Source organism: Brassica napus, chromosome C1, assembly GCF_020379485.1.
Source record: "Brassica napus cultivar Da-Ae chromosome C1, Da-Ae, whole genome shotgun sequence".
NCBI classification, from domain to species: domain Eukaryota; kingdom Viridiplantae; phylum Streptophyta; class Magnoliopsida; order Brassicales; family Brassicaceae; genus Brassica; species Brassica napus.
In genome coordinates this window covers 6,344,919-6,621,159 of record NC_063444.1, presented here as the reverse complement: position 1 = coordinate 6,621,159, position 276,241 = coordinate 6,344,919, and the positions used below count along the sequence as shown (strand labels likewise).

Genomic DNA, 276,241 nt, shown 5'->3' with positions numbered 1-276,241 from the left:
TTGTTGATCTCATGTAAGTTTCAATATGTTATTTAACATGGTGAACATTACTGACACAACTTCGGGGTTTGAGTCATTCTCTTGACCCTTATGAAAGTTTCTCAATTTGTTTTGTATTCAGATAAACAATGTTGGAACTAATTTAAGGAAGCCAACAGTGGAGTACTCGAGTGAGGATTATGCAAAAATCATGTCGACCAACTGGGAATCCGCTTTCCATTTTCCCCAAATTGCACATCCTCTTTTAAAAGCATCTGGGGTTGGAAGCATTGTGTGCATCTCCTCTGTGGCTGGCCTGGTGCATCTTAGTAGTGGATCTGTCTATGGTGCAACAAAAGGTGAGCCCATCTTATTCATAGCTAAAGAGAAACCATGAATCAAGGAGTGTGGAAGTGTGGTTTGTTTTTCTGAGGAGCACTTAATCAGCTTACAATGAATCTAGCTTGCGAGTGGACATGGGACAACATCAGAACCAATTGTGTGGCGCTATGGTACATCAAGACCTCACTTGTGGAACCGGTATCTCTTCTCCTATACTCTCTAAAACAATGCATATAGAACATTGTTTCATTTAGATTGATAACGTTGGTGGAGAGTAGAAGTTGGCATTGAAAGCACACCGAATGGGACTATTTGTATTGTTAAGTCAAAATCACTAACATAGTCTAGAAAATATGAGGCATCTGACAAACACAAAGGAAAATGCTCGAATAACACTAAGAGACGAGAAGAAACTGCTACCATGGTTACTTGACAACATCTAAGAATGATCAGATATGGAGATTCCGCATGCGGTTTTGATAGTTGTGCCGCCTCTCATCATCACCAGCCTAAGCAATAGAAAAACTTTGTTATTGAGATTTAATAATAATATGAAACAAACAAAAACTTTGTTACCTCAATGTCCCTATGCATTCGTATACGTTTCAGACATGTAAGCACTTCAAAGGGTGCAATTACTTTTATTGATTGATATTGCCCTTTCAACTTATCGGCAACAGTACGATTAAGGCATGGGTCATTGGAGATAATTATTAATGCCCCTCCAGCTAGCAGTGTGTTGGCGTGTGTAACAATCCTAAACACAATATGATGATCAAGAAGTAGCGATTTAAGGCCCATTCGGATGATTTTCTTCATACAGAAGGAATAGGAAGAATTAATAATGGGTCAGGGCCACATATCAATCATTTGAAAATAAGTTAACCTACTTGGTTGAAGCTTGCATGGGCCGCAAAACAAATATCTTCGATCATATTGCCTCGTCGTCTGACTTATTTGTGTCACTGCCCGTAAAATACTCGCAGCCTCCTTGTTTATGTCTCCATCTCTGACCACAAAAGAATGTATGCGTGCAAGATTGTAGCTTGTTTCCTCATTTCCAGTACCAACTATCTGTAGTACATTCCTGATCTCATCCGGTAGCAAGAAGACAGCTTCGGGGCTTTCAAATTTAGTTGTTCCTAAATCTAAGAACACTTCAACATTTATGAGCCTCACACCAGGAGGTGGTTTTGTAACGTTTCCACTGGCATAAAGTCCCTTGGTAGTAAATACTTCTTCATCCACCAAATATCCCTTCTTATTAACATAAGGCTTTGAGGAGCTGCCTATTTCCTGGTTGCATGATGAATTGCTGTAAAAAAAATAATTTTAAACACTTCTCCTTTGCAAAATGAAAAAAAAAAACCTTTTTACTCACCAACCACTTCCTGTATCACCTCCTGAACATGTTCTGTGTTTTTCTTTGGCCTTTTACTTTGGCACTTTCGGTAACAAGGCAACTTAAAAGCCTCTTTCCTGCAAACATAAAAAAAAAACGGTAAGCTCATCTTTTCTACCAATCTTGCTTCCGGTTTATAGCAGCCATTCTTGAAGATTAGGGTTATTGAAACATGAACAAATGATTTACTAACCATATCTGCCCAAAATAAGACTGCTGGAAATTGGGAACTTTTGGTATGAGTTCCTAATCACCAAAATCAGCTTCGCTGTTCTCAGACAACTTAACAGCCCCTTTCCTACAAACAAAGAAAAACCCACGCTGAGTATTTCTACTGTTGTTGTGATCTGTATTTTTACTTCAATGGTAGCATTACGTACCAGAGAAATGCAAAAACAAAGAAGAAAAGGAAAGGATACCTAGCATGGGTTCTTCCTATAGGTAGTAAACCTTTTGTGCTGATCAAGTCAGTCTCGAAATCCTTCTTGCCTTCTTCAAACAAGGAGTTGTACACAACAACTATTCCCTGAGCAGAGCTGGTCCTTGAAATTGTTCATGTGATGCACTCTAGTGTGTTCTTGTATGCCAAGTCTTCTTCACTCATTCCTTTCTCGGTGTACCTTCTGAGACTCAGTGATTTGGTGAACGGTACCAAGCATAATACCTATTTAACAAAAGAGAAAAAAAAAGATGAAGATAAGTTTTAGGATTGTTGTGCTATAGAAAGATAGTTGTGTAAGTGATCTCACCTCTTTCAACGAAGATGGCACTGGCGTTAATACCATCACCGTTGATTTCTTTTCCTTGGACATAAAGTTATTGTACGTATGTGTGATTGTGCGCCAAGCTCCATTAATTGCTACCTGAGAAGATGATAAACATGTGTGAGAGAACTCACAAAATCCAAGTAAACTTATATGCAACAAAGCAAACTAGTTTTATTACCACAAGGCAAGTTACATCACCTGAGAATCAAAGAAACACCCGGTTAGAGGAGAATACAAGTTGAATCTAGAATATTTGAATCCGAAACTTACCGAGAAGCCTCAAAACTGAGTGTGAATAGCTGAACATCTTTAACTCAGATGAGGAGATTCTGCACTCTGTTTTATGTTTCTATTTCATTTAGGCCCTCATGATATTCATTTTATTGCAAATGAACTCCTGAGGTTTTAAAACGTGACTTTTGCCACCAAATCAACATGTGACGAAATTTTGATGACAACTGATAGTAGGCTAGTAGTAAAATATGTTGTAGATGTTACATGATGGTGGTAAATCAAATGATGCCGTCATGTTTGAGAATGAGAATTTGTAAGCTTCTCTTATTGATTTTGTAATCGTTTACTGCATTGACTGTAGAATCCTTATAAGTTTTGCATCCCACAGAACAAACATCCAACCAATCTATGTGGTTGGCCCTAGCCTTGAACTGGTTGAGACTTGTGGTTGTTTTACCTTGATTCATTGGTACATTAGCTTTGTGTTGTTTCCATAAAAGTAACTTAAAGCTTATAGATTTCTTTTTGTTGGACCATATAGTGATGACTTGTTCATCAATGTACGCTTCCACCTGTTACTTAAGATTGGTTATGTAACATGTTGATCATTACTGGCACAAGCTAGGGGTTTGAATCCTTCTCTTGGCCCTTGGGGTAGGTTTGTGTAGTTTCAGTAAATGTAACTTAAGGTTTTTAGTTTCTATTTTTTGTTGGACCACATAGTGATGGCTTGTTAATATCATGTAAGCTTCTACCTGTTACTTAAGATCAGTTATATAACATGGTGAATATTACTGGCACAAGCTAGGTGTTGGAATCATTCTCTTGGCCCTTTGGGTCGACAGTTGTGGTGGTTTCACCTTCAATCATTGGTACATTAACTTTGTGTGGGTTCAATAAGTGTAACTTAAGGCTTATAGCTTTTTTTTCTGGACCATGTAGTGATGGCTTGTTGATCTCATGTAAGTTTCAATATGTTATTTAACATGGTGAACATTATTGACACAATTTCGGGGTTTGAGTCATTCTCTTGGCCCTTATGAAAGTTTCTCAATTTGTTTTGTATTCAGATAAACAATGTTGGAACTAATTTAACGAAGCCAACAGTGGAGTACTCGAATGGGTATTATCCAAAAATCATGTCGACCAACTGGGAATCCACTTTCCATTTTCCCCAAATTGCACATCCTCTTTTAAAAGCATCTGGGGTTGGAAGCATTGTGTGCATCTTCTCTGTGGCTGGCCTGGTGCATCTTAGTAGTGGATCTGTCTATGGTGCAACAAATGGTGAGCCCATCTTATTCATAGTTAAAGAGAAACCATGAATCAACGAGTGTGGAAGTGCGGTTTGTTTTTCTCAGGCGCACTTAATCAGCTTACAAGGAATCTAGCTTGCGAATGGGCATGGGACAACATCAGAACCAATTGTGTAGCGCCATGATACATCAAGACCTCACTTGTGGAACTGGTATCTCTTCTCCTATACTCTCTAAAACAATGCATATAGAACATTGTTTCATTTAGATTGATAACGTTGGTGGAGAGTAGAAGTTGGCATTGAAAGCACACCGAATGGGACTATTTGTATTGTTAAGTCAAAATCACTAACATAGTCTGGAAAATATGAGGCATCTGACAAACACAAAGGAAATGCTCGAATAACACTAAGAGACGAGAAGAAACTGCTACCATGGTTACTTGACAACATCTAAGAAGGATCAGATACAGAGATTCCGCATGCGGTTTTGATAGTTGTGCCGCCTCTCATCATCACCAGCCTAAGCAATAGAAAAACTTTGTTATTGAGATTTAATAATAATATGAAACAAACAAACACTTTGTTACCTCTCTGTCCCTATGCATTCGTATACGTTTCAGACATGTAAGCACTTCAAAGGGTGCAATTACTTTAATTGATTCATATTGCCTTCTCAGCTTATCGGCAACAGTACGATTAAGGTATGGGTCATTGGAGACAATTACTAATGCCCCTCCAGCTGGAAGTGTGTTGGTGTGTGTAACAATCCTGAACACTATATGATGATTAAGAAGTAGCGATTTAAGGCCCATCCGGATGATTTCCTTCAAATAGAAGGAATAGGAAGAATTAATAATGGGCTCGGGCCACATATCAATCATTTGAAAATAAGTTAACCTCCTTGGTTGAAGCTTGCATTGGCAGCATAACAAATATCTTCGATCATATTGCCTCGTCGTCTGACTCATTTGTGTCATTGCCCGTAAAATACTCGCAGCCTCCTTGTTTATGTCTCCATCTCTGAACGCAAAAGAATGTATGCGTGCAAGATTGTAGCTTGTTTCCTCATTTCCAGTACCAACTATCTGTAGAACATTCCTGATCTCATCCGCTAGCAAGAAGACAGCTTTGGGGCTTTCAAATTTAGTTGTTCCTAAATCTAAGAACACTTCAACATTTATGAGTCTCACACCAGGAGGTGATTTTGTTACGTTTCCACTGGCATAAAGTCCCTTGGTAGTAAATACTTCTTCATCCACCAAATACCCCTTCTTATTAACATAAGGCTTTGAGGAGCTGCCTATTTCCTGGTTTCATGATGAATTGTTGTAAAAATAATAATTTTAAACTCTTCTCCTTTGCAAAATCAAAAGAAAAAAAAACATTTTTACTTACCAACCACTTCATGTATCACCTCGAGAACATGTTCTGTGTTTTTCTTTGGCCTACCACTTTGGCACTTTCGGTAACAAGGCAACTTAAAAGCCTCTTTCTTGCAAACATAAAAAAACGGTAAGCTCATCTTTTCTACTCATCATGCTTCCGGTTTATAGCAGCCATTCTTGAAGATTAACGTTATTGAAACATGAACAAATGATTTACTAACCATATGTGCCCAAAATAAGACTGCTGGAAATTGGGAACTTTTGGTATGAGTTCATAATCACCAAAATCAGCTTCGCTGTTCTCAGGCAACTTAACAGCCCCTTTCCTGCAAACAAAGAAAAACCCACGCTGAGTATTTTTATTGTTGTTGTGATCTGTGTTTTTACTTCAATGGTAGCATTACGTACCAGAGAAATGCATAAAGAAAGAAGAAAAGGAAAGGATATCTAGCATGGGTTCTTCCTATAGGTAGTAAACCTTTTGTGCTGATCAAGTCAGTCTCGAAATTCTTCTTGCCTTCTTCAGACAAGGAGCTGTACACAACAACCATTCCCTGAGCAGAGATAGTCCTTGAAATTGTTCATGTGATGCACTCTAGTGTATTCTTGTAAGCCAAGTCTTCTTCACTCATTCCTTTCTCGGTGTACCTTCTAAACAGAGACTCAGTGATTTGGTGAATGGTACCAAGCAGAATACCTATTTAACAAAAGAGAAAAAAAAGATGAAGATAATTTTAGGATTGTTGTGCTATAGAAAGATAGTTGTGTAAGTGATCTCACCTCTTTCAACGAAGATGGCACTGGCGTTGATACCAGCACCGTTGATTTCTTTTCCTTGGACATAAAGTCTTTGTACATATGTGTGATTGTGCGCCAAGCTCCATTAATTGCTACCTGAGAAGATGATAAACATGTGTGAGAGAACTCACAAAATCCAAGTAAACTTATATGAAACAAGGCAAACAAGTTTTACTACCACAAGGCAAGTTACATATCACCTGAGAATCAAAGAAACACCCGGTTAGAGGAGAATACAAGTTGAATCTAGAATATTTGAATCCGAAACTTACCGAGAAGCATCAAAACTGAGTGTGAATAGCTGAACATATTTAACTCCGATGAGCTAAATAGTCTGAGAGCCATTGGAACCGACGGGTTCAGAATCTCTTCGCTGCGAAAGAGACAACAAGATCGTTCGTAGATAATTTTGAAAAAAAACAGAAATAAAAAAAATAGACGAACAGATTCTCTCACCAGATTTGTGTGAGAGATCATAGATCAGGATGTGAGAGTAAGGAGAAACTGAGTATAGGTGTGTGTAATGATGAAGAGGTAAAGAGATTTGTGTAAGAATCAAAGAGAGAGTAATGGAGGGTAAATGAAGAATAATGTGAAGAACAGCAGAGAGAGATGTTGTTGCAATGAGTAAAGAGAAATGAAGGATTGATTTCCTTAATTTCATTGTCTACACATACAATGATATTTATAGAAACATAATAGAGAAGTGAGTTGGTAAGGCTGGATAATAGGATGCTCTAAAGGCTCCACCAGATTTGTGTTCACACCTTAAAGTCAACACTCTCGAACAGTTCTTTTCGTCTCAATAACTCAGCCACCTCATGTCGTAACTTAGTCATCGTAACTCAGTCACCTCACGTCATAACTCAGCCGTCATAACTCAGCCACCTCATGTCATAACTCAGCCATCTCATACTTCATTTCATATCTCAGCCACCTCATGCAATATCTCAGTCACCTCGTTACAATGAACTCATATACTTTGGTACGTGCTCCCTTGGTGAAGATATCAGCTAGCTAGAAGACTGAGTTGGATGCTATGTGTATGGCAGCCTGGTTATCACAGTGCATTGTGATTGGTGTTGTTGTCTCAATGCCCAAGTCTCTTAGCAAGTTCCTTCTGCTTCTTGCTCTTCATGCTTGGTCTCTTCATCAACTCCAGCTTATTTACCTTCATTCCAACAATTTGGATGATACCGAGATTGTCGACTTTCTTCCCATTGTTCTTCGCGTGCAATGTAGCAGCCATCCTTGAAGATTCAGAAACACTGGTGAATTGAGAAATCTAACAGGGAAAATAAAAGTAAGAAGAAACAACAGACAGACTCACCATATCTGCGCTAAGGGAGCTTTTCCAACTAGCTGATGTTGAGTGTAAGACATGCCTCCGCTACTCTAACCAAGACACAGAGAATCGACTCGTCACGTCTATGGAGAATGACGAAAAATCGTTTATTATGTTAGAGATCTCTGTTTATATTTATGAACCCGCCATGAGAGCAAGCGCAGAGTGATCGGAGAGGGAGAAGGATTGTGCAAGGATAGATGTGCTAATGCTACACAGCAGTGACGAAAGTAACACACTATAACCTTTTCAAAATTCAACGCGTACAAAGCTTCTAAATAACCTCACGTGACGCTAGAGAAAATTCAAATTTTGTTAACCGTAGCTGGACCCCACACTGTCACTAACAAGCTCTGTAGCCTCAAGGCCCCTACACTGCCTACCGTTTTGACGATGCGAAAACTTCACGTTGTTTCTTTTTTTGGACAAAACTTCACGTAGTTTCTTTTTGGAAAACGTTCTGGTGTTTTTTTCCAGGGCTTGCCTCTCTCTGCGTAGTTTTGCATCGGATAAGATTTTTGTCAGATATAAAACCGAAACGACGCCGTTCTTCATCGCACTTGCATTTCTCAATGAGGATTCATCTCTGTTGCCCTTGGAAGAAGTATTTAAATCACTTATATCCTTCACTAATCTTTATATTCGTCATATTCATTAAAGCACCTACAATTACCAAATTAGCCTCAGAATAAAAATAATAATATAACAAATTTATTTATACATTTTATTTATCATAAGATGGTTAATCAATTCAATTGAAATCTACCCATACCAATTCAGATCGAATTAGTCATTAATCCCAGACCAACACACAATATATTTCAAAAATAAAATCACATCTACGTAATATACAATTCACTTACATACTAGTATATTATATAAATATATTTAACTGTAAGAAAAATATTTAACTTAATCAACTAAAAAATATAATATTTAAAGGAAATTGAAAAGGATGTTATTGTCCTACATCCTCATAGGTAGATTTTGTGACTTTGATCTTAACTATTTGAAAATATATGTTTAGTTTACATAATCTTAGTTATACATATATATATATATATATATATAAGTTTTTGAATCTAAATATATACATACTATTTTGAGATCCAGTATTTTAATTGAAATAGAAAATGTTGTTATAAAAATATAAGAATAGTAGAAGATATGATTTTTAGAAAAATAAAACATGCAAACTATATAGTGATAAAGGTAGGTCCTACACACATAAGCCAGCTAGTCGCGACCCATCAGAGCTTTGGCTTTTTTCATCACCAAGAGGGTAGCATGCTCGTCCATCCATTAGCCAATGTTCGCAGAGACGACTGTAATCCATGGCACTCATAACTGGAAGCGCCTCAGTTTTTTCTTCTTGGGCCTCCAGCAAATCTTCTGGCCAAGGTTCGCAGAGACGAATGCTCCTTCTTCTTCTTCTTCTTCTTCTTCTTCTTCTTCAACATCAGAGGTGTAGGTGTAGGGGTACAGGTCTTGTTCAACATGAGAGGGATCTTCTTCAACATATTCTTCTTCTTCTTCGACCATGCTATCACTAGCTGGTACAATAAGATGTGCATAAGCAAGCAGAGATTCTACACTGAAGCTACATTCTTTATCAGGCGGATCTATTAGGAGAAGAGTGTGACCCCTCGAAACCAAACACTTGAGAACCCTAGCTAATTCGCCTTTTGGTTTTGCGATTACCGCAAAATTCATATCCATAGCAGTCAATGCGGAACTTAACCAATTCACTAGTCATATCCAGAGTAGTCACTTTGTCAACAGCAGCCATGTAAGTCAGTGTACCTATACAAAAAGAGAGAGAAACAACTCCAATTAATAAAGAGAGAGAGAGATAATAATAAACGACGATGGAAAAGAGAAAGTGTTTACATGAGGGATAGTAAGAGATTCTGGCACCGCCCAACTTCTTTTTTAGGTCGCACTCGAGTAGCTTATGATATCCTTATATCCATGAAAGCCAAATTGATCAAGAGCTTCTACGATATTACTACGAATAGAGCTAAGATCATCACCGATGCCAACAGGGGTTGGATAGTCATCCATGTTCCAGAACACCGTTGTATCCTTCCCTAATAAGAGTAAGAGAGAGAGAGAGAGGACAAGGCATAACTATGACGGATCCAAAATCTAACCAAACTATTTCATCTAAGAGATCGATCGAGAGAGAGATCTTACGGGAATAAAATTTGATGGTCTCGCCTTCTTCTTCGCCCATGGTTACACGATGAGGATCGGAGACTTTCTCGAGCTAGGGTTACAGATGATCGAGAGAGCCTTTGAATCTGTGGATCAGCAGAGAGGTTTTTTCTTCTTCCCTCGCTGAGAGATCTATATATAAGCTGTGCCTCGCATGTTTTTTAACCTTTAGATCTTAAATAAGTGTGTTGACATATTCTCAACCGCCGGATCAGTGAATTCTTTTTTCTTTTTGGGATACACCCTAGAAAGTGTTTCAAAAGCCTTGCCAGAATGGGCCCTAAAATGGGCATGTATGATTTATTTGGTGTACATTTATAATTATATGAACAAAGAAACAGTTTTTGGGAGAATACTTAACCGTCTGTTCGAACTCCACTGCCTGAACTATTTTTTTTTCCTTCTCTTCTTCTTCTTTTCTATATTTGTATTTGCTCTATATATCCTAGAGTTAATTGGCTTAAAACCCAAAAAATGATAAAATTAACAAACTACCTATGGTGGGATAATTTTAGTGTCTATCAACAAAGTTAGTATGGCGTGAGATTTAGAGTATTGATTTAATTTTGTAAAAATTTATGCATACATGATGCAATTTCACTATATTCTATTGTAATTAAGTTTCTTCTCTATACCCGTTGACATTCAAACATGACATGGTTAATCATCTCCTCTTTTGCTCCACAGCGTGTGCACCGTGAATCACACTTTATACCCTGTCGTAGATTCACTCGAACCGGCAGTCACCCTAAGATGATTATACTTTGGTGTTTTGTTCGACCATTCAGACATAATCATCTTACGAATTGCTTTATAAATTCAAAAATTAGGATGATAATTTATTATTTATGCTTTCAAAGAAAATATAAACATCAATAGTTTATATTTGGCAAACCAATATTTGTTTATTTATTATTGCATTTAAAAAATTGGAACACTCACATACTATAATTATACTTTATATTTTCTAGAGATTCGGGATTTTCAATAAACTAAGTTTTTACTTATTATTTATACATATTTTATTTATTTATTTTTCTAAAAATTATAATTGAATTTTTTATGTCTCAGTTAACACATAATACAATATAAAATTGTCTTTTCATTTTTAAAAATATTTTTATTTTACATTTATGATCAATTGTCTAATTAATATTCATTAAATGTATCAATGAATTTAGCTTTAAAATTAACATTTTTAAATTTAACGAATGGTTTATTTTAATAAATAAAATAAAAGTTAACCATGTAACAAAAATTATCTAAAACAGGATAATTTCATAATATATTTGAATATTCCAATTCTACTCCATTTTTGTGAAAATAGAGTAATGAAAAAATATTACTCTATTTATTGAATAAATTCATATTTAATCTATTTAGAAAATGAAAAATAAACCGATGTTAAATCATTTTTAATCTAAAATTTATTTTTCAATAAATTATATATTGGAGTTGGAGATGCTCAACCAAAGGTGATATAGACAAGTTCACTGCCCCAAAAGAAATAGTTAAATATTACAAATGGCCCAATCTTACAATTCTGCGAGTGTTTTCAAGCCCATAATGAAATATTCCACTCGACAAGAAGTGTGGAAGGTGCGGTTGTGCATGCGCTATCAACTATCATTCATGATGATAAAACAAGAAGGTAGATGATGGAGCTAATTTCTAATTTAAACTAATTTATAAGAATATGATTCATCAACGACAAAATAAGTATCTTACGCTGCCGTTCTGGCTCCTACTGATACATAATTAATAGTAGTACTTAAACAACAAAGAACTAATGTTAGGTGTGGGATTAACCAAACCAATAAAATATAGTAATGTAATGAGCATTAGTGGGTTTCACTTTATAATAATCAATCCATTGTTTTCGCAGGGAGATAATCTAATACGATAACTGATGTGTTTCGACTTAGGAGACATTGTTGTCGCGTGGCAGTTTCTAGATCTCTTGTTGTGAGCAATGAACCTAATGATCCGATAATTCCAACAAACTTGTAGAGCCTGTTTTTGAGTTATTTATTGAATAATGTATATTGATCAATGATCAAGTTGCTAATTATATGGACTATTATATTTATATCGATAATTAGTGGCCTGGTGCGCCACAAATGTTGTTCCCTTTCTGAACTCATGCCATGTGACAAACTGGATGATTCCTACAAGTTGTAATTATGACAATCGTTAAATATATATGTCTGCAAACTATCGTACGGAGACATGTGATTATATATACTTCATTGGATTCAAACAGTAACAAACATATCATTTAGTTAGAAGTTAACTCTCATTAAGTTCTATATTAATCATATCAGACGTTTTTCAGAATCTGTAACGTTTCATAATTGATTAATGCTTTGTTTAGATATTACTCCCCCAAAAGCGTGGGTTTGGTATAAATATATACTCATGCGATGTATTATTACCCGTGATTTGATCTATTATTGATAAGAGTTTCTTCATAAAATGATTTTATCAGAGCTGGAATGTTATAAATTTATATAGTTAGACCGCACCGCCGGCCTAAGGTTTTGTCAAAATACATATATTTTGTTGAATGTTGATACACACATGACACATACACAGAGAAATCCTCCCTCCATGTTGACAAGATATGAAGAAAAGAACAGTAGAATTAGGGCGAGACTTGACTGCGCAGATTCGTTAAAGTGGGCCCAAAAGAATCATTTTGAATCGGACGATGGAGAAACAATGTTACCAATACAATATTGTGAAACTGGACAGTGTTAACCGCTGCTCTCATAAGGCGTACGTGTCGTGAAACGCCAAGAGTATTGGGACACGCGTGTGCTTCTTGTGAATCTCGAGGGAATCAATATGCATCTAGTAAAATAAAACCAAAGTAGATTTTATTCCAAAAAAACGTAACTAAATTTCTTGAACAAACTCCTCGTTTTTGTTTGTTTGTTTTTTCTCTTTGTTGTAAAATTGTTTGTTTTGAAAGTCTTGTAAGAAAAAGGGGTTTCTTCTTTCTGATATAACCATTTCTTAAATCAATAAACTTTCTAACCAAATTTATTATCGAAAACTCGAAATTAATCCATAGAAAAGACTCAAACAAGGCTTTGCCATTGAGAACCAAAACCGGAAATGTAGTAAAACCACCAACAAATTGGTTTACTTGAAACTTTGTATACATAAACTACGAATGTCATTGAATAAAATTTATTGTTTATTGTTTTCCAATACATTTTAGCCGTTCAACTTCAACAACTACAATATTTTATACGAATGTATAACTCAATCAAATAAATAATAAATGTAGTCCACTTCCCTTCAAGCACCATTGGGAACATTAATCTTATAGATTCAATATATAATCGTCGTTGATAACCCTGTGCAATCCACGATTAATCGTACTCGTAGAGTCGTAGTGTTCTATAAATCAAGTAAATAAATAGAAACCAAACAACGGTCCAATGGCGGGGCAAGTAAATAAGCAGCATCCATCCTATGGGCAAGGAAGAATGGGTCCACAGTATTTATGCTGTTAAGAAATAATGACATTAATTTCCTTTTAAAAATGAGAGAAAATTCAAGAGCGAGAGAGAATCAAATATTTTTTCTAGTATTAAAATGAAAGAGAAGTGATTAAAAAAGAAGAAGAAAGAGAGCGACGTGGTTCCATACAGACTTTTTCTGGCAGATTATTATTGTTAATGAAAACTTCTACTCACAAGAAATAAAAATTCAGCACCGGAATTGTATATATGGATACGCCCAATTATAATATATACTCCTTCCGTTTCTAAAAAAGCTATATTTTAGAATTTTCACACTTTTTAATAAAACATATTAAAACATAGTTATAAATACATAGTTTTTGTAATTTTATATTTTCTATATTTTTAAACCAATAAAATTTTAAAAAATGCAATGAATGTTTTTGAATTTCACAATTTTTCAATATTAGTTGACAAAAATTACATTGGAAATATACAATATGTATATTTTTGAAACAAGAATTTTTTCTAAAATATAAATCTTTTAGGAACGGGAAAAAGTTTCTACAGGCGCTTCATAATTCATAACCATACTTACTACTTAGCACTGAAAACTAAATTGTTAATGTCGAACGATAAATAACACTTACAAAACTATGTATCCCCAATTAATAATACATTTGAAGGCCTGGACATCCGGGTCTTCGGGTCGGATTCGGGTCGGGTATTTTTGGGTTCGGGTCCTTCGGATCCTAGCAATTTAGACCCATATAGGTACCTATAAATTTTCGGGTCGGTTCCGGGTCGGGTCTTGTCGGATCTGGATCAGGTCTATAATTTTAATACCAGTAAAATATCCAAAATTTTCGGGTATATTTCGGATCCGGGTCGGTTCGGGTATTTAGGACCCGAAATAGACCCGAAGTACCCAAACTGGATCCGAAAACTCTAAAAATACCCGAAAAATCGCAAAAATATCCAAAAATTTATCCAAAATCAGACCCGAAAATCTAAAACATACCCGAATTTTACCCGAATACCCAAATTATATTTTCTAAAAATCTAAAATTTCACCAAAAACCTACAATTATACCCGAAAATCCAAACCCGAAACTTTAAAAAAAAATCTGAAATACCAAAAATATAGCCAATCACCCAAATATATCTAGTATATACAATTATTTGCGGGTACTTCGGGTATCCGAACGGATCTCGGATAGGACCCAGACCCGAACCGAGACCCGCGGGTCCAAAAAAAAAAGACCCAATAGGTACTTAGCATGGACCCGGATCCGAACCTGAACCTGTATTTTCGGGTCGGTTCCGGTTCGGGTCTTCGGATCCGGGTAAAATGCCCAGGCCTAGAAGTGAAACTGAAATTCGATATAAGAAACAAAAAGCTTGACTTTTAAGGGACAGGTGTGGGGTAGAACTTTGCGAACTTCCGAGTCTTGCGCAAGTGTTACGACGTTTACATGTTTGAATAATTGCTTACACGCATCATTTGGCGCGTATTTAACACTTCAGGAGGGTCCTTCATTAGTTACTCACTTACTCCAATAACAAAAATGTACAATTCATTTTTTGTTTGATCAAATTATTTAAACCAATCGTGACTTCACATTAATCTCAGTTTTATACTATTAAGTTTCTTTTTTTTTGTGGAAAGAAAAGGTAAATGTAAGTACATGTTAGCAATTAAATTAAGTTTTTTATTAATAAGCGAAAGCAATGATTATTTTTAAAATCTTCAAGTGCGGTGGTATCGTCACAAAGCTTCTCCAAAGTCTTCGTAAACGTCACTCGTCACGGTGGGAAAAATCAAAAATCTATAAAAAGAGAGAAAAAGACGTCGTATTAATTCTATTAATAAATTACGTATCCTCCCAATAAATAAAAGACGCAAGTGGTGAGATAGTTTACTTAACGCGCAAGATCACGCGCTTGTGGTCCCCCCAACGATCCTCGAAGATTTTTTTGCAGGTATTGAACTACATTTATGTCCCTCATTCCTAGCTTCAATAACACTGTTGCCACCTGTTTACACGGAATCCAATTAGGTTAATAATGATATTTTGTACTATTAACACTATGATTATTAAACAGACAACAAATATCAGCAGTCATTAAATATTTGTCCTAGATCATAGGAAATTGCACCGTCTAGCCTGGAGTAAACATATGGTGAATGGGTCAACGATAAAGTTATTTTAATTGTAACCCTCTTACATCATGGTGACTTTTTAAAAAAAAGTTTATGGAAAATGAAGGTATTGACTGGTAAACATGCCGAATAGTATGAAATGATGTTTCTAATGCGATCTTGGAATATTTTATCAATCAAAACATTTATAAAATGCTAAAAAAATACACAAATGCAGATTTGTATATTATTTAAGAAGTTACATAGTATAAACACTAAGCAGATAAATAAGTAATTAATGGCTTAGTTGAATGTAAGTAGCTGAATAACATTTTTACTTGCAAAAATTAGTTATCAAAAAAAAAAAAATCTATAAATAGTCGAATTTATCCTGTCTCACATGTAATTTTACCCCATGATTATCGGTAGATTTTATTTTAATTCATTAAATTCATATCCTGTTATAAATCATATTGTGATGTCCATAACCGGGCCGGTTTATAACCGGGCCGGTTTATAACCGGCGCAATACTAAAGAGAGAGAGAGTCGACCGTGAGGAAATAGAGAGAGAAAGAGAGAATCGGCATCTTGTCTTTTTCTTATTAGATTATGATTTGTACTCTTTCCATATTTGTATTTCATCTCTTTAGTTTTTCCATATGTTTACGAATAATACAGAAACATAGATTATATTCTCTAGTTTCACAACACGTTATCAGCACGATAGAATCTAAATCCCTAAGCTAAAACAAACCGTCTAAAACCCTAACCCTAATCGGCGAACATCCTTACCAGCGAACCATCCTAATCCCGATCGCGAAACTTTACACCCCGATCCTTGTTTGCAATCTGTTCCCGATCAGCTTCACCTCAAGGCGTTTATGATCCTAGTTCAGACGATCTCGACTTGTTCAACCTCAGCTCGCAAACAAGACGATCTCAGACAGCTCGCGACCCAATCAGCACGTTGGACAGCTCGCGTTCCCGATCTCAGCAATCAGACAGCTCTCAACAACATCAGCTCGCGTTCCGATCAGTTCCAGCTCGCGGTTCATCTCTTTGGTGGTCCATTCAACCCTACTTGAGGTTAAGGTAATTCGAAACATTAAAGAGAACCCATAATCGAATTTGATTGTTTGATAAGAATCGAAACCATAAAAACTACAAACCCTAATAGTATGATCTAATGTTGAAATCAAAACCATAGGGTAATAGATCAAAAGCCCAATGAGTAAATCGAATCTCATAATCATAAGTTCGATACCCCAAACCCTAATCGAGATTGATTGTTTGATCAATTAAAATAGAAACCTTAATGGTTTTGAATCTATAAACCCCAATGATCTAAGATCAAAATCGAAACCCTAATATCCATGATCATAGCCGCATACATGCTTATTGCATGAATGCATGAAATCGATTTTATTTAAAACCCTAATACTAAAACACATTCGATTTTATAAACCCTAATTCGAAATCAAATTGATTAATTGAATGAATTAAAATCGAAACCTTAATTTAATGCTTTGAATCGAAATTGATTGTTTGAATGATTGTATATTTGGATATAGTATGCTAGTCTTGATTAATTAAAACCGTATTGAATTTGATCACATAGAAATCGATTGCTAGGATTGATAATCTCATTCTTGAATTTGGTTGTTTGAATTGATAAACTGATTGAATGATTTTCAAATTGAAGTCGTATTGATTGTTTGATCGAAACCCTAATGTCTTGAAATTAAAATCGAATACTATCTTGTTTGATTGATTAAAACCGAATGCTTGAATTGAAATATAAATTGCTTGCTAGGTTAAATGATTTATGCATTCTCGTCTTGATAATGATCCGGCTAGTATTGATAGTTTTCATACATTCTCGAATGAACCCTAATTGTTGTATTGCTCGACTGTTTGATTACAATTACACATTGAACTCTTAGAAAACTGTTTGCTAAGATTGAAAACGAATAACCATTGTATTGATTGCATTGAAACCGTTTACTAAGATTGTAGCCGTGTGGCTTGTTTGCATCATGCATGCATAATAGTACGAACTGATTGCATATAGAATCTGAATGCTAAGATTGAACATGTATGCATCATATACGAATGACTTATTTGCATCATACCTAGAATCCAGATTGCTTGAACATATTGATTGCATTCGATTGAAAATTATAATCTTAAAGATGAAATATATGATTTCACATGTCGAAAATCAACAACTTGGATTTTGCTGCTCTAAATCTCTCTGGAGATAATTACTTGCAATGGGCACTTGATACTAAGATCATCTTAAAATCCAAGGGACTCGGTGAATATATCACCGAGGGCAATAATGCAAGTGAGAAAGATATATACAGTGTGATATTAATTATACGCCATCATCTTATTGAGAGTCTCAAAGATCAGTATTTGACTATCGAGAATCTTCTAGACCTTTGGACAGAGTTGAAAGCAAGATATGATCACCAAAGAACGGTGATCTTACCAAAGGTTATGTATGATTGGAGGCTAAGAAAGAGTTGAACCATGTCCAGCGTGATAGCCACCACGGTCGTGGTCGTGGAAAATGGCATGAACGTGGTGGTCGAGACCGAAACTCGTTTAGTCGAGGCCGAGGCAACTCATTTGGCCGTGGCTCCTATGGAGGCCGTGGACATGGCCGAGGCCATGGTACATCTTTCAAGCCACAAAACTCGACCAAATCCGTGTGCCATAGATGTGGTATGGATAATCATTGGGTTAAGACATGTAGGACTCCCAAAGATCTCGTTGACCTCTACCAAGAGAGTTTAAAAGGGAAGAATCCTGAAGCTCATATAACTTATCAAGATGGTGAAGATGATTTCAATCATGAATGAGACGATCTTATGGATTATGAAACTTCGGATTGTTTAAAAGAATGAAGTTGAATTCGACATCTATGTTTTCGTGTTCTTTGCTTTATGTTTTCTATGTTTTGATTGCTTTGAACTTATTTTATTAATGAAAGAAAGTTTTTATATGCAATCTCTAAGGTATCATTCCGGGTATAGCCAGTCTCATAGAGGGCTACGGCCAGGCTAACATGTTGTTGCCTAAGGGTACGCATCTAGAGATATCTGATGCATTGTATTCACCCAGCTCTAAGAGAAGCCTATTGAGATTTAAAGACATTCGAATGAATGGCTTTCATATTGAGACTAAGGGAGAAGGAAAAAAAGAGTTTCTTCAGATCATAGAGATCGACCAAGGCTATAAGAAAGTCCTAGAGTCTATACATGTGCTCTCTACTGGCCTTTTACTATGCTAAGGTCGGAATGATAGAGACCAATGTTGGTGAGTTAACGTCCCAAGCATTTAATGATTACTGTATGTCCATGGGGGTAAGTGTGGAACACTCCGTGGCACATGTGCATACACAGAACGACTTGGCCGAATAATTGATAAAACGAATTCAGCTAATAGCTAGACCATTGCTTATGAGGTCTAAGCTTCCGGCCACAGCTTGGGGACACATGGTCTTGCACGCGGCCGAACTGATTCGTATAAGACCGTCTAGTGAACATAGATATTCCCCATTACAATTGCTTACGGGTCATGAGCCAGACATATCTCATCTTAAGACATTTGGATGTGTCGTCTATGTGCCAATTGCACCACCACAGAGAACAAAGATGGGACCTCAAAGGAGGATGGAGATATATGTTGGATATGATTTCCCCACGATTATAAAATACCTTGAGCCAACTACGGGTGATTTATTTAAGGCCAGGTATGCGGATTGTCACTTTGATGAATCCGAACATCCAACATTAGGGGGAGAAAGCAGTAAGTTGGTAAAAGAAATTACATGGAATCAAACATCCTTATCTTGGCAAGATCATCGGACTCAAGAGTGTGATTTAGAAATCCAAAAGATTATACATTTACAAAAGCTAGCTAATCAATTGCCAGATTCCTTTGCTGACCCGAAAAGAGTGACTAAGTCATATATACCAGCTGCTAATGCACCAATCAGAATTGATGTCCAAGAGGGACACAATCAAGTTGCTACAGAGTCTAGACAACGTTTGAAACGTGGTAGACCAATAAGTTCCAAAGATAAGAACCCTCGGAAAACAAAGATAGGTGCACAGAATGAAACCGAGGTTGTTAAAACCCTAGACATGACCGCGGCCGTTCCTAAATCCCGGGACTTAACCGCGGCCAATCCCAAAACCCTAATAGCGATCGCGGCCAATCATGAATGCTTAGATGCGGCCGGCCCTGATGTATCTAATGCTGATTCTTGGGACACCAAGAATCAAGGTACTGAAGGTCCTGATAATAATGAGATATCAATAAACTATGTCTTGTCTGGGATACAATGAAACAGAAAGAATGTCGACATTGATGATATATTTGCATACAAGGTAGCACTTGAACTTATGGATTTGAATGAGGATCATGAACCCACGTCTATTTATGAGTGCACTCAACGATCAGATTGGATTAAATGGAAAGAAGCTATAAATGTGGAGTTAAACTCTTTAAAGAAGAGAGATGTCTTTTGACCAATAGTCCGGACACCATATGATGTTAAACCAGTCGGCTATAAGTGGGTCTTTGTGAGGAAAAGAAATGAACACGGCAAGGTCGTGAGATATAAAGCACGACTTGTTGCACAAGGATTCTCACAGAGACCAGAAATCGATTATGAGGAGACATACTCCCCTGTGGTGGATGCTACTACTTTTAGATTCCTGATATGTCTGGCTATAAGAGAGAAATTAGACTTGCGGTTAATGGATGTTGTAACTGCATACTTATATGGGCCACTGGATAATGAGATTTATATGAAAGTACCAGAGGGTATAGAGTTGAAAAACAAATCAAGTACTCGAGAACAACACTGTATAAAGTTGAATAAGTCACTTTATGGATTGAAACAATCAGGCCGAATGTGGTACAATAGGTTAAGTGAGTATCTAGAGAGAGAAGGATACAAGAATGATCCGATCAGCTTTTGTATCTTTATAAAGAAATTCGGCCAGGGCTTTGTGATTATAGCAGTGTGTGTTGATGATTTAAATATCCTAGGAACCTCTGGAGAGATTTCCCAAACAGTTGAATATCTTAAGAAAGAATTCGAGATGAAAGATCTTAAAAAAAAACAAAGTTTTGTTTGGGATTACAGCTTGAGTACATAAGAGATGGAATCCTTGTGCATCAAATGGCATATACAGAAAAGTACTCAAGAGATTCAACATGGCTGAGTCTCATCCATTATCTAGCCCCATGGTCGTGAGGTCCCTCGGCCTGGACACTGATCCGTTCCGTCCTAAGATGGACGATAAAGATGTCTTTGGTCCCGAAGTGCCATATCTCAGTGCCATAGGAGCTTTGATGTATCTGGCTAGTCACACGACCAAATATATGTTTTGCCGTGAATCTATTGTCTAGATTAAGCTCTTGTCCAACCCAAAGGCACTGGAACGAGACTAAACATGTTCTTCGTTACCTGCAAGGAACGAAAGACTTGGGTTTATTTTATACTAACCAAAACAAAGAAGGTTTAGTTGATTTTGCTGATGCAGGTTATCTTTCGGATCCACACAATGCTCGATCACAGACATGCTATGTTTTCACACATGGGGGAACGGCCATATCATGGCGTTCCATGAAGCAGTCGATCGCGGCCACATCTTCAAACCATTCGGAGATCTTGGTTGTTCATGAGGTCAGCCGCGAGTTGTTCAGAACAAGGGGAATAATACGTGTTGTACTCTTTTTTCTTCACCATGGTTTTGTCCCACTGGGTTTTCCTGGTAAGGTTTTAATGAGGCAACATCTAAAGCGTATTACAATCCCTGTATGGTTATGGCGTCCAAGGGGGAGTGTTATAAATCATATTGTGGATGTCCATAACCGGCCCAATGCTAGAGAGAGAGAGAGTCAACCGTGAGGAGAGAGAGAGAATCAGCATCTTGCATCTTCTTTATTAGATTATGATTTGTACTCTTTCCATATTTATATTTCCTTTCTTTAATCTTTCAATTATTCTATGACGGTGTAATTTCCTATATATAAATGGTTCTTTATGTTTATGAATAATACAGAAAAATATATTGTATTTTTTTTCAGAACATATCCCACCATTTTATAGCTAAGTAGCTATTCATAACATAAATACTTTTGGTTATTGTATTTTTTTGTTCAGAATTTAAATATTTTAATTTATGTTTCCGTTTAACTTAGATTGTTTTAGACACACAAGATTAGACTTTGATCCAATTTTCTATGTTGGTTGTTTTTTACTAAATCAGTTTGTGTCATGTAAATTAAATATTTTTAATATAATAGTCAAACTGTTTTTAAAAGAGCCTTGCACTGCTCCACAATTTTACTATTTTGATTTGATTAAGAAAAATGCTTATAAACGGAGGAAAACTATCATAATGTGACTGCCTTCAGTTATTCCTCATAATGGTTTTGGTAGTTTGAACTATTATGAAAATTCAACAAAGTTAAAGTAAATAAAGAAAAGAGAAGCGGTTTTGTAAAACAAAAGAAGCCAATAGATTCTCTATTCTTCTCATCACTTTCTTTCCTCACACTTTGCTGCATTTCCTTACTCTCTCTCTCTCTCTTAAACCAGAGACAAACCTGTCCTTCTATTGCTATAAAAGTAAACTCCATTTCCTCTCAAGTCTCCTCCACACCAAAACCTCTCTCTCTCTCTTTTCATTTCAAAGAACAACAAGAAAGAAAGCAAGAAAGACAAAAATAAACAAGAGAATGGATGTTTCCACGAGAAAGCCTTATTTCATAGTAGAAGAAGCTGAGATGGATGCTGGAGTTTGGACTCCTTCTTCTTGTTACAAAAACATGAATAAGTACCATCCTCAGAGTTATTACAATTACCATCAGTACTCGCCCAGATCCGTTGTTCCTGGGAAGTTTCATGATCTTAGATTCGACCATAGCTCTTTCGGACAACAATCACTTCCTCACTTCTTGGACTCCTGTTCTCTCTGTAAGAAGCGTCTTGGTGATAACAGAGACATCTTCATGTACAGGTACATATCTTTGTTCCTCTTATGTCTTATTTCAATCCTCTGTATCAAATACTTAACGTTAGAATTTGATATTTTTTGATTCTTGATTTGACTGTATTTTATTAATTCAAGAAGATATATATTGAGTCTGATTTTGAATTGTTTGATTGTGGGAATAACAGAGGAGACACACCGTTCTGTAGCGAAGAGTGTAGAGAAGAGCAGATAAACAAAGACGAAGTGAAAGAGAAGAAACGTAATCTGTCTTCATCTGTGAAAGCTATGAGAAGAAATGAAAAGAGAAGTTCTTCTTCTTCTCCAACTAGGTCTCGTGACTATGCTTTACATACTGGAACGGTTGCTGCTGCCTAGTTCGATTCCTCTTTATTTAAAACTGGAAGATGGAAAAAAAAGGAAAGAGAGAAGAATCAATTAACGTCAACTGCTGTAAAAGCTGGTTAATGATGGTTTGAATTTGAAAACTCAGGGAAACAAAAAAATGATAAAAAGAAAATAAAAAGTGAAGAAACCTCTCTTTTTCAAGGGTTTGTCTCTTTTTTTTTCTTTTTATTATTAGTTTTATTTTACATATTTCTTAAAAAACAAGCAATTTTGGGAGTACAAGAAAACGTAAATGTGAATTTGGCAAATCTTTTAATTTCTTTTTTACTATGTGAAGACAACAAAAATATATGTAATATTAACATCTTACGTAAAGCTGTTTGTAATGGAAAGTTAATAATATAAAGTGATAATAATGCAACTATTGTTAAATTTTGTTGGGTTTTTAGTAATTAAACCCCTTAACTAAACATGAATGGTAAAACAAAACTTCAACTAAAAATTCTATGAAATAAACCATCAACTTTAATTCTGTTAATATACGTTACCTTACTTCTAAAAAACCGTGACGGAGGGTGATATATGTTAACGGTTTATAAGTTGAGGGTTTATAATGTTGAAATCTTTGTTGAGGGTTTGTTTTACGATTCAAAAATAGTTGAGGAGTTTATCACTAAAAATCATTAAATAATATTAAATTATTTATTATCATTTATACATTATTTTAGATTGATTTATAAGCCTTTAAAACTAATTTATAAATTTTGAATACATTAATCTATTATAAAATTAATTTATACATCTTAAATTAATAATTTTCAACACTACTTACAACTTATTATAACTTCAAAATATTAAATTATTTGATATTTGGCAATAGTGATATAAATAAATTTGTGTGTTTATATCGTCATTGTCAAATATCAAATAATTTAAAGTTTCTAAGTTATATTAAGTTTTAAGTAGTGTCGAAGATAATTCATCCATGAAGTCAATCTTTCTATTTAGAGTAGGACGCACTTTTTCACATTTTCATGATTTTCGTCATTCGGCTAATACTTTCTTATTTTCCTATATTGTTCTTGATTTATTGTATTAGTTTATGTTTCAAATATATTATTGATCAAGAAAATAAAAATATAACGTATTTATTCAGAAATAAATGACAATAAAAATAATCATGAATTATTTTGGAGGGGAGAGGGGGAATACGAGCCGGATGATAGAAATCATGAAAATAGGAAAAATTGCGTCCTACTCTAAATAGAAAAATTGACTTCATGGATGAATTATCCTCGACACTACTTAAGACTTAATATAACTTAGAAACTTTAAATTATTTGATATTAAACAATGACGATATAAACACACAAATTTTTTTATATCACTATTGCCAAATATCAAATAATTTAATATTTTGAAGTTATAATAAGTTGTAAGTAGTGTTGAAAATTATTAATTTAAGATGTATAAATTAATTTTATAATAGATTAATGTATTAAAATTTATAAATTAGTTTTAAAAGCTTATAAATCAATCTAAAACAATGTATAAATGATAATAAATAATTTAATAATGTTTAATGACTTTTAGTGATAAAACTCTTCAACTAGTTTTGAATCGTAAAAAAAACCATCAACAAAGTTTTCTATATTATAAACCCTCAACTTATAAACCGTTAACATATGTCATCTTCCGTCACGGTTTTTTAGACGGAGGGTGACATATGTTAACGTAATTAAAATTGAAGGTTTATTTCACAAGATTTTTAGTTGAAAGTTTTTTTACGATTTATTTTTAGTTTAGGGGTTTAATTACTGAAAACCCAATTCTGACCGGAGTGGAGTAGGTTTGATGTCACGATGACTCAGAAAGAATTCCGTAATGGTGTATTATTAGACATTTGTTTCTGAGCATGTTCTGTGAGATCTCATTTGTGCAGTACAAGTTTTTTTTTCAGTTAATTGAAACAGCAGTAAATGACAACATCAGTACAATGAAGAACAGCAGTACAGTTTTCTCTTTCAGAAAAAGATTTAAAGGTTTATTGAACTTTTCATCTCCTGCCTTATAAGTCGCAAACGTAGGTCTTTGTTAACCACAAGTTCTTCACAGATAACAGATGGTTACATTCACATTGGTTAGTATAATGACAAAAAATAATGAGACTCATTGGTTAATGGTCATGATTTGAGTTTTTCAGTTGTTGTGATAAAGATATCCTTAGGATATGAAGAATTGCTAAAGAGTGAGATGTGCGATGTGAACCTTGTGTCTTCTCCAAATATGACTCATCACCAGATTTTAATGGACATTATCAGTCATCCAAAACCTCATCACTGACAAGATCTTGTGACTTGTTAGTAACAGATAGGTAAAAATAACAGACTTTTGTAGATTTGGACCAATTGTTTGTCTTTTAAGAAGAGAGAATGAGCAACTGTATGGATAATCGACTCATCATTCACAAAGAACAACACTAGTGTAAATTAAATGAGCTGATAATGTTTTAGCATCTATGAGATAAACACATGGTTCTGATATGTGGCAACTTGCTTACTCCAAATCTCTCCAAGCGCATTGAATCCAATAGTATTAAACTTATTCAGATAACAGATCAAAAGAAGCATGGTAGTTAAGCAAGATATCTTTCATCCATTTTCCTTTCGCGAGGTTTCTTGATTTGCAACAGACTTGAAAGTTAAGAATGGGACACAAGTGGGGCACAAAACTTATGCCATTTGAAGTATCCATATCTTCCAAAGATGTAAGCTCTAATTTTACTGTTTAACAGGCTTTAATAAACCACTACATTCATACGATCAAGTGGAACATTGGTTTTAAGGAAGACACATCTATTAAAGACTAACACACAAGACTAAAGAAGACCATTTCTTCATTTAAGTTCAATGGTTATGACTGGACTTTAACATCTTTGATTTCGTTTTATAATGTTCAATTTCCATCTAATTGAATTCCTCTCTACTTCATTTTTTAGCTTTTGAAAGCTTATTCCTACAAGTTATGCCACCACATACGTCAGCCTGTGTGTTGTAATCAATCACTATCTACACTAAAAAAAGACATGTTGTGAATAAAAGAAACGACTCCCAAAAAAAGAAAAGAGAAACGGATATAATAAATTTCAGCTTTTACATTAAACAGAATTGGATCTTCTTATGCAAAAGCAATTCATGTATGTAAAAAAATGCAACAAAAGCTGTGGGGTAATCTCGCTCTCTAGCAAACAACATGAAAACTAACCTGATATTGTTAGTTCCATTATATATATATATATATATATATATAGATATGTATCAAGCTTTTTGTTCATATGAGTTTTCATCGACTGGAACTCCAGGACCATACACAAGTCGGCATCGGTCACTAAATGCCCCGATGAGTCTTGTTGCTACCTCCTTTAAGAACATCGAAGCCACCTTCAGAAGAAAAAAAAAAGGAGATACACTTTCAATCTACTTTCAAGGTTTCGTCAATAATGCTGCAAAAATATTAGTACCTGGCGATAGAGAGGAGAGTTGAATTTGAAATCGACAAGGATAGAGAGCTCGCAGGTTCCTGGAATGGGACCAGGCTTAAATTGCCAGAGGTTGATTAAATGGTCAAACAGGCCGGTGTCCCTCGCTGTTGTCTGAAAAGTACATGTCATAAAAGATTCCATCCCTCAAACAAACAAAGCAACAAAAGAAAGCAAGTCCTTACTTACCTTAATCCATTTCGGTCTCTCGAAGTCAACATGGGAGATGTAACTCTCAACGAGAAACTTGAAACCAATCTCCAGTTCAGCGTCGAAAGAGCCATCAGGATATTGTTTAAGAACCTCGGAGCGTTGGCACCAAGGAACAAAGCCGTGGTACAAGTCTACAGCTAGAACTACATTAAACAATTGCTCCTGAGAATACCTGCAATCAACAAGGAAGAGTGAATTCAATCTTTGTTATTAGATTTAGATTATGTATTGCTGGATTCTCAATGTAACAATGTTTCTCTCAAAGTTTTGCAATTTCAGATGATTGAAGGCAAGACACAGAGAAACTACTTAAAAAAAAAAAACGAAACATCTAAACTGAAGATAGATAGATTGATAAGGAAAAAAGAAAAAAAGAAACACGAAATGGGATGGAAGTTTAGTGTAATGGGCTTACCCCAAGACACGACGCTCTTCGTAGATCTTGGATAACTCACCACCGCCTTCCTCCCCATCTCCGCAACCCAGAAAATGCCGTCTCTGAATTAAGCTCCCTGTCCCGGGAGAGACTCTTCTAGCATCATCGTCTTCATTGGACATGGACCCGCATCTCTCTACCCCCGAAACAGACCCAATTCGATTCGATATAAAACTCCTCTGACCGATCCCGCCACGACTCCTGATCGGGCTCCTGATTGCGTTTCGACATGATATTAAGCTGAACAAAGCTCTCGAGCCAGACATAAACGGTCGCATTATTACAAAAAAACAAGCTCCCGATTTTCCGAATAGATCCAAAACAAAACGTGTCGGGAGAGTTTAGGGGTTGCAAACAGAACCAACGCGACGGCAAAAGATCAAAACTTTGCTTTCGATTCGATTAGCTACCGTAGGAAAAACCAAATCAAATTACAAGACCCCTCTTCTTCACCACCAAGCAAAAGAATGAGAGAGGTAGACGTAATCTACAGCGCTATATGCTCGCAGGAACACACACGCACGCACCTCTACAAAATTAAAAAAAAAAATTTGAGAAAAAGTTTTCTTCGTCACTGGTGTGTTATTGGGTTTCACTTTGGGCTCAATGGGCTTTGCGCTTAGTAGCTTATAAATGTGCCTTTGCTGGACGCAATTTTATTATCTGAGTGCTGGAGAAACTAAAACAAAAGAGAACATATAAAGGTAAGACAGTGGCAATATGCGATTTTACTTCACCAATTCATATGCTAATAATGTTGTCCAAACTCCAAACCAACCAAGGACACCAACGGAAAAAAAAAAAGAGAAACTAGTTCCATCTTCGTGATACAAATATGCATTCTTTTCTTCTTCTTATTTTTGTCTCCACAAGTCTCCTGCTTTCTCAAAACGCATGATACTCTTTGTACTCTTCTTTCTTTACTTCACGGCTTGTGTAACTTAAACCCAAACACTCTTGGAACGTAGCTTTGCGCTGCCTTTTGTGGCTTCAGATGCCCGTACGTCATCAGGAACAGATGTGGAAACGTTGTCCCAAAGTATGCTCCATCTATGTCTGTTTTTCACTCATGTTAAAGAACAACAACCACAAATACAGCATAGTATAGAAATATTTACCGAGAGACAATGCAAAACCAGACTATATACTCTTGTTTAAGCATTGCAGCATAAAGCGAGGAGAGGGTGAAATAAGAAAAAGGATACTTCCTTGGTATTTTGATCGTGGGTAATAGACGTCTTCACATTTGGGGCAATATATCTTTACGGTGCTTGATCGAGGTATATCAGACTGACCAACCGGTAAACAAGGCTGGCCACAACAATAAACTCTTGGGCATCTTCCAAAGTCATAGTTTTTGTATTTGTCTAACTGCAAAAAAAAACATTGGTAAAGACACTAAAAATTAGTCTATGTTCTACTAGGATTTATTTACAAAAAAAAAAAAGAGTTAATTTACCATGGAAGCCAGGCCTTTGCTGGTCAAAATGTAACGAGCATGAATCATTCCATATAGCATCTCTGCAGCTGACTCCACCAATTCATTCTGTTCGTCTGTAAACCTCTCACCTGGAAAAAGAAAAGAAAAGAAAAGAAAATGCGAACACTTTAATGCCATGAAAACACATAGTAATAATAAGCATATGGGTAAAAACCTACCCTGAGAAAAATCAACATCCAAAATCAAATCAAGGGCATAGTCGTAGTAGGGAACTTGATGGTTGAGGCCACACAAGTTAAAGTCATCCTGAATGTAATCATCATCAACTTCACAGAAGAACTCGTTCCCACGTAAGTTGCAGAACCAAGATACCCATGAGGTGTCCTCCCCTTCAGAACCACTGACCTCAGATTCTTCGCTGTCTGTGTCTGATACATCTACAACAAACCACAAGAAACGCCCCCACAAATAAGAAAGGTTCGGTAGAATCAAGAACAATGGCTGCGTCTAAGGATATCAAAGTTTCTAGCTTTCATTACAAGAAAAACGAACAACGAGGTTCAAAACAGGACCTTTCTAACAAACAAACAAAAGTTGAATCCCCAAATCAAGAGAGCTACGGAGTTGAATTGAATTGAATTGATTTACCGTCGGAAATGGTGGGTTTGGAGAGGGAAGCAGGGCGTGAATCGCGACCGTTGTGGTCATGCAATTGCTTCCCAATCGTGACGGAGTTGGACGCTGCCGCCTTGCCCTTTCCGTTGACGGTGTGAGACATGGAATGCGACGCTCGATTATCGTGAACCTTGTTTACGCGTTTCTGATCCACCAACACCACCTCCGACTTCGATCCACGCGTTCCCCTCTCCTTATACATGATCTAATTATCTCTCTTCCACAGCGACCGGAGATCCACGCCGGTGAATCGGAGAAAAAAAACGAAAAAAAGGCGTAGGAGACGAGGAGAGGGGTCAAGATTCGGAATCGCTAGGGTTTCGATTTGGAGATTCTCGTAGTGGTATTATACATACATACATACATACATACACAGATCTTTCCTTTCCTTTCTTCTTTTTTTGTTCTTGCTCGGTGATTTTTTTTTGTAGATAAGAAAAGAATAAAGAAGAGGGAAGGGCAAAACGGGAAAGTTAAGAAATAAAATTAGGTTCTCTCCGGTAAAGAGGAGAGACACACGTGACGCTCACGTGGTAAGGCTATACAGGCCCGGCATTTCTCATTGGTGGAAGAATAACAGATTTAATCCAAAAATAAAAATCTTTGAAAGTGCATTTTTTTTCTCATTGTTTGTGTTGGTAATATATAAAGGTTACAAGAGGAATCCAAAATCAAAAAATTTGTATAAAAATAAAATTTGATTTTGGAAAAACTAAGTACTAAAAGATTATAAATGATTACATTAAAGAGTTACTGAGGTGTGGAGGTGGTGGTGATGAAGGATGTTGAAGAAGGTGAACATGATTAGTGATGGCGTCAGGACATGACTGAGCTTGAAGAAGCTCTAGCCTCATGAATGGATGCACGAACTGTAGTGTGTAATCTTCGTCTGCACAAAACATTTGTCCGAAAATATATTTACTTGTAAAAGATCTTTTTCTTCAATTGTTCTTATGCAGAAGCACAAATGAAAGAAGCTTACTCTCTTTAACAGTGCCGTAAAGCCAGCAAAGAACCTCATCAGCAAATGCCAAGCACACATTTCCCTAGTCTCCCAAAAAAACTCAATTATGTTTAGTTTTAACAAGACTTGGATTATATAGATTCTTATTTTACTTATGTAAATAATGAGAGTTTAGTGATACAACACTGACCTGCCAATAGTTTTTTAGTCTGGCTCTATGTGCGATATCTTTTGTTCTTAGTCTCTCTGTGCGTACTAGTCTCCCTCCATCATCTCTACCAAGTACGAAAAGATGAAAGCGGAACTTAGATTTGATTTTATGAGCTAATCAGCCAAAATCAATCATTTGACTGTGTTTTACCTATATCCAACAAGAATATATGGCACTCCTGCAACAAATGATTGTATCTGCACATAAGTAACAACAAGTTATCTCAAAGAATCCACAGAAAGGAGAAACAAAGAAGATATATGCAGACACCATACGTACCCAGAACTTAAGCAGTTTCTCTCTCTCAAATCTCTCTACAGTACGATCATCCAACTGAAGGTAAAATAGTAGTGAAGATTCAGGCAATGAAAACAGAAGCTGATATAACAATGGAGCTTTTTTAAGGAAAACTGTTGGGCATATACCTCGCGAGAGGTTTTCAACTCTATATAAATCCTCCTTCCTTCATCAGTTTCGTCGCAGCAATCCATTTCAGCACCCATCAGAACACGGTGAGCTCCGAGTTTAGTCTTGACAACAGATACAAACTCAACATTTGAATCCACATGATGTATATCTTCCCCATAAGCTCTTCCTGGATCTTCCGTCGCAAGGCTTTCGAAACAATAACCCCAGTAACATCTGATCAATAATACAGCAACGTTTACATTAGTAAACAGCCACTAATAAAATGAAGAATTACCTGCGGCGATCTAAGTCACTCTGTGGCCTTTCAGGCAGCTTATGCACGTCAAGATAAATGGTCCCGTTCCTCTTATGCACACCCATCTCCCACGGTTCATGCCGGTTGTAAACAGCACCCAGTATCTGAAAGAGATATAACAAAGCACAGTCGAGTGATTTAGCAAACATAACTATGGAGTTAATTGCTTCAAAAACAAAGTAAAAAATAAATGCTGGGGATCTTCCTTACCTTGTTGAGATTATTACGGAATGTCTGTCGAAAACAAAGCAAAATAAAATAAAATAAAGAGAGCATTATGGATCATGTCTACAAATAGTAATGAAACTGACAGTGAAATGGACTGATAGACAAGCACTTCGTACCACAAAATGAATGTTCTCCAACGAAATGTTTTTTGCTCTAATGCTGCCAAGAAAGTCACCAAATCCCTCAGAGCCCAGATCTGCCTCACCATAGAGAACAATCAGCAGCTTAATACCTCAAACTTCGACATCTTGCACATGATCTAATACTTCCCGCAAAAAAATGATGTACTAATACTAAACCATTACCTATTTTCTCAATAAAAGTATCATAACCTTGATTTAAATCCGCTCCAATGTCTTCGGAAACATGACGCTTGAAAAGCCTCTGGAAAACAATAACAAAGTGGATAGACATAAGCTATTGTTAAAAGGGACGAGGAAGAAACAATACCAAAAGCTCTCACCAATCCTCGCTCATCAAAGAACACTTGTCCACCTTCTACACGACTGTAGCTAGTAAGCTCACATGGCTGTCAATATCAAACCCATTGAGACATTTAACCGATTCAATAAATATAAAGAGGAAACAGCAAAACAACCTGCCTCTTAAATAATCTAAAACAAGTGTAAACGTTACCTCCTGAAAGACGGTGTGTTTTCTAGACAACGTTTCTTTGCTTTTCGAAAGTTTAAGCTCAGAGACAAAACGCTCATCACGCTGATAATTCTGGTACCTCCCACCAAACCCACCGCGGCCTCCAGGGCGAGGAAGAAGCCCAGCTCCTCCTCTCCCATTTGCCCAACGCCCACGTCCCATCCCTCCTCTCCCACCGTGGTTGTCACTGCTCCATCCCGCAGGCAAAACTGTCATACCTCATACACAATTCAGTCGCAACCACTTTTACATTTACATAGAGACTGAGCCACAAATAGAAAGTACAAACTTAGTAATCCAGACAAAACCCAGAAGCCAAAAAAGACAATTCAGTCGCAACCAGTAAGTACACAAACAAAAAGGTTCCACTTTTACACAGAGACTGAGAGCCAAAACGTACCAGGGATTGAGTAAGTGCTTAAAGCAGGAGTCTTAGTGTACTCTTCATTATCAGACCCAAAAAGATCTCTCTCATCATCTTCTTCTTCTTGATCGTAAGGGTAGACTCCACTATCTCCATTATAGCTATCGACTCTGTCATCTCCACGGTCTTCTCTCCCGCCGCTGCTTCCGCTATCGCTTGAGCTGCTGGAATCAGCACCACCACCATCTCCATCTCCGCCTTTAGAGGAAGAAGCTCCCGAAGAGGAAGCTGAGCCAGACGAGGAGGAGGAGGAGGAGGAAGAAGCATTGCCGGAAGAGGAGGATCGTGAGTCGTTGTCGGAGTCTTCGCCGAACAAGTCGTCCATTGGGTTTTTCATCGGCGGTAAGTCCATAACTCACACAAAGGTTTTGGCTTTTGGTTTTGGGTTTAGGTTTGTTCTCTAGTCACTCACTTCTGTTACAGAGCTTCCTATCGAGGAGAGGGCTCGGAATCGAGAATTAGAAAGTGCGACAGAGCGAGTTTCACGAGCTAACTCGGTTTTGCTGACTCTGCTGCGCTTTGGGCTTTCAGTGTAAATGTTGAAACGAATCAGTAGTCTGGTCCACTAATCAAAGGCCCATTATTTGGTTTCATAACTTCACCGAAATAACCAAGTAACTCCCTGAACTTGAAATCATATTCGTAACGAACCTTCAACTTTGGCTAGCTTCAGATATTTAATCTGAATTTGGCAGATATTAAATGCACGAAGTTGATAGTGAATTATATGAAAGACTTTTATTGATTGATCAAAGGCAAGGAAAAGACTATACGGAGTTGCAAAATGATGATGAACTTGGCAAAAATAACAAAGTTATTAAGACCCTAGTTCTTTTGTCGACTTCTGTGCGTGTTCGTGGATGTTTTTGCTTTGATCTCAGTCGTCGCCTTATATAGATGGCTTCTTTACTTTTTTGGATCCCTTCAAGTTAGTCCAGTTATATTTACTTGGTAGGACTTGTTCAAGAGATATAATTTATTTTTATCGATTAGCCCCTTTCCAATTTATTGTAAGAGACAAAGTCGAGGTAATAAATTTACAAGATTTATTCTTTAGAGTAAAAAACTCTTACAAGATTTTAGAGTAAAAAACTCGACACTTGTCTTTCAATTGTTGCTAAGATTCCATCTCGGCGCATGTTAACGTTTTGATCTGGTCTGCGATTAAACCGTTAACATGCTAGTTATTTCAAATAGTTTAACTATACTTCGGTTTACCCCAAGAAGTGGGATTGTTGCTCCTGAAAATTCAGATAATACACAGCCATTTTAAGAGCACCCTTAATCTAACCCATAATGGAGTGCTTAAATTTTTTTTTTTTTTTACTCAATAAAAAAATTATTTAAAAAATAGACCAATCGTAAATCGCCACGTGTCAGTGAAACCCGTGAACAGTGCAAGCACATGTGCTTAAATAGGCTGCAGAAGAGCTGGTGCTTAAAATTTTATAGGTTTTATCATTGGACGGGAGACCTATCTATTATTATATTATTTTTTGTCGAGCACCTCTCTTAAGCAGTCGGGTTAAAGATGCCCCGAGGCCTGTAGACCGACGACTTTTCGTTACTATCATCATCTCTCTATAAATAGAAAATTTTGTTTTGTACCAAGTCAATTTTTAACACTTGCACACCACTACTTGTTTTTTTAACAAATCTGAACAAACGTATATGATGTGGTATGTACAATACTGCAAACTCATTAACACTTCCTAAGTATACATATGACGTACAGGATTGGATTGGTGATACGCTCTTTGTTTTTTTCAGCTAAGGATTTCAAAACTGTTCTGAGAAGCAAATAGGAACCCAGAAAACGAAACAATTAAAAGAAAAAAATATATGCTCTAGTTCTACTGTGTTTGCAAACACTCGCTGGTCTTGTTCTTTCTTTCTTCACGTGGCAATCTCATCGACCTCAGAATTAAAAACAAAGCTCGGAAACGTTGTCGTGATATCCCTACATAGATTCACGTCTAAGTTAAGAAAACTTATCTCTCATTTTTTTCTCATTTATCAATTTTTTTTCGTTTTGCTTCCACAATGTGTAAAAAAGTACCTGAGATATGGGAGTGTCATGATCTTAAGTAATGATGGGTTCTTGTTCACGAAATCGCTCCACTCTAGTTTATCAATCTTTCCATCCTGATTGACGTCTGCATCCTCAAATGTCTGTTTCATTTATGAAAATAAAGAAACATACCATGTTATAACTTCAACTCAGATATATGTGTATTCAGTACAAGAAAGACAAAAAACTTTGTAACTAAACGGACTACAAACCTTATCTAGTATTATCTCTATGGTTTCATCGGCCAACTTCATTTCAGATTCACAGAGAAGGGCAATCAACATTTGCTTAACCTGCACAAAAATATCACACATAATAATGATTTTCTGCAAGGACATTTTAAGTAAGGGATGCATATTCAAAAACATGTTGCCAACATAGTAATATATCTTTCATGATTAGCAATCATAGCTTGCAAGCATTAAACCTAAACTACAAGGAGGACTCTGAGATTAGTCTGAACTTTCTTTTACAAGTCGTTTAGACGGTTTGAATACTGGTCTAGATATATTAAACATAGGCAGGTATCAAATGTTGTCGGTATTGGAATATTGAATTACATAAAATATTGCAAGTGATCCAAAATGAGAAAAATACAAAAATAGCACTAAATCAAGTTTTTGTTCTCAAACTAGCATTCAAGGTCAAAAATCACAAAAATAGCACTTAATGTTTTATCAAAAGTCACAAACTTAGGGTTTAGAGTTAAAGGATGGGGTTTAGGATTTAGGGTTTAGGGTTTAGAGTTTAGGGTTTAGATTTTAGGGTTTAGGGTTTAGGATTTAGAGTTTAGTGTTTAGGGTTTAGAGTTTAGGGTTTAGAGTTTAGGGTTTATGGTTTAGGGTTTAGAGTTTAGGGTTTAGAGTTGAGAAATGAGGTTTTGGGATAAGATTTCAAATTTTGAAAAATAAAAAAATTAAAATTTTCAAAAGATAAACTTAGAAAGGTGCTATTTTGGTCATTTTAGTTTTTGAGTGCTATTTTTGTGATATAAACTTAGAAATGTGCTATTTTGGAGATTTGCCCATCCAAAATATCCAGAATGAATATTATTATTACCTCCTGACGTTCAATGTAACCCGTGCAGTCCATGTCATAAAGCCTAAACGTAACTGGGAAATAAAAACGTTGACAAAGAATCAATAAAGCTCTTCATACAAAGATATGAACAAACTCTTTTATGTCACAACTTACAATCAATTTTGTCTTCTAGAGAAGCATTTGGGTGGAACACATTGAGCGATCTTACAAAGTCTCCAAAATCAATTACCCCTTTTCGTTTAACATCAAACATATCAAATATCTGCAAGGAAGGAAGCATAATTGTTTAGTTTAATGGAGGACATAAGTATCTTTTCGATTAATACAAGAGTTTCTAGGCTCAGATCAATCTTCCAGAAGACCAAATTTGTATAATTCTGAGTAACTTAGAAATTTACCCTGTTAGCAAATATATTCTCCCTCTTCCTGCTCTTGAATAAAGCAAGTTGAAACTCCTCCTGCATACACGTGAAGGGACATAATTAAAAAACAACACGTAAGAAACGTGGGCCTTGAAAGCCTCATAATTCAAAACCAAAAACGACCAATAAAATAAAGGAAACTCGAGTCAAACATTAAGGGCTATGATACATTGAATTAGTGGTGCAATATAGACTAGATAATAGACATATAGCAGGGAAGAATCATTATTGGTGAAAAATCAACTAAGTGGAATAATACTATAGATGAAAAGCGTAAAGAGTAAAAAGATTATTAGAGTGGGGTCAAAGAAACATAATTGATTGAATCTTTATGTACCTTGTTAATCAAACCATCATCAACAACCGAACTGCTTATGCTCTTGAAGAGCTCAAACAATGCTTCGACCTCACTCACACTAACTGGAAAAAAGAAACAAAAACAAGCCACACTGCAAGATTAAACAAAAAGTTCCAAGAACCAAACAAAAACATCAATAAACATTTTACTTAAACCGGTTGTGAACCATTATTGACGGTTTTTGCATTAAAAATATACTAAGGCAGTAAAACTGAAGCCGGTTGTGAACAGGAATAAAGACTAGGTAATGGTATTGGTAACGAGAATCATGTTGAAACTGTGGAACAATTTAAACTAGATCAATGAGCAGAGAAGAAGGACAAGATATAAGGAAGCAGATGAATTTCATATCAGGAAACAAATGAACATGCAAAGGAATCACAAGTAGTAACTTACAGGCAGTTTCGGAGGCAAGCTTAACAGGGTCTTCGTGTCCTCGGAATTCTCTAGCTACCTTTGAGTGGAAGCAGCCCATTTACAGATGGAAACCGCGATAATCCAACGGCTGCTACTGTTACTGCCCATAATCACAAACATTATTTTTAAAATCTACACATATTAAAGTTCAAAAAAAAAAAATATTCTACGTGGAAACAGAACACAAGACTTTGAATAAAACAAGATCATTTAAATAGGAGCAGACAAACAAATAAAATTTGCAGAACCGTCTTAGAAACAAAACAACGAAAGAGAACAGTCTAGAATCTCTATCATCTTCTTCAAGTCAATATCGTAAAACACACAAAGTATGTTGTTCGGATCCATAACATAGAAAATACATAAATGACATTCAAAAAGTATACCAGAAAACACAATTCCAACCCAGAAAGTAGAATCAAAGAAGGTAAATGTAAGCACACCAGGAAATTCAACTGAAAGATAATTATAAATGATCGAAAGCAAAAACACTCACCACCACGTTAGAGAACTGCTAGCCGGAGAGATACAGAGAGGGAGAGGAGCGAGAAACAGCAAAAAAATAGAGAGAAGGCAGATGATCTGTGTAGAGATTGGTTAACGTTGATGGCAAAATGAATAATCTGACGGTTGATAATCAATTTACGTTTTTTTTTTCTTTGGAAGAATTGAGAATGAAGTAGCGGCTGGCTTTATAAAACGGGATGCCGCACGTGGGAAGGTCGTAAGCGCGTGGAAGACTACTCAGTTTTGGAAGTTAATAGATCCTTCGTGTGTGTTTCAGTTAGACCCCTACCTGAACACACCTATTTCATTTCTGTTCCTTTTCATTCTGTACAATTTCTCTTCTGTCTTTTTCAAAAATACAGTTTATATTTTTTCTAAATTACGTAAGAATACACGAAATATTAACCGTCTAAAAAAAATAAAAACACATAAGCAATTCTTGTGTTGCAAAAAAAAAAAACACATACGCAATTCAAAAGTTCAGCTAATTCATATATTCTTTCACATCATGGAAATTCTAAGATACGTCCATTTTAATAGTCAAAAAGTAGAAATGGCACCTCACCGGGAATATTCGGGATATTCGAAACTATGTATATTGTAATATTCCTTATCTATTAAAAGAAAATCATCGTAATAAATGCATTCACACTAAACTAGACACTTGTCATGTGTATGTGTAGAAACATTTTAATAAATATGTTTACATGAAAATGGACACATGTCACATGTAGAGAGCTTATCAGCCAAACTCTACATAAATATGTTTACACTATGTACTTTACGTTTTTTTAATATAAAATTTTGGTTATTCTTTACGTTATTTTTACTGTTTACGAATAGAGCTGATCAAATTATTCATAAATTTTGATTAGATTCGTTATCCATTTTGATTCGAACCGAAAAATCCGGATATCCGTTACTATACGATGCAAATCAAATACTAAAATGCAATATCCGTAAAAAAAAGTAAATCACAAATATCAATATTTATAGGAACGGATATTCAATTTGATCCGTATATATTTAAAGAATTATATATAAATTATATATTATAGTTTATAGATATTTTACAATATTTTTGTTTTTAGATAATTTCATTTTAAGATTTTTTTTCATGTATTATTTTGAAAAAATGTCATTTAATATTAATTAACAGTATCTTTATATATTTATCAACTATCTTTATATACTTTTACATACACATACATGTGTACATTGACGTGAACACTTTATAACTAAGTATTTACCAAAACTGAAATATCAAATTTTTTTGGAAGTTAAAATATTTTTTTCTTAATGCTTCTTTCACTATCGACTAAATTGTAGTAAAATGATTTGTCTTAATAATTTTTTTTTTTTAACTATTATCCGTTTAGAAACTATAATATGAAACCATTGGTTCGACATCACGACTATCTAAGATTCATAACATGAAACAAATAATAGTAAATTTTGATTATCACAGGAAAAAACAAAAGCATCAAACATTTTAACCGAACAAACCTAATAAATACTAATTTAAAATGATAGTTATATTTTAGGAGATTAAAAACAAAAAAAAACAACCTAAAACCGAACCTATATCTTAGATTAAACAGATTAATGTCTTTTTATTAAAAAATAACAAAATTAATAATCATATTTGTACGCAAAGCGAAGATTATTACCTAGTTTTAAGATATTTTATATTACTTCTCCTTCGGGACTGCTATTAGATTCGGGAAACATCATATTTTCTTCGATTGGTCGTACGCAGAGTGATGTTTTTGAGACTTGAGTGTTGGTGGTCGACACTCTTCTTTCATTTTGCGTATGCTTTTTCTTTTATCTTAGGGAGATGTATTCAATTATTTAATATGTTATTTGATTTTTAAAGAGGTTTTAGATGATTTCAATAAGTTGCAGAGATTTAAATGATTTTTGTTAAACTACTCTAGAATATCACTTAAAACTATGGGATTTAAGTTTTAATTTTTTTAACTAAGAAATCATAACCAGACACCCTAAAATCACCTGAAAACTTTAAAACTCCACAACTTAAAATATTTTCAATAACAGTGGATTTCAGAGTATTTTAAGAAATGTCAGATTCAATAACAGTGGATTTAAAATGAGTTTTTAAATGAGTTTTTAAAATTCATGTTTCAATAACAGTGAATTTGTCATTTTAATACAAATCACCTGAAACTCTGAGTTGAATACATTCTCCTTGTTGTTTTTCTCTTTTTTTCCTTATCGGTAGACTATTGAAGGGACTTTGTATTTAATTTTTTTAAAAATCTAGTATCAGTAGATTATTGATTTTAGCAGTTTTTTATTATTATAAATGATATGAATTAGACACGAGACAAGTTCTGATCTTTTTACTCGGTGCAACATCATTTGATTCTTGTAAATAAACAAACCAAATTGGTGTAGTGGCTAGAACTCATAAATGATCTAATAGGTGTATAAATAAGTTTTGGATTTTTGGGGATTTAGGTCAGGTTCAAATAGGATAGGTTCGGTCCAGATATATCGAACAAATGAATTCAATATCCAATAGATACTTTATAAAATTTGGTTTGGTTTCAGATTAGATATCAATGGCTCTGAGTCGATTTGAGCAGTGAAAATTATATCCGACTATAAATGAATCAATTTTGTTTCAAATATTCGAGTGCACCCAAAATTCAGTTAAACTGAAATAAATTTAATTAATCTATCAACTTAAACATAAAATGAAGAGTATAACACAATCAAACACAATTTAAAGTTCAAATTAAAAACATTCAAGCCAATGACACCAAAAAAGTAGATGAGTTAAAAACATTTTGAAATTCAACACACAAAGAAACAAAAAAAAACTTTGAATCGTAACAAGTTGCTTAAGTAATCGAGATTGTTGACACAAAGACTTCAACCCTTAAATTCCTTGGATATCAGAATCAGGTTTATCCCACATCACAGCATACAACATAATCTCACAAGTTAAACATAAAACAACATATTGAAGATATGACAAGAATTGTAGAATTGAGTTGTTAACCTCTCATGAGATCGTTGTGAAACTCCACATCTAAAAGGATTTATTCAATTGTGAACATACGTTTTCATTTATATGATATGGATTTCACACTCCAACCAACATTTCAATGCATATCAACACATCATTTTAAAACGTTCATTATAATAATTCAATGATTTAATTTTTTATTTAACTCGTTTATTTAATATAAAGAGTTTAAAGCTATTAAATTCATAACTTTGTAGAATTTCAAATGAAAATATAAAAACATCAAACATTGACAAAAACTAATATTGCTTCTTAAAAACTTAAAATCTTCTCAAAAATTTATTGAGACAATTGTAAATTAATAGTAAAATAATGAAAATTTAATACATATATCACTATAAAATGAGAACACTTTAATTATAAATGACAACACTTTAATTATAAAATGACAACACTTTAATTATTTGAGTCTTTTACCAATAATAATAATAATAATCTAACAGGTTTAACTGTAATTATTTGTTTAGACAGTTGGATCATTTTAGTATATGTTTGTCAACCATTTAAATATTGAAGCCACATGATTATAATATTTTTAATCATTTAATTATGAAATATTATTCCATCTATAACTAAAAGATGAATGTTTCACAGTAAAAAAAATATTTCAAAAAATGTATGTCTGAAGTTTTCTATGCAGTTTCTATTGTTTAATAACATTATATTGCAAATTTTCAAAAAAATAATTCTACTTTTTGAAATACTATTGTTTAGAATGATGGAAATTTGGAAAATAGAGAAAATAATATATTTACTATTATTTTTTTATGTTTTCTTAATATAAGTAGAAAATATAAATATACATTTTAGAAACAAAAGGAGTATTTATTATGATTAAATAATGTAGCAGACCGGTCGATGTGAGTTCGTTTGCAGGTCTGCAACATGGCAGGCAAAGTTTGACATATTTAAGACCTTAATCACGACCTGACCATGATTATCGTTCAAGACAACAAGACAATTGTATTATATATTAATTTGATTGATTATGAGTAATAACTTTTATTTCCCGCCGTTGCCGAGCTGAACATCACTTTTCCAAATGTATATAAAATTGGCTATCTTGTGAATAATTAATAATTTCATTATTCTGTATGTTAAAACAACTTAATTTTTTAATTCGAATATATTCACGTCATACCTCCGGTTTCTGTTTTTTGAAACTGTTTTAAAAAGTATTATTATTTCCCAGTGCTGAGTTTACATGGATTATTGATGTTTTCAATGATATACAAGTATGTTACTGGATTATATTCAAATGAATTTACAAAAATTGATAAATGAATAATCAGAAATAGACTTATTATAAAAAATAGACTTATTATAAAAATACAGGCCGGCCAAAAAGAAAACCATACAAAACTGAAATCGGTACGTAAATGTTTAAATCATCGGCCAGACTTTTACATGCGCGCCGTATTTTTTTTAAATACAGTGTTATTTGTATTTTTATGTCACTATTTAGGATTGGACAAAAAACTCGAATTCGAAGAATAGAACCGATCCCAATCCGAATAAGTAGTACCAAATCCGAATCGAAATTGATTAAATATCTGAATTATTCAAAATTTTGGTATTTGAAGAACTAAAACCTAATCCGATCCGAACCGAAATATTTTAGGTATCCAAAATAGATTTATATACTTATATATATTAATTATTTTTTGATTTAATATATATATATATATAAATATCCAGAATATATGATACTTTTAAGTTCGTTTAAATATTTGAAAATATATACAAATAATCAAACGTAAATATCTAAAATAATTAAAACTAGTATTGATCCCATGCTATGCATGAAAATTTTCTTTTTGTTAAAAAATAACATTGCATATAACTAAAATTACCTTTATAACACTACAGTGATTTATCAGAGAGAAAGATGAATATACATAAACAATGGATTAACACATGTTTATTAGTGTTTAAAAAAAATCACACACACATTTATGATTCATTAACCACAAACATATAAAATTGTACATGATTAATTTGGAAATGTGATTAACATCCCAAAATGTCATTTCATAATTCTTTTCTAATTTTTGGAGATGTCGTGAAATATCTAAAATAATAAGGATATACTCAAAACTCCAAAAATACTTAAATAATTATTAATTCTCTATCCAAATATTTAAACCAAACCAATTTAAATTGGTTATCTAAATCCGAACCGAATCCTCAAAGATCTGAACCGAACATCAAATCCAAAATAGACCCGAAAATGAACCCGGACGCCCCCACCCCTAATCACTATTATATATCCTATATGTGTTATCATAGGTTACAAAAATATGTGTTATCATATAATTAGTCGTATTTTATACGTATCATCAAATAAGTTTTCTTATAATTAATAATATTTTATACGTACAATCATATATATAATCACATATATTATATTTTTAATTTCAATGTGAAATAAAAAAACCATAATTTAAGTTGGTGTTTGAAATTGGGCTTTGTATTGTATTTTTCTTATATATATTGAAAACATTTTTGTAATGGTTATTGGAAAATATGTTAGTAAAAATTAAATTTTGAATATATGTATATTTTTGAATGAATTTTTGATATAAATAAATTTTAAATTATTATTTTGATTTGAATATGTATATTAAGTAACATAAACATGTTACTTTTTAATATAATGCAATGAATTTCCAATTTTTTTAATAGTATAAATCTATTTTTTTTTCCTAACTTAGTGTTATTCATGTTTCCTAACCACACTATTTTTTTTAACTGCTATCTATGTTGCCAAACAAAATCTTAAAATACTTCTAGTTTAATAACGTAGATATAAAAACGATTTACTTAAAATATTAGTCTTTTAGTGTTGAAATCCATTAAGCTACTTTAAAGGTTGGCTTGAATTGACTCTTTGACATAACACCGGGCACGCGTCTGTTGTGACTTCTATTTTAATATATAAGATTTACGGATGACAAAAAAAACATTATTAAATATATATAATTTAATGTTGAAATATTATACATCCATATGTAAATCAAGGTTGTGACTTCTGTTTTAATATATAAGATTTACGGATGGCAAAAAAACATTATTAAATATATATAATTTAATGTTGAAATATTATACATCCATATGTTAATTATTTAAATATTTGTCGATGTTAACTTTTGAAATTATAAAGATTTGTTTTTAAATAACAAAAATCATATTATCTAACAATGATTAATTTTTACTACCTTAAACCAATGAAAACAAATTTTAAACTATATAGTTTATTTTAAAAATTAAACAAAAACTAAATGTTTAATTATTTATTCGATAATATAAATCTATGAAGCGAAAAGTTTGATTTTTTAAAAACTTTCTAAATTTGTGAAATGTTACAATATCTTTGAATATGACAATAAAACAATATTTTACTAATATTTATATATATGGTTACGATTTTAATAATGAAATAATAATCCAAAAATATATATATAGAAGAAGATGGAAATACATGTGAAAGTTTGAAACAATCTATTCAATGAAAAAAATATACCGTAAACTTATTATGCTTTAAAAATTGATAGACACATATATATTATTATATATACCAATTTAGAATTGAAAATAAAATGTTTATATTAAAATAAATGAAAACAAAAATCTGCGCGGTTGCGCGGATCGAGATCTAGTTTCTAGTTTCTGTTAAACACCCAGAGATCAAGAGTTCATTACAACACATCAACCATCTTATACTAAGATGAGTTGATCACACAAAACATAAGACTACCATAAGCCTTTAAAACACTAAGTTAGTCATGAACTGGAGCCATAAGCCGGACATTTCCGGAGACATTAAAACAGACCTAAAGAAAGGTATATAGTTTATTTTGAATTATTTTTAAAATATAGGTATATAGTTTTTTTTTGTTTTGATCAAAGGTATATAGTTTTTTGTTCAATAAAAAAGAAAAAGGTATATAGTTTTTGGCGGGCATAAATCGATTGTCATGAGATAAAACGGTGAGGCTCTTACCGTCAAGGGTAAAGCGCGGTACATGCTTACGGAGCACATATAGCTGGGGCGGAGAATATTTCAGACATGGAAGACACTCTTCAGTCTTCTGTTGAGAGTGGAGCTTAACATTCTACTTTTGTCTTATATAATACTGTATGTTTAGAAATCTGTAAGAATTAATTTTACTATCTATTTGTTAAAGTGCATTTATTTTTCAGCAACTTGCACATAAATTTTCAGAATTAAATGTGACTTAATTTAATTTGGAATAATACAATCATGTGTGATCTATTGGAAAATAATTCAGAATACCACACAAGTGAGATCAAAACATTAGAATAATTACGTGGTGATTGCAAAACCAATAAATAAGTTTTTAACCTCTAAAAAATTATCGCACCGTCACACATGTGATGGAGTCCATGGGTGAGTAGACGTAGGATTAAATGATATCAAAACCGGAACCAGAATAGTGATTTTTTGTATGGATTCACACTAACATAAGCGACAATCTTGGAGCATAACGAAGACATTGCGCTGTGTGGTGGGGGTGATTGTAACATCCTTTTTTGTGATATATGATATTGTATGTTAAAAAGTTTTTAAAGTTGATTTAGTTATCTATATCATCGAAATGCACTTATTTTTTTGGATTAAATATCAAGAGAAAAGCCTTTATATTTAAACGGGATTGAATTTGAGTAGTAAAATGATGTATGATCTATGAAAAAGTGATTCGTTATACCATACTGATATCTCTTGATTTTGATGAGTTTTAGATTCATATTTTAGTTTATTATGATCATTTTAGATTGCATCTAGGTGTCTATATTGCATATGTTTGTTCATTCATGTGCATTAAGGTTTGGAATGTCAAATTGGAAGTTTTGGGCTACACTGGAAAGTTATTGTTGCAAATCAGATACTTATGGGGCAAAAACGAAAGGCCACGAGAATGCAAGGACCAAGATTGCAAATCATGGATATTCGTTGGGTCTTGATTGCACAATTTGAAGTCTATGGTTCAATTCGTGAGTTCATTTCTGCACATTCCAAAGTATTGGGCCGATTTGTAAGCAACCAGAAGATGAAGGACCAGACTTGCAAAAAGAGCAAAAATAGCCATTGGAGCTCACATCTTCTTGTGTCTGTAGATCCCGACGATCCCGACGATGACGGAGCTGAGTGGAGACGGTTTGATCCTGTGGTTCAGAAGAGAAAGAGATGTGGCCGTGAGGAAAGTTGGTCGCTCTGGAGCCGGCATCGCGAGTTGCAGACCATGGCGGAGGAGAAGACGATGGCTTAGTGATGGGTTCGTGGTGGTCCGAGCACGATATCTCTTTGGAGAAGGAGCCTCACCAGAACAGAGCACGACAAGACCATGAGCCACCTCGGAGAGCCTTCACGGTCATTGGAGTCGCGATGTGAAGACGTTAAGCTCGGGTTCAGAACTGTTTGATATCGTGGGAGAGAGACACCGTTGAGCATTGAGCGTGGCTCACAGCGACCACTGGTAGCGGGGACGTGACGCCGCTCGGGAAGATGCAGACTCACCAGCGGCAAACCGTAGCGGGACGCGATGACCGCTGCGAAGAGATTTTGAGATGTTGACCGGTTTATTCCGGTTTGACCCGGTTTAATATAATCAAACCAGCTCGAATTTGGCCTCTCTATAAATAGATTTAGACCTAAAAATCTTAGTTTTAATCTCATTTTCTCTCAAGACTTTGTCTAAACTTGTAAGAGCTTGAATATTTTGATAATCTAAGGAAGTACTTCATCTTATATTTGTGTTTCTCTTGCTCATTAACATGATTTGCCTTGATCCTTACATTGGTTTAAGGTTTCTCATGGAGATTAATGAGTAGTGAACTTGTGATTCATGGGTTAGATAGATTAGGGTGATTAAGTGGATATTTATAATGTTTATTGCTTGATTAACATTTTTCTATGTTTGCTAAGTGTTCTTAATGCTAGATTAGACTTGATAATTCTCATCTAGACCTTAAGCTATTTTACGCCCGGAAGGTGTTTGTTAAAAGGCTTGAATGAACTTTGCATTGTCTTTTACATATTTGCTCAACGGCAGTTGATGTCCGAGATGTTTAAGTGGTTAGTAGACTTGTGATTTATGCATGCTTGAATGTGTTAGCCAACGGGAGTTGATGTTTAATGCATGACTAGCATAGGAATTATTATCACGGGAGTGGATTAATCTATTTTGAATGAGATCTAGACTTATAGAGTTGTTTATTGTTTTGTTTGAACATCCTAGATTGAACCTTGATCACCTTATATCAATTATCTTTGTCCATGGATCCATCCTTAGCATTTGATTGAAAGTTCTTGCACTTATTTCTTGATTGGATTTGAGATCACCTTGTTTATATTTCTAGGACATTACCTTGTTACAAAATCATCCATTTTCTTGTTTGCTTGGATTAGGAAAGTTTGTGTATTCTTGGTGTTGTAGATCTCTAGTTCCTTGTGGATTATATCCTAAAATTCTACAATGAGATACCATCCGATTGTGGTATTGTTGGCACATTAGGTTAATTGGTGTGTGCTTAAACGCAGTAATTAATTTGGCGTCGTTGCCGGGGAACTAGTAGATTTGTCATTAGGATTTTAAGCTTTCTTGAGATTAAGCCTTATTTTCTTATCTTTGTTTGCTTTTGTATAATTACTAACCTTTACTTCTAGCTTTTGTTCTTTGCAGTGATGGCTTCAAGCTACTTTGAGAGGCAAGAGAAAGACACATTTGAAGATCACATAGACGGTCAAGTCTTACTTACCATGGCTGATGTGAAGCATTAGCACTCTAGACACTTGTCTTCTCCCCTTCAGTCCATGTCCACCGGTGAAACAAACCTGAGGCCAAGGGTCCTCTACCACCCAATTCAGACAATAACTTCAAGTAAGTGTCACTCCAACCTTGTACATATTTAGTTTTCATGTTTAATTATTTTCCTTCGATCTCTTCTTTGAGCTTACTCTCACACAAGGGACTGTGTGAAGTAAGTTTGGGGGAGAGTCTACTATCTCACATCATTTTCTGTTTTGTTTACTTGTCATGAGTCTCATGCATTGCATTGTGAATACTTATTTGCATAGAAAAACCACAAAAATTAAATTTTTTTTCCGAAATAACACCAAAACAAGCATTTAGATTCATATCTTGCTCCATTTGCATCTTTAGGATTGAGTCTAGAAGCATTTAGATTCCATTCATGCATTGGTAAAAACCTTGTAAAGAACACATGTCTAGAACTCAATTTGACATCCTAGCTAAACATAGCAAGTAGCTTAAGCATCTCTTGAAAAAGCTTGTAAGCTTCGAGCCTTGAAAACTCTTCTTGAAACATGTTGTTTGCTTGATGATTGGCATTGTTATTGAAACCAACTCCAAATGAACTAAGGCTTAATGAACTTAATCTCTCTTGCATATGAGCATTTGCATACTTGATCATGGATATTATACACATTTGGGTTATCTTTCTTTATTTGTACCAATCTTTGTTAACCCAAATGGCACTCCCATACCTATGAACCCTCACCATTCCTTGAAGCCAACATTGATTTGCTTGAGTGAGACCTTTTTGTGAAAGTTAGCCATGTGCAAAATCTTGAGAGTATTAGGAGCGACAATGGTTTGTTCTTATCTTTGGCTAGCACTAGGTCCTCATTTGAGCTAGCACTTAGGATGGTTTGTTGGGTTTGTATGCTTGATTTTGATTTTGGGATTGGGATGTGAGTGAAAGTGAAAAGAAATGAACCAAAAAGAGTGAGAAAAGGAAAGAAAGCCACTAGGGATTAAAAAAAAAAGGCTCTTGTGTTTATAAATAGAATCCTCTTTAAAATTAAAAAAAAACATGAAAAGAGTGGGGAAAAGAAAAAAAAAAAGAGCTGAGTGAATTAAAAAAAAAAAGAATCCCTAGTTGGCTAAAATAAGAAATGGGAATGTGTTCATTGGGTGAGAGATGAAAGTGATTGTATCTTTGGGTTTTGGGATGATGAAAAGAAGAAGGGTGGAGCTTGAAATAATTTAGGAAAGGGATAGAATGATGAGAACAAATCATTGTATGCATGAATTGCTTCTTTTCTTAGATAAATTTTGCATAATGATCTAGATCCTCTCTTTGAGTGTAAGTCACCATAAAAGATTATGTTTGAACCCTCTTCTTTCTTCACATTAGACCATCTTCTCTCACCAAGCCAAATGATCGAGATCAAATATCAATTTGCAAGAATTCACCTTGTGTGTGTGTGTGAATAAATCTGAAGGTTGGCTAAGGAACTTGTTGATTGAATGACAATGTAACTTGTGTAGAGATAAAAAAGTCTTGATAGGCCTTGAGAAGCTAGAGTGCACTAGGAGAGTTGTTCATGCTATTTGCTATGTTTTCCTTGGGATGTTAGGTTGAAGGCTAGAAAGTGTTCTTTTGGTTATGAATTTCCATTTTCAAACCTCTATTCCTTTAACTCTTGAAAGTTTACTTGTGGACAAGTAAAGAGCAAGTTTGGGGGAGTAGATATCTCTTAATTTTGATGAGCTTTAGATTCATATTTTAGCTTATTATGATCATTTTAGATTGCATCTAGGTGTCTATACTGCATATGTTTGTTCATTCACGTGCATTAAGGTTTGGAATGTCAAATTGGAAGTTTTGGGCAACACTGGAAGGTTATTGTTGCAAATCAGATACTTATGGGGCAAAAACGAAAGGCCACGAGAATGCAGGGACCAAGATTGCAAATCATGGATATTCGTTGGGTCTTGATTGCATAATCTGAAGTCTATGGGTCAATTCGTGAGGTCATTTCTGCACATTCCAAAGTATTGGGCCGATTTATAAGCAACCAGAAGATGAAGGACCAGACTTGAAAAAAGAGCAAAAATAGCCATTGGAGCTCACAGCTTCTCGTGGCTGTAGATCCCGACGATGACGGAGCTGAGCGGAGACGGTTTGATCCTGTGATTTAGAAGAGAAAGAGATGTGGCCATGAGGAAAGCTGGTCGCTCTGGAGCCGGCATCGCGAGTTGCAGACCATGGCGGAGGAGAAGACGATGGCTTAGTGATGGGTTCATGGTGGTCCGAGCACGATCTCTTCTTTGGAGAAGGAGCCTCACCAGAACAGAGCACGGCAAGACCATGAGCCACCTCAGAGAGCTTTCACGGTCATTGGAGTCGCGATGTGAAGAAGTTAAGCTCGGGTTCAGAACGGTTTGATATCGTGGGAGAGAGACACCGTTGAGCATTGAGCGTGGTTCATAGCGACCACTGGTAGCGGGGACGTGATGCCGCTCGGGAAGACGCGGACTCGCCAACGGCAAACCGTAGCTGGACGTGATGGCCGCTGCGAAGAGATTTTGAGATGTTGACCGGTTTATTCCGGTTTGACACGGTTTAATATATTCAAACCAGCTCGAATTTTGCCTCTCTATAAATTGATTTAGGCCTAAAAATCTTAGTTTTTATCTCATTTTCTCTCAAGACTTTGTCTAAACTTGTAAAAGCTTGAATCTTTTGATAATCTAAGGAAGTACTTCATCTTATATTTGTGTTTCTCTTGCTCATTAACATGATTAGCCTTGATCCTTACATGGGTTTAAGGTTTCTCATGGATAGAGATGTCAAATGGGCGGGCTATAAATGGGTGGCCCGTGTCCAAATCGATATGGTCCAAAATGGACAGACCCAGATTAAACCATAATTAAAATTTGTCCAGATGGGTGAACCCAATTATATTCATGGACAATATTGGGCTTAACCACTTGGACAATGGTCGGCCCAATAAACTTAAATGTCTAGGGTTTGAAAAATTGGGAGAAAACACAAATCACCTTTTTTTTTCTTCCCGTCTCACTCTTGTGTTTTTTCTTCGTGTTTGATTCTTCCTCTTCGAATCATCGTCTTCGATTTTTCCTCTTCGAGTCCTCGTCTTCGATTCTTCCTCTTCGTGTTCGATTCTTCTTCCTCGTCTTCGTTCTTCTTCAATTTTTTTTTGATTCTTCACCAACTTCTGATTTCATCATCTCTTAAGATTTGATTTTTCGTGATTTGTGTTATGGGTTTTTACTATTAGCTACTGATTCGTATCATCTACTAATATTGTGTTATGGTTTATGTGTTAAATAGATCGGTGATTTGTGTTCATAACGAAGTTGGTGGCGAGTCTGGCGACTGTTTCTGTTTCCGCAAGTCAGACGAAATTACGAATTTTTTAAACTTATCTTGAATTTTTTATAACTTTGAAACATGAAGTTTAAAACTTAAAGTTTAAGTATGTGACATCTTTAAAATTGAAAACTTAATAATCTTTAAATTTTTAAAACTGAAATTATGTTGTTTACATTAAATGGGCGTATGGGCCGTCCATGGATAGCCCAACAAATCATGGTCTTATTTGGTTATGGTCTCATTTGGACATGGTTCTATTTGGGCTTCGACCAAAAATGTCCAGCAAAAAAATGAAACCCATTCGGACACACCCAAACCCGCCCAACCCGCCCATTTGACATCTCTACTCATGGAGATTAATGAGTTGTGAACTTGTGATTTATGGGTTAGATAGATTATGGTGATTAAGTGGATATTTAGAATGTTTATTGCTTGATTAACAATGTTATATGCTTGCTAAGTGTTCTTAATGCTAGATTAGACTTGATCACTCTCATCTAGCTAGACCTTAAGCTATTTTACGCCCGGAAGATGTTTGTTAAAATGCTTGAATGAATTTAACATTGTCTTTTACATATTTGGCCAACTGCAGTTGATGTCCTAGATGTTTAAGTGGTTAGTAGATTTGTGATTTATGCATGCTTGAATGTGTTAGCCAACGGGAGTTGATATTTAATGCATGACTAGCATAGAGATTATTATCACGGGACTGGATTAATCTATTTTGAATGAGATCTAGACCTATAGACTTGTTGATTGTTTTGTTTGAACATCCTAGATTGAAAATTGATCACCTTATATCAATTATCTTTGCCCATGGATCCATCCTTAATATTTGATTGAAAGTTCTTGCACTTATTTTTTTATTGGATTTGAGATCACATTGTTTATATTTCTAGGACATTAGCTTATTACAAAATCATCCATCTTCTTGTTTGCTTGGATTAGGAAAGTTTTTGTATTCTTGGTGTTGTAGATCTCTTGTTCCTTGTGGATTCGATCCTAAAATGCTACAATGATATATCATTCGATTGTGGTATTGTTGGCACATTAGGTTAATTGGTGTGTGCTTAAACGTGTAATCACATACAAGTAAGATCAAAACATAGAAAAATCTTGAGGTGATTATATGATTAGAAAATAACTCACTAACCGTTGCATGAATGAAGCCGAATGAGCGAGAGTGTAGGAACCCACAGATATGGGCAGTCGGGAGAGTTTCATTATTCTCCATGGAAACAAACCGAGTTGCCGATCGTGTATTAAAGTTGACAAGTCATCAGTCACAAATTTTCAAATATTATTTCGATTATCTTTAATGAAAAGCTAGACCTTACTAAAAAGACCTTATCAAATTCATACGCAGTTGGCTAAGTATAAGTTAGCTCAACTGAAAACACCATAGACAAAACCTTTGTGTCACATGCACTACAAGAAAAACACCCAACTCCCGATGGCAACAATTGTCGTAGTCTCGTCGGAATCGACGATGTCCGGTGAATTTCCGAGAAACTACAAATAGTCGGAGTTTGGGTCTCGGAAAATTAAGGTTGTCACTAAATTCTCGGAAAGTTACTAACATATAAATGTTCTCGGTATGTTGTCGGTAAGGTTTGTCGAAAACTTATTGCTAATTTCCGAGATCGAAGTTCCGATGAAACTAAGGATCGCAAAGTCATCGGCTATTTCCTTCAAATTTCTGAGCATTTCTCGGTAAATAGACGGAATGGATATCTGAAAATAACTGGAGATCTCTGAATAATTTCCGACAAAGCTATCAAAACTTTTTAAAAAAATTCTTCATATCATTTGCCATTCTAGATTCGGGTTCTGCTGAGTTCTTATGTCTTTACCCTGATTTGGGTTCTGTTGTTTTCTCTGTGACAATTCTTAAATCTTTCATGCTCTGTTTTTAAGACAGATCTTAATCGTTCATGCTCTGTTTTTGAGACAGATCTTGAATCGTTCATGCTCTGTTTTGAGACAGTTCTTGAATAGTTTGTGCTATGCTTTTGTAGCAATCATCAATGTACAAAGAAATTAAAAGAAACAGAGTCAAGAGTATTGTGGTATCGTAAGATACCGAGTAAGGAGAGCTTGATAATACCTGAAAGCTGATAGAGTAATAGCGACAGAGGAACCCATGTCACCAAAGCTTAAGCAAACAAAAAAAAAAAGACAGAGGAAGGAACCCAGGAGATGCAATTTTTGATGAGAGAAATATCACGTGACATATATATATATAGAAGGAGGTTCGGACGGTGGAGCTATTACAGTTTGTGCTCAGAAACTAAAATATTGAATTTTAAGCGGGAAATTCAATGGATTTCAAATTACAAGGCGGCAAAGTAAATTAGAATCAGAGAAATCTGCGATGACACAGTCCTCAGAAACTTTCGACAGCGGTTCTTCTCGGTAGTTTTCAACGGTGGTTCTCCTCGGAAACTCCTCGACACAATAACTAATGGCGACACGTGCTATCTATTTATTACCGATAATATTCCGTGAAAATTTCCGATCAAATACTGAGACGTCTCATCTGTTGGTATGTACCAAGAACCTCCCGACAGCATTTTCTAGAGGTTTCCGAGAAAGTCTGTTTCTCGGAATATTCCGACGCTACTTTCTTAGAAGTTTACGAGAACATTTGTTTGTCGGTAACTTCCTACAAGATTCTGACAAAACAAGAGTGTTATCGCTATGGCCTCGCTGACTCGTCGGAAATTTTGCGAGAACCATGATTGTCAAAAAAATTAGTCGGGATACATGATGTTTTCTTGTAGTGATGATCCAATGACGTTTAAAACAAAACTGATATCAGTCACACATCAAATTTGGTTCAAAACCTTCTCGTAATAAAAAAAAAACATGGGCTTTGACGAATCAAACCGCGATTCTTGGAACTAGAAGTCTTTTACTCTAGTTGAGATTCATGAAGTGGTCAACTGGAAATATAGTCAAATGGCAAGCTTCTAATATGATCTATGGACATCTTTGGATCCTTACAAAAATATCATGAAGTCTTTGCATGATTGGGATCTCATGCTTTTGATGGTGTGGACTGTCCGTTTGGATAGTTTTTTAGATAACAAGTAGATTAGTTGGTTGGGGAATGCATGCGTCTCTAGTGAAAATGAGAGTTCATCTACTGTTTGATTTGCGAATTCAGAGCTAGCAAATATGCAAGTCTAATTGCGCCTTCAACTATCTCCATTCACTTTTCAATCATCATCGACATCCCTACTAGACGGACTAATAAAACTTCACATATACATCTCCCAAATCCCAATATTCGTAGGAAGATGTTGCTCGATTAGTTTCCCACATATGGCAACAAAAGACATATCAGGAAGACAGGAGAACAATCTTGGCAAACAAGGTAGAGATTATTGGTTGTTGTATTTTAATGGATTTGAAAATCCGAACTAAATCTAGTGTTATTGATTTTATGATTTTCAAATCTGTATTAAAATCATGTGTTATTAGTTTAATGATTCATAAATTATATATCAAATCAAGTGTTATTCAATCGCACAGATTTACTAATATATTTGATTTTATAATGGATTTGAATGGATTTGTTTGGATTTTTTAGTTAAAAATACAAAGACTCAAATCCGAGGAAAAACCTCCGGATTTGCATATTTTACTTGGATTTATAAATACTATATAGATTTTTAAATCAATCAAAATATATAAACCAATAACACTTCCAATCCAATATGTTCTCTCCTAACAACAGCCGAATTAATCCCAAATTAAAAAAACCACCAATCAAATAGGCAATATATGTAAGGAAAAAGAAGTATAGGGACCTGTTTGAAATTTCTTTTCCCCTCTGATACCTACTAGGGTTTAAGAGAAGGATTCGTCGGAAAAAAAAATCTAATTTCAAATTCGTTTTACGTTTTCCGATATCTATCTCCGGCTGCTAGCTGCAGCCCATTGTTTTCGGAAGTTCGAGCAATGGGCTCCTCTGTGATTACTTCACTGTCGCTGAGCTTCAAACAAGTTCCTCCAACAGCTGTTCCTGCTTTTCTCGACTGCGTCCTAAGCTCCACAGGCGTATCTCCCTCCTCCCTCTTCGAATCACTCATCAAAGAGTTGCCTTTTCGTGCGGAGGTAAACGATCTTTCTTCAATGCAGTTCCGTGTCCATTATTGGGTTTTATTGAAAAGGCTTCAATGTTTTTTTTTTGTAATAGGAGAAGAAGTTCGATTCTGATGATTGCAACCACATTGCTTCATTGGTGGCTGGTCTTTGTCATCTACTAAAGAGTTTTGGTGAGTTCTTCGGAAAAAAAAAATTGAATCTTGTTAGAGGTTTCAAGAATTAAACTAATTTGAGGGGTTTTTTTTTTGTGGTGGTTGAGTCAGGCTTTGGTACTGAGGATAATCATAATGCGTTGCAGTTGTTTGTGTGGAGAGTGTTTATTCCACTGATGAAGATGGTTCGTGCTTATGACTTGGATATGCTTAATAAGGTTGAATCTTCCTCCTCCTCCTCCTTCTCCTCCTGCTGGTCTATTGATTTAAGCCCAACGTCACATCTCCTTGAGCTTATTTTTTTTCTTTCTCTTTTGTTTTGTATTAGATTATACAATTGTTCTTTGATGTTGTGGTCGAGACTAGCGCATTGGATATACTGAGAGTGAGTTTGGTGCCTTTTCTACTGAGATCAGTTGGGGTTTCGATGGGAATGCTTCAACACGAAGAATCAGATTTCATCAGATGGGGAGAGCTGTTGCTTGGTGGCTCTTTGGATATAAATGATAATGATGGAAACTACGTTGGATATTTGTCTGCGTCATTTCCGATTCCACTGTCGTGCCATCTTTTGAACCTGATTCTGAACGCTGCTTTTCAAAGTCACCAAGCGGATTCAAAGGTGGAAGATTTTGCAGCTGGTATGCTTTGGGATTTGTGTAATATTACTGAGAGGCTTTTGTCACAAAGTGTAGAGCATCGTTCGTGCGCTGTTAGGTTCCTCCTCCCTGCTGTTTTCAAGGGGTTCTCTTCTCAGTCTTCTCTGAAGATCTCACTTCAAGGAAATGTGTACATACTTTCAAGGTAAGGTCAAGGAACCAAACAAAATTATTCGCCTTTGGGTTGGTTAGTTTCATCCATAAGGATTTTGTTCTGATGTTTAAAACTCCAGGAATGGCTTCAAGAAAAGGATTTGGGAATGCTGCAAGAAGCTGTTCTCGGTTGGATCAATAGAGAGAAGGGATGCTTACAGTGTTCTCTCTTTGTGTCTTTCTTCTGACGGAGCCCTAAGTTATGTCTCAGAAAAAGACCCTGTCGATTTTGACTTTAGGTCTGATCAAGAGTTTTGGGAAGAAATCAAGAAAGGCTTGGTATGGCAAGAGTATCCGCTATTCTTACAGATATTCTCAGTTTCTACTATATGGATCATCCATGAGCGTTGAAAAACTTCTCCTTTCAGGTTTTTGATGAGAGCTTAGTAAGGAAGCAGTCATTGCATATACTGAAATCAGTTTTATCCATAAGCGAAGTGAGTAAGACGAGTTCTGAGAAGAAGCCAGAAGGGAACTCAGTTCATCGTGCTTTGACGAAAAAGGAGATGTGGGCAGAGAAGGAAGCCAAGTCACTTGGTGTGGGAGAATTGTATGGCTCTGTTGAATCTGCTTTGACTAGTCAGCAGCAGCAGTGGCAAGCTTTTGTGCTCCTGTATGAGATGCTTGACGAGTACGGCACTCATCTCGTAGAAGCAGTGTGGAGTAACCAGGTCAGCTTTTTCTTGGTTGGTAATTGTTTTTTTTTTTTGCGCTTGAGGCTTTGTCTCCTCTGCTCATTGTCTTTTAATTTACCTCGCAGATTGATTTATTAATCAAATCATCTTCCAGATATGATGAGGAAACTGAAATATTTAATTGGTTAGAGGTTCTTTGGAATCGAGGCTTTCGTCATGATAATCCTCTAGGTACTGTTGTGTACGTCCTTGTTGGCAACACATTTTGACTGATCAAGATCTACATTTAATTTCAATACTGTGGCTAATTCATCTATTCTGAAATTGTAGTCAGGTGCACGGTCATGGAATCTTTTATGGGGATTGAGTGGAGAAGATACAAAACATGTACACAATCGATGTCCCAAACTTTCGTTCTTGGGCCTTTCATAGAGGCTTTGAATGATTCTGTACACCACAAAGACTTCGGTAGGTGCTTCTTGGAGAACTGTATTGAAACTCTTCTGGTGCAATGTTTTACTGTCATTTTGGTGAAGTACTAACTACTAACTAGAATTATTTCTTGCTTATTCTACTATCCCAGGGCTGAAAGGAATCTATACCTCAAGAACAATTGAAGGTGGAGCTCAATATGTGTGCGCGTACACAAGTTGCCTCAACCCAAGGTAAGGTGTCACAGTTTGTTATATCATCTTATTTTGGTGAAGTACTAACTAGATATGTTCTCGAGGGTCTGAAAAATTGTCAAATCATAAAGTTTTATTGTTATTGTTTCCTAACTGTTTAATTGTCAAATCATAAAGTTTTATTGTTATAGTTTCCTAACTGTTTATTGGCTTCCTAGGAATCGGATTGGATTTTTGATCAACTTGGCATCTCTTGCAAAGAAACAGTCTTTTGGTAGGGCTGGATTTATGGCTCTCGTACAGTGTATTGTGTCTACAGCATATGTGGTTGGAGGATACGGGAACAAGGAGATGGAGCATCTTGAAAATGGATTCTCTGGGACTCCTCTAGAACCTTCTAGTGAACATTTAAGCCAAGATGAGATGTCACATATACTGGATGTCTTGAAGTTTGTTGCAGAGAGCAGCAGGCAACATTTTAATCACAAATACCGTACTCGAGGTCCGTGCCGTAATCAGTTAGCTTGACCGATTTGTTCATATGTATTAGTAATTATAATTTTTGGGGCTCCCTCAATATATTTAACCACATTAAAACTCATTCTTTGAATTGTTTTTCTTTTTTCATTTTCTAGTTTGCCAAAAAGTGTTGGAAACTGCTGTTTCAGTGGTGAACCCTTGTGAAGTTCCTCTTGGAACACTATTGCAGTTTGTTTCAGCAATTCCTCGGGAGTTTACTGACCATAATGGTGAGCGTGAGACGTTTTACATACGGAGATTAATGCAACTTCATTATCTAACATCCTTTGCTTTCTTCCATGTCAGGTTCATTGCGGAAATTGATGCTAGAATGGCTCCAGGGGTGCAACAGAAACACTTCCGACAGTTTATGTACTGATGGCACTCGTCTTGTAGCGAGCCTTCACGAGTATCTGAAAGAATTTGTCAGTGATCATGTTGAGGGTTTTGATGATGAAGACTTGGAAGCATGGGAATCCCAAACAAAACGATGGGCAAGAGTATTTTTCCTCACAGTTAACGATGAAGAACATCTCGCCGATATCATAACGGTTTGACTTATCAGCTGAAGTTTATATACCACAGTGGATTCTTTTAGGTGTAGTGCGTTGCTAATTTGACAATCCCTTGAAACTCTGCAGTTTGTGCAAAATAGCGGCGTTAGTTTTTTCCAAGAGAAGAACCATTTAGAACGAGCACCTGCGAAGTTCTTAATCTTTATTCTGAGTATGCTCTTAGAGCTCCAGAACATGCAAGATGGAGTCTCTGAGCTGAGTTCTTCGGTGAAAAGCAAGTCATGCATTGGCATTGTTGAGGAAAATGGCAAGCAGATTGTTGGCAGCGCTTCAGTTATTAATGAAAAGTTTGCTGCTGTTCTCTTATCGATACTGGTAAACATTTTCTTGACAGACGATGATATAATTATCTTCTCATTAACTTGGCTTACTATGATTTTTTCTTCTTCCTGGCTTGACAATACAGAAGCAGCTGGTTTCATTTGCTGATTCATCTTGCTCAATATTCTGGTCTCACACTACTGTGGAGAATGGTGTTCTGTCTGGTTCTATCATAGGAAAACTAGGGGGTCCAAGTCAACGCCGGCTATCTGTTCCTACTACAACAGCTGTACTAGAAGCTGTATGATTTCTTTTTTTTAAGGAAAATTGCGTACAAATTTCTTTAACGCCAGTTCCCTGTAGTAATAGGTCTACAACTACAACATTGAAAAGGGATTCATGTCAGTGCTTTATGCTGAGCAGGTAACATCGGTGAAAATTATTGGGTTGATCTCGTCATACTGTGGTCAAGTCACTAGTGGTGTTACTGAACTCAAATTAGCATTGGCTTTCTTTTGGAAGTTCGTCCAGCATACGCTATCATCTCAAAGTTGTAATTCTGAGGTAATGCCATTCTCCTGAGTTTTCAAGTTTGATGTGATGCATGAACTGTATGGGATCGCAATGTACTAATTCATGGCGAATGTTTCTTACCAGGCTGAAGCTGAGATCTATCTTGCAGCATTTGAAGCGCTAGCTGCTGTACTGAATGCATTTGTGTCCTTGTGCTCAGCTAGAGCTTTCAACCTTTTAGAAAATGATAATACATTATTAGATATGGTGAATGGTGAATATTGGTTACAAGCTTCAGTTCCGGCTTTCCTCCACAACATTAACCATCTTCTCACAGCAGGACTTCTGGCAAGAAGTAGAAGGGCTGTTCTGCTTAGCTGGAAGGTAATGCACATTTTTATTCTATTGATATAGCTGTTTACCAGTGGAATTATACATGTTACAAGATCTTATTAATCAGTGGCCATTTGCTTTTGGAGGGGTAAAGAAATATTCTGACCCTAATTTTCTTGATTCAGTGGCTTTGTGTGGAGTCTCTATTATCAGTCATGAATGTTCTTGATGTCAGACGTACTCCAGGGGATAGAACGTCTTTCTTCTCAGATGATACAGTCAAAAGCATCTTTTATGATATTGTAGAGAGGTGAGATGTGATATATTCAAATTTATTCTCTTAGAAATTGCTAGCAGATATAAAAAATATCATAGACGCATGAGTACCAGATAAACTTTTATTTATCTAGTGACTCTAGTCGACGTGAACTGTACCATACTTCTCATTCTTGTGGCTTCTAACGTCCCTTTACGACTTGGCAGCCTTGAAAATGCTGGGGAGGGTTCTGCTTTGCCTATGCTGAAATCTGTCAGACTTGCTTTGGGGATACTTGCGTCTGGGAAATCATCTCTTGATGGTTTCTCGGGTGTAGATACTCAGGTTTTGTAATGAGTTTGAAACAGATTTGATTGAGTGTTTTTTTCTATATCCTTTTCGAATAATTAATCTATATCTCATTTCTTGTGTTGCCTTGCAAGCAGACGATGTGGCAGCTGGTCAAATCATGTTGGATATTGCATATCAGCTGCAAGAAGAGAAGGGTCGCACCCATTGCTGCGCTTTTGTCTTCGGTGTTGCATTCTTCTTTGTTTAGTAATAAAGACATGCACGTAGCTGAAGATGGAGATGGACCGCTGAAGTGGGTATGCATCTATCCTTATTAATTAAATGTTTTGAAAGAACAGAAGGGAAAATGTGTCTTTTATTGGTAATGTCTTGTTTCACAGTTTGTTGAAAAAGTACTTGAGGAAGGTCAGAAAAGTCCACGCACAATTCGACTTGCGGCCTTGCACCTTACAGGACTGTGGCTCATGTACCCTAGGACGATCAAGTACTACATTAAAGAATTGAAGCTTCTGACTCTCTATGGCTCTGGTCTGTAATATATTTTATTTCTATTAAGCCATCATTGATATTGAATTGCTTATCCTTTAACTTAATGATTTTTAGTTGCATTTGATGAGGATTTTGAAGCTGAGTTATGTGACAATAATGATGCAAGAACTGAAGTATCATTACTGGCAAAAAACCCAGACCCTGAACTGACAGAAGTAAGTGTCAGTTTTAGCAGATGATGGTATCAATTAATTTGACTCAGCAAAGTGATATGTTTCTGCTTTTCTCCTCAGGTCTTTATCAACACGGAGTTGTATGCACGTGTGTCAGTCGCTGGTCTGTTTCAGAAGCTGGCTGATTTGGCCAATATGGCCGAACCAGCTTGTCAAAATCAAGATTACCAGGATGCTATTGTGGCTGGAAAGTTGTTTCTATTGGAGCTTCTTGATGCGGCGGTACTTATTGTTTGCCAAGTCTTATTGTCTGACACTTCGATTAATAAATGAGATGTACTGAGATTATTATCTAAATGGGTCCATTTCTTGAGGGTACAGGTGCATGATAAAGACTTGGCAAAGGAGCTTTACAAGAAGTATAGTGCTGTAAGAGTTGCATTCTTGTCCTTTGTTTTTCTTCGTTAAATTCTTAGATGGACACTTGGTTTAAGTGACAAACTACTATTTGACTGTAATTGCTGGTTTCTCTTTAACAGATCCACAGACGGAAAATACGCGCTTGGCAGATGATATGCATTATGTCGCGATTTGTCAGCAATGACATTGTTGGCCAAGTCATGGACAGTGTGCACATTTGCTTATATGTAAGCTTAGGAAAATATAGCCTGCCTTGTTGACTATCCAAGCGTCAATGATAAAATTTTGTCATTTTCAACTTAAATTGAAGCTGATTTGATTGTTTATGTCTTTGATTTGCTTGCAGAGAAATAACCTGCCTGCTGTTCGACAATACCTGGAAACATTTGCCATAAACATTTACCTGAAATTTCCACCATTGGTAATTAACTTTACAATGCGTTCGCAAAATTTGTAATCAAACTATAAATGGGTTCCTGTATAAACGGGCGATGTCATTTATGGATTGCTGCTCACTTGGTTGTTGTATCACAGGTTAAAGAGCAGTTAGTTCCTGTACTGCAAAATTACGACACTAAAGCTCAGGTAAATCATGTGCAAGATACACATTAGACGCTCTACTACTAAAATAAAAATACAGTGCAGAAGTTTCTCTGTTTAATATATTGATCGATGTTGTCTTGTAAATAAGCAGCAAGCTCTCTCGTCCTATGTCTTCATTGCAGCCAATGTCATCCTTCATGCCGAAAAGATGGCTCAACAGACAAATTTGAGAGAACTTCTTCCACCAATAATTCCGTTATTAACTTCTCATCATCACAGCTTACGAGGTTTCACTCAGGTTGGTCTTATATAGATGTCATCTCTGTCTTCTTTTGGTAAACGTTGGCGTTCAATTGTATATCAATCTTGTTCCATTTTCTTTTCGGGTTGCGCAGTTATTAGTGCATCGGGTACTCTTTAGACTGTTTCCCCCCTTGGAGTCCACATCCTCTCAGACAATACCGTTGGAGAAGCTCTCTTTTGAGAATTTGAAGTCTTACCTGGACAAGAATCCTGATTGTTCGAGGTTTGTTTTCTACTCAGTCTGATTATAATTTTTCATATTGGCCAACAAAACGAACTTAGTTTTGTGGACAAAGCCATCTAGAAGGGCTTTTGTTTATTATTACACAAATTCAGCTGTGATTTTTTTTTGGTTTTTCCTGGTGTAGATTGCGATCATCAATGGAAGGATATCTTGATGCCTATGATCCCACCACATCTGCCACTCCGGCTGGTGTTTTTGTCAATCGTGTTGAGGTGACCAATTTATACATTTAGACATTTAAAATTATATCATACAGCCAAGTAATAACATTATCAAGATATTTTGTGGTGATGCAGGAAAGTGAGTTTGAATGTGTTCCAACATGCCTCATGGATAACGTGATTTCTTTTCTGAATGTAAGCAAATAAACATAATTGAGACCTACTTTTCATTTTGTATATTTGTGTTTCTGTCTTATCTTGAAGTCTTGCAGGATGTTAGGGAAGATCTTCGTGCTTCCATGGCAAAAGACATTGTTACCATTAAGAATGAAGGCTTCAAAATCGAAGAAGAGCCCAACCGTCGGTTGATGACTTCCACATCAGATGAAGAAAGTCTTTCTGAGCCATCTTCGTTGGACTTCCAGAAGAAGATCACTCTGTCTAAACATGAGAAGCAAGATGCTACTTCAACAACTTCTGTGCTCCAAAACGGGGAAACTTACAAGCGGCTCTTTGGTATGCAAATTTTTTACGTAGCTGTCTATTTCTCAAGATTATGTACAGTACAGCCTATCTGCACGATACTAACACGGGTAGTAACATTTTCAGAAATGGAGAAAGAAGACGAGCTTGTGAGTCAGCTGTTACGATCTAGAAGCATGGAGGTGGAGAGGTTGAAATCTGGCCGACAGAGTTTGATCCTTGTGGCTTCATTGGTTGATCGTATTCCTAATCTTGCTGGATTAGCCCGGACATGCGAGGTATAACGACCTCTTTCTTTCCATTTAGACTATTAAAGGAAGAGAATAAAAGTTAGGTGTTTTGTACTTCTTGTATTTAGTTCAGTATTAACAAAGCCTCTCCTCTGCATAATTTCCAGATATTTAAAGCATCGGGTCTTGTCGTTGGAGATGCAAGCATAATACACGACAAACAGTTCCAACTAATCAGGTGAGGTCATATATATTGAAGTCCTCATTGTATAAGGACAGCACAAGTTCATGCTGTTGTTGGGTCTGCTTTAGAATACAAGATAAATGGATCAGTAAATATGAAGTAGCCAAGAAAAATCTGCACCCTGAAAACATGGACCTAACGTTCCTGCTGAATTAACAGAATGTTTGAACCATAGACAGGGTACTTACAAGTGTTTTTTCGCTTTCTCTTTTCTGTAGCGTGACTGCTGAGAAATGGGTTCCAATCGTTGAAGTCCCAGTGAACAGTTTAAAATTGTTCTTGGAGAAAAAGAAAAGAGAAGGCTTCTCAATCTTGGGACTGGAGCAGACAGCTAACAGTGTTTCTCTGGACAAATATCAGTTCCCAAAGAAGACTGTAAGTTCGAAAGTTTTCTTTTACTTCTCTCTCAATTTCCCCATGGAAGTAAAAAAGGATCTTGTTGATGATCACTGTTGTCTCTGTTGTTGTTTCGAAAGGTTTTGGTGCTGGGTCGGGAAAAGGAAGGCATACCTGTGGATATAATCCATGTACTGGACGCTTGTGTGGAGATACCACAACTAGGAGTTGTTAGGTCCCTCAACGTCCACGTCAGCGGCGCCATTGCTCTCTGGGAATACACTCGCCAACAACGCATTCAATAGTTTTGATCTTCCCTCCCCATCATTTTGCCTAAACACTTACAGCATTAAACGTTATGACCAACGTTTTTTTCACATGAAATAGAGATTTTTATGGCATTTTAATCAGTATTTTAAAATTTTGGTAACACTACTACTCATCTACAGTTTTGTCTGTGATAGACTGACAGTGACACATGTTATCCGTAATTAATTATGATCTTTGAGTTCTGTAAATCCATCACTGTTAAATATATGTTGAATATCTGTAGACCGCAGCATATGGAAGTCATCGTTGTAACAGTGACATTGAACAATATTAAGGATATAAATGCGATGGTGATAGTAAATTGGCAACATTACCCGGCCCGCAAAGGCCCAGTTCGAAAGTTATTACAGTCAACCCTTTTCGCGTTTCAAACATTTAAATTTCCAAATCAAGTGGACCCCACAAAACAAAATTCGAAAAACCCAGCAAGCGCGAGATTCAAAAAACTTAATTTAAATTTAAATACACGCTGATCAATGGCAACTGAATCACACGCGCCTCACTCCCTCTCTGCCAAATATACTCTGGGCTCCGTGAAGGACATATCAACTCTCTCCCACTACCTGAGAGATTTCTCTCCGTCATTTTCTCGGAAACCTAACAGAAAAACTGAATCACATTTCCATCTCCATGGCTTCTCCCTCCTTTCCCTCGCCACCACCACCACCACCATCTTCGTGATAGCTTTCAGTGTATGCTTCCGCTATTACTCTCTTCCTCTCTCGATTCTGCTTTCGTACTTCCCTGAGAATGTAGCGAATCCTAGATTGATTGAATCTTCTTCGTTTAGGAATGTTTAAGCTCGACTAGCTGTTAACTGTAGCACTTTCCAAATTTAACACTAGGCTGAATCAATTTTAAGGAAAATCGTGATCTGCTCCGCGTTATTGTCTCACGAAATTGATACGATTCGCCCTAATCTTTCATATATTGATGATGCGAGATCTTCGTTGCTTTATATTCGCAGGTGTTGAGATTCAACTAGCAAATCTTGGAGAGATCTCAAAACCTAATGTGAAAAACTAGAGAAGGCGATATGAAGACGACTAACATGCAGGCGAAAGGGAGAGGAGGAGGAAACATGAAGGCGGCGAATCCACAGCAGGTTATCTTCGAGCTGAAGAAGAAAGTCGTCACCGCCTTGAACAAGCTCGCGGATAGAGATACGCACCAGAGAGGAGTCGACGAGCTCGAGAACACAGTCGAGCATCTCGCGCCTGACAAGATCTCTTGCTTCCTCTCGTGTATACTGGACACTGATTCCGAGCAGAAGAGCGCGGTTCGCAAGGAGTGTATCAGGTTAATGGCTACTTTGGCTAGGTTTCATCACGGCCTCGTTGCGCCGTATCTCGCTAAGATGGTCTCTAGTGTTGTTAAGAGGCTCAAGGATCAGGATTCCGTTGTGAGAGACGCGTGTATTGAAACGATGGGTGTTTTGGCTTCGAAGATGAGCTGTTATGAGGACGAGAGCTATGGTGTTTTTGTTTCCTTGGTGAAACCGCTTTTTGAAGCTATTGGTGATCAGAATAAGTATGTGCAGTCAGGTGCAGCCTTGTGCTTGGCGAGAGTTGTTGATAGTAGTCCTGAGGCTCCAGTTGCGATTATACAACGTATGCTTACCAAAACTGTGAAGCTGCTTAATAGCTCGCATTTCATTGCAAAACCAGCGGTTATTGAGCTTAACCGAAGCATCATCCTGGTGAGTTTTGTTTCTGCTAATCTCATGTTTGCTTTGGATGTGATTGTGTAACGATAGTTTGGGGAACTGATTCTAATCCAGGCTGGTGGGGCAACGACAAAGAGTGTGCTTATCTCAGCAATGAGTAGCTTTCAAGATGCGCTTAAAAACAAAGATTGGACTACTCGTAAGGCAGCCTCTGTAGCGCTTATGGAAATAGCGGCTACTGGTGAAAAGTTTCTTGGACCCCTCAAGGCTTCTTGCATAAGCTCTCTAGAGTCATGTCGCTTTGACAAAGTATGAAATCTTGTCTAAATTTCACTTTCTTACAGATGATAATGTTTGAAGTAAAATATTATAACTTTGAGCTTTTCTGTTTAGGTGAAACCGGTGAGGGACTCAATTGTTCTTGCCTTGCAATATTGGAAAGGTGTCCCTGGTTCTGATAGTCAAGAGCCGTCTGAAACTGTATCCTCCGTAAGAGGTGAGTTAAGAAAATGGTTTCTTTCTTCAAATCATTTTGCATCTTTTTAATATTTGTTTGCTTCTCATAGATTCATAGATACTCTTTTTGATTAATCTGTTTCGTAATCACAGAAAGTTATAGTGGAGCTCAAGGGGATAGTGAACTATTCAGCACCAGTGACTCTAAATCGAAGGATGTTACATCGAACAAATATGTAATAGATTTAGCAAGGAAGAAGGTTCCGTTTTCTGCCAGGAACGCACCTACACGTTACAATGAAAGGACTAAACAAGATAATTGGCGCATCGAAATCGCAGTACCGGAATCTCCAATTGTCTCCAAGGTTAATCTTCACAATGAAGAATCAGAGGGCAGTTGCATCACCAAAACATTTGCAGAAGCGGCAAACACGCCAGAAGTGACATATGAGTACATTCCAATTGAAGATAAGGCAGGTTGTTATGTAACTGACGCTGTGAATGAAAACGACGATATCAAGTCTGTTACAGTTTCGTCAAACAGTTTCTTAGCGAGTGGTATGGTGAATCCAGCCATAAGGAGTAAGGAGTTCGCAGCTGAAGAGACTTACTCTGAGGAGCAACAATTCTCAACCAAAGTGAAGAATCGTACAAGCACTGACTCTACTGTAACAGTGTCGAGCTCTGAAATTAGTCATGACTGCTGTGCTCAGATTTCAAATGAAATGGCTTCTGTACGTAAACAGCTCTCAGATATCGAGAATAAACAGTCACGACTGATAGATCAGCTACAGGTCAGTGGATTTTCTTTCACAATCTATTGTCTTATCTTTGTATTTTGAAGATGCAAGTTCTCAAAACAGCTTTGTATTTAGATTTTTGACACAATGGAGTGCAAACTAATTTGTTGATCTCCTTGTGCCTTTATAGGTCTTTTCAACAGGAATAATGAACAACTTTTCGGCTCTTCAATCCAAGGTGTTAAGCTTAGAATATGCAGTGGAAGGGATCGCTCAAAACTTTGCCTTGCATTCAGATATATCAAACTCCAATTTTGTGAAGCTAAACCAAGGTAGTACTGTGTCACCGAGGCTCTCTAGTTGCACTTCGAGAAACTCAACGGAAATCCGCAATCGACAATCAACATTATCATCTTCCAAGTACTCAATGACAAGAGAGAACAAAACACATGGAAGAAGCAAACTAAATGTATCTCAGGGAAAAGAAAAGACGCCAAGAAGTGCTTTTGGTGAGGCTGGTCAACAACATACAAGGGAAGACATTTGGAATAACGTTGGACAAGGAAGACAAACATTGAGCCAGACCCGGAAAAGTTCTGAAAGCGTAACAAAGCATTATGCAGAGGTGATGAGTGGACCAGGTGGTTCATGTGAAGATGTGGTTGAAGCAGAGTATTTAGAAGTGCTCTCTGGTGGTGATGAGCTAGCACTTGTTGAGCTTCTTGACAGAACCGGCCCCGTGCTGGACAATTTGTCGTCAAATACCGTGAATGAGCTTCTGAGTATACTTCTCTCCTATCTACTTGAAAGAAGATTCATGAATTCAATACTTCCTTGGCTGCATCAGGCAAGTTTATTGGATTTGAAACCATGCTTGAATTGCTACTACTACTTGTACTGGAAAGTGTTACTAAAAATTCACTGTTTTGTTCTTCTAATAGGTCGCTGACTTGAGCACTACAAATGGAGCTAATTATCTGATTCCATCAGCAAGAAAGAGAGCTCAAGTGTTGTCTGCAATTCAGGAGACTTCGTGCATGGGCTTTTCGAATCTTGCTGAGAGAAGAGCTGTTACTCAATTAGCAATGAAGTTGCGCAAACTTTGGGGTAAGCTAAAATCTTTCCTTGCACTAACACTTGGTCTAAGAATATGCAACATTGATCTCTGAACTGTTACATTGTAAAAACTGTTACATTGTAAAATCTTCGTATGATCAAAAAGTGTCCCATCATGTGTGCAGTAACTTCAAATTAAAGTATAAATCTGTAACTTCAAATTAAAGTCTTATTTTATTTTATTTTTTTTGCAGGAAAGTGCTCATGATCATTAGGTGTGCTGAAGTAGACAAGACACTGACAAGAAAGTTGAGAGAAACACAGTGAGAGAGAAGAGAGAATTTTAAGAAACTTCCACGCTGGAACGTGTATTTCATTTCTTTAGTATCTGCTAAAAACTGGTGTTCGTTCATGAGCCGATTGAGCTCACTGTTCTTGATTTGATTGATGTTGTTCTGCTCGTTGGTTTCTAAGCGATGATTTGATTCGTGTAGTGTAAAGAGTATTTCATTTCTTGGGTTTATGCCAAACTGGTGTTAGTGAGGCGATATTTTGTTCTGTTCATTGTTTTTGATTCTATGTTCGTTGCGGAAATTTTGTAGCACTATCTCACCTGATGCTTTCCTTTTGTTGTGTCTACCTTTTGGAGCTTACCTCCATATGCTCTAGAATATTGGTGGACTATAAGTTTTAGATTCCTCCGAAGCATGGTCTGGCATGTGGGAGAATTGAGAAGTAGGTGCGATAACATAATAACTCATGTGTACTATCGTAAATACTTCAGATTGTGTATTGACTTTTTGCATAGTTTCCTCTTTGCAGTCGTCTAGTAGTTCTGTTTAACATGTTTTAAACTAGTTAATTTTGAAAATTTTGAATCAACATTTTCTAATTTAACCTTTTTAGCTGAAAATTAGGTTTCGGATGGGAAAAACAGATCAAATAAAACAAGAGTAGATAAAATGGATTTACCGGTACAAATGTAGATCAAACGGATCTAGTGGTATAAAACATATGTTTGAATAGTGAAATCAGATAAAAAAAAAGGCTCCAAAGTAATATAAAATTTTACAATGATTTATTGAAAATTATATAAAATATATGGTTGTATTTAAAAAAATATACATAAAATAAATTAAAATGCAAATAGTAAAATATTGTATATATAAAATATGTAAGCTTTTTTCAGTGTTTTAGCTGTGCCAAACTGGTTAAAACTTCTCTTTTGACCCCTTGTTTTGAGTTCAAAACTCAGATATGTCTATTTTATCTATAAAATTTTAATTATGACCCCTATAAATTGGAAGTCTAGCTCGGCCACTGTTCTGTGTTGCACCCTCAAGCTATTACACTTAACTATAAACATGTTTTTTTTTTTTTTTTTGGTAAACTGGCTTTCATTCTGATTAAACTAAAACAAAAAAACATACAGGCCTAGAAGGTAGTGTTCTGTGGGCAAGACCCAAGTTACACATAAGATAATAAAACTCTAGAGAAAGAATCTCATTAGAACTGGCCCGACAGTAAGGAAAGATCAAAGTTTAAGCCCAAGTGTAATATGCCCAAAGGATAATCGGTAGGTGGTAGTTGGTTGGTGGAGAAGTCCTAAGGCGAGAGTAAATGGAGGAAGAGAGACTGTGGGAGATTTACATCTCATCCCGTGGAGAACCATCGCTGCATCATCGTGGTCGAGAGAGAGGGGTTGATTTCTCTGAAGCTCTGAACTTTATTCCTGATTTGGCGATCAATAGCATAGTACATCACAGTTGTCGTTATAAACATGTTTAGATGGAATGGTTGTTCTTTGTTCTTTCATGCTAGGTTGTCAACATATATTATCATTCAACGAGTTTCATTGTCATGGCCTTATGGGTAAACTTATATCACCATTAGTTTCATTGTCATGGCCTTATGGGTAAACTTATATCACCATTAGTTTAAAGCCTTGTTCGTTTGGTTGCCGCAGGTTTCGGCGTCAGCGGCGGCGGCAGCGTCAATGAGGACAGTTGTTGTTCGTTTCGCAGACGCTGACGCTGCCGCTGACGCTGCCGCATATTATATCGCGACCGCAGGTTTTATCGGCGTCAGCCGCAGGACGCGGCGTTCGGACGCGGCGTCAGACGCAGCTTCCTGCGTCAACGAAACGAACAAGAGTTGACGCAGAATGTTGACGCTGCCGCTGCCGCCGGTACCTGCGGCAACCAAACGAACAGCCCTTAAAGCATTATCTCGTTGATGGCTTCATTTAGCAATTATTTTTATATACGTGCCGTATGGATGGACTAATTATAATAGTTTTAAATAACATCATTCAACAAGTTCCATTGTCATGGAGCAGACTCATATCACCATTATTCTAAAGTATTATTAAGTCGAAGCATAATCTCACACGAGGACAAATTGATGGCTTCACTTTGCAGTTGTTATATATCCATGCCGTATGGATGGACTAATTGAAAATTGGAAAATTAATCTCTTGTAGAAGATCAACAGAAACCTTTTCATTTCTCTCCTAATGAAAATTCTATAAATACCCCCTAAACACCCAGAACTTATCTCCAGCCATCTCAAAGAATATAAACACACTACGACTTCCTGAGCTTTTGTTGTAGAATTTTTCTGATACATAATTAAACAAATGGCTCCAAGAACCTCTCTTGCAATCTTCCTTTTCCTTAACCTCATCTTCTTCTCTTACACTTCTGCTCAAGGCACTTGTCCTAGAGATGCCTCGCAGCTAAAACCTTGCGTTGATGGGATCATTAAACTGTATGAGCTAAACTGGGGAAACCAAGTCGTAAGGCCATGCTGCTCGCTTATTCATGATGGCTTGTCTGATTCTAATGCTGTAGCCTGTCTCTGTACGGCTGTCAAGGAAAGCGTTCGTGGCTTCGTCCCTAATCCTCCCAACGTCCCTAATTTTCCCACAACTCTCACGTTTCTCTTAAATTTTTGTGGCAAAAAAGTTCCACAAGATTTAAAATGCGTGTAAGTTGAACACTTACGACATATCTAAAGGCATGCATAAGAAAATCAACAAATCATATAGTTTACAAATGCTTAAAACTTATTACATTACCTTTTGTTTCCTTTAATTGGTGATTGCTTTTCTGTTTGTAATTTTCTTGGATTGTTTAAAATAACAAACGTAACGTTCTCATGCAATAATGGATTATGGGCTTGAGTGTTTAATCGGCAAGTTCGTAATCTTTTGCTTCATTGTTCTTCCTTCTCTAATTCGTTGTAATGATTTCTTTTGAATTTGATCAATAAAAGTATCAGTCGGTGTGTGTTGTCTAAAAAAAAGGGGAAATGATAAAACGATACTTACTGAAGACACATATTTTAGTTATTTCGTTGTAAGCATTAATGGCATGCCAATTGACCGTTATCCAAAAGTTCTTCAGCTTATTTAGTTCTAAATTCGATCGAACTATCTTCAAATCAACCAACCTTTTTGGGTAAAAAAAAAAAACAAGATCGACGAAGTTTTTTGGTTTTTGATTGTTTACGTACGGTTTTTAAATGTAACAAGGGAAGCATTACAATTGTGAAAATTATTATATATTTATGTTCTAATGAAAATTATTTCGATTATGGATATGTAATCAGGTTTTAGAATTATACGTAAATATAGGTAATATGGTTTTAAAGTATTAGAAGGGAAGACGAACACTGAGCCAGATCCGTAAAAGTTCTGAAAGCGTAACAAAGCATTATGCAGAGGTGATGAGTAGAACAGGTGAAGATGTGGTTAAAAGAAACGAAGCAAGCAGCTTAAGACATTAGGTAAGAATGAAGATGGTGGGACTTCTGCTTCGGTTGAAGGTGTGCAACAGGGCAGTGGGACCAGTAGTCAACAACAGCTTTTGCAATCTCTCTTTTCTGGTAGTTCACGTGGGCGAGGTTCAGATGATGGGGTAGATGTCTCAAGTGCAATGTCTCAGGCGATGGAGAGCCCTGTTTTGGATGGATTGCTAGGAGGGGTATCTCGACAAGCTGGTGTTGATTCACCAAATATGCTGAGGAATATGTTGCAGCAGTTTACCCAGAACCCACAGATCATGAACACAGTCCAGCAAATTGCTCAACAGGTGGATGGTCAAGAGATAGAGAATATGGTGTCAGGCGGAGCTAATAGCGAAGGAGGTGGTGGCTTTGATCTGTATATGAGCCGATTGAGCTCGCTGTTCTTGATTTGATTTCCGTTCTGGAAATTCTCTAGTGTTCTTGGTTTCTCGGTGGTTTCTAACTGGTGTTCATGAGTCGATTATGCTCTGCTCATTGTTCTTGATTCTATGTTAACGTTGCTGAAATTTGTAGGTCTACCTCATCTCTTGTTGTTCACCTACATATGCTCTGGTATATTGGTGCACATTAGTTTCGGATTCGTCAGAGGCATGAACTGGTGTGATAACATAACTCTTTGACTAGTTTCTATACTACCGTAAATACGACGTCAGAGCTTCAAATTGTAAATGACTTTTTGCATTGCTCCGGTAGTTATGTTTATGTCTAACATGTGTAGACGATTTATTTTGGAAAATTTTAATCTACGTTTTATAATTTGACTAAAAATTAGTAATTAAATACGTATTTATAGTGTTGAGATGTGAATCTGTACGCATTTGACTCTCTAGAGAATAGAGATGTTACCAGAGATTACCAGAAAGAGTGCTAGAATAATAATGCAAGTTCACAAGATGCTGCTACCTAGTACTTACTCTTTTTCTTATCAATCCTATCCCATAGTTATTTAAGAGATTTATGTTTTGGTGTCTTTACAAATATTAAGAAAAAGTATTAAATTTTGATAATAAATCTATTAAATTGGCATTTGTTTTATGAGCGTGTGTGAAAACAAATAACTTAATGAAATTGGAAGCACGACTGGCTTTTAGGCACGAAGCTTCTGTCCATCTTTTGTGTCTGCACATTATTTCATTACCATCGTTATAAAAATGGAATATAGAGACGTGATTGGCTTTGTAACTAATTTTTAACTTGTTCTGTAAATTCACCATTCTCATTATTAATTTTGCATTTGCAGTAAACACCACGATTCTATTTTTTCTTCTAATCATAAAATTTGTAAAATCTCATTATTTTTTAGTTATCCCTGTTTTTGGTCTTTGCTAAACTAAAACTAATTTATTTATGTATAAACTTAACTTTTGTTTTTTTCGTATCTTATGTGGTTTTGCTAAAATTTACAGCGTTCAATCAAAATAGGCATCAACATCACATTATGTAATTCGAAATAAAAACTCATACATGATACTATCTTCTTTTCAAATATTATGCTTTCGTATCACACTTATTGTTTTTCAAATTAACGGAAAAGAAAACAAAGAATCTGAGATTTCACAATACAAAGTCATACCATGTACCATAGTTGAATCCAAAAGAAAACACTGTAATAATGTATGGTTGTTCGTCCAGAATTAGTTCCCTAATGACATTCACAATCATCAAAAGAAATACAAAAAGTGGGACCAATCTTTTAAAATTTATTTATCCTAAATCAGACGGTGGAGAGAGGAGTTGCGTCCATGATCGTCATGGTGGACGGTGACTTTACATTTCCATTTCTTTCTTCTTCTTCTTCTATTATGAAAAATATATATTTATGTTTACCAGTATTGTGTCATCATACATGAATAAGGTCATAAGAATGAGCAAAAGAAAACTAATCTCTTCATCTGGTCGTCGTTGACAAAAAAATTGTTACGAACTTAACTCTTAAGTTAAAGAAAACTACAATCTGTTATTACCTTTAAAAAAAAAAACTGATATTAAATAACAATACTTCATCACAATGTTGTTAAAACTACATGCTTTTGAAAAAAATAATAAAAAAATAATTAATTTAGTAAACAAAAATATTATAAATCTTATATAGAGATATAAGTTATATATATTATATATTTTTCTATACATGTATATAAACATGAATATAATGGATCGGATTGGATCTTCATTTTTTAAAATATAGTATTTGTTATTTGATCGTCTTAACGGATATTAAATTTTAATATTTATTTCGTAAAATTATAGATATCTGGATTCTTTTGGATCGAATCAAAATTTATAGATATTTTTTTCACCTCTAGATGTGCATATGTAAAATATATGAAAAGCCAACAATGAAATTCTTACTATATAAATTTTTGTATGCAGCGAGAATAGAAATGATATTTACTAAATCTTTTTTACAACACATTACATTTACTAATTTGGCTATATATGGTATATTCCCGTATAATTTCACATACTGTCGACAACATAAAAGATTTGCATACACTCATGTTGACCATTTAGCAGCCATTTTTGAGGAGAGAGCTAAATACCTGTTTACATATTCCTGGCTTAAGTATTCGAATATCTAGCTTACGAACATTTTACTGGAACCATTTTATATTTATTCCTCATTTTATCTTTTATCAGAGCCATTAATATATAATTGTCATTATAATATTTATTATATACATTGGCAATACCAAAAGAAAAACAAACAAGAACTAAAAGTCTAAAGTCAACAAGGCATAAGCAATACAAATAAAATATTGAAATTGCAAAAAATTATTCCTCCAAAATCATTTTACTTTAAAGCCATCACATTCGCTTATTTTTACTCAACTAATTATATACTTTTTATATAAAAATGAAATTGCAAAAATTATTTCATAACAATACAGATAAAAGATTGAAAAAGCCAGTTTTTCGCACCCATTTATTAGATTCTTCTCCTCTCAAGAGTCTTCTTCTCCTTTTTATTGGATTGTAATTACACTGATAGCTCAAGGAACCAAAAACAAAACGGAGAAAAGAAAGAAAAAACAAAATTATCTCTTTAAATTAAAAAAATTCTCAGCCTTGATTTTATTTTTAATTATCAGCAACTGTTTTGGAGTTTTCAGATTCTTTTCTGGAATTTTCTCATAGGAAAAATTCTGGGTTTTCATTTTTCCTTCTTGGGTTTAATTTGTTCCTATGCAGTTTGGTATATTCCATTAATAGCTCAATATTAAACAAAATCTATAAAGTTTAAATTTATTTCCATAAATCTCATTGCTTAGTCTATAAAAGTTGCAACTTTTCTCTGAAACTATACTTTTCATTTCTGAAATAAAAAAAACAATAGAGAGAGAGATTATGGGGAAGCAAGGACCTTGCTACCACTGTGGCGTTACAAGTGAGTTCTTGTTTCTCCAATTTCGATTTGATTATGAATTTTTTTGTATGAAAGATATTCACCTTTTTTGTTTTGTTTCTGGATGAGATGCCATTTTTTTTCTTTCTGGGGGAAAATGATTTGATTACATGCTTCAGTTTTAACAATTATTGAAGAGATTCAGCAAAGACTTTCATGTACTCAAGAACATATAAAATGAGTATTCTTGAAACTATGCTGCTTTTTAACAATATGTATTTGGTTTGTTTGTTGATCAATGATCTTAAGAGCAACACTTGGGTCTTGGTCAATGGATTTAGACATACTTTCTCAGTTGATTTGGGGATCTGAGTTAGTTTGTTATGATTCTCAGCTTTGCTTTGCTTAAAGTTTAAGACTTTAAAATGTTTGGTAAATATCAGATCATTGTCTCTTCCTGCATATGAGTTTGGAGTTTGAATTTGCTGTCTAAGTCATAATTCAGAAAGCTTCAGTTTGAGAATTTTGCTGACATTGTGTTCTTGCAATTGAAACAGGCACACCTCTGTGGAGAAATGGCCCACCTGAGAAGCCAGTGTTGTGCAATGCGTGTGGATCTCGTTGGAGAACAAAGGGATCACTTGTGAACTACACTCCACTTCACTCTCGTGCTGATGGTGAAGAGAACAAGGATGATCAGAGGTACCAAAGAATGAAGAGCATCTCTGTGAATAACAAGTACAAAGAGACTAAGACGCTCAAGAGGAAAGCAATCCAAGAACCGGTCTTGGAACTCAACTATGGTTTCAAAAAGGCTGTGGTGGAGGAGGATGCTAGTAATAGATCGAGTTCTGGTTCTGCTATATCCAACTCTGAGAGCTGTGCAGATGGGAGCGAGTTAACAGGTTTGAGCAACAATTTTTGTGAAACAGCTCCTTAGTGTCTATGTGAACTTTGGTTTTTATTTTTTTTTGCAGGTCCATCTCAATCTAACGGATGGGACACAACGGTTCCTTGCAAGAGGAGGACATGTGTGGGCCTCCGTCCAAAGACATCTTCAGTTGAAAAGCTCACACAGGACCTTTACAATATTCTACAAGAGCAGCAATCGTCAGTTTCATCAGAGGAAGAAGATCTTCTGTTTGAGAATGAGATGTTGTCAATGGTCTCTGTTGAGATTGGACATGGGAGTGTTCTGATGAGGAATCCTCACTCGTTTGCTCGGGGAGAGGTTTCTGAAGAAGCCAGCTCCCTCTCTTCGGTTGAGAACAAGTCATCCATCAGTGATGCATACTCCTCACATTCCGTGAAGCGTGCTGAGATTGGAGCAGAGAGAGGTTCAGTGTCTGTTGGACAATCAGTAAAGGAAGATCAACTCAAGAGGTAAATGTATATTCAAGAGACTCTGCAAATTAGCTCAATAAAGATATTAAATCAAATTTTATTTTTAATTGTTGGTTAGGACCAAGTCTCAAAATGGAAGAGTGCATGTCCTGGGGAGCCATGGTTCACCACTTTGTAGCATAGATTTGAAAGTAAGTTTCAAGCACTATGTTCAATATGTTGAATACTTTGTGACAATGGCATAATAAAAAAATATACTTTATTTGCAGGATGTTTTCAACTTTGATGAGTTCATAGAACAGTTTACAGAGGAAGAACAGAAGAAACTGATGAGATTGCTTCCTCAGATTGACTCTGTTAACCTTCCTGATAGGTTCAAACTGCATTGCTTTTTTTTTTTTTTTTTAATAAAACAATGAAACTAAGACCAAAGGAAGTTTCTAATCTTTTCATTTTTTTTTTTTATTTTGCAGCCTCAGAATGATGTTTGAAAGTGCTCAGTTCAAAGAGAACTTCTCTTTGTTTCAGAAACTTATTGCTGATGGTGTCTTTGAGATGCCTTCTACTAGCTCTGAAGCAATACTTGAAGAGATGCGGTCTTTTAAGAAGCTTGCATTGTCTGATTTTAGCAAATCTCGTTTGGTGGAAAGCTATAACCTTCTCAAGGTGCGGCTGCTTTAATCTCATTGTAACACTGACATAACAATAATAATTTTTGGCCAAAGGTTCATGATTGCTTTTGTTGCAGGAAGGAGACAAAGGGTCTGCTACAACTTCAAGAAGCTCAAACCCAAATGTACATAAAAATATTGTAAGCATTAAGAGACGCTGTGAAAACCAAACTCAGTTAAAGTCAGGTCAGTCTTATGGACGTTTCCATCTGTTTGGTTGATTCTGCGATCAATATTTGTGTGTTTTGTTGATTCTCTCTTGTTTTTGGCTTACAGAGTCAAGAGGGCTTATGAGGAGCCCCAAAAGTGTAACAAAGATGAAAGCAAGCCATGAAGGAAACGGCTCATGCTTTAGCCAAAGAAGCTTGGCTTCTGTGTTTGCTCAAGGTAATTGCAGTTCTGATCAAGATCTCCTTCTTTTGGACTTGCCGTCAAATGGGTCGTTTCCTCAAGCAGAGCTGCTTCACCAACTATGAGGGGACAAAGATTTACACTTCATGGTGCTTCTCAGTGGTGAAAGAAGGATTCTTAAGCTGGATCTCTCTTTGTTTGATTGAGGGATTGGTGATAGACTCTTAGGCTCTCCGAGTCTCTGCTTTAGAAACATAAAATAACTTCTTCTTCTTTTGTCTTGGGCTTTTCTTTTGGTGGTTAAGTTTTATAAGGTGGGTCTTATATACATACTATAAGTTGGGTCTTATATACATACTATAAGGTGGGTCTTATCTATACATATGTATATACATATTGCCTCCTCTCTTTCAATGAACTTTTTAAACTTGAAACTTCCATATTTTTCCTTGGAATTTCAGTTTGTCCTTTTTTGTTGAACAGGATGATGAGATTATACTGTAATATCATGTAAACTTCCCCAACTGCACAAAATGGAGTAAATGAGTACTGTATTAGATTAGTGGGATTAATGCATAAATACTTTAGATTTATCCAAAATAAAATAATACTTAATCTTCATTCATGCTTCCTTTAAAATGTAGTAAATGGAATAAATGTAAGTGAGTACTGTATTAAGATTAGTGGGATTAATACTGCATAAATACCTTAGATTATCCAAAATAAAATAATACTTAATCTTCATTCATGCTTCCTTTAAAATGTATCCACTGCCCTATAAAAGAGGGACACATGAATCAAATGATAATGGATCTAAGCTCTAAGAGCCACTCTGTTGCTTAAAAGATTCATGTCAAGTCTAACGGTTCCAGTTGCACAACCCTTTTATAAAGTTTGATATCTATAGCCGTTTTACTAGACCATATTGGAAATCAAATGCAAGTCTTTTTCTATTCATCAACTTAATTATTAATAAATTGGTAAGATTCAAAATCCAGGTCTGGTCAAACCAATAGACAAAAAAACTTCCACAGTATACTCATTAATCATTACCCTTTATCAATTAATAGTCATTAATTTGATAAATATTTTAAAACATTATATAATTTGATCAGATAATAAATGCTATAAAAGTTTATAAAAGTATTTAGTCTTATTAATACTATAAATTTGTATAAGATGATATAAGTCTAGCCACACAAAAAAACACCCTTACCCATAAGGTCTATAAAGGTTTGATAAATATTTTGATTACAGCTCGTGCAATTGCTACAAAGCCTACAATGTTAAGTAAAATGTAGTTCACATTAGCAAAGTATAGATCCTGCCAGTATTGAATCAAATTGTAAAAGTTATACCAGGATTCTTAAACTATTTACCAGTGCTCCAAAATGCTATTTTTTTACTATTTTCATGTTATACAATGGTTTATGCGGATTTATATAGTTTAGACATATATTAGCATTTAAACGGATATTACGTTGTTTAGGCAGATACCTATGCTGATTTTAAATATTAACTAGATTTTTGATCCGCGTTAAAACACGGATTATATTTCTTTTTATATAAAACCGATAAAAATTGATAAAAATTATAAACAAAAAATTTCTTAAAACTTTTAGGGTTGGAAAAATATTTGACCCCAAAGAAGTGAATCGAAACCAAGCAAAAAAATCATAGCAAACTCGAACCAAAATTGGTAGAATATCCAAATGAATCCAAAATTTTGGTATATAAAGAACTGGATCTGAACCCGAACAATACCAAAATATTTCAGGTATCCGAATATAACTAAATAAAAATTATATACTTAAATATATTAGTTATCTTTAAATCTTATATTCTAAAAATATCCAACATACTCAAAATACTTGAAATCATCCGAACTATGTGAAAGATAGTTAAAAGTAAATATCTAAATATATTCAAAAATACTCAAAAACCCAAAAATGCCCTAAATCTCTATAATATTATTTGAGAAATCACTTTCCTACGTGGCGGGCTCACGTTAACTCTCACGATGGTTTATTACATTGATACCCTTAATGAATTAAATTTATTATATAAATGCCATTATTAATATTTTATCTTTTCTTTTCTTTTTATGAATACATTCCTTTTATAACTAAATTGTTATCAAAAAGGAATTTCATATATAAGACAATATTTATAAGTATTTTTCGTTTTTATTTTCGTTTTCTAAAACCATATTGTTATGAATATTATGTAAAAGGCAATATTTTTACTATTGAAAATACAATAGTTTAATATAATTGACACATATGATTCAATAAAAAAGATGTTTCCTTTATTATAAATTCAAATTTTGTGAACTTTTTTGTCGAGCTTAGTAGCGTGAGTTTGTAATCCGAGTGGAGAAACCTAGCTAACGGATTGGATAAATTGTGCCCTATGTGTTCGGCCAATTCAGATATGTGAAACACAATAAAAAAAGGTTTTGTAACCTTTTATTTATATTTTTTTTTTTAAATCTTAGGATATTAAGAAAGGAAAACTATGTGATTATACATTTTGATAGTTATATAATTTTTTTAATAAAAAATATTCCCACTATTTTACGCAATTTTTTTTTTACATTATAAATTCTTAATTCTAATAGTATTTGGGTATTCATTCGGTTTCGGTTCGGTCTTTTCGGGTTTTCGAAGTTAAAGATTTCATCCCCATTGGGTTATTTATAAATTTTGGTTCGGTTTGGATCTTTGCGGGTTTGGATAACCAATTTAAATTATTTTTAAAGTTTTAAAATTCATTCATGCTTTAAATTTCTCAAAATCTAGAAATATAAATAATATATAACATATAAATTTGAGTAATGTATGTCAAAGTATCTAAATTTAATATAAAAACATATAGATTTTGGTGTTTTAAGTACTGTTTAGATATTTTATACATTTATTTTGACTATGTATATATATTTTCAAATATTTTAGACAAATTCAAAATATCTTATACATTTTGGACAAATTCAAAATCTTTGGATATTAAATCTGAAAATAGCTGATATATTTCAAGTATATAAATCTTTGGATATCAAAATCTTTGTCCGGACATGCTACGAAGTGTTTTCCAAAGATTGAGTTTCACAAATCTCAAGCGAGCTAAATCAGTTTGTAGGTCATGGAACTCTGCTTCGAGAAGCTGCGTCCCCAAGCGAAATCAGATTCCTTGGCTTATACTCTTCCCTCAACAGAACCAAACCAATAGCAACAATAGCTGTGTTTTATTCGTTCGAGAGGATAAAGACAACCTTTACAAGACACGAGATCTCGGTGCTGAGTTTACACGGAGTTGTTGTATTGCGAGTTACGGTAGCTGGCTCTTGATGTTAGACCACTTTCAGAATCTCTACATAATCAATCCATTGACCTTAGAGAGATTTGATCTACCACAGTACTCTTCCTTATCTAAAGACTTGATCAGACCCCCGCGGCTAGCTTCGTCTCTGGGTAGACAACATAACCAAAAATTACCTAGTCGTTTGGATCTTGCATGACCGTATGGTTTACACTAGGAAAGGTGATGGCTGGTGGAGGAGAACTACCAGCCTTTGTCCCGCTGCTCGAGTGGCTGAACACATTATCTATAACTGCAACGATCACAAGGTCTACATTGCTCCATACTATTCTTGGAAAGTCTTTGTTTGGGATTTCTCTGATGATATCCCACGCCAAAATGGGTATATTTTACCTTTTGATGTCGGGAGAGGTGCCCTTGTCGATGGTGGTACTATTGATTGAAATTTGGGTTTTAACTTCGATATAATGATTGAAACTTCAGTATCTGGACAAGTTCTCCTTGTAGTGTGTATGGTGCAGGATTCCAGATGGCAGTTTTGCATCTACGCGTACGATCCTCTGACTAAGACACGGGAAAGAGTGAATGATTTAGGTGATGAGGCTCTAATCTTGGACATGGGTTTCACTGTTGTAGCCAAAGATATACCTGGGATTAAGAGAAACTCTATCTATTTCAGTGGCATCAATATGGATCATCAGAGCAAGGATCCGGAACATATATTTGTCTATGATCTCGGCACCCAAACCACAGAGCGTTTGCCACAATGGGTTGTCTCCTCAGTAGGCTTCTCTGATGCTCGATGGTTCTTCCCGGATACCAACCATTAATTAGACTCGTTTTTGTTTCCTTTGAGGATTATTTTGGTTTTAAACCTAACTAATATGTTGCGTTTGTCCTCTGATCGTTAGTATATTCGTGTTATTCATATGTTTGTTTTTTTTGTCTTAGATTTCATCACTTCAACTGCTACATGTTTCAATTTTCTTATTTTGGTACGTACAGTAATATTTTATCACATATCATCAACGAATGGCCAAGTCTACTACATTCACCAACCGGAAGCTCGACTAACCTTTGATTTACTTTCTCAGAATTAGTCAGAATAATGTGCATGCATGCCATGACTTAGAGTCTTAGTCTTAGAAGCTTAGAAAAAGAAAAGAAAAACAGAAAGGAACAATTATTACAAGAAGAGAGAGACAAAGAGCACATGGCGGAAGATTACTACTTTTGGAGGTCGAACACAGAAGATAAATAGATGGTATTCACTTGAAGTTGGCAGGCGGGGAAGACATGTTTGCTTCCATCTTCGATAGCTTGCGCTAGTTACCACGTGAATTCTAGTGGGCTTTAGATATTTCCTAATGGGCCTTTATATCAGTAAATCAATAAGCTATCATAAGTTGCAAGATAATTACCAAATCAATAACTATCATAATGCAAAATGATTACCAAATCAATCCAGAGGCTGCCGTTGCTATATTCTACTCCCTCCTCGTAAGAAAGTAAGATGTTATGTATTTTTATATTGTATACAAATATATGATATTTTGAGATATAATTAATGTATTTATTTTTAAATTTAAATATAATTATGAGTGATAAAACTTTATTGATATAATAAAAAATAACAATTAAAATAGAGAAAAAGACAAAAATAGCACTAAATCAAGTTTATGTTTCCAAATTAGCACTCAAGGTCAAAAGTCACAAAAATAGCACTTAATGTTTTATCAAAAGTCACAAACTTAGGGTTTAGAGTTAAAGGGTGGAGTTTAGGATTTAGGGTTTAGGGTTTAGGGTTTAGGGTTTAGAGTTTAGGGTTTAGGGTTTAGAGTTTAGGGTTTATGGTTTAAGGTTTAGGGTTTAGAGTTTAGGGTTTAGGGTTTAGAGTTGAGAAATGAGGTTTTGGGATAAGATTTCAAATTTTGAAAAATAAAAAAATTAAAATTTTCAAAGGAAAAACTTAGAAATGTGTTATTTTGGTTATTTTAGTTTTTGAGTGTTATTTTTGTGATATAAACTTAAAAATGTACTATTTTGGAGATTTGCCCATTAAAATAGTGTATTTATTGTTTTTTAATATGTGTGTAAAACTTTAAATTTTAAATCCGTATTAATTTGACTGACCCCATCAGGCTAATCGGTCACGCGCCGTCGCTTCTTGCGAACCAAAGTTGTCAACGTGGCAAGACAACTGCATGTCTTTTGGTTCTGTCCTAACGAGGAGGACACGTGTCATATCTTAACACATTACGTCATCTTTCTCTCTCTCTCCCGCCAACCTCAGTCTCCCTCCCTCTGATCTACCTCTCAAACAAATTAATTCGTGATTCTGATTTCTCAAAACACACAGAAACATGGATTTGGGTATTCGATTTTGATCCATAAAGGTTAAACTTTTTCTTCCGATTACTAAATTAAAAAAAAAAAACTTGGCTTTCGTTAAGATGGCGACGGGTTCGAAGAGGAAAACACCACCTGGGATCCTGCTTCTGAAGAGAATCAGAGGAAGAAACTGGAGCCCAAAGACGTTTCGCTACGCGATTCTGCTGATCACTTTCATCGCGTACGCTTGTTACCACGCTTCTCGTAAACCCAGCAGCATAGTGAAAAGCGTTTTACACCCAGAACCAACCACCAAGCCACCACCACCACCGCGAGAGCATATCAACACCTATCCTTGGCCTTTGGGAAACGTGTTCGTGAAGGAAGAAGACACTGACGCGGATCATGTTAATAAAGGATGGGAGCCGTTTAACGGGAAAGGTGGCACGTCGAGATTAGGAGAGATCGACGTGGCGTTTCTCGCTTGTTACTCTCTAGGGATGTACGTCGCTGGACATCTGGGCGATACTTTGGATCTGAGGTTGTTTCTGACTTGGGGGATGATCGGGAGTGGGTTCTTCGTGGGGCTGTTTGGGATGGGTTACTTCTGGGACGTTCACGCGTTTTGGTTCTTTCTGGTGATGCAAATGGCGGCCGGGTTGTTTCAGGCGACGGGTTGGCCGTCTGTTGTGGCGGTGGTCGGGAACTGGTTTGGGAAGAGGAAGAGAGGGCTTATAATGGGGATCTGGAATGCTCATACTTCTGTTGGGAATATCTGTGGTTCTTTGATAGCTGCGGGTGTTCTTGAATACGGTTGGGGGTGGTCTTTTATAGCTCCTGGTTTTGTTATGTCTTTAGGAGGAGTCCTTGTTTACTTGTTCTTGGCTGCGTATCCTGAGGATGTTGGGTTTCCTGATATCAATTCTAACTCCGGTAAGTTCATTAAAAGGAAAGGAAACATCGAAGAAGATGAAGAAGTAGATGTTGAAGTCGCAGGGGAGAGTTCAGGGTCAGAACCAGGGTTTGAGAATAAAACAGGTGTTGGACTTTTGCAAGCTTGTATGATTCCTGGTGTTATACCTTTTGCATTGTGTCTCTTCTTCTCGAAGTTGGTCGCTTACACGTTCTTGTACTGGTTACCGTTTTACCTGAGCCAAACACGTAAGTTTTTTGATAGTCAAATCATAGAGTTTTTTTTTTTTTTGGAAAATGATCTTACTTTGGTTTCCGTTTACAGCTATTGGTGGAGAGTATATGTCTGTGAAAACAGCAGGAAACCTCTCCACGCTATTTGATGTTGGAGGCATTGTAGGAGGGATTCTTGCTGGTTACATTTCAGATAAATTCAAAGCAAGAGCTACGACCGCAGCAACGTTCATGTACGCTGCGATTCCAGCAATGCTTGTGTACCATTTTTATGGAGGTGTCTCTCAGACAGTCAACATCCTCCTCATGATGGTCGCTGGTTTGTTTGTCAATGGACCTTATGCACTCATCACAACCGCAGTCTCGGCGGATCTTGGAACGCATAAGTCTTTGCAAGGGGACTCGAGGGCTCTTGCCACTGTGACTGCTATTATTGACGGGACTGGTTCTGCTGGTGCGGCTTTGGGTCCTCTTCTGACAGGGTTTCTTTCGACTCTGGGGTGGCAAGCTGTTTTCTATATGCTGGTCGTTGGGGCTCTTTGTGCTGGGTTGCTGTTGACACGTCTGGTTATTGCTGAAATTCGAGAGAAACTTGGATATGTTGATGAAGGTAATGCACAAAATCTCATTTCTAGTTTTGTTTTTGCTTATGAAAATGTATTTGTAGAAACTTTGTTCTGACTTTATCTTAATTTGTGCTGCAGTTCTTGCGTCTGAACCACTCTTAGACGAGAGAAGATGATGGAGAAGAGAGAGTAGCTGGAGAGTCTGTGTGAACATGATCCATTGTTTGCTTGCACAAGAGTTTTGCAATGTTATGTAATAATGAAGAGGAACTCATAGTTCGTTGTTATCTTTGCATGTGAATTTTTTTTTGCTTACATCATTCTTCATCTATTTCTTCTATGTTTTCTACGACACTCGAAGCAATCTTTGCATGGTGATTCGTACACGTAAGATGAAACTGAATTGAGCTTCTCCGGTGAAACTTTGAGATCTTCTATGATTATCCTCCGAAGCTTTTCGTTCTCTTCCATTAGTCCGTTAACGAGTTTTTGATGTTTCAGCACCTACACAAGCATATTCTGTTGATATGTAACCATGGATGAATATAATCATATGAAATGTAACACGAATAGTTAGAAGGAGACACTACCATCTGAAGCATTAAGCTTTCTGATTCTAATTGTGTGACCTGCAAACGTCATGAAACAAAAGAGAATTCATCTGACGGCTATTTGAGATCAAAGTATAGAGGAGAAACATTCTGTGACAGCATCGTTACCTGTCGTTCTTCTCCAGTTTGTTGTGTCAGAATTGGATTGTCGAGGAAACTGTTGATTACTTTCTCAGTTCGAGTACCGAACGTTCTTGAATGAATGGGCGAACCATTGTTCTTGTACGAAGATTTTGTGTCCAGATGTTTCTTGTGTTCCGTCAGAGATTGAGGCGCCTGGTCTTCTATCTCGGTTTGATCTGCGGTGGTCTCACTCGTTCTTCCGAGTTTTGTCATCAAGCTGGATGCAGTTCCCTTGAAATATACATACTCATGGTTTCATGCGAATGCACAAACTAAACATGAAGTAGACTTGCTGAAAGATTGGTGCTTACCATAATAGAAGCTTGTAGTTTGTGTATGGCACTTGGTTTCACTGCGATGCCTGTCAACGATAGATAAAAAGTTAATGACAACAAGAGAGCAATAGTGCTTACACAACCAACAAACCCAAGTAACTCAAAATAGTCAACCGTTCAGCAATTAAAGAACCAGACGCTTATGTATCATCAAAGCTAAAGTACTTTTTTGAGCTCAGGGATTTTATCTTATCTAAAGAATACTTTGAAACAAAATGGAGAAGAAGAAGTTTAATTAAACATACCAACTCCAAAACCATGACCGAAACCAACTCCACAGCCAACACCTGCTTTAATGTTCCTAGCTCCCAGCTTCCTCAACTAAAGATGACCAAAGTACACAAACAGATTCAGAACAACGCAGTGCAAGGAAGAGCATAGTACACAAGTTTGTCTACTGTACAGCGTCATTGACGTGGTGCGTGGCCCCAGAAAATGCATTGGTAGCTCCTCTAGCTGCACTCATAACTTCCCCCACCATTGGAATACTACCTGATAATATCAAACAACAACAATACGGATTAATAAAATTCACAAGCATGATAAAGAGCAACCAATTCACTAAGCAATTCGACACACTGTTCTTGGACTATGAATAATATAGCTTAACACCATAATCATCAGTGGAAACAACGCCACTAATTGATTACAATCAAGATATAACCTAATTCGCCATTCGCACTCTCATCACCACCTTAAGAGAGAAAGTATTATACCAAGATTTAAAGGAGCACCACTGCCGATTCCAACTCCACAACCAACGCCGAATCCCGTGAAGACTTGAAGAGCTTTGAAAGCGAAAGGATTCTCTAATCTCATTCCCCCATTAGAAAGCCCTAATCCTTCCTTCTTCATCACCACACCGCTGCTGCTGATTCTTCCGCCGCCGCCTATCCCGCTATCCTCCATCTCTCTCGATAAACTGAAGATGCGATGATGGGAGTTTCCACAAGCTAAGAATCCTCCTCCACTGCTATTATTTCCCGCCTGTTTCCCATTGCCATGGTTTACCGAATTGTTGAGGAAGTGAGAGAGAAGATGATTCAAGGTTAGCCAAATTTTTCTACGGTCGATTAGAAAATGAGCAATGGGCCTTAGTGATAAGCTTTATTCTGTATCCTCATAGTCTACCATCAAAATTCAAAAGGCCCATTACTGTAATAATAAAAATATTGATTCGTCGTAACAACAAAAGCAAAAACAAAATGTATGATATTTTAGCCAGAACAAAAACAAAATTTTATCTAAAAAATACTCCCTCCGGTTTTACAAAGACTATTTTGTTTCAATTTATGTAATGTTTCGAGATTTTAAGGTTAACTTTAACTTTATTGGAAACAGTTCAACCAATTAAATTTTCCTGTTTATTTTATAATTAGTTAACTGATTTTAAAATTATATCTTTAAAATATTTTTTTGAAAAATGTAATTTTCTTAATCTTTGTGCACTACAAAACATCAAGTATTATGAAACGGAGGGAGTAACCAGTTATAAAATAAAATCCAATATATGCTTGATTTCTTTTGTAAAGTTAAAACTTACCTATGGAAACATATATATTTAACCACAACGTGGTGGTCTAGTGGTAGACAGAAATTTGGATTGTTAAGTAATCCCTGTTCGAAAGCATCCTACCATTACACTTCAATTTGTGGTTACACGAATATAGATCTACTTTACGGTTCATTTGAATATTCGAAGGTAGAGTTCATTTGTGAGCCGCATCGTCTCTTTGGAGATCGGTCGAAGACTTTTCTATTGGTTTGAGATACTCGAGATTAAAAAGAAAACATATTATATTTTGAAATAGGGGAAATTGGAGTCCGTATACATAAGAAAAAGAAAAATTAACTTCATACCCATAACGTCACTTTGGCTATGATATGTTATATATTGTTGTGTAAAGTGCCAAAAATAGCATTTTCTGTGCACGCAGACATCAACGAATGGTTGATCTCATTATCCTGTAAATTGAACAATTTTTTCTACTTTACAAACTCTTGCATACAGTGAAGAAGAGAGATTTGAAGAGGGTGCGTGGGTTCGGTCGTGCGGCATAAGTAGGATATTGAGAGTTAGGATTTCAGTGGTTCTTTCAATTTTACGGTGGCACAATTGAGTTTCCAAAGCCAACAAATCAAGGTAAGTTTGGTTTGATTTCATAGCATCTGGGGACATAGTCTAAGTTTCAAACTGATCTCGTCTTGTATCTGTGGGTGATTATATATGTCAGGTGTCTGGTTTGTTGGGTTGGAGATAGTGAAAACAGACGATGGATTGAATTGGGGAGGATGAACAATAATGTTGTGTAATGTATTCTATTCTATTTATAATTACAGTATAGTATGTTACAATTCTTCTCATCCTCTTCGGCAAAGTGTATCTCCTTCGCCTTATAATTCTTCTCCTTCACTACTCCATCAGCTATGTTGTCTTATCCTTTAGCGTTGTTGCCACTAATAACATCCCAGAATTAGATGGTGGGTTACATTGGAGAAGAAGAACAATGCTCTCTCTTAGAATGTTTGATTCTATAGCGGTATAATAAATAGAATAGAATGCAAATTCATGGTACTAAAAATTGTATGCCGCTGAAATAAATCTGATGTTTAGAGTTTTGTAAAGACAACAATTAATATATAATGCACTCACCATTTTTTTCACGAACAATACATTTATATGAAGAATATACTCATGTTTTATATCTCTTTATGGTAACTCCAACAACGTCCCAAATACCTAGCTTGCCTCTGGTGTGTTTCTGTTTCGCCACACATGTTCTCTTTATCTCCATTCTTTATTTATGTCTTCGTGACAATATATTTTTGTAAGTGGATGTCTATTTTGGTTGCAACTTTGTTCATACTATAATTCATATAGTATAGTCTAATTTCGCTTGTGGATATCAGTTGTTTTATTACAATTGTGTCCATAATATAATAAATATTGTATAGTATATTTTTAATTGTTTTTTTTTTTCCACACATCCACGCGTTTTCTAAAGGTAGTAATGACATTTTTTGAAAAACCTGTCACATCGAGAAACTTATACGGTAGAATGGACATATTCTTTATTTTACTGTCCCTTATATATATGTCACAAATTCAGCCTTTGAAATATCACAAATTTTTAAAAAATATTCTACATTTTGAGAAGACAGAAAAATGAAACTTTCTCTCCTCCACGCATCTTCTGGGCTGGAGAAGACACGTCACCAAATCAACACACAGACTTATTCAAATGAGAGTAACCATCGTGTGGACCTTTCTTATTTCTTAACCACGTCGTCATCCGTCGACACAAAGCGATCGTTTACGTCTCTCTCTCTCTCAGGCGCTCCTCTCTTTTTATCGGCGGAAACTACTCTTCGTTCTCACCGGTAGATCGATCCAGCTACGAGATCAACCATGAATCCTGAATAGTAATTTCTCTCTTTCCTTTCAGAATCGATATACCGTTTTTTTTTTTTTTGAATTTTATAACGTCTTCAATGGTCTAGTGTCTACTTGATTTTCTTCCGATCACCGTTCTAGCTGGAGAATCTTAGCAATCTTCGTTTGATGAAGGCTTTGTTATTCTGTTTGATCGATTTCTCGATCTCGTGGATCGTATTTCGATTAGATCTGTAAAAGAAATTAAATGAAAGTTCTAGGATGTGAGGGATTTGTATTATGGAGCTTGAGATTGCGTCTATAGAAATCTTTGAGCTTATTCTCAAACGTCTCCCAAGTCCTTCTATGGCTGGAGAATGAACAGAGTTGATTTATCTTATCTTTTGTGTACATGGTGTCTTATCCTTATTTCACTCTTTTGATTTTTGCAGTGACTATCTCTTCAAGCTTTTGCTTATTGGTGATTCTGGTGTTGGAAAGTCCTGCTTGCTTCTAAGGTTTGCTGTAAGTCATCTTTAAGCTCTAGCTCAGTTCTTTGCCTCTATGGTATTGGATAATAGACTTCTCAGTTAAGTGCCATTGTTGCTCTGTTAAAGTGATGTCTTGATTTGTTTTGTACGTGCAGGATGATTCCTACCTGGATAGCTACATCAGTACCATTGGTGTTGACTTTGTAAGCCTCTTTCACTTATCAGTTGGTTAAGCATTAATCATAAAAGTCCTTATTTTTGTAATGATAATTTGCAGAAAATCCGCACAGTCGAACAAGATGGAAAGACCATCAAACTCCAGATTGTAAGTTCTCTTAAGTCGTGTCAGATTCATAACTGCTAAATTTGTATGCGCATATATGATCACTCTGCTTATAACCATCACCAATTATGCAGTGGGATACGGCAGGTCAAGAACGTTTCAGAACGATTACTAGCAGTTACTACAGAGGAGCTCATGGGATCATTGTATGCTTATTATCACACTTAAACATTATCTCCTCTGTTATCTGACATCCATCAGTGAGACTCTGAATCATTGGTGTTTATTTCATTTTTTTGTTAGGTGACTTACGATGTAACAGACCAAGAAAGCTTTAACAATGTCAAGCAATGGCTAAATGAAATCGACCGCTACGCCAGTGAGAATGTGAACAAGCTACTGGTTGGGAACAAGTGTGATCTCACATCACAGAAAGTTGTATCCACTGAGACAGCCAAGGTAATATCGTAATATTCTTCAAAATTTGTTACGGTTCTTTGACACTCTGGTCTAAGGGATGTGCTGTAATGTTTGTTCTGCGAACACAGGCTTTCGCAGATGAACTTGGGATCCCATTCTTGGAAACAAGTGCCAAGAATGCTACCAATGTCGAAGAAGCTTTCATGGCCATGACTGCTGCAATCAAGACAAGGTAGAATTCGTTATTGTCAGAGCTTATAGTTTGGTAGCCTTAACTCAGATTTTTCTTTTTCAGAATGGCGAGCCAACCTGCTGGTGGATCTAAGCCTTCAACAGTCCAGATCCGAGGACAACCTGTAAACCAGCAATCAGGCTGCTGCTCTTCTTAATGCGCTTTGTGGACACTCAAGTCATATATTCTCTCATATGTTTCCATGTAGGACACATGAACAACGTTGTTTCTTCATCTTTTGTATTTGTTTTTTCGGTCACTTTTATGTCCAAAAGCTCCTAAATTGGTTGTATTAATGTTCGTGGAAACACTTAGCTCGGTTCTTTGGTAAAAGTTTCGTGCTAATCAATGCTGAGTGGTGTGTTTTTCTTTTATAAAGCCTAAGTTAAATTATAAAACTAAAAGATTAAAAACAACTTTACTAAAAGTTCCCAAAAACTCGGGTTCGTAGAACAAAAAGCCTTGAGCGAGTATGACGATAACAATGAAATCAGAAGAACAAAAACAGAACCGGGTGAGAGATCACAAAAACAAACGAGACCAAACGGACGCGGAAGGACCAAACCGGAGAGCATTACTTTCCCAGAGTAGGGAAGTGAGCAGCGTCTTCAATCTTTGGTGCAGGTGCAGCAGCCTTTCTGTCGGCTCCTCCTTTTGGTCCACGACCACCCTCATCAGCTCCCCTTGGTCCACGACCTCTTCCACCACGGTAACCACCTCTGTACCTCTCTCCATTCGCAGGTTTCAGAAACTCATTTATGCTCAACGACTACAAAAAAAAAAAAATCACATAAACATATATAAGCATGCAAAAGAATTTGAATAAAAATGCTTAAATCCTTCGCAGTGAGCAATTAGTAAACAAGCGAGACCTTCTTGGTCTTCTCTTCCTTCTCAACTGGGCGCTTGTCCTTGTCTGTTCCCTGATAACAAAACCATTTAAACGTCCAATAAGCACAAACTCTATTATAAAAAGAAGTTTACCAACACCAAAATGAAATAAAGAAGAGTTCAGATAACGCACCAGTTTGATGAAGACCTCATCATTGTTGCTCTTTTTGCTTGAGAGCTGTTGCATGGTCTCAAAGGCTTTGGTGTCAACCTTCCTCTCCTCAATCTTGGTTGCCTGCAAAGCTTTCCTCTTCTCTTCCAAAACCTTCTCATACTCTTCAAGAGTCATCTCCTACAAAAACAGCAAATTACACCATTAGGTAATATTCTTCTTAACAAGTTCACATGTGAAAAATGAGTTCAAAAGATGGAAATATACCTTGTCCTCAGGCTCGGGCTCTTTCTCTGCTTGAGCTTCAACAGGTGTCTCTTTGTTTGCATCAGTTGCTTCACCTTCCTTCTCAACAGCCAAATCCGTCTCCACCACTGGTGTGGATCCTTCAGTCACCCTATTGATTACAAACACAATCACACTATAATTTTCAAGACACCAATCAAAAACAGAAACCACACAATGAAGTAATTACAACTTACGGAGGAATGTCATCCTCAATGGTTCCCCAGTTGCCACGGCCAGCTCCATCACGTTTTAACTCATGTCTACTCAAACAAAAAGTTTTACAATTACAACAAACCCCTTAAGATCGAACCTTAACAGTCATAAACAATGAAGAATCCTCCTTACCCGTGAGCTGTTCCACTGTGACGCTCAAAGTTCCTACGCGGGCGCTCCAAGTCACCAGAATCTCCGTGGCGACCACCGCGTCCACGGTATCCACCACGCCTCCCAGCATCTCCTCCTTCAGAGCGTCTGTAGCCTCCAACGTACCCGTTCTCATTAGCAGGAGCATCACTGTTCCTGGATTCCCTGTTGAATCCACCACTTTTTCCACGGACACCGCCACGTGCTCCTCCACCATTGCGACCTCCTACTCTGGCTTCCCTCACTACTCAAAGTCAACGAATAACATAACATCTAATCAGTTAATTAATCTATATAAATAAAAGATGCAAGTGTCTTAACATTTCCACTAAATATAATAAAGAAACTAATTCATGTTCACTTGATCTACAACCACCAAGCCAAAGTAAGCAGGTTTACCACTAATCTCTACTAATCTAAATCAAAAGAGAAAGACTCACCAGCTTGAGAAGGAGGAGTGGGCTTAGTGGGCAGCTTAGCAGGCTGAGCTGGAGCAGCTTTATCAACCTTGAGTGGCTTAGCAGCAGCGAGCAGGGTGGGATCCTCTATGTCATCGTCCAAGAGATCGAAAGGGTTCAAAGTCGTCATTTCACAAAACCAACTAGTCCCGAGGTTATTGTTTTTGATGATGAAGAAACAAAAAAAGAAAAAGAAAAATAAGAACCAGAAAATCGAAGATATGGTTCGGACAGAGCCAAACCTAAGTGTTGGAGAAAGAAGAAGAAGGAAGCTGCGGTAGGATAAGTATACCAAAACCCTAGCCAAGGCTGCACAAGACTTTGATATCCATAAACCTAATCTCTTATAAACCCCCTTTTGAGGTTTTATCCTCTGCGCACGACTGTACTTTAGGAGACATCTACACCGTTCATTCTCCCCTAGATTAAAATCCACTCTTATTGGGCCGGGCCGGGCCGAGTTGTACTGAGAAACTGGTTGAGTGAATTAATCCTCTGTGGGACTGGAAACCTATATACCGTAAACAAATAAGACGGAAGTAAAACTTTTTTTTAGTGAACGAAGGGATCAATTGGGCCAGGCCCGTTAATATCTTCGTTCTTGGATTTATTCGTTGCTTAGAACCGAAGAGTTTTTGATTTGTTGTGCAAAAATCAAAAAGAAGAGACGATCACGAAGATGGCGACGGAGAGCTCTTCAGCTAAGAGATGGCTTCCACTCGAAGCTAACCCCGAGGTTATGAATCAGGTATTCGTCTCACTTTCCCTTCTGCTTATCCGATCATCGGCGTTTCGAAATTGGGAAGATTGATTCTAGGTCAGTTCAGTGATTTTTTTTGTATTGGTGTGTATTGTATACAGTTTCTTTGGGGTCTGGGGCTTTCCCCTGATGCAGCGGAGTGCAATGATGTGTTTGGATTAGACGACGAACTTCTTGAGATGGTTCCTAAGCCTGTTCTGGCTGTTCTCTTCCTTTACCCCATCACCAAAAAGGTCTCTTCTTTCGTGATAATCAATCGAAACCCATCTTTGATTCTGAAAATCGCAGCTTGTGTTGATTGAAAGTCTGATGGTTTTGGTATTTAGAGTGAAGAAGAGAGGATCGAGCAAGACAAGGAAATCAAAGAGAAGGTGAGTTTCTTTACGAAAAGGGAACCCATTGTTTACTGTACTGTAATCTAGTCTTATAATGGCTGTGTGAATGATAGGTGCATAGTGATAAAGTTTACTTCATGAAACAAACTGTGGGTAATGCTTGTGGAACCATTGGTCTTCTCCATGCTATTGGCAACATTACTTCTGAAATCAAGCTTTGTGAGTTTTTTGAACCTCTTTGTGCTTCTTTTTAATTTTTTAACGAGTCTCACTTTCTCCTTGCTTATTTTCAGCTGAAGAATCTTTCTTAGATAAATTCTTCAAATCCACTGCCAATATGACTCCTATGGAGGTTTTCTATCTTTTATCTTTTTCCTCTTGATTTGACTATAAGTTTTTTTTGCCTCATGTTTAATGTTTCTTATCTTGATAGCGTGCAAGGTTTCTTGAGAACGATAGCCAAATAGAAGATGCTCATTCTGTAGCTGTTACAGCTGGTGAAACACCGGTAACTTCCCTCCTCATATTAATACTAATGCATATGAGTATGCGAACATGTTCATCTAAATGTCACATTGTTTTTTGTACTTTTCCTCAGGCTACCGACGACGCAGACACGCATTTCATCTGTTTAGCATGTGTTGATGGTAGCAAATTCTCACATCAACCAAAAAAAGATCAGAATACTGAAAGCTTCAAACACACTTCCATATCGGTACTAAATCATATTGCTTATTACGCAGGTGAGCTCTATGAACTTGATGGAAGGAAAGCAGGACCAATTTCACATGGTGCTTCCTCTCCAGCTACCCTCTTGAAGGTACTATAAACCCTTTCAGTCTTTAAAACTCTCCTGGGACTATGCCAATGGTTTTGTTGTATTTTTGAAACCTTGTGCATATGTTTGGTGGTATATTGGGTGATATTATTAAACTTACAGGATGCGACGAAAGTGATGAAGAGGTTTATTGAGAAGAATCCGGACACGCTCAACTTCAATGTGATAGCCATCTCTAAGAGAACCTGAGGTTTTTCTTTAAGAAGCAAAGATCAGTAGTCTTGTTTCTGAGTTTATGACTTAACTATCCACGCAGATTTTATATCTAGGTGGTTTCTGTTTTACTGCATTCTGAATCTTCTTCTTCTTTTTTGTTTCTGAAATCTTACAGAGTTTATGATCATGGTTTTAAGAGTGCATTTCTTGTCTTAGAGAAACGTATAAACCGAATCATAATACAGCACGATGTTTGGACTCGTCTTCAATTTAATTGGGCAAGTTGCCATACTTTTGCAACATGAAGCCACTAAACTGGATAAGTTTATTTGAATTGATTCAGATTGCATTATAAGATATTAAGAATAAGCTATTTGCTTCATCTGATTATTAGTCGGTGTCATGCAAAGGTAGAAAACAATAGTATATGTTACAAAATAAAGAAAACAGTAGTATAAAAGTTGCAGATACAAGCTATTCTATAATTGGGATAGATTTTGTTCTAATGTATTTATCTAAAATAGAAATTTCTAAATACATAGTAAAATATAGAGGAATGTTATTTTTTATATAATTTTTTTTTTTTGACATCAACAAAAGAAAACAGACTCATATAGACTCTGTTAACCAAAAGGGTAGCTCTGCATCCATGTGAACGACGAACGACGGTTGAATTCTTGCACTCCGTGCTAGTTTGTCTGCCTGTGTGTTATGCGTTCTTGGTACATAGATGATCTCCGAGCTCTGAAATCCAGTACTAAGGGTCTTTATATCTGTCAAGTAGTTTGCAAACGCTGGCCATTCTTCTGGTTCCGAAACCATCTTCACCAATTGAGAACAATCTGTTGCAAATGTGACCCGAAACTGCCGCATACATTCTATTGCCCAGATTAGTGATTCAAACTCTACATGGAGAGGTGAAAGACTAGCTCTGGTGTTTCTTGCACCCATCAAACCATCAAATCTTGGTAAGGTGCTATACCATCCTTGTCCCGAGAAGTTATCATTTGCCTTCCATGAGCCATCAGAGAAGCACCATCTGCCCGGTCTCACCGGTATGGGAGCCATATCTCTCTGGTGTGCGTCATGTGACTCAGGAGTCACCTGTGCATCAGCCCACATAAAAGATTCTGTCTCGGCCTTCCCGAGAGTATCTCGAGGATCAATATCCATATTACTAAATACCATACTATTCCTTGCTTTCCATATGTACCAAAGTATCCACGCAAAGTGATGATCATCCATTTTTGGGATAACTCGCCAAAATAGATGATCCATGTTTGCGTAGAGTGATTCCGTTGGAAAGATTGCAGGATTAGATGGAATCTTAGAGAGCGCCCATGTCTGATTTGCCGGTGGACATTCAAAAAAGACATGGTTTATAGATTCCTCTGGAGCACCACATCGAGCGCAACAGATATCTCCTTGCATCCCTCTTGTCTGCAAATTTTTCCTAACCGATAGACATCCAGATAATATTTGCCACTACAAGAAAACATGCCTATAACGAGGAAAAATTACGAGGAAATATATTCCTCGTAAATTTACGAGAAAATTACTACGATTTTACGACAAAACTGAATTTCGTCGTAAAGTCGTAGTAAAGTTACAAGAAAAATGTTTCGTGGTAATTTACATGTAAATTTACGTCGATTTTACGAGGAAAGAGAAAATTCGTTGTAAAGTCCTTGTAACTTTACAAGGCTTTTACGACGAAACATGTTACCATTAATTTTTGTGAAAACGTGTTTTAAGCATGCTTTACCAAACTGATACTCTCGGTTTAGAGATTTTGGAATAACTTGATTAGTTGCTATCAAAGTTACACCTCGTGAACGAATAGTTGCTAGAGAAGAATCACTTTTGCAAGAAGAAGTGTGTATCACTGAAGTGGAAGTATCTGAACAACAAACTGATGACATCCTTCTAATTGATGTAAATAACCGCCAATATGAAGATCTTTTCGACTATATGACGGATGAAGAAAGTGAAGAAGAGTTCGATGCAAGCGATGATAATCATTGTACTGATATTGTTGAAAACTCGAATGATTCAGAATGATGTAATATATGTTTTAAATATTTTTAAAAAATATATAAATCAGTTTAAGACTTAGTGCAAGTGTATATTGTTTGGTTATAATAATTATTTGTTGGCTTTTAAGGATTTAATTGGAGTTTAGGGTTTAAGAGAAAATAGGATAAATGGGAGAATGGGGGAATGGGGTAAAAGGGATATGAGGTTATAGGTAAGAGAATTTGGGGGTTAGGGATTTGATTTTCAGGGATTCAGATATAGTCGTAGTAAATTCGTCGTAATGGAAAACACGGGTCTGGTATATTCCTTGTAATACACGTGTCCTTGTAAATTCGTTGTAATCATTTCCTTGTAAATTCGTTGTAATCATTTCCTTGTAAATTCGTTGTAAAGATTTCCTTGTAAATTCGTTGTAATGCTCCCTTGCAAATTCGTTGTAACTCTAAAAACGCGGGCCTGGTAGATTTGTCGTAAACATGTGTCCTTGTAAATTCGTTGTAATTCTTTCTTTGTAAATTCGTTGTAATGCTTTCCTTGTGAATTCGTTGTAACTTTACAAGGATTTTTTTCACGAAACATGTTACCATTATTTTTGGTGAAAACGTGTTTAAGCTGTTTTACCAAACTGATTTTGTTGTAAGCATTCTCAAGCCAAGCAAGTTAACTTCATTTCATACCCTCGGTTTAGAGATTGCAGAATAATTTGATTATTTGCTATCAAGTGGTTGTTTTATTATAATACTTATAACTTGCGTTTTAAGGATTCAATTGGAGTTTATGGTTTAAGAAAAAATATGATAAAGGGGATGATGTGGTAAAAGGGTATGGTGTAAATAGATAAGTGATTTTGGGGTTTAGGGATTTGATTTTTGGGGTTTCAGAAATAGTCCTAGTAAATTCGTCGTAATAGAAAACACACGGGCCTGGTAGATTCCTCGTAATACATGTGTCCTTGTAAATTCGTTGTAATGCTTTCCTTGTAATTTCCTTGTAAAGTCGTCGTAAAATTTTCCTTGTAAATTCGTCGTAAATATTTCTTGTAAATTCGTTGTAATTCTAAAAACGCGGACCTGGTAGATTCCTCGTAACACTAAAAACGCGGGCCTGGTAGATTCCTCGTAAAATTACGACGACTTTACGAGGAATGTTGTTTTCTTATATAAACTCGAAACATGAATGAGGAATGCCTCCTTCATTCATCTCAAACCACTCCTCTCCTTCTCTCAAAGGTATGTTGTTTTTAATATTAATTTAGGTTTAGGTGGTTATTTTAGGTGGTTAGTTTAGGTAATTAGTTTAGGTGATTAGTTTAGTTAATTAGATTAGGTGGTTAGTTTAGGTGGTAATTTTAGGTAACAAAACTATATTCAAATATTAGGTTGAGGCATTTAAACGACTGATTAGATATTTTTTTTAAAAAATTAAATATATTTTATTTTCTTATAATTTTATGTAATTAATTATATTAATATGTTTCTTTTTTTAAGGTGGCTCCTAAAAAGATGGAACTGACGGTATGAATAAGCTTCATCAATGAAGCCACAAGGACGACTTCATCCTACTCTTCGAGACGGAACCCATAGATGAAGTACGAGACTCTCCAGGAAGAAACACCTCCAACAACTACTTCGACGGTGTTCTCCCTTAGCTTTTTATTTTTCAATTTTTTTGTTTTCTATTATTAATTTGAATATTATTTTATGACATTTATATATTTTTTTAAAAATATATTTTAATTTTCAATATTTTATTTTGTAAATTATATATTTTGATTTTGAATATTTCATAATAATATAATAATATGACAATGAGATGTAAATTTCTCGTAAAGATTACGAGGATTTTACAAGTACTTCCTTGTAAAATCCTCGTAATCTTTACGGGAAATTTACTAGGAAATACTTGTAAATTCCTCGTAAATATTACAAGGACTTTACATTAAAAGACTTGTAAATTCGTCGTAAATTGTACAAGTACTTAAAGACGACTTTACAAGGAAACTATACGAGTCTTTTACGATGAAGCGTAACTACGAAACTACGACGAAATACTCTCTTTCGCTTTTACAACGAATTTATTTCGTCGTAAATGTTACATGGAAGTTACGACGAATCTTGCATTACGACGGACGTTTTACAACGAAACGCTATTCTTTGTTAATTCGTTGTAACCCTTCTATTACAACGAATTAACAAGGAATATGACCCTTGTAATAAGTATGTTTTCTTGTAGTGTGCCACAGAAAATGTCGTATTTTCGATGGGCATCGAGTTTTCCAGCAGAAGGACTTGAGTGAGTCTACCGTGGGTCCGTAGGTCTCTGCCTGAGATTGCTGATCTGGGTATACCCGCTCCACCTGATAACCTGATTTAATCGTACACCGTCCATTTTTCGAAAAGTGTCATCCATCTCTATCTGCCATCTGAGACCTACTCAGTGGTATACTTGTAATGATTTTCACGTCTTCAGGATCCACCAAGGTGTGAAGAGCATGTAAATTCCATGAGCGTGAGACTGAATCTATGAGCGAGTCAACTGTAAGGTCCGGGTAAAACTAACGATCTCTATTTTAGAATCAAAAATAGAGATGGGTTTTAGTGGTTTTGTCTCTAAATGTTATTATAAAAACAAAAATGAAGTTGAATTGGAGATATTCTAAGTCATTGAATATGTTCACATACGATTTAAAACAACCAATCAAAATATGACAAATCATTTTCACTATTTCTAAAAATATCAATATTTCCAAATTATTTATTTCATATAAGATAAACTTAGAAAAATAAAAACATTATAGATAAGTTAATATAATGAATAAAAATATCTTTTTAAAATTTACATAAAAATAAATAACAAAAGTAATAATTAATTTAAAAATGTAAGACTTTCTAACAACTATAGCTATATAAATTTAAAACACATGATTTTCAAAGTTTAAATTATATGCTATATAAAAATTTTGTTTATAAGTCATTGAAAGTATCCACGTCCGATGAAAAATCATCAATCAAAACATCAAATCATTACTTTAATTTTATTATATTAAAATGTTAAGATTTTCAAAAAATGTCTATTTGAAAAATAGAAATCCATATAAAATAAGGTAAGGTAACAAAAGAAAATTTGTTAAAACAAAAGTCCACTTGATATAGACACTAATTTTTGAAAAATTAACATAAAATTGACTAATAGTTCTTTTTATAAAAAGAAAATATAGGGAAACTTTTTCAAAAATCAAAGCTACAATTTTTTTATATATAATAGATTGCACTACTCTTTCACGCAAGCTACACCAGTTTCTCTTCATAGCCATGGATGCTAGCTAGGAAAAATAACTTACGGATAACTCGATTTTGACAAAAAGATGTTCATCAAAAGTTCTAACCGAAAAACTAGAAGATATGAGAGAAGCTAGAGGAGAGAAGTCGAGTATGTGTATGTTAATATTTACTCTTCAGATGTCTATGTTGCCTTTCAATATGCCTTGATTACTATGGTATATATCCAATTATTGGAAAAAATATTGAATGTTAAAAAAGTCACTGATGCTCAAATCCGAAAGAACAAGGTCATTCAAGATATTATTCAAATTCTAACATTAAAAATGGAAAAGAGTACACTCAGATTATCATTCTGAAATGGATGTGTCATGATTATGACAGATCAAGTAAGTATTTTATAAGAATTATGACATATCAAGTAAGTAGCTTACATCATATATACCCATAATACATTATATTCTACTTATATTTCCCGAGACTTTCATCTTATAAAAGATCACAATGGAAGTCACATGACGGATTGTTAACAAATTTGTTTTCTATTTTGTGGCCTTCATTACTCAAACTTTCACCATTCCTAGTTGATGTAAACTAAAATATAATTGTTTCTTAGCTATTTAGATTGTTTGATGCATGTAAATTATCAATATACTCTTGTAAATATTTTTATCATACATTAACACAGTCGATTAAGCTATATGCATAGTATTTTTTACTCAAACTATTTTTACTTTTTAGTCAAAATATTTTTAGAATAAATGTGATATATATATATATATATATATATAATTTAACCATAACAAATATTTGGTGATTAACTAATATTAAATAGTTTTGTTAGACAATATAAAAATTAAAATAAATATAATGATTTTTAACTAATGTTAAGTAACATTTTACTTATTGAGTAAATAATATAGAAAATCTAGAGTATCATAAAAATATTCTGAGTAAAAAAAAAGTAAAATATTGTGAGTAAAAAAATATTATGCATATAGCTTAATCGTTTATGTTAATGTATAATAAAAGTATTTACAAGAGTATATTGATAATTTACATGCATCAAACAATCTAAGTAGCTAATAAATCATTATATTTAAGTTTAAAATGAAAACTAAACTAAACTCTTGCGTGTAACGCGAATTTAACATCTAGTGTAAAAGAAAAGAATTACCTTCATTAAGAAGCAACGCAATGACATGTAAAACTTTGCTTGTTAAGTTAAACACAATAATTTACAAAAGCAATGCAACCAAATCTTTTGACTGACAAACTTGTAGAAGAAACAAAACTTGGAAGGCGAAGATATGAGCTTACTTGTACTTATGGTCGGAAGAAATTATATAAAGAAATTGCTGTTTGATTCAAATTGGCAATTATTTACTCTCCACAAGTAAACTAACAAGACACAAATTTATATTAAGACAGAGTAGTACAAATTCCCAATATTTACTCACAAATTGGCACTGGCACACTTCATGTATGGTTGTGTTGGGCTTATCTCTTAGTTACAGTCCCAAAACCTCATAGCACAACAAACCAATGCTGAGATCACTCTTGTACAAACCACTTTGCCCAATCTCAATATTATTTAAAGTGAATTAAATTAACTAATGTGTACGCTAGAGACATTTTTCTAACAAAAAAAAATTCTGGCGGGTAGCTTTGTATTAGACTATCCTGTTTGGTCATATGTTTATATCAGTTTGTGTGATGATTTAATAGTTAACTAATTATGTGTGACAGTGTCTTCTTCTCCAATAATTGGGTTTTATACTTTTATTATATAAAATCTATAACAAATTAATAAGTGATTACACTAACAATACGTCATATAGATAGATTATATTTTTTTACTGACAAAAAAGAAAAAGATAGATTATATTTTTAAAAATTCAAATAGTTTAAGATAGTGTTATTAGCTAACCAGCGAACTAATTAAAACTGTGGTACGTTTTTTGCTTAAACATTACTCTTTGAACCCAGTGATAATGAAGTATTTAATAAATGAATATTTGTTCTTAACATTTTTATTTCCCATTATATGCATTTTGTCCACCTTTTTGGGGGAAAAACATGATCCAGCAAAGACAATAAAAAATTATGAACCAATAACTGATAACCACGTGTCACCTAAACAGTTTCACACTTGACATTCAGTCCCACGTCTGTTCCTTGACCGGCCGTTCTCCTCCGCTTCGGAGCTCTGTTTTCGGATGAAGAACCTCTCTTGGACTTTATCCGAACCGGGTCGGGTTCTCCCGAGTTAACTCTCAACGGGAAATTCAGCAAAGCGCGGGAGCCTCGCATCCTGAAAGCCGCTTTGTCGTAGGCCAACGCCGCGTCCTCCGCCGTCTCAAACGTCCCCAACCAAACTCTAGCTCCGTTCTTCGCCGGATCCCTTATCTCCGCCGCGAATTTCCCCCATGGTCTCTGTCTCACTCCTCTGTAATGCTTCCCTTTCACCGGCGCTTGAACAGAACTCGTCTTCTTCGCCGGAACAGAATCAACCGCCAAGAAATTCTCGGTTTTAACCGTCGGAAAAGAGCTCCGATCTTCGTCTGAGGATGACGAAGACGGTTCCCAACCGCCGTGAAAAGCGTCGTTGAGGATACCGTAGACTAACATGTCCTCCGAGTCGTTCTCTTTCAACGGCAAGTCTCCCCAGCTCTCAGAGAAACAAGGATACAGCTTGCTGAAGCTCGAGTTTCTTCCGTACACCGGTTTCACGCTGTGAGCCGTCGTACCAGATTGCGCCACCATTGACTCAGCGAGTCGTAACTCCGATTCCTCTAGTAAGTATTGCCTTATCGATTCAAGAAAAGCGTAGTCGGATTCTACAGCCATAATAAAGAGATGAAATAAATCTGAAGAATCTTTTTTTTTGTTCTTAAAAATGTTTTTTTTTTCTTTCTAATCTTTGTTCTATTGATAGTATTGAAATTTGCAGTGGGAATCAATGTAAAGATGGTTCGTTATATTTATAGGGTAGACTGAGACAAAAAGGGTTCATGAACCTGGAAGATCTTGATTCTTGAATATGACAAAGACTTGACTATTCTTGTAAATATTATTTTAGTGTCTAGTGGGTGAATTAAAAAGTTGAAAAGATGAAAGTAATGGATTTTTCTCATTGCTACGAAGGTTCGTGAATTAAAACACGTGCGGATTATCCACATAAGACACAGGTGAAGTAGCCGTAAGGAATGATGTCATGCAATCTACGGAAGCAAGCAATATTGTGTTTGGTCTCTCTCCTCTCTCACAACTTGTCTTTGCCTTTTGTCGTTCAGTGAAATATTTGTTTTCCAACGTGACCGCCGGTTCACCGAATCACATCACAACTATACCAAACTAGTTTCTCTTTAAGTCTTAACCAAACCGGGTTTTCAAAATCCATAATCATTTCTAGTTGTCGCTACTGTATAAAGCAAAAATACCAGAAGAATATAAGATATGAATTGACAGGTATTTTTAGTTGTTACACACAAATCACTGTAAAATAAGATATTTTACACAAATGAGAAGAATGCGATGCGTTCCAAATGCCAACACAATCAGGTATCGAGACTATGGATTTTTGCAAATCTCGTCATAAAGACGATCAAGTATAAATGTACAACCAAGTACAGGTGCAATAATACATCAAAAGAGAAGAAAGAAAGTGTGTGTGTGTTTGGGGGTGGGGGCAATAATGTATCATACATACTCCTTCAGATTAATTGTCATTGTTGTTTTTAACTGTAACTTAATTGTTGCCGTAAAAGAAAATTTTGCTGGAAGTATTGTTTTATGATTCCAATAGTTTTCTGTTAATTTAGTTTCTAATCAAACAAATAAAGATAATAAACAGTATAGAATTTTAATAGTCAAATAAAGATAAAATTAATATCTATTTTCAAAAGCATGTGTAAACCATTAAATGACATTTCAGTTCATTTTCTGCTGTGTTTTTTTTTTTTTTGCCTTCAGAAGCTTGTAGAATTCAACATATTTTAATTTCTTGGCTGAAAATAGATTATAAATTCATCCTTTCATACATTTAGCTTGTATAATTTCTTGGCCGAAAATAGATTATCAATTTGTCTAAAACATTTAGCTTAAAAAATACATTTTGCTTAAAGTGAATCATGAACGAGGTCTCAGCCTTTTGTCAACTTTCTAAGAAGACTCCTTCGAAGAAAGATGGTTATTCTTTCAAATTCACAAACTTATCTAATTATAAAGAGGATACCAGATATCTTTCATTTACTTAATTGCAGTCCCCTTTTTTTTTTGTAACACGAAATATATTAAAACTCAAAAGTCTAAGTGGTTACAACAGGAGCCATAGTCGAAGATAAGATGAACAACAAAGAGTACATTAAAACAGACGATATGATGTTGGTGGGAGAGGCTTGCTCAATGTGAAGAAATCCTTGGATGATCTTCACTTTTATCCCTGAATTGAAAGCTCCAACAAGCTTGCTATAGTCGTAAACGACGTTGATACACCCAAGCGAATGGGTTTGAACCGAAGTATAGCTAGAACTAGATAAATAGTCGAGCAAACAAACAACCGTATCTCCATCAGTAATCTCTGAGAAGATTATCTGAATCTTATACATAGTAGAGAGCATCTTCAGTGAAACGTACGGTGATCTGGACGGGTCTAACATCATCTCCAGTTCCATAATTGAATTTGATACTATGAAGCTTGATATGGACACATACGGAGGGAAACGTGGTAAGAGACCGCAAGAAAATACCTTTGGGTAGCGACCACTGATATCAGCTCTACCACCGACGATGTTGATCCGGGAGACTAGGTGAATCTCAATCGATCCGGTAATCACACTGTTCGGTGAGCGGGATGGTAAGATGGTTGATGATATCTTCCTCTCCGAATACATAATTGTTTTTGGCACTGAAAATACCAGAATGGATGAGTAAGTCGGAGGAAATTGTCGGATGGGGCACTGATGGTGAAGGCACTTGACAATATAGGAAATGTTTAGGTTAAGGCCCAATACATCAGGGAAGGCCCAAATACTTGAAGAGGCCCAAAAGATTAGGTTTAGGTCAGATGGGAAGCTGGGACCACGGACGCCGCCGCGAGAAGAAGATGGGACACCCACCGATAGCTGGTTGTATTCATCGGAGCCTTGAGTAGACACGACGGGTCTTGATGGGGAGGAGACAAATCCATCCTCAGAGGAGCCTGCGTTGGAGTCAATGAAGGGGCCGACCAGAGATGGATCAAACGGAGATACGGTGGAGACGGTTTGTAGCAGAAGGCTCGAGTACATCACCCACCATGGCACAGGATCTATTCGACAGTATGAGAGTGGAAAAACATGATTCCCAGTCACCAATTCGTCGGGGGCTGTTGAAGTGCGATGCGGTTGCGGTGTGGGGACATGAGCCCATCGGAGACTGTCTTCAAACAGAGATGTCTTCATTGAAGCTTTAGGCGGCGAATAGAGCACAGATCTGGGCGACGACCTAGGAGAGGTGAGTCTTAGACCAGAATTCCAGAGATTCCCGGAGCCGAAGTCAGAGCTGGGAGAGCTCAAACAACGACCCGAGGTAGTGGCGACAGAGAGAACCGATGGGATGGCGATGTTGAAGATGACGATAACACAGAGGCTGAAGACGACGATGTAAGAAGCAGCGGACGGTAAAGAGCAACTGGTGGAACAGAGAACCCGACGCCGGCGGCCAAAAACCTCTCCGGCGTCGAGGAAGATGGGATGCGGCACGACCTCAAAAATCGGGATAGAGAGAGATTTCTACGTTTCTTTTTAGGACAAATCAAGTAACTCTTCATTTTAATTGCAGTCCCCTATATATATATATATATATTGGTTTGAAATCACATACAGATTTATTCCGTTGATGGAAAATGTAGCTAGAGATCTTATAACACATTCTTTCGCTAGCTAAATTGGTATTAATTCTGATGAAACATTGCTATCGTGATGGAGCCATCGCTTTTTAAAAGTAAGATATAAGTAATAGGCTAAGGCTTCATGATGGAGCCATCACTTTTAAAAAGTAAGATGAGTAATAGGCCTCCTCGAATTTATAATGTAAAATTTAACCTTTCACAATGCATTGTCCATAAACTCGTTCAACAAGTTCACCATTAACATGCTTATTCCTTAATAGTTCATTCACATCTTAGTTGAAATATTAATAACTTTGATAGCCATTATGATGTCTAAAATTCGTTTGCCGTTAAATATTTGGCAGGCTCTATAGCTTAGCTAGGCTTTTACTTCAATAATCTTATCGCACTCAACAATATACTACTTGATCTAGATTCGATATGTTATTTTTATACGGTATTACCTAAAAATAAAATATAAAGATGATTTTTTTCCTTCACATGTCAAATCTCTTGTGAGTTGAGCATTCTCTCAATTCTAAAACTTTTTTTTTTTTTGTCAACCTAAAACTTCTCATTTAATTGTGATGTCTTGCAGCTTACCATAATAAGTTTTAATTATCTAACGAATATTCATATGAAGCCCATATTCATTTAGAATTTTGGGTCCCTTTTGGAAGATTAGAGATTTAGAGGTGATAAGTTGACCAAAATACTATGGAAGGCCTATGACACGTCAGCTTTATAATTGACCAAAATTGGTCGTGTAAGACTTTAAGTTTCGACCGTAGAACATTGAAACAGACTTTGTAAAATTAGCCAAGAAACATATGCAAGTGCAAACAATCTGCACGTGCGTCCCTACTTAAATTTTGAGTTCGCCAACAAAATCTACGATTAAGAAATTGGGCAGCAAACCAACAATATTCCAAACAAAAAATTATGTATCTAATTCTTATCACAAAACTTTATCGTAATAACCAAGACAAGTAACCCTTTTAGCAAAAAAAAAGACAAGTAACCCCGATAACATAATAAGTATAGTTCTTCCAAAGTATGAGAAACCAAATCCAGAAAGGCTATTCTTAAGCGGTGGTTATTTAAAATTATAATAGTTATTAGATTTTGATTCGCGCTTTAAAAACGCATGATATTTTATGTTATAAACATTGCAATGTTTTGGAAACCAGATAATAAGTTGAGTTTGATTCAGTTTAAAATCTGGGATTTGAAAAAAAAAACTGGAAAATCCAGTAAAACCGAAGACTTAAATTTTTGTTGTAAGAAAAAATATATACTGTGATTTGAATGTTAATCTTATGTATGTCAACAATTTAAGTTCACATAAATTTTTTTTTTCTTAAAGCATGGTATATATACATATATAATATACAATCAAATTTTAAAAACATGTTAAACTGATCAGACCAATCAACCTGGATTTGAGAAAAACTAGAAAATCCAGTAAAACCGAAGACTTGGAACAATACAAACTGTATTTGAAAAAATTGAAAAACTCAATAAAACCGATAGCCCGGATAAAAGGATTCTGCAAAATTAAAACATAGTTTATAGTCTTTTAACTGCTCTAAGAATTTTGTTATAAAGTTATTAGTGATTAATTAGTTTTTTTTCTTTTCAGTTTTCACATATCATTTCATTGTTTTTTCTGTATACTAAAAAATATAAGTCTTATTCCCACTTCTTAAATATTATATGTTTCTAACTTTTCCATTAATATAAGATTTGAAATTTTGTTGTAAGAAAAAAATATACATAGTGATTTGAATGTTTAATCTTGTGTATGTCAGTAATTTAAGTTCATATAGAGTTCTTTTTTTTCCTTAAAGAACATGGTATATACACATATATAATATACAATAAAATTTTAAAAACTCGTTAAACGGGTTAAACTGGTCAGACCAATCAACCAATATATATACTGAGTCAATCTTGGTTTGGCTTTCAAAATGTTTAGAGAGTAACATGATAAATGTTTTGTTATAAATTAATAGTTTTATATTACTATTTTCTAACATTTGTATAAATATTACCAATAATTAATAATTCATTAATATTTTATAGAACTATACAATTATAGTGGTCAACTACGCTAAGCTAATAATTTTGCTTAACCGTGGTGAATTTTGCATATTAACAGTGGTGGTCAGATATGATGGTCAGCTATGGTGGTCAATTAAATCGTGAAGTTTGCATATATTGTGGTCAACTACTTTAAGTTATTAATTTTGCAAAATAACAGCGTTCCTTTTAACATGGAAGTTGAGAGATATTGTTGATTAAACATACAATTTAGGTTCCTACAAAAAAAAAACCATACAATTTAGGTATCATGATTTCTGCATATATCCTGGATCCATTTCAATATCAAAATTATAGCAATTGAAGTTTGTTTAAACGTTTTATGAATGATTTTTTTTTAATAACGATTTTCTGCTATTTAATTAAAAGAAAATTCGAAAATACATAATTTAATTAAAAGCATATGTTTTAAATAAACCAGTGGCAGTGGTATGTAAATATTTTGAAAAAGAAGGGCACCTAAAAAAAACTTTATGTTTTAATAGTTCATATGAAAACATATAGCTGCAAACTAACGAAATATGATTAAAATAGTGTAATGGTTGGTTAGTTTTGACAATTTCTTTGTTGTTCAATTTGAAATTGTACTACAAATAAAAAGACCAAATGTCATAACCACACGTGTTCAATCATAAGTTTGAAAGAGACAAGATACATGCACATGCCCGTTTTCAAACAATTTCCGAATAAAAAAATTATCTTACGCCATAAAAATCGAATAGTTTGAAAGATATTTGATCAAGAGAGTTTGGATTCGAAGATTTCGGTTGAATGGACCTCGAGAATAATAAAAAATCAAATATGAAAAATATATATCAAAGAACCAAAGAATCAAAAGAACTAATCCGGAATCAAACTGAGAAATTGCCCACGACTAGTGAGAGTCTTATCGTTTCTTTCTCCACCAGATGTTCGAGGACTATGCGCCTGAATGGTAAAATAACTATGGTGCGGTCGTAATATTAAAAAAATATATAAATGTATAGGTATATATATATATTTTTGTTACTATTTGTGGTGCAGTACGATTTGTAACATGAAACCTATATTAAACAACGTCGACATGGAGAATGTAGTCTTAATTAGTAGATTCCATGTATCCTTGATACAAATATAATTTCGAGGTAAAAAGTTTCAACCAGTTTTTCTTTCTTCCACTAATTGTTATTCCAACCTCAATAAACGTGTTTAACCGTCGTTCAACCTTATTAACTTGTTTATAATCGTTGTTGAAACCAAAATTATCCAAAAATTTGTCAGCACGGTCGATTGCAACTGGTAAGTAAATTAGTCAGACATCAGCAGGAACAATTCTTTTAATATTAGGAGTACAAGTATTTTGATTAGACTTTATTATGCATGAATCAATCAATTCTTGCCAACTCTATGAAAAGAAAAGAAACAATTGAATACATTTAAGCAGCCTAAAGGTTTTGATTTCACCTCAGCTGCCATCGATGAACCCACACGATCGTACCGTTGACTGGTGGTTTATAAATATAATCTAACGGTCTACAATCGTTAAAATACACACGGGTGTATTTACAACATTCCGCAGCTGATTATTTTTATACCAATTTAAAACATGAAAGGATGTTGCCCTGGAAAGTGGCTCTCATTGACCACCTAAGACTCTTTCTTTCTATATATATATACATTTCCACACTCTTCTCTACTGTCAAATCGAATCCTTCCTTCCTTCAAATTAACCATCTTCCTCCGATCCTCTGTTCTCTAATGGCCACGCCAAGCGAAACATCAGCTCTTTTCTTCATCAAGAAACATCTCCTCGACGAATTCTCCCCGTTGCCTAATGCCACCACCACCAATCCATGGGAAACCAGCTCCGATTTTTCATTCTTCGGTTCATTTGACCAAACCGGTTTCGATTTTCCTGAATTCGAGACTAAACCGGAAATAACCGATACTCCACTTGCACCAAACGATTCCTTCACGTTCCAATCGAATCGAAAGCCGCCGCTGAAGATCGCACCGCCGAACAGAACCGAGTGGATCCAATTCGCAGCCGGAAACCCTCAGCGAGAACAGATTCCCTTACCACAGGTGGCGGCAGAGGAGAAGAGGCACTACAGAGGGGTGAGGATGAGGCCGTGGGGGAAATTCGCGGCGGAGATCAGAGATCCGACCCGCCGCGGGACCAGGGTTTGGCTCGGGACGTTCGACACGGCGGTCGAAGCGGCTAGGGCTTACGACCAAGCGGCGTTTAGGCTCCGAGGAGCAAAGGCCATCGTGAATTTCCCGCTCGAGGTTGGGATGTGGGAACCACGCGCTGAGAATGGTCAGAAAAACAAACGGAAGCGAGACGGAGGGGAGGAAGAAACGAGGGTTGTTGCGAAAGTTGTAAAGACGGAGGAGAGTCACGGCGTCGAGCAAGTGGCGTCGAGTTTGACGGGGATAGATGACTGGGACTTGACGGAGTTTCTAAGCATGCCGCTTTTCTCGCCGTTGTCACCACATCCACCGTTTGGTTATCCACAATTGACTGTTGTCTAAATGTCTGTTGGGTTCAGCTTGCTGTATGCTGACGTGGAATTACGGCGTACACGTTTTTTTATGATCTCTTGATTCTTTTTGTTGCACACACATTCGAGGAAATTTATTCATTTATTTGTTCTTTATATAATACGACTTACAAGTTTCAACATTCAGTCAATAAAATCATATCGAAATAACACGAGGCTCCGTTTCCATTGACTTGGACTATTATTTCCCAACGTGACTGAATTCATTTTGAAAGATGTAAAATCTGTGCTCTCAAGTTACGAGCCTTGAGAATTGAGATACATCATCATGATGTTCTTTGTCTACTTCTTCTCATCTTTGAATCTGCCATACTCTGCAAAAATATAAAGAACAAACCTTTCACCTTTGATTAAAGGCGTTACAGAGTTTGGTTCAAAGGAATGGATGACCTTACAAGCATCTTTGAACCGAAAATGGTGTGTTTGTCGGATTCATACAATGAAGAATTTAAAAAATAGATTTTTTAGATTCTTGAGGCTAAAGAGAAATCAACATAGAAATCAAATAGAAAAAGAACATCAAAAAAGAATTTATTGATTAAAGATTATATTACATGATTACAAGTGTAAATAAATCTAAGAATCAATAAGCTCTTTGTATGAAGTGTTTAATGTGTAAAATGGGAGAAGAGATCCCTCTCATAAGGAGGTAACTCCTTATTTATAGAAAGATATGTCTAGGGTTTTCTAGCCAAATGGGCCTAGTACATTGTCTAATGGATGTAAATCCACCCCCAACAGTAAGTCTCCCCAAATTCGTTGAGAGAGATGGAATCGATCTCTGCGAAGTTTACGAATAGGATTTATTAGACAATGAACTAGACACATTCATGCCTATGACGGTTTAGGCGAGTTTATTTCGAACTTGTGCCTAGTAAGAAGCGAGTTTGCTTTAAACTCGTGCTTAGCGAAAGACGAGTTTACTTGACTCATGCTAAGACAGAGGCGAGTTTACTGAGAGCTCGTGCCTAGTGGAAGGAGAGCTTCTGTAAACTCATGCCTAGCCAAAGACGAGTTTTTGTAAACTCGTGTCTAACAATAAGCGAGTCGACCGCAAACTCGTGCCTAATAAAAAAAGCAAGTTCAATTTAAACTCGTGCCTAAAATGCATGTTTACCGAACTATTGCCGACCCGAAGTCTCGTGTTGAGATCGTGTGTGTCGAGCAAGTTGTTGGCGTGTATGCTTGTCAGGCTATGATAACGTTGATGAACGCGATGTGTAGTTGCGAGGTCTGTGGTGAGCTCGTGATTGGCATGTTGTCGTGATCGTTGACTTCGATCTGCAAACGGGACAAGTTCAAAGACTCGCTCGATGGCGAGAATTCAATTAGCAAATTATCATCAAGATAGTAATAAAAATTACTATTTCATACTGATAACTAATTCAATTATACTAACATGAATTACGATAATGAGCAGCTCAGAGATGTTTAATGATTTAAACCAAAGCTATAATGTCTACCGTAACACACGTACGCAATTTAAAAGTGATTAGAGTATGCAATGATTTAATAAGAGAGCTTATCTTTGCAGTGAAGAAGAAACAAACGTCTGAGGTTGGTTTGTATCTTTGCGTAGAAGTTACCTTTGACTTTGTTTCAAGATCTTGTTACGTCGCAAAGCGTTACTTGTCGGCAGCGCTCATTATTTCCATCTTAGCGAAAGCTTGTAGTGAAGACAGTCCAGTTCCCAGAAAGCTCCGTGGGGATAACAATCATTACGACATCGTCCGCAGGCTGATGAGCTCGGTATGATGTATTTGACGATCTCAAATCTCTTAACTCTATAGCTTTGCCGAGATCAAGCTCGTTGGGAGAGTTTTCTTGACAAAGAAGCAAGAGCTTTGATGAATGTGTTGTGGCGCTTCATCACTGATCTTAAAACTACTTGTGGCAAAACTATGCCGGGATGAAGGGAAGCCTTTTGGGGTAGATGCTTGTGAGTATATGTTGTGATAGAGATCGCGTGACTATCGAGGTCGTTGTGGTGAGCTACTCTCGAAATCTTGGGTTAGCGTATAACATACAACCAATATGAGCTGAAGAAAGACTGAAAAGTTCTTCCAAGTCGACATTGACGTGTAGTTGACGTCCCCTTTTCTCATGAGCTCTTTTTTTTGTATTTCGCTCAACCTTGAATGAGACAAAACCTGCAAGCTTGAAGCATGACCCATATCGCCTACAAAGAGATGTGGGAAGGAGAGATTTGAATGGCCGTTGCAGAAGGCTTGTCCTGGAGACGACGTAAGAGTTTGGGGAGATACATGCTCCTTGTGTTAACAACAAAGCATTTGAATTTCACTTCTTCAGCTACCAAACCTCTTTCTCTCTAGTCATGGCATGATCTGGACAACAACACACAAGGTCAGAGCACAAGTTCAAATCGAGTTTGGAGCATAACATATTCGAACTTAACGCCTTTGCTAAGATCGTTCGAAAACTAGACGGTGTTTGTCGACCAGACAGACCATGTGCTTCGTTCAAGAGCCCTCTTTGTGGTATCAACAGCAAAGTTTCGTGGGAAAGTTTCTTCTTTTATCTGAAAACCACTGTGGTCTCCGTTGTAACTTGTGGGGAGCTTGGAGACAGAGATGTTTTTTTTTTTGAACAAAGCTTGGAGACAGAGATGTTGATGCTGAGCTTCGTGAGCAAAGGAGAGCCAGGAGACGCTAAAACCGCTTTGGACAGCATGATTGAAGACGGGCATGTCCCATATTCATCCCTCTTCAGGTCAGTGATTGAGAGCTTGTTCGAGGATGGTAGGGTGCAGACAGCAAGCCGTGTGATGATGATCATGATAGATAAAAACGCAGGCATTGAGGAGAATATGGATTTGGTTGCAGAGATCTTGGAAGCTCTGTTGATGAGAGGACATGTAGAAGAAGCGTTGGGGCGTATCGATCTTCGAATCAAAAGAGACACACGGCTGATGTAGATGAGTAGCGGGAGTTTGTTACCGGCGGTGAGTTCTCTGGCTTTCATCTCCTCCCATTTCACTCCACCGAGAGAAATAAATCCAAACAAAAAAGTCGAGACTTTTGGGTCCTGTATGAACCAAATCTTAACTCGGTACTCTTCTTGTAGCCACGAGATCAATGAAAGTCCAAGACTTTGGCTTGACTTTAACAAACCCAGTCTAGCTTAACGCATCTGGAAAGTCGTGTTTCATGGACTGGCTCCGGGGACTCCTCTGGCTCGATCTCCCCGGTGACTACTGCGACTGTGGACCGGAGACGCATAAAATCATCGACTTTTTGATCTCTCTCCCAGAGAACGAGCCTTGAGCTTCGTCGAGTAGACATCGGAAACAACACATTCAATTTCACTGGCGGATTGAGACTGAAGCAGCACCGCAGACCTTCTCCCCGAGGACTCCTCTGGCTCGATCTCCAATCCGAAGATCATAACAATTCACCTCAGCCCTCGTCATCTTCCTCGGCGACTACAGCGATTGTGGACCGGAGACGCATAAAGTCATCGACTTTTTGATCTCCCTCCCGGAGAAACACCGGAGCAAGCCCACGTTTTCTCTCCGTGAACCACGACTTCACCTTCGCCGCGATTCTTTGAAGTAGAGACGATGAACTCCGCGTGTTCTCCTTGTCGGCAAGCTCCGGAAAGCTTCGAACTTTGACCTCCGCGTGTTCTCCTTGTCTTCGTGAAAGAAACAACACGACATTGTTGCTTCATTTTTTTTTGTTTTTTTTTTGTTTTTTTTGTTTTTTTTGTTTCTCTCAAGTTTGATAGATTTCAAGATAGTTCTCCTTGGACCCCCTCCTTCTAGCGCCAACTGTTTGAACCGAAAATGGTGTGTTTGTCGGATTCATACAATGAAGAATTTAAGAAATAGATTTCTTAGATTCTTGAGGCTAAAGAGAAATCAACATAGAAATCAAATGGAAAAAGAACATCAAAAAGAATTTATTGATTAAAGATTATATTACATGTATGATTACAAGTGTAAATAAATCTAAGAATCAATAAGCTCTTTGTATGAAGTGTTTAATGTGTAAAATGAGAGAAAAGATCTCTCTCATAAGGAGGTAACTCCTTATTTATAGAAAGATATGTCTAGGGTTTTCTAGTCTAATAGACCTAGTACATTGTCTAATGGATGTAAATCCACCCCCAACAAAGCACATGAGTGTTTTTTCCCCGATTTTCCACAGCGTTGTACGTGCCTGTGGGTATTTCTGCATGCAGTTGCAGGGATTAGAGAAGAAGAAGGAGAAGGGACGGGTAGGTAAACCGTGTGAATGCATGGAGTTAGAGGTAGTTTGGAAAATACGATGTGACCAAGATCCAAAGCACGAATGTAACCAAATATGAACATCGCATGCGAATGTTATATAGATCTCTCTATATTTATTGACTATTGTGATGCATCTTATGGAAAATCTTAGTTTATGTGATTTGAGTTTTCTAGTTAGGTTGGTATAATCAAGAAAGAGGGATTAAAACTTTTTTTTTCATCTATTGATTATTAACATTAACGCAAATGGAAGTTTCAAGACTACAGACACTAGATATTAGCCATAAAGGAGCTAAAACAAAAGGTTAGCCTAAAGCGATACAATACCCTGCATAACGACATAACTCCGATCACTTCTCCTAGTCAAAAATCAGAGTACCACAACCTAACAGTACGCATACCATCAACAACTCTGTCAGGGTAACCTTGTAGAGGGGGAGCTTCTCTCACTCTCAAAGATATGTCTGAGCCACACATGACCACCTGTTGCCACATAAGATCGAGTTCTCAGCTCTTTGGTTACACTTATAGCAATGAGATCAGCCCCTCTATTGGTTACTCTTTCTTCTTTTTGGATTCTCCACCACACAACTTCTTGCAAAGCTTCCAAAATCCACCGTCACCGCACCCATTGTTAGAGTTTAGATATTAATTTGTCCCAATTATTAGAGTTGAGCCTAACTAACACTTTAAAAGACCAAAGGTAGAACTCTGATATGATCATAGAAGCAAAGAAAATGTCATGTGAGAAGCTGATGACCTGTCACCTGCACAATAAGAAGAAGAGAAGGCAGTTACATTGAAGAGGAAGAGTATAAATAAGAAAGATGATTGTTCTTGAGAATGAGTTAGTTGGTTGGTGCCACATGTGGCTTGGGCTTGCTTCTCTTTGAGAGCAAGATATGCCATATGTGGCTTGGGCCAGCTTATGAGATGAGGATGCCTTTATACTTATACACTTTGTTATTTTCTTCTCTTTCCAATGCGGGACATTTTAACTATAACTTCCTTTAGTATTTTTGTCTTCTAGCTCTAAGTGGCATTTGTTATTTATTTTCTTCTTTATTTGGTATCTTATCAGTGAAATGGACTTTTCTCGGGTCCAATGTTTCAAATCAAAGTAGTACTTAAGATGTCAATCCATTTCTAAGCATTTTGAATCAAAGAGAATACAAGTTCATACTTAATCTAAGTGCAATCAAGCGATAAAATGTTTTTGGACTAAAATACTACTAAAATGTAAGTAAGAACAAAGCTTTGATTTGTTTTATGAGATGGGAGAATCCATGGGCTAAGGAAATTGACCTTGGGTGATCAAGTTTCAATCTAAAGGTGGTACCTTTCAATCAATCTATCAACCTTAGGCTTAGACACAATCTTAAACAAACTCTATCTCTAGATGGATGTTCATTCACTAATATAACTCAAACATCAAATCTCTTTGGTTGAATATTATCAAAGCAATCATTAAAATCAAGTCTATTAGCCATCTTAACACCTTTAACAACACATCTCTTTGGTAAAGAGTGTTAAAAGCTTAGGAGAGTTGGTTCAGACATTTCATCAATACTTTTCAGGTATGAAATGTCTAGAGCTCAACCTTAGAGAGGCCAACTCTAAAATAGCATTTAGATCACTCTACTAGCAAGGAATAAGAAGGATCTACAACAAAACACCCTAGATCTACACTTAACCACCTTAATCTACCTTAACCCATGAATCCAAAGGTAACTACTCACTACTCTTAATGATAAACCCAAGAATCAAAGATGATTTGGTGTTAATCATGATTAGTAATCAAGATAGTCAAGCAAATTCAAGAGAATAAGAAGAAAAGAAACTAAAGATTCAAGTTTTCTCTCTAAAGAGTTTTTGTGTTCTTCATACAAAACAAGATATTTTCCCAAATTTTTGTCTGAAAAGTAGTTATAGAAGACTAAAACTCGAGCTGGGTTAACCCAACAAGCCTGGGTTGACCCATAAAAACATAGATATTTTCTCTCTAGTGACCATAAAAAGTCGCTACCAGAGGTCGCTACGCATGTAGCGACATGACATGCCCGCTACGTGTGGCCGCTAGGATACTTAGACGATTTTTTCGCATTCTTGAACTCATAGCGACCTCATGAAGTCGCTATGGCTGGCCGCTGTAGAAGGCGCTTGAAGTCCTGAACGCATAGCGACCTCATGATGCCGCTACGGCAGACCGCTATAGAAGGCGCTTCAACTCTAGCGGTCTCTCTAACCCGCTACACACTCCCGCTACGGTACTTAGACGCCTCAGCTCTATCTTCTGTAGCGACCATCTTTTGCCGCTACGCCTGGCCGCTAGGAGCCTTCAACGACTCATCTTCATTCTTTTGGCATCAAAACACTCATTCGGGCACAAAGTTCATCATGAAACTCCCTCCAACACCTGATAAAGACTAATACATGGAAATACAACCTAAACATGTGTAAATGCTATTCCAAAAGACCAATGTGCACAAGAAATGATAATTAAAACAATGTAAATATGGTAGATATCAACTCCCCCAAACTTGTTCTTTACTTGTCCTCAAGTGACATAGCAAGAACTCATAAGGAAAAGAGGTTTGAAGGTGGGAACTCATAGTCAAAAGTAACACTTCCTAGCATTCAACTTAACATCCTAAAGAAACATAGCAAATAGCATGAGCATCTTCTTTATTATACTCTAGCTTCTCTAGGCCTATTCATACTCTTTTACCTCTGCTCAAGTTGCAATACTCATTACCAACAAGTTCCTTCAACCAGCTCTCACATTGATTCACACACATACGCACACAAGGTGAATTCTCACAAATGGACACATGATCTCAATCATTTGGCTAGGTAAGCATGGTTTAATATGAATGAAGAGAGGGGTTCAAAATGTTTTCATTTAAAGGTGAGTATCACTCGAAACAAGGAGCTTGATCATTATGCAAAATTTATCTAAGATTAGAAGCAACTCATGCATACATAGATTCATTCTCGTCATTCTACCCCTTTTATAAGTGACAACAAGTTCCACTCTTTTATCATCATCCCATAAGCAAAATGAACCCTCCTTTTCTTTTCTTTCAACATTTTTTTTTTATATATATATATATTTTTTTAGAAGAAAGTTTCCTTTACTATTGAACCCTTTTTTTTTATCTCTCTCATCTTTCTCACTCCCCAATACCAAGATATTGTCATTTGGAAAACATAAGCCCCTCTTCACCATCCCCAAATTTTAGCTCATATTGAGAATAAATCTATGTCGCCTCCAATACTCTCAAGATTTTGTACATGACAAGCTATCAAAAGAGGCTTCACTCATGCAATTCAATTTTTGGTCTCAAAGAAATGGCTAGGGCTGTAGGGTATGGAGTGTCATTTGGGTTAACAAAGATTGATATGTAAAGGAATAAGATAACCCAAATGTGTATGAGATCCATGATCAAGTATGCGAATGCCCATATGTAAGAGAAATTAAATTCATTTAAGCCACGTTCAGATTGGAGCTGATCTTAAGAACAATGCCAATATCAAGCAAGCAAATAAGTTTCAAGAAGAGTTTTCAAGGCTCGAAGCGTGCAAGGCTTTCAAAAGATGCTTAAGCTACTAGATATGCTTAACTAGGGTGACATTTTGAGTTATAGACAAGGGTTCTTTGCAAGGCATTTCAAATCATTGTTCCCAATGCAAGTGAATGCAACTACACGTTTTTTTTATGCATATATGTATGTACAATGCAATGCATGAGACTCCAATCATCAAAGAAAACATGATCAGTATTTGGTACAATGCATGAGACTCAAATCATCAAAGAAAACATGATCAGTACTTGGTACCTCCCCCAAACTTAGTTCACACAGTCACTGTGTTAGGAAGTCGAAGGAGAGACCGAAAATGGAAATAATATGCAAAGAAAAAGGTGCGGAACACTTCTCTATTCATCTGAGGCAGCAGCCTCCTCATTCATCCTCATCGCCTTCCCAGACGTCCTCATTGCCTTCGTCAACGTCTTCATCTCCCTCTTCTTCCATTCTCGTAGTACCCATCTCCTCATAATCTTCGTCGTCAGAGGTGTCAAGAGATGGGAATTCATTTCCTGATAGGGATTGTGGAGGGGAAGGGTTTTGTAAGCGACGACGCTGATGCTCCAAGATACACGGTCCCAAGGCTAAAGTGGGGTTGTCGGTTTCATGATAGGAGCGTCGACGAGGTTGAGGGACAGAGGTTTCGGCTATTACGAAGTCCTTGGAGTTACAACCTGCTACTCCTCCTTTGACCAAGATATCAGCAACTTTCTTCATAAATTCTGCTGAGGCTTCAGCCTGCTTCTTCACTGTCTTTTTAAGCTCTTTATACTTGGTCTTGAGCTTGTATATCATCCTATCTTGGTATTTGTTCCAGCGCTGAAGTTTCCCAATATACTCATGGGCGTCTCGCAAGGGACCTTTCTGCAGAGCACTTGTATGCGGCTGGAAGTAGTAACGAGCAGGTCCAAATATCGTTTCCTCATTAGCTTCGGGTGGGGCAGATGTAGAAGCTGATGTTGAGGCAAAATCAGATGCAGCGGCAGAAGATCTCTTTGTTGCCCTCTTCCTTCTGTTAATCACCGGATCAAGTGGGCCATGCGGACCGAGGAGGAGGTCTAGTGGAACCCGGAAAAGGAGACTGTTCTTGGTTCTAGTCATAGCAATTTGCGGGCTCGGTAGGACTAGTTCCGCAGGGCCAGTGGTGTGGGTGAAGGAGTAGACATGCTTTCCTTCATACATCCCTGAAAGGTACAGAGTCCTTTTCATGTAAGGTCCATCCATGAAGTGTGGTCCTAAAGCATCATTTCCAAGAGTTACTCCTTTGGCAATCAGTAGAGGTGTGATTAATCCACCAAAGAAGAACTGTGGAGTCTTATCAACATTGGTCCAAGCCCACCCTTGAAAGTACAAAAGTTTTCTTACAAAGAGTCCAACCATCCCAAATTGTTGAAAAGGATTCTCTGCATGTTTAGTGATTTCCCTAAGCCCAACTTCTTTGAGGGGAATGATTCCACGTCCAATGAGTGTTAACTCTTCCTCTAAAACATTGCCTGATTCCCTGCGGGCGTAGAGAGTATTACCCAGAATGCGATGCACATATCGGATCACAGGATTCCTGATGGTTGTGTTCTTGTTATAAGCCGGATGGTGGACCTCTTTCCCAGCGATAAGAGGCCATACATGCTCAGGGATTTTCCAACTGGACTTAGGTAGGTGACTGTGAATGTTGTCCTCGAACTTCATTGCATCAGCTATCTCACGAAAGGTCATCCTATAAGCCTTGCCCTTTATTCTGAATCTGATGAATCCCCATCCATCCGTCTCAACGTAGTCTCCGCAATGAAATTCTGCTTCTAGAGAGGCAAATAAGTGAGAAGATGCTTTTTGATAGACAGGTTGAGCTTCCATTGTCAAGAGCGATTGTAATCCCATGCTGTTCAATATTGCATAGACATCATCATACAACCCTGTCTCTCGCAGAAAGTCAGCATCAGGGAATCTTGTTGGCACCCAAACAGAGTTGGTGAGGTGATTGAGCAGCTGAGAGGTTGTTGGAATCACTGATCTATCTCGCTCTATTACCGTCTCATTTGTCTTCTTCTTGCTTCTTGACCTCCTTATCCTCTTCAAAGGAATCTCTTCCTCACTCTCTGATTCTCTAATTTCTTTGGATGTCATTGCTTTTGGAGGCCATGGTTTAGTAATTTCTGAATCACGACCCCCAAGCTTTTTGGTTGGTGCTTTGCCTTTGGTCTTTGATCTGCTATCTGACTTAGTCATAGTACCTGAAAATTAGATACTTGAAAAGGCATGAGAATTTGAATTTACCAAGATATGAAAGTTCAATTCACAAACAAGTGCATCCCATTGAGAAAAAGAGGGCAAAAAGATTAGTATTAGATGTAACCTTCAACTAAACTCAAACTTCTGTCGAGAAGTGTTTTGGCCAAATTTGTGGAGCAATTTAGTTCCAGATGAAGTAATCACTTAATATCAGCCTAATATTATCTATTTGCAACTAACCATCTCATAATCAACTTATGTCCAAATGTTTTTCGAAATTCCCAAAATCACCAAGAACCCTAGATTTTAAAATCTCAATTAAAGATAATCTAGCAAGTTTTTTTATCAACCCAACTCGTTAACAAGCCTATATATGATTAAGATACAAGTTTCCATCCAGAAATCGATAATGCATCATCGTTTAAAAACTTGAAATTTTTTACCCAAGATGATTCAAGGCGAAATTTTCATACCTTAGCTTGTTTGTATGCAAATTGAATAGAGAAATCGAAATTATGGATGATTTCGTGGAGATAGGGAGTTGAACCACAAAATTTGGTTGAGAATTGAGGATTTGGTGGGATTGTGGGATGATGAGAGGGGTTTGAGAGAGAGATGATGTTTGTGAGAGGGATGAAGTCGCGAGAGAGAGAGATGAGGTTGTCTCAGGTTTTGTGTGGATTGGTTCGAGATAAATTGGGTTGGTTTACTCAAATCGAACCGAGATTTCTAGTTAGAAAAACGTACCTGGGCTCTGTAGCGGTCTTGAAGGTCGCTAGGATAAACCGCTACTAACGTAGCGACCCCGTGTGACCGCTATGGGAGACCATTGCGGGTTGCGTTCGAATTTTAGCGACCTCTATAGGTCGCTATAATGAAGCCGCTACGACACTTAGAGCTTGTGAATGATTTGAAAATGTAGCGACTCTATGTGACCGCTATGGGAGACCGTTGCGGGTCGCGTCCGAATCGTAGCGACCTATATAGGTCGCTATAACGAAGCCGCTACGACACTTGCATTAATTTCCGTCTTTGAAATCCTTGGCGCATAGCGACCACATGATGCCGCTACGACAGACCGCGTAGCTACGAAGAGAAACTGCTACGAAAGGTCGCTATGAGCAAAGAATGTCCCATGATTCCAATCTCAACTTCTCTCCATCTTGGTTGGTGAAACTGGTGTCTCTGGCCAATTTTTGCGGACGGGGTGTGGAAATCATGCAATCATGCCGGGAAATCCCGTAACTCGAACCTGCAATCAGAAATAAAGCGAAGAAACATAGCAAAAACAAGTCAAATAAACATAAAAACAATATGTACAAGGATAGACATGAGACTTCCTCCCAAGTGAGCTTGTTTTAAGTCTCTAGCTTGACTTCCTTTCTTTATGGCTAGGCATGAATGGGGTCGGAGAGTAGAACCGAGATTCGTTCCTCCTCTGTTGTGTCTCCCATGTAGAGCTTAACTCTTTGTCCATTGACTGTGAAATCTCTACCATTCTTATCCCATAACACAATTGCTCCATATGGCTTAACTTCCTTGATCTTGAAAGGACCGGACCATCTCGATTTGAGCTTCCCGGGAAACAACTTCAGCCTAGAGTTGTAGAGAAGGACTTGATCTCCGGCACTGAATTCTCTCTTCACTATCCTCTTGTCATGAAAAGCTTTGGTTTTCTCCTTGTAAATCCTTGAGTTCTCAAAAGCATCCAGTCTAATCTCATCTAGCTCATTGAGTTGGAGAAGTCTCTTCTCCTTGGCACTCTTGATGTCAAAGTTCAGCAACTTAACAGCCCACAATGCCTTATACTCAAGCTCAACTGGTAGATGACAAGCCTTTCCATACACAAGGTTGAAGGGTGTGGTTCCCAAAGGAGTCTTATAAGCCGTCCTGTAAGCCCAAAGTGCATCATCTACCTTGACAGACCAATCTTTCCTTGTAGTTCCCACAGTTTTCTCCAAAATAGACTTGATTTCTCTGTTGGAGATCTCGACTTGACCACTTGTCTGAGGATGGTAGGGAGTTGCAACCTTATGATTTACACCATTCTTCTTGAGAAGATTCTCAAACAGCTTGTTGATGAAATGAGACCCTCCATCACTGATCACAACTCTCTGAACTCCAAACCTTGGAAAGATGGTGCTTTTGAACATCTTGATGACCACTCTAGAATCATTTGTGGGACTTGCTACAGCTTCCACCCATTTGGAGACATAGTCAACGGCTACAAGGATGTACTTGTTGCCAAAAGATGATGGGAATGGTCCCATGAAGTCGATGCCCCACACATCAAACACCTCCACTTCTAGAATTGGGTTTTGAGGCATCTCATTCCTCTTGGTGATGTTTCCTCTCCTCTGGCATGAATCGCACTTCGATACAAAGTCTTGAGTGTCCTTGAACATATGAGGCCACCAAAACCCAGCTTGTAGCACTTTCGCAACAGTTTTGAAAGTGGCGAAATGACCTCCATAGGATGACCCATGACAGTGCTTAAGGATCCCATCGATTTCTTCTCCAGCTACTACTCTTCTATATAGTTGATCCCTACAAAGTATGTAGAGGTAAGGCTCATCCCAATAGTATCTCTTCACATCTTTGTAGAACTTCTTCTTGGCATATCCCTCAAGACCCAATGGCTCTCTTCCACAGGCTAAGTAGTTCACCAAATCGGCATACCAAGGACCTTTCTCTTCAGTTGCCTTCACCTCTTCAAGCTTCTTTCCGGATTCACAAACTGCTACCACTGCTCTAATTGCCATGATCTGTTCTTCTGGAAGCCCTTCATCAATGGGGATCCCACACTCAATCTTTAGTCTAGACAAGTGGTCAGCTACACCATTTTCAACCCCTGGCCTGTCTTTTATCTCAAGATCAAACTCTTGTAGCAGCAGGATCCACCTTAACAGTCTTGGTTTAGCATCCTTCTTGGCCAAAAGGTGTCTCAACGCAGCGTGGTCAGTGTATACGATGACCTTTGACCCAACCAAGTAGCTTCTAAACTTCTCAAAGGCATAGACAATGGCTAGCAACTCTTTCTCAGTTGTAGCATACTTCATTTGGGCTTCATCAAGAGTTCTACTAGCATAGTAGATCACATGAGTTTTCTTGTCTTTCTTCTGACCAAGGACAGCTCCCACAGCATAATCACTAGCATCACACATGATCTCAAAGGGGAGATCCCAATCCGGTGGTTGCACAACGGGGGCACTAATCAGTTTACCCTTCAACTTCTTGAATGCTTCTAGACACTCCCGATCAAAGTTGAATGCAGCTTCTTTGCATAAAAGCTTAGTCATTGGCCTTGCTATCATTGAGAAGTCTTGGATGAATCTTCTATAGAATCCAGCATGACCAAGGAAGCTTCTAATGTCTTTAACCGTCTTTGGTGGGGCTAATGCAACCATTACTTCGATCTTGGCCTTGTCTACCTCAATCCCCCTCTCTGAAATCTTGTGTCCTAGCACAATCCCTTCTTTAACCATGAAGTGACACTTCTCCCAGTTCAGCACAAGGTTGGTGTCCTCACATCTCTTTAGGACCCTGCACAGATTCGACAAACAAGCAGAAAATGAAGATCCGTAGACAGAGAAGTCATCCATGAACACCTCCACGACATCCTCTATGAGATCAGAGAAAATAAACATCATGCACCTTTGGAAGGTGGCTGGAGCATTACATAGCCCAAATGGCATCCTTCGATAAGCAAAGGTACCATAAGGGCATGTGAAAGTCGTTTTCTCTTGATCATTTGGATGTATGGGGATTTGGAAGAATCCCGAATACCTATCAAGAAAACAATAATATGGATGATTTGCAAGTCTCTCTAGCATTTGATCAATGAATGGCAATGGAAAATGATCCTTTCTAGATGCTGAGTTGAGTTTTCTGTAATCTATGCACATCCTATGTCCCGTTATTGTCCTTGTTGGAATTAGTTCATTCACATCATTTTTAACCACAGTTATTCCACCCTTTTTTGGGACAACATGCACAGGAGACACCCATTTACTATCTGAAATAGGATAGATTACACCTGCGTCTAAGAGTTTTAAAATCTCTTTCTTAACAACATCTTTCAAGTTGGGGTTCAACCTTCTTTGATGTTCAACAGAAGTCATAGATTCATCCTCTAGGTGTATCCTATGCATGCACAAAGAAGGTGATATCTCTTTAATGTCATCTAGCGAGTATCCTATTGCCTTTCTATACTTTTTAAGTTCATTCAAAAGTTTAGACAATTCGTTTTCACTCAGTTCACTACTCACAATGACAGGATATGTCTCATTAGGTCCAAGAAATGCATACCTTAGACCAAGGGGAAGAGGTTTAATCTCCACTTTTGGGGCCTTCAGCTCGGTCCAATCATCTTCTTGGAGGTCCTCTTGTTGATCAACAGAGGCAGCATGATGAATTTCTTGTGGAAGCTCTATGAAGTTGTCTTCTCCACTTTTCTCCCTGTGGCAGTCTAGCATCTTCACATACCTTGCACTCTCCTCATCTTCGATCAATTGAGTTTCTCTATCAACTGTTAGGGCATGTTGAAGAGGGTCTTCAATAGCTAATTCCTCCAAATACTCTTCAGCTAGAGCTTCCATCTCTTCAATGTAGAATGCTTGGTTTTGGGTAGTGGGCTTTTTCATCACCTCTTTGATATCAAAATGCATGATGTCCCCTTTTCCAAGATGAAGATCAATCTTCCCTTCCTTAACGTTCACAACAGCTCCTGCGGTAGCCAAGAAAGGTCTCCCCAATATCAAAGGATCTGTTGGTTCTTCATCCATTTCCAAGACAACAAAGTCTGTAGGAATCTCACAATTCCCAACCATAACAGGGAGATCTTCTAGGATACCAATGGGAATCTTCACTGAGCGGTCGGCTAGCACAAGAGAGAGTCTACACTTCTTATATTGTGTAAACCCAAGCCTTTTAGCAATGGAGAGAGGCATAAGGCTCACACTTGCTTCCAAATCACATAGACACTTCTGAAAAGTCAATTGCCCAATGGCACAAGGTAGTGTGAAAATTCCTGGATCTTCAAGCTTCTTAGGGATGGTTAACCGTTGTATAATGGCACTGCATTCATGGGTGAGAACTACCATCCCTTAGCTTCCATCTCTTTCTTCTTCTTGGTGACAGCATCCTTGAGGAACTTGATGTATTGAGGCACTAGCATGAAGGCGTCAATAATGGGCATGGTAATCTGAACTTCACTCGTCTGCTTTTCAAACAAAGCCTTGTATTGCTCCAAAAGTTGCCTCTTGAATCTACCAGGAAAGGGAAGTTTTGCTTCATATGGCGGAGGAATGAACGGAGCTTCTTTTGATGAAGTTGCGATTTCATTTTTGTTCTCAACTTTCTTTTCTTCTCCAATCTTTCCTTTCCCTTTAGCTTCAACTATCTTCTCTAAGATCTCTTCATTGGTTTTCTCATCAACAATAACCACATCATCATCCACATTGATGACCACCTCCCCGTATTGGTTCTCATTATCCCTAATGAGAGTTCTAGGAGGCAATTGTTTACCACTCCTTAGGGTTATGGATTTCATTGTCTCCTTGGGGTTCTGCTCGGAAGTTCCGGGAAGTGATCCCATAGGACGTTTGGAGTTACTACTCATAGAGGCAAACTGGTTCTCCAAAGCTTTGAAGTTGGAAGCAAGATTTGAGAATTTGTTGTTGAGATCATTGTAGCCTCCATCAACTTTGTTATGAAGGTTTTTTAGCTCATACCCAATGTGCTTCTCACTTCTAGTTTGAGATTCCAATATTTGTTTCAACATTTGTTCAGTGCTACTTTCTTGTGGGGCAGATGTAGAGGATCCGGCTTGTGCTTGTGTAGACTGATTTCCTTTAGGGGCGAAACCTTGAGAGTAGTTTTGTCTAGCTTGGTAACCACCTTGTTGGTTGTTGTTGTAGAAGGGCTTTTGTTGATAGTTGTTGTACTGAAAGTTAGGTTCCTTTTTGTACTATGTTCCATTAGCATTTACAAAGCACAACTCTTCTTGACCTTCTAGACCATCAACTTCAGTAAGAATAGCTACCTCTTCTTGTTTCTGGTCACCAACATAGTTCACTTTCTCTTGTTTGGCTCTGTCCATAAGAAGTAGATCCATCTTGTCTTGTAAAGCCTTCAACTCTCTTTTTGTGTTGGAGTCATCACCCCCACTGCCTCTGTTGCTCCTATCATGCTCATCATTGTAGACTGAATCACTTTGAACCATGTTCTCTACAAGTTCCTCGGCCTCTGTTTCATTTCGTCCTAGGAAGAATCCATTGCTGGCGGTATCAAGCCGGCTTCTATACTTTGGTAGGACACCTCTATAGAAAGTACTAAGTAGGCTCTCTTTGGTGAAGCCATGGTGTGGACATCTGTTTAAGTAGCTTCTGAACCTCTCATATGCTTCTCCAAAGCTTTCCAGATTCTTTTGCTGGAACCCAGAGATTTCATTCCTAAGCTTGGCAGTCCTTGACGTAGAGAAGAACTTAGTGAGGAAAGCTTTTTTGCATTCATCCCAAGTGGTGATAGAGTCACTTGAGATGTTCTTCTCCCATGTGTGTGCTTTGTCTCCCAAGGAAAATGGAAACAGTCTCAGCTTGAAAGCATCTTCCGAAACACCATTGGTTTTGGACAAACCACAGTATTTGTCAAATCTGTCCAAATGATCAAGTGGATCTTCCAAAGCAAGACCATGAAATTTGTTGTTCTCTATCATGTTGATCAAACCAGATTTGATCTCAAAGTTGTTGTTCTCTACAGCTGGTGCTCTAATGCCCATCCTGTTCCCATGGATATTAGGCTGATCATAGGTGCCAATGGCTCTAGTTTGTCGCTGTGGGTGTTGTGGCCGAAGGTTTGCAGCTCCTTGGCCAATGGCCTCTCCTTCTTGAGGCTGATTATGATGTTGTTCCATCAAAAATCCCAATCTGTCTAGGTGAGCCTGTTGCTCTTCTTCTCTTCTTCTCCTTGCGATCAGCCTCTCAAGTGCTTTAATGTCTTCAACTGGTGGAACTAGGTTTGTTGGGCCTCTGCTCCTCAAGTTCATGCACCTGAGATGTAAAATGGCTAGGATAGAGTATCAGTAACTAGATATAATAAAAGTAAGACTTAGTCTCAAGTAATGACCAAATCTCAATGTCAAAATAACTTAGAATTGGCAACGGCGTCAAATTTGAAATGGACTTTTCTCGGGTCCAATGTTTCAAATCAAAGTAGTACTTAAGATGTCAATCCATTTCTAATCATTTTGAATCAAAGAGAATACAAGTTCATACTTAATCTAAGTGCAATCAAGCGATAAGATGTTTTTGGACTAAAATACTACTAAAATGTAAGTAAGAACAAAGCTTTGATTTGTTTTATGAGATGGGAGAATCCATGGGCTAAGGAAATTGACCTTGGGTGATCAAGTTTCAATCTAAAGGTGGTACCTTTCAATCAATCTATCAACCTTAGGCTTAGACACAATCTTAAACAAACTCTATCTCTAGATGGATGTTCATTCACTAAGATAACTCAAGCATCAAATCTCTTTGGTTGAATATTATCAAAGCAATCATTAAAATCAAGTCTATTAGCCATCTTAACACCTTTAACAACAAATCTCTTTGGTAAAGAGTGTTAAAAGCTTAGGAGAGTTGGTTCAGACATTTCATCAATACTTTTCAGGTATGAAATGTCTAGAGCTCAACCTTAGAGAGGCCAACTCTAAAATAGCATTTAGATCACTCTACTAGCAAGGAATAAGAAGGATCTACAACAAAACACCCTAGATCTACACTTAACCACCTTAATCTACCTTAACCCATGAATCCAAAGGTAACTACTCACTACTCTTCATGATAAACCCAAGAATCAAAGATGATTTGGTGTTAATCATGATTAGTAATCAAGATAGTCAAGCAAATTCAAGAGAATAAGAAGAAAAGAAACTAAAGATTCAAGTTTTCTCTCTAAAGAGTTTTTGTGTTCTTCATACAAAACAAGATATTTTCCCAAATTTTTGTCTGAAAAGTAGTTATAGAAGACTAAAACTCGAGCTGGGTTAACCCAACAAACCTGGGTTGACCCATAAAAACATAGATATTTTTCTCCGTAGTGACCATAAAAGGTCGCTACCAGAGGTCGCTACGCCTGTAGCGACATGACATGCCCGCTACGTGTGGCCGCTAGGATACTTAGACGATTTTTTCGCATTCTTGAACTCATAGCGACCTCATGAAGTCGCTATGGCTGGCCGCTGTAGAAGGCGCTTGAAGTCCTGAACGCATAGCGACCTCATGATGCCGCTACGGCAGACCGCTATAGAAGGCGCTTCAACTCTAGCGGTCTCTCTAACCCGCTACACACTCCCGCTACACACTCCCGCTACGGTACTTAGACGCCTCAGCTCTATCTTCTGTAGCGACCATCTTTTGCCGCTACGCCTGGCCGCTAGGAGCCTTCAACGACTCATCTTCATTCTTTTGGCATCAAAACACTCATTCGGGCACAAAGTTCATCATGAAACTCCCTCCAACACCTGATAAAGACTAATACATGGAAATACAACCTAAACATGTGTAAATGCTATTCCAAAAGACCAATGTGCACAAGAAATGATAATTAAAACAATGTAAATATGGTAGATATCAATCAGCCATCTTCTTGGCCTTCTGATCACCTCGACAACACAAGAGTCGTTTATTGAAAAGATTACTTTTTGCATCCTGTGAAGGCTCATACTTGCAACCGCCCACTGCATCACAACAAACGCTGCCTCCTGTTGGGATGAGCACGTAGAGAAGGCCCTTCTACCGTGAAGCATAACCACTCCCTGCGAATTCCTCAGTACCCACGCTCCTCCTCCTAGCTGTTAGGACGCTCCTCCTCCTAGCTGTTAGGGCGACCAGGAGAAACCAATGTTGCATTTCATCCATGTTGACGGGGGAGATTGCCATTTTTTGCCTGCCTTTCCTTCTACATCACTGTCCTGTCTCGCTTGTTCTGATGAAACTTCTTGTGCCAAGAACCACATGTACGATTCTCTCTTGCTTTAGACATGATGTCTATTTATAAGTAACAGTTTTTGGACTACTATATATGTATGGACTACTAAATGTTGGACTACTAACTTTTGGACTACTACATATGATGTATGTGTGATCGTATATCAATGATCTTGACAATTAAATTCAATAAAATATTTGGGATAAATAAAGTTTTGAGAAAATGACTAATATATCTGAGTTTCCATCAAACTGACGTATGTGAGTATATAAAGATTTTGTTTTAAACATATGATTCGATGAAACAAACCAAGCTATACGCTTAGAAAAGAATTGGAAGGCTTTCTTTTCTTCAAAGGACGACTTGGAAGGAACGAAGAAGACAAGACACTCTGAAAGTGAATCTATTGAATGAGCCGACAAGAATATAAGAAAAAGTTAAACAAAAGGTAATTGTAGTACACACTACCTGGGCTGCTGCTACATTTAAATTCCCTCTTTTCATATTTATAGAATTTTGATGTTCCAATTAGATTTGCAGAATTTTTATGTTCCAATACATAAAATATTTTCATTTTTTCTAGATAACTTTTACTTTATTAAAAACTGTGTATTCAATTACATTTAATAGTCTATTTTATAATTGGTTGAATACCATTAATTTATAGTTGTAATGATATTTTCTAAACAAAAAGTAGTTGTTTCTACCTAAACATCTATATTATTAAAAGAGAAGTACACATTTGAAAATGTTTTTACTTCATTAATTAAACTCTCTATTTTTTGCTTGTCTTTTCAGTTGCATTTATGAAATATCTTAAAACGAATAAAACTGCCTAATTTATTACTTGTCTTTTCAGTAACATTAATGAAATATGCTTAAATGAATTTAAACTTCTTATTTTATTGTTTGTCTTTTCAGTTACCTTAATGAAATATCCTTAAATAAATTTGGACATAATGTCATTTAATCAACCAAAAAACTCATGAGTTATCCTTACGTGCATAATTTTAATAATGGAGATTTTAAAAAATGTGCATCATTAAAATGTTACCTAAAACATGTCGCACTAATATATAACATGCATCAATAAAACTAGAATTTGACTCACACAATTGTACGGATATTATTTTCAGTTGATTAAATTTAAAAATAATCATTTATTCAAAAATATTTAAGAATGACTATGTTTTTAAAAATTATATGGTATTATTTGTTCATAACTCATTTGTCATTTGCTAAACTGTTAGAAATAAAATTTTAGCATAATATAACTCAGTTGTCATTTGCTAAATTTATGGTTTTTATTTATATTTTTATTATTTAATTGTAATATTTTCATTTTAAATTTGAAAGATAAATGAATTTTATTTCAAACAATATTTTTTTTTAAAATAATCAATTTAAATTTTTATTATCATTGAATATAATTATTTATGACATAATCTGAGTTTTCGTTTAAATCAAAACTTATCATATTTTGTTATAATTTTTTTAAAAAAATATTGAGTTGCATTTCATAATTAGAATCTTATGAAATGATTCAGAACAACTGATACAGATCTAAAAACAATGATTAATCTAATAAAATCTCCATAATTTTAGGAATTCATTAACAAACAGATAACAAATGTTATTTTGAGGAAAGTCGAAGATATATCAATAATTTTTCAAAATAATATACTTTCATATTTTTGGTTACTCATTTTTTTTTCCGAGATTGTGTTTATAGGTTTTGGAATAAACTGCAAATTAACGTAATATAGTACCTAACCATGCAGACAATTTTTTAATTTATTATTTTATTTATTAAATTATATTAATATATTTGTACTTAATAAAAATAAAATATTAAAATTAGCTGATTAATTTTATTTAGTTATAATGTTATACAATGAATCAAGTTGTGTTTGATGTTTCTACAATTTCATATTTTGTGGTTATTCTAATAAATATGTAAAATACAATGGGTTGAACAAAAATATTATCAATTTTATAATATTATTATAAAAATATAACCAATGTAAAACGGGTTAAAATATATTGTAATTTTCTTCACTCTGATGTCATAAAATAAGTTGGAACCTACCAAGTAGAGCTTCGTAGTATATATTTTGAATTACTTTTCACAAACACAAATGGATGTCACAAAGTAAAGTTGCACCTTCTATTCATACATTTAATATATAAGACTAAATTGTGCTGTTTTAGCAAAACTAAAATTACAATTTTAATAAAATATTTTTCATATAAATTTCAGTTACTTAAATTAAAATAGTATAAAGGGTGGACATAATTCTTTCCTATCCCAACAAATTTAGTATACCTTAAAAACAAATAAAATAAATTTTATAACTTCAAAAATATATAAACATTTGAAATTATAATTTCTAATAAAAATTTTTGTTAAATCAAAATTATCCTGCGCTTTTAAAACGCTGATCAAAATCTAGTTTTATATCTAAGAGCAGAGGAGTATTTAGGAACCAAAACGACATCGTTCACTAAACAGAAGAAAAGTAGTTGGAGAGAACGCGTTGGCATTGGACGACGCAGCAGCCGGTACTGTTACAGAGAGAGAGTCACCTGCACTAGTTCACATTTTCTTACATCAAAAAGTCAAAACCATTTCTTTGATAAACCCATCTCCTCTCTCTCTCTCTCTCCGTTCTTGTTTCACTTCAATCTTTCACACGCAGAAGAAGCGTCTCAACCTCTTTTCTTGGAATGGCAGGCAGAGATATTCTCCATAAGATGAAGGTACTAATTTGGCTATTTGACTCTTCTTACTATGAGATCTCCTTGATCTGGTCTGGTTACCCCTTTGTTGTTTGGTCATGATTTTGACTCGTTTTAGTTCTTCTCTGTCTCCACTTTGAATCAGCTTCTCTGATCTTAGCAGTTTATCTTTTTAGCCGGTGATTTATTTAGACTTAAATTTTAGCATGTAATGATAAAAACTTTCAACTTCATGGTTCTGTCTGTAGATTCTGTGCCTAGATGTTAGTTTTTGATTTCTCTGTTATGTTTAAGATAGCGTTTTCTGGTTTAATTGTTTCTCACTGACTTGGTTTGAAGAATCTGTGGAGAGAGTGTTATCTTTTGATCTTGTGTGCTTGTATTAACTATATTTATTATTAATTTGAAGGCCGGGTTCTTTGGATCGGCTCCTGACACGGGAAGAGGCAAAAGCAAGATGTGGAAGAACATCACCCACGGTTTTCACTTTGTCAAAGGCAAGTCAAGCCATCCCATGGAGGACTACGTAGTCTCCGAATTCAAGAAAGTCAACAGCCATGAACTTGGTATGTTTGCCATCTTTGACGGTCACTTGGGACATGACGTGGCCAAATACTTGCAGACTAATCTCTTCGACAACATTCTTAAAGAGGTAAATAAATCTTAATTACAAGGCTTAAAAGTAAAATCCTTTGTGAATGACCTTTTGTTTTTTTTTCTTCGCAGAAGGAGTTTTGGAGTGAGACGGATAATGCTATAAGGAACGCGTACAGATCAACAGACGCGGTGATACTGCAGCAGTCTCTTAAGCTTGGTAAAGGAGGGTCAACCGCTGTAACGGGGATACTAATCGATGGTCAAAAGCTAGTGGTTGCTAATGTTGGAGACTCGAGGGCAGTGATGTCTAGGAATGGCGTTGCGCATCAGCTCTCAGTTGATCATGAACCTAGCAAGGAGAGGAAAGATATAGAGAAGCGAGGTGGCTTTGTATCAAATATGCCAGGTGAAAAAAAAAGCTGTGTATATATATATAGTTACTTGACTAGTTATGGTGTATATATTGACTTTCATGACGCGTTGCAGGGGATGTACCACGAGTTGATGGACAGTTAGCTGTTGCGAGAGCGTTTGGAGATAAAAGTTTGAAGATACATCTGAGCTCAGAACCAGACATTACGCACCAGGCGATTGATGATCAGACTGAGTTCATCGTTTTTGCTAGTGATGGTATTTGGAAGGCAAGTCAGATGACTTCAGTGGTATCTTCTTGGTTTGGTTTTAAACCGCCAGTTAACTCAGTTGTTGATGTTTTAAGTGCAGGTAATGTCGAACCAAGAAGCAGTTGATGCGATCAAGAGTATCAAAGATCCACAAGCAGCAGCGAAGCATTTGATAGAGGAAGCTATATCTAGGAAGAGCAAAGATGACATCTCATGTATTGTTGTAAAGTTCCATTAGTCTCTTATTCTTTGTTTACCTTTTCAGATAATTTTTCTCTATAAATCTTCGCTTCAAGTTTGCAAGATTAAGTTATTTTTTCAAGTTGTCTGTAAAATCAGTAATGATGTTTCCCAGAAGATGTAATTTATTTATGGTAGCAATCTGGTTTATTTTCATACAAATAAATGAAATAAGAAAATTGAAACAGCCTTGAGATACAACATCATTATGTTCTTTGTCTACTTATTCTCATCTTCGAATCTCCCATTAGAGATACTCAATCAAAATCAAGTGACGTTTAAAGAGTTTGGTCAAAGGAATGGAGCTTACAAGTACATGCATGGTTTTTCGGTATGGGGAAGCCCCCGCCGAAATGGCACTGGTCAGAAAGAGCCAAAACACTTGGCTTGATTGAATCGAAGGCTGTGGTCAGAAACTCCATACACCTGCAAATCCGACTCCTGTCCTTAGCCATCTCACGGCGGCTACTGAACCAGCCGCAGCACTCGGCGGTGGGAGGCGATTCCTGTTCGACGAAGAACAGCTTGCATTCTTCCACCATAACGTTCGCCACCTCTAGGCACTCACGGGGCCAAGGACGGTCCACCTTGTCGGCGGTTGTGACTGCAAACAGCGTGCACGTCATCGCAAAAGCTACTTTCATCATCATCATCATCTTAACCATTTTAAAAAACAATTCTTGACTTGTTTGTTTTGATGTGGGCTTGTATGTTATCTATGTAACAAACGAAATCCTGACAGCTATCTTATATACTGTAAGTCTGTAACAGAACATTTAATTCAGTAACGCATGCACGCATGGTTTTAATTACTTTTTGGCCGCGTGGGAACTATTTTCAAAACAGAAAGAAAGCGTTTCCTCTATTCAAAAGGAACATATCTCAAAACTGACTGTGTTGTCGTAAACTTTACGTTCCCAAGACATAAAATTTAATATTATTTTTTTCAAAATTTAGTATATAACGAGTATAAATTATCTATCGAGTCTAATAGTACAACGGTTCCTCGACTGGTACCTCGTTGTGAAAAAATAACAACTAATAAGAACTATATAAACCCCTTGTGAATTGGCCATTTCATATGAATATCAACAACACAACAAGATGCACCACTAAATCATGCATAAACGATTAGTATATTCTTATAATATATCTATGTTAAATTGAATTCAAGTTTTATTGATTCGGCTGTCAAAGATAAAAACCAACCAAGAGAAAGAAATCCGATGTAAGAGCCCACTCCTATATTTGCTTCTATATGCTATAATAGAGTAAAATTTACTTCATCTTACCTCTATTTTTTCTCCTAAAATAGAGATTGTTATTTTTTCCTCTATATTTAGGGGAAGAAATAACATTCCTCTATAACAGAGACATATTTTTTCATTTACACAATAGTCTTTTAACCTTTTTGTGATTATAACTAAAATATATATTTATGTAGAAATACGTTCCAATTATTTTTTGTTTACATCATATTCTTAATGATTACAGTTATAAATAAAATAAATAAATAATAATATTATTTTATTTGAAAGTCAATTTTTTTAGCAAATAATACTTAAATTTTATATTTGAAACTAAAATTATTAATTATAATTTACTTATTAAAAATTCCACATAGATTTACATATTGATAACATATTTAAGTTGGATTTAAATATTAATTAATATAACATATTAAAACAACTTAATATTCTGGTAAATTACTTCGAATCTACAAAGATCGTTAGAATATTGTTCAAAGGAAATGGATGGACATGGAACTTGTTGATTTTTTTTGCTGGTTGCTTCAAATATCAGATAGTGAAGATAAATGATTCCAAGAGTTTTTAAGTCGATTCAAAAATATCAAAGATAAAAAAAAATTTATTTCTCATTTCATAATGCATTAATTGATTATTTATGAGAAAAGTATAATGATGGTTAGATAATGTCTACTTTGTTTTATTATTTTTGTTTAATGTTTTCTGTAATAAAATCTTTAAATTAAATAATATTTCACTTTTATGAAAAATTTCCAAAAGATATAATCATATAATGAATGAGTTATTTTTCAATATTTGTAAGTTAAAGGGTGTTAATTGTAAAATTAAAAAAAAAATCTTTTAAAAATTTTTCTTTTTAGAGGAAAAAATAGAGGAATACATTAAAGACAAATTCACCTATATTATAGAGTTCTTCTATTATAGAGAAAAAAATGGTGAAATACATTGAAGATGGTCTAAATGCGATGTCTACCAACAAATATTTAAATTAACAAGTTCGAAAATATGTTTAGAAACAACAATAGTCCAAACATGTGTAAGTTACGTTATTGATGATTAAGCCTTAATTTGGAATCCAGTGAAAATGATTGTAGTTATTGTATGATTGTTAGATGATAATATCAGTGACACTTAGGCATATTGTAAGGTTCTGAACGTATAACGTGGGAGATTTATATATAAGAATATTAGGTTGAACCGAAAGATAAACATCTATATGTCGACCCGGAGCATCTCCAAAAACAAATTCTATTTTGAAATTTCCAAAACTTTATATTTGTAGTTTAAAGGTGTTTTTTTCCAAAATCAAAACTTCAAACTCAACTTCGAAACTATTTGTATTTTATAATATGGTTCTTATATTTGTCATAACTAGTTTAAATTCATAAACCTTTTATAAATAACTAGCACATATATAAATATATCACAAAAATTTTAATTGATAAAATATTCTATTAAAATATAAAAATTTAAATAAAAATAACTTAATTAATATTAAAATTCAAAAAAATACCATATTATTCCATTAAATTATTTTTGTAATGCATATATGATCTATTAGTGCATTTCGAAGTAAAAACTAGCTCTCCTCATTTTTACTTTGTAGATTACGAGCTAAAAGTTGTTGAAATCATGTGATATTGATACTTATAAATACATTAGATCGTAACAAGAAAGTAAAAGAGAAACATAAAATATTGTTAAAAGACTAATTTTTTCCGATGATATTAATATTCGTGAATATATTCGATATGAACAAGAAATAATTGTACGAAAAAAATCAAAAACAACAACTACAACCATCTTCAGTTACACAAAAATATTTGATAATATTTGAAAATTTTGAAGGTTTTTGATCAAACTTACCTAACTATTAGTGTTGTTGTAATATTTAAATTTGTGTAATAGTTATGTTTTTATCTAATTTTTTAATTTTTTTTGTTAAGTTTCTTTTGTATATTATTGTTGTATAAATCTAGTTTAAATTTTTTTAAATCTTATTTTAAAGTTTTATTTAATTTTATGCGTAAAATTCAAAATCTGTAAACAAAATTTAAAATATTTATGAAATATAATTTTTTAAGGATTAAAACAATAAACGAGAAAATATTTATGAAAATTTAAAATATTTATGAAATATAATTTTTTTAAGGATTAAAACAATAAACGAGAAAATATTTATGAATCATAAAAGTGATGTGTGATTGTACGGACCAAAATACAAATATAAATATGAAACTTCAAATTTGAAGTTTTGAATAGTGAAACTTCAAATATGGAGTTTCACTCCTTAGAACTTCAAATTTGAAGTTTTGAAGTTCCTGATGAGATGCTCTTACCAAGCTTAAACTCGGTTACCTAACTTTTTAAGAGTAATGAATGTTTGTGTTTTAAAAAAAAAACTCCACTGACTAATTCACTTTCTCAGGAGTTTTGGAGTGACACGGATACTGCTATAATGAACGCGTACAGATACGCAGTGATACTTCAGCAGTCCCTTAAGCTTGATAAAGGCGGGTCAACGGCTGTAACAGGGATTCTAATCCATGGTCAGAAGCTAGTGGTTGCTAATGTTGGAGACTCAAGGGCAGTGATGTCTAAGAATGGCGTTGCGCATCAGCTCTCAGTTGATCATGAACCTAGCAAGGAGAGAAGATAAAAGAGAAGCGAGGTGGCTTTGTATCAAATACTCCAAGTAAAAAGCTGTGTATATTACGGTTTTGGTACCAGATGTATGTATTACCACGAGTGGATGGACAGTTAGAGCTAGGCCTGGGATTTTTATCCATAACCGAATACCCGAACCGGAACCGACCCGAAATGGACCGGTTCGGTTCGGTTTCGGTTCTAGGCAATTTATCCGATGGGTATTAGTGTTAATTATCCATGGATATCGGTTCGGTTCCGGTTTTTACCCGAAACCGAACGGGTACCCGTTTAACCCGAATTCTATGCTTAAAAAACATAGATTTGTATATTTCGAGGGTTGAACCCGGGTTGGATAGGCAAAGCAACAACTGCAATACCACTAGACTAGTTCAACTTCGTTGTATTTAATACATATTACTAATATATATACGATTTCTATTAACTTTTTTTTAAAAAATAAAATAAATAAATAAAAAACTGGTATATAATTATTTTATTTTGTAAATATTTATATAATTCACATAAGAAACGGGTACCCGGAACCGACCCGAAACCGGTAGTACCCGATCCGAAACCCGAACCGAAATTTACTAAGTACCCATTGGGTATAGAATTCATTTATCCGAAAAACCCGGACCCGATCGGATCTTATCCGAACCCGAACCGAATATCCGAAGTCCCAGCCCTAGTTAGAGCTAGGTCGCGAGAGCTTTTGGAGATAGAGTTTAAAGATACATCTGAGCTCAGAACCAGACATTACGCATCAGGCTACTAATGATCAGACTGAGTTCATCGTTTTGTTAGTAATGGTATTTGGAAGGCAAGTCAAATGACTCAAGTGTTATCTTCTTGCCTTGGAGTCAGTTTTTTCTAACATGATGATGGTTGTATGTGCAGGTAATGTCGAACAAAGAAGTAGTTGATGCTATCAAGAGTATTAAAGATCCGCAAACAGCAGCAAAGCACTTGATTGAGGAAGCTATATCTAAGGAGCAAAGATGACTTCTCCTGTATTGTTGTCAAGTTCCATTAATCTCTTATTCTCTATTTCTTCTTTGTCTATAAACCACCACCAAGTTTGAAAAATGAGATATTTTTTCTAAGTTGTGTCTGTAAAAATCAGTAATTAATGATTGTCTCCCAGAAGATGTAATATATTTATGGTAGCAATCTGGTTTATTTTCATACAAACAAATGAAACAAGAAATTGAAACAGCCTTGAGATACAACATCATTATGTTCTTTGTCTACTCCTCTGAATCTCCCCATGCTCTGCAGAAATAGAAAAAAAAAACAAGATGACATCTTATACTGTCAGCCGTAAGATACAAAAAGCAAGCAAACGTTAAAGAGTTTTGGTCAAAGTAATGGATCTTACAAGTACATGCGTGGTTTTTAGAAATGGGGAAGCCACCGCCGAAATGGCACTGCTCAGAGAGAGACAAAACGCTTGGCTTGATTGCTTCAAAGGCTGTGGTCAGAAACTCCATACACCTGCAAATCCGCCTCCTGTTCTTAGCCTTCTCACGGCGGCTACTGAACCAGCCGCAGCACTCGGCGGTGGGAGGCGATTCCTGTTCGACGAAGAACAGCTTGCATTGTTCCACCATCACGTTCGCCACCTCTAGACACTCCCGCGGCCAGGGACGGTCCACCTGGTCGGCGGTTGTGACTGCAAACAGCATGCACGTCATCGCAAACACTACTTTCATCATTATCATCTTAACCATTTTACAAAAATTTCTTGGCTTGTTTGTTTTGATGTGGGCTTGTATGTTATCTATGTAACAAACGAAATCCTGACAGCTATCTTATATACTGTAAGTCTGTAACAGAACATTTAATTCAGTAACGCATGCACGCATGGTTTTAAATACTGTTTGCCGCGCGCGAACTATTTTCAAAACATAAAACGAGCGTTTCTTCTAGTATTCAAAAGGAACATATCTCAAAACTGACTGTGTTGACGTAAACTTCACGTTCCCAAGACATAAAATTTGATTTTTCCAAAATTATCCACGGAAGCTATGCTGTATACAACTAACAAGAACTATAAACACCTAGTGAATGGCTATTTCATATCGAGTATCCAAGAACATAACCAGACCTACGTACCACTGAATCATGCATATTAAGGATTAATACTGAGGCCGATTGTGTGGCAAAATCATTGCTTGCTATGTGTGTAACAAACTCCATTTTCGGAGAGTAAACTCTAAGTAATGCAATGTTGGTTTGGTCAAAAAAAAAAGGGATTAGTCTATTCTTATAATATACTATCTATGTTAAATCTAATTCATGTTTTCGTATGAGATTGACTCGGCTGTCAAAAACTAAAACAAACTATTCTGATATAGGTTTTTCCCAAAAAAATAAGAAATCTGGTATAGGTGCGAATCGAGATGTCAAAGTAGACCGTAACCCGTGGGTTATGTCCAAGTAGCCCACTGGCGGCCCGCGGATTGCAGTTTGTATATGTATGTCGAGATTTTACAAAAGAAAATTTTTATGATCTTTTTTATAAGTCACATTCATTGTAAAATGATGTTCATGGTATAAAACTACATAACATAGTTTAAAATGACATTTATAACATGAAAACTACATAACATATTTTAAAACCACGGTTGGCCCGCAAAACCATTTAACTAGGTATGGTAGACTTTGACATATATATAAACCGTAACCCGCAGCGGGCTGACTCGCACAATCCATAGAAAAATTCAACCCGCTACGAATTGGGTTATTTGGACGCGAATTTGCCTGTCTGACATCTCTAGGGTACAATATCTACCCAACGAATATTTAAATTAACAAGTTCAGAAAAATATTTGAAAACAAAATAGTCCAAACATGTGTAAGTTACGTTATTGGTGATTATGATCTTAATTTGGAATTCAGTGAAAATGATTGTAGCTATTGTATGATTGTTAGTGGATGATAATATCAGTAACACTTTTAGGCAGATTTTAAGAGCATCATTATTGCAGGTTCTAAAAGAGTTTTTAAAGGTTTGGGTCCCACAAAAGTTGCAAAACCGGTTGCAAAAGGTTTGAATGAAGAAACGATCTTGGTGGGTTTTGTGAACTGTTCGCGGGCCACACCGACACGTAATTGCCCGCGATTGGTTCATTTTTTAATTTTTTTTTTTAAATCAGCCAAAAAAAAAAAATTTAGAAACCAAAAAAGTATTTCACCGAAAATGATGCTCTAAGGTTCTGAACGAACAACGTGGGGGATTTAAATATAAGAATATTCGGTTCAACCGATCGATTTAACATATATAGTAGATGTATAGTGACAAGCACCAGACATGAACAGATAGATAGACAGATTGGGAAGTTTAGATCTGTAATTTAAAACTATATGAATTGAAACACAATAATCAAAAGTGGGCAAATATAAAGTATTATCCTCATTTGTCGCATATAACGTGAGAGAATCTCTACAATATTATGAACACCAAACTTTTTATCCAAAGTCTATAGTGTAGAAAGTCTGTAATTGACTACTAAATTTTTATTGTAGTATTTCTTCTATAAATACTTTTTGTTGGCTTCTTCATACAAACCACTCAGGTTACAAACTCTACAAACAATGAGCTACTACAACCACCTCATAGTTCCTACCCTTCAAACCGAGACAGAAGCACAGACTCAAACGCAGGATGCTTCTGACAACAACGTTTGGCGTTTCAGGGGCAGCGACACGGCAGCTAAAGCCTCTAGCGTCATGATGAGAGTTAACGTCTACAAGCTCTTCGATCTTTGCAGCCTCGAAAACAAAAAGAATCTTCTACCTCTTGGGCACGGTGACCCTGTTGTGTACCTTTGTTTCCGCACGTCCATCCACGTCGGGAACGCCGTCGTGGATGTTATCCGCTCCGGAAAGGGTAACTCCTACGGCCCAGCCGCCGGAATTCTCCCAGCTAGACAGTAATATTCTTTCTTACTTTCTACTCTTAATATTCTTTTAGATGCAATTTTGGAGGCCATAAACATTTATTATGAACTTTAATAAATAAACTTAAACAATTTAGAAATCTATGTATATTATCTTCAAAAGATTTAGAGAACAAGACCAATATTGTTTCACTAAATTATGTTCAGAACCAGCCATGTTCTTTAGTATGTGCAACTAAATTTGATGGAATGTGTTTGTTAATCAGGGCGGTCGCTGATTACGTGAACCGTGACTTGACGAATAAGGTAACGTCTAGCGATGTATACATGACCGTGGGATGCAACCAAGGGACAGAAGTGGTGATTCATTCGCTGGCTCGACCAAATGCTAACATCCTTCTTCCACGGCCTAGTTACGCTCACTTCGAGGCCCGTTCCATCTTCAGTGGACTCGAGTTCCGCAAGTACGATCTACTTCCCGAGAAAGAATGGGAGATTGATCTCCAAGGCATAGAAGCCATGTCAGATGAGAACACTGTCGCAATGGTTATAATAAACCCTAACAACCCTTGTGGAAATGTCTATTCTCATGATCATCTCAAGAAGGTATTGATTCACAACTCTAATAAGCTTTGATTAGAGGGATATTGTACATTGTTTGTGATGCATGAAACTCTTTTTTTTTAGGTTGCGGAGACGGCTAGGAAGCTGGGAATAATGGTGATAGCCGACGAAGTTTATAGAGAGACAATCTACGGAGACAACCCTTTTGTTCCAATGGGGAAGTTCTCTTTGATAGCTCCGGTTATCACTTTGGGTAGTATATCAAAAGGATGGATTGTTCCTGGTTGGAGAATCGGATGGATAGCTTTGAATGATCCCAGAGGCCTTTTAAAGTCCACAGGGGTCTGTTTTTCCTCTGCGCTCATCATATTAATAGATGTTTTCTTGTGTTACAAGTAATCACTCTTGTTTTTTCTTTTTCTATCAGGTGGCTCAATCAATCCAACATAATATTGACATAAATCCAGACGTTACCACAGTGTTTCAGTTTGCGCTTCCAGAGATCCTGGAGAAGACGACTAAAGAGACGTTTGCGGAAAAGAACTTGATACTGAAACAGAACGTGGAATTGGTGTGTGATAGGCTAAAGGACATTCCTTGCGTGGTCTGCACCAAGAAACCTGAGTCCTGCACTTACTTATTGGTACCACTTCTATTTACACTTTTGATGATTCTTGATCAATTTGGGTGATTCTTAATAACAAAAATATTGCAGGCAAAGCTGGAGCTTTCTTTGATGGAAGACATAGAGGATGATATGGATTTCTGTATGAAGCTAGCCAAAGAAGAAAACCTCGTCTTGCTACCAGGTAAACACCTATATAAATGTAAATAAGTACATCAAAATGAAACAAAACAGCTGCACTAGTTGATACCGTTTTTTGCTTGAATATAATTTTACATTCATTCAAAAAAAAAATGAAAGATGAGTAGATTTAAGTTTGAAGATGGAAACCTTATCTTGGTTTTGAAGGAGTGGCTTTGGGATTGAAGACCTGGATAAGGATAACGATCGGAGTAGAAGCTCAGATGCTTGAGGATGCACTTGAGAGGCTCAATGGCTTCTGCAAACGTTATCAGAAGAAAACATAAGCTTCTATTTAAGCTCTGAAGCTGAGTGAAAATGGCGAAATCTAAACATCACTCGTGATGAAATAATTAACCCCACTAGTGTTTCTTGAATCATTCATTTCAAATACAAAATTATTTTTTCTATTTTTAATTTTATTTTTTTTTTCTGTCTGAACTTCTTTTACTCAATGTCAATCAAGTCTATCAAAATCAATAACAAAACAAATTATCGATTACATCTCATCAAGAAAACCAAAACAAATTTTTGAAAACTATATCTAAACCGGTCGAAATAAACCACACTGAAATTGTAATTAAGTTTTTTCAAAAATTTGTTTTACCAATACATTAATACTAGAAACAATCATGTTCCGCACTTCTGATAACATCGAATTTTTGTTCTACAACACAATTGAGTCACTATTTTCTAGCTAAAATAATTTTTTTTCTTTGTTTAGATATATTTGGGAATTAAATGATATTTGTTCTGAATCCGTTGAACAACCTGTAATAACCGAGATTCAAAATCAAGAAAACGGTTAAAGAGTTTGGTCAAAGGAATGGATCTTACAAGCACATGGATGGTTTTAGACATGGGGAAGCCAACGCCGAAATGGCACTGCTCAGAGAGAGCCAAAACGCCTGGCCTGATTGCTTCAAAGGTTGTGGATACTGAACCAGCTGCAGCACTCGACTGTGGGAGGCGACTCCTGTTGGACGAAGAACAACTTGCATTGATCCACCATCACGTTAGCCACCTCTACGCACTCAGGTGGCCAAGGACAGTCTACGTTGTCGGCGGTTGTGACTGCTAATTAAGTGCTAACAGCATGCACGTCATCGCAAAAGCTACTTTCATCATCATCATCTTAACCAATTTTTCTTCGCTTTGGTTGTATTGATGTGGGCGTGTATGATATTCTACGAAACAAAAGTAATCCTGACGCTACCTTATATATACCCTACATCTGTAACAGAACGTTTAATTCAGTAACGCATGCATGCGTGGTTTAAATATTTTTTGGCCGCCTGCGAACTATTTCCAAAACATAATAAAACGGTAACAAAACGTTTCTTCTATATTCAAAAGGAACATATCTCAAAACTAACTGTGTTGTCATAAACTTCACGTTCCCAAAGACATGACATAATTGATGCTTAGAATCTTTTAGTTCATATTATGTTCGAAACTTTGGATTATTGTGTCTGCGCGCGTATGTGTATGCAGCCATGCTTGTCCGTTAGAACGTCAGTTTATTCGAGTCGAGTCAAAGCATGATGGCGCGAGCTTATATATTTTAACCATGTTGGATTTAGTATATGGCGAGTTGAGAATAAAGAATACTCCATTAACGATAAAACCATTTTTTAATACCACTTATAGTTATTGTTAAGAAACAATACATATAGTTTCAAAAAAAAAAAACATATAGTTTCAATATTGTTATGTCACACAAAGAATCATTCATTCTTTCATGTAATTTGAAAAAGGTGTCATTTGTATTAGGTATCACCAATATTTCCACGTTTCATAATTCAACTTCTTACGTTTCATGACAATATTTTCACCAGTATTTTCTGGTTAATAGTAATGAAATTCAACTGTAAATAGGGCAATTTGTTTGGGGAAATCGAGCATTAGCAAAGCATCAAACAACGAAATTTTTACGTCAACATATTTTTGTATTATATTTTCTCCGTAATGCACACCGATAATACTATATAGTATATATTATCAACCTTCCATCCAAAGTCTATAATTCAAAGGTGTAGAAAGTCTGCGATTGACCAATACAATTTGATCCAAAGACTTTTGATTGTTTTCTTTCCTCTATAAATACTTCTTTTGTTAGCCTCTTCATATAAACATTCACCTTTCAAACTCTACAAGACTCCCAAGAGAATCAATATAATTAACAAAATGAGCCACCACAGCCACCTCCTAGTTTCTGCCCTTCAAACCGAGGAAGAAGCAGAGAGGCAGACGCAGTATGAGTCCGATAACAACGTTTGGCGTTTCAAAGGCAGCGACACCGCAGCTAAAGCCTCCAGCGTCACAATGAGAGTTATCGTCTACAAGCTCTTTGATCTTTGCACTCCAGACATCAAAAAGCCTCTTTTACCACTTGCACACGGTGACCCTTCTGTGTACCCTTGTTACCGAACCTCCATCCACGTAGAAAACGCCGTTTCTGATGTCCTCCGCTCCGGCAAGGGTAACTCTTACGGTCCCGCCGCCGGATTCCTCCCTGCCAGACAGTAATATATAGTCACTCTTACTATTTACTCATAAATATTTTCTTTAGAATCCACAGTTTAATCCCCTTTTATACAATATGATATGCTTATATTATTATTTTTTTGGCCTATTATTATTGTCCACAACTAGGAGTTAACTTTATATCGAATGTGTTGTTAATCAGGGCGGTCGCTGATTTCGTGAACCGGGACTTAACGAACAAGGTAACGCCTAACGATGTATATATGACCGTGGGATGCAACCAAGGGATAGAAGTGTTGATGCAGGCGCTGGCTGCACCAAACGCAAACATCTTTCTCCCACGGCCTAGTTACCCTCACTACGAGGCTCGTTGTGTCTACAGTGGACTCGAGGTCCGCAAATACGATCTACTTCCCGAGAATGAATGGGAGATTGATCTCCAAGGCATCGAAGCCATGGCAGATGAGAACACTGTCGCAATGGTTATCATAAACCCTAACAACCCTTGTGGAAATGTCTATTCTTATGATCATCTCAAGAAGGTTGCGGAGATGGCTAGGAAGCTGGGGATAATGGTGATCACTGACGAAGTTTATAGCCAGACAATCTTTGGAGACAATCCTTTTGTTCCAATGGGGGAGTTTGGTTCGATAGCTCCGGTTATCACTTTGGGTGGTATATCGAAAGGATGGATTGTTCCTGGTTGGAGAATCGGTTGGATCGCTTTGAATGATCCTAAAGGCATCTTCAAGTCCACAGGGGTCTGTTTTTTTTTTTTCTCTATTTCTGATTATCATTGTAGCTATTGTTTTTTTAGCTTGTGTTACAAGTAATCACACTGCTCTCTTTGTTTTTGTTCTGGTGACAGGTGGCTCAATCTATCCAACAGAATCTTGACATAACTCCAGACGCTAACACTTTGGTTCAGAATGCGCTTCCTCAGATCCTGGAAAAATCTAATAAAGAGATGTTTGCCAAAAAGAATTCAATACTAAAACAGAACGTGGACTTGGTCTGTGATAAGCTTATGGACATTCCTTGCGTTGTCTGCACCAAGAAACCTGAGTCATGCACTTACTTATTGGTAACACAAATCTCACTATCTATACTCCTGATGATTGTTGATCAATTTTTTTTTGTATTACTTTTCACTCTTAACAAGAGCAAATGTATTTGCAGACAAAGCTGGAGCTTCAGTTGATGGAAGACATAGAGGATGATATGGACTTCTGTATGAAGCTAGCCGCAGAAGAAAACCTCGTCTTGCTACCAGGTAATCATCACCTATAAAAAAAATGCATGCAAATGAGTACACAATAAATAAAACTTGAAAGTGTAGTAGTTTTTAACTTTTCTTGCTTTTTTCAGGAGTGGCTTTGGGACTGAAGAATTGGGCAAGGATAACGATCGGAGTAGAAGGCCGGATGCTCGAGGATGCACTAGAGAGGCTCAAAGGCTTCTGCCAACGCCATCTGAAGAAAACAGAGGCTTCTCTTCAATCTCTGAAGCTGAGTGAAAATGGAGAAATCTAAAACACTATTCTTCTATACAATACTCTACTACACACAACCAAATAAAGATGCGACACATGTGATGGTCACTGCATTTTCAATTTAAACTCTGTTTTTATATACAAATCCGATTCATTTGTTTTATTCATGTCATCAACTTAAAAAAAAAAAAAAGAGAAAATATGTAATGACATTTAAAAATAAAATAAAAAAGCTTCCTCATGTCCATCATGTCTTATCATCGTTACCGTTTAAAAGAGACGGGAGCCCACTTTTGCCGCCGTCAAGATTTTCAAAATAAGCAAAAGGTTGTCTTTTTTCTCTCCATCAAACGGCTATCTGATCCACACAGTAGCCGGAGAAACAAAAAAAAAGCAGAGAACAATCTTCAATAAATTCTCTGAGATTCTTTCTCAATTAATAAACTTCCAGATTCGGAAAAATCAATCCTTTTCCAAAAAAAAAAAAAAACCCCCAAATTAATAATGGATTTTTCAACACCTCCTTCCCGTCTCGCTCGGAGAAACAACACCACCACTCTCGTCAAAACCAACGGAGATTCTCCGATTCCGTCTCTCGATTTGGTCCTATCCTCTCCCAAGAGCAACGATACTCCTCTTTACCCGTCTCCCGCCTCACTATACTCACCGTCCTCCCCTGTTACGCTCCGCCAGATCCTCCTCTTGTCCCCTTCCCCTCTCCGGAAATCGAGGACCCGTTTAGCCAATCGGTTCGAGATGGAGGCCGCGGAGGCTGCGCGGCGGTGCAAGACGAAGGGAGGGCAGAGCGGTCTTTTGGGTAGTGCGTCGCCGAGGAGTTGCCGGAGATCGAGGCGGAGGTCGGAGGTGGTGTTGGTGGAGGAGGAGACGAAGCCTGTTGTTGTTGTGTTGACGGATGAAAAAATGACAAAGCCGAGGAAGCATAAGAAGACGGGTCGGTCTAAGAAGGAGAAACAGAGTTCGTTGCCTTCTTCAGATCTGAGTAAAGGTCCTAACTTTAGTTATTTCACCTTTTTTTCTTTTGTTCTGATATGATGTTTGTAGTTTAATAACTGTGTGTGTGTGGTTTTTTTTTTTGCAGATGTTTGTGAAGGTGATTTGGAGCGGATTAGAGAGAATATCAACGATTTGATCATGTGGAGAGATGTTGCAAAGTCGACCCTTTGGTTCGGTTTTGGGTGTTTGTGTTTCTTATCTTCTTGCTTTGCTAAAGGTTTTAGCTTTAGGTATGTACATCGAGCTCACTCTCTAGATTTTGATCATTTCTAGCTTCAGTCATTTGTCACGTTCATGCATGATGAAACCTTTGTGTGTGTGTGTGTGTTTGAAGTGTTTTCTCAGCGGTCTCTCATGTTGGACTTCTGTATCTTGGGGTATCGTTTTTGTCACACTCTCTTCACCAAAGGTACTATTTTTTTTTTTGGGGTTTCTTCTTGTACATGAGATGAAACAGATTGTAATTGAGGTTTTGATCAATAAAGGGTGATTGAAGAAACAGAGCGGAGAGAGGTTAAAGTGAGTGAAGAGGATGTGTTACGAGTAGCTAGAAGAATGCTTCCCATCACGAATTTGGTGATTTCAAAGATGACCCAGCTTTTCTCTGGCGAACCAGCAATGACACTTAAAGTAGAATTTACTAAAGACTTCATTCTCTATGAATGTGGTTTGCTCGTTGAGATTTTCCTTATGATGTTGATTTTTCAGGTGGCACCCTTTGCTCTAATAGGAGCCGAGTATGGTTACCTCATAACATTGTGGAGGCTATTTGCTTTAGGTATGCTTGCTAACAATTTTTTCAACTGATTCTTTGTGTTCTTGTAGCTGTTGTAAGTATCTAGTAGAATTGACATTATTATGGAAACAGGTTTCTTCCTCAGCTTCACCGTCCCAAAACTATACTCATCTTATGCTAGTCAGATTAACCAAAAAGGTAAACTCACTATTATTAAATTTTGAGTTGCTCATAGCACGAAGTTTTAAAAGGATGTTTGCTTTTTGTGTAGTTGAAAATGCACAAAAGAGAATAGTTGAAGCGTGGGGAATATGCACACACAAGAAGTTCGTGGCAGGCTCAATGATCACTGCCTTCTGGAACCTGACTAGTCTCAAGATCCGTTTCTTCACAGGTTAAAAAACTTCACTAGTTGGTTTATCTGAGACTGGTGACAATAGTTATTAGTCAATTTACAAAACTGATACACTCTAGATATTTGCAGTGTTCATCATAGTGGTAGTCATCAGATACAAAAGGCAGAATGTACAGTTAGATTCCGAAGAAGATGAGGAGAAGCAACCAGAAGGACAAACTCAAACGGAGCAACCGGAGGAGAAGACAACATCGCCGCCAATAGAAGAAGAGCAAGCGTTAGTAGTGGTGGCTGCAGAAACCGAAGCACCACCACCAAAGAAGCTTTAAAAAGTCTATTGAAACTTGTTGTAACATCAATGTTATTATGAATAAATAGTTAAATACCTTTTCAATTAGTCAATGTGATAATTAAAATATCGAATCAGAACCTTACACGTGTCAAGCTCACGATAACGCAAAAGCAGAGGATAAAAAACACACTCGTCCGTCTTCTCGGGAGAGAGCGAAAGAAGCATCATTTCATCGTTCTCTCTCACTCTTTAAAAACCCTAGATTCTCTCCACCATTAGGGTTAGTGAATTTTACTGAGCGATGGCGACGGCGAAGAGAAAGCCGGTGTTTGTGAAAGTAGAACAGCTGAAGCCTGGGACGACCGGTCACACGTTGACTGTTAAGGTCGTTGATTCCAACCCGGTGGTTCCGACAACCCGGAAGGCTCGTCCCGGGAGCTCTATGAGCCGTCCGTCTCAGCCTAGTCGAATCGCTGAGTGTCTCATCGGAGATGAGACTGGGTGTATTCTCTTCACTGCTCGTAACGATCAAGGTTACTTACTCACACTTGTCTTTTGAGCTTTTTAGGATGTAGAAATGGTGTTGTGATATTGATAAAAGGTTTATCCTTTGATGAATCCTTGTAATATTTTTTTGCAATAAAGCTATCAACTTTGTCTGAAAAGTGAACAGATTTACTTGGAAAATTTTGCTCAAGATTAGTGTTTTGTCTTAAACCGTAGTGATGTCTTTGTTCAAATTAATGCTTTTGATGTTTGATCACTGGTGGGATATTACAAAAAGCTATCATCTTTGTCTGAAAATGGGAATGGTGCTACTGTGAAAATCTGAACAAGACTTAGTGTTTTGTCTTTGTGCAATTTTAGTTATGGTGAATCTTGATTGACATGATTCATAGCTCTTTCCTGTAGATAATTAGTATTGTATCAGTTGCTGTGGAGTTCCCTGAGGCTTACTGATAGGATTGATTCATTTGTTGTTGTGTGTATAGTTGATGTCATGAAGCCTGGAGAAACGGTGATACTGCGCAACTCGAGGATTGACATGTTCAAGGGTACAATGAGGCTAGGGGTTGATAAATGGGGACGCATCGAAGTCACTGAGCCTGCATCTTTCACTGTCAAGGAGGATAACAATCTGTCTCTCGTTGAGTACGAACTGATTAACGTTAATGACAAGTGATCTTCTTTAGTGTGTGTTTGGGAAGTTAGAGGGTTATGATTCTTCTCTTTCATTTACATGATGAATGACTTGTCCAGAGATGCTTGCTTGTAGGAATGTTTTCCTTTTTTTTACCCTAAACTTCAAGTGAAGATCTCGTTTTATCTTTCTTATTTAGTGTTCATTTTTCAAACTCTGACATACACTCGTTGCCTACTACCAAATCTCAAGTGTTATCTTATCCATCTACTGGAAGTAGAGTCATCATCACAAATCCATCTACTGGAAGTAGCATCATCATCTTATAGTAGATCTTTGATGTCAACATATATAATATAACTTTGAAGAACAGGTTTCTGAGATCCAAAAAGAATAATCACTAACATGATATTAGTGAATAGAAAAATCCCAAAATTAGCATAAATTATATAGTAAAGAGAAGCTTACAAAAGATATACTGGTTTCATTTTCCTACTATACCAACACAATCTCTCATGTTTGAACAACACTAGTATCCCATCACAAACCCACAAAAACTAATCAGGTTACACTTCTTTGATGATCCTCCTTTTGCGTAGAGGTTTGGTGATAACTGTTCCTGTAGGACTGAGTTTTCCTTCTCCTCGCATCGTTTATGGCTCGGCAAGTGCCTGTCTCTGTATTTCACAGTGCTCAATGTTTTAATCTTTTGACAATCTCCAAACTTAGAAATATGGGGATAAAATACAGATTGTTTTTCTTCTTCCTGGTAGTGTAAAGTGTAAACGTTAGGAAGATGCTTGTACCGATTAAACCGGACAGATATTACAGAGTCGGTTCCCCACTGAAAACTCTGGACTGGCTGAGACCTAATTACAAAACGATAAATTCATAAAACCATATACACTGTTATTATATATTCAAGAAACAAAAACATTAGAAACTTTTTTAACAACTAGCACTAATCAACTGTGCACCTATTTGTTCAGCATACATTTACCAAAAAAGGCAAAGAACATAGAATCAATACAGGAACTACCAAACCGAACTTGAGAAGATATTAACCTCGTATCAATATATCCCAAAGGCGAATATTTGCAGAAGAAGAATCATATAACAAATAATTCAGTTAAAAAGGATATAAGCTTACATAGATTATCTACAGTATATGGTTCTTTTTCATCACAAGATCAAAGTCTGCATCGAAATTAAAAACATGGATAAAACCTAAGTTTCACGGAAGCTTCATCTGACGTCCGCTTCCCGCTTCGGAATCGAAACCTTGTGGAAGTTTACGGAATCTCGCTTCCAAAACGCTTCTAAAATATTCTCTTTAAAAACACGTTGGAAGTTTACGATTCCGTTTTGGAATCACGCTTTTTAAGGAACACAATGTCACAAATTAACAAAAAAAAATATAAATTCTTAGTTTTAATTTATATAAAATTCAAATTTTAATAGTAATGAAATAGAGAGAATAGAGATATATAAATATTAAAATTGATACTATAAAGTATCTTTATGTATAGAGGTTTTTATTAAAGATATAACATAGATTCAAATATATTGTGTCAATTATTTATGAAGTGTTAAAAATAATTAATATAATAATTTCTTTTAAACTTAATTTATGTGTATTTTCACAGTTTTAATATGAAATCATTTCAAAATTATTATAAATGAATAAATGCTTAATTTTAAGTTTAAATCATATAATTTTTAGTCCTAAATTTTATAATTTTTCTTATATTTTAATATATATATATATATATAAATGGATATACGACCCGTTTCCTAATTTTTTTAAAAAGTTTTAAAAATCTCGCTTTTACGCTTCAATACGCTTCCGCTTCCATGTATCCGCTTCCGTTTCCATGTAACGTAGGATAAAACAAGAGTCGGAGGATTCCGTTGAGGGGGCCATACATACATGTATAGATGGAAGTTCCGTTGATCCATCAAAATCTTCAACTTGATTCTATCCAAAAACAATACAAAGCTTTGGCATAACAAAACCCAATCAGAATGGAATTCTAAAGTATCAAAAAGTGAATAGCAAGAAAGCCAAAATAATCTGCAAATGTTAAGGAAAGAAGAGTTATACAAAAACTTTAATGCAATTGTAGTACTTGGAGTATGAACAATTAGGATCCAATTGATCATTCTTAGTTACTCTTTAAATCGACCCAAATAAATGGGGGGGGGGGGGGGGGGGGGGGTCGAAACAGCTGGCTCTAGGTTTACTCTTCTTGTTCTTCTTCTTATCAATCTTATCGTTTTCCTGTTCTTCACTGAGACACATTCTACAGAAGAGGAAACTTGTAACGACCCGCTTCCGAAGTATTTTTAATTTAGAAGAAAAGAAATCGCGAGAGGTTTATGAACCAACCCAGTTTAAAAATTGGTTTAGTTTTACCTCATTTTATTGAAATGAACCGGTTTGATAGTTTTATTATTATTAAACCAAAGCTTCCTCAATCATTTTAACCGTGTACGTGTGCGTTTATACCTAATTATATAAAAACCTAAACATTGTCCTCTTCCTTTGGAGCCGTCAACATCGTGGGGGAAAGAGAGACAGCTCAGCCAAATTTTATTTTTCCTCCCCATTAACCTCTCCACCGTTCACCCACCACCTTCTCCTTCTCTCTGTATTTTCCTTATGTTCATGTCATCACCGGAGATCAAGCCGTGTCCCGCCATCATAGTCATCATTCTTCACATATCAGCACCATTCGTTGCTGGATTTATCATAGCCCACCGGAGCTGAGATCGTGTTTATTAGAGGAATAATATCTAGGCTATACAACTGATAGTTATTTTATCCTCTAATAGTGTTGACGGTCCATCAACGAAACCTTTGTGGACGTTATGAACCGGGTCCTAGTGATGGGCATTAGCAAAGCCAAAACTAAGGCGAAACCAGAGCCGTCGCGTCGTGACACCACCACCACCACCGATCCAAACCGCAGTGAACCCAAAGTCACCGGAAGTGCATCCCATTTCACCGGAGACGCAGCCTTATGAGATTAATCGTTATATTGGACGCCATTAACATTGTCTCTTTGTGGGTACATATTAAATCCATACAAAGAAGAACGTGAGCAAAGTTGCACCTTATGAGTTTAAGATGTTTCTTGCACCACAAGCATGTCATTTGATTATGAACCCTTCATGTTATCGTGCAGGAAACAATCTTTTCATGTCATGAAAATCTAGTAGTGTTAAATGAGGCATATCCATTTCCGAGATTTTCCTGACTCATTTCCAAATTAGATAAAGGTGAGGGTGTGATTCGTGGCAACTTAGTAATTTGTAGTTTGGTCATTGTTGGTTTGTTAAAATAAAGATTATGTGTTAGAGTAATTATTTACGGAAGGTTCGTTCTTTGTTCTTCGAAAAGGTTCTCAATGTTCGAAGAACGTTCTTGCGTTCTTACTTCTTAGGGTAATTGCATGTTAGATTTTTGTGATGATGATGTTTAAATTAATATGTTTATGTGAATGAACGTAGAATTGATCTTGAATAGAATTGGTATGTTAAGTGGATAACGTAATAGAAATGGGCTAAGGATGAATTAATTAAGGAAATAACGGGAATAGAAAATTGAACTTAAATAAGGAAAATACATGATTAAGCAATGAAATTAAATAAGGAAAATATGTTTTGGCTTCGGCCGTTATGGACCTTCGGGTCGTAGGTTGGCTTCGGCCGCAGGAGGTTTGGCTATGGCCACAGGTTCGGCTACGGCCGCAGGTTTGGCTACGGCCGCATGTTTGGCTACAGCCGCATGTTTTTCTACAGCCGCAGGTTGATGGACCTTTTGGTCGAAATGTTAGGAAATGCTAAAGTAAAGGAATGATATAACTGGATGCTAGGTGGTTAGTTTGAATGAATAAAAATGGATAAGTAATACGAAAATGGCTAAGTAAGGAATGATGGAAACGGATCGCTAGGTTGATAGAATGAGATTGCTAGGTTGTTAGAATGGAACGTGGAATTTGATTGCTTTATTATTGAGTTGCATGTGGGCGGCTTTGAGCGTCCTCACTGAGTAATTTTGTATACTCATGCCTCTTTTTCCGATGCAGGTAAGGTTGATTTTGTGGACCGGAGCGTGAGGCTATGAAGACCATCGAAAAAGAATGTTTTGAATTTGGGTAATGTTTGGGAGTTTATAAAGATATTTTTCTTGTAGACTAAAAAATGTTCACTATTTAGTCTCGTATTTTATCTATAAAGTGGTAGTATTTCTTCGTTTTACCGTTAACATTTGACTAGATTTTTACTTAAAATTTTCAATGTGTTTTTCAAATATTTCCGGGTTGGGGTGTTTCAAAACTCCTATGCGAGAGAAGGTATCCCAATAAAGAACAGAAGAACGAGAAGAGCGATAAGGATAGGGTAATTCAATCCATACATCGCGATAAACCATCCATGGCCTCTCCAAAACGGCCTTGCAAATATATACAGATATATAAACACATGCAAATGTTGACAGACAACTAACTAACCGTGAAAGAGAGAGCGAGCAGAAAGAATGTTTGGGGATATGAGAATGAGATAGGCCGACAAACAAGATGTTTCCTGATCTTTGGACGGTATGATACAAGGTTTACTTAATGGCCGTATATAATTCTCGTAATGATATTTGCGTATTTGAAATGAACATTTGTTTACTGCACAACAAAATCATGCTGTGAATTTATTTATTTAAAATAAATTATGGATATTTTATAGTCAATAAATTATATATTCCAATATGATATGTTTTCAGTTCCCGGGAAGAAGTCCAAAATTTTCTGTTATACAAAAATAAAATAAAAGTACTCATGAACTTTGGAAATATCTTTGCGTCGTCGGACTTTTACTAGTTTGGTAGCAGATAGCACGAGCATATATATCCCTTACATTAGGACAAGTCAAGTTCTCATGTTTTGAAATCAAGTTAATTCAAAAATCAAGTTAATTTAAAAATCAACAGTCGATGCACACTTTATTTGAAAAAAAAACTGTTGAATTATATGAATAGATATGCTTGTGTGACTATAAGCTAGTTATCATTTTCTATTGAACATTAAATTATTACATGCAAATCATACGAGATTCACAAGTATTTAAACATGCAAACTTCCCTACCAAACACTTATTTGTTTATATTTGTAATCATCCAAATTCTCACTAAATAAACGTATACCTAATAACACAATTCATGCGTAATTTTTATATTACACGTCTATGGTTCAGCCTACTTACATCTGTAATGTGTTATTAATTCAATGCTTTCCCTCAACCTAAACTGGTAAGAGAGTTATTTAGGTGAAACTGTGAAATAGTAGTCCTCTTGCGGTACTTCAATTAGTCAAACCGTGACTTACGCGTTTGGTTTCAAAACATTGACTTTTCAGAACAAAAGTAAGCATGTGTTTTCTTTTGTGATATAAATGTTCAAAATCATCGGCACCATAGTATTTTGTTGGTATGTAATTTATTTTAATATAAAGATAAATTTGTAAATATATAGGTTATAGTATAAAAAATCACTGTAAGGTAAAATTATGTGATTCTGTCTCATTAGAAAAGAAACTAACACTTGATAACAACCATATGAATATGATGATAATATATTTTGAAAATTGCATGTTAGATTTACAAACTAGATGTATACTATAACCGCGTAAAAGAAACTCCATGTTTTAGCACAACAATGTACCAATGTTATGGGGTATTAATGTAATTTATACATGGTACTGTTATTAAGCGACCCGTTCAAATCATACTACTTGGTCAACACGTCAAACGCGAGATGGCGCCGGTAAAATCCGACCTAAGTGTTGAAGTCTTGTGTCATGACCACTTCCTCGTAACTAAAGTATATATATATACATACACATACTCCCTCTCATTTAACAACATAACCATAATTTCTTAACCAAACAAACAAAAAGAAAAGCTTTTTTCTCCCTGAGAAACAATAGTTTATTACCGGACTACTTCGAAGCTCTTTTTTTTGTCGGTACAACGTAAAGAAGAGAAAGCAAAATCAAATGAGGAGAGTTAGCTGGTCTACTGTTTTGATCGTGGTGATGATGGTGTCATTGTTGGTAGTAGAACACGTGGTGCTCCCGGCAGAGGCAGGGAGGGTTCTAACGGAGAAATTGGGAGACGGAAGAGCGACGGTGATAAGAGTGGAGAAGATGAAGTCGACGGTGGATTACTGGTTTCAGCGTTTGGCTTCGGGTCCGAGTCCAAGTGGTCGCGGCCATTAAACTAGTTTTTTTTTTCTAGCTGGAGGTGATCCATTAGCGTCGATATGACATGATTACCAAAAACAAAACCGTCAAAAACTGTATCACATTCATTTATTTTATTTTTTCATTTTTTCTTCTTTTCATCCTGTAGGGAAAAATTTCAAATATAGTGGCAAAAACTAAACCATCGTTATACATGTACATAACTTAACTGTTGTTGGTTGTTAATTTCAATAAGATTTTATAATCGTTTTTTTTTTGGAGAGAATTGGTTTGTGGTAGTTGGAAACAAAGATATACACCAACAAAAACAACAACAAAATATGATGTAAACGAGTGAGTCGTGCACGCCACATATGTATGTGTAGCCTGCCAGGTCATCTCCCTAACATAATTTTCCCATACGTTAAGACAACAACAAGCATTAACATACGTGACAAATTAAAGTTGGAGTGCGAACGATGCATGAAACTTAAGGAGGAGAGCAAATTGCTTTGGAGGAAGTACAAAAATAACATAATTATAAAAGATTGTCCAACTTTAGAATGATAAAAGTGCACAATAAGCGGTCTAACAAAAGCAAAGTGTTAACTAAGCCAAGTTCCTGGGAACATAGAAGTGGTAAGAAAAATAACTTATTGTGCACATAAAACCATATAGAAAGTATTATCCAAATGCTGGGCACTTCGAGTTTTGGATTCACTCCTCTCTGTAGTCTGGATTCTCTTTTAATATGATGAAACCTTCTAGTATGGGAGACAATGGAATGTACCTGTGACCCCATGACAAAAACAACCAGAGTTTTTAGAATCCAAAGTGTATAACAAAGTTTCATTTCTAGTAGGAAAATGGTTTTGAGGAATCAACGTACTTGTCTGTTGCGAGTTCGGCTCTCTCCCCAGCAGCAAGGAGAACAGGTGTGGAGTGCGTTTGGAACCCAGTGATTGTTTTTGGTCGACCTGCCTGTCCAACCACGTCAACTGCTTGTCCTACCCGCACTGGCACCGAGATGGGTTTCAGGTTCTCATCCACCGTCAGCATCATCCTTGGCTACACACTCAAACCGTATTGTGTTAGTAGATAAAACATCGTTTACATCCATTTGACAAAAGAAAATACTCGGATAGAACATTGCACTTACCTGCATCGCCAAAACGATGAAGTAGAGAACATAATGGTATTTCCCCAGTATGATGGATTTCATGTCTAGGCATGCATGCAACAATGTCACTATACCAGCAAGCGCGGTTCTGGGTTCAAAGAAACACAACACACATGATTAGGATTCAAAGGGCGGAGCTTTGAAAGCTAAGTATTCACAAAATACATGTTAAAACTTACGGGGATAGCAAGAGCCGTTCCGAGTGGAAGGGACTGAGAGTTAAGAGACCTTTTCCCATATGCACAAATCCTTGAGCAATACGCACCTGCATTGCAACCTTACACAATGAGAACTAGCCTAATCAGTAGAACCTGTGTTTACTGCACAAAACCAAAAAAACATAGAAATTTAACACATTACACAGAAGAGAAGGCTGGCATCCTTGTAATAATAGCTGGATAGATTTCTAAGCATGCCAGCAATCCTTGCATTGTTGGTCCCAGCGCCAATCAAACCAAGGGAAATTATCGCTGCCTGTAGAAGTGTCAGATGAAACATCAGTCCAGCGCTGCAAATCAAAGTTCAGTGAAAATACTACTACGCCTCAATTAACAACTCACCATTGCAACTTCTGAATCTGTGTCATGGCTAAGCCGGCTCAAGGTGTCCATAACATTCACCTGGAATTATGGATAAGATTAGTGAGTAACAACAGTGTTCTTACGCGGAAACGTAAACCCAGATTTAATAAAGAAAGAAGTATATTCACCTTTGGGTTGGATATACATAGGAGACCAAGGGCCAAAGGCACTGCACGCCGAATGTTTTGTTCTCCATACTGTAGCACGCGCTCCAGAGAACGGATCGCCATATCAAGACCCAATTCTTCAGACATAGCAACCATCGCTATTCCAAGAACAGCTGGCCCCTGGTGGATATCACCTTTCTCCAGATGCTCTCCACACTGAGCCAGAAGGTCTTGGACCTGAACAATGAACTGTCAGCAACTAAAGTACAAAGCAACAAACTATGTAATTCAACCACCAGAACACTTGGTAAGATACCTTAAGGACATTCCCGGTTCCAGCATACGCACAGGAAAGAAGTGTCATATCACAATACTTTCTGATTTTCTCATTGAATGTCTTTGAAACCTCCGCGGTAGCCTCCACACTTTCCTGCTCGATATTGGAACAAGTTGACACTGATAAGCGAGGGAAATAACCATCGGGTAAACAAACAAGAAACTAATCCAGTAAAACTCGTTTTCTACCTGTTTGCCAAGGTACAAAAGTCCAAGACCAAGAGGCAAGAAACGAGTAAGGGCATCACCAAGTTGTGCCTCACTCCGATCCATCAAAGCAAATATAATAGATTGGGCAACCTCTTCGTTACAGGAACCAACATAAATCATCCCCAAACTAAGTGCAGCAAAAGCAATCACATCGAGAGGTGCTTTAGCGTCATTCAGTATTGGAGACAAGCTGCTTCTTAACTGTCCAAACAGTGAGCATGTTATTGTCTCGTCAACAGAACATTTAACCTAACACTGTAGGTAATTAGATAGGAGATCTTTACCTGATCATTTTGGGAACCGGCATATGCAATCCCGAGACCCATAATAGCACCAATTCGGACAGATGAATCCTCGTTATCAACATATTCTCCAAGAAGGGCCAATGCCTGAGAAAGAAAGGTGAGTGAGAAGTGTGTATGGCAATACAATGAGCATATAGGTTCCAATAAAATCATAAAGGAAATCAACTCACAGGATCACAATCACTCTTAATGCCACAATTATTAATCCCAACACCTAGCAGAGCTCCAGCAAGGACGGGATTATCAGTGCTATGAAAATATTTGTCAAGTTGGGTAAGTCCGGCGTCCACATCCCACAGTAGAATCATACCCTAGCATGGGAAACAGCGAGGTTCTGTTACAATTTCCACTTCCAAGATATGAACACAGCTAGTCAATCTATCACGTAAGTAGAGGTATACCAGGCTAGCAGCTGCACTGGTCTTGCCATGTTCTTTATTTTTGAAGAGCCAGTTTCCAGCAGTTCCACTAGCTGCGTCGGATGGTACTGTCATTAGTTTGTCCTGCAGTAAGTAAAATTTATCAAAAGGATTGCCGAGCTTACGAGTTTCTTCTCGTTTGTCCCTGCAATAAGAATCTGTAATCATACCTGGCCGAAACCAGCATTTACAAATGCATTCACAAACGTCGCAGCTAGATTTTGTCTAGCAGAATCCACACTTGGGCTAGAGCTAGCCCTGCCATCAAGCAAGTGAGCCTGCAAAATTTTCATTGAACAGTTAAGACACACTGACGAAAACAGATCCTGTAACCAAATAAGCCAGTAACAGGCGCAATATTGATAGAACTGATACCTTGTAGATGTCTTCAGGCGTCTTGGCCTCCATGACCTCAATATCCCTTGCAAGCGTCAGATATCCTTCACTTAACTTAGTGTTGTTAACAATATCCTGCAGCATGTCTCTGTCATCCTTATCTGCAACCATCTCAGAGTCGAGCTCAACGGTGATGCCCTGCATGGGGGAGTAAACAAGAGAAAAAGAGACGTAAGAAACTGAATTATCGTACTAAATCTCTATAGTAATGTTAATCATTAAGCACTTACATGGCGTGAAATCATGTAGCAGAACTGTTTCTTTCTTAGCAGATCAGTGCATGAGGTAAATACTTGCTTCACATACTGCAATACGGAAAATATATATCACGTGAGAAAAATACATTACGTAGAGGAAAGCTTTTTACAGCTGCCCCAATGGTGCAGAGAGGATATTAAGTTCTGTAGGAAGATTAGAGCCCAGACCTGCATGTTATCAAGAAATAGTGCAACTTGCAGAGCGTTTGGATATTCCTCAAACTTCATGTAGATCATGTAAGCAATATCTAAAACCAGCATGTCATCCGGTCCTGGAAGGAATCTGAAAAAACAAAAACATACACCAAGCAAAGCTCATGAGAGCTGGTCTCATAAGAAAATTACAGAATGAGTTATCAAATTTGTGAAACACCATAAGATGCTCATATTTAATTACTTTGCTGAACTCGTGAGATAGTTGCACGTCCTCCTGAAATTTGTGCGGTCTACATGCGCAAGTAAGAGATCAAGATCCTCAACATCCATTAAAAGGTCAACAGCTTCGGTTTCTGCATTGTGCTGCAACGAACAAAAAAGAAATCCTTCAGAGGTAGCCAAAAAAAAATGGTGCAAGTCTCAAGCTTATAAATGGAAAGTTCATTATTTTAGATATATAAATGGAACCCTTTTATATTACAAGGGGCCAACGAATCAAGAAAAGTAAGCATGACAAGGATCTAACCTTCATGTGAAATGCAACAATTTGCTTCACAAGATCCATTAAGTCCTCAATGGAGGCCTCCTCACTCTGGTATAACAAAAAAAAGAGAAACCATATAACCATATTTCAGAAAGAAAAAACTAAAGAAAGAAAGAAAGCACAATGTCATTATATTGATTGACGAACCAGCAGAGAAAACCCAAACATAAACCATCCTGGCCTTGTTACAATATGCGTAAAACTCTTCAAGCAACAAAATATTGCCAAAGACCAATTTGTTTACTAACCTGACGCATTGTATACTCTTCTGCAATCTCCCCGGCCAAATTCCTTACATACTCGTGACCCCACGATCCGATGTCACCTCCTGATCCAGTTAACCTATATCCTAAGCTTTCCTGAAAGAATAATGTAGAACAAAGGCCCATCAACATATAACTCCATAAAATTCTACCAACAACCACAAAATACAAATCCATTCACGTATATCGTAAGAGGAAAACACAGAAAACAAAAACGAATCGAGTGATGTGAAAATGAAGCAAACAACAAGAACATATGTTAGTACTAAGAAATTCATACTAGAATAGCAAGAAAGCATACCCTTTCACCCTCAGCAGACATGGTCAGGGCCAGGACAGACAATATATCAGCCAACAATTTCTGCAAATACATGAAATTGGATCTTCAATCCATGCAAAGTAGAATGAACAAAGAGGTGGTAATTTCTTAAAATGTCAGAGGACGTACCTTGAGATCGGAGTCCGCCATATTTTTATGTAACTCCTTAAGAGTTCCATAATGAGGACGGAGAAACTTGAGGGGTTTGGGAACTGAAGTCATGGAGCTCGTTGAGGCACGGATTTCCTGCCTAAATACAATAAGATTAGACCAAGTTAAGGTCAAATACCAAAACGGGATGATAAAAAAAATCATGAACACAGTACTGAAAGCAGCAATAGAAGTATCATAGGTCTTTACAAGCAACAACGAAACTTATCTCTACGCATATCCAGCTAATCAACTTTGGGATGGGTGAAGAGATAGAAGAATTACCTCATGCTTTCAAGAGCGGCCTTCTGCAACTCAGGATTGGGGTCCTGCACCCTCTCAACATAAAGCTCCAGGTTCTGCTTTAGTTCCAAGTCCTCTTCAGACTGCAATCACATCAGACGAAAACTGAGTCATCATCTACTAATCAAACTAGCCATAGTACAAAACCAATAAACAGCTTATCATCTAAAACCCTAACTTTTCGAAAAATCAGCTACATTATTGCAAAATCTACAGCTTAATCGTGAAACTTCATCCTAATCTCCAGGGGTACTAAACAAACTCTAAATCCAAGCAAAATTTTCAATAGAGAATGCGAAATCCAACTTACGAGATCATCCTCCTTCTTATCATCCTTCTTCTTGGGATCCTTGGAAGGAACCTTCGTCGTAGCTTCATCCCGCTTCGCACCACCACCAACGTTGTTCGGATCCGGAACTGGAGCCATCTCAAAATCGAACTAAACACCCGATCAAGCTGAAGAATCGGAAACGATCGAGCAAAAACCCTAACTCTGGAGAGTGCTCGCTAGAGAGGAGGAACGATGCCTTTCTTCTTCTGCAACTCAGGTGAAGTGTAGAATAAAAAATTATCGGAAAACAAGTACAGGTTATAATATAAAGGAGAAGCTTACCCCTCGATCAAGATTTCCATCGTGAGCCCGGCCCATCAATAAACCGGCCTTCTTAATGGGCCGACAAAATTTAAAATGTTTATTTATGTAATAATGGAAAAACAAAGAGGGCAAACACCGTCACCCGCCCGTCAAGACAGAGAGAGATAGCCACCGTTTGCTCCCGAACCTTCGACTAGATTCTCTACTGTAGTATGTGAAAGAGAGGGAGGAGAAGAAGAGGACGTCGATAGAGAAAGAAACCCTTTTGATTAAATTGAGGAGACGTGAAGAAACGAAAAAGAGAAGAAGGAGGAGGAGGAGGAGAGATGGGTGTGGATTACTACAAAGTTCTACAGGTTGATAGAAGCGCCAGCGACGATGACCTTAAGAAAGCCTACAGGAAACTCGCTATGAAGTGGCATCCCGACAAGAACCCTACCAACAAAAAAGAGGCCGAGGCTAAGTTCAAGCAGATCTCTGAAGCCTACGATGTATGTTCCTTCTTCCTTTTTTTTTTGTTAATTTCTAATTAAAAGATTGTATTTTTGATTGAATTCGTTCCAAAGTTGGTATTTTTATTTCTATTGATGTGTTTTACTTACCCTGAAACTGTCGGCTGCGGAGTTGAAACCACTTTTGTCGCGATTTGAGATGCAAGTTGTCGACTTTCACGATTTGATGTGGTGTTGGCTTGTGGGTTTAAGAGATTTCGTGTTCTTGAGTGATTGGAATCATAGTATGAAGTAAAAGATGGGTTTGCCTATGGAATCGCCAATAGGATCCCAAAGTTATTAGTCTGTGCTTCCTCTCATAGTTAGTTAGTGAACTTGTTTTCTCCGTTGTCTTTGATACTCTCTGATGGACTAGTAAGAAAGAACATCTTAAACTCTTTGTATGCTTTGCAAATGCATGTATGTACCTTAGGAGTGTACCAAGATTGTTTACTTCGATTTAATCTTTTATGTGTGGCTAATATTGGTATTGGGTGTGGGTTTTGTTTTAGGTTCTTAGCGATCCTCAGAAGAGAGCTGTATTCGATCAATACGGCGAGGAAGGGTTAAAAGGGAACGTGCCACCTCCCAACGCTGCTGGTGGATCTTCCTACTTCTCATCAGGAGATGGGCCTTCGTCTTTCAGGTTCAACCCGAGAAGCGCGGATGATATATTCGCTGAGTTTTTCGGTTTCTCTACTCCCTTTGGTGGCAGCCCGTTTGGTGGAGGAGGAGGCCTTGGCCGCAGCGGAGCAGGGCAGAGGTTCGCCAGCCGCATCTTTGGTGATGATATGTATGGCAGCTCGTTCGGTGAAGGAGGACACCCTCCTCATCATCATCATCATCACGGTGCAGCTAGGAAAGTGGCTCCTATCGAGAACAAGCTTCCTTGTAGCCTTGAAGATCTCTACAAAGGAACCACCAAGAAGATGAAGATCTCCAGGGAGATTGCAGATGTCAGCGGGTAAGCGATCAATCAAACTCACCTACCATTTGTTGTGACAACACCTAATCTCTGTGTTAAATGCAGAAGAACAACGCAAACAGAAGAGATTCTAACGATCGGAGTGAAACCAGGATGGAAGAAAGGCACGAAGATCACATTCCCCGAGAAAGGCAACGAGCATCCCGGGGTGATTCCAGCTGATCTCGTCTTCATCATCGACGAGAAGCCACATCCGGTGTTCACACGTGACGGCAACGACTTGATTGTCACACAGAAGATCTCGCTAGCCGAAGCCTTAACAGGCTACACCGTCAACATAACGACCCTTGATGGTCGGACACTTACAATCCCCATCACAAACGTGATCCATCCAGAGTACGAAGAAGTGGTGCCTAAAGAAGGAATGCCACTTCAGAAAGATCAGACAAAGAAAGGGAACTTGAGGATCAAGTTCAACATCAAGTTTCCAGCTAGGTTAACCGCGGAACAGAAGACTGGTTTCAAGAAGCTTCTTGGTTGAATGAATCATCATTACAGCTTTTGCTTTTGTCTTGTTATGTTTGTGTTGGTAATATACGTTTTACAGAAAAATTTCATGCAATTCTTTAAAGATTTTGGTACAAAAACTGAAGTTGTGTTTACAATAGTTTGTCCTTTTTTAATGGACTTATTCTTTGGTGAGTGGAGATCCAATGCCGTGACGGCGAGTGGGGAACACGAGGAAGAAGCCGCCGCAAATAACGCCGATGATGATAGGCAAACTGGTGAGAAGCTCCTTGATGTCTTCAGAAGGAACAGGGAATAAACAACGGATCACGTTCTGATCAATCATGGAGATTGCGAAGAAGACCAGCATCGACATGAATGCATGCACGAAATCAAGAAACCTGAGCTTATATTTTTCTTTCTCCTCATCCGTTAGAGTAATCGATCCTTCCATCACAGATAAACCACTCCGCGTCGCCAAGCCGTACCTGACCTGTGAAGAAGATAATTATCATGTTCAAAACGTAACAAAATAACTGAGGATACGAGTGATAAGAGGGAATGTGTTTGCTACCTTGCCGCGTGGGTCTCTGAAGGAGTCGGTGAAGGAAAGGAGGAAGCAGGAGACGGCGCAGACGAAGACGAGGAAGCAGGTGAGCCAGCGACTGGCGATGGTCGGACACTGACCCTGATGAGATAGGACTGGACACATTATTTGAAAACCCATTACCGAACCGGTCGGGAGGAGATTGGAGAGATGGGCTGTTCCTTTGAATGCTTTCCTCGCCATTTTCTGTACTTTTGACTTCGGCTTTCTTGGTGCCTCAGGCAATGACGCTATCAGTAACGGCTGCGTTTCCTCCATAAGTTTCTTTTAGTTTTGATTAATCACTCTTGAAAAACTCGAATGATTAGATATGTCTCTTTATTCGATGATTATTTTGAAGAGCTGGACAAGGTTTTATGGGTTTCGCCTTCTTTCTTATTCGTGTCTTGTTCTGTTAAGCTGTTGTTTCAGGTTACAGGGGTTATAGATTCTGTTCTTTCCATTTTTATGTTTCTGTTGCATGTTAGTCTTACCAATAAAAACTTAAAAACCAAATAAAACTTGAGTAATGAAACAAGAAATTAGGGTGTTGTGTTGTCTTTTGTTCTGAATTTAATTAACACTAGGATTGGCGTATGACGTCTATATTGGTTTAATTCTTCATGTTTCTTAGGAGTTTTTTAATTTTTTGCGGCTTCTAAGAACAAACCAGCTTTCGAGCAGAATCTAGTTCAACTTTGTTGTAACCAAACTTTCATTCATGAATGATATTTACAATTTAGCAAAAAAAAAAAAAAAAAAAAACTTGAGTAATGAAACAAGAAATAGGAGTCTTCGTAACAGAAACTTTTTATTTAAAAGTTGCTGTTACCGGAAAGAAATTACTTTTATTTATAATAAGCATGTGATTTTGTTGAAAAAAAAAACATAAATTACACATTTTTTTTATCAAACTGCGACAAATTTATAAAAGAACTTCAATTTATAAAGAAGTAGCATTTAGTGGGCCTATATTGTTTGACGCTTAAAGAGTCCAAAAATACGCAATAATGGAAGAAAGCCGAAGAAGCCCGTTGGATAAAAGAAGATATTCCAAGATAAAATCCACTGGTAATCATTTGCATATAATCTAATGATATACATGTAAACTTGTGTTTGTAATACGACAGCATATACGATAATCTAGATTTTTTGTTCTTAACAAGATAATTTAGCTACGTATTCTCCAAATACGTGGCTTAATCTCAGTCAGTCTTAACGTATGGTCTATGAACAACGCATTAAATTGTTCTTTGGAAGAATTTATTCTTCGGCTAAAAGAGGTTATCCGTTGTGAAGTGGACTAGGCAATGCACCCTTCACTTTTGTGTTAGTAGAACTAACATGAAACGAGAAAGAACTTCGGTGACCTCCATTTCATATATTTATTACATATTGAACATGTAGACAATATGAAATATAAAACATAAAACTTTATAACGAGATAAAATAACGTATTTACATAACTTTTACAATGTCTTTTTCATGTTCGGTCAAAATACTCTCTATAAATAAGGCTTCAGAATAACAGAGAACAAAAGTCCAAAGCACTAAAAAGCAAAGTGCTTGGGGGAGACGTAAAGGGAATGCAAACAAAGGTGTAATTATAGTTACAGGACCAAGAAGACTTAAACATTATTGGATTAAGGTATCAGTGGTATGGACCATCATCGAGGTTGTAGAGTTGCAAACTCGTGATATTTGCGATAAGCTGATTAAAGAAGACAAGATCTATCCCCCTTAAATTTCGTCCTTTCAAATCAAAATGACTGTTACTTTACCTAACGAAATGATAGCAATCTAACAAAAATATCCACTGTTAGATCATGTTCTTCCGACCAACCAAATTTGACCTTGTCTACATACACGTGCCCGCGTTAAGCCTTTACAAATAAAACATGCTCAATCAACTTCTCATTTCAACCTAGGGTTGGGGGACATAGGGGTTTAGGTTTAAGGTTTTTAAGAAAGTTTATAGATAGATAAAAAAAATCATAGGATCTAATGTGGATTATCAATCTAGTAATCGATGGTTGTCCATTAATTAAAACCAAAACAGTAATGAAGAAGTTTCTATCAAGACTCTCAAAAGTCAATACAAATCCAGCATTACATGGCCTACGTATATCTCCATCATGTTGACCATTCGTAGTCTTTTAGTGACCAAAGTTTATCTTTTTCATGTGAATAATTTAGGGTTTTTACTGATTTAAACCCCAAACTATTTTTAGAACGGAAGAAAAACCTCCAACTATAATTTACGTTTTTAAACCTTCAACTAAGATTTTGTTAGTGTATTGATCCCTCCGTTAACAGTTTCGTCCAAAGTGGATGGAAAACGTTAACTTGAAACGTTGAGTTTCATTAAAAGATAAAAATAACATGTAGTTTGTAAAGGACGTCGTTTAATATCGATTTGAACAAGTTTCATGAAGCTTTTTTTCTCAGATTTCAGAAAATCTGAGAAGAGTATCAACAAACTCTTCTCCTTGTTCTGAAGCTTACTCGAATCTGTACTCGTCAAGTTTTTCCTCCATCTCTCTCTCTGGTGACCATCGATTATTGTGGCTGAAGGTAGGGTTTGATTATTTGTTAACCGGAGTTGCATTTTGATTTGAAATCAAACGGACCAAGAAGCATAAAAAGTTAGAGTTGAAGCTGAGCGTTCACATTAGCGGCACCGTTGCTACTGCGGGCTTTACGCAATCGATCGGATCATCTAGATATAGATGTAGACGACAACAAAAATTGTTAAATTGTCCTAGTGGCGAATGACTATTGTGAATGCAAGGAACCCGGGTTTGAACTAAGGTGAACTCGTTTTATCTACCTTTTTTGTTATTAAACACGTTTTTTACAAACTACATGTCGTTTTTGTCTTTTAATGAAACTCAGCGTTTCAAGTTAACGTTTTTCATCCACTTTGGACGGAACTGTTAACGGAGGGGTCAATACACTAACGGAATCTTAGTTGAGGGTTTAAAAACATAAAATTATAGTTGGAGGTTTTTCTTCCGATCTAAAAATAGTTTGGAGTTTGGGGTTTAAATCACTAAAACCCCAATAATTTACTAATCATTCTTATTAACTTATCAATAAAATTAACAACATAGCTATTTAAATTTGTGGTATTAAACCATTACACTACAAGAAAACATCGGTATTCTGACGGACATTCCGACGGAAAATGAAATCCTCAGAATTTCCCGAGGAAGCCCAAATTTTGGGTTTCCTCGGAATTTCCTCGGAATATACCGACGGAATTCCGAGGAAACATTAATCCGTCGGTATATTCCGAGGAAATTCCAAGGAGAAATGTGTTCCTCACAAAATTCCGAGGAAATTCCGACGAACGAGTGATCGATCGATGCGTTTTTGGACATATACCCATCGATCGATCACATTGTTACGTTTTGGTCCATTTTAGTGATCGATCGATGCGTTTTTGGACATAAATCCATCGATCGATGCGTTTATAAAAAAACATTCGAGATTTTGAAACCCAAAACACTAGTTCCTCGGAATTTCCTCGGAATATTTCGAGGAAATTCCGAGGAACACTTGATATCCTAGATCAATCGATGGGATAATCTCATCGATCAATCACATTGTTACGCTTTGTTCCATCTTAGTGATCGATCGATGCGTTTTTGGACATAAATCCATCAATCTATTCGTTTATAAAAAAATATTCGAGATTTTGAAACCCCAAACACTAGTTCCTCGGAATTTCCTCGGAATATTCCGACGGAATTCCGAGGAAGAAAAGGGTTTCCTCGGAATTCCCTCGGAATATTCCGAGGAAATTCCGAGGAAATAGGGTTTTTAAACCGAAAACAACGTTTTGCGGTTTGAATAACACCTATATAACCCTTATTAAGTGTCTTACGTTCATTATGAAGTCAAAAATTTGTTCATTACCCTATAATAAACACTTTTCCGATTGTATGAACGAAATCCCCACAACATAAGAGAAACACTTATACACTTTAATGAACGGTAAAGGGAATACTTACAATTCGTTTTGAAATTTGCTATTTCATGGTTTATGCTCATCTATACAAAGAATCCTCAATGGTATGCATTACAATTGTATAAGAAATGAAATACGGCAAAAAAAATTGATGTTTTGAAACCCCAAACACTAGTTCCTCGGTATTTCCTCGGAATATTCCGAGGAAATTCCGAGGAACAATATAAATTAATAGAAATATATGCACATGATATTCTTTTTCCTCGAATTAATGAAAATATTCCGAGGAAATTCCGACGGATATTTAAATGGCCGTCGGAATTTCCTCGGAATATTTTCATTTAACCGGGCAAACAAGCCGCCAAATATTTCGCGAAAATTGAAATTGAAAATACTGAGGGAATTCCGACAGAAAATATCCGTCAGACCAAAGGTTTTATAAACTCGAACCGCATCTTCTTCCCCATTTCTCTCTTCTTCGTCTCCGGCGATCTCTCTCTCCTTCCGGCGTTCTCCACCTTCTCTCGCGACGATCTCTCCGGCGAATCCTTTCCATTCCCTTACAAATCATGTAAGGACCCTATCCCACTCTCTTAGGTCCTATTTGTTAGGTTTTTAAGTAGATTTGATGATTTTAGAAGTTTTTTGATAGATTTTTGTTAGGGTGATTGGGTAGGATTGTGATTTGTTGTGTAATAGGTTTAGAATTGTGATTTGGTTGTGTTGAATTGATTTAGAACTTGTTTTATAAATTGTTTATTATTTTTGTATTTACAAAAAGTTTTTTCTATATAAATTCGATTTTACAAAACGTTTTTGTATATAAATTCGATTTTTGGATTTATAAAAGATGATTTCATATTTATAAAAATATTTATATTTATTAAAACTAATTTTGTATTTATAAAACATTTTTTTGATTTATAAACACTATTTTTTTTTATTTTTGTATTTATAAAAACTATTTTTAAATATACAAAACGTTCTTTGTATATAAATTCGATTTTTGGATTTATAAAAGATGATTTCATATTTTAAAATTAATTTTTTATTTATAAAACATTTTTTGATTTATAAACACTATTTTATTATTTTTTGTATTTATAAAAACTATTTTGTATTTATAAAAAGATGATTTCATATCTATAAAAATATTTATATTTATTAAAACTAATTTTGTATTTATAAAACATTTTTTTGATTTATAAACACTATTTTATTATTTTTTGTATTTATAAAAAGATGATTTCATATTTATAAAAATATTTATATTTATTAAAACTAATTTTGTATTTATAAAACAATTTTTCGATTTATAAACACTATTTTATTATTTTTTGTATTTATAAAAACTATTTTGTATTTATAAAAAGATGATTTCATATTTATAAAAATATTTATATTTATTAAAACTAATTTTGTATTTATAAAACATTTTTTTATTTATAAAAACTATTTTATTACTTTTTGTATTTTAAATATGTTTTCTATTTCAATTTTAATTTTATATTTTCGAATTTCAATTTAAAAAAATAAATTTATAATTTTTTTTTTAATTTTGGAAATATTCCGAGGAAGTGTATCCCTCGGAATATTCCGACGACATCTTCCTCGGAATATTCCGAGGAATTTCCGACGAAAAAAGTCCTCGGAATATTCCGAGGAAAAATGAATTTCCGAGAAGTTATTTCCGAGGACTTTTTTCGTCGGTATGTCGTCGGAATAGCGTTATTCCGACGACATACCGATGATTTTTTTCTCGAGTATGCCGCTGTTTTCTTGTAGTGTTAATTTCATCACTCACGAGTTTTGTGATGAATTATATGTAAATAGTAAATACTGTGGTAGATTTCACATGGATGCATATAATAGCTGACTGTTTGATTCTCAATTTTTTGAAGAACATGTCTCACACATGTCTTGTCACAGTGTTCGCTTCCCTCTTTGCTTCTACAATCCTGAACCTTTAAAACTCATGATTTCGTTTTATTCACAAGTCATAAGCATGAGAGAGAGAGAGAGAAAATTAAAACAATCTTTCTAGTAAAAATGCTTTATTGTCTTATTCTCCTCCTCCTCCTATGCCTCTCTTCCACGTATCTATGTCTCTCACTAAACCACGATGCCACCATCCTCCGGCAAGCCAAACTGGGCTTATCTGACCCGGCCCAGTCACTATCTTCCTGGTCCGAAAACGACGTCACTCCGTGCCACTGGCGCGGCATCACCTGCGATGCCACGTCAGCTGTCTTCTCCGTTAATCTCTCCAGCTTCATGCTCGTCGGTCCTTTCCCTTCCATCCTCTGCCGTCTTCCTTCTCTGTCATTCCTCTCTCTCTATAACAACTCCATCAACGGTTCCCTCTCCGGCGATGATTTTGCATCGTGTCGGAATCTCATCCATCTCAATTTGTCGGAGAATCTCCTGGTTGGTTCCATCCCGGAGTCACTCCCTTTCAAGCTGCCGAACCTCCGCCGCTTCGAAATATCCGGGAACAACTTATCGGACACGATTCCGGCGAGCTTCGGAGAGTTCCGGAAGCTCGAGAAGTTAAACCTTGCCGGAAACCTCCTCTCCGGCACCATTCCCGCCTCGCTCGGCAACGTATCCACTCTGAGAGAACTCAGACTCGCTTACAATATATTTTCTCCTGGTCGAATCCCGAGTCAACTCGGTAATCTAACGGAGCTTCGTGTTCTCTGGCTCGCCGGCTGCAACCTCGCTGGTTCGGTGCCTCAAACTCTGTCCCGGTTGACTCACTTGGTCAGCTTGGATTTGACCATGAATCAACTCACCGGGTCTGTCCCGAGTTGGATCACGGAGCTGAGAAGCATCGAGCAAATCGAGATATTCAACAACTCGTTCTCAGGCGAGTTACCGGAGGCGATGGGTAACATGACGATGCTAAAGAGTTTCGACGCGTCGACGAACAAGCTGACGGGGAAGATCCCCGAGGGCTTGGCTCGGTTAAACCTCGAGTCGCTCAACCTCTTCGAGAACATGCTCGAAGGACCCTTGCCGGAGAGCATAACTCGCTCCAAAACGTTAACGGAACTAAAACTGTTCAACAACAAACTCACCGGGGAGATACCGAGTCAACTCGGCGCGAACTCTCCGTTACAGTACGTGGACTTTTCGTATAATCAGTTTTCCGGCGAGATACCGGCGAATATATGCGGAGGAGGGAAGCTAGAGTTTTTCATGCTTATAGGGAACTCTTTTTCCGGTGAAATACCGACAAATCTTGGAAAGTGCAGGAGCTTGACACGTGTCAGGCTAAATAACAACAAGCTTTCCGGTCACGTTCCGGAAGAGTTCTGGGGTTTGCCTCGTATGTCGCTGCTCGAACTCTCGGAGAACTCGTTCACCGGAAGAATCTCTGAGTCCATCGCCGGTGCAAAGAATCTATCAAACCTGAGAATCTCAAAGAATCAGTTCTCAGGTTCGATTCCCGGCGAAATCGGATCGCTTAACGGACTCATCGAGATCGCCGGAGATGAAAATAGCTTCTCCGGCGAGGTTACTAGTACTTTGGTGAAGCTTAAGCAACTGAGCAGGCTCGATCTCAGCTCTAATCAACTCTCCGGCGAGATTCCACGTGGAATCCGTGGCTGGAAGAATCTGAACGAGCTCAATTTAGCTAATAACCATCTCTCCGGTGAAGTCCCTAGAGAGCTCGGAGACTTGTCGGTTCTTAACTACCTCGATCTCTCGAACAATCAATTTTCCGGTGAGATTCCACCGGAGCTCCAGAATCTGAAGCTGAACATTATAAACCTATCGTATAATCATCTCACCGGGAGAGTACCGCCTCTCTACGCTAACAAAATCTACGCTTCTAGCTTTGTGGGAAACCCTGACTTGTGCGTCGATGATCACGACAGTCGTTGGCGGAAGATCGCACGGTCTAAAAACATCGGTTATGTCTGGATTCTCCTATCTATTTTCATACTCGCCTGTATGGTTTTCGTCGTTGGGGTTGTTATGTTTATCGCCAACTGCAAGAAGATGAGAGCATCCAAGAGCGGTAGATTGTCCGCGTCCAAGTGGAGAAGCTTCCACAAGCTTCATTTCAGCGAGCATGAGATCGTTGATTGCCTTGACGAACGGAACGTGATCGGTTCTGGTTCCTCCGGTAAAGTCTACAGAGTGGAGCTTAGTGGCGGAGAAGTAGTAGTAGCTGTGAAGAAACTAAACAAAACGGCTAAAGGGGGTGAAGACGATTCGTTGAACAGAGACGTTTTCGCTGCGGAGGTGGAAACGCTTGGAACGATCAGGCATAAGAGTATTGTGCGCTTGTGGTGTTGCTGCAGCTCCGGGGACTGCAAGTTGTTGGTATACGAGTACATGCCTAATGGGAGCTTAGCTGATGTGTTACACAGCCACTGCAAAGGCGGGGTGTTGTTGGGCTGGCCTGAACGGTTAAGGATCGGTTTAGACGCAGCCGAGGGTCTATCATACTTACACCACGATTGTGTTCCACCGATTGTCCACCGTGACGTGAAGTCTAGTAACCTATTGCTAGATGCAGATTATGGCGCCAAAGTAGCTGACTTTGGTATTGCCAAAATCGGTCAAATGACCGGTACTAAATCGCCAGAAGCTATGTCTGGAATCGCTGGTTCTTGCGGTTACATTGCACCAGGTATGATAACATAACCAAATAAAATGATAAAACCATACAAGTTACATAATGTTTCAAATGATATTGGTGCGTTAATAGTTTTTTCTTTCTAATGTTTCTGCAGAATACGTATATACACTCAGGGTGAATGAAAAGAGTGATATCTACAGTTTTGGTATCGTGCTTTTGGAGTTGGTAACGGGGAAGCAACCAACAGATCTAGAACTTGGAGATAAAGATATGGTGAAGTGGGTGTGCACTACCCTTGACCAAAGCGGTTTAGAAACGGTGATTGATCCCAAACTTGATCTTGGGTTCAAAGAAGAGATTAGCAAAGTCATTCACATTGGTCTTCTCTGTACGAGTCCTCTCCCTCTAAACCGACCTTCCATGAGAAAAGTTGTGATCATGCTTCAAGAAGTCTCTGGTGCTGTTTCTATTAGCGGTCCAAATGCGTCCAAACGCTCTAAGAGCAGTGGGAAACTCTCGCCTTACTATGTGGAAGACATAAACAGCGTTTGAGCATTCAAATATGGGCCGGTATGGGTTGCGCTGGGCCAGAAATAGTTATTTGGTTTGTATTAAGTTAGGTGAATTGTAAGAAATCAGAAACAGAAAAATGGAGCTCTCTGATTAGGTAATAGCTTTTAATGCTATGATGTTTGGATATTAAAAATATTTTTAATTAACGCGATGATTAAGTTTGTAACATTCGATGGTTGGTCCACCCTCCACCCTATAGCCAACCTTTACTGAGTCATAATCGGCCTAAGGCCTGGCCGTTCGGGTTCAGATCTGCTAGTATTTCAGAGTCTAAAATCGGTTTAGATATTTTTACATATCGAATTAAGTTTGGATAATTTTAGTTCAGATTCAGTATATATTTGTTTAATTATCTTCAAATATTCATTTGGATTTTGATATTATCCGTTCGGCTTCAAATATTAAATTTCTAGTAATTCAATACTCGTTTGGAGATTTTGTTATTTATTTCAGTTTGGATTTAGATAAAATGTCCAAACCTAATCGACACATTACCATATTAATTTGTAAACGGATTTGCATTTTTTTTTTGTTTTTTTTTTTTGAAAAAGGGGGCTAGTAATGCGACTCAAAAGGCTACATGTTCAATAGATTTCCCTCCAAAACATATATATATATATATATTTAATTACATGATGTATTATTACACTAATACTTATATATAGTAATTTGTAATAACAGTGAATTCATAGTTTATATAGTCGTGGTGGTGGATGTAAGCATAAAGTTATATTTGTATTTTACTAAATAGCCAAACATAATGTGATTGGATTTCTTCAATGACACATTGCTACGATTCTACCTATGAAAACAACAAGCAAAGCACAAATTTTCGTAAAGGACTCACATAACTACATAAGTGTTTTTATCAACAAAAAACCTACATAAGTGTAACATCTATTTTTGTTTAGTTTGTTAATGTCTTCAAAATTAACGGGAGAAGATTAGAAACAAAATTAGAATACAAAAAGAAAAAATAAAGGTCGAGTTTCCTTGTTATGCATGAGAAGTCTACGTGAAGAAATAGAATAATGACTGACTTTTAAGTTTCTTTTTCTTTTGATATATAAAAATCAGCATCCTACTTTTATTTATTCATTTTATATATATTATTAATATTTCACAATTACACTGACAAATTCATGCCACAAAGTGATATAATATAATTCTACCTTAGTACACTATTTCACTAAGTAGTTGTACATTATACATATGGAGATGTTGAGAAAAAGATGTATATACAGGTGTAAATTATAAGTATAAGCTTAAGTAATATCTTTGCATACACTCTAGGTTGACACGGGACCTTAACTTCTTTTTCTTATTTTTGTTTCTATGAGCTCTTACAGACCAGCACCAACACCTTGCCCCAAATCCACTCCATCTTATATTCATTTTAGATCATAATCAATACATCTATCTTTATATTAGCAGATAATAAATGATTAATTTGCGGATTTTATATATAGTTTTATATGATACATTATATATAGCGCAAACAAAATACGACCAGATGAACGTAATTTGGACCATAACTTAAGAATGTTCTTGTCAAATAAGGAACGTTCTCTTGTCAAAATACGACCAGATATTCTTTCACAATGTTTTGTTTTCTTTTGTCTTCATATGTTTTTTGTTCGATCAGTCATTGTCTACTTCTCTCTCACACACCATACATGACATGTAGAAGCCAAACCAAACTTAAAACCCAAGCAATCTGTTCTTCTTTTTCTTACGATAATCCATTATGAATAAACAGTCTTTAGAATATCATTGTATAAAAACAAAAAGAATGTAGTGTTCCTTCTATTAAATATTTTTACTCCAAAATATGTATCTGCATATATATATACTTGTAAAACAAGAAAAGTTCCAATATTTTATCAGTGTTAGATAAATGTAAAACTAAAGATTCGGGAGTTTCATAGTTAAATGTACTTACACTTTACTTTCAAGTTGTAGGTGTACCTCTCCCTATCATTGTTACTTAGCATGTATGCTTCCTTGTTTAGACATACTTTTTAAATCGTAAAATAATATTTTCTTACTATATAGCATACAAGTACATTCGTATACATTATAAATGAGATTTAATAATAGCTATATCTTATTTTTCTCTCTCATGGATAGTACAAAGTTAATATCAAGGGCAAAAAAGAGCAATTAACTCAGCTTAAAAAGTGATGAACAAGAATTCAATTCCTTCCTCTTTCTCACGATAACCTCAAAGAGTTCTACTTAGGAAACATATGCTTTAGCCATCTTTAACCCTTTTACCCTTCTCTCTATCTCTCTCTCACGCCTTTTAGCCATCTTTAACCCTTTTTCCCTTCTCTCTATCTCTCTCTCACGCCTTTGTTTATTCTAATGAAGTTGTGAGAAGTGTAGGAAGAGAAGAGAAGAGAGGTAATGCACTAGAGGAAACTAAGATACACAAAACAACATGACTTGGTGCAATGACCGTAGCGATGTTCAGACCGTTGAAAGAATCATTCCCTCTCCAACAGCGGCTGAGTCTCCTGCAGCCTCATTTCAAGTCTCTAGTCACAAAACGTGTCCTTCATGTGGCCATAAATTCAAGTTTCATGAACAGGTTCTTCTTTCTCTCTAGCTAGCTTTATCCAGCTCTATAGATTTTGAAACTAATCAGTGACTGATATGAACAAAATATGGTGTATATAGGCGGGGATCCATGACTTGCCCGGACTGCCTGCCGGAGTGAAGTTCGATCCGACGGATCAAGAGGTACTTGAGCATCTTGAAGGAAAGGTAAGAGACGATGCAAGAAAGCTTCATCCTCTCATCGATGAGTTTATTCGTACCATCGACGGCGAAAACGGCATATGTTATACCCATCCTGAGAAATTGCCAGGTTATTTTATGTTGTTTCTTCCAAGATACTATAATCCTATCAACAATTATTCGCTTTTATTTAACACGGAATATTAAGTTTTTTTTGTCTTAATATGGTCTAAACTACCGACATAAAAGAAGAACAAATCATTTACTTTATAAATAGATTATAGATCTACTTCTTAAAGAACATTAATGCACAATTATCTTATTAAATGAAACTTTTCGTACATTTAGCGAATACTATTATACTTATTTTGAAGCCATGCAATATTTCCTTTTACCAGAAAGAAAAGAAAAGTAACCCGGTTATTTATATCATATTGGTTTGACTATCCATTTTCGTCATTGATTTTCGACTGCTAGTAGAGTTTTTTAAAACTAAAAAAAAAAATAGAACTGCAACAAACTATTTTGATTTTTAAACTAACAAAAATGTCAAATAGAAATAGAGTGCGAAGCCAATCAAATTGATGTTATAATGTCATTCTTATCTTTTTCTTCAACGAGTGTAATACCTGATTAGATTATGTCTAAAAAATGCTAACTGATCAGTAATAATTACATAGACATTAACGTTCATATATATAGGTGTGAACAAGGACGGGACGGTCCGTCATTTCTTCCACCGACCCTCAAAGGCATACACGACGGGAACAAGAAAGCGACGTAAAGTCCACACTGACTCCGAAGTCGATGGCGAGACACGGTGGCACAAGACCGGGAAAACACGTCCTGTACTCACCGGAGGAAGAGTGAGAGGCTACAAGAAAATCCTAGTGCTCTACACAAACTACGGCAAACAAAAGAAACCGGAGAAGACTAACTGGGTCATGCATCAATATCATCTTGGCACCAACGAGGAAGAGAAAGAAGGCGAGCTAGTTGTCTCCAAAGTATTCTACCAGACTCAACCACGCCAATGCGGTGGCTCTGTTGCTGCCGCAGCCACTGCCAAGGAGCGGCCTTACCTCCATGGCGACAGTCATCACCTTGGTGGTGGTGGTGGTCGCCACCTTCATTACCATCTTCATAACGTTAAAGGCAGTGGAGGATCAGCTGGAGCCGGTGAGTATTATAACAATATTCCGGCGATCATCTCGTTTAATCAAACCGGGATACAGAACCAATTGGTTAACGGCTCTCAACCTTTTATCCCTTAAAAATAAATTTTATGTGGATGATCGCCAAATAAGAGAAGGGGTTTATTATCTTAAGCATTATATACTACAGTAACACACATAAACACAATGAAAATAATTTAAACTTACAGTGGAATCTTATATACGTAACTTTTTGTCACTATATTTTGCCTTTTTCATCATTATACTGCTTTGTATACAATATTATAATTCCTTGTACTGATCATGAAAAAAAATGTACAAAGATCTCACTTTGTCTCTTGGTACATTAATTCATTGAGATATTTTATCGGCAACCTTTTAATGCAAAAGCTAGTGTAACACAATTGACTCGTTCAGCAAAAACAGTTTCTTCTTCCTTGTTTAATGGAAGAAGGCTATAAGCTTGGGATAATAGTAGATAACAATCCAAAGGTCTTAGCTTTTGTTCCAAAGGATGCAAGAGAATTGAAAAGACTGACACAAACCACCACACGTGTGTTTACTTAAGAAGCCTCTCTCTACTTCTTTGGATTCACATCCAAGTTCATCTCCTGTAGGTTAAGCAAAAGATCGTCAGAGCTCAGGTACACCTTGTTGGCCGAGTGTGCTATGGTCTGAGCAATCTCTCTAGCCGCCTCGATCTTCCTGAGCGTTATGAACGCTTGGTTGTTTGCGATTGCCTGACCTATGAGCTGAGCACTCTTGGCTTCTCCCTACAAGGCATTGCCGCATTGGAACATTTGTTTAAATCAGTCTCATAACTTAAGGTAACTGGAAAATGAAAATGTAGAACATGTTCTCTTTACCTGAGCGCGGATAACTGCACTCCTCTTGTCTTGTTCGGCCTTCTCAACGATGAACTTAGCCCTCTCAGCCTCTTGAGCAGCCACCTGCTTTGCCTCAATGGCAGCTGTGAACTCCTTCCCGAAAGTCAAGGTCGTGATGGAGACATCGTCAAGAGCAATGTTGAAGTTTGTTGCTCGTTGAGTCAGAATCTTCCTGATCTCCCTACTGACCGCCTGAAAATAGATTAGATAACTTGACTCACTAAGAGTGTGGGAAAAGAATATGCATATATATTTACAGAGCCAATTAATTAGATACCTCTCTCTGAGTGATAAGCTGGCTTGCATTGTACTGAGCAACAACAGCTTTCAAAGTCTCGTGGATTATAGAAGGCAGAACTCTCTCGCTGTAGTTCTCGCCAAGGGTTCTGTAGATCTCAGGTAACTGGTCTGCCATGGGACGCGTGAGAACCCTCAGCCCAATTTTCACCTGAAAGTTTCAAAACCCACAAAACACAGTGCTTATGAAGTTGTTTGTCGACATTTACGCCACAGTGGCATATAAGAAACCATATGATGGATTCATACAACCAAAAAAAGAGTGACAAACGGAGAAGATTAAGAAGAGTACCATCTGGAGATCACGGCTTCCGGAAGTACTCTCAACAAGGTAAGGTCGTGCACGAACGTCATAGATGACCGGCCTTTCGAACCAAGGAACCATAAGGTGTGTACCCTCAGGGTAAACCTGCGTGCGTAAATAACAAGATTACTTTACTAACTGCATACTTGTGAATATTTGTCAAATAAGAAAAGTATAATTAAGCTAAGTGAGAAGAGCAAAACAACAAGCTTTCACAAATGATAACCAGGCTTAACAAATCAACCTAGATACCACGACAAACCGCATGAGATCTCACTAGGAACATTCAATGGAATACAGATAGAGTTACATTACATCCACTGGAAACTCAAAGAGACGGGAATTGGAGAAGAGAACATTAACTAACCTTATCTTTAACACCGACTAAACGGTTGAACATGATGGCTCGATGACCTCCGTCGACATTGTAGAGACTGTGTGTGGCCCCGTAGAGACCAAGCCCACCGATAATCCCAATCTTAAGCAACGCAGATACTGCACCACCACCTGGCACCTTCGGCACTTTAACGTTGTTTAGATTCATCTTCTTCTTTTTCTGGAATAATCCACCAACGTGAAAGAAAAAACCAAACAAACTTTAAGGTGGGTCGGAACAGATTAACAAAACAAACACTCAAATTGTTCAAATTCATCTTCTTCTGGAACAAATCCACCAATGTGAAAAAGAAGTAAAAAACCAAACTTTAAGGTGTGTCGGAACAGATTAACTAACAAACACTCAAATTTTCAGACATACTCAGTGGATGCAAATGCAAGACCAATTGTAAAGTAACAAAAGCAAGTCATTAAAAGATTGCAAATTTTAAGCAAGGGCTATCTCCAGAACGTTCCTAATTAAACAGAATCTTTGGCACGATAGCAGCGATTAGTTGGTCAATTCGAGCAGAAAACTATCACACCCACCTAAAAATTTTACTTAATTAAGAATTTCGATAAGAACTTTGACCGATACAGACCCATTTCGGAGAAGACGCAGAGGAGAAAAGAGACAAGCGTACCTCAAAACCTTGCTAATGTCGCGGAGAGAAGAGAGGGGAAGATCGTGAGAAAGGGGTTTAGGGTTTTAAGTTTTGGCTAGTAGTAGAACATTCCGGTTAAAAAAAAATACTTTGGGCTCTTGTCATAGATGAAGCCCATGTAGCCGAATATTAAAAGCCCATTTTAAAACTCGATAACTCTGCTAGTACATAGGTCCACGTAATAGCACAAGATTATAAATTCGGATGATGAACAATTATTTAAGGATCTAATCGAGTCATTGGCCCTTTAATTATGCTCTCTTTCTAATCGACCTTCTGGGGGGGGGGGTAAAGTGGTCAATTATATTCTTTATGGATGAGCTTGATTGAGAATGGGTTTAGGGTTATGACAAGGGCATGTACAAATGTCACTGCCTCTTAACATGCAACCGAACAGTTGGCGACTCAAGTCGCAGAAGATACAACGGACCAAACCCTCCTAGTGTCGCCGCGTCTCTCAAGTCTCAAGTGTCACCTTTTTGTCTCTTTTCCTTTTGAATTGGTAACTCTTTCAATAATATATAGTTTTGGCTGTATCTCCTAGACTGTTCGATCACAACCCCAGATATTTTAATACTGGATACTAGTGATGTAATTTGATACGTTAATTGTCAAAAAGTAGATTCTCCTATCCCCTTTATTATATGGTTAAATGAATTTAAGACGATTAAAAATGAAATTAATCAACTAGAGAGTTCCTCTGTACTGGTTGATAACATGAACCTAAAAATGAGAGATACATTTGAATTTTGTCGTGGTTTGGAGTATGCGGAGATAGTGCTACGCGCATGAACATCATGAGACACTTGCTTCAGCTCACAGAGTGACGTGTAAAGACCATAGACCCACGACTTCATGCAAACCAGTTCCTACGTGGCAAAACCTTCATGCTCACTCCACATATATAAACTCCTACCAAGTCTCCATGTTTCTTCATCCATCTATCACCAAAACACACACAATATGGTTAAGCTTGCTCATCTCCTCGTCGCAACGTTCGGGGCTCTCCTCGTCCTTAACGGCTGTCTCGCAAGGCAGTCGCTAGGGGTTCCTCCTCAAATAGGGAACGCGTGTAACCTCGATAACTTAGACGTTCTCCAGCCTACCGAAACTATCAAGAGCGAGGCTGGTCGGGTCGAGTACTGGGATCACAACAATCCTCAGATCCGATGTGCTGGTGTCTCTGTTTCTCGCCTTATAATCGAACAAGGCGGTCTCTACCTTCCTACCTTCTTCAGCTCCCCCAAAATTTCCTACGTTGTTCAAGGTCAATATCTATCTATGCACCCATAATTAATTAACCTGTCCGTCGAATATGTATATATCATACGATCCACTTACTTTCATCTCTTCTCTCTTTTTTTCTTCTATAAAATTTTATAGGAATGGGTATCAGCGGAAGAGTGGTCCCTGGATGCGCGGAAACCTTCATGGACTCGCAGCCTATGCAAGGACAACAACAGGGACAGCAGGGACAACAGGGACAACAGGGTCAACAGGGTCAACAGGGACAGCAGGGTCTGCAGCAGCAAGGGTTCCGTGACATGCACCAGAAGGTGGAACATGTTCGACATGGAGACGTCATTGCCATAACTGCAGGCTCTTCCCATTGGATCTACAACACCGGTGACCAGCCACTTGTCATTATCTGCCTTCTCGACATTGCCAACTACCAAAACCAACTCGACCGCAACCCAAGAGTAATCATATATATACACAATCGTTCACTATCAGAAGATCTTCCGTATCATTTTAGCTAATATACATGTTTTGCATTCGTGATTCTGTGCTGTAGACGTTCCGTCTGGCCGGAAACAACCCACAGGGCGGTTCCCAGCAGCAGCAACAACAACAACAGAACATGTTGAGCGGGTTCGACCCTCAGGTCCTAGCCCAGGCATTGAAAATCGACGTTAGGTTGGCTCAGGAGCTTCAGAACCAACAAGACAGCAGAGGAAACATCGTTCGTGTTAAGGGACCTTTCCAGGTAGTGAGGCCGCCTCTTAGACAGCCATACGAGAGTGAGCAGTGGAGACACCCACGTGGCCCACCACAAAGCCCACAAGACAACGGCTTGGAGGAGACTATCTGCAGCATGAGGACCCACGAGAACATTGATGACCCAGCCCGTGCTGACGTGTATAAGCCCAACCTCGGCCGTGTGACCAGCGTTAACAGCTACACCTTACCCATCTTGCAGTATATCAGACTCAGCGCCACCCGTGGCATTCTCCAGGGTGTAAGTACATTTAATAAAATTATATTACCACATATCAAGAGTTTTACTTAAAATATATTTTCTTAAAACTATGAAATCAAAATACAGTTAATGTATACTAAGAAAAAAAATACTATCCGTATATATATTATATGTCAAAATATATAATATATTGTATCCAGTTCATATACACATATATAATTCAATTCATATACATTTAATAAGATTATATTATATTGTGTGTGACAATGATGGGCATGGTCTAACGAACATTCTTTCAGAATGCGATGGTGCTTCCGAAATACAACATGAACGCGAACGAGATCTTGTACTGCACTCAAGGACAAGCAAGGATTCAAGTGGTGAACGACAACGGACAGAACGTTCTGGACCAGCAGGTGCAGAAGGGACAGCTCGTGGTCATCCCACAAGGATTCGCCTATGTTGTCCAGTCCCACCAAAACAACTTTGAATGGATTTCTTTCAAGACAAACGCTAACGCGATGGTCAGCACGTTGGCCGGTAGAACCTCGGCCTTGAGGGCATTGCCACTAGAGGTCCTAACCAACGCTTTCCAGATCTCTCTCGAGGAAGCTAGAAGGATCAAGTTCAACACGCTTGAGACCACTTTGACTCGTGCGCGCGGTGGACAACCCCAGTTGATCGAGGAGATAGTCGAGGCTTAAGTTAAAACGTTTTACTTTTACTAATAAAGTAGGGACATGGTTTACTACTGTAATGGTCAGTTTGTAATCATGTCAACTCTTAAGCTTTTAACGTATGTGTAAAATATGTGTCTAAAGAACACACCGGCACGTCTCTTTTATGTAACCCTTCTCATAAATAAAAGTGGAGTTTCGAGTTACATTCTCTGGTGATGACTAGTGTTTTTTCAACTCATATTCTCTATGAGCCTGATGGCTACGTGTGCAATGTTCGGTCATTGAGCCGGGTACTGGAGTTACGACAGTTCATATCGCTAATTCAGACCATCATATGTGGATAATACGACAAAGGAACAGAAAGAAGATAGTTCCTCTTTTTAATTTGTTATGAATTTTTATGGTTGTTCTAACCATATCTGCATTTTCATCGTTATGTTTTATTTAAGATGGTTCCAAGTTCATAATTTTGTAATTATTAGTTTACTAAAGTATTCGACCTTCCGCAGAAAATTTAAGTATAATCTATCATACTATTTTTTTTGTAACACAGTATAATCTATCATATTTACAGTTCACTATATAAACTAGGTTAAAACTCGCGTCTTGCGCGGGATAAATATTATATAAATTAGTTTTACGTATTATATGTTCTTTTACATATTATTAAATAATACATATATATTGATAATTAAGAACTCAGTAAATATTACGTAGATGATTAAATTGGTGCAAATACATAAATAAATTTTATTAATTCAAATAAACACTTTTTCTATTTTATATGATATAAAATTAAGTTTTAATGATATTAACATAGATATATAGTATATTTTTAATATTGATATCTGTTAAATAATATTTTATACTCATATTGTTTTTTGATCATTTGTATTTTCGGTAACAAAAAATTTAAATCACCGATAACAATTTTTTTGTGTGGGATGTTTAATAGTTTTAGTCATTTATAATTTTAAAAACATTATGCAAAGTTTTAAACTAAATATTAAGCTGTCAATATTTGTTCAAATTTTTAATCAAACGAAAAATCAAAGCAACTTTCGAAATTAAAATACATATGTATTTTTATATGGTACATAATTTATTTTAAAAAATATTAATATTAATTAAATGAGACTTCTTATTATATAATTTTGTAATCATTTATATCTTGTTATAACAAAAAATTTAAACCATGAAAAACTCAATATGAGATTTTTGACAACTTTAGTCATTTATATTCGTTTTTAAAATTTTAAAATATAACATATACAGAAAAATCTAATTTTTACTATATATTAATGTGGTTGTTTAATTTATTTTAATATGTTAAAATTTAAAAAATGATATAGAATAGACTAATTTTTATCAAATCTTTATTATTCAAAATCATTAATTGTCATATATACTTTAGCCACATTTGGTAATTCCGTTATTTTTATTTAAGGAACAATGAACAACATTAATAATTAATTTATGATTAGTTAAAAAAAAGCTTATTATATATTTTGATGGACCAACATATTTTTTAAGGATTCTAAGAATGATTGTGGTGATGACACGTGAATACAAAAAATGTTATAATGCTTCTCTTTTAATATATGGGGGATAACGAATTAAAGGTTATTACGGCCCAATCATTGAGTCTTTTCCAATTTTTTTTTTGTAACACGGTATAACCTAACCTATAACTAGAGCTGGACCCGTGGGTCAAGCTCGTACGGGTGTTGGTTTTTACTTTTTTATTTATAAATTGTTTTGTGACATTTTAAAATATATAGGTTATTTAGATATGGTTAGGTTTCTAAAACTTATCTGGACTCGGAAGAATCCAATTTGAACCTTATTCGAAAATTTATAATATCCGATCATAGTTTAATTTTAAAATCTAGAAACCCGATACCCATAAAACCCAATACCAACTTATACCTAAATGCGTATGTCTAATTAATTATGTAAACAAATAAAAATAATTTTGTTAAGCAGTTTGAATTCTATTTACTAATGGAGCAATTTTATTTAGATTACACGTGAAATTATTATGGTTAATACGTAAAATAAATGACATCAAATTATTATGATAAATACAATCAATAAAGTGATTTGAAAGAGTGAAAAATAGTGTAAAAAATGTAACAAAACACTAAATGAAATGATTAGAATTAGTTAAAAAAAGTAATGAAAATTTGTACGAGTCCACATAAAAATAAACAATTATTATTTTGTACTTCTTTTAATAGAATAGATATATATTTATATTTTATAAATGCTTCTATATTTTGTTGAGGTTGTGCAGTATGTGCCTATGTGAGCTTGTAAGAGGCCCAAACTAGTTCGCTTCGAGATTTAATTCTCTCACCGAGGAGAATTAAAGATTATTTAGAGCATGATTAATAGAGTTCTTAGGATGAGGTTATTAGCGGAATAATAGAATGGGGGTTCTTAGGATGAGATATGTAAGAACCGATTCTTAGTTTTTAAGTTGAAAGTTAAAATACGGTTTCTTATATTCCGCTAAGAACATCATCATAAGAACTCTTATTAATCATGCTCTTATGACCCAGTCACTGAGTTTATTCATCACATGAATCACATCTTTATAATCTTCCTTTTTTACACTTTCTTCTTTAGTTCCGTAAATAAAAATGTTCGCATGATCTCAGAGTCGTGCCCACATTGAAGTGAAAAATGTATTTGCTTAGGACCCTTTTATAATGTAAAAATTTTGACGACCCAAATCTCTATTTTTTTCTTTATCTAGTAAATATTAGTTAGATTTTTACCAGATTTGAGATCCAGTTTTTCTCTGAAACTTTTTTTGTTATAATATGTTTTAGTTAAAATCCTAGAGACTTTAATTGTTTTTTTAAAGCCATCAACTTCTAAGTTCTAACCCATACAAATTAGGATGATTTGCTGAAAAAATCACGAAAATAAAAATTGATGCAATTTTTGTTGATTTTTAGGGTTTTATCTATTATTATCTGGTTTTATATATTTTGTATCATTTACTTTGAATATAAGTAAATGTAAAAATATGCAAGCGTCTTATATAGTAACTAAGTTTTAGAGACTTTAATATTTTTTAAAATATCATCATTTTAACACACAATTTTAACCTTCATTTTTACACTACAAGAAAACACACCGAATTCCGACGGAGGTTCCGACGGACACCAAGGTCGTCGGACATTTGCGACAGAATACTGACAAATTTCCGACCAAATCCAAAAAAATGAAGTCGTCGGAATTCCGTCGGCCATTTCCGACGGAATTCCGACGACATACGGTTCGTCGGAATTTTCCGACGACTTTTCGACGACATTCCGATAAAAAATGTAACCGTTGTAGTCGTCGGAAGTTCGTCGGTATATTCCGACGGAATTCCGACGACATTCCGATTAACAGCAAAGTCGTCGGAATTCCATCGGTATTTTCCGACGGAATTCCGACGAACCATGTGACCGTTGCCGACAAATACATATGACCGTTGTATAGCCGTTTGGGATTGGACAATTCCGACGGAATTCCGACGGACTTCTTTATATCCGTCGGAATTTCGTCGGAAAGTCGTCGGAGGTCCGTAAGCAATTTCCTATAAATACAACCCCTCCTCATTCAACTCATTCACACTTCATTCTCTCTTCATTCTCTTTAGTCATAACAATTCCGTGAAAATCATGTCTTCAGAAGTTTATTATCGTTCGTGGATGGATAAACCTCATTTGGATCCGAACACCAATTTGCTTACGGAAGAATACGTTCAAGGGATTGGAGAATTCATGAGGCTTGTTCAACAGCAACCGGATGCAAAAAGTGGTATGTTAAGATGTCCCTGCTCTTCTTGCAATAATAATAAGGTTATAAAAGAATTTGATGTTTGGACTCATTTGTATATGAAAGGGTTTTCACGTAATTATAAAGTTTGGTACCTTCATGGGGAAACTGGTTATGAATATGGTAGTACTAGCGAACCTCAGCCTGTTAGTGAACCTCAGCCTGATATTAGGTTAGAAGAATCTAGAACGGATATAGATTATGGTGTAGGTACTGAGCAGATGGTACATGATCATTATAGAGGGGAAGAACCAAACCCCGAGTCTAGGAGATTTTTTGACATGTTGGATGCAGGAAAACAACCTTTGTATCAAAATTGTAGAGATGGTCATTCAGTCTTATCATCTGCAACTAGATTAATGGGTATTAAGACAGACTATAATTTGGCTGAAGAATGTATGGATGCGATTACTGATTTTGTCAAAGGTATTCTACCTGAGGATAACCTTGCACCGGGTTCATACTACGAGGTTCAGAAACTTGTTGCAGGTCTTCAACTACCGTATGAAGTGATAGATGTATGTATTGACAACTGCATGATCTACTGGAGAGCGGATGAGACACGGAATGTATGCAAATTTTGTGGGAAACCTCGTTATCAGGAGACGAGGGGAAGAGTTCCGATCCCATTCAAAAGAATGTGGTATTTGCCTTTGACGGAAAGATTGAAGAGGTTGTATCAGTGTGAGCGCACAGCAAAAGCAATGAGATGGCATGCAGAGCATTCCACAAATGGTGAGATTAGACATCCTTCAGATGCAAAGGCTTGGAAACATTTCCAGTCAACATATCCAGAATTTGCGGAAGAGAGAAGAAATGTTTATCTTGGATTATCTACTGATGGTTTCAGCCCATTTGGAAAGCATGGAAGGCAGTATTCTCTATGGCCAGTTATTGTGACACCGTACAACTTACGGCCGAGCTTGTGCATGCGACGAGAGTTTTTGTTTCTCTCAATTCTAGTCCCCGGGCCAGATCATCCTAAAAGATCACTAGATGTGTTTCTTCAACCACTAATATATGAGTTGCAACAACTATGGGCGCATGGTTTTGAGACATACGATGTTTCGCGCAAAGAAAACTTTCAGATGCGGGCAGTACTTATGTGGACAATAAGTGACTTTCCAGCATATGGTATGTTATCTGGATGGACAACACATGGGAAGCTATCATGTCCATATTGTCAAGATGACACAGATGCTTTCCAACTAAAGAACGGAAGGAAAACGTGTTGGTTTGACTGTCACAGACGATTTCTACCACCTGATCATCCATACCGCAGGAGTAAGACTTCGTTTACGAAGAACAAGCAGGTGTTTGATGGTCCACCTGAGGAAGTTAGTGGGAAAGATTTGTTGAAGCAGTTTAGGTATTTTGATGCAGAAAGGACGCCAGATGTAGGTGGACATGAAAACATTCGAGTCAATGCGGTTGGAGAGCTACATAACTGGCACAAAAAGAGTATTTTCTGGGATCTACCATATTGGGAGAGTCATCTATTGCGGCATAATTTAGATGTCATGCATATTGAGAAGAACTTCTTCGATAATCTGATGAACACAGTCCTTAACATCCAAGGTAAAACGAAGGATAATTTGAAGTCAAGGTTGGATTTAGTCGATATTTGTGATCGTTCTGAACTTCACGTTGATGAGAACGGTACGGCCCCTTTTCCCATTTATCGGCTAGATGGTGCTAGAAAAGAAGAGTTCTTTGATTGGATTACAGAGAAAGTGAAATTTCCTGACGGATATGCATCAAATTTGGGGAACTGCGTTGATAGAAGCGAAGGAAAGTTTACTGGCTTGAAGAGTCATGATTGTCATGTAATTATGCAGCGCCTCCTTCCGTTTGCCTTTTCAGCATTATTGCCACGTAATGTTCATGAAGCAATTGCAGGGATTAGTGTTTTTTTCCGTGACTTATGCAGCAGAGTATTGACTGAAGAGGGTATTAATAATTTGAAGACAAACGCACCAGTCAGCATGTGCAACCTTGAGAAGATATTTCCTCCATCATTCTTTGATGTAATGGAACATCTTGCTATTCATCTCGCAAGAGAATTGGAACTTGGTGGTCCTGTGCAGTACAGATGGATGTATATTTTTGAGCGTTATATGCATCATCTGAAGAAGATGGTCAAAAATCAAAGCAGGGTGGAAGGATCTATAGTGGCACAGGTGATCAATGAAGAAACTGCAATCTTTGCTGAAAATTATTTTCCACCAGAAGTGCAAACAAAACACCGAAGACCTGCTCGGCATGATGATAGAGGGGAGAGAGCAACATATCATGTTACTGTCCCAAGCATGTTCAAGGAAATAGGACGACTTAGTGGAAAATTCACGAAGCGGAGACTTACGGACACTGAGAACGCTCATTTGCAAACATATTTGCTCACCAACTGTGAAGATGTTCTACAATATGAGAGGTAAAAATATTTATTCATTTATTGTTAGATTAATATTCAATAAATTTATTTCATATTGATAATATTTTTGTATATAGTGTATATATGGCGGAGTTGCGTATGACTCACAGGCATGCAACAGAAGATGAGCTTCGACAACTTAGAGATAACGGATTTGCTGCGTGGCTTCGTAGTTATGTGAGTCATATATCCTATTACCCTATGCAAATGATTAGTTTAAATTTAATATATATAAACTAATTAATTTTGCAATCATATATGTTTTTTTTTATAGGTGAATGATGGTTTGGCCAGAGGTCTTGTGTTCGATGATTGGATACGCGAATTTGTGCAGGGACCAAACTATGTGGTCAAATCATATCCTAAATTTTGTACGCGAGGATATGCATTCACAAGGAAAGGTCATTCTAAGACAACATATGATGCTGGTGTTTCATCTTCTTCTGGTGACGATGTCTACTACGGCAACATAAAAGAAATATTGGAAATCCAATTTCCTGGAATGGTTGGATTGCGTTGTGTAGTATTCTATTGTGATTGGTATGACACCACCCCAGATAGAGGAGTGAAGATTGATGCGTTTGGTGTTACATCAGTTCATTCGCGGCGGAAACTTCAATATTATGATCCCTTCATTCTTGGTTCGCAAGCTGATCAGGTATGTCAATATATTCATAATTTTTTACCAATATAATTAATTAATGTTATATATTGAACTAATACTTTGTATAATTGATATGTATAGGTGTGCTACATCAGTTACCCTCGGGTGACGTACAGAGACGATCCATGGGTTACTGTAACGCAAATCAACCCAAGAGGACGAGTGGATGGAACTTCTGATGATGATGAACCATTGCAACCAGAGTCTACCAGCAACGCCCAGGCAGTTGAAGATTTGGAAAATGTTCAACTCGTTGAGAATTTGACTGTGTTTGGACATGATGCTGTCGTACATTCAGAGCCGGAAGCCGAGGTTGGGGAGTTTGATGAAGATTCAGAAGATTCTGATTAGTTTTTTTTTTTTTTTTTTTTTTAATGGTCCGTCGGAAATCCCTCGCAATATACCGACGACATAGCGACGACAACGGGTTTCATTGAAAATTGGAAAGGTCGTCGGTATTTCGTCGGAAAATACCGACGACATGTTTTTCTATAAAGTTTCAATCATAAAAATCTATAAATTTAGATGCCAAAACTATGAAAATAACACATAATAAGTGTTTAGTATAGTATTAGATCGCAACCGTTCAAATATAACAACTCATTAAAATATTTATGTATGCATATCATTGTTTTCATAACATCTCATCTTAACATTATGTACTTATACAATCATATTTATATAAGCTTACACTACAAAAAATATTGTTGTGTAAAATCGTGTTATAAAACATTTTTATTGTTAAATCTTTATGCAAATACTATATATATTATCAAAGGTTTGGATTTTGCATTTAGAAACTTGAAAAGAACACCCTAAACACTAAGTCGTCGGAATTCCGTCGGAATATACCGACGGAATGTGTCCGTCGGAAAATACTGACGGACACGTTCCGTCGGAATTTCAATTAGCCCGGGAGAACCAAACCGCTTGAAAATTTTCGCGAATCGGCATTTGGTATATTTTAAATATACCGACGGAATACCGACGAACCCGTGTCCGTCGGAATCCACGGAAATAAAAACCCTTCTCCTTTCTTCTTCGTTATCTCCGCGGCCTCTCTCTCTCTCAAAACTCCGGCGATTTCGGCGATTTCGGCGACTCTCCGGCGATTCCGGCCTCTCTTCACCGGCGAATCCTCTCCTCACCCTCCTATCTCTTCCCCAAACCCCAAATCATGTAAGAATCATCCCAAACCTTTTTTTTTTCAATTGTTTAGGGTTTTGGAAGTTGATCTCGGATTTTAGGTTGTTTGATTGAACATTTTAGGATTGAATGGATAGTTTAGGATATATAAGTTAGGATTGTTGTTTTAGTTTTTTTTGGAACATTTTTTGATTTTTAAAAACGTTTTTTTATTTTTTAAAACGTTTTTTTTTATTTTTAAAAACGTTTTTGATTTTTAAAAACGTTTTTTTTTTAAAAACGTTTTTGATTTTTAAAAACGTTTTTTGATTTTTAAAAACGTTTTTTGATTTTTAAAAACGTTTTTTGAAAAAAATATAAATATTTAACACCATTTTCTTCATTTATAAATTTAACAACATTTTTCTATATTTATAAATTTTTTATAATTTTGTATACATATATATATATATGTAAATCATGTATAGTAAAAATTTTAAAATTTTAAAATTTTTATATTTTTTTTTAAGTTTCCACTAATAAATATTTAACAACATTTTTTTTTAAAATATAAATATTTAACAACATTTTTCTTCATTTATAAATTTTTAACAACATTTTCTATATTTATAATTTTTTATAATTTTGTATACATATATATATATATATATATATATATATATATAAAAGGTTTAATAGTTTTTTTAAAACGTTTATAAAACCTTTTGTAAATATATAAATGAAAATATGTTTGATGGGTTAATTTTTTTTTTTTAGGGCCGAGGATGAAGCCCGCCCCGCAGCCCGTCTTCGACGTAGTTCGGTGAGCGGTTCCCGTGCATCGGTATCGTCTCATGACTCGGTTCCCGCATATATTCCCGCTCCAGCTCCCTCTGCCCCTCACGCTGCCCCTCACGCTGCTGCTCAACAGGATCCGGGGGTCATGCCGGTTCATCTATTGGTTCAACAACCAGGTCGAGAGCATCTCCCGTTTCTCCAACTCAACCCACGACGAGGCCATAGCACTTGGTTAGTATTTTTTTTTATTTGTACCGTTATATTTTTTGCTTTAATTAACTTGCTAACTTGTATTTTTTTTTAAAGGTTCACCAAGTCGAAAAATGGCATTAGCCGGAGCATCAACCAGATGATGTACTCCATGCTCCGTTTTGGATATCCAAAGTGGAGTGTGATCCCTTCCGACGAACGAGAGTTGTGGTTTCGTCAGTTTGCGGTATAGTAACCCTTCATTTTTTTAAGTTTTTACATTTTTTTACATATATTTACTTATTAAATTGTGTTTGTTTTGTAGCAAGAGTTCAACTGGCACTCCGATCTTACGGAAACAGTCCGTAAGAAATTCAACGAAAAGGCCATGGACTCTTACACAAAGCAGATAAACGCGTGGAAGACAGTTTGGCAGAAGAACAAGAAGCCACGGTTCATCAACGGGGGGGGTGTGGGAGCAGTTGATAGCTCATTGGGAGAGGGAAGACACTGCAGAGACGTCTTCTAGGAACTCCAGGAACCGGAAGAGCGATCGTGGCGGGAAAGGTATGTATGTGCACAACCTCGGCGCTTGCTCCATGTCTACTAAGGAGGATGAACTTGTAAGTTTTTTATTATTATTTATCTTTATATTTTTTAAATAAATATTTTATATATTTTTGGCTAATAATGGCGGTTTTTTTAGATCGAAGCAAATGACGGTAATCCCGTTGATCGTCTCCAACTCATTAAGGTGGCTCACACTAACAAGACGACGGGTCAAATTCAGGACCCCGTGATCAGAGGTGTAGTTGATTTGGTGGAAGCTGAGATAGTTTCTCAATCTCAGCCTCTCTCTGATGACGGCGACTCCACGGGAGCTTCAACCAACCTGTCTCTATTGCAAATAAATGAGATGGTTGAAAAGGTAATTTTTTTTATTAATATATTTTTTTATAATGTCGATTACTTACTTGTCCATATTTACTTACTTTAAATATTTTTGTAGGCGGTTCCTAAAAGGAAAGGAGGCCGTTTAGTTGGGTTGGCCCGTCGTGCTTCTTCGTATCCGGCATCTTCTTCGCAAGCTCCGTATGCCGATCCCATGATTCTCGAGGAGCTACATGACAAAGATGAACGGATTGGGGCATTGGAGGAGCAGAACACCACTATCCTTTCGGAGAATGCCACTATCCGTTCGGAGAATGCCACTATCCTTGCTGAGTTGGCATCCCAGAAGAAGTTCAACACCGAGATTATGCAGAAGCTAGATCGTTTGATGTCTTCGAGTTCATCTTAGTTTATTTCGGCTTTATAAAACTTTCGGAATGTTTTTTTTTCTATTTCGGTTTGTATGAATTTTAAACTTTATGAATGTTTTTTTCCTATTTCGGTTTTTATGAATTTAAATTTTATAATATTATTAGTTTTAAATTTCCAATTTTTTAAATTTATTAATATCAAAAAATATATAAAAATGCAAAATTAATTTGTAAAAAAAAAAGGGTATATACCGACGGACAACGGTCGTCGGAATATACCGACGGACATATATCCGTCGGAATTTACCGACAAACTCATTTCCGTCGGAATATACCGACGAACGTGGTTCGTCGGTATATTCCGACGACCGATGTCCGTCGGTAAATTCCGACGCCCAAAGTTCGTCGGAATAAACCGAGGAACCACGTTCGTCGGAATTGTAGTTTTCCGATGAACTCTGGTCTCGTGTAGCCGCATCGTAATATCGTCGGAAGTTCGTCAGAATGACGTTTCTCGGTATTCGTCAGAAAGTCGTCGGAATTTATGACGAAATTCCGACGAATTTTTTTTTCCGACGAAACGATACCGACGGACGGGTTCGTCGGAAATTCGTCGGAAAGACCGATTCCGACGAATTTCCGACGATTTCGGCCATCAGAATCCCCTGTTTTCTTGTAAAGAAGGTGCACTTAAAGAGGGGACTTCTGCAATAAGCCTGATAGAAGTCGTAGACGACCCAGACCGGTTGTAACGGTAAGACCACAACCCCAACACAAAATGCTCAGAGAAACGCAACCTAGGTACCTAATATAAGACGAGAATGAAAAAATGAATATAAAGGGCGCCTAAGCGCAGACTGAATGGAAACAGAGATAATTGACCAGTTTCGAGATGAGGACAGGAGGGAGTGTCACTCCAAAAACCAGTAAATAAAAATAGGCTGTTGCACAGTTCTAGAGGGAAAAACAACTAAATGGAAACGTCGCCAAGAACTTTAAGAAGAATTAAGAACTCAAAAATGTAGGGATGTTCAAGCCAAGAAGTGTCAACACTTCTGTGTTTTGCAGTAAGCTAAAAATTGATTTCCATGTGCAAGGCAAATACCAAGTCTTACTCATGCGAAAAAAGGGCCGCAGTGACCAATTATGATTGCCAATTGAAACGAAGCAAGTAAAAGGGCCACGTAAGTTAAGCTCTAAAGATTATGCCATAGAAAGCTAATCATCAGATAACCAAAGGTAAGGTATCGAATAACAAGTCAAGAAGTACGACGTGTGAGCAAGAACTAAGGTCAAAGTAAGGTTAAGTTTTATATGCCATGAACAAGTCAGATCCAAATGACCATCCTAGACCTCGTGGCGAGGTCAAACAGACTAATACGAAGGGAAGCAAGGATGATGGAAGCACAACAAGGTAGTGAAAGGTAATGATTTCGGTTACAATCAAAATGTTCTTTCAGGTACAGTGAAGTTGTAGAATCATCACTGAATAGTTTATTTATCAAACGTTTCATTAGAGTTGTATTATCGTACATATATCTGTGGCGCAAAAAAGGCTCTGATAATAAATAACTGACGAAAGTATATTCAACCCTCCTCAATGATAAAATTCCAAAATTGAAGACTAAAGTCGCTTTCATCACGGTTAAATCCTAAATATAAGTTATACTACTCCTAAAGGCTGGAAGGGGAATATATAAGTCTTACCATCTAAGTAGATATATTTAATATAAATTTTTAGGCCACGACCTGAGTTATATACTCTAAGTCGTATAAACTATAGAACCTACGCCTAGCCCTATCAAATACTGTATTTTCTTGCCTAGTCTATCACATGTTATACACTGTTAGTTTGGACGCAACGTTGTGATAATCCTCTAGGTGACTATTTTCACGAAAACTGATTTAATCACAACACTTTCCTTACCAATATCATAATGTTAAATTACAAAAAAGTCAGTTCGTCAGAATGATTTCGGTTATTCTCAGAAAGTCGTATTCTGACGAAAATTCCGAATGTTTTTGACGAAAAGATACCGACGGATTCGTGGAAATTCGTCGGAATAGACCGATTCGACGAATTTCCGACGATTTCGGCCATCAGATCTTTAGTTGTTAGTTACTAATTTATTTTTTCCATCACATTTTATATACTATGATAATCTGGTGAAAATTTCAAAGAACCAAAATAATTAATCATTTATTCAAATTTGCGTATCACTTTTCATTTTCTAATTTTTAATCCATGTGGCAAATATAAGTTATTTTCAATTATTTTATTTTAAGTATAATACTCATAAAATTATATAAACAAAAAATATAACCTCGCCTCAGCCCCTATAATATATTTCTTCGCATGATCTATATTTTATCACACGTTAGTTTGTTACGAAACGTTGAAATCCCCTGTACTATATTTGCGAAGTGATTTTGCCACATCTCCTATCTATAATCATTTTTACAAAAAAATGATGACATAAGTAACAAGATTGATGACATGGATTATAGTTAATATGACATGGACAATCACATTTAATATTGATATATATTTTTGGTACACTTATTACATTTAATGTTGATTTATATTTTTGTTAAACTTCTTAAAATATGGTAATAATTCATAAATCATCACTAAAATAAATATATTAAAATATACATTATAAATTTCAAAATACATTATTTAATTGTATTTTTATAATGGGGTTTTTGCCAAAACTAACCCACAACTTCATTTTAACCCCAAACCTATACCCAAACTTGAATCAAATGCAAAACTAACCTATAAGCCTAGTGAAATTACAGCTCAGCTCCTTGTGACCAAACAAAAAAACAGAAGCCATTTTTACGAATATAGCCCTAGTAAATCCTCTGAGTCGTCTGAGATGTTGGAAGTCGTCTGGACGACTGAAGTGTAAGTCGTCTGGTACCGATTTATTTTAAAAATAATTTATAAATCTTGTAAAAAAATATTTTGATGCGTGAAAATAAAAATCAAGTAATTATACAGTTTTAAGTGATATAAATTAAGATATGATAAATTAATTTGTTTTGAAGATAGATGAGTGGAGTAGTGAATCATGAAATACTTTGGTTTAAGAGTTTGGCAAACATAGGTTGTAGTATTGTATGTATTGTTAGGGTTAGATTTTGGAAAATTAAAATGTTTTTTTCAAAAATTAGTTTTCACCTATATGTGTTTATTTATGTGTATAGTAAACACTTTTCAAGTTTGATTTGATTTTATGAAGTCTTTAATTAGATAATTAAGTTTAGGGGTTATGTTTAGGGTGTGGACGACTTATATTTCAGTCGTCTGTTGAATAATTTACTCGGACGACGTATATTTCAGTCGTCTGTTGAATAATTTACTCGGGCGACTTACATTTCAGTCGTCTGGTGAAGAAATTAAAACAGATGACTTACATGTAAGTCGTCCAAATATTCCCGCCTAAATTTTTTTTTAAAAATTATTTTCCCGCTTAAATAATTTAAACCAGACGACTTACTTGTAAGTCGTCTGGAAAGTCTTCCATTTTAGTTTCCCGCTAAAAATATTTAATTTCCCGCTAAAAATATTAAACTCTTGTGGACGACTTATATGTAAGTCATCTGTTTTAGTTTCTTCACCAGACGACTGAAATGTAAGTCGTCCAGGAAGTCGTCTGAGTCAAAAATATTTAACCTAATTGGATTTTTTGTCTCCCTATATAAAAAAAAATTTATACATTCTCTCTCCTCCTCTCAAATGGCTGCAACAAAAATATAATGTTCATCATTCTAAAACTCTCCAACCTCTCTCTAGTCTCTTTGACTTGAAAACACCAAACTTTATATGAATTTTTCAGTTTTGTCTCATGTATTTCTTACTAATCTATCTCTTTTGCAGGTTTTTAATCAAATGGTACTCATCTTCTACTAATTTAAAGGTAAATCTATTAATTTTAGATATGTATTTTTGTGTGTTCTATAAATGTAGATTTATCTAATCTTCCACTCATTTTCTTTATTTTTAAGTCATTTGAACGTTTTTGGATATGCAAGCTTTTCAGATCTGGATTTGATATGCAGGTTTTTCAGATCTGGAAGACTTATTGGACGACTTACCTGTTAGTCGTCTGGAAGTCGTCTGAACTTCTTGGAAGTCTTCTGACAAAGTCGTCTGGACTTCCAGGAAGTCGTCTGGACTTCCAGGAAGTCGTCTGGACTTCATGGAAGTCTTCTGACGAAGTCTCCCTTTCATAATAGATCTGAGCGTTTTTGTAAGTTCTTATGTCTGATTTTTCTTCATTTGGTAACTTCTTGTTGTATAAAGTTCTTACTTTTTTCCCAAACTAAAACTCTCCAAACCCACTCTAATCTCTTTGACTTGAAAACACTAAACTTTATATGAATTTTCCAGTTTTGTCTCATGTCTTTCTTACTAATCTATCTTTTTTGCAGATTTTTAATTAGATGGTACTCATCTTTCACTAATTTAAAGGTAGATCTATTATTTTTAGATATGTATTTTTGTGTGTTCTATAAAGGTAGATTTATCTAATCTTTCACTCATTTTTTCTGTTTTTAAGCCATTTGAACGTTTTTGGATATGCAGGTTTTTCAGATCTGGATTTAATATGCAGGTTTTTCAGATCTAGAAGACTTCTGGGATGACTTACCTGTTAGTCGTCTGAAAGTCGTCTGGAAGTCGTCTGGAAATCGTCTGGAAGTCGTCTGGAAGTCGTCTGGACTTCTTGGAAGTCTTCTGACAAAGTCGTCTCGACTTCTTGTAAAGTCGTCTGAACTTCCTAAAAGTCTTCTGACAAAGTCGTCTGAACTTCCTGGAAGTCGTCTGGACTTCTTAGAAGTCGTCTGGTCCTGTCTACTCAAGTGGAATCCAAGCTTGTCTTTGTAGAGGAATGATCTATAATATAGTTTTGTTTGTGGTCTATTTTGTGAATTGCATGTCTACTCTTTTAGTTGTGATTTTTTTGTAAAATCAGTAATAATGTTTTCCAAGATGTATTAAATGTGCTAACAATGTGTTTACACATTTACAAATCAATGAACTAATAGACTTCAGTAGCCTTTTTCTTATCTTTGGATCTCTCATATGCAATAATAAACTCCAATGACCTTTTTCTCATCTTAATAAACAAGAATGTTGATAGCTTTATATTGATACAACATTTTAAGAAGCATTTTAACCCTTCTTCCAACTCATAACAATAGTCATCATTATTGTCTATAACAATAATACTTAAGAGATGGAAACAAACAATAGTAACTAGTCAAAGCATATCATATTTTATTATAAGTTTACGTTGAAAAACTTAGTCAAATTTAGTAAAACTAAAGAAGAGAACATATTTTGTAAATATGAGTTTTACATATCTTGAAGTTACTTATCACTCTTAAAAATACAAGTTATTCAAAAACAAAACGTAGAAGACTTAAAAACTAGCGGAGAAGACGCAGACGACTTCAATCTAAGTTGTCCAGACGACTAAACTATACGTCGTCTGGTCAACGCAGAGGTTATTTTTGCAATTGACTTTGAAATCTGTTATTTTGGACGACTGAAAAATAAGTCGTCTACTATTGTTTGGCTAAAAAAAAAACTCCAAAAAAGCTAGACGACTTACATTTCAGTCGTCATAGGTTAGTTTTGCATTTGACTGGATTATTTCAGAAGTTTGACTTTTCTGGACGACTTACATTTCAGTCGTCTAGTGAAAATTAAAATAATAATATTTTTTAAAAAGTTGACGACTTACAGTTAAGTCGTCATAGGTTAGTTTTGCAATTGAAAAAAAAACTTCAAGATTTAATTATATACAGACGACTTATAATTCAGTCGTCCACGAGACGACTGAAATGTAAGTCGTCCAGGATTTACGAGGTTTGACCAGAATCTCGGAAAAAAATCGTGGACGACTTACAAGTAAGTCGTCTCGTGGACGACTGAATTATAAGTCGTCTCTGTATAATTAAATTTTTGAATTTTTTTTTCAATTGCAAAACTAACCTATGACGACTTAACTGTAAGTCGTCTACTTTTAAAAAAATATTATTATTTTAATTTTCGCCAGACGACTGAAATGTAAGTCGTCTGGGGAAGTCAAACTTCTGAAATTATCCAGTCAAATGCAAAACTAACCTATGACGACTGAAATGTAAGTCGTCTAGGTTCTTTGGAAATTTTTTTGAAACCAAACAAAAACAGACGACTTAACTTTCAGTCGTCTCAGGTTACAGATTTCAAAGTCAATTGCAAAAATAACCTCTGCGTTGACCAGACGACTTCCAGGTAAGTTGTCTACAGCCAGACGACTTCCCAAGTAAGTCGTCTGACGAACAGATCTGGAAAAAAACTCGATGTCATACCTTAAATTGGTGAGATAAGTTCCTTAGCATACATAAGGCTTCTCCAAGCACACAGAATCACAAACGAAAGTAACCCACCCAGAATCGTTAGCTTCTATGACTCTATGAACCATAAAAAATTTAGAATCAAAATCTTGGGTTTTTTTAGCTCATTGTGGAGAGAAAGTGAGAGATATGTTGTGTTTAGTTCACACGAATGAAAAAAGAAGAAGGGTAAATCAATTTTGGGAGCATTAAGAGCTTCAAATTGGTTGTTCATGGTGGTTGTGGTATTGATGACAATGGCAATCTTGTAATTACTTGAAAATGATGAGGGTGAGAGAGTAAAAATGTCATTTTCAAAAAAAAAAGAAAAAAAAAATTGATGCCATTTTCGTAAATTATATGAACTTGTGGGGTGAATAGGGCAAAACCAATTTTCAAAAAAAAAAAGTTAGTTTTGTGTTTGACTTTAAGTTATAGGTCAATTCTGCAAAAAGCCCTTTTATAATTATACAATTTTTATTACTAATATTTTCAAAAATTTCTACATCTTTTTTAAAAAATTAAAAAATTGTTAATTGTAATTTCATTAATTTCTTTTAGATATCTACAAATTTTATAAATATTGTTTAGTTATAATTTTTAATAACTATACAATTTTTATATGATTTTTAGTAATTTTATACAAGTTGATTTAATACATTTAACCAAAATAAATAGATAAAAATTTATCTAAGATTCGAATTTTAAATGTATTACATATATATTATTAAATGCAATTTAAAATAAACAAAATTATTTTTTTCTTGATTTTATGCTTAAATAATCAACGTTATATTAAATATTAGTCAAAAATAATAAAATATATAATATTAATAAATTTTAGTTTAAATATAATTTAATTTTTAAAAAATTTATCACTGCACATTGTGCAGGAAAACACCTAGTTATAAACAAATGATAAGCGAGTTCTTAATGAAAGATGACTGACAATATATATGATGAATATTCAGAGTATTATTTACAAAGAAACTAATAATGCCAAGAATATTCATAGTATAAATGTGTTCACGTATTAATTAAAAAAAAGAAATAACCTAAAAACGCACACTATATATTTATAACAACCTCCTAAATAACCTAGCTAGTTTCACAAATCTTATACCCAAAAGCCACACAACTTACATATAAGATATTTGACAAGTCTATAGATAATATATATGCATATTTCACGAATCAATAAATCGGCGAATATATGTAAAAACCTTCGTATAGTATGTTTTCACTGGAAAGCGAGGAGATTCTCGGTCTCGAAACTCAAGCCACCACATTCCATGTGAAGATCAGAGACCATACCACCATCGGATGATGACGCCATACACGTCTTGTCATGATCCAAACTCGTGATGTCTGACGACAGCAATATCTTCCCATAGTTATGTCCATAATTATCATCAGTGATGTTGACACTGTTGTTGTTGTCGGCGTAAAGCAAGTTTAGCAAGGACTCGTGATCAGGGCCATGGCTTGACGATGACGACATCGAACCAATCATCATCTGCTCCCAACCACATGCTACGGTTTGATGTTGACAATTGTGATGATAGGGATGGTCGGTGCTCCTTGAAGGCTGCTTCATTAGCTGCTCCCACTGATCATGATGGTGTGGAGGGTCGATGGTGGTGGAAGGAGGGGATGATAGTAGAGGCTGCGACTGACTATTGTAATTAAGATCCGGAGCGTCATTAACTTCAAATCTTTGCGTCTGATGTTCAATGTTATTGTCTCGTAGTGTTGAGTCTCTGCCTTTGTTGAACACTCTGCACAAAACCCAGTCTTCCTGTGCCCACATACCGATAGAAAACGAGAGGACATTGTTTAGAAAAAAAACATTAACATATGTTTATAAAAATGCATGGGATGTTTACTTTACGTGCGGTCTCGTGCATGCAAATGACCAAACACGCATTAAAGACACTTTTGTCTCTATTTCTTTCATTTTTTTCTCTTTTTGTTTTATATGTACAAGTTCGTCATTACTTTGTACTTACTACCATCTCATCATGCACCCCATGTCTTGCACAACTCATACATACATAATTACATATATATGTGTTTGATTATGATTTGTCATATGGTATTTTGCATACTGTTATATTGGATTAGTGGATTATGACGATTTATGATTAATGTTTAAGAAAATAAAAAGAATAAAATAACCTTTTGCTAGTGGGTTATAACTTATCATGATTCTCCATAATAAAAGGAAAAAAGAAAACAATACTATCTTCATTTTTTAAATTAATTTTGGCATAAATAACTAAATAAGAAACAAATACGCTGATACATTAATTTGGTATCTATATCTATGCATGGGACATCCACGAATAGACACATGGGTGAGTTTAGGTACGCTACAAGTTATGCTTAGTACGTAAGACGTAATTATTGTGAAATGATCATTACTAATAATGGTTAGTAATATGAAAGAGAGAATGAATTATTGTTGGGGAATAATCAAGTACCTTAGGTGGCATGTTAGGACACTCAAGACGGAACTCGTGCATGATCCAAGTAGTTTTGATCCCATTTGGTGCTCTGTTTCTGTAGAAGACCAGTGTCTTCCTCATCCCTACCAATTGGCTTGTTCGTGGATCCATCACCGTCCGATCTTTACCTGTTGCTTTCCAGTATCCGCTTATTGTCGCTCTATTTGTACGATATCCAGTCGCATATTTTCTATCGCGGAAACTGAAGAAATACCATTCTTTTGCATTCAGCTTTGCCACATCTTTTACACAACACACAAGATTTATAAATCATTAGTAAATTAATATGAGAGTTTGATGAGATATCTATAAAAATTGTCAAATTTGTTAACAGAACAATTAAAAAAAATTACAATGAAAATTTAATGACTGGGTCACTGTAATTTTATTTATAAAACCGGAATTATAGTCTATCGGTTTATAAATAGTGATGTGAAGGTTTTTGTGATGATATAAGACTTGGTGAGGTAGACAAGGCGGAGGATGTGAGACATTGTATTCTGTTTTGGCAAAATATAATTGTGATTTTGACTTCAACGGAGAAAATCATTGCTCCCTCAAACCTTCCTCCTACAGTTTCGCATTAATCTGATCCTTACAGAGGATGATCACGAAAGTGTCTGACTACCTAAAAAGATTCCATTATTCTGCCTTAATTGAGAAGAAGAGTAATAGACCATAATTTATTTTTCGGAAACATAATTATTATCATTCATATCCTAACTATATATTGTTTATTTTGACTATGATATATATACATATATTCGACTAATTACAAGAAAATCGTGCAGGTCTTGAAAGTAATAAAGGTTTCTTGAGTCTCTATAGTTGCTTGTGATATGGAGCAAAAAGGTCTACGTGTTTACACACCAGCCTAATCTTTTGTTTATTCTTCTGTTGCATTTTAATTAATGTTCTTTAATGCAACAAATTAACTAACTTTGGATTTTATAATAAACAAGTTATCTTTTTTTAAGCAAAGTCCCTTAAAGTCAAAACTACGAAGAGAACCGAATTTTTTTAAAAGTTGAGAAAAAAAAGATGACAACAAGATTCTCGGTCACCTTTTGGAAAAGCTTCCGTGATTTATCAATGTATCAAAAGAGAATTCACACACAAAATGAAAATCACTATATGCATACAAACAAACAAACACACACGTATATATAAGCATGTTTTATATGAATAGTGTATACTTAAGAAAGATATATATATATATATATATATATATAATATAACTTTTTACTTCATACTGTAATCTTATTTACGAGAATGCTATAACGACAGCTGTGATTTTGTATATTTCGCTACTTTTGTATATATAAAGGATGATTGGTAAGTGTTATAGCTTTATATTTTTTGCTGTAGAATTTAATCTGTAGATTTATTTGCTGTAGCTTTCCTTGCTGTAGATTTTCTAAAGCACTAATTTTTTTCTCTGTAAATAAAGCTTTCTACATCCATATTTTGATTTTGCAGAGCTTTTTTTGCTGTGAATTTTTTAAGGAAAGAAAAACTCGATTAGTTGACATATATAGCTGTAGCTTAATTTTTGCCTGTCCAGAATATATACAGCCCCAACCAATCATCCCCATAGCCTCCATGTTTTATTTCTAATTAATCTAAAACATTTTATTTTTAAAAACAAGCATGTATCTCAACTAATCATGTCACGCCGGATAGTGTATTATTAAGCTATTATTAGTGCTATAATAATAATGATCCGATAAATTGATAAATCCAAAACTAGAAAAAAAAAAAAGATAAGCCAAAACTAGTATTTATGTGAGTATATATCATCCGGACAATTAATAAGATCATGACTAGTACACATAAGTAAACATCATCTAATTGTATAATACTAACCGATGCCGAGAATAAGTTTTTATTTTAAGAATCTATTTTCTTATTATGTTCAATTCAAGAATCTTCATCTTAAATGGAAAGTTTCAAGAATCTTTACGAACACAATTTGAAACCCACAAAAACCAGGAGTGAATAGGCCGGAAAAGTTATAAATATATATATACACATAAACAAACTCGTAAACACATGATTAGCAATCAAAAGTATATAAATATAATTAAACACCCAGAAAAGTATATCAATATATTACCAGGAAGCTGCCACGGCTCACAAATATGCAAGTCAATCTCCACAAGATCAGTAGCACCATTCAAGGCTTCATCAGTGTCATCATCCTCAACATCGCCTTGGTCGTATTTGGCCCTTATCTTTTTGCAAAGATAGTGACAAACCAACTCTTCATCGCTTGGATGAAACCGAAACCCCGGTGGCAATCTGGATCCGATATCTTTCAAACCCATTATATGAATAAATCTTTAGCTTAATATGTATTTTTAATGTAGAAACCTTCAACTTATGCGAATACTACCAATAGAGCATGTAAGGTCCCAAGAAAATCTTAGTAGAGAGGAAGGAGAGGGAAAGGGAGAGGGGTGTGTCTAGGTACATATAGGTTAATTATGTACATATTTATAGTTAGGGGGATTAGTATACTGTATATAATAATATAATACAGTATATGGATGTAGCTAAGGATGGTAGATGACAACTTAGAGTTTCTTACAAAAATAGTGTAAGAATAATTGGGTCCATGCTTGTGTAATATATGTAGTTAGTTATGGTGGGAAGTTTCATGAAAAACCAAAGTTACAAGAAATCTTAGTTGTGAGGTGTCTCATGGGACACTATTATCAATATTCTCTTTTGGTTTCATTGTTATCCACTAAGAGCATGATTATTGGGGGGTTCTTAGCAGAATATAAGAACCTGTCTCTTAACTTTTAACTAAAAAAGTTAAGAACCGGCTCTTAAAACTCTTATTTAAGAACCGGTTCTTAGCTTTTTTAGTTAAAAGTTAAGAGACGGATTCTTATATTCCGCTAAGAACCTCACTCTAAGAAGCTCCCAATAATCATGCTCTTAAAACTCTTATTTAAGAACCGGTTCTTAGCTTTTTTAGTTAAAAGTTAAGAGACGGGTTCTTATATTTCACTAAGAACTCCACTCTAAGAACCCTCCAATAATCATGCTTTTAGCGAAACAAACCAAACTTTTCCTTTCTTCTTTCCTTGTTCTAATAAGCGCTCCAAGAGTATACATATAACTCTTACTAAAATAAAAATTGGTAATGAAATTATTTTAAAGAGAATTTAACATTGCTTTGTAATACTTGATTATCCTTCTTTTTTTTGGTCAAAACTTGATTATCCTTTTGATGCCTAATTTTCTACAAATAAAATTCCATGGGATGGTTGATTCCCTTTTTATTATTAGATTAGACTAGATGCTCCAAATTTGTATTCCAAAACATACATTGATTCATTTTCATTAAATAGATGACATTAATCCATGCACAATTAATCTACGTATAAAATGCTAATGTGGCATATATGTGACGAGAGCCAATTTATTTAAAATGTTAGAGACAATATACTTCCAATATGTAAGAATGTGTGCGTACCAAATATCAATCAATAATTACCAGGTCAACTATATACATAGATATTTCCCAAATGACAATATCTACATCAATATAATAAAATAGTTCAACTGGTATGTACTCCTGATATCCACGATCAATATCGCTGGTTCAGACTCTGCTATAATCGTCATCAAAACAATAATTTGTATCGCAATGTTTTTGCAAGTTTAGCATTTTAGCAGCCGATTATGCATTTTCTTGCTTAGTATTCTGTTAACAATTAAATTTAAGCATTTTTTTGTGGTGTATGCATATTTGAATATCGTTCCGAATAAGATTAATTAGCAGAGTTCAAACAAAAGATACACAAAGATGCAGAGAAAAGTAAATAGATCACCGTTCATTGGTGTAATGTGGTAGTCAATCGTTATGACCAAATTGATAGTTGATACTTGTAGTATATATATAACTAGTACTTGTATGCAACTTAGTTTGCGACAGTATTTTGTTTTATCAGAATTTGTTATGATTTTACTCTAAAAATGCAACAACTATTTTAAACAAATTAATGTGTAACATAATAACAATAACAAACCATAGACGTTGAGGATCGAAAGTTTAATTGTTGCGCAAAAAAAGATGTTGAGGATCGATAATCCTATTCTACTCGATTTATCTATATATTCGCCAACATTCACTTTGAACAAGGATTATAGTCGCGTGTTTGTTTACATCAGTGAAGATTACTCATTCTGTCTTAATGTGGGTTATATAATCCAAAGAGTACAAGACAAATAAATAAATAAGTAAATAAATAAATAAAGAGTACTAAGAGCAAAACCCAGATGTAGAGAAAACATCATCTTTTTCTAACACTAAACGCTTATACTAAATTAAAAATCCAAAAGTCTTACACGATTACAACCGGAAATATAATCGACAGGTAGGTGATATATTAAGATAGCTAAATAATAACGAAAGATATATGTGGTAAAAAGGAGAAAAGACTCGTAGAAAAGATCACTTGAAATCTTAAAACCGTTGCTCCAAAAAACATGATGAAATCGGATTCAATGCCAACATTGAAATACCTAATCGGGGTTTGAGAACGGTTGAAAGTTGTCTATGATTATACTAACATCGTAGGAGAGAAATACTGGTTGATCCTCTAATAAAACTCCCTGATGAAGGAAAGGTGGTACATGAACTTCGGTTCTACTATAGTATTTATCGAAGAAAGCAAAAGATGCTAATTCCAATCGAGTGAGAAGACTCATCGTAACAGGACGAGGGAGGAGATGATGGGGACGGATCCGTAGGGGCAAGCCAGTGAAACCAGTGTTTTGAAAACCGGATCGAACCGGCCGGTCGAACCGGTCGGACCGTGACTCAGTCTTCTAACCGGTTCCGAGTTGTACTAAAAACCGGATTTGAGTTAAACCGGCAAACCCGGTAAAAAACCGGCCAAACTCGGTAAAACCGGTGACCCGGTTCAATATTAAAATCCGGTTTTCTCAATTAAAATTAAAAAAAATAAAAAAAATTGCAAATTTATAAATATTTCATTTAAAATCATATTTTTAAAAGTATATTTCCAAATAAATTAGTTTTCATTATATTTTTATATATTTTTAAGTTTTTATTTATTTATGTATCAATTTTAGTTAGATTCTAGAAATGATATAAATTTTTATAAAAATAATTGTATATATATATATATATATTTAATTATTTAAATTTGATTATAATTTAAAACCCGGTTGAACCGGTTAGACCGGTCCGACCATTGATCCAGTTACAATGCCGAGTCAATGTCCGGTTCGGTTTTCAAAACATTGAGTGAAACTAACAAAACACCATCTCTTTGTATAAAATTATATATTTTTTTTTAAACAAACTTTCATTCATCTACAAAATGTCATCGCTGTGTATGCTCTCTGTGTCTTGAATATTAAATTCAAATTCACTCATTCTACAAGACACTATAGAAATGTTTGAATCTGAGAACCATTGCCTTTTTTTTCTTTTCTCAAATTTCATTCATCTATAAAACATAGAATTTGTGATACTGTATGAATAATAACTTGTGACCGACTGTTTCAAATAATCGGATGGAATATATTAGTTTACCAACCTGTCACTGGTGGGCCTGATCACGATTGCTAGACTTGACCGCGGCTTCCGCCATGACCCCGTGGAATTTACGAATTACATTTATTAAACGATTCTTAACGCTGATATTATAGTTATGAAAAAATTTTATATAGACGATTCGTCAACTTACAATATTACATATTTTATGAGGATTTAGGTATAACTGCATCACATTACCTATACTATGAAGATCCACGTCTGACCGAATTTACTTGCACCATATTAAAAATTATTTGTAAATTTTTCTTTCGTATTGTCTTCATAATTGTTTAATAAATCATTTTTTCTGGAAATTAAAACATGAACTTCGTATAATGTACAATCTTTAAAAAATTGCATAGCATAGAATTTAAACCTGAAACTATTGTAGAAACTTCTGAACTTTAGAGCATCTTTATCCCATATACCTTATTAAGGGTTTCTTATTTTTTTTATTTTTTTAAAGTTTTTTTTTCTGATTAAAAATTAAAAAGCGCACCAATCGCGGACCGCTACGTGTCGGTGGGACCCGCGAACAGTGAAAAAAATACACAACAGATGTCTCTTATTCTGTCCACTTAACATACGGTTTTTTCTGAAAATTGGACTCCTTCCCTTTAGAGACGCTAAAAAAGACGCGATAAAGATGCTCTCAGCCACTAGAGTAAGGTTTCCACTATTAAGCAATATTCTTGTTTTTTTGTAAAAGCTGCGAACAGGAAAAAAGTTGAGAATATAAAATATTCTATACCGATATTTTGTTATAATTATTTTATTATATTTTATGCAAGACAGACTATTTTCTACTTTTTGCTAAACAACATACTGCTTTCTAACTATTTTAGCAACCCCATATATCGTGTCATTCTATTCTCAAGTTTAATAACATAAAAACAAAAGTAGTGCATTCTTACTTTGTAATTAATTGATCAAATTTACTTGTAATTTGTAAGGAAATTTTTACTATATATATATGTAATATACTGAGATCATTTTCGGAGATACAAAAAAAGTTCGATGGGAGTAAGGGGTCCCTTAATGATGAACATGAACCCGAGACAGTGAAATTTGAATAGAGCTCATTTGATGTTTCGGAAAAACTTGGATTTATTTAAGAGATCCGCAATAATTGAGGTGTGGATTAAGAAAATGTTCAAAAAAAATAATTGAGGTGTGGACAAAACTCAATTTTGTCGTTATATTTCCTATGTTTCTCGTAATTATTGGAAGCTGTATAAACAAACACACACACTGACACAAATAAAGAGGGCACCGAAAAAAAGACTGCTGGTCGATCAATTAATTGTATTGCCTCGGAGATTTTAACCTAATTAAACTCTTAAAGATACTCAGTTTTTTTAAAAGGTAAAACTTCAACTAATAAATAAAAAATATTTTTAAAACAGTGAAATTATGCCCGGGCATATAAACTCAGAACCGAAAACTGAATTACTCAGACAGGAAAAAAAAACTGAATTCAAGATGTTTACAAACATCTAAACGGTTTCTATATTTTTGAAACTGAAAAAACAAAATCGAACTAGAACCGAACAAATACCTAAATATTTAAAATATAATTTATATACCTAAAATATTAATTATATTTAGCTTTGAAATTATCAAACATTTTAAAAATGCAAATTATAAACCAAACTACTCAAAAATCTTAAATTATCTGAATTTTTTTATTCAAAATATTTAAAACTATCCAAATTATCCAAAAATATAATTATCCGAAATTTTTATTTAAAATATTTAAATTTATTTGAATTATTAATTTTATCCCAAAAATCAAAATTATGATTTTATCCAAATTATCTGAACCGAATTAGACTATGCATTTTATTGAATACAACTGGTTTCTAGCATTGTTATCTGAACCAAACCAAAAATCGAAATAATTAACCTAAATTAATAAATAACCGAATGGTCTATATCTCTAGATAAACAAAAAAAAAAACTGAAAATCAAAAGCCAAAGAATTGAACCGAAACTGAACACCCAAACCTGAGTGGTACAGCTCTCTCGTATTACGCATTACGAGATAACACCGCAATTTTAATTTTAATTTTTAGATAACTTAAGTTATTGACTTAATATAGTTCAACTGATATTAAAACCGTGAGTTGTGAAAATAAAAATCACATATACTTATATATGGATGTGAGTAAATAGAATGGCTTATCCTTTAATCCCCTATATATTAATTGAGAAACATTACAACTTTTTCTATAGCCACGTGTCATCACTAAAATAATTATTACAATCATTAGAGAAGTAGGTTGGTCTTTCTAATTATATAATAAGTTTTTTATTAAACTAACCATAAATTTATTATTAATGTTCTTTATTATTTCCTTAAATAAAAGTTACAGAATTGCCTAATGCGGGTAAAGTATATATGTCAATGATTTTGAATAATAAAGATTTGATAAAAAAACTAGTGTATCTTCTATCATATTTGTTTAATTTTAAAATATTAAAATAAATTAAACAATCACATCAACCATATAATAAAAATTTAGATTTTTCTGTATATGTTATATTTTGAATTTTTAAAAACGACTATAAATCACTTAAATTGTAAAAAGTCTCACATTCAAATTTTGTGATCCATGGTTTAAAATTTTGTTATGAAAAAATACAAATGATTAGAAAATCATATAAGTAAAAAGTATAATTTAATTATGTACTAAGATTAGAAGATAAATATATACATATATATATATCATTTTAAATGAAAATATATACCATATAAAATACATAAATATTTTAATTTTGAAATTTACTTTGAACAATTATTTTTTATAAAAGCTTTGAACAAACATTGACAATTTTTTTAAAAAAATTATAAATTACTAAAACTATTAATCTCACAATTAAAATTTTGTTAGTAATTTAAAGTTTTTGCTATAAAAGATACAAATGATAAAAAAAAACATATGATTAAAAATCATCATTTAATAGACATTAATATTAAAAATATACTATGTATGTTAATATCATTTAAATTTATTTTTATATTCTACCAAATAGAAAAAATATTGTTTGGATTAATAAAATTTATTTATATGTTTACACCATTTTAATTGTATATGTAATAGTTACTAACTTTTAATCATTTAATATATATTTATTATTTTATAACATGTAAAAATACATAATACATAAAATTAAGTTGATATATAATGTTTATCCCGCGCAAACCTAGTTTTGTGGCTATTCCTGATGCAGAAACCTACTAGTGAGCTGGATATTTAATAATAATGTTCATGGTGGATCCAATATATATTGTCGTCTCAGAAGTAGCTGTATATATAAAATAATTTTGTGGGAAATAAAATAATTATATGTGATCAAGAACATTCTGAAACGAGATTGGAGAAAAGATCTTAAAGATCATAAATATTTGGAGTATTGTTCAGCCTTGTTAACAAAGATTCAACATAGTCAATTTGGCAAACAAGGGATGATTGGTAGGATCTATGGTTAGGACTTAATTTTAAAGTTAGTAATAAGTAATCCAGATGATCAATTTTATTTCTGATCCGGTTAATCAATGAATCAAGAAGAAATGGTTGAGAGTATAAATTTCAACGAAAAGACCGTTGTAAAGTGCATTGTAAATCAAGATGTGTTAATCGGTATTGGCCTTAGTGCTTTGCTGATCCGGAATAGATTAATACCATTGCACTTATGTATCCTTAGACACTGCACGTTCTCATCGAAAGTACATATTCTCCCGTAATTTGTGTTGAATCATTTTGTTAAAAAGCCTCAATTACAACAATATATATATATATATACAGTTGATGCATTGTTATTTTTGGTAAAAGTAATATATATTATCTTTTGGATTACGAAATTTTTTCATTTTATTAAACAGAATTAGAAAATTAGCTTTTGAAGCATTATAAAATATGTTTTCCTTCTACGATGGAATAACATTAGGGCAAACCAACACATTAAGTTTTTCTCTGAGACCTTCCGTTCGTCACCGAATTATCATCTCATATTGTCTTGTAGATTTGACGTGTAACATCTTGAAGACTGAGTTTTGTAGCCAAATTCATACGACCACAACTTAGAAGTATGTATAGTCGTGTTATCGATAAGAACTATGATATTCTTCGTCTAGGTTCTTATATCATGTCTTATGATATAAGTTCTTTAATTGACTAAAAAGAACCTATGAGATAAATAAGCAAATATAGCTAACACAACAGAAATCATAATTACAAGTAGTAAAAAGAAGTTTTACAAGTTGTTGATCATACATAGATTTGAAGCTAGCAGACTCACATTTTTTATATTTGCTTTTAGATGGTACATGTCGGTTTAATATTTTAAATATTTGCAAGATCTCTTGACGGTCATCACAAATTTGTTGAAATGACTATCTTACTTTGTTTTTGATTGGCACGTCTAGTTGAAATCTTTCTTCTTTTTTTTGGTCAGCAAAAAAAAAAAAAAAATGAAAGATTTCAACTAGGGCTAGGCAAATAAACCGAACCCGAAAACCCGAACCGAATCCGATCCGATAAAAATGAATCCGAACCGATCCGAACCCGATGTAAATACCGAATGGATCTTGTTTTGTGGTATTTCGGGTTATGGGTATTATCCGAACCGAACCCGAATCTAAATGGATATCCGATAGAACCCGAAACATTCAAAACCTCTAAAAGATCTTGTACCAAACATGATCTCAATTCCTAATATATATCCAAAATACACTAAGAAATATTGAACATCTAAAATACTTATCTATTACACGAAGGTTGGTGGTTTTATTACATCACGGTTGATGTTCCTTATTTTTGAATCGATTTTACTTAAGTTTTGGTTACAAAATAGTTACAGATCAGGTATTTTAAAACTGAAGAACCGGTTTTACTCATGTTTTGGTTATAAAATAAGTAAAAATCAGGTACTTTTAAACCGAAAAACAGATTGGGACCCGAACTCAAAAGTATATTGGGTTGTACCGGTTCTTTGAAGATTTACTAACCCCGACCCGAACCCGATAGAACCCGAACCGGTCCCGAACCGAACTTTCAAATAATCCGAATGGGGCTGATTTTGATAAACCCGAAAAACCGAAACCCGATTGGATAAAACCGAAACCCGATTAGGACCCCGAATGCCCAGGCCTAATTTCAACTAGGATAAACACGTCAACTTAGTTTTAACATATTTATGATTTTATTGATTTTATATTCGACTAATTTCAGGATAATAATACTACTGTAATATAGTTTTCATTCAAACTATTCTGTTTATATTAATTTAGCATATACCCCATATTTTAAAATTTAAAATAGGGCACTGATTAATTTGAAGATTTAAGAATAGGAGTTCATCGATCTATATATAGATTAAAACAAATCATTCATATATATAGGCCCCATGGATAATAACATATTTATCATTTAGAAGAAAAGTGTACACATATAGAGACGTGCTTATATATACATGTGTATTCATATATATAGAGAAACTAATCTCGCAAATGATGTGTATACATATAAGCATACATTAATATATGAGAGATATATGTATTATTGAAGCAAAGTGATGGAAATAAGGGTAAACTCAAGGGGAAGAGTCTATTGCCAAGTAGGGAAGTTTATTTGTGTTTGATTGCAGAAAGAGTGACGGATTTAACATTCATTGTCGTGATCTAATTATTCGTATTTTGTATTCCATAGCAGCCTTCTTAGTCATATATAAATATTTATTTTTATACCGTCTCTTTATTGATATCAAATCAATGTAATATATTACATGAATCAGAAATTACATCAAAACATGTTGTTAATAAGAACTTTCAACAGAGACAGCAGTAACACGATGCTTCCTAACGCATTCGTAGAACAGACTGATTCGCTCGCTTTCCTCCACTTCGTTTTTGGTCTTGTAAAATTTTTCTTATGGCTCTCAATTCTTATGAGTAAATGTTTTTTTTCTCTAAAAAGATCATTGAACGCGATCCATCTGTTACATCGCAATTCATCTCAAACACTCCCACCGCAGGAGATAACATGCTTTGTTGTAACTATCCATGGCATTGAAATTCTCTTGCTTTGAAACCAATAACACCAAACATTGGACGTATCTCCATCTCTTATTTTATCATCATTCAGGAAGTTCCATTCCAAAGTCTCCCACTCTATATTATCACCATAGATTCCACTGAAATGAACTATAAGATCATCTGACTTGGGAAATAACTTATCTTTGAAAGTAGTCTTTTGGATTGAATCCCACTTGGCGTACTCAAGACTCGCTGGGCCCATACTCTTCCAAATATCACTTTCCTCCATTGACCATTGCCAGTTTCTAATGTGGAAAACGTTGGCGTTAACCACTTCCAAATACTCTTCGTCATATATATATTATACAGTATATTGTTAAACCCATTTTTTTGTCTTTTTAGTATTAACTATTGTAAAATATTGGGCTACCTCTATTAATTAATCACAACGAACAAAATATTGTTGAATATCGTCTTGTAATATTTCTACTTTTAAAACGCGAGATAATCATTTAGATAGCACAAGTTTTATGCATTACAGTATTTAATATACTCTTGATATTTCTATGACTGAATAAACAAGTTGTGTGATGCGGTCCATCTTGAGATTTTGGAGGTTGCATACAATTTAATAAAGATTCCAATGATTTTTTAAATAAATTTATGAGCTCATGTTTATATAATCTTTTTAAAAAAATCGGGAGTTTGAAGCCAATGTTTCTTCAGATTTTATCTATAACCGATTCCGAATGCAGTTGATTGATTACATTATGTTTTGTATATATCTATTATAGTTATTTAATTGAATATTTGGATTCCGAGATCCTAAGGGTAACATCTACGTAGTAGGCAAATCATTGTGCCAACTAATATAATTGTGTTTTAAAATTGAACGAACAAGACATGATTATGTGACTCATGTCACGAACGCTTGGTAAGAAAAGCAAACCAAAGATATTCATGATGGTAAATTTAAATGCTCGCGCAATAAAGAAAGTACAGGCAAGTATCAAGCAGGGAACTGCCTGACTATAGGCAGATCACATGCTTGGAACCCTGATGTGTATAAATATTTTAAATGTCAATTTTTTTAACAAAGTGTGGTTAGTTTTACTGGTATTTGTCCAATTCTTTCTTACAAAGGGTTAGAGGTTCAATTTTTTATCCCATAAATTTTAATACTTTTCCATGATAAGTAATTGAAGGGCCACAAATATATTTTGTGCTTGGGGACCCAAAAAAATCAGACACGGCCTGGTATCAAGGAATCCATAAACTATACTAAAGTTCAAAAAAATACGTAACCAATATTGTAGCATATAAGCATTCTTAACGCCATAATAAGAATCAAATAGTACACGTTATTCTAAATAAATGCACATGGCATGCATTTACCGTTCAACGTGGAATTTTTACTTTAGTTTCTAGACGAAAAGATAATACTAATATTTTAAAGATTACCATACTAAAAGTGGAGTTCTACCCGTTAACGGTGCTCTAATATCATTATGACTTATTTTTACCATTTGTTGACATTGACTCTTGTTAGACTATTTATGTACTCGGTTTCTGTGTATATCTTTGTAGCCTCTAAAACTTCTGTTGAATATATTTCATCATTATATTTACAGTTATGCATTTAGTTTTCATTAAACCATTTGCAAAATATTAAATATATTCTGTTAGTTCTATCATATGTATAACAAATAATTTAGTAGGCATGGTGCAAGTTAAGCTACGGATTCACATCCAGTCATGAATTATATTCTGAAACAAACATATAGACATTTTTATATGCGGTATGAGATACGACACAAAAGATACGTGCAGTAGAATCCATACTCACCAAGCAATACTAATATATATATATATATGTATATATATATATTTTTTTTTTGCAATACTAATATATTATCAAACACGTGAACATTTTTCTGCGATTTTAGACCATACATAATGATAATGAATAAAACTCGAATTCGTTCAATCTTAAGCAAATGGACGCCCAAAGACTCTTAAGGCCGTCGCATTCCGGGGAGTAATGAGGGCCAAAAACGTTAATATATACGGATAATAAATTCACCGACGAATATTAAAAGTTCCTATTGTAAAGGGCAATTACTGGGACAGGAGAACGATGTTTATTTGTATGCAAGTGAAATAAATAGCTAATAGATCCGATACTCGTTTGATTCTGCTTTGACTTATATATGACCATTAGTTATTGTTTTAAATATTACTTTAACTAATATAACACTCTTATTTTAGGTTATAATTTTTTTTTTTTTTGGGTAAAATGTTACGTTATAATTGTTCCATTTACATCAACATCGACCTTAATAAGCACATATTTAGGAAATATCTATGTAACTATATCTGAAATGGTAGTAGTTCATTGAATCTGAGTTATCAAACAGTGTCTTAAAATAAATATCGAAACATTTATTGTATCTCAAAAGCATATATCTTGATTGGAACATAATCTCTAATTGTACCAAAAAAAAACATAATCTCTAATCATTGATCCATTGTTAAGAAAAGAACGTGCGGGAATAAAAAAAATCAATATATCATATTGGTTTAAATTAATAAAATAAAACTTGTAAAAGTATATTATGAACTTTTGTTTGATTTTGTAAAATTGCAGAACAGTTTCAGTACTAATCCCCATTTTCCGTACTCGATATCTCTATAAGGGCCGGCTTATAGTCTATAAGACTCCTAGGCAAAAAAAAAAATTTAGGTCCTTTGATAACTAAAAAACACAACTGAATCATAAAATAATATATATAAAATACAACACAAAAACATTATAGTTTTAGATATACATGTTTTTAAGTCGGGTGCAAATCGGTTCTTATCGGGTCGGATCTATTCGGGTCGGTTCTTTTTGGGTCCGGGTCTATTCGGGTCGGTTCTTTTCGGGTCCGGGTCTATTCGGGTCGGTTCCTTTCGGTTCCGGTTCTTTCGGGTAAAAAAATTTAGACCCAAAAAGTACTTGTAAATTTTCGGTTCGGTTCCGGGTCGAGTATTTTTGGGTCGGTTCCGGTTCCGATCTTCGGGTCCAGGTTAAAATGCCCAGGCCTAATTTACGGTTTACTCTGATGCAAGTAAAACCATGCTCAGGCTGCCCATGCTTGACAAGACTAAATCAACCACGTCTGATCAGACTTGCGAACTGGTTCTTGACCTAGGTTTAGTCTAATAGCTTAAGACCCGATCCATATGAAACAAGTAAGAAAACTTATCTAGGAAACAAATATTCATCCACAAGATTGGTTTAGAACTTAATCTCAAATAGTATGAAATATCTATGGAATTTCAGATTTCTAACTCTTCCGACCAATACTTGTCATTGTTTTAAATTATTAAATTGAGTAATATATGATGTCTTCAGAAGAAAAACTCATCGAGTTTCCAAAAGGCTGACTTGTATTTGTTTATCTGCTCCCCAAATTCGGATCATCACAACAACATAGAACGATTTTCTCAAACATAAAATATACCCCGTCCGTTTCATAGAAAAATGTTATTTTGACATTTTTTGTTATACAAAATATGTGATTTTAAAATTTGAATGCAATTTATACTTACTTTCTATTTAATATTAATTGCAAACTATATTGATTTTATAAATAATTTTATTGATTTCAAATATTATTGGTTAAATGATGTAGTTAGTAAGAAAATAAATGTATTTCAATCATTTTATTTTATTAATCTATGTGAAAAATGTTAAAGTGACACAATGTCGTGAAACAGAGAGAGTATTAATAATTTTCGTTAAAATGTAGTTGTGTTTTGTTTTATAAACTTCAAAAATAATGAATATCATGAATATTTTGAAAGTGATGTCGTATTAATAAAATTGTGTAAACACTTTAAATCCCAATAAGCCAATAACACGTAGGCTGTACCATTTTATCTAAAATTACGTTTCAGCAATAATGATTCATAACAAGGAAAAGAAAATGACACACTTAATATTAGGATGCATGCACTCTAAGAGCTTCTGTCAATGTGACATATTAATCGTTACAAACAAATAAAATACTTGAAAGACAAAGAAGAGAATACAGATGAAATTTTTATAATTGAGACAGCAAATGATTCGGAATGATACAACTTAGATACGTGGGAAATTGTTATCTACAAGTTATAAGCATCTTATATTCTCGATTGTGATTGGCATATATATCAATCAATTTCATAATGCATTGAACCCTGCTTTTTTAATATTTATCTGTTAGTAGTTTACGTTCTATATGTGTTCTTATAGGAAGTTAGTATGATTAAACTAAATAATGGAACAAAAACAAAAAAAATTGTTTATCACCATTTAAAACACCTTGTATTCATGATTGACTTGTTTTTCTACTTTTTTTTGGGTAGCTATACCAACAAAAATAAGTTACTACGAGTTTTTATCATATATTATTAAAAATTCTTAATTATCACGGTAGGAAATTAAACATTTATCCAGCATACATATATCAAACAGAATTAATGTACAGGTTAATATAAATTCTTTATGTGTGTTCTGTTTTATAAATCTCGCCTCTGTGATCAATTTAGGAAAAACATTAATAGAATTTAATGTAAGAACCTAAACACATATACGAATTATAATTTTACAAAAACTGGGGAAATCCTATGTATATATAACCTAATATAATTAAGTTATTTCATTACTTTTTGGAATAATATACTTTATTTCCTTGTCATATTAAAGTGAAACATCGTATTTTCTTAAGAATCACCAAACGGTAGCTTCTTTCTGCTCAATGGAAAGCCACTTCTTATCATCTTTTATAAGAGGTGCATATATATGCAAGATTTAAGCTATCAGATTAACATTAAAGTAAAAAGTTAGAAAATAAAAAGTGTATATATAATATAAAAAATAAAAAACATTACTTGACTATACACTGTTGAAATAGTTACAACATTAACTTCGACATGTTCAATGAACTGGAAAATGCTCTTAAGAATCTAGACATACAGATTTTTTACCAGTGAAATGTTTTTTTTAAAAGATGTTTTTTTCCTGTTCAGGACAAAAAAACAGTAAAGATTGCACCTTTAGATCATATTCAGTATTATTCCGCCAAACAGAAACAATATTTACTTAAGTGATAATATTCTAGCAGTCAATGTCATGTTAACAACAACAACAGAAATAAATGTTTGATGTATACCTTTAGCAAATTTTTGTCCGTGGATATATCACTACAAGAAAACAACTCAATTGCAATAATGATATATTGTTGCAATATGCTCATATATTGTTGTAAATATAAAATTGCAATAAAATTGTGACAATTTTTAACTTCTTGCTGTTTGAATGTTGCAAATTCATATTTGTTGCATATACGTAGCAAAATTAGCGAGAAATTGAAATGTTGCTATATATGTCATATTATTGCAACAATTTTTTATAGCAATTTTGTTGTATATTTACAACATATTTTGTAACCATAAATGGTGGCAAGTCATTGCTACGTCAAATATATAGCAAACAACATTGCAAATTTGCAATTATTGTTTTCTGAAATTTAATAATATTAATGCAACAAAATATATAGAAAAATATTTGGTACAATTTTAACGTTGCAATTAAAATTGTTACAAAATTTGCTATATATAAGATGTAGCAAATGTTGTTGCAAATTTTTCTATAATTACTTTTAAATAATACATTTGTTGCCAATATTTTTTGACAATAAAATTAGTAGATATGCATAGATTAATTGTTTTTTTTATAAGCAATATTCGATGTGTTATTTATGTTTTATGATTTATATATTTTATAATAAACAAAAGTCAAACACCAATTTTATTAAATAAACTAAAATATTAAAAAAAAAATCAACAATGCATTAATAGAGAAAAACCAGCAATAATTTAAAACTAGAAAAAACTAATAAAACCTTCGAATAACAAAAGCAACCAATTTAAACTTGGTTGTTGACACCCTGGATAGAATAGCTGGACAAAGGATGGCAATCATTTTCTCCAAGCCTTCAAGTTTGCTCAACCTTTCATTGATATCTTCATTTTCTTGAGAAATGTCTTGTACATTTTTCTTCAACTCATCATTTTCTAAGTGGCTTCAATGGTGACTGGCATTTTAGCATTGAGTGAAACCTCACTAAGAAGAGCTCCAAGACCAAACACACGACCTTGTGTTGAATCAACCAACTGTAGAATATAATATATGTAAGACAAAAGAAATCTATGAAGAAATCTAGGAAAATAAAAAGATTTTTAGAACTATTGCATTACCTTCAAATACATTTGATTCTTCTTCTCAGAAGTTAGCTCTTCTGTGACTAGGACATCATCTTCAAGCATATGATCAGCTACATTTTTTTCAAATCTTTCACTAATTAGCCTTGCCCTTTCATCCACAAATGACCCGTCTGATTTCTTGTGTGTCTCACAAAGAACATCAATGTAAGATGCATCTCCGTTCTTTTCTTTCTACAAAGGAGAAGTGTTACAAAATAATATTTAAAGTAGTACATATGAAAACAAGTCTTACCAATATATCGGCAACCCTAGCATATGAACGTGAGCCAGATCGGTGTTTATGAGGTCCCAGCCCGCTCGATCTGACATTCGACTCTTAGACGCTTTTTTACTTTTTTCCTTAGCTTTATCTGTTCCCCAGTAGGCAACCAAGTCTTTGTAGTAATCATCAAGGATCCAATATGGCTGCTTATCTCTTTCTTTTACTCGGCTGATCATATTGATCAGTTTAGTCGCAGCACATTTGCAAAACATCTTACGCACCTCGGATTCAATCAAGTGATTCCAAAAGAATTTGCTCTGGTATTTAAAAAAAAAAGTAAGAGCGCTATACATAAAACTTAAGCGATATAGCATAAGTATTTCTATTCCAGTGGAAACATCTAAACAAGATTTTTTTTATTTTTTTGTATATGTAATTTTTTGTGATATACCTTGAATGTGAACCACCATCGCTCTTTCACATGTTGCGGTGTAGTTGACTAGTTTCGATACGGGCCAGGAAAATCAGATCGGATGATTGTTCTTATCTCACTAGTGATTACGGAATCACATTTGAACCTAGAAAAGGAAAATAAAAATATAACGCAACTAAAACAATAACATGAGGTTCATATATATAAAATATATATATATATATATATATATATATATGTTTCTTTTTACCACAATGATCCATTCACTCTGGAAGGATTAAGAACACCTAAGACATTCATAGGTTGGTCTGCTCCATGATTTTCACCCTCATTTGCCATCTGGAGATGAGTTGCTTTCAAAGAACTGCGATGCAGAAGTTTACTAGTTTACTGGATTGTTAAAAACACCGTATAGGCTGTATATATATATATATATACATATGAAAACAACAAAATCTAAACCTCCTGATATTGGTATATCCATATCTTTTTAGCATAATATTCTCTAAACAAACTAAAGTGAAGCGGAAAATGAAATATAAGGAGGGAACAACATTTGACTAAAAAGTAAATATATTCGTAGTTACAAGCTCATTTCTTGTGAACTATTTAATAAATTTTCAAATAAAACACAAAAGTATAGAAATTTTAATATGAAACTAGAATAACTTACGTGTGGGTTCCATGAGAAAGCTGAATAAGAGCCATATATAATGTTCAAAAGGCAGTAGGCAGTAGCTGATGTAAAGTTCCAACAGTAGATGATGATCACTACAAAACACAAAACAGAACAAGTAAACAACATCAACACATAACAATGTATCTTTAAACCGGACTCGTCACATGTCATTACAATCTTGACTTCCAAACTACAACAACACTAAGCAACCCGAAAATACAATCTTGAGTTCTAGACTTCCAGTCAACAAAATAAGACAGAAATAACAAGTCAGGCCCAATCCAGCGATAACTATGTATTTATTTCGTTAAAACAACCAAAACTGAATTTACCATTGCAAAGTTCAAACCGTTAAAACAATTAAACAAAGTCATCTACTGAAAATCAGTCAAAACAGAGCTACATGCTTGAAAAGAGAATAAAAAACTATAAGAAAACCAGTAAACGCAGTCACTCTCAAGCAACAACAAGAAACTATATTTTTGGCAGTAGTAGAAAGAAAATATAACCATGACACGACAGAAAAGAGTCAGGACCACATGTCTGTTCCATACACAACCATGAAACGACAGAAAAGAGTTAGCCAAGAGTAGAAGTTGAGGAGTTCACCAATAGAAAAGAGTTACCTCTGTACATGCATGTCGTCCTCATATGTAAACAGTATAAGCCCGAGGAGGAAGAAGAGAAGAAGAACCCATCGCCGATGCTTGGATGTGTTGTCGGTTCAGCTTCTCTGCTGCAGATCGAAGACCAGGGAAAGTCCGAGAGCACCATCCAAGCTTGAACTGCTATCACCGGAGCTCCATCTGTTGCGGCTGTGAAGATCGCCTCCGAATAGCCATCGCCACTCTCTATCTCTTTTTTTTTCAGGTGAAGAAACAAAGGAAAGCATATAGTCACGGGTCCTCACTGTTCCGTATGAAATATCAGGCCAGATCCCGTGATAAGCCCAATTGTTGACCAGATTCGCAGAGCCAAGGAACCACGAGTATAACACTCTGTTTTTCATACTTTGCTAAATAGGCAATAAATTAATATATAAACGAGAGAAAGATAGGTCGATAAATTTAGAAATAAATTTAAAAATGCTAAAATAGAGACAGTTTAAACAATAAAAGGAAGAATGAGCTGGTAAGTGTTTCAAAAGAAAAAAAGAGCTGGTAATAATCCAGATGTCAATGTAAGAAAACTAAAGAATAAAAAGAGGATTTGTCATCTCTTGGTCGCAGTTTCACGTCTCAGAAGTCAGAAAAAATATGTAAATGATTTTTTTTGTCTAATTTCTTTTCTTATTTTGAATAGGAATAAGTAAATTATACCATATTAGACGAAAACAAAATAAAATTCATAAAATAAACTATTAACAAAATCTCAAGCATCTGAAACTTAAAAAATATAGTCTACATGATTAAATATACAATATAAATATATATTATATAGTTTTCTATTTAATATATGAAAACTATTAATCTTATTTATAAAAATATATAATAAAAAATATGACCCCTGTCACATATTTTGCCACGTATTTTTATATATTTTCTTTTTGCAAATTAGCAATGATTCAAAACGTTGAATGTTTCTTGCAAAATTTGCAAGATATTTGTTTATGTTGCAAAAGGTTGCAATTTAGTAACAAAAATATGCAACGTTTGTTATAGTTGTTATTTTGCAATAAATTTGCAATGAAACTGTAACAAATATTCATTATTGCAAAAATATTGCAATAATCATAACAAATTATCAACAAAAATGGACGTCGCAATTTTTCCGTTGCAATAGAGCTATTTTCTTGTAGTGTATTATTATCTCCAACGAACTACTTAATTTAAGTTTCGTTTCAAATTCTGATCATAAAAAATAATAATTTTAGAAATTACAAATTTATTGATTAAAGAAAGAATGAATGTATGCTTTGTGATCAAGATTCGACTCAGAGCTGATCTTTACTATAGTGACGAGATTCCAGTGTAAAAGGAAATTTACGGTGACTTCAAACCTATTAAAAGAATAGGCCAAAAGCGTGACAAAAATGAACTGTGATCTTTTTTCCTTTTGACATTTAGGGATTTTCTCTGTAGTTTCCACTGTATCAAGATTCCCCATATATATATAGACTATAATATACGTGTACATTGTTGTATATATCAAATAATTGGTAGATTAGTTATAATTATTCTGTGATCAAATAGAGGTGCAACTTGGAATGTTCGGAGTCCCGACACCTGGATAACTTGAGCGCGTCCATCTAATTCACACAAATGATTCATTTCATATGTTTGTGTATATATGATATATTGGCCAATACAACAATTACTCTTTTGACGTTTTTTTTTTTGACAAATTTACTCTTTTGACGTTTCAAGATTATTCTGAAGATTAATAACTATACTTTTAGGGATTTCTGTATATTTTATGATAATTCGTTTTATACCTGGAACATGGTTTAGAAATCTTTTTTTAAACAAACAAAATAGGAGTTTGGAAAAAGAAAAATTTATATATAACCCATATAGTGGTGGTCTAGCGGTAGGCAGATTTTAAAGTTGTTAAGCAATCCAGATTTGTATTGTACTGTTTATTTCAATATCCATAATTAAAGTTTATCTGTGGACATCAACTTTCTTTTGAAGATTAGTCTGGCAATAGATCTGGAGTACCTCTAAAGGTTAAAAATAATAATAATAATTCTATATAATATATAAAGTTGTAGTATGTTGAGAGAGATATGGAAAACAGTGTTGATAAAAGAGGGGCAGTTTGATTGGGGGAGGTTGAAGAAGCGTGTGATTGAGAACTTTGAGCTTATGATTAAATTAAGATTTAATTTTATTTAATATTCGCCGCCGCAATGCTATTGGACTCATTCATTCCTTTACGATACCAATAAAATACTATTAGTAAACGATAAAGAAGTATCGTTGGTCAGATCTTTTTTTCGGCTCGATGGTCAGATTCGATTTTCAGGTTTTCCATCATAGTCCCATGTATCATGCACCATCTTACAAATATGCGGGCTGCTAGCATTAACTACAGCTAAACTCGTTATAAAAAAGTTGAATCGATTTTAAACCCCCAAAATTGATTCGAAGTATGTGTCGTCAATTGCGATTATGTAAATAAAATAACAAAATTAAATAAATTCGTGCCTCATATAGTTGTGTATTAAGCTAGATTAAACCAATACATGTACAAATTTAGATGGACATCACGAAATATTTAAGGAGTATGAATCTGCTAGTTCATTACCAACTTATTTTGAATTAAAAAAAAGCTCATGACCTATATAAAATACCACCAGGCACCAGATATGTTTGATATTCACGTAAAAACAAATATTAACAATTTATAACCACTATGTATTAGTTGTAGCATCAATCAATCCAACGAACAATAAAACACATAGAAATTGATTATATGCTGTGAGATGACCTAGGGTTCATGCATCAAAATATAGTCCAAAATAAGATAGAGCATGATTAATGAGATCTCTTAGGGCATGCGCAGTGGAAGCTCTTCCACCATCTCTCAGCAAATATAAAAATATAAAAAATCTCAAAAGGAAGAAAGAGAAAGTAAAAAAGAAGAGAGAAGAGAAAAATCGATTCGTGATGAAGATACTTTTGAGTGGTTAATTCTACAGTGGTTAATACTTTAGGGGGCTCCTAAATGAGGTTTCAAACAAAATGGAAAAAAAATGTAAAAAGCCAAAAAAAAGAAGAACCGCCTCTTAGATGGGACTTTCTAGGACTGCTAGGAGACCCTAACGTGGCAGTTTTCTATTCGACCTCTCCATAATGTCTCTCTCTCTCTCTCTCTCCTTTGCCTTCCTCCTCCGTTCTCGAATCTCATCAGAAGAAAAGAAGGCTTGAAGAGAATAGCAACGATCAATCTGATTCCTCTCTCGAATCTCATCAATCCACCTCCTCTCTCGAATCTCATTAATCTGCCTCCTCTCTCGAATCTCTTTCTTTGACTCGACGGGGCAGCTGCGGAAGGAGCAGACGCTCGCCGGGAAGCCTGCTGGATTCTTCTTGAGTACGAGGACTCAGGGAGGTGGACAAGAGACCATTGCGTAAGCTAACTCTGTTATTTCTGTCTGAAAGTAAAGTAGTTGACTTTGGAATACAAGTGTTTAGTTCTTGTCATCAAAGTTTTGTCTTTTTATTTTTGATTGAGGCATTGTCTGAAATTAATGCGAAAGTACATAAAGACATGAACTTTATGTTTTACCTGAAAAGTTTGTTGTGTTCAGGACAATTGAGTTTATAGTCTATGGTGGAATCTTAATAAATGTTTTAGTTTTAGAACTCAGTTGGATCTGATCACCATTGAGTACACTCATCTCTATGTTGATAGGATAGAACTGTAAAAATGAAAACTTTTATTAGATTTGATTCTGTAAAAATGAACTTTATAAGAATTGATTCTAATTTTCTCAGCACCACAGTTGCTAAATTTATAGACATGAGAGTGTTGCTTCCTGTAAATTGCATATCTGCGATAGATTCTTTAATGTTCTTCCTCAGCTGATTTACTCCTAACTTCTATGGAATCTATGCCCTTCTTTTTTTTGTCAATAGGCTTCTATGATAGTTTGATTCCTTTACACAATATTTTTGTAATATTGTCTAGTACTGATGATCTAACAAAGCAATACAGAGAAGCATAACAATGTGAGGTATTACGTCACACGGCTTTTGTAGATCTTAACAAGTGTACCATTAGATGGTCCTATATTTTGCTATTTTGTAGTGTCAATCTCTGAAACATATGATGTGTTTGTTTTGCAGATGGACAACAATCACACGGCTGGTGCATCACGGGATGCTAATCGTCCCCATGGTCTACACATTTGGAGCAGGAATGTTCTAAATGGACTCGATCCGTGGAGGCTCGTGTGTTCGCTGGTGATGGCTCAAGAGAAGCTAGGGAGACAGAGTTGGCTCTTGCTGAACATCAAGGAAACTACATGGCTTCAATTGTTAAGAGACTTGCACAACCTTGAGAAGAAATACAAAAGACAACCTTGGTGGCTTCTTTATTTTCTTTCTCGTTTTATTCAATTCTATCCATTTTTTTCTGAGTGTTTTTGAGTTTTGCCATTATCGGAAGAACATTGAACCATCATAAGGTTCTTACGGTAATGGTCGTGTGTACAAGCTTCTTCTTATTACTATTCTCTCTTTGATTGTTCTCCTCCACAAATGTGAATTCCTGTCGAATAAAAAAAGGTTTATTGTGTGTTTTTTATTTGAGCTTTTGAATCCGAATCATACAGATTCTTTACCTTAGTTTCCAATTAGACATCCACAAAATAAAAGGCTCATGTTCTGATCATGTATCATTCTACATAATATGATCGTAGAAGACGAACGAGATGGGTACACTCAGTTTGATGTATCAGTTTTCGCACATGAGCATTCGGAATTGTGTTCGTGATAATACAATACATCAACAATTGAAAGCGGATTTGGTTGAGAATATATGACAAAAATTTGAAACAAATGAAGATTTCAACTAATCAGTTTTTCTCGTTTACGATATGTATTTGTATTTTTAATATGCTTTTATGTCATTATTAATAAAAATAATATGTTTCATTTTCTTTCAAATCATTTAACTTAAAAAAAATTAAGTTTTAAGATCCCAATGGAGGATGAAAAAATTAAATAGACAAACATGGGTTCTAAAGTTTTCAAATCATAAAATTAACCACTAATTTAATCTTAAGAACTCTTTAGGGTCTCTAACCAATGGAGGTGGTCTTAGAATGAGGTTCTTAGCGGAATATAAGAAACTGTCTCTTAACTTTTAATTAAAAAAATAAGAGCCGGTTCTTAGTTTTTTTTAGTTAAAAGTTAAGGGACAGTTTCTTATATTTCGCTAAGAACTTCACTCTAAGAACCCCATTAATCATGAGCTAAGAGTAATAGAGCTATAGCCCTAGCTATAAGATTATAGTATACACCCACTCTACATAGAGTTTGTATTATTTGTGTGTGTTTTTTCGTCTAAGCTTAAAGAGGTCTAGGAGAGGAAGAAATCTATAAAGTTAAAAAAGTAATACATCACTTCGTAAATCTTATTTTCCCTTTTAGGACTTCAACGTCATGGGACCGCTAAAGATTCTTTTGGTGTCTTCTAACTTTTTTTTCATTTTTTTTTGTTTTTCTTGATATGGATATATACTCAATCGCTCGAGGTCGGGGTAGCTTCTATCAGTATATACAATGACATGTTCTGGGTTTCAAAAAAAAATATATACAATGACATTTTCGCTCTGTGTATTTCTAAAGCCTGCACAATCAATGGAACCAATACCGACATCTTTTCAAAGCGTATTTCGATTCGTATCCCAGTTGAAATAAGTAAAACTTGATCGTGTATATCTAAGCTAACTCTCCAAACTGTTGTTACAAACAAGAAGAGTGGTAAGAAATAAGTTTTAACTATTAAAAAAACACAAATAATTTGCTTAACTACAAACCAACAGAATGACACACGAATGTTAAGCACACAAGGAAACACAATAATAGCTTCATTACAAGATTGTGACATAACCATGTCTGGATCCATCCGAAATCCCCTCACAAAAAAACAATACTAATTAACTGGCGACTAAGTGCATGTTACTAAGCTAAGTTATCTTACGACGAGCAAGGAGAAAAATGAGTCAAAGATCTTGAAAATTAAAGCATATTCGTTAGCTGAAAGTAAGAAAGATAGAGCATTACGAAAAGTTTTGTCCACAGAAAATAAAAATAATGATGAGTGAGTTACAAGCTTTTTATTCACAGAAAAAAATTCCTAATCTAGAAGTTTCGGTTTATTGACTACGTGGACTAACAAGACCAGCCATTGACGCTTCTTCATGAGTTCATCTTCCACCAATAATAGCCTTCTTGAGACATATTGATGTGTGCAGCTAGCAGAGAGGATATCCTCTACACACTTCTAAAGATTCCACGTTGCAAAGTGGGCCTGAAGTGGATTAGGCCTAATGATTTCAAATGTCGCGTATATATGATAACGACAAGACAACATAGGATGAGGGACATAAACATGAATTATACAAGAAGATTAGTATTTATGATTGGTATAAATGTTGATTCTTGAAAGCTACGTACGATACAAGTCGATGTAGTAGTGAAAAAAAGTTCTTGATTGGAAATAAAGGGCTCAGTTAATTTCCTTTAAAACTCAAACAAGGCCTGTTATAAAGCCCAAAAAAGGCCTACATCTTCATAATATAGACATGAACGTATTTTGGTTGTACCTGTATGGAGTCAAAGTTTCATCACGACCCGATCTACGATAAGCGAGCAATAAGCCCACATAGGCCCATTAATCAAGTTGATTATTGAAAAGGCTTAGGCCCATCTCTCTCTGACTTTAGATTTAACATGTTTACTGGGTCAACAACATTCCGTGTTCCAGAAATCAAGTCGTCACCTTTTTGATATGGGAATGTGACAAAATCAATCTGGGGATGTAGTTTTGTCGATTTTCGATGACTTTCTGTCTGACCATCAGATTAATTTATTAACTCTTCCCGCCGATTCAACTCTTATTCCACGGCATCGGATGGTTCCTTTCTTCCTGACGCAGGCAAGAGAGAAAAGAGAGAGAGCGGTGATTGTTAAGGTTGACTTTGTGTTTCGATCTCAGATGTCGTAGACCGGTTCTTACAAAAAAAAAAAAAAGAGGTAATAAAGGGTTGTTGTTGTGGTTTGAATGGACTTGAAAATGGATAATGTAATCGGTGGCAAGTTTAAGCTTGGTCGGAAGATCGGCGGTGGCTCTTTCGGAGAGCTTTTTTTAGGTAAATTAAAAAAAAAAGTTGCTTATTTTTTATCAAAATCATATTCTCTGTGCTTCGTTGAAGCTTTTGTCTTTGTGGATTATTTACCTTTTGAATTAAATTTATTATTGAAAAATATTTTCAGGCGTAAGTGTACAAACCGGAGAAGAAGTCGCTGTTAAACTGGTATCTTATTCAAATCTGCTTTCTTTTATTTAATTAACATGTGATTTTTACAAAGTTTAAGCAAAAGAAAAAAACATGTGATTTTAAGATCTCGTTTCTAAGTTTCATACTTTTTGGCAATTGTTCTTCAACTTCATCATGTGTTTTTTATATTGTAATTCTTGGTTTCAAAGGAAGACTAAAAATTTGACACTTTTGTTTTTTTCCTTAAGAAGATATATAATCATATATGTTAATTGAAATAGCCTTAGTTAATGTATTATTCACTCTATTTGTTTGAGTTTCATTATGTTTTGGTATTTGAGTGCGAGTTAAATAGCAAGAGGGAGTCAGTCAATTGTTATAATCAGATATGTCTAACGTTCTGTAATATTTTGAAGGAGCCTGCGAAAACTAAGCATCCACAGCTTCATTATGAGTCGAAGATATACATGCTTCTACAAGGAGGAAGTAAGTTTACACCTCTGAGTTGATGAGTTTGCTTACTCAAAATCTGTTGCTGCTCATCTAATTTTTGTGTGTTTTATGTGGTGGTGAAGCTGGCATCCCTAGCCTCAAGTGGTTTGGGGTCCAGGGAGACTACAACGCAATGGTCATTGATCTGCTTGGTCCAAGTTTGGAAGACTTGTTCAACTATTGTAATAGGAAACTCACTTTGAAGTCAGTTTTGATGCTCGCTGATCAACTTGTGAGTTTTCTATTCTGTCAAGTGTTAGCTTTTTTACTTTCTTCGGTGGGTTTTGACTAAAAATGTTTGTTGACCATTGTAGATTAGCAGAGTGGAATATATGCATTCAAGGGGGTTTCTTCACCGAGACATAAAACCAGATAATTTCTTAATGGGACTTGGTCGCAAAGCAAACCAGGTACACTTATGTTAGAGCATCTCCAACCACACTCCGTAATTTACTGCAAAATTGAGTAATGGGTTTTTTGTTTGTTCATCACTCCATTTTGCAATAAATTATGGAGTGGGGTTGGAGATGCTCTTAGACTCTATTTTCTCTCTCTCTCTTGGTTGCTAATCATGAGTTTTTGCATTTGCTTTCTTTTCATCTAAGGTGTATGTCATTGATTTTGGCCTTGCAAAGAAGTATAGAGATCTCCAAACACATAGACACATCCCCTACAGGTGATTAATGGAGCTTTCTTTCTTGTGTATAGCTGTTTATTTTATTTATTTATTTTATTTAAATTGTGAAAGATACTTATGTTGTTTTTAAAATAACAGAGAAAACAAGAACCTTACGGGGACAGCTCGGTATGCTAGCGTCAACACTCACCTTGGAGTTGGTAAGAAGCTCATTAGAGCCACTTGAGGTCTGCTTCAAAGCTGTGTATACCATTTTTGTAAGACGTGTGCTTGTTTGCATTTTTTTATGCAGAGCAAAGTCGAAGGGATGATCTGGAGTCTCTTGGTTACGTGCTCATGTATTTCCTGAGAGGAAGGTTGTCCATGCAGATCCTTTTTTTTTGTCTGATTAAATCTTTGGACTCGCTTGTTCTGGTATAAATTTTTTTTCTGGGTGTTCAGCCTCCCATGGCAGGGACTAAAAGCTGGCACAAAGAAGCAGAAGTACGACAGAATCAGCGAGAAGAAAGTTTCAACTCCTATAGAGGTATTGTAAAGACATCATTTGACCCTTAGATCAGGCTATAAATCACAAGTTAACTGTTTAATTCTTTGTAACAGGTCTTGTGCAAGTCCTATCCACAAGAATTCGTATCATACTTTCAGTACTGCAGGTCTTTGCGGTTCGAAGACAAACCAGACTACTCATATTTAAGGAGGCTGTTCCGAGATTTGTTTATCCGCCAAAGTTTGCGTTTTCATCCACCAAACTTTTACTTCTTTCGATACAAGCCTCTCTCATATGACAACAAATTGATTCATTGTATCAGGTTATCAGTTTGATTATGTATTCGACTGGACTGCATTGAAACACCCTCAGAGTAGTTCCAGTTCCCGTTCCAGCTCCCACGGAAGGGTTAGTAAACTTGTCCTTCACGTTATCTCTCTATGGAGTTTCTTTACTCACTTTTCTTTCTTCAGCATCGTACTGGTAAACCAGGTGTTGCTGCTGGACCATCTGCTGAAAAACCTGAAAGGATTTCAGGTAATGCTTTAACTTTTTCTCGAGAGTTTGAAACATATCTAAACAAGTGGTTCGGATCTGATCTGCTATATTCTTTACAGTTGGGAAGGAGATCCGCGACAGATTCTCAGGTGCGGTTGAAGCATTCGCGAGAAGAAATGCTACGGGAGCAAGTCCCCATCAAAACCAAACCAGACATCGAACTCTTGACGATGCTCCTCAACCAATGAAACCTGCTGTGGTAAAACATATAATCATCCTTTTCTCAAAACATAACTATTGTTAGAAACTCATGTTTTGTTTTTTTTGGGGGGAACAGAATATGGTATCTGAGAAAGGTAGAAGCACTTCAAGATACGGAAGTGCTTCGAGGAGAGCGGTGGCCTCTGGAAGTAGACCAAGCTCATCAGGTGAGCAAGGGGATAGCCGAGGGTCGAGCCGTGTGGCTTCAAGCGGTGGAGGTGGTCGACCATCCGTGTTTCAGAGAAACCAAGTGGCAGCTGCTGTGAGCGGATACGACTCTAAGGCGGCCTCTGTCTTTAACCGCAACCGAGTGTCCTCTTCTAGGAGTGCACGTGACGAGGCTCTCCGAAGCTTTGAGCTTCTTTCGATCCGCAAATGAGAAACAATAAAACAAAACATGAAGGTTTTACAATGGGATCTTTGTCTGTAAATTTGATTCTTCTTTACGCAATGTGTTGTTGTTTGTTCCTCTGCTCCCACGAGACTTCCAATTTTTCATGTATTATTAATTATTACCAAATTCTCTGGATTTTTTTTTGTATTCAATTTTTTACGATCTTCTTTTATTGTAATCACGACAAGTTCTTGAGCTTATTTCTTCATATCCGTCGGTTTGTTTTTGCGTGTTTCTTGCTTCCTACGACAAAACATAAATTAGCAACAGAAAACATATTAATTAACAGCTGAATGATAAAAATGTACATATTAAAAAAATAGGCTTGTAAAACCAAAACAAATTGACATTATTTTCACATGCACCGTTGCTCTTTTCATCGTCCTTTCGTTTTATAAAAATATAAAACCAAAGAAAGCAATAGTTACTTCTTCCCTCGCGAAGAAAAGATCTATGCAACTGGCAATGTCAAGTACCAAGATGAAAATCCTTTTGAAAGGTTCCTATTCCTATATATATCTCAAGCATTTGGTGAGTTTTTGATCTTCTCTTTAAAAATAAAAGATCATTTGTTGCAAAGTGGGATTAGCTTTTCTTAATCAATCTCTCTATGAATAAAAGTGGTTTTGATTTAATAATAAACAATAGAAGAAGAAAAGGAACAAGAGATGCAAACAGGAAACCCAACGGACGTAAAGCATGTTGCACACATTGGTTGGGAAGGACCGTCTGATAATCCCAATGCAACTAGCTAGGTACTACTACTCTACTCTATTCCTGTTCTTCTTTACAAGTTTTAAATTTTACCATTTCAAATTTAACTTGTTATAGTACTATTATTTAAAAAAATAACTTTTGGAAGATACATGGACGAGTTCGAGTGCTCCTAGGAACTAGAAGCAACTCCAGGATTAGGAGAAGACGATTCCTCCGTGAAATGTCAATCGGAATATGCCAAAACTACCTACCAAAATCCACGAGAAAATCAGCTTCTGAGAAAGGTTATCCGACAAGACCAAACACAGGCAAATCAGCATCGTCTTGGAGAACAAAGGAGACTACTTTACGACAAGGACAGGAAGAAGATGCTTCCATGTCTCAACACAGTGTTGGATTATCATTACCAGAGATAAGATAAATCAAAAGAAGGTAATGCCATTGCCAATAGAGGGTCTTCGAGATCTGAAACTGATAAAATGTCTGATCTTGTGTATGATACTGGTTCCGTTACATAAATGTCTGAAGACAAAAGATCTAAGACTTTTGATTTTGTAATAGTAAAGAAATTGTTGAAGATAAATTCATTACGCGTAGACTAATAATTACAACCAAAAACTAAAACTTTTACCCCCTAATTAAAACTTTTTCTCTAACCTATCCTCTGTTTTCACTGTTTAATCAAAATGTAAAGAACCATAAAAATCGTTGGGAAGCAAACCGACGCCAAAGCCCTTGCCGCCGACGAAGAGAGAACTTCTCCGGCTATAGGAGGAACTGACTCTTTAACCAAAAGGAGATGCGGGTTCCCGCTCAGTTTAAGCTTCTTCCCGACCATATCTCTGAACCTGTCTGAAAACGGAGCTTGACCCGTGAGATTGTTGTTCTCGAGGTTGATCTCACGAGCAGATTCCAAAAGACCAAACTCCAAAGGGATTCGACCGTCGAGATTGTTGTTGTCAAGCGCAAGATACCAAAGGCTTTTGAGACTCGACCCCATCGAAGCTGGAATGTTCCCATGTAGACCCATCCTCGAAAACCCAATTCCCGAAATACCCTCGAGGTTCTTCCATATCTTCTCCGGGATGCGTCCTCCGAGGAGGTTACCGCTCAGGTAAACCTCTTTTAGACTCGTCATCTCCGCTAGAAACAGAGGAACGCCGTAGTTCCCGAAACGGTTGTAGCTCAAATCCAAAAACTCGAGCTTTTTCAAGTTTCCGACTCCGGGAGGGATCTCGCCGGAGAAGGCGTTGTAGCTGAGGTCTAGCTTGAGAAGCTCTGTTAAGTCTCCGATGGAGTCCGGAGCGTCTCCGGTGAGAGAGTTATGGCTAAAGTCGAGGACTTTGAGATTCTTCAGACGTGACGTGGCGTTTGATGGAAAGCCTCCGGTTAAGCTGTTTCTAGAGAGAGTGATCTCTTGTAGGCTGACTAAACCGGAGATCCGGTTTGGAATCGAGCCGTGAAACCCGTTTCCGGTTAACACTAGCCTTCTCAGTTTGGTGAAGTTACCGATCAAGACGCCGACGTCGCCGGAGAGAGAAGGGTTTTCGATGAAGACGAGCTCTTCGAGGACCGAGCCGAACTCCTCCGGGATGGTCGCCGGCAGCGAGGCGGGAGCTCCGGTGAAGCATTTGTAGAAGAAGAGCTTGCGGAGGTGTTCGAAAGAAGTGAAGAGGAGAGGGTCGAGAGTAGCGTTTGACGAGCAAGGAGGGTTCTGCGTGTAGTCCGAGACGTAGCCCAAGTGGAGCTCGGTGACGTGGAGAGAGGTTGATGAGGAAGCGTCGGGGTAGTCGCATACGACGCCGTCTGATGGTGAGGCGCAGAGGTTGTCGGGGAAGATGGTTCGCCACGGGATGGCGGGGTTGACTGAGTTGAGGACTCGGTAGACGGCTTCTTGTTCCGATGGGGGGAGCTGAGGCAGCGCGTCGTCGTTGTTTTCCTGGCAGACGGTGGACAGACCAGTGAAGAGGAAGAAGAGAAAGAGGTGAAGATGAGAAGTCGCCATGAAAGCAGAGAGAAAGAAAGCTTTTTTTTGGGGGGGGGGGGGGGTTTGCAGCTTTTTTCTTGTTTGGATTTGGGTTTGTTGCTAACGAGCGATACGTAGCTTTTTATGGATGGGTTCATGCTTCGTTAAAGTCCATTTCAGTAAATTGACGTGCATACCCCTAGTTTAAAACCTTGTCATGGTTATCAAATGTTTAGCTTTTTACTCCTACGAGAAATTTCAAGAGAGTTCTTACAGTGGAGTTACTTTCATAGCCTTAGTTAAGGAACATGAGCATTTATTTGTATACTTAATTTCTATTTTGTATTTACTGCATTCCTATTGTTTTAATATTTTGCCTTCTTTCTTAAAACATTTGTGGTTAAAGTGGTTTAGACAATGGACAATGTTCAGGGTAGAAAAGTAATTAGAGAAGGAATGGTACAAGCTTCACGTTCCGTAGGTAAAAAAACGTAAAAAGTGGAGAGAAAAAGCATGAGCTGAGATTGTCGGCACCATACCGGACGAAAACTTCAGAGAGAAACGACACCGTTTCGATTTATAGGCACAGCCACCAAAACCATCCTACATAATCCTTTTGTTTGCTTCATCCAATAATTTCAAAGATGCCTTTTGTTTTCTAAAATCATATAGTTAACTTTGTGAGAAATGTAAATCACATAGTTACCATTTCACTAATTTATTCATCCTTTAAATATCAATCAGATGCCACTTCTATTTTTGTATTTGAAAGAAAAAACTAAAAGGATGGAAAAATGGATCAAAAGCTGCATAAATCTTCTTCTTCTTTTTTTTGATAAAAAAATATCTTCTTTTTTTTTTTTGCCAAAATAGCAGCATAAATATCATTTGCTTAAAATCATAACTTTCTCTTATCAAAATATTACTTGGTTAAAAAAATATCACTTGGTTATTCCATTAAAACCCAAAATATAAACTTGTATAAGTAGATTTAGAACTTTTTAAAACCGGACCGGCTAGCGAACCAAAATTTTTTTGGGTTATGGATCATTGTGGTTCGACCGGATCTGAACCGGGTTCGATCAGATTTACTTAGATTAAACTAAATTTAATGATATTTTATAAATAATATGCATATTTTTGTAAAAAATAAATCATATCAAATAAAATGTTTAAATAGCCATAATGTGTAGAAAAACTTAAAAATAACAATTAAAATCTAAAATCAATATGAAAAGTACATTTAAACTTTATTCCCAGATCTTATCACTCTACATCTTCGTCACCTTTTAAAAAAAAAATATACACATTAGGTAAAAGTTGTATTTTGACATATAAATTTCAGAAACGAAAATGTTTCAATGATTTAAAGTCTTCAAAAAACAAGTGATCATGAAATAATTTTTTTAAAAAAGTGAGAAGTAGACAAAAACAATATCTTGACGTGAATATTAAACTTTGTGAATCTTGTAATTTATTAGTTGCAGAGAAAACAAAAGAAAATGACGAGAGATAATACTTTATTAATCTTTGATAAATCTTATTTCTACTTAAAAAGGAAAAAAATGAATTGTTTTATTAACAAAATTTTAGCTTATATACAAACTGGGGTTTGGCCGGTTCATTGGGTCGCCGGTTTCAGTGTTTTTGACGGTTCGATAGGGGTTTTTAAATTGGTTCAATTTTAGTTGGGTTTTAGCATTAACCCAGCCCGGATTATTTTCGGTTCATGGTTCAACCCGATCCGACCGCCGGTTCGGTCCGGGTTTAAAAACATTGGTCGAAAAGAAATCCTTAAAAAGGAAGACAAAAGCTGAAATTAAGTAACAGAGACAGAGAGGGGTAAACGGCGGAGGAATAGACAAAGACGCGCCTTAGCCGCCGATTGGGAACAGTGTTATGCATCGTACGAGAAAGCGACGGCTAAAGGAATCACACCCCGGTAGAGTGGTGAAACGTGTCAGCCTCTAATCGGAAAGGGGCACGGTCTCGCGCATGCCTTTTCTATTTCCGGTTCCGACCTTCCACTGTCCCCACTATGCCAGAGAGTTTCAGACCGGTCCATTTAATTTTTCATTGTTTTTTTTTTTCTATTAGCTGTCGCTATTAAATTTCTTTGTACGAAACAAATGTACCATGCATATTGTAATGTGTTTTTTAGTCATCGTTCTTTTATTGAAAAACCAATGATATCAAATTAATTACAAATGATTTGTTAGTTTAGAAATTATTTTGAGAATCAAAATATTTAATGTTGCGTCTTTTATCAATTCTATGCAAATATTTAAAAGATAAAGTTATCAAATGTTTCTTTCTCAGAAAGGGTTATCAATGTTATTATACAAAGTTATTATACAAATGAAAAAAATAGTATCTAACAATACTAAAAGCACAATAAGAGCACGTGCAACAGAGGATGACTCCGAATCCGTCACACGAGTCCGTCAAAAAAATAGTAATATAATATGATTATTAATGCTAATAACATTAAGGATTGGTCCGTGATTAGCATGTTGACGGACTCGATCCTTGGGGGACGTGGCGAAAGGTGAGTGGATGAGGCGAGATTGGGTTAGGAGGTGTTGAGAAAAATTAGGTCATTCGAACGAAGGAAAGAAAAAAAAATTTCCACTCGACGCTCTCGACTCTCGACGGCGATTTGGTAAACCCACCATCGCGATTGGTCTCCCTCGGATCCTGAAGGTAAATCGAAGGCTTGTCTGCTATTTTCATCGATCTAGATCTGCTTCTTCTTTTTCTCTCAGTCTAGGGTTCGGTTTTTCGATTTGGGGTTTTTTCGTTTCAAAATTAGGGTTTGAATACGATTTTGGTATAAAACGAAAGGGGGGTTTTGGTTTAAATCGTTTCAATCGAAGGCTTGTCTGCTATTTTCATCGATCTAGAGTCTCTGCTTCTTCTTTTCCTCTCAATCTAGGGTTCAGTTTTTTCGATTTTGGGATTTTTCGTTTCAAAATTAGGGTTTGAATACGATTTTGGTATAAAACGAAAGGGGGGGGTTTTGGTTTAAATCGTTTCAATCACTTTGTTCATTTCGTTTCTTCTCGATTTTGGTTAGATAAAGGATTCATTGGAATTCAATTCGTTTCTTCTCGATTTTGTGTGTCTTTGTCGATATGTTTGTGTGTCTTTCTCTTTATGAAGATCGTTGCTAATCTGTGCTCCTTGTTTCTCTCTTATGGTCGAGGTTAACAAGAATGGGACAATATAGCTACAGCCAGCCGTCCTCATCATCCGCGGAGGTGGACGTAACCTCACTTCTCGAAGAAGAAGCTCAGTTGTACGCGGATGAAGCTCGGTTGTACGCGGAACGTGCAACGGCGGATGAGGCAGAGAGTAGCTTCGATATAGAGAAAGCGGTTCAGGAGGGGATGAGGGATTTTCAGACGCAGCTAAGGCGGCTTAATGAAGAAGGTACAGAGAGAGAGCAGAAGCTGCTGCTGCTAGAGAAGAGTGTGCACGAGTTAGGAAATGATTTAGCACGAGTTAAGCTAATGGTGTGCGTACTAGTGGTGATAGCTTTGCTATTCTTCGTTCTACGTGGTAAGTTTTAGAGTTCATTGGAATTAATATATAGATTAATCGATGGTTTTACAACATTTGACTGCATTATCTTATGTTTTTGCAGGAGTTCCTTCAAAGGCTTCAAACGGGACTATTCTATCACCTCACGAGTGGCCAAATAAGTCAGGTACTATGGTTTTAATCACTTCACTTTGGATTTTCTCTTCAAAAGAAATTCATATTGTTAGAATGGTTTAAATGGTGTTTGGTGGTAGAATAAAAATTAGGACTGTAATAATAAATGCTACTGAATAACTTTATGTCTTCCCAACCCGTTTGATTTGATTGGTTTTAAATAGGCTAGTATGCTTCCTATCATCACCTCTGTTTGCTAGTATAGTACTTAGGATTTGATTGTTGTTAAATGCTTGTAGTTTGCTTCGTATCTTCCTAACTGTTCAACTTTAATTGTATAATAAATAAACATGGCTTACTTAAGCCTCTGTGTAACTACTAGAGTAACACAGAATAAAAACTAGAGAGATGGATGGTTTCACAAACCTTCTGCATAGTCAAATACCTATAGACCTTGAATCACCCGAACCTTATTGGTTCGGGTCTGAAGTTCCTGCTCAGTCTCCTAGCCAAGTCCCTGCTGAGTCTCCTAGCCAAGTTCCTGCTGAGAGGAGGAAATATTCTCCTAGAGAAGATAAGATCCTTATTGGTGCTTGGCTTAACACCAGTAAGGATCCTATCATTGGCAACGAGCAGAGAGTTGGGGCTTTCTGGAAGCGTATTGTAGAGTACTACAACGCAAGCCCTCTGCTCGTTGGTCAAACAGCGCGAGAGATTACCTCTTGCAAACAGAGGTGGAGTAGGATCAACGGGGAAGTATGCAGGTTTACTGGATGCTATGATGCAGCTTTGAGGGCGCAGAAAAGTGGGGAAAATGATGATGATCTCATGAAAGCTGCATTAGATATATTCTTCACGAAGTATGGTTACAAGTTCACACTTGATCACTGCTGGAGGGAGCTGAGGCACGACCAGAAATGGGCCTCGATTTATGTGGCTAAGGAAGGTGGAAAGGAAAAGCGGAGGTCCGTCTTGGAGGTTGATACAGAAGAAGCGGACGTGGGAGATCCAGAGGAGAGACCAATCGGGGTAAAGGCTGCGAAAGGTGGCAGTAAGAAGAAGAAGAAGAGTGGTAAAGAAGAAGAGTTGTCGAAGCTTCAAAACGTGTTAGAACTTAAGGAAAAACTTTCAAAAAACAAACTCCTTGATCGCTTGCTGGCGAAGAAAGAGCCTTTATCTGATATCGAAACATCACTTAAACTGAAGCTAATGTCTAAAATGATATGATGTGAACTCTGTGTTGATTGAGGTTGCCTAGTAGTCCCTGTGTACTATGTTGTTTCATGTTGTTTTACAGCTAAGCTAACATGTTTTTAATATGTTGTTGCAGGTTAGGTGAAGTAGTCACGGGCGTCTAAGTGTTTTGGTCTTTAGCAAGATGAAGTAGTCACGGATACATTTGGAGTAGTGAGAGCATTTTGGATTGTAGCTCCAGCTCACAAGTGACGGGGTAGTTGTTTTCCACTTTTAGGTACTATAAGTACTCGGCCATGTAATAGCTCTCTATGTTTCTCATTGTACTAAACATCAGAAAGCTTTGTAATATTTGTGAACCAAGATCTCCTTCTACTCTTGTAATAGCTCTCTACTCAGGTTTACTCTTTAACTATGGTTCTTGTTGTTTAAGCTTGAATTTATTTTTCATGCACTTGTTTCTTGCTTAATCAAGTTGATATACGAAGTTACATGTTTCTTGCAATGCAATTGATTTACGAAGTTACATGTTTCCTCTCAGTATACCTTACCTCTGTTATTATCTAATTGTTGTTTACACAGATTTAAAAATTCTTATTTGTTAGAGAGTATAGTTCTTTTATTAATCTTGAGTATTATTCTGTAATCTCTTGTTTGTAAATGAGTATTAGCTTTTGTAAACTCTTGTTTGTAATTGTAAGAGAGTATATAAGTATATAGTTAGCTTTTATTAATCTTGAGAACTTGTAATATAGTTATTTTAAGAAAATTTATTCACATCTATTCTTTCCATTTTACAACTAAAACTTGTAGTATGGTATGTAATAACTGAAACTTTCATGTACAGAAATATACTATGGTATGTAAAGCCAAAATATTTCATTAAAATTGTAAACTTGTAGTACGGTATGTAATAACTGAAACTTTCATGTACAGAAATATACTATGGTATGTTAAGCCAAAATATTTCATTAAAATTGTAAACTTGTAGTATGGTATGTAAAGTCAAAATAATTCATTAAATTACTTCTTAGTATACTTTTTGATCAAATGAAAATATTAATATTTTTTGACCGTAGGAATATCTACTAATGTCATCATCATCATCATCATCTGATGATGTCGACGAAAGATTGGATGATATTATCGACCAAATCGTCGAAGATACATACAATGATATTGTGGAGCCCCAACCAAATAATCGACGGAGACGTGCTTATGTAGAACGATATCGTGAAGGAGGCCATAACCGTTTATGGAATGACTACTTCAGCGTAGACGCGACATACTCGGCACAGTTCAGACGGCGTTTTCGCATGAATAAGGATTTATTCATACGTATTGTCTATGAACTCTCAGAGAACATTCCGTTCTTTCAACATAGACAAGATGCAACCGGGAGGTTTGGTCATACACCGCTTCAAAAATGTACGGCAGCAATTCGTCAGCTTGTTTATGGTTCTGCAGCTGATGCGGTTGACGAGTATCTCTGAATTGGTGAGAGCACTGCACTTTTGTGTTTACATAAGTTCACTGATGGAATCATCCGGTTGTTTGGAGATGAGTATCTACGAAGACCCACACCGGCGGATCTTCGACGACTTCTCGATATTGGAGAGACACGCGGGTTTCCTGGGATGGTCGGGAGCATTGACTGTATGCATTGGGAGTGGAAAAATTTCCCGACCGCTTGGAAAGGACAATACACACGTGGATCAGGAAAACCGACAATTGTATTAGAGGCTGTAGCTTCACAAGATCTTTGGATATGTCACGCCTTTTTGGTCCTCCAGGTACCTTAAACGATCTCAATGTCCTCGATCGGTCTCCTGTTTTTGATGACATTTTAGAAGGTCGTGCCCCCAGGGTAAAGTACGTGGTCAACGGGCATCCGTATAAATTGGCGTACTACCTCACAGACGGGATATATCCAAAATGGTCAACATTTATCTAATCTATCACACTCCCCCAAACTCCTAAACAAGAGTTATTTGCTAAAGTTCAAGAAGCAACCCGTAAAGATGTGGAGCGGGCTTTTGGAGTTCTACAAGCCCGATTTGCGATTGTGAAAAACCCGGCTCTTTCAATGAACAAGGCAAAGATAGGGAAGATTATGAGAGCATGTATCATACTACACAATATGATAGTCGAAAATGAACGAGATGGATACATTCGTTACGATATTTCAGAATTTGCAGAAGGAGACGTCACCAGAAGTTCAGAGGTCGAAACCGAGAGGCCTACAAATCTGAATAATATGTTTCCCAATCGGAATGATCTTCGTGATAGGCAAATACATGAACGATTGAAGAATGATTTAATCGAAAATATTTGGAACAAATTTGGTGAGGAAGATTAATAATTAGTGTATTTTAAGTTTTATCATTGTATCTTTTTTTCAAAAAATTCTATGTATTGTAATATTTTAACTTCTAATAATTTAAAATAATTTTTCATTAAAAAAAAAAAAAAAAAAAATTTCTCCAAGGACTTTTGATCGGATATCACCATTGCGAGCTTCTTAATATAAATCCTTAACAATTTTTTTTTTTTAAAAAAATTAATAATAAAAAAATAGTAAGGACTCCCCTTGGGGGATGACCATTGCATATGCTCTAAGCTCAAAATCTAACGTGTCCAACTAGGATATTAATTTCAGCCAATGATATAGCTTCATCTCTCCACGTCACCATCGGTTCTCTCCATTGAAAGTGTCCACGTCATCAGACCCATTCTATCCGTGGATCCTACAAATTTTCAACACTGAAATCTTAAACCCACTTTATGTATAAAAGGATAATTATTTATTTCTGGCCTAATAAATTATTAACCCGGAAGCCCAAATGAATTTATGAAGCATTCCATCTGAAACCCTAATTTTCACTGTTCGTCTTCCTTTCAAGTTACGGTCTCCACTGCTCTCTTTAATACGTCTCTCCCTGCTCTCAATTACGATTGCATTCACTCTGCATCATCTCAAACGTTTTTACATAGCCTACACTCATATACAACTATAAATAGTTGAAATCCCAGCTGCAACAACCTCATCTCATTCACTGATTCTAAAATATTATTACTACTTAAAAGGTCTTTTACCATCAGAGGAGAAGCTGATAAACTTGAAAGAGCTTCAAACAAAAACGTTGGTGCAGCTGATATGGTGGAGAGCTGAAACTCTCGGAACTTAGATGTTGAAACGCTTGAACAGAGTGAGCGAACGGTGACAGTGACGAACAGAGAGACGGTCATGGTTCCTTTCAATGAACAAATCAATTTTTGATTCTTTGAGAATGTTTCCGAGAGATCTTAAGGCGTGAAACGATGATGAGAAATTGAAAATAAAAGTATACAACTATAAAGGAGAAAAAGCCAAGAATTGTGCGTTTTGTTATGGACCTTTTGCTAAAGGCAGTCCACAAGAATTATAGATTTGACGAGTTTAAGTTGTGCTCGAGTGTTTGTATGTTTTTGATATTCTGAATAGAAAACAAATAAATACGAGTACCCTGAGGCAAACAAAGAATAAAGGGTGGTTCACGAGCAAGAGACGATCAGACGCAAAGGCACAAAGAGAACCTACAAGGACACAAAGAATAAGTACATGAGCTATCCGAGCCACCAGCAACCGTGGCTACATGAACTTTAGTAGAGGAGAATATTGGACTTGACTTGAACCATGTTACCAAACAATCAAAATAATAATTCATTCTTTTTCCTGAAAATGATAAGTCTGTTCATCAAGGAGTGTTTGATTTCCAATAGTCAAGTATCAGTAAATCAATTGCATCACAAGTTTTATAAGCCGGTCTGTTATTTCTTGCTAAACCCAAATATTACATGATCTTCCATAATTTACCAGAATTAATAAATTACGATAAGCATAAAATACCATATCTCAAATTGTGTCTCAAACCAACGCGAGCATGTTGCTAGATAGACTAAAAACCAATATGTATATTGAGTTAGTCAAGCTCACAAGCAGTCCACACTTCCGAACAAGTTTAGCGCTTCAACCGTACTACAGAAAGGAAAACGTAACTTTCTTGTGTTGTTGACCTTTTGAAATTTCACAATTACAAGTCGATGAAAAGTTTTACATAACAGCCACCTTTACTAGACTTGCAAAAAGAAGTCCAAACATGCATGTAGCCAATATTTTAGGTCACCTAAAAAGAAATTTCTGAATTTTAACATTAAGAAGTTCTAACGTTATAAAAAAGTTATGCCACTAGGATCAACAGAAGCACTTCATGAACATTAGTCAACTTTAAAGTTTAAGGAGCCCAAAGATTATACATATCCTCTCTCTTCAGCTATTCAAATACTTTGAAGAAAACAGACCATCCAAACTTTTACTTCACACTTGAAAAGAGAGCTGAAAGCAGAGAAACCTTATGCTCAGTGCCAGTCCAAACATAATCAAATTTGTTTAATGTCTTAAGTTAAAATTATAAGAATATATATTTATGTAAAAGAAATAGTAAACAATGAAAATATACAATGAATTTTTTTGAACGCAATCCATATATATGCTCTAAGCACCTGTAGTGTGTCATATGCCACAGATCCCCATTGGCTTCCATTGATAGTATTCAAATATATAATATTCCTAAAATGAAATAATATTTTAACAAATATGAACCAAAAATAATCAATAATTGTAGCTTACTAAGCAAAATTAAGAATTTAAAAGGCTTAGAAGACTTACTAAGCAAAATTAAGAATTTAAAAGGCTTATTAATTAATTATGACTTGATACACAATAATAAAAGGCTTACAGAAAAATATATTGCAAACCAAAACTATTTGAAAACACACACACATGCAATATAGTCAACACAAATTAGCATAACTTTTAATCCCCTAGTATATATAAAATCTGTTGACAAAAGTTACTTATAACTGGTCATCTAATCAGCGTATATGAATGCAAAAGAATATAACACCATTGTTAGCCCTGGCCTAACTTTATTATGGGCTTTGATTGATCACGGCCTAGTGATAAATGTTTAGTGGTTTCGTAACGTTTCTACCGCAGCTGCGTATTGTTGGACTTATATTGATAGCCTTAAGATCTTTTATGGGCTTTTAAATATTTAAGGCCTGCCTGTAAATTTGTGCCGGCCTTGTTAGGTAGGAGGGTGCCTTTTTCGCCTCATTACTCATCTCTACTTACTAAATTCAATGTTTGAGACAAAATGAAAAAAATCTACAATGATAAGTACGTACACTTTAGATATAAACTTTTATCACTTATTTAAGAATAGTGTTTAGTTTTAAAATGTTTCTAAACAGATAAATGTCCTACAGATTGGATAATTTCTCAAAATATATTCAAAATAAAAAGAATGTCAATGTTAATAGTAGACCAACAAATCACTTATGATGTGTGTTTATATGGTCCATGATTCCATCATTTTTGGTGACCCACAGTTAAATACAAAGAAAGATGGAAATGAATTCTGATAATTAATGAAAAACCCAATCAATGGGACCTGTAAAAGACATTTTCAACACTAAAGAAAAAGAAATAAAGGAAAAGAAAATAGAAAAGGCAATAAATGAGTTGAGCAAACACATCTCGTGTTCCAGCCCAAACCGTGGAAAATTCCATCTGCTACCTGCACTATATCCCCTCCTCTTCACGCCGTCTCAATTTCAGTTTAAAAAAAAGAAGAAAGATTAATATTTGATTTTTCTTGGGTATTAGTGCAGAAACAACAAACAAAGAGGCAGAAACTCACTCACATCAACGCAGAAAGCGACAAAGGTAAAAGTCGGAGAGAAAGTAAAAGGCTCAGAAGAAGAAGGAGAAGAAAAGATCAGATTTTTAGTTTTTTAATTTCTATTTTTGTTTCTTTCTTTTATTTTTTGCTTTTCAATTGCTTCGCTTGACTGTTTCGAATCGGAATAAGTCCGGAAGAATTTCGAGGCGGCCACCATGGCTGTCGTCATCCTTATTTCCTCTTCTTTCCCGGAAAATCAAAGGTGTGTTCTTTTTTCTTCCTCCCCCTTTGTCTCTTGATCGTCTTCATTTGGGTATTGCAGTTCGATCTGATTTAGGGTTTCATTCTCAATCGGTATCTCAATTTCGTTCTAAAGTTTCGAACTTTCTATACTGAGCTGAGTTCGAATCCCAAAGTCATCGACTTTTTGTTCTTTTTATCGAAAGTAGTTCTCGGCGTTAATTCTTAGGAATTGGATCATAACATCTTGAAATTCTCAATCTTTCTTTTTATGTATATCATAAAGTTCCAAAAATGTTGATTATGTGTTCTTTAATTATGCGTGTTTGAAGATCATCCAACTCTCTGAGAAGCTATGAGGAACAGCGAGACTAGGCCGCCCGAGAAGCTGCGTTTACATAGAGTAAGAAAACGTTTAAGGAATATCAGAATGAAGTGTTTGTGTTCTGGTGAACAAATGAGACTCATTGAGGAAGAAGACAAGCGGTCCGAGCTTGGTGTAGGCAATGTGAGCTCAGCTTTATCAGCTGCTGAGAGCGAGAACGCCAAGAAGCTAGATAATGGGAACATCGAAGAAGCAGAGTTGTCTCTGCGTGAGACAAGCTCTTTGAACTACGAGGTTCGGTTTCCTTCATCACCCACACCATCTAGGATTAAAAAAAAAGATGTATCATTGTGTTGTTGTTTCAGGAGGCGAGGGCACTTTTGGGAAGAATCGAGTATCAGAAAGGGAACATAGAGGCGGCATTGAGAGTCTTTGAAGGGATTGATATCAACGGGATCACAATAAAGATGAAATCGGCTTTAACCGCTAGAGAAGAAAAAAAACATAGAAGACGGTCCAAAGGCAGCTTTGTTGCTCCTCCTCAGCCTCCCATGTCTAAACACGCTGTTAGTTTGCTTTTCGAAGCTATCTTCCTCAAAGCGAAGTCTCTCCAGCGTCTTGGAAGGTTCCAAGGTAACTAAACAACTCACAATCTCATTTTTTTGATTCTGTATTAACAACTGTATTCTTCCTGCAGAAGCTGCGCAGTCTTGCAGAGTTATTCTCGATATAATCGAGGCTTCTGTATCAGAAGGGGCCTCAGAGAATGTGACTGGTGACATCAAGCTACAGGAGACGCTGACCAAAGCGGTCGAGCTGCTTCCTCAGCTGTGGAAGCTTGCTGATTCGCCACGTGATGCTATATTGTCTTATAGACGAGCGCTTCTCAATCACTGGAAGCTCGATCCTGAAACCACAGCGAGGATACAGAAAGAGTACGCAGTCTTTCTTCTCTACTCCGGTGAAGAAGCCGTGCCGCCTAACCTCCGTTCTCAGACGGAAGGCTCTTTCATTCCGAGGAACAATGTTGAAGAAGCTATTCTCCTTCTCATGTTACTCCTCAGGAAAGTTAACCAGAAAAGAATCTCGTGGGATGCTTCCATCTTGGACCATCTCTCCTTCGCTCTCACAATGGCTGGCGACCTAACCGCTCTGGCTAAGCAGCTAGAAGAGCTTAGCCCCGAGATTTTGGACCAGAGGGAGCTTTACCATACGTTGTCTCTGTGTTACCACGGTGCAGGAGAAGGTCTTGTTGCTCTCGGTTTACTTAGGAAGCTATTCTCAGAAAGGGAGGATCCAAACCGGATATCAGGTCTGCTGATGGCTTCCAAGATATGCGGCGAGAGACCTGGCCTCGCTGAGGAAGGGTTAGACTATGCTCGGAGAGCGATAGGAAGCTTGGGGAACGAATGCGTTCAGTTAGATGGTGCGGCGCGTCTAGTTTTAGGCATTGCACTCACTGAAAGCTCGAGGACAACAGCTACCGAGGCCGAGAGGGTAGCTAGGCAATCCGAGGGGATGCAGGCGTTGGCATCTGCGGATATGACAGACCCGAGAGTCCTGCACCGTCTTGCCTTAGAGAACGCAGAGCAGAGGAAGCTTGATTCTGCTTTAGTGTACGCTAAGCAAGCGTTGAAGCTTGGAGCGGAGTCTGATCTTGAAGCGTGGTTACTTCTTGCTCGGGTTTTATCCGCGCTGAAGAGGTTTTCAGATGCTGAGACTATTGCCGATGCAGCGCTTAACGAGACTGGGAAGTGGGAGCAAGGGAAGCTGTTGCGCTTGAAGGCGAAGCTTCGTTTAGCTAGAGGAGAAGTGAAGGAGGGGATCAAGAGTTACACGGAAGTTCTCGCTCTCCTTCAGGTTCAGAGCAAAAGCTTAAACTCTTCAAAGAAGCTGCCAAAGGGATATGTAGAGGAATTGAGGAGTCTGGAGCTTGGGACGTGGCATGACCTTGCTCATATCTATATAGACCTCTCGCAGTGGCGTGACGCAGAGACGTGTCTCTCGAGGTCAAGACTCATCGCGCCTTACTCTCCTCTTCGATACCACGCTGAAGGTAATTGATTGCCTTCTTCATTTCTTACCTGTTGAATCATTCAAGGCCTTGATGTTCATTAGCTACCTATTGGCAGGTGTACTGTACCAGAGACGGGGACAATTGGAAGAAGCGATGGAGGCATTCACAACTGCTCTAGACATCGATCCGATGCACGTCCCGAGCCTAATATCAAAGGCTGAGATTCTTTTGGAGCTAGGGAACCGATCAAGCGTAGCGGTTGTAAGAAGCTTTTTGATGGAGGCTCTTAGGATTGATAGGATGAACCACTCGGCTTGGTACAATCTTGGGAAGATGTTCAAAGCTGAAGGATCTATCTCGTCGAAGCAAGAAGCCGTTGAGTGTTTTCAAGCAGCTGTTGCATTGGAGAAAACAATGCCAGTGGAGCCATTCAGATGATTCTTTTACGTTTTTTTTTTTGGTTTTGGTTTTATGATTTCTCCTTTTTGGTTTTGGTTTTGGTTTTGGTTTTGATATATAGATGGATATATATGATATAAAGATGTATGTGTGAGTATCTGATTTGATGTGAAGTTTATATACATTCTGTAACACATAGTTGAACAGAAACTGAATAGGTTGTGGTCAAGTGTCATTGTAAGCCAGTTATAAGTCTAATATTCTGAAAATATTGAGACAGAATATGTATCTGTAAACTAATGATGAGTTGAGCATTTAGATTACATTCGAATGATGATGAAGATTCTCCCAAACGAACTCTTATTTGTTTTTGGTTTCTTCTTTGAGGATCTGTTGTTTGTTGAGAGAGCAGAGAGAGAAGTCTTCAAGTCTCCCACTCTGTTAAACTCTCAGTTATCGGTTTTGGGGCGCTTTGGCTGTGGAGATTCTGGCTCTTTGCATTTCCCGGTTCCCTCTGCTGTGAGGTCCTTTGAATCAGCGATTTTCTTGTCTTCTTGTTCGGATTTGGATGGTGAATCTGATGTTGAGGCTGTGCCTTTGCCGAGACCAGAGTTTTGTTTCTCGAACATCATTTGCAGGTACTTGCCTTGTTCTTCTATTCGGAGTTGCAGGTTTCTTTGAATCTGCAGTAACAAGAAAAGAAAAACATTTTGATCCAAACTCATAATCTTTAGAATCCACTTTTCACCTTTGCACACTATTTGCAGCTTCATGAATCCAAAAAATCTCACACACATGGATAAAAAAAAATCCAAAGCTATTATGATGTATATATAATAAATACCTCGAGCTGTTCATGGAGTTGCTTCTGTACTTCCATCTGAAGTCGCAGAGCCTCGGTGATACCCATCCCTCTGTAAGCATAGATACGAAATGGTTAATGACTTGATACAAAGTGAGAATCTGTCAAGTAATACAAGACAAACAAAACCTTACCCTTTCAAGTCAAGAGATGTTATGTGTTCAAGTGGTGTCAACTTCTTCTCTGAAGAACCTGTAACACTCGAAATAAAGTGATTTTGACCTGAACTGAATTGAAAATCTCAGGAATTCTCAAGGAAAACTGGAGATAGGAAAAGTTACCAGTTTCTGATGGTTCTGGCCTATATCTAGCCGTCCTATATTTCTGCGGGTTCATTAAGACAAAACACCATCTTTTATTACAAGACACAGAATGAGACAGATACCGAAAAGAAAAGATCAAATAAGAACCTGCAGATGGCTTTTGACATGATATATAGTCAAGCCTTCAACTTTCATTTTCTTAAGCACACCTTTAGGAGTAGCTCCTGCATTAAATAGGAACAATATGAGTTTAACCATAAGACACACGAAGTAAGAGAAATAAAAGCTCACTTTCACTGCCACCAAGACTGTTAACAGCTTCAACAAAAGCCTCGTGCAGCTCTGGCGTCCAACGCATACGTGCCTTCCCATTTCCGTTATTACTGTTTGAAGATGTTGTGCTGACAGGCCGCAACTCCACAGACACAGAAGGAGAAGGTTGCTGCTGCTGAACAATCTGCGGTTGTTGCGGTTGATCTTGCAGAGTTTTCTGATCCTAAAACAGGTGTTCAACTCTAAGAAACACAGAATCAAAAGAGGATAATGTATAGACTTGGAACAAACCTTTGAGTCTGAGTTGGAACTAGTCTCAAGCAAAATATCGTTCCAGTTAGTTGATAGCAAAGGATCTTCATCGGTGATCAAATGGTCAGCCCATTCATGCCAATCATTACGTTTCTGAACATCATCAAACGCCGCGCCAATGCCACCACCGTCCTCAATCTGGCCGGCGTGGTGGTGGTTTTCAGGAAAATCAAGAAACCCTCCATGCAGTGACTCACTGCACCAAGAACTGTCGTCCCTCGACGCAGCAGCAGCAGCGGCATTACTGCTGCTACCTGCGTAGTGCTTCTCCATAGAAGAGTAATGGAGATTGGTAGAGAAACCAGAGGATGAGGAAGAGCATATATGTCCAACAGCTCCACCGTTACTTGAGGCCAGTAAATGGTAGTTTTGTCCTCCTAACGGCTTAGACATGAACTGAGTGTTGTTGTTGTTGTTCTCTGAAGAAGATGGGATTGGAGAAGTGCGAGTTAGGTTACTAATCTCCCTAGAACCTGATCTCTGAACCGGACGAGCTTCCATTGTTTTGTCCTGAGCCAAACATCAAGAATCAAAGAATCATCGGCAATTGTAAATACTAAAAACAAAATAATCTTAGTTATAATAAAATAAACAGGAGCATCAGGGAATCATCTACAAAGGAGAGCAATAACAACACCATTATCCAACCAAACATCAAATTCGCTGGAAAAGAAACACCAAATCGAATCCTAATCAGCCAATCATAAACGTGGTATTGTTCCAGAAAGCACAGATATCTGCAATTTATGCTCGAAAAGATATGAATCGAAAATTCTCACCTAGCAGTTCAATGAAAAGGTAGGAGACGTGCAAATCGAATCTACTAAACGATTAAAAGTAATCGGAGAAGTCTCTTGTTGTTGTTGTATGTTGACGGCGATTTTTATTTTCCGGCTGTTTTTTTTTTTTTAATTTTTTCGTCCAAGGATGTGGTGGTGGTGGTGGTGGCGGCTCTGTTTCTTAAACAAAAGGGATCAGCCGTCGTCCACTTACGCGCTGTGTAACAACGCGTGAGATTGCTTTCTTGTCGGAATCCACTATAATTCTTACGTGGACGCTGTTTATTGGATAGTTGTAAATCATTTTAATTAGGCTTTTGTCTTTTTCTTTTTTTAAAATAAAAGATCTTGTTTTCTGATATGTTTGTTGGTCTGAAGGAAGGCCCAAAGAGGGTTTCTGTTGATATATTTTTTTTTTTTTTGCAAAATCATAAAGAGATGTTAAAAGCCCTGACTTTTATGTTGAAACTCAATCCTTGTTTTCTCATTTATTTCAAATTTAAATCAGAATGATCGAGAAATAATAACATTTTCAGAATTACTAGATTACAAATTCGATTATGAAGGTTGGAAAAATAAAAATTTCAAATGTTAAATTTCAAAACAAAAAAATCAAATTACAAACCAAACAAATAGGTTCGGTGCCTCTACTACTACAAAATATTTTCCTTGTTACAAGGTTACAAACAGTTTTATTTTCTGTTGTACATGATTACAAACAATTATATCTGCAAATAATTATTCAAAATTTTGCGTAAAAGATAAGAAGACAAGAATCACAAATATGTCAAGTCAACACCCGGGCTCTTGCTTTAAGATTCAACCCTCCACTGTACTGTTTTGTTGTATCCACAAATCGGCGTATCTTCCTGATTTCTTCAACAACTCTTCGTGCGTCCCCTTCTCAACAACTTTACCTTTCTCCATTACAATGATCTCATCGCACTGCATCGCAGTGGTCAGCCTGTGTGCAATGAAAACGCAAGTCCTGTTACTCGCCAACGACCTCAGCGTCTTCATTATCTCTGCCTCTGTTTTGTTGTCCAAGGCACTCGTCGCTTCATCGCACAATAAAATGGCAGGCGATTTCAGAAACGCGCGAGCGAGTGCCACTCTTTGTTTCTCTCCACCACTCAGCATCAACCCCCTTTCTCCAACCGCTGTTTTATATTTCTCCGGGAAGTTCATGATCGTGTCGTGAATCGACGCACGCCTAGCTGCGTCGTAGACCTCTTCCTCTGTTGCTGAGAGGTTTCCATAGTGAATGTTGTGATATATTGTGTCATTGAATAGTACCTGCCATGCCAGTAGTGAACCAAAGTTATGACCCATATGCTGAACATACCAACTACAACCATATGTTTGTTAAACATACTAAGTATTAGGAATCATCATAAATAATATCTAAAAAAATAAGACAATCCAATTATCACTACTTGATTTTGAATTAGAAGCTCATCTAATGACATGGTATTAGTCTATTAGAGTCCGATTCATGTAATTAAATCCGATCCATAATCGATCTAACTAGATCTACTAAATATTCTATTTGAAGAGATGAATTGTTTTGATGTGAAACATATCTAACTTGATACTAATTACTTTGTTAACCTGTGAAATGACAGCTTACAGTATCTTGAGGGACAACTCCAATGGAGCTTCGAAGACTATCTAGTCTAACACCCTTTATATCCTGACCATCAATCTTTACATTTCCAGAATCAGTATCAAAGAATCTGAAAATCATTCTAAGAATCGTCGACTTGCCGCTTCCGCTACTACCTACAACAGCCACACTCTTCCCTGCCGGTACCTCAAACGAGATCCCATCTAAGATCTTCCTCTCCGGCAGGTAGCTAAAATGAACATCCTCAAACCGAATGCTCCCACCTTTCAGAGCAAGACAAGGAAGCTTTGCGTCTGCATCTCTATCTCCAATATCAGATCTTTCCTCAAGCAACTGAAACAAAGACTTCATATCCACAAGACCCTGAACCGTTTCGCGGTAAACACCACCGAGAAAGTAAAGAGGAAGAGACAGCTGAAAGAGAAGACCATTCACCATCACCAAATCCCCAACCGTCATCTGACCGTTCATAATCCCTTGAGAACACAACACCATCGCCGTAGACAAAGCCGTACTAAATATCAAACTCTGTCCGAAATCCAAAAATGCGAGACTTTTCTGAGTCGTGGAGGCAGCATCCTCGTATCTCCCGAGCAGCTCATCGTACTTTCGAGCTTCGTAGCTTTCGTTGTTGAAGTACTTAACAGTCTCGTAGTTTATGAGCGAATCAACGGCTCTCGTGCCAGCGTCATTATCAGCTTTATTCATAGCTTTTCTAAACTTGGTTCTATACTGCGTCACAACCAATGTGAAAGCTATGTACGATCCGACAGAGAGACAAGTGATCAAACCAAAAACAGCTCCGTAGTTGTAAGCTAATATACCTGAGACCGATAACGCATTATTTGTAAAAAGGTTTTGTAATGAATAAACAAATGATTTCGTATATGGGCAAATCTCCAAAATAGCACCTTTCTAAATTTATATCACAAAAATAGCACTCAAAAACTAAAATGACCAAAATAGCACATTTCTAAGTTTATCCTTTGAAAATTTTAATTTTTTTTATTTTTCAAAATTTGAAATCTTTTCCCCAAAACCTCATTTCTCAACTCTAAACCCTAAACCCTAAACTCTAAACCCTAAACCATAAACCCAAAACCCAAAACTCTAAACCCTAAACCTTAAACTCTAAACCCTAAACCCTAAATCCTAAACCCCACCCTTTAACTCTAAACCCTAACTTTGTGACTTTTGATAAAACATTAAGTGCTATTTTTTTGACTTTTGACTTTGAGTGCTAGTTTGGGAACATAAATTTGATTTAGTGCTATTTTTGTCTTTTTCTCTTTGTATATTTCCAAAATAAAAACACAATTAATAGTAAAAAAATAAAATAAAGAATCTTATTAATAAATGGAGAATCTTATTAATAAATTTTGCATCAAAAATCTAAAAACAAGTTTATTTTGAAACCAATTTTTTTTTACTACAACCACAATTAAATCGAAATTTATATACCTGAGACCATAGATATCTCCAAGATTGTCGGAACGACGTTGAAAACCATCGCCGAGAGGATCGTGTTAATCGCGCGGCTACCGCGGTCGATGACTCTGTTCAAGGCCCCTGTTTCTCGGTTCAGATGGTAGCGGAGGTCGAGATCGTGGAGATGAGAGAGGACTTTTCTCGAGAGGGAGCGTATGGTACGGAGAGATACTTTGGAGAAGATTGCAGTGCGAAGCTCGTTGAAGGCGGATGAACCAGATCGGGCGATGCCGTAGCCGATGAGGACGGAGGAAGGAGTGGCGAAAGCGGCGAGGAGGTAAGGGTTTGTGGTAGCGATGGATGATGATGAGGAAGAGGGTGAGGAGAGTGAGTCGATGGCTAGTTTGAAGAGGAAAGGAACTTGAACGTTTAAGAACTTGGCTCCGACGAGGCAGGCTAACGCGGCGAGGACTCTGAGACGGAGCTCTGGGTTGTCTTTCATCCATAGGTTGCTGAAGATCGTGCGGAGGATCTTCTGGGACGACGTCGTGTTGGTTTGGCTGTTGGATTTAGAGAGGGGTTGGTCTTGATTTGGAGTTGGAGTTGAAGTTGAGAAGAACAGAACACGCGCGTTGACTCTGGAACTAATCGGTGATGTGGATGGAGATGGATCGGACAGGAAGGCATTGATTCTGATTGATGTTCGAGTTGAGTTACGTTTGATGAAACTGTGGAAGCTGTGATGATGACGATGATGGTGATAATCAGAGCGAAGACGATAACAGAGTGAAGCGCGGGAGAGGAGAAGCCGACAGCTCCTCGACATCGCTTCTTGTCGGAATGTCCGAACGAATCACATAGACTTCTGGTCTCTCTGCATTCTTACAAGATCTCTCTTGCGGGATCCAGCTTCATACCAGAGTAGCTGAAGAAGAAGATGATGATATTAACTCGGATATAACCGGTACTGGTTAACATCCCGTTTTTATTTAGATATGAAATTAGAATGGTTTGGTTACGAGACCTATCTCGGAAATAACCGGAATTGGTTTGTCACGTGTATAAGGCTAGAGAGAAGAGAATCCGATACCGTGGTGCACACCGCAGGGAATCACATTCAGCGAGCGGGACCCGCATGGACAACTAACATTATCAAAAATTCAACCCTCCTGGTTATTGCATTTAATTAATTGAACGGTTTATTTGGAAAGTAAAGAAGCAAGAGTCGGTTATGTCTACCCTCCAGACGACAAGGGCTTTTATTCGGACACCACTAAAAATGGACAGCTAAACTCTCTCTTTTAATTATTTTAATTACGTGATTATAGATTAGATTGCCACTTGATTATAAATTAATTCATTTCTATATAGTGATGACATCTAGCTTTAAACCGGAACTCATCGCCACCGTCCGATTTGGTAAGATGGACCAGAGGACGTGGGCACGAGTCCCCCTTCTGTTCACGTTGGTCCCACGTAGCCATCTGAGTATCGTTTTTCTAGCCGTCCGATTGAATCCCGCGAAGCTGACATGTGAGCCCCCACTTTTTTCTTATTTTACTGTAGTTTTCGTTCTCAAACATTTAGGAAATTTGGGCTCTGACTGGTGATCTTTTCGGGAACACGAAGAACTAATAGGAAAATAACGTATAGGAATAAAATTGCAGAAATGAAAAACAATAGTTGTTCCTTATCAAATTTAACAAAGAATGTTTTTGTTCTATATTTCTCTACAAAAAAAAGAACAGAGAAAAACAAAAAGAAAAACAATTTATTGTGAATGGTGATTTTTTTAGAAATAATAAAAAATTCAGTGTTTCCTTTCGTTTTTTGGTCACCGCCTTGATTTATTACTTTTAATTTGTTTTCATTAATCCCACGGATGCAACAAGCGTTTTGATATCGATTTTATTTTTATATAGAAATAAAATCTATATCAGATTATGGAGTCAATACCAACTTAAAAACATCTGAACATTAACCCCATGATGGATTATCCATCATATTTTCCATTGTTTTTCTATCACTTATATACATTGCAAGTTATTGTTTTTATAGCATTTTAACTTTATTGATATCAAATCAACTTAACATATTACATGAAGTAAAAATTACATTATATTGTATATGTTAAAACAAATTTTATATAGAGATTGTTTCCTAACGTATTTTTACGATAAAATTATTCGTTAATTTTTTTCTATTTTGTTTTATTTTGTAAGATTTTTTTTTGTTGCTCTCAATTCTTGTAAATAAATATATTTTTCTTTAAACATGATAAATCCATCTTTTTTCCCAATACGTCCCAAACAGTGCCATTGTTTATTGTTGTAATATATTTGTGTTGTATTGCGGTTAGAAGAATCAATCTATACTATTAAAAGGAAAGAATTCTTAAAAAAACTATTTAAACAAGGTTGTTGGACCATTTCATTAGACTTAACTATTTTTGGTCTTACCTTATATTTCTCTAACTATATAAATACTTTACATAATTTAAATGAACTCATTTATTATTCTCTCATAATCTATTATATAATTACTCTAACAATAAATCTATGACATATTATTCAAACATGCTTACACATGACGTGATCATTACAACATATAGTTCCATTAATAGTATAAAAATTTAAATTGTTTAGTTATGTTTAATATAGACTGTAATGAAAAATCCTTTGGGGTATAACATTTTTTTTCATTTTTACGTGAATTGAAAACTAAAAACCTTATGTCAACTATTCAACTATGAAACATTATTTTAATTAATTACATGCAATCAATTATTAAGATTTGATCTTAAATTCTTATATATGAACTAAATGATTAATCTTATCATAAAAAAATATCAAATGGGTCTAAACGGTTAGAGATTTAAATGGAATTAGTAAAAAAAAACATGGTTTAAATAAAACATGTTTATTTATTTTGCAAATTCTAACAATGCATATGATACGTTTTATTAAATTTTCACAAATGTAAAATATTTTGCGCTTTAAACCAGGTAGTTTAGGTTGTTTGAAAAAAGTATAGGTTATATAATTAACAATTAATTATTTGAATAAAAAATATTCGAGTCATTTTTTTTTTGCATAATTCTTTTATAAATAATATTTTAAGATATTTGGTTATTTAGAAATTAAATATAATTAATACTTATAGGTATATAATTTGTATTTTAAAAATTTAAGTACTCATTTGGTTATGAATTTGGTTTCTATTTTCCGGTTCTAAAAATATAGTATATGCTCGATTATTTATGAAATTCAGCTTAATTTTGATTTTTTTTTCAGTTTGGTACGGTTCAGTGCATCCGGGTAAATTTAACCAAACCTCTATGTTATATATAGGAATAATTTATTTAATTTCAAAAATAAATCCTCCTCTCTAAGTGCTTTATTTTATTATGTTAGACAGTTGAATCACACTTTGTAACTTATATGTTTTTGCATAATTGCAAAGCTAAACTATACAAGTAAATATAGTCACGGAATAAATGCGAGAAATTTATCACGGTTTTGTTTCCGCCAACATTTTTTTATTTCCTTTTTCAATTGTTTTTCTTTTGCCTAAAATTTGATATATTTAGGCGAAAAAGAAGACTTAAAGTTAGGGAAGTAAAAAGAAAAGAAAAAAAAAGACAAATCCCACCAGTCGTGTCTTCTTGTTCATCCTTTGTTTCCTTCTCACTGTTATTTGCCTTACTTAAAGTCGCAAACTTTGCTTCGAATTCAACCCATCTCTCATCTCATCTTCCCCTTCGCAATCAAATCTCCAACGAAATCAATCTCTCTGCTCAATTCTCACTCTTCTGCTGGGTTTCGAGAATTCTCTAATGGAAGGCGGTTCCGCTTCGACTTTGTCAAACGATGATAATCTCGTCGTCTCCTCCGAGGATTCTTCTTCTCCGACAGAGAACGGTCTCGAGCTTCGTCTTACGTTGAGCCTCGGTCGAAAGGGGTTTCGAGATTGTAGGGCTTCTCAAGCTAATGATGATTCTTCTTCTTCTTCGTCATCACCTTCTTCCTTGAGTAGCAGAGCTAGCGTAACGGCCGGGATCAAGCGAACAGCTGATTCCATGGCACCTACTAGTGGGTGAGATTCTCCTCCTTTACTTTTATGATTGTCCTTAAGACGTAATTCTAGACAAAAGCATCATGGTTGATGAGACAGAATGTTCCTTTGATCACTTTTATCTGGAAAAAAGGTTCAACCTTTATTACGTAAATGACTTTGAATGTATCTTCTTGATCTTAGAAGATTTTGTTGTGATCATTGTATCATTTTTTCCATAGGTGACAATCTCGAGGGAATTGAATTTTGTTTTGGAATGGAGTGGTTGGTCTTGTAGAGTGATGTTTCTTTCTTGCTATTTCTTTTTGTGTAGAGTTGTCTCGATCTGAGCCTGTTTCACGTATATAATTTTTCAGGCTTGGAAGTGTTAAATCAAAATCCTTTTTGTCTTTACTCAGCTTTTGAGAAACTTGTGAAATTTTCAGGCAAGTTGTGGGGTGGCCACCAATAAGGACTTACAGGATGAACAGTATGGTTAACCAAGCCAAGACATTGGCCATGGAAGATCCACAACAAGTAAACAGAAATACAAATGATGCAACAAAGATGGGAAGCTCGATGTTTGTGAAGGTGACTATGGATGGTATTCCCATTGGAAGGAAAATCGATCTGAATGCTCATAAATGCTATGAATCATTGTCCAACGCTCTCGAAGACATGTTTCTCAAACCCAACACAGGTGAAGTTCGTAGTCTCTTATTTCATGTTCCTTTAGAGATTTGTGTTGGTCTTGGAGTGAAATTATGATTCTTTTTGCGATCAGTTCCAAGCACACAAGAAACTGATGGTCGCTTGGAAACAAGGCTCAAGATACTACCAGATGGGTCTTCTGGATTAGTACTAACATATGAAGACAAGGAAGGAGATTGGATGCTTGTTGGTGATGTTCCCTGGAGGTATGAATATATATTCTCATGCTTTATATGTTGAGTACAATGTTAGCTCCAAATTTGAATCCTGAAATGAGTTTTACTTGTGACCAGGATGTTTATTGGTTCTGTGAAAAGGCTCCGGATAATGAAAACATCAGAAGCTACTGGTGCAGGTATCTGATTCCATCAAACACCTCTTTTGATATTAAGATATCTTTTCTTTTATGTCTTTGTGACCGTGTTTGTATAATCCTTGTTTGCAGCTAAAATGAACTTATAAAGCATATAAATAAACTACAAGAACCCTTCTATGTTTGAAGCAGTAATAAGACAGATCAAAGAGAAGACAACAACGATGTAAGAATATTCTTGCCTTCACAGTTTTTTTGGCTCTGCCATTTATTTAGTATTGTTCAACTTTGTAAATCACAAAACGTTTCAGAGCAATGCACAAGTTAATAATAAACATCTGTAAAGAGAGCCAAGTTATTCTACATGTAATAAAGCAAATCAAAGATCTCTCTCTCTCTCTCTCTCTCTCTCTCTCTCTCTCTCTCTCTCTCTCTTCTACATACATATCAGTTTAAGCCACACTCCTCTTCCATCACGCCCTAAAGAAGGTCATTTACAGGTGAAGCACTAAACACCGATGGCTGTTGTTTCTCGGCCAAGCCACAACGGCTAGTGTTTTCCTCGTTACTATTGCTTTTCCTCCTCGGTTTAGCTTCTCCGAGCATCGAGATCACGTCTCTCATCGAAGGTCTGTCTTTAGGGAGCTTGGTGGTGCAGAGAAGAGCTATCTGTAGAACCAAAAGCATCTCTTCTTGAACATATCTGCAGTTTCCAACGTTAGGATCCAATGCTTCTTCCAAAGATATGTTGTCTCTTATCTTCTTCCTCACCCACTCCACAATGTCTACGGACTCTCCAAACTCCGGGTCTAACGGTCTTCTTCCGGTTAACAGCTCTAGTAAAACGACCCCGTAGCTGTATATGTCTATCTTCTCGTCCACTTGCAGTGTGTATCCATACTCTGCAAAATGATTAACCAAATTAAAATTATCGAACCGGTTTATAACCAAATTAAAATTAAATCGTACCGGGAGCGATGTAACCGTAAGAACCGGCGACCATTGAAACGGTTTCCTTCTTCCTCGCCATCATCCTCGCGAGGCCGAAGTCGGCGATCCTGGCGTCGAGATTCGCGTCGAGCAAGATGTTATTCGATTTGATGTCTCTGTGGATCACCGGAGGATGACAATCGTGGTGGAGGTAGGCGAGGCCGTGAGCGACACCGAGCGCGATGTTGTAACGCGACACCCAATCAACGAGCAGCCTCCCGGCGGCGTTTTTTCCGTGAATCGCGTCGCCGAGGTTGCCGTTGAGCATGAACTCGTATACGATCATCATGTTTTTGTCGTTGTACAGGAATCCAAGGAGCCTCACGATGTTCCTGTGACGTAATTTCCCTAGAAGGTTCACTTCGCCGACGAAATCTCCGGTGGTTCCGTCCTCGATATCCGCGGCGGATCTCCAGAGCTTCTTCACGGCGAGTACGGTCGTCGATCGCGACATCTCCGCTTTGTAGACGATTCCCGTCGCTCCCATCCCGATCATGTTCGATTCCCTGACGCATGCGAGGATATCGGAGGCGGTGAACCCTAGCCGATGAAACGCCATGAGTCTCCACGGCCATTCGCCTTTGCTCACCGTCTCGTCGCTGAAGAATCCGTTGGAGTACCATCTCTTGTAGAGAGTCCTCGTGACGATGACGAGTATCCCTAGGAGTAGAGCCGATGCGATCCCGATCAACCATCCGACGACGATTCGTTTCCCGTGGAGGCTCTTGTGACGCGATGCTGCGTTTTGGGAGTCGCTACACGGCGGGAGAACGCCGCCGCAGAGACCTGCGTTTCCTCTTAGGTCGTCTGGATTGATGGTTCTGAGGAAGCCGTTCGTAGGGACTGGACCTGTGAGTTTGTTGTAGGAGACGTTGAGGAGCTCCAGCGCTGGAGATGTTCCGATGCTCTCCGGGAGTTTTCCGGTTAAGGAGTTGTTGGAGAGGTCGAGCACGGCCAATGCGGACATTGTTGTGACCTGTCTAGGGATTTCTCCGGTGAGTTGGTTGTTTCTCAGGTTGATGGTTACTAGCTTCTCGCATGAAGCAATGCTGGAGGGGATAGTGCCTGAGAGAGTATTTGATGAGAGGTCGAGATTTGAGAGTGAAGGACAGTCTTGAAACTGGTCTGGTACTTCTCCGGAGAGATCATTCTCAGCGATCAAGAACGCTTGCAGGTTATGAATGGAGAGGATCGTGGAAGGGAGGGCGGAACTGATCTTGTTTCTGGAGAGATCAATGAAAGAAAGGGAAAGTGAATCCGATATGTCTCCGGGGATCCCTCCGGTGAGACGGTTGTTGGCTAACTCGAGCCTTTGTAGCTTCTCAAGCTTGCCGAAGCCGATGGGGATGGAACCGTTGAGGAGATTGTTCTGCATTCTGACGCGAACTAGGGACTGACAAGTGGAAAGAGTTGTCGGAATTGGACCGGAGAAGTTGTTGTTGAACAGAATGAGCTTGGTTAGATTCCCCTTGCTGCACAATGTGGAAGGAATCTCGCCGGAGAAGGAGTTTGTAGAAACGTCAAGCCACTCTAACGGAGAATTCTTCCCGAGGTCGCTTGGTAGCTCGCCGGAGAGCGTGTTGTTCCAGAGCTCGAGGGTATGTAGCTCCGCCAGATTGCTGATCTCCGGAGGAACAGAGCCAGAGAGTTTGTTGCCCATCAGGTTCAGTAGCTGAAGATTCTTCAGCTCTGTTATCTGCACTGGAATCTCGCCGGATAACGCGTTCTGGGAGAGATCAAGATACGTGAGAGTGGTAATGTTACCGATCTCTGGCGGTATTTTACCGGTGAAGTGGTTTTGGTAGAGGTAAAGCGTCTCGAGTGACTTTAGCTTCCCGAGCTCAGAGGGAATCTGACCACTGAGCTTTCCTGTGGCTAGATCAAGGTACTTGAGGCTGTTGATGTTCCCAAACTCCGGTGGAATCGGACCTTCGAACTCGTTGTAACCAAGAATGGCTGTTTCAAGTGAAGAGAGCTCACCGAGAACTCTAGGTAACTCGCCGGTGAGATTATTGCCGGATAATCCGAGATATCTCAGCTTCTGCAGGTTCTTGAATGAACGTGGAAGTGACCCTTGAAAGAAATTTCCTCGGAGATCAAGAACTTCTAAAGAGACCAAGTTCCCGAGATCTTCAGTTAGGTTTCCAGAGAGATTGTTCCCTGAAACATTGAGATGAACGAGTCCAGCTGATTCGTTGCCAAACACGAAAAGATTCCCGGTGAATTCATTCTGGCTGATGTCTACAGATTTCAACGGAGGGAGCGATGTCGGAAGCAGAGATTCGAATCCGTTGCATGAGATGTTGAACGAGACAAGGCTTGTTAGCTGTTTGATGGAGTCAGAGATTTTTCCCGTGAGATTCATTCCCGACAGGTCAAGCTTCTCAACATTACCGTGGGAGTTGCACTGAACACCTGTCCAGCTACAGTGATCGTCGGTTCCTGAGAGCTTCCAGTCTTTGAGAGAGTTGAGGGGATCGGTAAGAGTTGATTTAACGGAGAGCAAAACAGAGAGCTCGTTGCCATTGTCGATGGAAGCTGAAACAGAGGAGGTAGAACCAATGTAATAACAGTAGTAGAGGAAGAGAACGATAACCTTCATCTTCATCTTCTTCCTCTGTCTCACTGAAATTCGTCTCCTTTAGTTCATTACCAAGAACAAGACAAAGTGAACATGCAAGGAAGTGGAAGAAGAAGAGTAGAATAAGAAGAAACTTGGCAACTGCTTGCTCTGTATATATATAATATATATATCTATGTTATATATGTATAAAATGAATCTTGGTTTTATGTGGATCTAGTGATCAAAGAGTATGTTTGATTAAATGTTCTAATGAAAAATAAAAACAAGATCTTGGAGTTATTTGAGAAATTTCGCAAGACACTGAACATGCTAAAGTGAGAATGTGTTTTTCACAACTACAACTAATCCAAAAATGTTTACGGTCTTTTAAATTTAAAAACAAAGTCAACTATGATTTGCTGTATATTAGCTTAGGACTAATACATAATTATATGCATAAAATTATACAGACACTTGGTGTGTACCATACTCTCATCGTTAGCTTCTGCTTAACTTCATTCCGTTTCAGCTTTTGTAGAATGTCTTTATTTATTTTCTCGCCTTTTTCTTCTTTTTGGGTCTTTTCATGCTACTTACCTTCTAAGAAAGTTTTAAATCTAAAATGCGGCTAAGTATGGCAAATATTATATGATATATTACCAACATAGATTAAACCATATTTATATATTTTGTATTTACATTTGTATGTAGCCAGCGAGGTGAACGTTCTAACCATCAGAATGGGTGATACACATGTGATGAAGATGAATTAGATGATGACGCTACCTTTCGCTACTACATTTTTAATTTCAGATAGTTCCAAACCGTTGCATTGATAATTATCAACAATAATGAAAATGCTCTCTCACGTTTCTTCTCACCCCCTTTTGAATTTGGTAAAGTTTCTTTCTTCTACGTGTTAGTTAATAACTTAATACTTAATAGAAACAAAGTCGAACCCAACCCACCTCATCGCCATTATATGGAGGCATATCTTTTATTAAAAAAATCAATCAAGAGTTACCATGATGCATATAATATTTATAATGTATGCCACTGCAGAGAGTGCAGGCTTGTTACTGTTTCTTCATCTGCATGATTGAGTAGATAAGAATCTTTCCATGTTACAGGTTTATGGCAGTGTAAATATATGTATATAATAATGTTTAAGTAATAACTAATAACCGAACATTGATCAAATCAAATATTGTAATACTCCAACAATTACCCACTCCTCTTACTGGTTTCATGTTTATACAGAAAACTTTGCTTCACATGCACTCATGTGGGCCGGTCTTAATATATGTTTATTGTTACGTTTCTTATTATTTGTAGTTTTTAAGAAAACATTCCGATCCTTAGTTAAATTTTTCATTTGCTAATCCTTTCGATCGTTGGATAAAATACTTAAAATTCTACGATTTCACTAATTAGTAATATATGATAACTGCCGGTATAGTATTGTATTACACATTCAGTTTTGAACATTTAGTCCGATATAGTTATAGCTAGAATTAATAGTAAAATATAACAAAAACTTGAAATATTGAAATAAATAAATTATATCACCCAAAACTCCAAAAGTACAGGCATCGGATGATTGTGGCTATATTAGATGTCTAGATCGTAAATATAAATAAATACTTACAAGAGGAGGGTTCACGGCTTAATGGGATGCATGTGGATCAACACCTTAATCACTTACTTTAGTACCAATTTTGTATTATTAGAAAGAGAAACCTAATCTCACAAAGCACATAAAACTCTTTGCAAATGGTGTTTTGTGGAGTTTTAAATTCCTAATTAAACATTTAAATATCAATAGCATAAAATATAAAATAATTAATTTAGCAAATATGCTGACGGTTTTCTCACATGGCCCATCGGATTCGTCAGACTTGTGTTCAGCTTTTTTCCTTGCGATCTGCACGCATGTGCCGCTGCCACGTGTGTTCCATGGGGATCACTCTAGATAAAGAAAACCAAGTCAGCGTAAAACCTCTGAGACAGCAAGAGACTCTTTCACCAAACCCCCAAAAATGGGCTTATTATGTGACGAAACGAATTAAATGTCAATTACAATTGGGCTTAATGTTAAAAGCCCATTACTGAGACAGTGACGTTATCCAATCAAGGAACGGCTTTGGTGGTGACACGTCATGATTCTCCCGCCAACCACACCAGATCCTTTGGCTTCACTCCTTCCGCCTTGACTCTTCCGTGTCTCTCATTTCATCGATAAGCACGAGAATGGCTTGTTTTCGTTCGATAGGGTCTCTAGCTTCTCTCACTCATTCTCCTCGAGATGTTTCACGCTCCTCAGGTACTGTGTTCTTCTTCCTTCTTATCCTTTCGTGTTGGAATCGGTAGTGTTTGAATGTAGGTTTGATTATCAATTCCCCTGGAAAATTCCGATAGAATGCTGATTCCGTTACTGTAACGCGAGATTCTAAATCTATTATGAGAGATTAGGGTTAATTAATGTCTTGATAATTATTGGAGATTAGGGTTCATGTCTAAAAAAAAAAAACAACTCATTGTAATAGAACGAACACGTCAGATTCTTACATTAATACATTTTGTAAAATGTAATTAAGAACCAGTTTTTGATCCCCTTTTTTTTTTATTGCAGGCATTGTCTTAACTTCATGCTCTGTTCATCCCAGCACTCGCTCCTCCTTCACTGGCTCTCCCATCTCCCTCCCGCGAGTCCATCCACCATCTCAAACACCTACAAAACCGCGGAACCTCGTCCCAATCACTATGATGGTGAAACCAACGCTCCAGTTCATCCAAGGAACAGACGAGATGACCATCCCTGACGTCAAGCTGACTCGGTCAAGAGACGGGTCCAACGGAATGGCACTCTTCAATTTCGACCAGCCTTCGGTTTTCGACTCGAGCGGTGAGGTCGGGGAGATAACGGGACTGTACATGATCGACGAGGAAGGTGTGATTCAGTCCACGGACGTGAACGCGAGATTCGTTAACGGGAAACCTGAAGGCATTGTGGCCAAGCATGTGATGCGCACGCCCAAGGAATGGGATAGGTTCATGAGGTTCATGGAACGGTACTCTGACCAAAACGGTTTACAGTTCGTTAAGAAGCAATGAGCTGGGCATTGTTGTATGTTACACATTTTTATTTCATTTTAACTATCTTTCATTAGAGATTTGATTACTATAATTCCAAAACCTAAATATTTTAAAACAAGAAACGGTTACTTACAATCCTATACATAGCCTAAGAAGCTGTTAGAGATAGTTTTTTTTATTATGGAGAGGGAGACAGACACATCAACGCATACGCATCGTTCCTCCTAATGGCATCAACGTTGTTTATCGCTTCCTTTGCCGTTTTCCTGACGTTTACGTTTCTAACTCCGTCAACTTCCACGGAAGTCGTCTCTCGACTCGACGTCCTCGGATGGGTTTGCAACAACGGCTCCGTCCCGGACTTGGAGGCTTACCGCAGATCTTATCAGATCAATATCGACAAGACCAGAGATGACATGAGGAACCTCAAGTTCGGGACTCATGAAGACGGTGTCCCTCCTCAGAAGATGTACTTTTTGTCGCAATGCGTTAGCGATCTCTCGCCTGACGAATGTAGTCTCTGTTGGTCACGCGCCACCGATCTCCTCTTTAATTGTTTTCCCTCCCCCGGTGGTCGGTTTTACCTCGACGGTTGTTTCGTTAGGGCTGATAATTACAGCTTCTATCGCGAGCCTGTTACACGTCAAGACACCAAGGTTCTTGTTCTTTTAACTTGGCTAACACGTAACCTAATTGTTATTGTGCTTCTTCGTTTACTTGGTTGACACGTAACCTAGACCTAATCGACCATTTTGGGGGACTTTAGATATGTGGTGGTGATGAGTCGTCGTCGTCTAGAGAATTCAAAGGCTTAGTAAAGGAAGTGACCAAGTCCATAGTTGATACGGCTCCATACAGCCAAGGCTTCTCGGTGGTGGCTAGGAAGAGCGTACACGGCTTAACTGCTTACGGATTAGGAATATGCCGGCAAACGCTAGACGATGAGTTGTGTCAACTGTGCTTAGCAGATGGAGCTTTATCGGCAACTAGCTGCTCACCAGCCACAGAAGCCTTCGTCATGAATGCAGGATGCTACTTGCGTTACTCTAACTATACCTTTTATAACGAACGTGAATTGCTTTCTATGAGTATGTCTCTTTAACTCTTGTTTTTTTTTTTTCAAATTTTGATTGGTCTTTTTATAATCATAACATTTTTTTTTTGTGGGGTAGGTTTAACGAAAGAACATGTTCTGCGTATACTGGTGATTTCTATGGTGTGTGTCTTGGCTATTGCATCTGGATTTTGGTGTGGAAAATGCATTTATTTGGGAGCTAGTTCAAAGAAGAAGCTTAAAGGTAAGAGATCCCTGTTCTTGAATTAAAGAATATAGCTGGTTAGGTCATTAGGAACTAAGACTAAAAAAAGTTATCACTTGTTTGGACATCTAAGGATAGAGAAGGAGTCAAAGTCTGTATCTAATAACTCAAACTTGATGTGCTTTAAGTATTCAACTCTTGAGAAAGCAACCAACAACTTCAATGAGAGTTGCAAGCTTGGTGTTGGAGGATATGGTGAAGTCTTCAAGGTTGTTGTCTTTTTTTTTTTTTTTTAATATATATACCCTTGTCTACAATTTTAACATTGTCTCTTAAGAAGACTTTTATGTCTTTTTATGACAGGGAACTCTGTCTGATGGCAGAGAGATCGCTATAAAACGTTTGCATATATCAGGAAATAAGACACGAGAAGAGATTCATAATGAAATAGATGTGATTAGCAGATGCCAACACAAGAACTTGGTCAGGCTTATAGGTTGCTGCTTCACTAACATGAATAGTTTCATTATTTATGTGTTCCTCGCTAATTCAAGCCTTGATCACATCTTGTTTAGTAAGATCTCTTCTTTGAATCACACATGCTTGATCATCTTGCCTGGTTGTAAACATTGCTAACTTTTATTTTATTTTGAAATGGAAATGAAGACTCGGAGAAGAAGAAAGAGCTAGAGTGGAAGAAGAGACGGGCAATAATCTTGGGAACAGCAGAAGGGTTGGAGTATCTTCATGAAGCTTGTAAGATCATTCACAGAGATATTAAAGCAAGCAACATTCTGCTAGACTTAAAGTACAAACCGAAAATCTCAGATTTTGGTTTAGCAAAGTTCTATCCAGAAGGTGGCAAAGACATCCCTTCTTCCTCTCCCTCTCCTTCTCCCATTGCTGGCACACTGTAAGTCCTTTCAACACAAAGAAGTTACTAGAGGTTTGGTTTTAGCATTTGAAAACAAAATGGTGCTGTTTTGTAGAGGATACATGGCTCCTGAGTACATTAGCAAGGGCATACTAAGCAATAAGATTGACGCTTATAGCTTTGGAGTCCTTGTTCTTGAAATAACCAGCGGTTTTAGAAACAATAAGTTCCGGTCTGATAACTCCCTTGAAACCTTAGTTACTCAAGTTAGTCTCTTCATTCTTTCAGATCAATCTTTAACTAAATATAGCTATACCTTTAATACCCATTTCTCAAACAACTTTTTTGTTGAACAGGTCTGGAAATGTTATGCTTCAGACAAGATGGAGGAGATGATAGACAAAGATATGGAAGAAGAGACAGATAAGACAGAAGTGAAGAGAGTGATGCAGATCGGTTTGTTATGCACACAAGAGTCTCCACAGCTTCGTCCAACAATGTCTAAGGTTATAGAAATGATTAATTCTACGGATCTTGTATTGCCCACTCCTACAAAACCGCCGTTCCTTCATGATTCTATGTAGAAAATCATATTCATACTTTTTGTATAAATCCTCCACTCTTCTTACTGTTCATAACAACACATCGCAAAAAGTGTATTTCGTTTCATATTATGCTATTATTTATATTTTGTTCTCCTAATTAGCCCAGCCCAGGCCCAGTTTGAATTAAACATAAACAACAACAGTTAACCGACAAGAAGGAAATATATTGAGAAAGAAGAACCGATAGAGTTGAACCAAGTTGTATGGTAAAACCTAGGTAAAACTGTGACCGGTACACTTACTTAGAATATTTTGTATTTGTTTAAAAAAAAATGACATACATGGGAGCCAGCCGTCGTGACACATGATGATTTTATGTCTGGAAAATATGAATACATGAATTCAAATTTGTAGATATATAAACGCAACTATTATCCTATCATATTCCAGAAAGATTAAACAATCATCAATGGATCTTATTTCAGCATAAGTGTTTTTAGTGAAAATCAATTTCCAGAAGCGTTTAGTAAATAAATCACTGTAACAATATTGGGTGAGGGTGATTGGGAATGGACACAGATCGAATACTACGACAATAATTTTTAGTATTTATATTTTGCTTTGTACTTAACGGATATCGATGTGATTTTCTTTGTAAAAATACGAATATCCAGTTTTCCGGATATCCAAAACATTTACAGATATTTGCAAATATTTACGGATGTTTACGGATATTTCAACACTTTGTTCAATATAAAAAAATTAGAAAAACTATACAAAACTGTTTTAAAATAATATATTTTACATAATATAAAAAAGTAAAGATTAGTGAAACTATACGTTCCATAAATTAAAAAAAAACTATTTTTTTTTTTTATAAAACATAAAGTTTTAGAAAAATTGTAATTTTATAAAATAATTATATTCCTTTCTAGTAACTTTGTAAATAAAATTTCATGTAAAATAATAGTAATAAAAAATTATATAAAGTTAGAGCGGAGTGGATATCCAAATCTAAATTTTTTTTATTTGTAATTTGCTTTGTTTTAATCGATACTAAATTTTAATATTTGTTTTGCTTTAAAGATTTACGGATCTCTAAATTTTTTGCATCAAATTAAAACAAATAATATATTGAACGAAAATTTACGGATAAAATATCCATCCCTAAGATGATAAGAATGACCTCAGTTACAAAAAAAAAAAGATTATAAGAATGACCGACATGTTCCAAGTTTATTTGGACAGCTCCATCACTCAATGTCAAGATGCTGGTCCCACAAAAAATAATAGAGTTAACATGTATTCCGGTACTGGTCTATGTTTTCTTTCTACGTACTAGCAGTTTAGCACATTCTCATTCTGAGGTGACTCCTTCTACCAAAAAAGAAAATATTTTTGTCTTTAAAAAAAGATAAATTAGGGTGTATATACACAATTTCGACCATATATCCAATTACTATTAAACTTTTCTTTAATACCAAAATAACCCTATGATTCTACGCACCTACATAATCCTAGGTCAGATTTTATGCCAGAACTTAGACACACTAACCCATTTTTCAATTTATTTGATAATTAATAAATCTTCCATTTTCAGAACTAGAAAAAAGAGAGAGATGAGAAATTGAAAAGAAGCCATTATTAGATCTAATATAAAAAACTGAAGAAAGATGCTTGTTTGCACAGCCAAGATCCCCAACTGCTCTTATTTTGTAAGTAAAATCACTATCACTATGTCATTATTTGTTTGTGATTTCTTCTCATTCTGGTATACTAGTTTTGTCCTCTCCAAGTCCTAACTATGAAACTACTAGTTTTTATTTTTTGGAGATGGAGATTCAGACGTCAACACATGTCTGAATGAAGAAGAAGACAGAGATCTGGTTTCTTTTGTTGGGAGGTTAGGGTCTAACATCTTTCATCGACTTTAACTTATTGTTTACCACTTAACATAATGATTACTCATATCTATATATAAAAAAATATTTTGTAACCACAGTGACAATTATTTAGTTTGATGGTAACCCATAGTGTATAGAATATTATAGATAGCTTAGTCGATAACTTTTTCATTACTCTTCAACATCAGTTTATATGTTTTCGATTTATTCAAGTTATCTACTTTTTGTTATTTGACTAGGGAAACCTATTTTATAATGGTATATTTTCAACTAGCTGACAACTTATACTGTAACATGTATTACTCTTCATTAGATTTTAACTTAGAAGAGTTTAGTAGGTCATCTATTGAGGATGACAAAGTGTTTTGGAGTATAGATACTTAGATGATAACAATCTATTTAGACGTTATTGATTAACGTTGTCAGTTGTATTTATAATTGTCTCTTTGTTTTTCTTTTGCGAAGTTAATGTATAATAAATGATTAAGGCCACTAAGAATTTAATTAGGTCATACAGTTTTGTGTTTTATATAAGTTGTATGAACTTCTGCATATAATTCAGCGATGATGTTTCAAGATAGCTAGCGTTTTTTGAGAATAACTTAGGAGAAAGATTAAAACTTTCTTATCATTCTTGTTATGTTAGTAAAAGTATTTCTAGTTATTTTAACATATGTATTTGTTGCAGGTAAGTGTACAGCTGAGTAAAGATCATTGGATTGGGGAGTATCAGATCCCATCATCTCTTAAAACTTCATAGGTCAAAAACTGAGAATCCCTTACCAGTAATTATCTAATGTTGTCTTTTTAGCATCAAAAGAATGTCGTCTTCGTACTCTGATGCGCTCTGGCTGATCAAATGCAACATGTGATGAAAAAAAAGTGATGGACTTGGTTCATAAGAATTAACGGGTTCTAATCAATGTGAAACATGGAAGATTGATTCATGAGAAGGAGTTGGTGAAGTGTCTAGTGGAAGTGTGAATTGTATTGCATATTTAGGCACATGTTTTTGTTTAACTAGCATTGTCAATGAATCACTTAGTAACATATGTTATTTGATACTTCTAATGTTAGTTGATATGTAAATGTTACAGTCTAAAATTATATGATGTAATGAATGTTACTGTCTAAATTTATCAGTAGATGATAACAATTATAAATGATTGTGGTTAACACTTTTCTGTGTCTAGTAAATGTTATAATAGTCGCTAAGATATATCTTAGAGAAAATGTTTTTATAAGTGATTCACATGTAAGAGAGACACAAATAAACAATTTATCTGATATATAAGTTAGCAGATAATCACATGAATATATGAACATGTTATGAATAAAAAAGTGATAGACTCGCTTGGTAATAATATGTTCTAATCAATGTGGGACGCGGATGAGTGGTTCATGAGAAGGATATGGTGAAGTGTCTAGTGGAAGTGTGATTGGTAATGCATATTTAAACGGATGTTTTATTGCTATCTGGTTATCGGCATTTGACTTACTAACATATGTTGTTTGATATTTATAATGTTAATTGATATATAAAATGTTATAGTCTAACATTATATGATATAGTGAATGTTAGTGTTTAAATTTACCAGTAGATGTTAACAATTATAAATATTTGTGGTTAACACTCTGTAGTGTCTAATAAATGTTATAGTAGCCGCTAAGATAGATCTTAGAGACAATGATTTTGTAAGTGACGCAGGTGTAAAAGACAAATAAACAATTGATTTAATATATATAAGTTAGCATATAACCACATGAATATATGAAGTAATTATTGTGGTTGATATTTACTTGTTAGTTAATAACTTAATATATACAATGTTACTAGCTGATTGTAGATGATATACAAAATCTTAGTGTCTAAATAAATGATATAACTAATGATGATACATGTTAGTAGATTTTATATATATAATACAAACGTGTGGTTTAGAATATTTTTTCATATATTTGTAAAAATTTTCAATTTAAATGTGTGGTGTGGGACCCTCTATTACAACCCACGTGATGAACATTACTCTACGATATCCTAGGTATATCAAACAAGATTCTCACTTCAGTATCTCTCCTCTTACGTGTCTCTATAGGTAATGGCATTTTGGGAAGATCACATAACTTTGCTACAGGGAAAGGAGGATTTTGAGTGCGTGTGTATATTTTGCTAATTTCGGTTCGTTTTGGGTATATTCACCTAATTGTCTCTTAAAAAAATATAATTCAGGCCATACAAGTTCACGTGGTTAGATTCAAAGATAAAGAGTCCGTGTATATATCATTTTTAGAAAGATAAAAAAAATCACAAATAAAACTTACTTAGTACTGATTGGTTTGTCACATATTACATGAATTATAACATATTTATGTCTTTCTAAAATAAGTTCCAAAGTTGATACTATTTTTTTATAAAGTAATTTTTAAATTTAGATATATATAAATTTATAGATATTTTATAAAGTTACTATAGTTTAGATATATATCTAAAGTCAAATATATTATTTGTATTTTTGTAATAATAAAGTAAAAGGGCCATTCATAGAAAAGGGCCATTATTATTATTTTTATAATAATAAAGTAAAAGTATCATTCTTATATATTTTTATAATAATAAAGTAAAAGGGCCATTATTTTTATAATATATATCTAAAGTTAGTTTATGTGATTTACAGTGAGAGTCAGTTTATGTGATTTATTACACAATAAGTCAGTTACAACTACCGAGGTAGTTTTGCTATGGTTGTTTACTTTGATATCTATAACTAAGCTTAACGTTTCCTTTTTCTTTTTAGTTTAATGTTTTTAAATTTTAAATTGTTTTTAATTAGAAAGAGATAAGAACAACATTAAAGAGTTTCCAACCACACCTTTTTATATTTTTTCTCATCTTTAGCACGTTTATCTAAGTAAAAATTATGCCGAGAAAAGTTAAAAAATCATGCCGAGAAAATTAATCGATTTGACTACGGAGGCGGTGGAGCTAGATGACATAACAGAGAAAGTATCTAGGCAAATAGAGACTCGATGACTTCAATAACCACAAAATCCTTATCTCCTTCATCCTCCAACGTGTATTCTCAGATCTCGATCAACTAAGCACAACCTGATTCCCAAAATTTTCAATCAGAGAGTTGTTCATCCATGGTCAAAGTCACAGTTTATCTTCCTTCTCGTATGAATCAACTCTTCATTTTGTTTTGTCTCCGCCATCGTCACCGCTCACTCATTAATGCTCTCCAACGGTCTGAGTTTGATTACCACTTCAAATTGTATTAAACCTCTTTGTCTAGTACTCTTATTATTCTGTCACCGAAAAACTCTTTTACATCAAGTCTAATTACCGCTTTGAACTATACGACACTGCGGGTCAAAGCGTCCGTCTTGTCAACGACGCATGAATGTGTTGGGTATGTATAATTTAGATTTTTTTACTTATTCATAACAAAATTTTCATTTAAATAAGCATTATATGCTCTTAGTGATGTGGTTTGTATTCTTAAATGCAATATTAGTCATATGAACACATGTAGATATATGTAAAAGATACACATTGTTGATGTGTACATGTGGATATCATATAGGAGGCGTACACGTGTACATAAAGAAACTTTATGTTCTTTGATTAAGCATCCATATTTATTTGTCCACATATCCATGTGGTAGCATGTATGTGTGTATTGTATATTAAGTATCTTTAAAATTAATACTTGATAATATCTAGAAGAATACAACTTAAATTAACAACTCAAATGTGAGGTGTAACATTTCCGTTCACAACAAGTAAAATAAACGTGAAGGAAAAACATGCTCAGAATTTAAACACAACTTTTCAAAACAGTGTGGAGAAGAAAGTGATCAAGTATTTAAATTTGGAACAGTAGAAAATGTTTGTTTCATTGTTATTATGTGTAGCAGTATTGTGTATCCTAATGATGTTTTATGTATTTATTTTTGTACATATGTATATTGTTTGCAATTGTACATTTTGATATTGGGTATATGTACATGTTGACAAATGTACATGTAGATAATGGACAAGCGTACATGTGGACAATTATATGTATACACTAGAGTATTAAATCCACATGTACACTACGTACAATATTTGAATTAACGTTTATAAATGTAGATTTCAACACAATTTTATCATCCATTATTAAAATTAATAAAAAATGTCTTTTGAGTTACTCTGATTTCTATTGGTGGCTGAATTAAATTAAGCTTCAACATTAACAATCTCGTATCGTTATCTTTCTTGACAAAGATATTTATTGGAAAGACTTCAATAAGGCTACCAACAACAACACCAATATCGAGAACTTAAAAACTATTACAAACATCAAACTTTTTTTATCCAAATAAAAAGGTAGGATTTTTTGGCGGAGACGCCGGACATCGGTGGCGGAGACGCCGGACATCGGTGGCGGAGACGGCATAGAACAGTGGTGAAGACGTCGTAGCTCAACTACTTCTTCTCCGTCGTCTTTTATATCGTTTCATCTACATTTTCACAAAACAATCTTCTACAACAATGGCCGAAAAGAGAGAAAAATAAAAAAAATAAAATAAAAGAGATAATGAGAAAAAACGTAAGGAATTTGTGTTATTTAATTAAATATTAGTTGACCAAAAAAAAGTTAAATATTAATTCGGTTTCAATTGAGTAGGTTTGGTTTTCATAGTACACAGGGTATCGTTGGGTTTGTATAGGTTGGAGAGGTGAAAAGTGCGTTGGGAAAATGAAAAAGTGTGTGAGGAGTAAAAACGGTTTTAAAGTGTTATTAGAAAATATAAAACTGACCTTGAGTGTAATATTTTCATAGTAAAGTTAGTTGTATAATGAGTGATTTACATCCAGAGGCAGTTTCTTTCTTTTTATTACAAGATAAATCACTTTATTATACTGAGGTAGTTTTTGGTGTAAAAGACTTAACTTGCCCTTAAAAAGCTTAATTAAGGGCTTCTTTTTCAGTTACAGATATTTATGTGTGGTTGAGTTTTGAATCTATTCTATTAAAACACCTGTTTGACCCATTGATAAAAGTTGGATCCAACAACTATTTCTTTTATCTTTATCATTATTTAAAATATTATTTATTATGTTTTATGCCATTAGACCTATATTTAAATTACCAATTGAAAAGACCAAGATATAAAACAAAAAATATACCCGCCCTTTTTAAGGGCGGGTCAGAATCTAGTTTTTTTTTAAAAAGAGTGTGTGGTGGACCGGAAGCAAAATGTAAATTGAATTAGATAATTATATGTGCAAAAGACCATGTGCTTCATAATTTCTTCTTCTTTGGTATGTCAAGTTCTTACCCTTTTTTTTTTGCCACATAATTCTAAAATATGTCATTCTTTTCCAATTGCGACCCATACTTTTAAATTGTGAATTATAACCCCTCAATGTGTTGTTTGATCTGTAACTTGCTGCTCACCGCCGATTCGTCGCTGAAGCATCGCCTCCGCATCACTCCACCGCGCTCAGCTCTACCGTAACGGCTAGCTTCTACCGTAACGGCAAATCACCTATGCATCACTCTTGCCTCATTCGTCGTCGAAGAATCACCGCAAAACGCTACAGCCCTTAGATCCACCTTCATTACTGTTTGGAGTCCTTGTATCCTGTCCTCTCCGTCGTAGAGTTTGAGCTCGAGAACAACA

At 36.1% G+C, this 276,241-nt stretch overlaps 42 protein-coding genes, 3 long non-coding RNA genes, 1 other non-coding gene and 4 pseudogenes across 56 annotated transcripts; 31 read left to right on the top strand and 19 right to left on the bottom strand.

Moving 5' to 3' along the window:
• Window positions 1-21,907: 21,907 nt before the first annotated feature.
• On the top strand, window positions 21,908-23,135 carry LOC106429578 (FCS-Like Zinc finger 2-like). Its single transcript, XM_013870361.3, has 2 exons — window positions 21,908-22,390; window positions 22,552-23,135. Exons 1-2 carry the CDS (start codon window positions 22,110-22,112, stop codon window positions 22,739-22,741), a joined length of 471 nt encoding a protein of 156 aa, XP_013725815.2. The 5' UTR covers window positions 21,908-22,109; the 3' UTR covers window positions 22,742-23,135.
• Window positions 23,136-25,828: 2,693 nt separating this feature from the next.
• LOC106373286 (coenzyme Q-binding protein COQ10 homolog, mitochondrial-like) lies at window positions 25,829-27,426 on the bottom strand. The gene is made up of 4 exons (XM_048745445.1): window positions 26,878-27,426; window positions 26,439-26,634; window positions 26,232-26,363; window positions 25,829-26,151 (listed from the first exon to the last, which is right to left on the bottom strand). Exons 1-4 carry the CDS (start codon window positions 27,174-27,176, stop codon window positions 26,029-26,031), a joined length of 750 nt encoding a protein of 249 aa, XP_048601402.1. The 5' UTR covers window positions 27,177-27,426; the 3' UTR covers window positions 25,829-26,028.
• A 171-nt stretch (window positions 27,427-27,597) lies between these two features.
• On the bottom strand, window positions 27,598-29,484 carry LOC106429492 (casein kinase II subunit beta-2-like). Its single transcript, XM_013870273.3, has 5 exons — window positions 28,988-29,484; window positions 28,558-28,776; window positions 28,358-28,467; window positions 28,104-28,269; window positions 27,598-27,954 (listed from the first exon to the last, which is right to left on the bottom strand). The coding sequence occupies exons 1-5, from the start codon at window positions 29,214-29,216 to the stop codon at window positions 27,824-27,826; spliced, it is 855 nt and encodes a 284-aa protein (XP_013725727.2). The 5' UTR covers window positions 29,217-29,484; the 3' UTR covers window positions 27,598-27,823.
• Window positions 29,485-29,595: 111 nt separating this feature from the next.
• Window positions 29,596-32,704, bottom strand: LOC125580635 (NAD-capped RNA hydrolase DXO1-like). 2 transcript variants are annotated; one of them, XM_048745443.1, is made up of 13 exons: window positions 32,196-32,704; window positions 31,778-32,004; window positions 31,605-31,670; window positions 31,447-31,525; window positions 31,258-31,337; window positions 31,124-31,147; window positions 30,893-31,017; window positions 30,615-30,831; window positions 30,469-30,522; window positions 30,340-30,386; window positions 30,169-30,253; window positions 29,997-30,060; window positions 29,596-29,903 (listed from the first exon to the last, which is right to left on the bottom strand). In XM_048745443.1, exons 1-13 carry the CDS (start codon window positions 32,569-32,571, stop codon window positions 29,752-29,754), a joined length of 1,596 nt encoding a protein of 531 aa, XP_048601400.1. In that variant the 5' UTR covers window positions 32,572-32,704; the 3' UTR covers window positions 29,596-29,751. The 2 variants fall into 2 exon arrangements, with proteins under 2 accessions (XP_048601400.1, XP_048601401.1); XM_048745444.1 differs by having other exon boundaries at window positions 30,615-30,804.
• A 1,185-nt stretch (window positions 32,705-33,889) lies between these two features.
• On the bottom strand, window positions 33,890-37,227 carry LOC106428980 (calcineurin B-like protein 1). 2 transcript variants are annotated; one of them, XM_048745446.1, is made up of 9 exons: window positions 37,025-37,227; window positions 36,508-36,628; window positions 36,091-36,173; window positions 35,730-35,789; window positions 35,485-35,593; window positions 35,350-35,402; window positions 34,503-34,583; window positions 34,279-34,391; window positions 33,890-34,179 (listed from the first exon to the last, which is right to left on the bottom strand). In XM_048745446.1, the coding sequence occupies exons 2-9, from the start codon at window positions 36,584-36,586 to the stop codon at window positions 34,116-34,118; spliced, it is 642 nt and encodes a 213-aa protein (XP_048601403.1). In that variant the 5' UTR covers window positions 36,587-36,628; window positions 37,025-37,227; the 3' UTR covers window positions 33,890-34,115. The 2 variants fall into 2 exon arrangements, with proteins under 2 accessions (XP_048601403.1, XP_048601404.1); XM_048745447.1 differs by having other exon boundaries at window positions 36,508-36,622; window positions 37,025-37,207.
• Window positions 37,228-54,130: 16,903 nt separating this feature from the next.
• Window positions 54,131-63,511, top strand: LOC106428773. Of its 2 annotated transcripts, XM_048745441.1 has the most exons (36): window positions 54,131-54,382; window positions 54,465-54,543; window positions 54,637-54,743; window positions 54,854-55,329; window positions 55,418-55,616; window positions 55,706-56,008; window positions 56,098-56,203; window positions 56,303-56,440; window positions 56,556-56,637; window positions 56,817-57,100; window positions 57,234-57,347; window positions 57,424-57,668; window positions 57,759-57,874; window positions 57,920-58,007; window positions 58,099-58,254; window positions 58,377-58,517; window positions 58,611-58,850; window positions 58,985-59,109; window positions 59,283-59,400; window positions 59,502-59,663; window positions 59,748-59,895; window positions 59,971-60,071; window positions 60,150-60,311; window positions 60,411-60,458; window positions 60,569-60,676; window positions 60,796-60,870; window positions 60,984-61,034; window positions 61,144-61,290; window positions 61,388-61,518; window positions 61,664-61,751; window positions 61,836-61,895; window positions 61,973-62,216; window positions 62,310-62,461; window positions 62,581-62,651; window positions 62,876-63,032; window positions 63,134-63,511. In XM_048745441.1, the coding sequence occupies exons 1-36, from the start codon at window positions 54,227-54,229 to the stop codon at window positions 63,296-63,298; spliced, it is 5,343 nt and encodes a 1,780-aa protein (XP_048601398.1). In that variant the 5' UTR covers window positions 54,131-54,226; the 3' UTR covers window positions 63,299-63,511. The 2 variants fall into 2 exon arrangements, with proteins under 2 accessions (XP_048601398.1, XP_048601397.1); XM_048745440.1 differs by having other exon boundaries at window positions 57,759-58,007.
• Window positions 63,512-63,804: 293 nt separating this feature from the next.
• LOC106428688 (TORTIFOLIA1-like protein 2) lies at window positions 63,805-67,805 on the top strand. The gene is made up of 8 exons (XM_048745442.1): window positions 63,805-64,015; window positions 64,291-65,022; window positions 65,104-65,298; window positions 65,383-65,485; window positions 65,599-66,239; window positions 66,376-67,032; window positions 67,127-67,292; window positions 67,496-67,805. The coding sequence occupies exons 2-8, from the start codon at window positions 64,360-64,362 to the stop codon at window positions 67,507-67,509; spliced, it is 2,439 nt and encodes an 812-aa protein (XP_048601399.1). The 5' UTR covers window positions 63,805-64,015; window positions 64,291-64,359; the 3' UTR covers window positions 67,510-67,805.
• Window positions 67,806-73,932: 6,127 nt separating this feature from the next.
• On the top strand, window positions 73,933-77,198 carry LOC106428599 (GATA transcription factor 26). The gene is made up of 8 exons (XM_013869373.3): window positions 73,933-74,436; window positions 74,952-75,299; window positions 75,372-75,777; window positions 75,857-75,929; window positions 76,008-76,111; window positions 76,212-76,404; window positions 76,487-76,595; window positions 76,686-77,198. The coding sequence occupies exons 1-8, from the start codon at window positions 74,397-74,399 to the stop codon at window positions 76,883-76,885; spliced, it is 1,473 nt and encodes a 490-aa protein (XP_013724827.2). The 5' UTR covers window positions 73,933-74,396; the 3' UTR covers window positions 76,886-77,198.
• Window positions 77,199-79,806: 2,608 nt separating this feature from the next.
• Window positions 79,807-80,908, top strand: LOC106432207 (annotated as a pseudogene).
• A 1,413-nt stretch (window positions 80,909-82,321) lies between these two features.
• On the top strand, window positions 82,322-84,452 carry LOC106428362 (putative glycerol-3-phosphate transporter 4). Its single transcript, XM_048745439.1, has 3 exons — window positions 82,322-83,570; window positions 83,647-84,165; window positions 84,260-84,452. The coding sequence occupies exons 1-3, from the start codon at window positions 82,532-82,534 to the stop codon at window positions 84,295-84,297; spliced, it is 1,596 nt and encodes a 531-aa protein (XP_048601396.1). The 5' UTR covers window positions 82,322-82,531; the 3' UTR covers window positions 84,298-84,452.
• LOC106428507 lies at window positions 84,325-86,263 on the bottom strand. Its single transcript, XM_013869294.3, has 7 exons — window positions 85,907-86,263; window positions 85,594-85,682; window positions 85,436-85,511; window positions 85,167-85,216; window positions 84,841-85,086; window positions 84,712-84,750; window positions 84,325-84,625 (listed from the first exon to the last, which is right to left on the bottom strand). The coding sequence occupies exons 1-7, from the start codon at window positions 86,097-86,099 to the stop codon at window positions 84,446-84,448; spliced, it is 873 nt and encodes a 290-aa protein (XP_013724748.2). The 5' UTR covers window positions 86,100-86,263; the 3' UTR covers window positions 84,325-84,445.
• A 2,052-nt stretch (window positions 86,264-88,315) lies between these two features.
• Window positions 88,316-90,363, top strand: LOC106428272 (ras-related protein RABD2c). The gene is made up of 8 exons (XM_013869044.2): window positions 88,316-88,613; window positions 89,016-89,088; window positions 89,210-89,257; window positions 89,332-89,379; window positions 89,472-89,543; window positions 89,641-89,796; window positions 89,886-89,989; window positions 90,053-90,363. Exons 1-8 carry the CDS (start codon window positions 88,600-88,602, stop codon window positions 90,144-90,146), a joined length of 609 nt encoding a protein of 202 aa, XP_013724498.1. The 5' UTR covers window positions 88,316-88,599; the 3' UTR covers window positions 90,147-90,363.
• Window positions 90,364-90,393: 30 nt separating this feature from the next.
• LOC106428114 (RGG repeats nuclear RNA binding protein B-like) lies at window positions 90,394-92,434 on the bottom strand. 2 transcript variants are annotated; one of them, XM_013868893.3, is made up of 7 exons: window positions 92,084-92,434; window positions 91,626-91,887; window positions 91,475-91,540; window positions 91,260-91,389; window positions 91,014-91,172; window positions 90,862-90,912; window positions 90,394-90,758 (listed from the first exon to the last, which is right to left on the bottom strand). In XM_013868893.3, exons 1-7 carry the CDS (start codon window positions 92,229-92,231, stop codon window positions 90,564-90,566), a joined length of 1,011 nt encoding a protein of 336 aa, XP_013724347.2. In that variant the 5' UTR covers window positions 92,232-92,434; the 3' UTR covers window positions 90,394-90,563. The 2 variants fall into 2 exon arrangements, with proteins under 2 accessions (XP_013724347.2, XP_048601395.1); XM_048745438.1 differs by lacking the exon at window positions 91,475-91,540 and having other exon boundaries at window positions 92,084-92,428.
• Window positions 92,435-92,653: 219 nt separating this feature from the next.
• LOC106427999 (ubiquitin carboxyl-terminal hydrolase 3) lies at window positions 92,654-94,450 on the top strand. The gene is made up of 9 exons (XM_013868764.3): window positions 92,654-92,849; window positions 92,963-93,094; window positions 93,188-93,232; window positions 93,310-93,415; window positions 93,490-93,548; window positions 93,630-93,704; window positions 93,795-93,843; window positions 93,940-94,016; window positions 94,137-94,450. The coding sequence occupies exons 1-9, from the start codon at window positions 92,781-92,783 to the stop codon at window positions 94,221-94,223; spliced, it is 699 nt and encodes a 232-aa protein (XP_013724218.2). The 5' UTR covers window positions 92,654-92,780; the 3' UTR covers window positions 94,224-94,450.
• Window positions 94,451-101,494: 7,044 nt separating this feature from the next.
• On the bottom strand, window positions 101,495-102,472 carry LOC106427905 (ethylene-responsive transcription factor 1A). The gene has a single exon (XM_013868656.3). It carries the CDS (start codon window positions 102,353-102,355, stop codon window positions 101,642-101,644), a length of 714 nt encoding a protein of 237 aa, XP_013724110.2. The 5' UTR covers window positions 102,356-102,472; the 3' UTR covers window positions 101,495-101,641.
• Window positions 102,473-108,783: 6,311 nt separating this feature from the next.
• Window positions 108,784-110,145, top strand: LOC106427808 (ethylene-responsive transcription factor 6-like). Its single transcript, XM_013868559.3, has one exon. It carries the CDS (start codon window positions 109,074-109,076, stop codon window positions 109,992-109,994), a length of 921 nt encoding a protein of 306 aa, XP_013724013.2. The 5' UTR covers window positions 108,784-109,073; the 3' UTR covers window positions 109,995-110,145.
• A 16,296-nt stretch (window positions 110,146-126,441) lies between these two features.
• On the top strand, window positions 126,442-126,548 carry LOC125581056. Its single transcript, XR_007318767.1, has one exon. It is a non-coding gene; the product is annotated as a small nucleolar RNA R71 (small nucleolar RNA).
• A 5,028-nt stretch (window positions 126,549-131,576) lies between these two features.
• LOC106438254 (probable protein phosphatase 2C 58) lies at window positions 131,577-133,416 on the top strand. The gene is made up of 5 exons (XM_048745435.1): window positions 131,577-131,836; window positions 132,225-132,467; window positions 132,542-132,818; window positions 132,899-133,053; window positions 133,136-133,416. The coding sequence occupies exons 1-5, from the start codon at window positions 131,804-131,806 to the stop codon at window positions 133,271-133,273; spliced, it is 846 nt and encodes a 281-aa protein (XP_048601392.1). The 5' UTR covers window positions 131,577-131,803; the 3' UTR covers window positions 133,274-133,416.
• On the bottom strand, window positions 133,383-134,002 carry LOC125580634. Its single transcript, XM_048745436.1, has one exon. The coding sequence runs from the start codon at window positions 133,938-133,940 to the stop codon at window positions 133,554-133,556; it is 387 nt and encodes a 128-aa protein (XP_048601393.1). The 5' UTR covers window positions 133,941-134,002; the 3' UTR covers window positions 133,383-133,553.
• A 2,916-nt stretch (window positions 134,003-136,918) lies between these two features.
• Window positions 136,919-138,225, top strand: LOC125579758 (annotated as a pseudogene).
• Window positions 138,226-138,325: 100 nt separating this feature from the next.
• LOC106373585 lies at window positions 138,326-138,983 on the bottom strand. Its single transcript, XM_013813741.2, has 2 exons — window positions 138,571-138,983; window positions 138,326-138,464 (listed from the first exon to the last, which is right to left on the bottom strand). Coding segments are annotated over exons 1-2 (354 nt in total). The 5' UTR covers window positions 138,923-138,983; the 3' UTR covers window positions 138,326-138,462.
• A 1,728-nt stretch (window positions 138,984-140,711) lies between these two features.
• On the top strand, window positions 140,712-143,241 carry LOC106358119 (probable aminotransferase TAT1). Its single transcript, XM_048745434.1, has 6 exons — window positions 140,712-141,127; window positions 141,361-141,700; window positions 141,782-142,000; window positions 142,086-142,301; window positions 142,374-142,467; window positions 142,632-143,241. Exons 1-6 carry the CDS (start codon window positions 140,790-140,792, stop codon window positions 142,748-142,750), a joined length of 1,326 nt encoding a protein of 441 aa, XP_048601391.1. The 5' UTR covers window positions 140,712-140,789; the 3' UTR covers window positions 142,751-143,241.
• On the bottom strand, window positions 143,184-143,878 carry LOC125579757 (annotated as a pseudogene).
• Window positions 143,879-143,972: 94 nt separating this feature from the next.
• Window positions 143,973-146,685, top strand: LOC106373574 (probable aminotransferase TAT1). The gene is made up of 5 exons (XM_013813732.3): window positions 143,973-144,988; window positions 145,153-145,711; window positions 145,819-146,034; window positions 146,130-146,223; window positions 146,319-146,685. Exons 1-5 carry the CDS (start codon window positions 144,651-144,653, stop codon window positions 146,480-146,482), a joined length of 1,371 nt encoding a protein of 456 aa, XP_013669186.2. The 5' UTR covers window positions 143,973-144,650; the 3' UTR covers window positions 146,483-146,685.
• Window positions 146,686-146,765: 80 nt separating this feature from the next.
• LOC106438215 (reticulon-like protein B18) lies at window positions 146,766-148,944 on the top strand. Of its 5 annotated transcripts, none has more exons than XM_013879316.3 (8): window positions 146,771-147,448; window positions 147,542-147,686; window positions 147,791-147,865; window positions 147,942-148,086; window positions 148,165-148,234; window positions 148,325-148,390; window positions 148,464-148,586; window positions 148,677-148,944. In XM_013879316.3, exons 1-8 carry the CDS (start codon window positions 146,947-146,949, stop codon window positions 148,874-148,876), a joined length of 1,326 nt encoding a protein of 441 aa, XP_013734770.2. In that variant the 5' UTR covers window positions 146,771-146,946; the 3' UTR covers window positions 148,877-148,944. The 5 variants fall into 5 exon arrangements, with proteins under 5 accessions (XP_048601390.1, XP_048601389.1, XP_048601388.1 ...); XM_013879324.3 differs by having other exon boundaries at window positions 146,772-147,442; XM_048745433.1 differs by having other exon boundaries at window positions 146,766-147,448; window positions 147,554-147,686; window positions 147,942-148,234.
• Window positions 148,945-149,036: 92 nt separating this feature from the next.
• On the top strand, window positions 149,037-150,174 carry LOC106438244 (uncharacterized protein At4g28440-like). Its single transcript, XM_013879349.3, has 2 exons — window positions 149,037-149,372; window positions 149,832-150,174. The coding sequence occupies exons 1-2, from the start codon at window positions 149,141-149,143 to the stop codon at window positions 150,020-150,022; spliced, it is 423 nt and encodes a 140-aa protein (XP_013734803.1). The 5' UTR covers window positions 149,037-149,140; the 3' UTR covers window positions 150,023-150,174.
• Window positions 150,175-152,250: 2,076 nt separating this feature from the next.
• Window positions 152,251-154,243, top strand: LOC111201860. Its single transcript, XR_002654805.2, has 3 exons — window positions 152,251-153,080; window positions 153,169-153,262; window positions 154,072-154,243. It is a non-coding gene; the product is annotated as an uncharacterized LOC111201860 (long non-coding RNA).
• Window positions 154,244-155,878: 1,635 nt separating this feature from the next.
• Window positions 155,879-156,488, top strand: LOC106373564 (PAMP-induced secreted peptide 1-like). Its single transcript, XM_048745430.1, has one exon. The coding sequence runs from the start codon at window positions 156,028-156,030 to the stop codon at window positions 156,247-156,249; it is 222 nt and encodes a 73-aa protein (XP_048601387.1). The 5' UTR covers window positions 155,879-156,027; the 3' UTR covers window positions 156,250-156,488.
• Window positions 156,489-156,731: 243 nt separating this feature from the next.
• Window positions 156,732-162,307, bottom strand: LOC106438132 (26S proteasome non-ATPase regulatory subunit 2 homolog A-like). Its single transcript, XM_013879204.3, has 23 exons — window positions 162,050-162,307; window positions 161,722-161,822; window positions 161,416-161,536; window positions 161,269-161,328; window positions 160,953-161,063; window positions 160,687-160,752; window positions 160,402-160,523; window positions 160,173-160,287; window positions 159,978-160,052; window positions 159,727-159,885; window positions 159,522-159,629; window positions 159,334-159,435; window positions 159,103-159,243; window positions 158,912-159,016; window positions 158,607-158,828; window positions 158,398-158,511; window positions 158,103-158,318; window positions 157,954-158,013; window positions 157,754-157,867; window positions 157,573-157,658; window positions 157,373-157,481; window positions 157,103-157,281; window positions 156,732-157,003 (listed from the first exon to the last, which is right to left on the bottom strand). Exons 1-23 carry the CDS (start codon window positions 162,164-162,166, stop codon window positions 156,931-156,933), a joined length of 2,676 nt encoding a protein of 891 aa, XP_013734658.2. The 5' UTR covers window positions 162,167-162,307; the 3' UTR covers window positions 156,732-156,930.
• Window positions 162,308-162,452: 145 nt separating this feature from the next.
• On the top strand, window positions 162,453-164,452 carry LOC106438141 (dnaJ homolog subfamily B member 13). The gene is made up of 3 exons (XM_013879215.3): window positions 162,453-162,825; window positions 163,338-163,789; window positions 163,856-164,452. Exons 1-3 carry the CDS (start codon window positions 162,661-162,663, stop codon window positions 164,289-164,291), a joined length of 1,053 nt encoding a protein of 350 aa, XP_013734669.1. The 5' UTR covers window positions 162,453-162,660; the 3' UTR covers window positions 164,292-164,452.
• On the bottom strand, window positions 164,267-165,623 carry BNAC01G09960D (protein DMP7). Of its 2 annotated transcripts, XM_013879235.3 has the most exons (3): window positions 165,046-165,623; window positions 164,832-164,945; window positions 164,267-164,745 (listed from the first exon to the last, which is right to left on the bottom strand). In XM_013879235.3, the coding sequence occupies exons 1-3, from the start codon at window positions 165,120-165,122 to the stop codon at window positions 164,439-164,441; spliced, it is 498 nt and encodes a 165-aa protein (XP_013734689.1). In that variant the 5' UTR covers window positions 165,123-165,623; the 3' UTR covers window positions 164,267-164,438. The 2 variants fall into 2 exon arrangements, with proteins under 2 accessions (XP_013734689.1, XP_013734682.1); XM_013879228.3 differs by having other exon boundaries at window positions 164,267-164,750; window positions 164,832-165,623.
• Window positions 165,624-170,722: 5,099 nt separating this feature from the next.
• On the top strand, window positions 170,723-174,151 carry LOC106438115 (receptor-like protein kinase 5). Its single transcript, XM_013879179.3, has 2 exons — window positions 170,723-173,461; window positions 173,565-174,151. The coding sequence occupies exons 1-2, from the start codon at window positions 170,866-170,868 to the stop codon at window positions 173,960-173,962; spliced, it is 2,994 nt and encodes a 997-aa protein (XP_013734633.2). The 5' UTR covers window positions 170,723-170,865; the 3' UTR covers window positions 173,963-174,151.
• Window positions 174,152-176,089: 1,938 nt separating this feature from the next.
• Window positions 176,090-178,163, top strand: LOC106438092 (NAC domain-containing protein 73). The gene is made up of 3 exons (XM_013879150.3): window positions 176,090-176,576; window positions 176,666-176,855; window positions 177,428-178,163. Exons 1-3 carry the CDS (start codon window positions 176,427-176,429, stop codon window positions 177,997-177,999), a joined length of 912 nt encoding a protein of 303 aa, XP_013734604.1. The 5' UTR covers window positions 176,090-176,426; the 3' UTR covers window positions 178,000-178,163.
• A 35-nt stretch (window positions 178,164-178,198) lies between these two features.
• LOC106438101 (prohibitin-1, mitochondrial) lies at window positions 178,199-180,527 on the bottom strand. The gene is made up of 6 exons (XM_013879161.3): window positions 180,408-180,527; window positions 179,756-179,944; window positions 179,377-179,493; window positions 179,065-179,235; window positions 178,767-178,979; window positions 178,199-178,673 (listed from the first exon to the last, which is right to left on the bottom strand). Exons 2-6 carry the CDS (start codon window positions 179,930-179,932, stop codon window positions 178,479-178,481), a joined length of 873 nt encoding a protein of 290 aa, XP_013734615.1. The 5' UTR covers window positions 179,933-179,944; window positions 180,408-180,527; the 3' UTR covers window positions 178,199-178,478.
• An 818-nt stretch (window positions 180,528-181,345) lies between these two features.
• On the top strand, window positions 181,346-183,507 carry LOC106438072 (cruciferin CRU1-like). Its single transcript, XM_013879128.2, has 4 exons — window positions 181,346-181,695; window positions 181,812-182,128; window positions 182,224-182,667; window positions 182,928-183,507. Exons 1-4 carry the CDS (start codon window positions 181,392-181,394, stop codon window positions 183,330-183,332), a joined length of 1,470 nt encoding a protein of 489 aa, XP_013734582.1. The 5' UTR covers window positions 181,346-181,391; the 3' UTR covers window positions 183,333-183,507.
• Window positions 183,508-201,123: 17,616 nt separating this feature from the next.
• On the bottom strand, window positions 201,124-204,838 carry LOC106373548 (NAC domain-containing protein 92-like). Its single transcript, NM_001316092.1, is given in 3 exon segments — window positions 201,124-201,802; window positions 202,488-202,753; window positions 204,628-204,838. Coding segments are annotated over 3 exon segments (1,035 nt in total). The 3' UTR covers window positions 201,124-201,244.
• Window positions 204,839-219,950: 15,112 nt separating this feature from the next.
• LOC106376877 lies at window positions 219,951-222,943 on the bottom strand. Its single transcript, XR_007318368.1, has 7 exons — window positions 222,382-222,943; window positions 221,750-221,847; window positions 221,327-221,440; window positions 221,095-221,221; window positions 220,674-220,960; window positions 220,415-220,612; window positions 219,951-220,330 (listed from the first exon to the last, which is right to left on the bottom strand). It is a non-coding gene; the product is annotated as an uncharacterized LOC106376877 (long non-coding RNA).
• Window positions 222,944-225,657: 2,714 nt separating this feature from the next.
• On the top strand, window positions 225,658-227,008 carry LOC106397564 (annotated as a pseudogene).
• Window positions 227,009-229,186: 2,178 nt separating this feature from the next.
• Window positions 229,187-232,690, top strand: LOC106401086 (casein kinase 1-like protein 6). The gene is made up of 14 exons (XM_048745429.1): window positions 229,187-229,580; window positions 229,705-229,745; window positions 230,126-230,195; window positions 230,285-230,433; window positions 230,516-230,611; window positions 230,807-230,877; window positions 230,977-231,038; window positions 231,131-231,194; window positions 231,280-231,364; window positions 231,439-231,565; window positions 231,648-231,733; window positions 231,799-231,862; window positions 231,943-232,082; window positions 232,161-232,690. The coding sequence occupies exons 1-14, from the start codon at window positions 229,493-229,495 to the stop codon at window positions 232,461-232,463; spliced, it is 1,446 nt and encodes a 481-aa protein (XP_048601386.1). The 5' UTR covers window positions 229,187-229,492; the 3' UTR covers window positions 232,464-232,690.
• A 971-nt stretch (window positions 232,691-233,661) lies between these two features.
• Window positions 233,662-235,601, bottom strand: LOC111206339 (piriformospora indica-insensitive protein 2-like). The gene has a single exon (XM_022702958.2). The coding sequence runs from the start codon at window positions 235,198-235,200 to the stop codon at window positions 233,866-233,868; it is 1,335 nt and encodes a 444-aa protein (XP_022558679.2). The 5' UTR covers window positions 235,201-235,601; the 3' UTR covers window positions 233,662-233,865.
• Window positions 235,602-239,226: 3,625 nt separating this feature from the next.
• Window positions 239,227-240,176, top strand: LOC125579756 (glutathione S-transferase T3-like). The gene is made up of 2 exons (XM_048743599.1): window positions 239,227-240,029; window positions 240,149-240,176. The coding sequence occupies exons 1-2, from the start codon at window positions 239,227-239,229 to the stop codon at window positions 240,174-240,176; spliced, it is 831 nt and encodes a 276-aa protein (XP_048599556.1).
• A 927-nt stretch (window positions 240,177-241,103) lies between these two features.
• Window positions 241,104-241,505, top strand: LOC111213834. The gene has a single exon (XM_022715671.2). The coding sequence runs from the start codon at window positions 241,104-241,106 to the stop codon at window positions 241,503-241,505; it is 402 nt and encodes a 133-aa protein (XP_022571392.2).
• A 4,083-nt stretch (window positions 241,506-245,588) lies between these two features.
• On the top strand, window positions 245,589-249,056 carry LOC111198495 (protein NPGR2). The gene is made up of 5 exons (XM_022703287.2): window positions 245,589-246,000; window positions 246,311-246,597; window positions 246,669-246,936; window positions 247,001-248,359; window positions 248,436-249,056. The coding sequence occupies exons 2-5, from the start codon at window positions 246,334-246,336 to the stop codon at window positions 248,756-248,758; spliced, it is 2,214 nt and encodes a 737-aa protein (XP_022559008.1). The 5' UTR covers window positions 245,589-246,000; window positions 246,311-246,333; the 3' UTR covers window positions 248,759-249,056.
• On the bottom strand, window positions 248,916-251,465 carry LOC111197722 (protein PHOSPHATE STARVATION RESPONSE 1). Of its 2 annotated transcripts, none has more exons than XM_022703290.2 (8): window positions 251,209-251,465; window positions 250,409-250,939; window positions 250,136-250,340; window positions 249,992-250,068; window positions 249,863-249,905; window positions 249,716-249,773; window positions 249,564-249,633; window positions 248,916-249,402 (listed from the first exon to the last, which is right to left on the bottom strand). In XM_022703290.2, the coding sequence occupies exons 2-8, from the start codon at window positions 250,928-250,930 to the stop codon at window positions 249,169-249,171; spliced, it is 1,209 nt and encodes a 402-aa protein (XP_022559011.2). In that variant the 5' UTR covers window positions 250,931-250,939; window positions 251,209-251,465; the 3' UTR covers window positions 248,916-249,168. The 2 variants fall into 2 exon arrangements, with proteins under 2 accessions (XP_022559011.2, XP_048601384.1); XM_048745427.1 differs by having other exon boundaries at window positions 250,136-250,334; window positions 251,209-251,380.
• A 323-nt stretch (window positions 251,466-251,788) lies between these two features.
• Window positions 251,789-255,490, bottom strand: LOC111206443 (ABC transporter B family member 23, mitochondrial). The gene is made up of 3 exons (XM_022703288.2): window positions 254,297-255,490; window positions 252,839-253,659; window positions 251,789-252,504 (listed from the first exon to the last, which is right to left on the bottom strand). The coding sequence occupies exons 1-3, from the start codon at window positions 255,087-255,089 to the stop codon at window positions 252,028-252,030; spliced, it is 2,091 nt and encodes a 696-aa protein (XP_022559009.2). The 5' UTR covers window positions 255,090-255,490; the 3' UTR covers window positions 251,789-252,027.
• A 2,383-nt stretch (window positions 255,491-257,873) lies between these two features.
• Window positions 257,874-259,691, top strand: LOC125580633 (auxin-responsive protein IAA11-like). Its single transcript, XM_048745428.1, has 5 exons — window positions 257,874-258,358; window positions 258,763-259,016; window positions 259,101-259,233; window positions 259,321-259,382; window positions 259,473-259,691. Exons 1-5 carry the CDS (start codon window positions 258,099-258,101, stop codon window positions 259,487-259,489), a joined length of 726 nt encoding a protein of 241 aa, XP_048601385.1. The 5' UTR covers window positions 257,874-258,098; the 3' UTR covers window positions 259,490-259,691.
• Window positions 259,566-263,305, bottom strand: LOC106401716 (MDIS1-interacting receptor like kinase 1). Its single transcript, XM_022703043.2, has 3 exons — window positions 260,310-263,305; window positions 259,776-260,242; window positions 259,566-259,737 (listed from the first exon to the last, which is right to left on the bottom strand). Exons 1-2 carry the CDS (start codon window positions 262,936-262,938, stop codon window positions 259,821-259,823), a joined length of 3,051 nt encoding a protein of 1,016 aa, XP_022558764.1. The 5' UTR covers window positions 262,939-263,305; the 3' UTR covers window positions 259,566-259,737; window positions 259,776-259,820.
• A 1,734-nt stretch (window positions 263,306-265,039) lies between these two features.
• Window positions 265,040-266,124, top strand: LOC106401791 (photosystem II reaction center PSB28 protein, chloroplastic). The gene is made up of 2 exons (XM_013842418.3): window positions 265,040-265,216; window positions 265,526-266,124. The coding sequence occupies exons 1-2, from the start codon at window positions 265,144-265,146 to the stop codon at window positions 266,005-266,007; spliced, it is 555 nt and encodes a 184-aa protein (XP_013697872.2). The 5' UTR covers window positions 265,040-265,143; the 3' UTR covers window positions 266,008-266,124.
• Window positions 266,125-266,191: 67 nt separating this feature from the next.
• Window positions 266,192-269,793, top strand: LOC106355948 (cysteine-rich receptor-like protein kinase 46). Its single transcript, XM_048745426.1, has 8 exons — window positions 266,192-266,645; window positions 266,756-267,077; window positions 267,162-267,287; window positions 267,339-267,517; window positions 267,612-267,822; window positions 267,915-268,161; window positions 268,238-268,388; window positions 268,479-269,793. The coding sequence occupies exons 1-8, from the start codon at window positions 266,217-266,219 to the stop codon at window positions 268,704-268,706; spliced, it is 1,893 nt and encodes a 630-aa protein (XP_048601383.1). The 5' UTR covers window positions 266,192-266,216; the 3' UTR covers window positions 268,707-269,793.
• Window positions 269,794-270,218: 425 nt separating this feature from the next.
• LOC125580632 lies at window positions 270,219-271,747 on the top strand. Its single transcript, XR_007318367.1, has 3 exons — window positions 270,219-270,382; window positions 270,485-270,570; window positions 271,260-271,747. It is a non-coding gene; the product is annotated as an uncharacterized LOC125580632 (long non-coding RNA).
• The last annotated feature ends 4,494 nt before the right edge of the window (window positions 271,748-276,241 follow it).

Coding starts and splice junctions, on each gene's coding strand:
- LOC106429578 (XM_013870361.3), top strand. CDS start 22,110: ATGGATGTTTCCACGAGAAAGCCTTATTTCATAGTAGAAGAAGCTGAG. Junction 22,391..22,551: donor AGAGACATCTTCATGTACAG/GTACATATCTTT, acceptor TGGGAATAACAG/AGGAGACACACCGTTCTGTA.
- LOC106373286 (XM_048745445.1), bottom strand. CDS start 27,176: ATGCGACCGTTTATGTCTGGCTCGAGAGCTTTGTTCAGCTTAATATCA. Junction 26,635..26,877: donor GAAGAGCGTCGTGTCTTGGG/GTAAGCCCATTA, acceptor TGTTGATTGCAG/GTATTCTCAGGAGCAATTGT. Junction 26,364..26,438: donor AGAGACCGAAATGGATTAAG/GTAAGTAAGGAC, acceptor TGTACTTTTCAG/ACAACAGCGAGGGACACCGG.
- LOC106429492 (XM_013870273.3), bottom strand. CDS start 29,216: ATGTATAAGGAGAGGGGAACGCGTGGATCGAAGTCGGAGGTGGTGTTG. Junction 28,468..28,557: donor GGATGTTGATTTTTCTCAGG/GTAGGTTTTTAC, acceptor TTCTTTTTCCAG/GTGAGAGGTTTACAGACGAA. Junction 27,955..28,103: donor ACGATCAAAATACCAAGGAA/GTATCCTTTTTC, acceptor AGTGAAAAACAG/ACATAGATGGAGCATACTTT.
- LOC125580635 (XM_048745443.1), bottom strand. CDS start 32,571: ATGGACTTACCGCCGATGAAAAACCCAATGGACGACTTGTTCGGCGAA. Junction 32,005..32,195: donor AAGCACTTACTCAATCCCTG/GTACGTTTTGGC, acceptor GAGGTATGACAG/TTTTGCCTGCGGGATGGAGC. Junction 31,526..31,604: donor TCTTTGATGAGCGAGGATTG/GTGAGAGCTTTT, acceptor ATTGTTTTCCAG/AGGCTTTTCAAGCGTCATGT.
- LOC106428980 (XM_048745446.1), bottom strand. CDS start 36,586: ATGGGCTGCTTCCACTCAAAGGTAGCTAGAGAATTCCGAGGACACGAA. Junction 35,790..36,090: donor ATGATGGTTTGATTAACAAG/GTACATAAAGAT, acceptor ACGTGTATGCAG/GAGGAGTTTCAACTTGCTTT. Junction 34,180..34,278: donor ATGACACTCCCATATCTCAG/GTACTTTTTTAC, acceptor GAATCTATGTAG/GGATATCACGACAACGTTTC.
- LOC106428773 (XM_048745440.1), top strand. CDS start 54,227: ATGGGCTCCTCTGTGATTACTTCACTGTCGCTGAGCTTCAAACAAGTT. Junction 58,255..58,376: donor CAACAGCTGTACTAGAAGCT/GTATGATTTCTT, acceptor TATGCTGAGCAG/GTAACATCGGTGAAAATTAT. Junction 61,896..61,972: donor ACGTGATTTCTTTTCTGAAT/GTAAGCAAATAA, acceptor GAAGTCTTGCAG/GATGTTAGGGAAGATCTTCG.
- LOC106428688 (XM_048745442.1), top strand. CDS start 64,360: ATGAAGACGACTAACATGCAGGCGAAAGGGAGAGGAGGAGGAAACATG. Junction 65,299..65,382: donor AGTCATGTCGCTTTGACAAA/GTATGAAATCTT, acceptor TTTTCTGTTTAG/GTGAAACCGGTGAGGGACTC. Junction 66,240..66,375: donor GACTGATAGATCAGCTACAG/GTCAGTGGATTT, acceptor GTGCCTTTATAG/GTCTTTTCAACAGGAATAAT.
- LOC106428599 (XM_013869373.3), top strand. CDS start 74,397: ATGGGGAAGCAAGGACCTTGCTACCACTGTGGCGTTACAA. Junction 75,300..75,371: donor AGATGGGAGCGAGTTAACAG/GTTTGAGCAACA, acceptor TTTTTTTTGCAG/GTCCATCTCAATCTAACGGA. Junction 75,778..75,856: donor AAGGAAGATCAACTCAAGAG/GTAAATGTATAT, acceptor ATTGTTGGTTAG/GACCAAGTCTCAAAATGGAA.
- LOC106428362 (XM_048745439.1), top strand. CDS start 82,532: ATGGCGACGGGTTCGAAGAGGAAAACACCACCTGGGATCCTGCTTCTG. Junction 83,571..83,646: donor GTTTTACCTGAGCCAAACAC/GTAAGTTTTTTG, acceptor TTCCGTTTACAG/CTATTGGTGGAGAGTATATG. Junction 84,166..84,259: donor ACTTGGATATGTTGATGAAG/GTAATGCACAAA, acceptor TTTGTGCTGCAG/TTCTTGCGTCTGAACCACTC.
- LOC106428507 (XM_013869294.3), bottom strand. CDS start 86,099: ATGGAGGATAGCGGGATAGGCGGCGGCGGAAGAATCAGCAGCAGCGGT. Junction 85,087..85,166: donor AACTACAAGCTTCTATTATG/GTAAGCACCAAT, acceptor GTATATTTCAAG/GGAACTGCATCCAGCTTGAT. Junction 84,626..84,711: donor AAAGCTTAATGCTTCAGATG/GTAGTGTCTCCT, acceptor ATGCTTGTGTAG/GTGCTGAAACATCAAAAACT.
- LOC106428272 (XM_013869044.2), top strand. Junction 89,544..89,640: donor GAGGAGCTCATGGGATCATT/GTATGCTTATTA, acceptor TTTTTTTGTTAG/GTGACTTACGATGTAACAGA. Junction 89,990..90,052: donor ACTGCTGCAATCAAGACAAG/GTAGAATTCGTT, acceptor TTTCTTTTTCAG/AATGGCGAGCCAACCTGCTG.
- LOC106428114 (XM_013868893.3), bottom strand. CDS start 92,231: ATGACGACTTTGAACCCTTTCGATCTCTTGGACGATGACATAGAGGAT. Junction 91,390..91,474: donor ATTGAGGATGACATTCCTCC/GTAAGTTGTAAT, acceptor TGTAATCAATAG/GGTGACTGAAGGATCCACAC. Junction 91,173..91,259: donor AGCCCGAGCCTGAGGACAAG/GTATATTTCCAT, acceptor CTGTTTTTGTAG/GAGATGACTCTTGAAGAGTA.
- LOC106427999 (XM_013868764.3), top strand. CDS start 92,781: ATGGCGACGGAGAGCTCTTCAGCTAAGAGATGGCTTCCACTCGAAGCT. Junction 93,095..93,187: donor TTTACCCCATCACCAAAAAG/GTCTCTTCTTTC, acceptor TTTGGTATTTAG/AGTGAAGAAGAGAGGATCGA. Junction 93,233..93,309: donor ACAAGGAAATCAAAGAGAAG/GTGAGTTTCTTT, acceptor TGTGAATGATAG/GTGCATAGTGATAAAGTTTA.
- LOC106427905 (XM_013868656.3), bottom strand. CDS start 102,355: ATGGCTGTAGAATCCGACTACGCTTTTCTTGAATCGATAAGGCAATAC.
- LOC106427808 (XM_013868559.3), top strand. CDS start 109,074: ATGTTGCCCTGGAAAGTGGCTCTCATTGACCACCTAAGACTCTTTCTT.
- LOC106438254 (XM_048745435.1), top strand. CDS start 131,804: ATGGCAGGCAGAGATATTCTCCATAAGATGAAG. Junction 132,468..132,541: donor TCGACAACATTCTTAAAGAG/GTAAATAAATCT, acceptor TTTTCTTCGCAG/AAGGAGTTTTGGAGTGAGAC. Junction 132,819..132,898: donor CTTTGTATCAAATATGCCAG/GTGAAAAAAAAA, acceptor GACGCGTTGCAG/GGGATGTACCACGAGTTGAT.
- LOC125580634 (XM_048745436.1), bottom strand. CDS start 133,940: ATGGTTAAGATGATGATGATGATGAAAGTAGCTTTTGCGATGACGTGC.
- LOC106373585 (XM_013813741.2), bottom strand. CDS start 138,922: ATGGTTAAGATGATAATGATGAAAGTAGTGTTTGCGATGACGTGCATG.
- LOC106358119 (XM_048745434.1), top strand. CDS start 140,790: ATGAGCTACTACAACCACCTCATAGTTCCTACCCTTCAAACCGAGACA. Junction 142,001..142,085: donor GCCTTTTAAAGTCCACAGGG/GTCTGTTTTTCC, acceptor TTTTTCTATCAG/GTGGCTCAATCAATCCAACA. Junction 142,302..142,373: donor AGTCCTGCACTTACTTATTG/GTACCACTTCTA, acceptor AAAATATTGCAG/GCAAAGCTGGAGCTTTCTTT.
- LOC106373574 (XM_013813732.3), top strand. CDS start 144,651: ATGAGCCACCACAGCCACCTCCTAGTTTCTGCCCTTCAAACCGAGGAA. Junction 145,712..145,818: donor GCATCTTCAAGTCCACAGGG/GTCTGTTTTTTT, acceptor TTCTGGTGACAG/GTGGCTCAATCTATCCAACA. Junction 146,035..146,129: donor AGTCATGCACTTACTTATTG/GTAACACAAATC, acceptor ATGTATTTGCAG/ACAAAGCTGGAGCTTCAGTT.
- LOC106438215 (XM_048745431.1), top strand. CDS start 146,947: ATGGATTTTTCAACACCTCCTTCCCGTCTCGCTCGGAGAAACAACACC. Junction 148,391..148,463: donor TAGTCAGATTAACCAAAAAG/GTAAACTCACTA, acceptor CTTTTTGTGTAG/TTGAAAATGCACAAAAGAGA. Junction 148,587..148,676: donor CAAGATCCGTTTCTTCACAG/GTTAAAAAACTT, acceptor AGATATTTGCAG/TGTTCATCATAGTGGTAGTC.
- LOC106438244 (XM_013879349.3), top strand. CDS start 149,141: ATGGCGACGGCGAAGAGAAAGCCGGTGTTTGTGAAAGTAGAACAGCTG. Junction 149,373..149,831: donor CACTGCTCGTAACGATCAAG/GTTACTTACTCA, acceptor TTGTGTGTATAG/TTGATGTCATGAAGCCTGGA.
- LOC106373564 (XM_048745430.1), top strand. CDS start 156,028: ATGAGGAGAGTTAGCTGGTCTACTGTTTTGATCGTGGTGATGATGGTG.
- LOC106438132 (XM_013879204.3), bottom strand. CDS start 162,166: ATGGCTCCAGTTCCGGATCCGAACAACGTTGGTGGTGGTGCGAAGCGG. Junction 159,436..159,521: donor TAAATGCTGGTTTCGGCCAG/GTATGATTACAG, acceptor TACTTACTGCAG/GACAAACTAATGACAGTACC. Junction 158,512..158,606: donor TTTTGTACCTTGGCAAACAG/GTAGAAAACGAG, acceptor AATATCGAGCAG/GAAAGTGTGGAGGCTACCGC.
- LOC106438141 (XM_013879215.3), top strand. CDS start 162,661: ATGGGTGTGGATTACTACAAAGTTCTACAGGTTGATAGAAGCGCCAGC. Junction 162,826..163,337: donor AGATCTCTGAAGCCTACGAT/GTATGTTCCTTC, acceptor GTTTTGTTTTAG/GTTCTTAGCGATCCTCAGAA. Junction 163,790..163,855: donor GAGATTGCAGATGTCAGCGG/GTAAGCGATCAA, acceptor TGTTAAATGCAG/AAGAACAACGCAAACAGAAG.
- BNAC01G09960D (XM_013879228.3), bottom strand. CDS start 165,122: ATGGAGGAAACGCAGCCGTTACTGATAGCGTCATTGCCTGAGGCACCA. Junction 164,751..164,831: donor TCAGAGACCCACGCGGCAAG/GTAGCAAACACA, acceptor TCTTCTTCACAG/GTCAGGTACGGCTTGGCGAC.
- LOC106438115 (XM_013879179.3), top strand. CDS start 170,866: ATGCTTTATTGTCTTATTCTCCTCCTCCTCCTATGCCTCTCTTCCACG. Junction 173,462..173,564: donor TTGCGGTTACATTGCACCAG/GTATGATAACAT, acceptor ATGTTTCTGCAG/AATACGTATATACACTCAGG.
- LOC106438092 (XM_013879150.3), top strand. CDS start 176,427: ATGACTTGGTGCAATGACCGTAGCGATGTTCAGACCGTTGAAAGAATC. Junction 176,577..176,665: donor AATTCAAGTTTCATGAACAG/GTTCTTCTTTCT, acceptor TGGTGTATATAG/GCGGGGATCCATGACTTGCC. Junction 176,856..177,427: donor CCATCCTGAGAAATTGCCAG/GTTATTTTATGT, acceptor TCATATATATAG/GTGTGAACAAGGACGGGACG.
- LOC106438101 (XM_013879161.3), bottom strand. CDS start 179,932: ATGAATCTAAACAACGTTAAAGTGCCGAAGGTGCCAGGTGGTGGTGCA. Junction 179,494..179,755: donor TAGTCGGTGTTAAAGATAAG/GTTAGTTAATGT, acceptor TTACGCACGCAG/GTTTACCCTGAGGGTACACA. Junction 179,236..179,376: donor GAAGCCGTGATCTCCAGATG/GTACTCTTCTTA, acceptor TGAAACTTTCAG/GTGAAAATTGGGCTGAGGGT.
- LOC106438072 (XM_013879128.2), top strand. CDS start 181,392: ATGGTTAAGCTTGCTCATCTCCTCGTCGCAACGTTCGGGGCTCTCCTC. Junction 181,696..181,811: donor AATTTCCTACGTTGTTCAAG/GTCAATATCTAT, acceptor AAAATTTTATAG/GAATGGGTATCAGCGGAAGA. Junction 182,129..182,223: donor AACTCGACCGCAACCCAAGA/GTAATCATATAT, acceptor TCTGTGCTGTAG/ACGTTCCGTCTGGCCGGAAA.
- LOC106401086 (XM_048745429.1), top strand. CDS start 229,493: ATGGACTTGAAAATGGATAATGTAATCGGTGGCAAGTTTAAGCTTGGT. Junction 231,039..231,130: donor CAACACTCACCTTGGAGTTG/GTAAGAAGCTCA, acceptor TTTTTTATGCAG/AGCAAAGTCGAAGGGATGAT. Junction 231,566..231,647: donor AGATTTGTTTATCCGCCAAA/GTTTGCGTTTTC, acceptor TCATTGTATCAG/GTTATCAGTTTGATTATGTA.
- LOC111206339 (XM_022702958.2), bottom strand. CDS start 235,200: ATGGCGACTTCTCATCTTCACCTCTTTCTCTTCTTCCTCTTCACTGGT.
- LOC125579756 (XM_048743599.1), top strand. CDS start 239,227: ATGGATGGTTTCACAAACCTTCTGCATAGTCAAATACCTATAGACCTT. Junction 240,030..240,148: donor TCACTTAAACTGAAGCTAAT/GTCTAAAATGAT, acceptor ATGTTGTTGCAG/GTTAGGTGAAGTAGTCACGG.
- LOC111213834 (XM_022715671.2), top strand. CDS start 241,104: ATGTCATCATCATCATCATCATCTGATGATGTCGACGAAAGATTGGAT.
- LOC111198495 (XM_022703287.2), top strand. CDS start 246,334: ATGAGGAACAGCGAGACTAGGCCGCCCGAGAAGCTGCGTTTACATAGA. Junction 246,598..246,668: donor CAAGCTCTTTGAACTACGAG/GTTCGGTTTCCT, acceptor TTGTTGTTTCAG/GAGGCGAGGGCACTTTTGGG. Junction 246,937..247,000: donor GCGTCTTGGAAGGTTCCAAG/GTAACTAAACAA, acceptor TTCTTCCTGCAG/AAGCTGCGCAGTCTTGCAGA.
- LOC111197722 (XM_022703290.2), bottom strand. CDS start 250,930: ATGGAAGCTCGTCCGGTTCAGAGATCAGGTTCTAGGGAGATTAGTAAC. Junction 250,069..250,135: donor CAGTCTTGGTGGCAGTGAAA/GTGAGCTTTTAT, acceptor TATTTAATGCAG/GAGCTACTCCTAAAGGTGTG. Junction 249,774..249,862: donor GCCAGAACCATCAGAAACTG/GTAACTTTTCCT, acceptor CGAGTGTTACAG/GTTCTTCAGAGAAGAAGTTG.
- LOC111206443 (XM_022703288.2), bottom strand. CDS start 255,089: ATGTCGAGGAGCTGTCGGCTTCTCCTCTCCCGCGCTTCACTCTGTTAT. Junction 253,660..254,296: donor GGAGATATCTATGGTCTCAG/GTATATAAATTT, acceptor TATCGGTCTCAG/GTATATTAGCTTACAACTAC. Junction 252,505..252,838: donor GAGTTGTCCCTCAAGATACT/GTAAGCTGTCAT, acceptor CTGGCATGGCAG/GTACTATTCAATGACACAAT.
- LOC125580633 (XM_048745428.1), top strand. CDS start 258,099: ATGGAAGGCGGTTCCGCTTCGACTTTGTCAAACGATGATAATCTCGTC. Junction 258,359..258,762: donor TCCATGGCACCTACTAGTGG/GTGAGATTCTCC, acceptor TGAAATTTTCAG/GCAAGTTGTGGGGTGGCCAC. Junction 259,234..259,320: donor GTTGGTGATGTTCCCTGGAG/GTATGAATATAT, acceptor ACTTGTGACCAG/GATGTTTATTGGTTCTGTGA.
- LOC106401716 (XM_022703043.2), bottom strand. CDS start 262,938: ATGAAGATGAAGGTTATCGTTCTCTTCCTCTACTACTGTTATTACATT. Junction 260,243..260,309: donor TTACGGTTACATCGCTCCCG/GTACGATTTAAT, acceptor ATCATTTTGCAG/AGTATGGATACACACTGCAA.
- LOC106401791 (XM_013842418.3), top strand. CDS start 265,144: ATGGCTTGTTTTCGTTCGATAGGGTCTCTAGCTTCTCTCACTCATTCT. Junction 265,217..265,525: donor AGATGTTTCACGCTCCTCAG/GTACTGTGTTCT, acceptor TTTTTATTGCAG/GCATTGTCTTAACTTCATGC.
- LOC106355948 (XM_048745426.1), top strand. CDS start 266,217: ATGGCATCAACGTTGTTTATCGCTTCCTTTGCCGTTTTCCTGACGTTT. Junction 267,288..267,338: donor TTCAAAGAAGAAGCTTAAAG/GTAAGAGATCCC, acceptor TTAGGTCATTAG/GAACTAAGACTAAAAAAAGT. Junction 267,518..267,611: donor GATATGGTGAAGTCTTCAAG/GTTGTTGTCTTT, acceptor TTTTTATGACAG/GGAACTCTGTCTGATGGCAG.